Source organism: Carcharhinus amblyrhynchos, chromosome 3 (genome assembly GCF_965287045.1).
Source record: "Carcharhinus amblyrhynchos chromosome 3, sCarAmb.v2.hapA, whole genome shotgun sequence".
NCBI lineage: Eukaryota > Metazoa > Chordata > Chondrichthyes > Carcharhiniformes > Carcharhinidae > Carcharhinus > Carcharhinus amblyrhynchos.
In genome coordinates this window covers 139,619,305-139,905,367 of record NC_137326.1, presented here as the reverse complement: position 1 = coordinate 139,905,367, position 286,063 = coordinate 139,619,305, and the positions used below count along the sequence as shown (strand labels likewise).

Genomic DNA, 286,063 nt, shown 5'->3' with positions numbered 1-286,063 from the left:
CCCTGTGCCTGTGTGTTTTACTGTGTGTTTCCGTGTGTGTGTTTGGGTTCCATGTTTGTTTATTCATGTAATAATAATGTGCCAAGTTATACATGTTCCATGTCCCAGTGCGCTGATATTTATAGAGTAACAGACTTCCTTTGGAAGCATGTATTGAACCAGCCTTTCCTGCTGCACCGTCACTGGGTGGTCTCTGTATGTCTCTGCACTGGGTTTGTTACACTGAACCAGCTCACTGTGTTTTACTGTCATCCACTCCCACTAAATCACACCTAATCTCTCCCTCACACCCACCCACCCACTCTTGCACCCACCCACCCACTCTCGCACCCACCCACCCACCCACCCACTCTCGCACCCACCCACCCACCCACTCTCGCACCCACTCACTCACCCACCCACCCACACTCACCACCCACCCACCCACCCACTCACTCTCGCACCCACCCACTCTCGCACCCACCCACTCTCGCACCCACCCACCCGCTCTCGCCCCCACCCACCCTCACACCCACCCTCCCTCGCACTCGCACCCACCCACCCACCCACCCACTTTCACACCCACTCTTTCGCACCTACCCTCTCCCTCATTCACCCTCTCCCTCATTCACCCTCTCCCTCATTCACCCTCTCCCTCATTCACCCTCTCCCTCATTCACCCTCTCCCTCCCTCCCTCATTCACCCTCTCCCTCCCTCCCTCACTCGCCCTCTCCCTCCTCCCTCACTCGCCCCTCTCCCTCCCTCCCTCACTCGCCCTCCTCCCTCCCTCCCTCACTCGCCCCTCTCCCTCCCTCACTCGCCCTCTCCCTCCCTCCCTCACTCGCCCTCTCTCCCTCCCTCCCTCACTCGCCCTCTCCCTCCCTCCCTCACTCGCCCCCTCCCTCCCTCACTCGCCCTCGTGCAGAGACATTTGCTGATTATTTGTGAGTGAGATGCGGGAACTGTAAAAACTGCAGCAGGAAATGCTGGAAGCTCCCAGGCCTGTTCCCTGTTCCCTGTCTGGGAGACGGACAGAGTTAATGTTCAGGTTTGTGACGTTTCATTGAAGCAGGATCCGTCCCGACTGATTAAACCAGCAAGAAAAATATTCTGAAGTTCCTTCAAAAAACATCTGATTTTGAGGAATGAGTTTGTGTTTCTGGTGGTTTTGAGCCGAGTGTTTGGTGGGGGGGGGGTGGGGGGGGGGGGTAGAGATTGGGGATGGATGGAGGGTTGGTGGTTGGGAGTGGAAGACACTGTGTTCCTCTGGAGTGACCTACTTATTGTGTTCTGATGGTTTGGTTGTTATGACGACTCGGTTATTTGTTCTACCTGGACATTATTGGTGGATTGTTTTTAATCTGAAGCTGTTTCTGAGGGGATTTTGGGGCCAGCGTTGTGAAAGTATTGGGGGGGGAAGTGGGGCCAGGATCTGATTTCCAGCAAGATATTGCTTCGAGAGTGGAAAGTTTGAAGAATTGCAGCTAATTTTGAAAGTGCAGACAGAGTTATGTTGGAGAACAGGTTTGATCGAAGAGATACACTGAGCTCTGACCAACAAACGGAAGCTGCTTCTATTCCTGTTCTGCTTTGTCACTTCTGCCAGTTTCTCACTTCAATCTTATTTTTAAATTTATTTTAATTATTGCCTTTCCCCCTCTGTTAATTTTGCCAGTCCAGTAAACACAACAACAGCCACTTGCATTTACATAGCACCTTTGACTCAACACATCCTCTCACGATGCTTTTGCACCGAGTTTGACAGTGGCTGGGACCCAAGGTGTGGCCAAAGAGGTCACTTTTAGTGTGGGTCTGGAAGGAGGAGAGGAGGTTCAGGGAGGGAATTCCAGAACCTGGGCTCTGGCAGCTGGAGGCACAACCGCCACTTAATGGAGCAAAGTTAGTGCGAGTGCACAAGGATCACAAGATCATATCAAATAGGAGCAGGAGCAGACCATTCGGCCCATTGATCCTATCCTCCATTCAGTCGGATCGTGGCTGATCTCAAGGGGCCATAATTGGAGGCATGGTGAGATCTCACTGCCCGAGGTGGTAATGAGGCAGAGACCCTGAACTCTTTGAAACAGTACCCAGATCCACACCTTAAATGCTGTAAACTACAGGGCTCTGAGCCAGGTGCAGGGAGGTGGGATTAGAAAGGGAAGCAGGGTTCACCAAACATAGAGCATAGAACACTACAGCACAACCAGGCCATTCGGCCCACAAGTTGCGCCAATCATATCACTACCTACCAGGCCCTATCTATAACCTTCAATCCCATTAGATCCCATATACTCATCCAGAAGTCTCTTAAAAGACCCCAGCGAGTTCGCCTCTACCACCACCAACGGCAGCCGATTCCACTCACTCACCACCCTCTGAGTGAAAAACTTACCCCTGACATCTCCTCTGTACCTGCTCCCCAGCACCTTAAACCTGTGTCCTCTTGTAGCGACCATTTCAACCCGGGGAAATAGCCTCTGAGAATCCACCCTATCTATTCCTCTCAACATTTTATAAACTTCTATCAGGTCACCTCTCAACCTTCGTCTCTCCAGGGAGAAGAGCCCCGGCTCCCTCAACCTATCTTCATAAGACATGCCTCCCAATCCAGGCAACATCCTTGTAAATCTCCTCTGCACCCTCTCAATAGCTTCCACATCCTTCCTGTAGTGAGGCGACCAGAATTGCGCACAGTACTCCAAGTGGGGTCTGACAGGGGTCTTATAAAGTTGCAGCATTACCTCCCAACTCCTAAACTCAATCCCTCGATTAATGAAGGCTAGAAGGTTCCTTGGACTGGCATGGACAAGATGGGCCAAATAGCCTCTTTTTGTGCCGTAACTTTTCTGTGGTGCCCAGGTTGTGAGGTTGAATGAGATTCCAAGGATGTGGAGGGCACGAGGCAATGGAAGGATTTGAAACTAAGAATGTGTTAAAATGGAAGTATTGCCTGGCTGGGTCACCATGTCAATCAGTACACACGGGGCAATGGAACAGAGTTACCTCTCTCAACTAACACAGAAACATTTACTATCAAATCAGTGTCTTTATAGAAGATTTCTGGGTTTTTTTCACTAAAATCTTCAAGATAATCAAAACTTCCGACCCAGGAAGCAGCGATATAACTCTGTCCATGTGTAAAACCAGGTCCAGGAATATGAACACTTGCATTTTGTCAAGACTTGTTAAGGGACCAGCACGGTGGCACAGTGGTTAGCGCTGCTGCCTCACAGTGTCAGGGACCCGGGTTCAATTCCATCCTTGGGTTGCTGTCTGTGCAGAGTCTGCACATTCTCCCTGTGTCTGTGTGGGTTTCCTCCGGGTGCTTTGGTTTCCTCCCACAGTCCAAAGGTGTGCGGGTTAGGTGAACTGGCCGTGATAAATTGCCCCATATAGTGGCAGGGGGATTAGCAGGGGAAATATGTGCAGTTACAGGAATAGGGTCTGGGTGGGATTGTGATCAGTGCAGACTCTATGGGCCGAATGGCCTCCTTCTGCACTGTAGATTCTGTGATTCTGTCCTTGTGACTTGTGAGTGAATATGGAAGTTTAATTGAGTTAAAAAGGCAGCTTTGCATCTGATGGGAGGATCCAAGGAATAAACAACCAATCTCGTCCTGAAACAAAGTCCTTGTTTAGGATTCAGGTTTTGCAGCAACATTTAAACTGTTCCTTCCTTGATTTTGAGTTGGGAGATAGCCGCCCTTTGGAATGTGTCTGCATTGACACTGCAGCCTCTGAACTTGGCCTGCCTGAGTCAATGATTCAAATCCAGTGAATCTTAATTTTTAGCACAAAGAATAGCTTTCCAGTGGTAAATACAATGGATATGAGTGTAAATACAGTATGTACGAGTATACATATGATATACATGTGTAGACATACAGAATATACACATGTAAATATAGTGGAACTGAGCCACGACAGATCAGCCATGATCTTATTGAATGGCGGGGCAGGCTCGAGGGGCTAGATGGCCTACTCCTGCTCCTATTTCTTATGTTCTTAGACATATGTAAATACAATATATAAGTGTAAATGTGATTATATATGTGAAAATACAGAATGTATTTGTAAACACACGGTATGTGTGTAAATACAGCATGTACATGTGTGAGTATGGTATACGTGTAATTGTGGTTATATATACATATAAATTGGGTGTATACATCTGTAATTAAATTACATATATGTCTTTTATGTGTATATATAGTAGATATGTGTTGATACGTAAACCCAGTCCCAACCCCTGAGGCACACCGCTGGTCACAGGCCTCCAGTTTGAAAAACAACTCTCTACAACCACCCTCTGGCTTCTATCAAGAAGTGGATGTGCCGGTGTTGGACTGGGGTAAACACAGTAAAAAGTCTGACAACACCAGGTTTAAATCCAACCGATTTATTTGATAGTTAACTCACAAGCTTTCGGGTTTGTCCCTTGACGAAGGGACTAACCCAAAAGCTAGTGAGTTTGCTATCAAATAAATCAGTTGGATTTAAACCTGGTGTTGTCAGACTTTTTATTCTGTCAAGAAGCCAATTTTGTATCCATTTAGATACCTCACCCTGGATTCTGTGAGATTTAACCTTATGCAACAACCTACCATGTGGTACCTTAGAACATAGAACATTACAGCGCAGAACAGGCCCTTCGGCCCACGATGTTGCGCCGACCAGTTACAAAAACAATGACCCACTAGCCTATACCAATCCCTTTTCGTCCATAAACCTATCCAGAGATCTCTTAAACGCCCCCAAACTAGACGCATCTACAACTGCAGCAGGCAGGGCATTCCAATCCCTCACCACCCGCTGGGTAAAGAACCTACCCCTGACATCCGTCCTGTAGCTACCCCCCCTTAATTTAAAGTCATGCCCCCTCGTGCTAGCTTTCTCCATCCGAGGAAAAAGGCTATCACTATCCACCCTATCTAAACCCCTAATCATCTTATATGTTTCAATAAGATCCCCTCTTAGCCGCCTTCTTCCCAACGAAAACAACCCTAGATCCCTCAGTCTCTCCTCATAGGACCTCCCCACCATACCAGGCAACATCCTAGTAAACCTCCTCTGCACCCTCTCCAACGCCTCCACATCCTTCTTGTAATGCGGGGACCAGAACTGCACACAGTACTCCAAGTGCGGCCGCACTAGAGTAGTGTACAGTTGCAACATTACACTGCGACTCCTAAATTCAATCCCCCTACCAATAAACGCCAAGACACCGTACGCCTTCTTGACAACCTTATCTACTTGATTCCCAACTTTCAACTTTTAGGGCCTTGTCAAAGGCCTTTGCTAAAGTCCATGTAGATAACATCAACTGCACTGCCCTCATCTACCTTCTTGGTTACCCCTTCAAAAAAACTCAATTAAATTTGTGAGATATGATTTTCCACTCACAAATCCATGCTGACTGTCCCTAATCAGTCCTTGCATCTCTAAATGCCTGTAGATCCTGTCTCTCAAAATACCTTCCAACAATTTGCCCACCACAGGTGTGAGGCTCACTGGCCTGTAGTTCCCAGGCTTTTCTCTGCAGCCCTTTTTAAACAAAGGGACAACATTTCCCCTCTCCAATCTTCAGGCACTTCACCTGTGATTATCGATGATTCAAATATCCCTGCTAGGGAACCCGCAATTTCCTCCCTCGCCTCCCAGAATGTCCTGGGATACACTTCATCAGGTCTTGGAAATTTATCAACCTTGATGCACTTTAAGGCCTCCAGCACCACCTTCTCTAATATGTACATCCATAGAATCCCTACAGTGCAGAAGGAGGCCATTCAGTGCATCAAGCTTGCAGCGACATCAGTTCCAGCCTGGCCCGATACCTGTAACTCCACACATTCACAACGTTAATCCTCTGACACTAAGGGGCAATTTAGCTCAGCCAATCCACCTAACCCACACATCTTTGGACTGTGGGAGAAAACCGGAGCGCCCGGACGAAATCCACGCAGACATGGGGAGAATGTGCAAACTCCACAAAGACAGCTGCTCAAGGCTGGAATTGAACCCGGGTCCCTGGTGCTGTGAGGCTGCAATGTTAACCACTGTGCCACCGTGCACTGCTCAAGATATCACAGTTTATTTCCTCAAGTTTCCTTACATCTATCCCTTTCTCAACAGTAACTATATTTTTTATTCCTGTGTGGGATATGGGCATTGCTGGCTGGCCAGAATTTATTATCCATCCCTCGTTGCCCTTGAGAAGGTGGTGGGGAGCTGCCTTCCTGAATCGCTGCATCCATGTTCTGTGGGTTGATCCACAATGCCGTTAGGGAGGGAATTCCAGGGTTTTGACTCAACGAATGTGAAGGAGCGGCCGATATATTTCCAAGGCAGGACGGTGAGTGACTCGGAGGGGAACCTCCAGGTGGGGGTGTTCCCAGGTATCTGCTGCTCTTGTCCTTCTAGATGGAAGTGGTGGTGGGTTTGGAAGGTGCTGTCTAAGGATTTTTGGTGAATTGCTACAGTGCATCTTGTAGATGGTACACACTGCTGCTACTGAGTGTTGGTGGTGGAGGGAGTGGATGTTTGTGGATGTGGTGCCAATCAAGCGGGGTTGTTTTGTCCTGGATGGTGTCGAGCTTCTTGAGTGTTGTTGGAGCTGCCCCCATCCAGGCGAGTGGGGAATATTCCATCACACTCCTGACTTGTGCCTTGTAGATGGTGGACAGCCTCCAGGGAGAAATATTCATTTAGGATCTCACCCATCTCTTGTGGATCCACACATAGATGACCTTGTTGATTCTTAAGAGGCCCTACTCTCTCTTCCTTGTTACTCTTTTGCCCTTTATGTATTTGTAGAATCTCTTTGGATTCCCCTTTGCCTTAACTGCCAAAACAATCCTGTGTCCCCTTTTTGTCCTCCTGATTTGTCTCCTAACTCTGTCTGACACCCTCCACAACCTTCAAAGGTCTATTTGATCCCAGCTGTCATGTCATAGAACATAGAAAAACTACAGCACAAACAGGCCCTTCAGCCCACAAGTTGCGCCAATCATATCCCTACCTACCAGGCTTACCTATAACCCTCAAACCTATTAAATCCCATGTAGTCATCCAGAAATCTCTTGAAAGACCCTATCGAATCCGACGGCAGCCGATTCCACTCACTCACCCCCACCCTCTGAGCGAAAAACTTACCCCTGACATCTCCTCTGTACTTGCTCCCCAGCACCTTAAATCTGTGTCCTCTCATAGTGACCATTTCAGCCCTGGGAAATAGCCTCCGAGAATCCACACTATCTGTTCCTCTCAACATTTTATAAACCTCTATCAGGTCGCCTCTCAACCTTCGTCTCTCCAGGGAGAAGAGTCCCAGCTCCCTCAACCTATCTTCATAAGACATGCCTCCCAATCCAGGCAACATCCTTGTAAATCTCCTCTGCACCCTCTCAATAGCTTCCACATCCTTCCTGTAGTGAGGCGACCAGAACTGCGCACAGTACTCCAAGTGGGGTCTGACAAGGGTCTTATAAAGTTGCAGCATTATCTCCCGACTCCTTCATATGCCTCCTTCTTCTTGACCAGGGCCTCACATTTGAGATTCCACAAAGAGAAATGTTTTTTATTACAATATTGGAATTAAATTCCTTGCCTGTGTCTACAACCCATTGCCAATCAGGGTGCTTACATATTTTGCCTTTAGTCTCTTACCTTCTCGCACCCAATTTTTCCCGTATCTCTCAGATGCTATTTTTGAGAAATTTATTTATACTAACAAGCAAACACTGATCAACACGTGTAAAACCCCAGGGAATAACTCCATGTTGGTGATGGTCACTCTCACATCACAGACAAGGTGAGATTTGAACATGTCCCACGTAAACAAACTCCTTTGTATATTCCTCCGCCTCTCAAAATCCAAATTTCCTGTTCCATTTCTTGAAACCACAAACCTCCTTTCTCCTGAAAACGGATGGCTGGACCTTTCTGAAACGACTCTTTGGGGAGAGTTTTGTGTTTGCGTATCGGGGATGGAATCACTGGGAGTTGTGGCTCCTTGTGGCCAGGCGGAGGTGCCCCTTTCACCAACCCTGACCCTGGCAATGGGCTAGTTTGTTGGAACTTAACCGTGTTCCAATGCAGACCAATCAAACACACTCTTTTCTAGATGTTATTAAATGGAATTGCTGAATTTGATGATTTGATCTTCTGGTTGAGGTGGGAGACATTGTGAAATATTTATTTTCTGACCATGTGCTGACTCTGGTGCGCCGGCCAGCCTCAATATTGAATTCTGAAACACCATCTTTCTGAGCCTCCCTGTCTCAGGGTGGACGGTCACCGCAGGAGGTCATATAACCATTTTGCCAAAACTTGTTAACCCATTCTGCTTTCTAACTTAACGCAAAATACTGTGAATGCCGAAAATCTGAAATGAAAACAGAAACTGCTGGGAAAGCCCAGGGGGTTGGCAGCAACCCACAAACTCACACCTGAACTCCACCACTTTACTGAGCCTTGATATGGAGATGCCAGCGTTGGACAGGGGTGGGCACAGTAAGCAGTCTCACAACGTCACGTCAAAGTCCAACAGGTTTATTTGGAATCACGAGCTTCCGGAGCGCTGCTCCTTCACCAGATAAGTCTCACCTGATCAAGGAGCAGTGTTCTGAAAGCTCCTGATTCCAAATAAACCTGTTGGACTTTAATCTGGGTTTGTAAGACTTCTAACTTTTTTTGAACTGCGTCCTTGTCCTTTCTCAAAGACATCCTGATAGACGATGTGGGAAATATTGGACTTGTCTGTTGACTGGGAGATTGCTGTTAGAATTGGGGGAGGGGAAATCTAAACCGAGGTTCCTGCAGGCCTGAACCATTGTAATTTTGGATAGTCAGTTATCACTGGTCTTAGTTTCATTTGCCCTTGGGTTAGGGCCAGTAACGGCTGCTGGAAGCAAGGCTGTTGGTAAATTTTACCTTTTGTTCTACATTTCTCTCCATGTGGAACAGACGACTAAACACAGGAGTTCACATCTCAGCCTCTCAGTCTATCGTCATGTGATCTTATATCACTTATTTACATATCAGTTATTTACATATCAGTCCATTCCATCTCCCCCTCAGTCTGTAACTCCACTGAATACATTATTTACATAATCTCACATCGCCCTCAAACTCTCTGGCCTTCATTCCTGCTGCAGAGAGAGATAACCATCGAGGTGGTTTTGCCAATTTCCCCGAGCTTGTTCTCAGCTCTCACTGAGGATGTATAAAGTTCACATCCTCCATGTTCTCTCTTCAAATTGGACATCTCAGATGATAATGTTCAAGTTGTCTTCCTAATCTCCTGGGTAACTCGCCTATTCCACTGAAGGTTTTTTTCTTGTACATACAAGTGTATCGCTGTTTCTTCTCACAGTTCCACTTTCAGTCTCCAAAGAATAAAATCATGGATGGGGTGTCCCAAAACCCAACCTTCTGGATTTTGATCACAAATCCATACTGACCAACCCAGCTTGGTGTTCTGTCATCTACACTACAACATTCAAGGCCTGTCTTCTCAACATTGCCCCTCACCTGTGGTGTAGGTATCCTCAGGATAACTCACCGCCTGTCACAGCCTCTGGTCATCTGGGACTGTGGCAACTTTACCTTTATCTATGGCATTGATTCTAGTTTCTGGCTTCAGTTGCACAATACTCATCCTCCTTCTCTCACTCTTTCTATACCTGGTGTTTTGAGACATGGTGTAAGCAAGTGCAGAGAAACAGGGAGCTATGTCCACAGTTGTCTTCCAGTTTCAGATGATTCAGCCTTTGACAAGGTACCGCATGGTAGATTGTTGCATAAGGTTAAATCTCACAGGATCCAGGGTGAGGTATCTAAATGGATACAAAATTGGCTTCTTGACAGAAGCCAGAGGGTGGTTGTAGAGAGTTGTTTTTCAAACTGGAGGCCTGTGACCAGCGGTGTGCCTCAGGGATCGGGGCTGGGCCCACTGTTATTTGATATTTATATTAATGATTTGGATGAGCATATAGGGGGCATGGTTAGTAAGTTTGCAGATGACACTAAGATTGGTGGCATAGTGGACAGTGAAGAAAGTTATCTCCAATTGCAAGGGGATCTTGATCAATTGGGCCAGTGGGCTGACGAATGACAGATGGATTTTAATTTAGACAAATGCAAGATGATGCATTTTGGTCGATTGAACCAGGGCAGGACTTACTCAGTTAATGGTAGGGCGTTGGGGAGAGCTATTGAATAAAGAGATCTCGGGGTACATGTTCATAGCTCCTTGAAAGTGGAGTCACAGGTGGACAGAGTGGTGAAGAAGGCATTCGGCATGCTTGGTTTCATTGGTCAGAACATTGAATACAGGAGTTGGAATGTCTTGTTGAAGTTGTACAAGACATTGGTAAGGCCACACTTGGAATACTGTGTACAGTTCTGGTCACCCTATTATAGAAATTATATTATTAAACTAGAAAGAGCGCAGAAAAGATTTACTAGGATGCTACCGGGACTTGATGGATTGAGTTATAAGGAGAGGCTGAATAGACTGGGACTTTTTTCTCTGGAGCGTAGAAGGCTGAGGGGTGACCTTATAGAGGTCTATAAAATAATGAGGGGCACAGATCAGCTGGATAGTGAATATCTTTTCCCAAAGGTAGGGGAGTCTAAAACTAGAGGGCGCAGGTTTGGTGAGAGGGGAGAGATACAAAAGTGTCCAGAGGGGCAATTTTTTCACACAGAGGGTGGTAAGTGTCTGGAACAAGCTGCCAGAGGCAGTAGTAGAGGTGGGTACAATTTTGCCTTTTAAAAAGCATTTAGACAGTTACATGGGTACGATGGGTATGGGCCAAATGCAGGTAATTGGGATTAGCTGAGGGGTTTAAAAAAAAGGGCGGCATAGACAAGTTGGGCTGAAGGGCCTGTTTCCATGCTCTAAACCTCTATGACTCTATGAGTCTGAGACTGTTTGATGTGGTAGCTCCACATTGTTTGGTGAATATTGTTATTTTTCTTCAACAAAGCCTCCATCATCTTTACTCCTCACTCAGCCTCTCTATTAGCTTCCAGGTCTGGAATATTATGTGTGGCAAAAATGTCTTTTCTTAATGCAATGAGAACTGCCAAGGTGGGACCATGCAGACACTTAACCTCAATCCATCTGGAGCAAGTCAGCAACTCTGAGGAAAGTCTTCCCTTTGAGCTTAAATTGATCCGTTCTGAGACATTCCCACATTCTGGATGGAAATGAGGATCCCATCACTGGCTGTCTGCTCGTGGTGATAAACTGTACAGCCAATGAAGTCTAAAATCATTCCTTCTCGTGTTTCTGAGCTCCCTGGTCACCAGACAGAATGTTCTGCTCTGGCACAGTGAGCAGGTATCCCTGGTGTGTTCTCTGAAGGAAATCAAGTCTGAGGACTCCAGGTTTGATCAATTTCTCATCACAAATTTGAAAATCATCCAAGTCTCTGAGATATCTTCAGTGTTGCTTCAGAGTGAGATTATTTGGAACATATAGTGAGCAAGCAAAGATGCAGAATTCCCAAATTTCAGCACATTTCTCATCTCTTTTTTGCACTTCTCAAATTTCATTGAATTTCCGTGCTGGGAGATATGTTGAGGTCAATAATGTTTAGGACTCCACCTTGTTCACAAAATTTCAGGCACTGTGCCCCCTGTAGGTTCATGTTTTCCTTGGACATGTTCGGTTGTTGGTAATTTTGGAAATTCAATCCTGAATTCTTCCAGTTTCTTTTGGCTTTCCAGTTTGTCTCCTTTCTAGCTGAGTTGGAAATGAGTGCGTTCTTGCTTTTGGATCACACACAGAGTTTCTGTGATTTCTCTTCCTTTATGCCAAAGTTTAGGGATCATCTGCCCCTTGACCTTCAGTTGAATGCTTCCTGGTTTGTGGGGGTGTGTGCTGGGTGACTGGGAGGTAATCTTGTTTTAACCAAGGTTGTATGTTTGAAAGAACTGAAACCTCTGCTCTGGCCTAATCTAAAATTTGTTTTCTGTCTGTTGACCATAATGTCTGCACCCAATAGTTTCTGTAATTTCTCCCAAGAGCTGCCTTTTATTATCTTTCACACCTCCAATTTCTTTAATGCCACAAGTTTTAATTGGTTCCTGTGTTAAATTTCTGAGCTAGGAACCTTTGGCTGCAGGACATAGTTTAAAATATCCCCATCTTGTACAGGAATGGCACTGTGCACTTTGGCAGAACCCCCTTGGTGCCGATACAGCCTTTTCCCAATGCAGCGAGACCGCGGAGGCCACCGCACCCTCTCTGCTCTTTCCCCATTTCTGAATCAGCTGCTGCTACTTCTGTGTCCTACAGGATCTCCCTGTCACCCCCAATAAATACATGATTTTGCTTTGAGTTCTGCCTGTTTTGTTAACTGCGCAACCTCTGGTAGTGTTAAATCCTCCTCGAATGTAGGAAATCTGATAAAGTTTGCTTCAAGATTCCAACAACAATATGATCTCAAATTAATTCATCCTTCAAGGCTCCATATTTACAAGTCTCAACTAGTTATTATAGACCATTAACTCCCTTAAAGTTTTGGGGTATCTCTAATGACCTTCACTTTTTTTTATAAATGTGTTCCTTTGGGGGCTGAGATACGTATCAAACACCTTTACAGAAAATTTGTGTCTCACTGTTTTTTCAGTACTGCTCTGCCTGACCATTATATCGTCTGCACTACTGCCTCTGGTGTGGAGAAGAGTATTGACCTGTTCCTAGGTTTCTCTGCCAGTCTCAAAGCAGTTCTGTCCCTGGTAAATTCATGCTGCCAGTTTTGTTACTTCTTGCTCTGGGCCGTTCAGGTGTTCAAAGCAGTCCAGTAAACACGAGATTTTCTCTATGGCTTTTCTTTGTTTCAGTTCTCTTGGCTTTTTTTGCACGTTGCCTTTTCCTCAGAATTGTTTTGCTGCTTTTTCACTCACTCAACCTTCTCTTCTGACTTAGTCTTGGTATTCTTTTACCTGCTGTGTTTTAGTTGTCTTTACTATCAATACTGTTTATTCTCATTTGGTTTTAGCTAAGTTATCCTTGGTTAGACTGATGATGCAGAGTTGAATATTTAACATTTTACACTGAGCTTAATGTAACGGGTTAGAGGTGGGGCGGGGGAGGCACTCATTGGAGAATAGTGTGCACGTTTTAAGAGGAGTTTAGGGACACAGGTGTTGTTTTGTAGAGTTCAGAGCCTAGACTTTGTGAATAAATCTACGTTAAATAAAGATTGAATTCTGGTTTCCTTCTCCACCAACTGACTGTCAGATATTTCCACCAGTTAATTAATAAGTTGATCCCTAAAAAAACTAGGATCTACTTTTATTCGAGGTGGATGAATCATTATGTTGTTTTAGATCAAAAGGCAGAAGATTGACTTTTGCATGATCGTAGAAAGTAATAGTTTCCACACTTTTCCCACACTTACAACTAGGCTGATACCGGAGTTGAGGGGGTTGAGCTATGAGGAGAGGCTGAATAAACTAGGCTTGTACTCGTTAGAGTTTAGAAGAATGAGGGGAGATCTCATTGAGACGTATAAGATGATGAATGGGATGGATAGGATAGAGGTGGAGAGACTCTTCCCGCTCAAAAAAGACAGTAGGACTAGGGGGCACAGCCTCAAGATAAAGGGGAGGCGGTTTAGAACGGAGTTGAGGAGGAACTTCTTCACTCAAAGGGTGGTGAATCTCTGGAATTCTCTGCCCGTTGAAGTGGTGGAGGCTGCCTCGCTAAATATTTTTAAGAAGCGGGTTGATGGGTTCTTGATAAGAGAGGGATTAAGGGTTATGGGGAGAGGGCGGGAAAGTGGAACTGAGCCACAACAGATCAGCCATGATCTTATTGAATGGCGGGGCAGGCTCGAAGGGCTAGATGGCCTACTCCTGCTCCTATTTCTTATGTTCTTATCCCTTCCTCTCCGTCAAGGCCATTCCATCCTTCCAGTCCCATGCCAGCTCCATCCCATTCCTTCTTTGGATTCAATCTCTCCAGCCAATCTAACTGAGTTACTGAACTCATTGAGCAAAGCCACAACCTCTACTACCTACAGACAGTGACACATATCTCTCCACCCGCTCCATCTGCTTGCTCATGTGGAAGGCTTGAATTCAGGTTCAGACCCAGGTCCCCAGATCATTACACTGGGTCCCTGGATTACTCGCCCAGTGACAATACTCCTATGCCACCACCTCCCCCAGACTAGTCATCCAGAGAGCCAAGCTAATGGTCTCAAAACATGGGTTTGAGTCATTGTGCGGGAGCTGGTGGAATTTAAAGTCAGTTAATAAATTTGGAATTAAAAATTAGTTTCAGTAAAGATGACCATGAAACTATGGTCGATTGTCAGAAAAACCCATTTGGTTCAATAATATCCTTTAGGGAAGGAAATCTGCCACCTTCAGCCAGTCTGGCCTATGTGTGATTCCAGAGCCACAGCGATGCCCTCTTCACTGCCCTCTGAAATGGCTGAACAAGCCAGTCAGTTGTATTAAAGCGCGACGTTATAAGGAATGATGAGTCTGGGAAAGGGTGTGTAGATAGTTTGAGTCATCTTGCGATCAAAAGGGAGGAGGTATTGGGGTTCTTGAGAAACATTAAGGTAGACAAGTCCCCAGGGCCTGCTGGGATATACCCCAGAATACTGAGAGAGGCAAGGGAGGAAATTGCTGGAGACTTGAGAGAAATCTTTGTATCCTCACTCGCTACAGGGGAGGTTCCAGATGATTGGAGAAGAGCCAATGTTGTTCCTTTGTTTAAGAAGGATAGCAAGAATAATCCAGGTAATTACAGGCCGGTGAGCCTTAGATCAGTGGTAGGGAAATTATTGGAGAGGATTCTTCGAGACAGGATTTATTGCCACTTGGAAATTAGTGATGTGTTAGTGAGAGACAACATGGTTTTGTAAAGGGGCGGTCGTGTCTCACGAACTTGATCGAGTTTTTCGAGGAAGTGACGAAGATGATTGATGAGGGTGGGGCAGTGGATGTTGTTTACATGGACTTCAGTAAGGCCTTTGACAAGGTCCCTCATGGCAGACTGGTGCAGAAGGTGAAGTCTCACAGGATCAGAGAAGAGATGTCAAGATGGATACAAAACTGGCTCGGTCAAAGAAGTCATGATGTGGATGTGCCGGCGTTGGACTGGGGTAAACACAGTAAAAAGTCTGACAACACCAGGTTTTAGTCCAACCGATTTATTTGATAGTAAACTCACTAGCTTTCGAGGGGTTTCCCTCTTCTTCAGGTGAATGGAGAGTTCTGGCCTCAGACAGAGCATATAAAGCACAGACAGTTTACAGATTACTGATTAGAATGCAAATCTTTACACCTAACCTGCTGTTCAAGTCCTAAAGTGGCCGATAATGTGAGTGGAAGGAGCACTGATCACAGGTTAAAGAGATGTGTATTGTCTCCAGACAGTACAGTAAGTGAGGTTTTGCAAACCCAGGCAAGTCACGGGGGTTACAGATAGTGTGACATGAACCCAAGATCCCTGTTGAGACCGTCCTCATGTGTGCGGAACTTGGTTATCAGTCTCTGCTCAGCGACTCTGCGCTGTCGTGTGTCGTGAAGGCCGCCTTGGAGAACGCTTACCCGAAGGTCAGAGGCACTTGGGGGAAACACTCAGAGTGCCAGTGGTGCGGAGTGTACTCTGGGTGGGGACTTCAATGTCCATCTCCAGGAGTAGCTCAGTAGCAGCACCATAGACCGAGTTGGCCGGGTCCTGAAGGACATCAGTGCCAGACTGGGACTGCGGCAGGTAGTGAGGGAACCAACAAGAGGGAAAGATTTACTCATCCTCACCAACCTGCTGGCTACAGGTGTATCTGTCTATGACAGTATTGGTACGAGTCCTGATGGAGATAAAGTCCTGTCTTCACATTGAGAATACCCTCGATTGTATTGTCTGACCCTATCACTGTGCTAAATGGGACAGAGTTCAAACAATTCCAGCAACTGAAAATTTGGCATCCATGTAGCACTGTGGGCCACTGGAGGTTCCCCTCCAAGTCACTCCCCATCCTGACTTGGGAACATATCGGCCGTTCCTTCACTGTCACTGGATCAAAATCCAGGATCTCCCTCCCTCCCTAACAGCACTGTGGGTGCACCTACGCCACGGTGACTGCAGCAGCTCGAGAAGGCAGCTCACCATCGCCTCTTCAGGGGGCAGTTAGGGATGGGGAATAAATCCAGGCCGAGCAGTAATGCCCCCCACACCCTGTGAATGAATAAAAATAACTCGGGCAGCAGCCAACAAATAAACATACTCAGAGCTGTATCCTTTAAACTGACCAATCAAAGCCTGGACAGATAAAAGCTGAGAGTGATTATTAAAGATGAAACTCGGCACAGTGCAAACTGTCACCGACTTCCAGAAGTGAATGTTGGGGTGAAGCTGTGAGAGGTGCAGACAGTGCACAGCTGCTCTTCTCTGTCTCCAGGCGTTTTAAGGAGGGGAAGGTATTTGCGTTTTTGACTGAAGGGAAATTATCTTCAAATGCTGGGTGTCTGAAAAGGCCGGTGGCCAGTGATTCATCGACACACTGTGTTGATGCCACTCAGATAGCAATAACTCTCTGTAAACAAAACAAAGACCCAGTGGTCTGAAAATATTTTCTTACGGCTCCTAAAATCATTTACTTTACTTTGCTGCAACACTGTCAGATACAGTAAACTGGTTAAAATGAAGAAATAATTCAATCCTTTTCTCGAAAATGTAAAAATCCGCAGACCAGCCTGATTAAAACTGAAACTACAGCAAAGCCCCTTTTACTTTTGTGGTTTGTGAAAAATGAATTTCATTCAGATCAAAACTAGTCAATTTGGAGATGTGAAGATTGTGTGGTTTCAGCAAAAAATACCCAGCTCGAGTCATCTCGAGTTGTTGCACACAGCAGGGGTGGATAATCCTTCAATTACTCTAATGTGTGGCATACTGCAGAGTCCCTTCACAGCAGTGAGATCATCTCTCCGACAATTCCACACTTGTGTTCAGTTATCTGTGACCACCTTACTCTGTTCTTTAATTTTCATTCTGCCTGAAACACTGGCTGGAACTTTACTGTCCACAGGAATCCGAGCGAGCGAGGGAGCAGATCCTGGGAAGGTCCATTGGCCTGTGGTAGGATTTTACAGTTTTGGGACAAGCAAGGCTGTAAGATCCCACCTGATGATCCTGTTCCTCTCCATTAGATGCTGCCTGACCCTCTGGCAATTTACAACATTCGCTGTATTTTCTCTTGTGTAACTCCACTTATTGTTATGAAACAAGTCTCTAAATTTAGATTTCTATAGCTTACACAGTGCATTTAGATTTTGTATCAGTCAGTTCACTTTTCATCACAATCTGCACAGCCTGAGTTTTTAAATGAGTTAGATATTTCTTTAAAGAGGCCAACACATTACAATCATAGAACATTCCAGCGCAGTACAGGCCCTTCGGCCCTCGATGTTGCACTGACCAGTGGAACCAATCTAATGACCCTCTAACCTAAACTATTCCAATGTTATCCATATGCCTATCCACTGACCATTTGAACGCCCTTATAGTTGGCGAGTCCACAACTGCCGCAGGCAGGGCATTCCACGCCCTTACTACCCTCTGAATAAAGAGTAAATCAATTTCAATTTGTTTACCATCCTTTTGTATTACTCGGCTGTCTAATTTGGTCAGAAAGGTTTTGTTCGTGGCCCTTAACTATTTCTTATTTATGAGCTGCTGCTCGATAATATCATCCAGAACCTCACCACCAGCTTCCACATTTTCCCTCCTGTTTGAACCACTCCACTGACTCTGCTTTGTCACACTGCGCCCAATATTGTGCATTAATTCAATGAATGAAATAAACCCAGAATAAAAATCTAGGCTCAGTCATGATGGTGACCACAAACCTATTATTTTGCTTTATAAACCCACCTGATTCACTAATGTCCTTCAGGGAAGGAGATCTGCTGTCCTTACCCGGTCTGGCCTACATGTGACTCCAGACCCACTGCGATGTGGTTAACTCTGAAATAACCTAGAAAGCCACTTAGTTGTATCAAACCACTGAAATATCAAATCAGAACGAAACTGGACACACCACCTGGACAGAACCTATCTGAGAGACAGGGTTTACAGGCATTTAGAGATACAAGGACTGATTAGGGACAGTCAGCATGGCTTTGGTAAATCGTGTCTCATAAATTTGATTGAGTTTTTGAAGGGGTAACCAAGAAGGTAGATGAGGGCAGTGCAGTTGGTACTGTCTACATGGACTTTAGCAAGGCCTTTGACAAGGTACCACATGGTAGGTTGTTGCATAAAGTTAAATTTCATGTGAAGTAGCCAATTGGATACAAAATTGGCTTGATGACAGAAGCCAGAGGGTGGTTGTAGAGAGTTGTTTTTCAAACTGGAGGCCTGTGACCAGCGGTGTGCCTCAGGGATCAGTGCTGGGCCCACTGTTATTTGTCATAAGAACATAAGAACATAAGAAATAGGAGCAGGAGTAGGCCAACTAGCCCTTCGAGCCTGCCCCGCCGTTCAATAAGATCATGGCTGATCTTTACTGGAGTTCTATGAGGATGTGTCTAGGGCAGTGGATAGAGGAGAGCCGGTGGATGTGGTCTTTCTGGATTTTCAGAAGGCGTTTGACAAGGTACCTCACAAGAGGTTATTGCAGAAGGTCAGGGGACATGGAGTTGGGGGTAGGGTGTTAGCGTGGATAGAGGATTGGTTGTCAAATAGGAGGCAGAGAGTGGGGGTCAATGGGTGCTATTCGGATTGGCGGTTGGTGACTAGTGGGGTGCCCCAGGGGTCGGTGCTGGGGCCTCAGCTATTTACCATTTATATAGATGATCTGGAGGAGGGAACCGAGTGCAGGGTGTCGAAATTTGCTGATGACACCAAGATTGGGGGAAAGGCAAATTGTGCGGAGGGTGTGGAGAGTCTGCAGAAGGATCTAGATAGGCTGGGCGAATGGGCCAGGAAATGGCAAATGGAATTTAATGTTGGCAAGTGTGAGGTGGTCCACTTTGGTAGGAATAATGGTAGGAAGGACTATTACTTACGTGGCGAAAAACTGCAGCAGGCGAAGGTGCAGAGGGACCTCGGGTTCCTTGTGCATGAGTCGCAAAAACCCAGCTTGCAGGTGCAGCAGGTGGTCAGGAAGGCGAATGGGATGCTGGCCTTCATAGCGAGGGGGATTGAATATAAAAGTAGGGAGGTCTTGCTGCAGCTGTATAGGGCATTGGTGAGGCCGCAGCTGGAGTACTGTGTGCAGTTTTGGGCGCCGCACCTGCGCAAGGATATTTTGGCCCTGGAGGGAGTGCAGAGGAGGTTTACTAGGCTGATACCGGAGTTGGGGGGATTGAGCTATGAGGAGAGGCTGAATAAACTAGGCTTGTACTCGTTAGAGTTTAGAAGAATGAGGGGAGATCTCATTGAGACGTATAAGATGATGAATGGGATGGATAGGATAGAGGTGGAGAGACTCTTCCCGCTCAAAAAAGACAGTAGGACTAGGGGGCACAGCCTCAAGATAAAGGGGAGGCGGTTTAGAACGGAGTTGAGGAGGAACTTCTTCACTCAAAGGGTGGTGAATCTCTGGAATTCTCTGCCCGTTGAAGTGGTGGAGGCTGCCTCGCTAAATATTTTTAAGAAGCGGGTTGATGGGTTCTTGATAAGAGAGGGGATTAAGGGTTATGGGGAGAGGGCGGGAAAGTGGAACTGAGCCACAACAGATCAGCCATGATCTTATTGAATGGCGGGGCAGGCTCGAAGGGCTAGATGGCCTACTCCTGCTCCTATTTCTTATGTTCTTATGTTCTTATCTGTCGTGGCTCAGTTCCAAATTCCCGCCCTCTCCCCATAACCCTTAATCCCCTCTCTTATCAAAAACCCATCAACCCGCGTCTTAAAAATATTTAGCGAGGCAGCCTCCACCACTTCAACGGGCAGAGAATTCCAGAGATTCACCACCCTTTGAGTGAAGAAGTTCCTCCTCAACTCCGTTCTAAACTGCCCCCCCTTTATCTTGAGGCTGTGCCCCCTAGTCCTACTGTCCTTTCTGAGCGGGAAGAGTCTCTCCACCTCTATCCTATCCATCCCATTCATCATCTTATACGTCTCAATGAGATCTCCCCTTATTCTTCTAAACTCTAACGAGTACAAGCCTAGTTTATTCAGCCTCTCATTGGATGAGAATATAGGAGGCATGGTTAGTAAGTTTGCAGATGACACCAAGATTGGTGGCATAGTGGACAGTGAAGAAAGTTATCTCCAATTGCAATGGGATCTTGATCAATTGGGCCAGTGGGCTGACAAATGGCAGATGGAGTTTAATTTAGATAAATGCGAGGTGATGCATTTTGGTCGATTGAACCAGGGCAGGACTTACTCAGTTAATGGTAGGGCACTGGGGAGAGTTACAGAACAAAGAGATCTAGGGGTACAGGTTCATAGCTCCTTGAAAGTGGAGTCACAGGTGGACAGAGTGGTGAAGGCGGCATTTGGCATGCTTGGTTTCATCGGTCAGAACATTGAATACAGGAGTTGTGATGTCTCGTTGAAGTTGTACAAGACATTGGTAAGGCCACACTTGGAATACTGTGTACGGTTCTGGTCACTATTATAGAAAGGATATTATTAAACTAGAAAGAGTGCAGAAAAGATTGCCTAGGATGCTACTGGGATTTGATGGATTGAGTTATAAGGAGAGGCTGGATAGACTGGGACTTTTCTCTGGAGCATAGGAGGGTGAGGGGTGACCTTATAGAGGTCTATAAAAAAATGAGGGGCATAGACAAGGTAGATAGTCAATATCTTTTCCCAAAGGTAGGGGAGACTAAAATGTAGAGGGCATAGATTTAAGGTGAGAGGGGAGAGATACAAAAGTGTCCAGAGGGGCAGTTTCTTCATCCCAGAGGGATATGGGCCAAGCATGGGAAATTGAGAGTAGCTTAGTGGTTGAAAAAAGGGATGGCATAGACAAGTTGGGCCAAAGGGCCTGTTTCCAGGCTGTAAACCTCCACGACTCTATGAGCCAGCATTGACTGAGGTATCAGATATGAGAAAGGCTCAGGCAAATCATATTTGACAAACTGTTTGAGGTTTTTGAGGATCTGGCCACTGGAATAGAGAAGAGGGAACCAGTGCCTGTGGTGTAATTAGATTTTCAGAATGCTTTTGATAAGGTCTTACACAGGGCAGCACAGTGATTAGCGCTGCTGCCTCACAATGCCAGGGACCTGGGTTCAATTCTGGCCCTGGCTCACTGTCAGTATGGAGTTTGCACATTCTCCCCATCTCCACGTGGGTTTCCACTGAGTGCTCCAATTTTCTCCCACATGCCAAACATGTGCAGGTGGATTGGTCAAGCTAAATTGCCCCTTATCACCACAAAGATGTGTAGGTGTGTATGTGGAGTTATGGGGAGATGATGAGAAGGTCAGGTGATCATTCAGAGTTGGTGCAGAGTTAATGGACTGAATGGTTTAGTTCTGCATTGTAGAGATTCGCTGGTTCAGGAGGTTAGTGAGAACAGTTAAATCACATGGGATTGGTGGTAACATATTGAAATGGAGAGTGGGAATAAATGGGTCTTTCTCAGGTTGGCAGGATAGTTACCCGTGAGAATCAGCGCTTGGGCTCAGCTATTCACGATTTCTATCAATGATTTGCAAGTGGGGACTAATTGGAATAAAGTTTGTCGATGACACAAAACTAAATGGGAATATGAGTCATCAGGAAGATGCAGAGAGCTTTCAAGGAGATTTGGAGTAGTTTTGTAAGTGGGCAAAAGCATGGGGATGTGTGTGGGAAACCAGGGGAAACAATCTCAGAGTAAGGGATGGGCCATTTGGGACGGAGACGTGGAGGAGCGTCTTCACTCAGAGGGTTGCTGACTCTGCATTTCTCCATCCCGGTGGCCTGTGGAGGCTCAGCCACTGGGTATGTTAGAGACAGACATTGGGTGGATTTCTAGATACTAATGATATCAATGGATAAGGGGGTAGGACAGGAAAATGATGTTGAGGTGGGAGATGATTGTGTTGAAGCACGGAGCAGGCTCGAAGGGCTGAATGGCCTCTTTCTGCTTCTACTGCCAATGTTCCGGTTTTCCGCACCCTGCTGATCTAACCCACCAAAATCTGCCTCTCCTAACGGGGCCCAGATGGACAAGTGTGTTAGCGTCAGGATTCACAAAGATAGAGTGTGTTTGCAGCCTGGACAGATAGTGCCAGTGTGTACTGTGGTGGTGGCACCGGAACCTGCCGGAAGGATGGACTGGGGGGGCTGGCGATGGGGGAGTTATTGAAATTACAGTGGCAGGGTGGGGGGGGGGGGGGGGGGGGGCGAGAATTTATTAAATATACAGCGTGGGGGGGGTTAGAGTTTATTAAATGTACAGCGTGGGGGGGGTTAGAGTTTATTAAATGTACAGCGTGGGGGGGGTTAGAGTTTATTAAATGTACAGCGTGGGGGGGGGTTAGAGTTTATTAAATGTACAGCGTGGGGGGGGGTTAGAGTTTATTAAATGTACAGCGTGGGGGGGGTTAGAGTTTATTAAATGTACAGCGTGGGGGGGGGTTAGAGTTTATTAAATGTACAGCGTGGGGGGGGGGGTTAGAGTTTATTAAATATACAGCGTGGGGGGGGTTAGAGTTTATTAAATGTACAGCGTGGGGGGGGGTTAGAGTTTATTAAATGTACAGCGTGGGGGGGGGTTAGAGTTTATTAAATGTACAGCGTGGGGGGGGGTTAGAGTTTATTAAATGTACAGCGTGGGGGGGGTTAGAGTTTATTAAATGTACAGCGTGGGGGGGGTTAGAGTTTATTAAATGTACAGCGTGGGGGGGGTTAGAGTTTATTAAATGTACAGCGTGGGGGGGGTTAGAGTTTATTAAATGTACAGCGTGGGGGGGGTTAGAGTTTATTAAATGTACAGCGTGGGGGGGGTTAGAGTTTATTAAATGTACAGCGTGGGGGGGGTTAGAGTTTATTAAATGTACAGTGCGAGAGATGATAGTTTATTAATTACACAGAATGGGATCTGTTTTATTGCTAGTTTGTAATGTTGAGCTGTGTAACTAAGTTAAATTGAGGGCCATGTGTCTCGAATTACTGCCAGGGACAGTATGAGACTATTTGATTGTATTTCAGTCTGTGAGTTGTTGTTAGTTATCAGCTTTCTATTTATAACCGTCAGGAACTCAGTGAACCCTTGTTCCATTTACACTTGGACCTGGTATTTAAAGAAGGAAACTTTATCTGAAATACTGATTAGAAGGTAGGTTATCGGTGACTGCTGGGCTTTCTGTGGGTGCTGAGTAGCTGCCGATTCCCCCTGGGCTCTGTCCCTGCTAAACCACACTTCCTTCCATGGAATATTCACTGTCCTCAGATATGTTCCTCTTGCACATCTCCTGACAGCATTGTGTAAAGGAATACTGCATCCTCACTGCCTTCTCACATCTCCCAAACTTCTCACCAAACTCCCCTTCCACTGCCTGAATGTGCCGAGCGCACATGCTCTGTATCACAGTGAGTACACAGCAGGATCCCACACAGCAGCAAGGGAGTGGGTGACAGCTTATCCTGCAGTTCGTGCTTTTGGCTGTCGGAACAGATTCGGGGTCATGGTGGAATTTCGACCCCCGATGTTAACAGTAGGTTCAAACCCCACTGAGCACAATGGTCAGTGCTGAGGGAGTGCCGCACTGTCAGAGGGTCAGTGCTGAGGGAGTGCCGCGCTGTCAGAGGGTCAGTGCTGAGGGAGTGCCGCACTGTCAGAGGGTCAGTGCTGAGGGAGCGCCGCACTGTCAGAGGGTCAGTGCTGAGGGAGCGCCGCACTGTCAGAGGGTCAGTGCTGAGGGAGTGCCGCACTGTCAGAGGGTCAGTGCTGAGGGAGTGCCGCACTGTCAGAGGGTCAGTGCTGAGGGAGTGCCGCACTGTCAGAGGGTCAGTGCTGAGGGAGTGCCGCACTGTCAGAGGGTCAGTGCTGAGGGAGTGCTGCACTGTCAGAGGGTCAGTGCTGAGGGAGTGCCGCACTGTCAGAGGGTCAGTGCTGAGGGAGTGCCGCACTGTCAGAGGGTCAGTGCTGAGGGAGTGCTGCACTGTCAGAGGGTCAGTGCTGAGGGAGTGCCGCACTGTCAGAGGGTCAGTGCTGAGGGAGTGCCGCACTGTCAGAGGGTCAGTACTGAGGGAGTGCCGCACTGTCAGAGGGTCAGTGCTGAGGGAGTGCCGCACTGTCAGAGGGTCAGTGTGTAAGTGTGCATTGTCACCCTGGGGAATGGACCAGGTCCAGTGAAACAGTCTCACTATTGGTATCCCTGCTTTCTCCTCTCTCCCTTGCTCCACTCCTTCAGTTCCTTCTCTCTCCTCCTCCGTTCTGCTGCATCTCCTGCTCTACCTCTTTTCTACTTTCTATCCTCGCTCCTTTCCACTCCGTATCCCCCACAACCGTACAAACTGGAGCAGGAGTTGGCCATTTGGCCCCTCGAGCTCAGCAATGTAATAATGTTTGATTTGTCAGTGTTTTGAGTTCCACATTGCCAACTCAGCCCGCTAACCTTTGATTCCCTAATTGTGGGAATGTGGGAGGGAACTCAGAATGGCTTCAACAATGAATTAATATAATTAATGTACAAGGTAACAGTCTGACAGAATAGAAACACAGTCCACTCTCTCCTCACTGACTCCAACTCAGGTTCCTCTCCTTGTTACCAAATTAGCAAGAATCCATCCACCTGGAACAAGAGGTCTCAGGTATAGGTTGAGAGGCGGTAAATTTAAAACTGAGATGAAAACAAACTACATCTTGCAGAGGGTGGGGTGACACGGTGGTCAGCACTGCTGTCTCACAGTGTGGGGTACCTGGGATCGATTCCAGCCTCGGGTCACTGATTGTGTGGAGTTTGCACATTCTCCATGTGTCTGCGTGGGTTTCCTCCGGGTGCTCCGGTTTCCTCCCACAGTCGGAAAGACCTGCTGGTTAGGGTTCATTGACCCAAACAGGTGCCAGAGTGTGGCGAGTAGGGGACTTTCACAGTAACTTCATTGCCGTGTTAATGTAAGCCTTAGTTGTGACCAATAAATAAACTTTATTTGTGGAACTCGTTGCCCCATTGCGCGGTGGCGACTAAATTATTGAATGGTTTCAAGAAGGAGATAGATATATTTTTAATATAAAGGGGTTATGGGGATATGGGGAACAGGTGGGGGGTGGATTGGAGACCAGGGAAAGATCAGCCATGATTTGATTGAGTGCAGAGCAGGTTCGAAGGGCTGAACCTACTTCTATATTCCTATCTGCACCTGCCTTAAAATTATTTTAATTAATTCATAGGACATGGGTGTCGCTGGCTGGCCAGCATTTACTGCCAATCCCCTGAATTACCCCTGAATGGAGCATCTCGCTCTGCTATTTCATTGGGCAGTAAAGAGTAAACCACATTGCAGTGGCTCTGGAGTCACAGGTAGGCCGGAGTGGGTAAGGACGGCAGATTTCCTTCCCTAAAGGACATTAGTGAACCAGTTGGGTTTTTACCACAATCGACAATTGTTTCATGGTCATTATTAGACTTTCAAATCCAGATTCTTTTCTGAATTCAAATTCTACCACTTGCCCTCGTGGGATTTGAACCCTGGTCCCCAGAGCACTATCTTGGACCTCTGGCCATGCCAACGCTATAGTTAAGGATGCACACCAATGCCTCTATTTCCCTAGGAGGTGAACAAAATTTGGTATATCCGCTGTGACTCTCACCAACTTTTACAGATGCACCATAGCGAGCGTTCTTTGTTGTATCACAGCTTGGTCTGGGCTCCTGCTCCGACCAACACTGCAAAAATCTACAAAAGATCATGAATGTAGCCCAATCCATCAGTGAAACCAGCCTCCCATCCATTGACTCCATCTAGACTTCCCGCTGCCTCAGAAAGCAGCCAGCATAATTAAGGACCCCACGCGCCCTGGACATTCTCTCTCCCACTTTCTTTCATTAGGAAAAAGATACAAAAGTCTGAGGTCCCGTACCCACCGACTCAAGAACAGCTTCTTCTCTGCTGCTGTCAGACTTTTGAATGGACCTACCTCGCATTAAGCTGATCTTTCTCTACACCCTCACTGTGACTGTAACACTACATTCTGCACCTTCTCTATGAACGGTATGCTTTGTCTATTTAGCGCACAAGAAACAATAGTTTTCACTGTATGCTAATACATGTGACAATAATAAATCAAATCAAAAGAGGATTATTAATCCAGTGATAATATCACTCTGCCACCAACTCCCCTCCCCAAATATTCAATGGCCCACCTCCACTATTTTCTGAGGCAGAGGGTTCCAAAGTCTCACAAACCCTTAGAGAGAATATTCTCCTTATCTCTGTCTTAAAAAGGGCAACCCCTAATTTTAAAACAATGCTTCCTAGTTCTGGACTCACCCACAAGATGAAACATCCTTTCCATGTCTGCCTTGCCAAGACTGTTCAGAATCTTATATGATTCAATCAGGTCTCCTCTCGCTGTTTGAAACTCCAATCCAATGATGTGCAGGTTGGGTGGATTGGCCATGGTGATTGTGTGTAGTTATAGGGATGGGGTGGGAGTGTGGACCTGGATACGATGGTCAGTTCAGACTCAGTGGGCCAAAGGACCTCCTTCTGCACAGCAGGGATTCTAAGAACAAAGAAAATTACAGCACAGAAACAGGCCCTTTGGCCCTCCAACCTTGCACCCACCATGCTGCCCGACTAAACTAAAACCCCCTACGCTTCCGGGGATCATATCCCTCTTTTCCCATCCTATTCATGGATTTGTCCAGTCACCCGTTCCGCTCCTCTGGTTCTTTTCTGTAATTCTTTGGAAAGCAGCTGCCCATTGTGCTCATTCCAGCTCTCAGTCCAGTAAACCTCCTCTCAACTGTCTCAGATATCCTTCCTTAAATAAAGAGATGGAAACTGCACACAGTATTCGAGATGCAATCTCACCAATGCCCCGTATGATTGAAACATGATGTGGAGATGCCGGTGTTGAACTGGGGTAAACACAGTAAGAAGTCTCACGCACCAGGTTAAAGTCCAACAGGTTTATTTTGTAGCAAATACCACTAGCTTTTGGAACGGTCTGTTCCTTCATCAGGTGGGTGGGAGTTCTGATTACAAACAGGGCATATAAAAACACAAACTAAATTTACAAAATAATGATTAGAATGTGAGTCTTTACAGTGAATCAAGTCTTAAAGGTACAGACAATGTGAGTGGAGATAGCATTAAGCACAGGTTAAAGAGATGTGTATTGTCTCCAGACAGGACAGTTAGTGAGATTTTGCAAGTCCAGGCAAGTCATGGGGTTACAGATAGTGTGACATGAACCCAAGATCCCTGTCGAGACCGTCCTCATGTGTGTGGAACTTGGCTATCAGTCTCTGCTCAGCGACTCTGCGCTGTCGTGTGTTGTGAAGGCCGCCTTGGAGAACGCTTACCCGAAGATCAGAGGCTGAATGCCCGTGACCACTGAAGTGTTCCCCAACAGGGAGAGAACAGTCTTGCCTGGTGACTGTCGAGCGATGTTCATTCATCTGTTGTTGTAGCGTCTGCATGGTCTCCCCAATGTACCATGCTTCGGGACATCCTTTCCTGCAGCGTATCAGGTAGACAATGTTGGCAGGAAAGGATGTCCCGAAGCATGGTACATAAGAACATAAGAACATAAGAAATAGGAGCAGGAGTAGGCCATCTAGCCCTTCGAGCCTGCCCTGCCATTCAATAAGATCATGGCTGATCTGTTGTGGCTCAGTTCCACCTTCCCGCCCTCTCCCCATAACCCTTAATCCCCTCTCTTATCAAAAACCCATCAACCCGCTTCTTAAAAATATTTAGCGAGGCAGCCTCCACCACTTCAACGGGCAGAGAATTCCAGAGATTCACCACCCTTTGAGTGAAGAAGTTCCTCCTCAACTCCGTTCTAAACCGCCTCCCCTTTATCTTGAGGCTGTGCCCCCTAGTCCTACTGTCCTTTCTGAGCGGGAAGAGTCTCTCCACCTCTATCCTATCCATCCCACATTGGGGAGACGTGCAGACGCTACAACAACAGATGAATGAACACCTCAACAGGGATCTTGGGTTCATGTCGCACTATCTGTAACCCCATGACTTGCCTGGACTTGCAAAATCTCACTAACTGTCCTGTCTGGAGACAATACACATCTCTTTAACCTGTGCTTAATGCTCTCTCCACTCACATTGTCTGTACCTTTAAGGCTTGACTCGCATTCTAATCATTATTCACATAAATTGAGTTTGTGTTTTTATATACCCCGTTTGTGATCAGAACTCCCACTCACCAGACGAAGGAACAAAGCTCTGAAAGCTAGTGGTTTTTGCTACCAAATAAACCTGTTGGACTTTAACCTGGTGTTGTGAGACTTCTTACCAACTGAAACATGACATTTGTCTTTTTATTTGCAATTCCTCTGCTAATAACTGATAGCACCCATTAGGCTTGTTGAACAGTGCTGTATCTCCAGGCTAACCTTTTGTGATTCATGCTCTCAATCGTTCTGCACTTTGGAATTCTGCAATAGTTCTTCGTTGAAATAATATTCTGGTTCTTTATTCTTCCTGTTAAACTGAACAACTTCATCTTTTCCCCACATTAATCTCCAGCTGCCAGGATTTTGTACACTCAATCAACCTATCTACATCCATCTGCAGACTCCTCTTTGCAACATACTTTCCGACTTATCTTTGTGTCATTGGTTAATTTAGGAACCAGATTTTCACTCCGCTAACCAAAGTTATTGATATAAACTTTCTCAGTGCAGACCCCTGCGGGATTTCACTCATCACACCCTGCCAGTCCGGCAAAGTCCCATTTAAGCATTCTCCCTGTTTTCTGTTTGCGAACCAAACTTCTATCCACATCCCCTTCCATCATCAGCCTTTATTTTCCACAATAACCTTTGACACGGCACCTTATCAAATGCCTGCTGGAAACCTGAGTCCAGTACATCAACCAGTTCACCATTATCCACAGCAGATGTGATTCCTTCAAAGAACTTCCAACAAATTCTTCCCACTCAGAAAGGACAGCAGGACTAGAGGGCACAGCCTCAAGATAAAGGGGGGGGCGGTTTAGATCGGAGTTGAGGAGGAACTTCTTCACTCAAAGGGTGGTGAATCTCTGGAATTCTCTGCCCGTTGAAGTGGTGGAGGCTGCCTCGCTAAATATATTTAAGTCACGGGTAGATAGGTTTTTGACGGTCAAGGGGATTAAGGGTTATGGGGAGAAAGCGGGAATGTGGAACTGAGCCACTTCAGATCAGCCATGATCTTATTGAATGGTGGGGCAGGCTCGAAGGGCTAGATGGCCTACTCCTGCTCCTATTTCTTATGCTCTTAAATTGGTTACCTGTGACTTCCCATTCACAAAAACCACGCTGACTCTTTCCAATTACCTTGAGTTTTCTCAGTGCTCAGCCATAACTTCCATCATGATCAGCACTGTTCCCAAGACAGACATCAAGCTAACTAGTCTACATGGACTGCAGTGATTCAAGAAGGCAGCTCACCACCACCTTCTCAAGGGCAACCAGGGATGGATAATTAACCTTCAACAGTTGATTGGGGGAGCCTGTTGGAAGGCAAAGGGGCGTCTGATAAGTGGGAGGCTTTCAAAAGTGTGTTAACCAGGGTTCAGGGTAAACACGTTCCTCTTAGAGTGAAGGACAAGGTTGGCAGAAGTCGGGAACCCTGGATGACTCGGGATATTGAGGCCCTGGTCAAGAAGAAGAAAGAAGCACATGACATGCTTAGGCAGTTGGGATCAAGTGAATCCCTTGAAGAGTATAGGAGGTGTAGGAGTAGAGTTAAGAGAGAAATCAGGAGGGCAAAAAGGGGGCACGGGATTGTTTTGGCAGATAAGGCAAAGGAGAATCCAAAGAGCTTCTACAAATACATAAAGGGCAAAAGAGTAACAAAGGAGAGAGTAGGGCCTCTTAAGGATCAACAAGGTCATCTGTGTGCGGATCCACAAGAGATGGGTGAGATCCTAAATGAATATTTCTCATCAGTATTTACTGTTGAGAAAAGCATGGATGTTAGGCAACTTGGGGAAAAAGATAGTGATGTCTTGAGGAGTGTACATATTACAGAGGAGGAGGTGCTGGAAGTCTTAAAGTGCATCCAGGTAGATAAATCCCCGGGGATCTGATGAAGTATATCCCAGGCCACTGTGGGAGACTAGGGAGGAAATTGCGGGTCCCCTAGCCGAGATATTTGAATCATCGATAGTCACGGGTGAAGTGCCTGAAGATTGGAGGGTGGCCAGAAGGATGTGGAGGCTTTGGAGAGGGTACAGAAAAGATTTACCAGGGTGTTGCCTGGTATAGGTGGCACGGTAGCACAGTGACTCGCACTGCTGCTTCACAGCTCCAGGGATCTGGGTTTGATTCCTGGCTCGGGTCACTGTCTGAGTGGGGTTTGCACATTCTCCTCGTGTCTGTGTGGGTTTCCTCCGGTTGCTCCGGTTTCCTCCCACATTGCAAGGATATGAGGGTTAGGTTGATTGGCCGTGCTAAAATTGCCCCTTAGCGTCCTAAGATGTGTGGATTAGTGGGTAAAATATGTAGGGATATGGGGATAGGGCTTGGGTGGGATTGTGGTTGATGGACCGAATGAACATAAGAATGGCCTCTTTCTGTACTGTAGGGTTTCTATGAGACTAAACTTTCTATGAGATTAGCTACAAGGAGAGGTTGGAGAAACTCGGTTTGTTCTCACTGGAATGATGGATTTTGAGGGGTAACCTGATAGAAGTCTACAAGATTAGGAGAGGCATGGACAGAGTGGATAGTCAGAAGCTTTTTCCCAGGGCGGAAGAGTCAATTACTCAGGGGCACAGGTTTAAGGTGCGAGGGGTAAGGTTTAAAGGAGATGTACGAGGCAGATTTTTTACACAGAGGGGGGTGGGTGCCTGGAACTCACTGCCGGGGGAGGGAGTGGAAGCGGATACAGTAGTGACTTTTAAGGGGAGTCTTGATAAATCCATGAATAGGATGGGAATAGAGGGATATGGTCCCCAGAAGGGGAGGGGGTTTTAGTTCAGTCAGGCAGCGTGGCCGGTGCAGGCTTGGAGGGCCGAAGGGCCTGTTCCTGTGCTGGAATTTTTGTTATTCTTTGATTAGGGACAGTCAGCGTGGATTTGTGAGTGGAAAATCATGTCTCACAAATTTAATTGAGTTTTTTGAAGGGGTAACCAAGAAGGTAGATGAGGGCAGTGTAGTTGGTGTTGTCTACATGGACTTTAGTAAGGCCTTTGACAAGGTACCGCATGGTAGGTTGTTGCATAAAGTTAAATCTCACAAAATCCAGGGTGAGGGATCTAAATGGATATGAAATTGGCTTCTGGCCAGAAACCAGAGGGTGGTTGTAGAGAGTTGATTTTCAAACTGGAGGCCTGTGACCAGCGGTGTTCCTCAGGGATCAGTGCTGGACCCACTGTTATTCGTCATTTATATTAATGATTTGGATGAGAATATAGGAGGCAGAGTTCGTAAGTTGACACCAAGATTGGTGGCATAGTGGACAGTGAAGAAAGTTATCTCCAATTGCAACGGGATCTTGATCAATTGGGCCAGTGGGCTGACAAATGGCAGATGGAGTTTAATTTAGACAAATGTGAGGTGATGCATTTTGGTAGATTGAACCAGGGCAGGACTTACTCAGTTAATGGTAGGGCACTGGGGAGAGTTACAGAACAAAGAGATCTATGAGTACATGTTCATAGCTCCTTGAAAGTGGAGTCACAGGTGGACAGAGTGGTGAAGAAGGCATTCAGCATGCTTGGTTTCATTGGTCAGAACATTGAATACAGGAGTTGGGACGTCTTCTTGAAGTTGTACAAGACATTGGTAAGGCCACACTTGGAATACTGTGTACAGTTCTGGTCACCCTATTATAGAAAGGATATTATTAAACTAGAAAGAGTGCAGAAAAGATGCTATAGGGACTTGATGGATTGAGTTATAAGGAGAGGCTGGATAGACTAGGACTCTTTTCTCTGGAGCGTAGGAGACTGAGGGGTGATCTTATGGAGGTCTATAAAATAATGAGGGGCACAGATCAGCTAGATAGTCAATATCTTTTCCCAAAGGTAGGAGAGTCTAAAACTAGAGGGCAGAGGTTTAAGGTGAGGGGGAGAGATACAAAAGTGTCCAGAGGGGCAATTTTTTCACACAGAGGGTGGTGAGTGTCTGAAACAAGCTGCCAGAGGCAGTAGTAGAGGCAGGTACAATTTTGTCTTTTAAAAAGCGTTTAGACAGTTACATGGGTAAGATGGGTATAGAGGGATATGGGCCAAATGCAGTTAATTGGGATTAGCTTAAGGGTTTTAAAAAAAGTGTGGCATGGATAAATTGGGTTGAAGGGCCTGTTTCCATGCTGTTAACCTCTATGACTCTATGTCTGTAATAAATGCTGCCAGCCAGTGATGCCCATGTCTATGAATAAATAATAAATAGGTGGCACAGTGGTTAGCATTGCTCCCTCACAGCGCCAAACACCCGGGGAGAGAGTAACCTCTGTGATCTGAAAAATCTTACACAATATCTTCCCTTCTGATAAATCCCAGAGTAGCCCAGGAAATAGTCAAGATGGAGAAGGAGTTTGGAAACATTGGGTTGGGGATGAGATTAGATTGGGTAAAGGCAGTGGACGAGCTTTGGCTGGATAAAGCTTGGGGTGAAATGATTGGAAAAGTGAATCTGGCAAAGTTCAGGTGACGTGGACCCTCACACACACACACACACACACACACTGACACACCCTCACACACACACACTCACACTGACAGACCCTCACACACACACACACACACTGACACACCCTCACACACACACACACACACACACACACACTGACACACCCTCACACACACACACTCACACTGACAGACCCTCACACACACACACACACACACTGACACACCCTCACACACACACACTCACACTGACAGACCCTCACACACACACACACACACTGACACACCCTCACACACACACACACACACTGACACACCCTCACACACACACACACACACACTGACAGACCCTCACACACACACTCACACTGACAGACCCTCACACACACACACTCACACTGACAGACCCTCACACACACACACACACTCACACTGACAGTCCCTCACACACACACACACACACAGACAGACCCTCACACACACACACTCACACTGACACACCCTCACACACACACACACTCACACTGACACACCCTCACACACACACACACTCACACTGACAGACCCTCACACACACACACCCTCACACTGATACACCCTCACACACACTCACACTGACAGACCCTCACACACACACACACTCACACTGACAGTCCGTCACACACACCCTCACACTGACACACCCTCACACACACACACTCACACTGACAGACCCTCACACACACACACTCACACTGACACACCCTCACACACACACACTCACACTGACAGACCCTCACACACACACACTCACACTGACACACCCTCACACACACACACTCACACTGACAGACCCTCACACACACACACACTCACACTGACACACCCTCACACACACACACTCACTCTGACACACCCTCACACACACACACTCACACTGACAGACCCTCACACACACACACTCACACTGACACACCCTCACACACACACACTCACACTGACACACCCTCACACACACTCACACTGACACACCCTCACACACACACACTCACACTGACAGACCCTCACACACACACTCACACTGACAGACCCTCACACACACACACTCACACTGACACACCCTCACACACACTCACACTGACACACCCTCACACACACACACACACACACTCACACTGACAGACCCTCACACACACACACCCTCACACTGACACACCCTCACACACACTCACACTGACAGACCCTCACACACACTCACACTGACAGACCCTCACACACACACTCACACAGACAGACCCTCACACACACACACTCACACAGACAGACCCTCACACACACACACTCACACAGACAGACCCTCACACACACACTCACACTGACACACCCTCACACACACTCACACAGACAGACCCTCACACACACACACTCACACAGACAGACCCTCACACACACACTCACACTGACACACCCTCACACACACTCACACTGACAGACCCTCACACACACACTCACGCTGACACACACGCACACTGACAGACCCTCACACACACACTCACACTGACAGACCCTCACACACACACTCACACTGACAGACCCTCACACACACACACTCACACTGACACACCCTCACACACACACACTCACACTGACAGACCCTCACACACACACACTCACACTGACACACCCTCACACACACTCACACTGACAGACCCTCACACACACACACTCACACTGATACACACTCACACACACACTCACACGAATGTGCCAGTATTTGTAAAGCAACTTCCAGTAACACAGAACATCCCAAAGAACATTAGAGCCAATGAAATTCCTATTTGACTGCAGCGTGTGTTGGTAATATCAGGAATAGCAGTCAGTTAGTTCACAGCTCCCTCTCAGTAACAGCAATGTGAAAATGATCAGATTATTGCTGATATTGCTGAAGGGAATGTTATCTGGACAATAACTACACCCCCACGTTCCTTACCAACACTGCAATACAATCTTTTATATTCACCTGTTGAGGCCTCAGTTTAACATCTCAGATAAATGGTCTCCTCCAATAGTGCAGCACTCCCTCAGCACTGACCCTCTGACAGTGCGGCACTCCCTCAGCACTGACCCTCTGACAGTGTGGCACTCCCTCAGCACTGACCCTCTGACAGTGCGGCACTCCCTCAGCACTGACCCTCTGACAGTGCGGCACTCCCTCAGCACTGACCCTCTGACAGTGTGGCACTCCCTCAGCACTGACCCTCTGACAGTGCGGCACTCCCTCAGCACTGACCCTCTGACAGTGTGGCACTCCCTCAGCACTGACCCTCTGACAGTGCGGCACTCCCTCAGCACTGACCCTCTGACAGTGCGGCACTCCCTCAGCACTGACCCTCTGACAGTGCAGCACTCCCTCAGCACTGACCCTCTGACAGTGCAGCACTCCCTCAGCACTGACCCTCTGACAGTGCAGCACTCCCTCAGTACTGACCCTCTGACAGTGTGGCACTCCCTCAGTACTGACCCTCTGACAGTGTGGCACTCCCTCAGCACTGACCCTCTGACAGTGCAGCACTCCCTCAGTACTGACCCTCTGACAGTGTGGCACTCCCTCAGTACTGACCCTCTGACAGTGTGGCACTCCCTCAGCACTGACCCTCTGACAGTGCAGCACTCCCTCAGTACTGACCCTCTGACAGTGCGGCACTCCCTCAGCACTGACCCTCTGACAGTGCGGCACTCCCTCAGTACTGACCCTCTGACAGTGTGGCACTCCCTCAGCACTGACCCTCTGACAGTGCGGCACTCCCTCAGCACTGACCCTCTGACAGTGTGGCACTCCCTCAGCACTGACCCTCTGACAGTGCGGCACTCCCTCAGCACTGACCCTCTGACAGTGCGGCACTCCCTCAGCACTGACCCTCTGACAGTGTGGCACTCCCTCAGTACTGACCCTCTGACAGTGCGGCACTCCCTCAGTACTGACCCTCTGACAGTGCGGCGCTCCCTCAGCACTGACCCTCTGACAGTGCGGCGCTCCCTCAGCACTGACCCTCTGACAGTGCGGCACTCCCCCAGCACTGCCCCTCTGACAGTGCGGCGCTCCCTCAGTACTGACCCTCTGACAGTGCGGCACTCCCTCAGCACTGACCCTCTGACAGTGCGGCACTCCCTCAGTACTGACCCTCTGACAGTGCGGCACTCCCTCAGTACTGACCCTCTGACAGTGCGGCACTCCCTCAGTACTGACCCTCTGACAGTGCGGCACTCCCTCAGTACTGACCCTCTGACAGTGCGGCACTCCCTCAGTACTGACCCTCTGACAGTGCGGCGCTCCCTCTGAATTTAGCTTGTGTTCTAACAGTTATGTGTGGGAATTAAAACAGAAGGGTCTCTGCTGTAGTGATACACAGCAACACCGCATTGCACTGCGTTAGGGTTAACCTGCTGAACGCAGTGACTGTAACAACTTTCAAAAGGAAATTGTTTAAATGCTGGAAAACGGGACATTTTCAGGATAATGGGGAAAGGGGAGGGGATTGTGACTAATGGGCAGCTAGTGGCCAGTATAGGCTCAATGGGCCAAATGGTCTCCTATTGTGTGGTTTTGATTGAGATGGTGTGCTGGAATAGGTGAGGAATGATGTATGGTGGTACGGTGGGGGTTAGCACTGCTGCCGTTCAGCGCCCGGAATCCGGGTTTGATCCCAGCCTCAGTTAACTGGCTGTGTGGAGTTTGCATTTCTTTCCCTGTCTGTGTGCGTTTCCTCCCACACTCCAAAGGCAGCAGATTACATCCATGAACCATGTTAAATGTCAGGGGTTACGAGAATCGGATGGAGAAGCAGACCTTGGTAAGATACTGTCAGCGAGTCAGTGCAAACTCAGTGGGCTGAGTGACCTTCTTCCACACTGTGGAGACTCTGTAAGAAATTGATGGACCCAGTGCCCAACTCGAGGCTTTGGTTTGTCGATGAGGAGAGGACCCTCGCGCAGCCCAGGGCAGGCAGTCCTGGGTGAAGTGGAAATCCAGCTACATTGTGGATCTTGGAATGTGGGCAGATTTTCTCCACTGATTGTCTGCTTTGAAGTTTGGTTATCAGGAAGTGAATAGTTAGTGTCACGCCCAGATCCTTCAGCAGAGAGCCTGTACCCACTGCAGAGATTCCAGAGCTTGATGTAGGTTTGAAAAGAAACCTCGAGATTCTGTGAGATCGAAGGACGTCTGCTCCCTAAACCTTTCCAGGAAAATTGATCCAAGGTGAGTAACTGCAGCTGATACAGAGATTGTTATGAATCCATCTGAATGGTGGGACAGGATTGAGGAGCTGAATGGCCTCATGTTGCTCCTATCGCATTCCTGGATCCAACCTCAGCAAGCTGGCTGCTTCGTGTTCACCCTGGCTGCTTTGCTGATGTTTAATATGTGCTGTTCTCTCACTGAGACAAGGGGATGGTCTTGGTGGCCTGGTGTGGAGCAGTGTCAGTAATCACAACTGTTCAGTGAGATGCTCGCTGGGAAATTGATCCTGTGATTTAAATGCTGTGAATTTTCAAATAATCCTGGAACTGGCAGATTTCAAATAGTTTGGTATTTTCATCTGTTAGAACAGTCCTAATGAATCTCATGGACCCCCCACCTGAGACCCCCACCTGAGACCCCCACCTGAGACCCCCACCTGAGACCTCCTGCCCAAGTTCAGTGTGACCCTCGCTGACCCCTGTCCAGTGTGACCCTCGCTGACCCCTGTCCAGTGTGACCCTCGCTGTCCCCTGTCCAGTGTGACCCTCGCTGACCCCTGTCCAGTGTGACCCTCGCTGACCCCTGTCCAGTGTGACCCTCGCTGACCCCTGTCCAGTGTGACCCTCGCTGACCCCTGTCCAGTGTGACCCTCGCTGACCCCTGTCCAGTCTGACTCACTGCGTTATGGTTCCCCTTCAGCGCCAGTTTCCACATTTCAGGGATCGTTCCTGCCTGGTCCAGTTTGAAGCAACAAACATCTCATCCTCTCTCCTTCCATTTCCACATTCCCATTGAACCATTCCCTGCCTGATCTTCTGATCCACTCCTCAGCCACTACCAACAACTCACCCCATTCCCCCGGGATCTTTCCATGCAAACAAAGGCGATGTAACACCTGCCCCTTTCCTTCCTCTCCCCTCACTGCCCCAACTGGGTCACTGATTTCTTTCTACTCTCAATCTAATCCATTTCATTGGCTGTTCACAGTATGTTTCCTCTACATTGAGGAGACAAGATGCAGACTGGGTGATCACTTCGGAAACATCATCACTCAGTCTACAAGCCTGACCCCGAGCTTCCTGTCCCCTGTCATCCTAATTCTCCACCTTGCTCTCACACTGACACCTCAATCATACAGTCATACAGATTTACAGCACGGAAACAGGCCCTTCGGCCCAACTTGTCCACTCCACCCTTTATTTTAAACTCCTAAGCTAATCCCAATTGCCCGCATTTGGCCCATATTGTGATTTTTATCAATGACTTGGAAGAGGGGGCTGAAGGGTGGTTTCGTAAATTTGCTGATGACACCAAGACTGGTGGAGTAGTGGATGAGGTGGAGGGCTCTTGCAGGCTGCAAAGAGACATTGATAGGGTGCAGAGCTGGGCCGAAAAGTGGCAGATGGATTTTAACCCTGATAAGTGCGAGGTGATTCGTTTTGGTAGGACAAACTTGAATGCAGATTACAGGGTCAACGGCAGGGTTCTGAGGAATGTGGAGGAACAGAGAGATCTTGGGGTTCATATCCACAGATTTCTGAAGGTTGCCACTCAAGTGGATAGAGCCGTGAAGAAGGCTTATAGTGTGTTAGTGTTTATTAACAGAGGGTTTGAGTTTAAGAGCAGTGGGGTTATGCTGAAACTGTACCAGACCTTGGTGAGACCACATTTGGAATATTGTGTTCAGTTCTGGTCACCTCACCGTAAGAAGGCTGTGGAAGCATTGGAGAGAGTGCAGAGGAGATTTACCAGGATGCTGCCTGGTTTGGAGGGTAGGTCTTATGAGGAAAGGTTGAGGGAGCTGGGGCTTTTCTCTTTGGAGCGGAGGAGGATGAGAGGCGACTTAATAGAGGTTTATAAGATGATGAGGGGGATTGATAGAGTGGACGTTCAGAGACTGTTTCCTCGGGTGGGCGTATCTGTTACTCAGGGGCATAACTATAAAGTTCATGTTGGGAGATATAGGAGGGATGTCCGAGGTAGATTCTTCACTCAGAGAGTGGTTGGGGTGTGGAATGCACTGCCTGCTGTGATAGTGGAGTCGGACACTTTAGAAACTTTCAAGTGGTTATTGGATAGGCACATGGAGCACACCAGAATGATAGGGAGTGGGATAGCTTGATCTTGGGTTCAGACAAAGCTAGGCACAACATTGAGGGCCGAAGGGCCTGTACTGTGCTGTAATGTTCTATGTTCTATCCCTCTATAAGAGCATAAGAACATAAGAAATAGGAGCAGGAGTAGGCCACCTAACCCTTTGAGCCTGCCCCGCCATTCAATAAGATCATGGCTGATCTGAAGTGGATCAGTTCCACTTTCCTGCTTTCTCCCCATAACCTTTAATTCCCCTGTCTATCAGAAACCTATCTATCCGTGACTTAAATATACTCAGCGAGGCAGCCTCCACCACTTCAACGAGCAGAGAATTCCAGGGATTCACCACCCTTTGAGTGAAGAAGTTCCTTCTCAACTCCGTTCTAAACTGCAGCCCCCCCCCCCCCCTATCTTGAGGCTGTGCCCTCTAGTCCTGCTGTCCTTTCTGAGCGGGAAGAATCTCTCTACCTCTACCCTATCCATCCCTTTCATTATCTTGTAAGTCTCTATAAGATCCCCCCTCATCTTCTAAACTCTAATGAGTACAGACCCAGTCTATTCAGCCTCTCTTCATAGTCCAACCCCCTCATCTCCGGTATCAGCCTAGTGAACCTCCTCTGCACTCCCTCCAAGGCCAATATATCCTTGCGCAAGTGCGGCGACCAAAACTGCACACAGTACTCCAGCTGTGGCCTCACCAGTACCCTGTACAGTTGCAGCAAGACCTCCCTGCTTTTATATTCTATCCCCCTCACTATAAAGGCCAACATTCCATTCAGCTTCTTGATCACCTGCTGCACCTGCAGACTGGGTTTTTGTGATTCGTGCACAAGGACCCCCAGGTCCCTCTGCACCGTAGCATGCTGCAGCTTTTCGCCCTTTAAATAGTAATCCCATACCCATCGTATGGGATGTAATCTATATGTAATGATTTCTTTGTAATCTATATGTAATCTATACCCATCTTACCCATGTAACTGTCTGAACGCTTTTTAAAAGACAAAATTGTCCCTGCCTCTACTACTGCCTCTGGCAGCTTGTTCCAGACACTCACCACCCTCTGTGTGAAAAAATTGCCCCTCTGGACACTTTTGTATCTCTCCCCTCTCACCTTAAACCTATGCCCTCTAGTTCTCAGTCTGCTGCACTGTTCCAGTGAAGCTCAGTTTAAACTTGGGGAACAACAGCTCATCAAATAGTTAGGCACCTTATAGCCATCAGCAGTGAGTTCAGTAATCTTGAACAGTTAACTCTGTTTCCCCATTCTCTTTGTTTGTTTGTTTGTCTCTTGTTTTTTTTAGGCAACATCACAGCAGCTTCTGCACATCTTATGTCTCTTTTCTTTCCCCATCACCATTCCCTTTGGCTCAGTTCAGCTAACTCTTCTGTCATTCAATTTCCTCTGTCTTTAACCCTTTGTCCTTATCCCACCCACTCCCTGCTCTAATCCCATTGCATCGCAATTTCCAATTCTAATGCGAGGACCTTGACCTGAAATGTTAACTCTGTATCTGTCTCTGCACTGAAATCTGTGGAACATTTCCAGCACTTTCTGTTTCAGTTAGAGAGTTCTCTATTCTGGTTTGTAACTCTCTGGTTGACAGTACACAGTTACAAAGGAGCATTGACAGAATGGATGGGTAAAACTGTGCCAGATGGTGTTCAGTGTGGAGGAGGCTTGGGGTCACCCACTTTGATTCTGAGAAAGTCAACTCAAATAGGTCTCTGAGTGTTCAGAGACTGAGGTAGACAGGCCTCTGGCTAGTAATGAGGTGGAGTTGCTGGCGATGGACTGGGGTAAACACAGTAAGAAGTCTCACAACACCAGGTTAAAGTCCAACAGGTTTATTTGGTAGCAAAAGCCACTAGCTTTCGGAGCGCTGCTCCTTCACTGTACCACAAGCCCACAGACAATCTCACGATGCTCCACTTCTCCACTTCCGCCCTAAACATGTTAAAGAAGCCATCCCCTACGGACAATCTCTCCATATACACAGGATCTGCTCAGATGAGGAGGATTGTGACAGACACCTCCAGACGCTGAAAGATGCCCTCATAAGAACAGGATATAGCGCTCAACTCATTGATCAGCAGTTCCAATGCGCCACAGCGAAAAACCGTACCAACCTCCTCAGAAGACAAACACGGGACACAGTGGACAGAGTACCTTTCGTCGTCCAGTACTTCCCCAGAGCAGAGAAGCTACGACAACTTCTCCGGAGTCTTCAACATATCATTGATGAAGACGAACAACTCGCCAGGGCTATCCCCACACCCCGACTTCTTGCTTTCAGACAACCACACAACCTCTAACAGACCGTTATTCACAGCAAAATACCCAGCCTTCAGGAGAACAGTGACCACAACACCACACAACCCTGCCACAGCAACCTCTGCAAGACATGCCGGATCATCATAGAACATAGAATATTACAGCGCAGAACAGGCCCTTCGGCCCACGATGTTGTGCCGACCAATTAAAAAGCAATGACTCTCTAACCTAAACCAAACCCTTTCCATCCATAAACCTATCCACGGATCTCTTAAACGCCCCCAAACTAGGCGCATTTACAACTGTAGCAGGCAGGGCATTCCAATCCCTCACCACCCTCTGGGTAAAGAACCTACCTCTGACATCCGTCCTATAACTACCACCCCTTAATTTAAAGCTATCCATGTCATCGACATGGATGACATCATCACACGTGAGAATACCATCCACCAGGTACACGGTATGTACTCTTGTAACTCGACCAACGTTGTCTACCTGATACGCTGCAGGAAAGAGGGACCTGGATGTGCAGGTTCACAGATCCTTAAAGGTGGCAGCACAGGTGGAGAGGGTGGTGAAGAAGGTATATGGCATACTTGCCTTTATTGGATGGGGCATAGAGTATAAAAGTTGGCATGTAATGTTGCAGCTATATAGAATGTTGGTTAGGCCCCATTTGGAATACTGCGCCCAGTTCTGGTCGCCAAACTACCAGAAGGACATGGAGGCATGGAGATTGATGAGAGTTTTCTGATAACTGGGGTTTCTGTAGAGCCAGTGTCTGTTCGCCAGTGTTTAAACTCAGATTCATTGACACAGAAATGATGTTGAAGTTCCCTCTCGGTCACACTGCCACCTGGTATATTCCGGTCAGAATCTGGAAGTAATGGGATTTCAATCTGTTTAATGTGTAGATTGGAGTGTAACCAGCCAGGCTGACACTAACACGGGTTAGGCATTGTCACGAGTGGGTTTGTGGTCACAGTCTCCTGTCCGTGTGCTGTCTTGGTGATGCCATATGTGAGGGTGAGCTGCAATGTAGCGTGCTGACTCAGGCTTTACCCAGCAGCTGCTCAAAGGCACTGTTACTAATGTGAGAATGGTTGGAGAATGAGTAAATCCTGTGTGAACACTGAGCGGGGTTGGAGTGCCTGCCTGATTTACTTGTGTGGAGTGAAGGCGCTGCAATTGCAGCTGGATTTGCAAAGAGTTTCCCCTGGATCACAGACACTTCGCACAAATCTGAAATGGGAAAGAATGAAATGTGTCCCATTCTTCATGGCTACTGAGCTGGGTTCCTTTCCCCAGTGATGGGAGGATCCGATAGAGTGACAGGGATTTCCTTTCCAATTGACGTCATCAGGGAGAATTGCTTCTTCATGTAGAATTTATTGCTGAACCCTAGTGGCTGTTTTGTGATGATGATTGGATTGTATTGACATCTTTAATGGTTTCTTAGGACCAGACACTGTCCATTCCCCAATGGACATTAATGAGATATTTCCAACAATCCAGCTGCTGTTATCATTATTTTTTGTGTTGCATTTTCTACATTTATGGAATAGAGTTTTGTTATTCCACTGGGATTAAAACTCACACCACTGGACCTTTTGGGAAGTTTAATAGCTACCTCAGTATCTCAGTATTTGCCTTCCTATTAATTCCTGTGCATATAACACACAAACATTGAAAATAGGAGCAGGAGGGGCCATTCGGCTCCTCAAGCCTGTTCTGTCATTCGTTACGATCATGGTCGATCATCCAACTCAATAGCCTGATCCCTGCTTCTCCACATGTCCTTTGTCCCCTTCACCCCGAGTGTGATATCTAACTGCTTCACGCAATGTTTTGGTAATGGATTCCACAGGTTAACCACTCTCTGGTGAAGAAATTTCTCCTCACCTTTGTCTCTGGGGCAGCAGGCAGCACGGTGGCAATTCCTGGTTTGGGTTACTGTGTGGAGTTTGCACATTCTCCCCATGTCTGCGTGGGTTTCTTCTGAGTGCTTCAGTTTCCCCTCTCAGTCCGAAAGACATGCTGGTTAGGGTGCATTGACCTGAACAGGTTCCGGAGTGTGGCAACTAGGGGAATTTCACAGTAACTTTATTGCAGTGTTAATGTAAGCCTTACTTGTGACAGATAAGTAACTTTAAATGGTCTACCCTGTGTCCTCAGACTGTGACCCTAGCCTTTGGACACCCCCACCAAGGGGAACATCCTTTCTGCATCTACCCTGTCTAGTCCTGTTAGAATTTTATAGGTTTTTATGAGATTTTTTCCCTTATTCTTCTAAACTCCAGTGAATATAATCCTAATCAACTCGATCTTTCCTCATACATCAGTCCCACCATCCCCGGGATCAGCCTGGTAAACCTTCACTGCACTCCCACGATGGCAAGAACATCCTTCCTCAGAAAAGGAGACCCAAAACTGCCCACAATACTCTGGGTGTGTCCTCACCAAGGCCCCTGTATAATTGTAACAACACATCCCTGCTCCTGTACTCCAAACCTCTCTCAGTGAAGGCCAACATACCATTTGCCTTCTTTACTATATACTTCTTTATAGATAGAGTAAACAGTGGTAAGCTTTTTCCTATGTTAGAAACGCACATTACGAGGGGCCACAGGTTTAGGGTGAGGGGGGGGAGAGGTATAACACGGATATTAGAGGGAGGTTTTTCACACAGAGGGTAGTGGGGGTATGGAATGCTGTGCCAAGCAAGGTGGTGGAGGCAGGCACACTAGAGTTGTTTAAGAGTTACTTAGACAGGCACATGAGTGGAATAGAGATGGAGGGATACAGGAGATTGTTTTAAATAAGGTTCAGGAGCCTTGGGACGTCCCTGGTAATGTATAAGGATGTGGAATGATAATAATGTTTTTCTCTTTTAATTCACAGGTTTTAAGTTGGTCCGCCTTGTCGTCCAACGAGGAGCATACACGCGATGGGTCGTACTTGGGCTGCTCTTGGTTGTTTCGAGAATAGCCTAGTGCTTCATGTCGTTAGTGTGTGCTTAAACTGGACCAGATACTGGGCAAGACGACAGCTCAGTGACTATCACTGATTGCTGTGCAGACACATGGATTTGGGCCGGTGTCTGTGGGAGTTTGCGCATTCTCCCCGTGCTTGCGTGGGTTTTTCTCCGGGTGCTCCAGTTTCCTCCCACACCCCAAAGATGTGCTATTAGGCTGATTGGTGTAATAAATTGTCCCTAAATTAGTTTTCCCTCAATGTGGAATGCCATAAACAATAAATAAGGGTCATGGGTGGGGGGGGGGACTCGTAATGTTAAAATGGCAGCGCGGGCTCGTTGGGCCGAAGGGCCTGTTTCCCAGGCTGTTTTTTTTTGTTCTTTGTACCGCCTGCTGCACCTGCACGCTTACCTTCAGTGACTGGTGCACAAGGACACCCAGATCCCTCTGCACACTCCCCTCTCCCAATTTACAGCCATTCAGCTAGTAATCTGCCCTCTTGTTTTTGCTTCCAAAGTGAATAACCTCACATTTATCCAAATACCTCCTCTACTCCTCCTCCACAATCACCCTCAGCACCGGTGCCCCACAAGGCTGTGTTCTCAGCCCCCTACTATACTCCTTAGACACCTCTGACTATGCGGCCAAATTCCCCTCCAGCTTGATTTTCAAGATTGCTGACGACATCACTGTACTGGGTCAGATCTCTAACAATGACAAGACAGAGTACAGGAATGAGAAGGAGAATCTGGTAAACTGGTGAATCTACTGAAGCATCTCTGCATCCTCCTCACAGCTCACCTTCCTACACACTTCGTGTCATCTGCAGATTTAGAGATATTATATTTAGTTCCCTTGTCTCAGTCATTTATATACACAGTGAATAGCTGGGGTTCTATCACTGACTCCTGTGGTGGCCACTAGTCACTGCCTGCCATTTGGAAAAAGACCCATTTATTCCTACTCTTTATTTCTTGTCTACCACCCAGTTTTCTATCCATCTCAGTACACCACCCTCAATCCCGTACACTTTCATTTTAATGCTAATCTCTTATGTGGGACTTTGTCAAAAGCTTTCTGAAATTCCAAATAAACCACATTCACAGGCTCCCCCTCATCAACTCTAATCGTTACATCCTCAAAGTATTACAGCTGTCTATGCCTCTGTTCCTCTCTTTTCCCTCCCTCTCCCATCTTCCCTCCTTTTCCCATCTCATCCTCTTCCATCCCAAACTCTTCCCTCTTCTTTGCCTCCCCTTCCCCTCACATCTCCCTCACTCAGAGCTCAGCCCTCCTCCCTGTTGGCCTCACCCACTACCTCAGAATGTGTGTCTCCCTCTCTGCCTCTCTCTCCTCCTCAGCCCGCTCTGCGTCTTACACACAAATATCAAATGGTTACAGTAAAGATGGGTACCATTCGCCCCTTTCCCGTGCTCTCTAAGGCCGGTTCTCCTTGTCCCTTAGGCCTTCTTCCCTAGAAATCTTTTGTTCGGATAATGATCCGGTTCACTACACTTTGATTCCAGATCATGACCACCCAACAATCTACTCTAGCCACTCTACTTGGGCTGGATTTTCCAGCTGCAAGGCCAGAAATCCTTGCCCGAGGTTAACGGACTGTTACAATGTGATCATGAGCAGATAATTTGTTTTTTGTGATGTTGATTGAGGGATGGGTATTGCCCCGATCACGAGGGAAGCTCTCCCAGCCACCTTCAAAAGAATGTCATGGGATCTTTTGCACCCAAACAGACAGACAGGGCTTCAGTTTAATATTTAGCTGGCAGACAGCTCTTCTGACAGGGCAGCACTCCCTCACTGCTGCATTGAAGTGTCAGACTGGATTAATGTCTTTACGCCTGGGATGGGATTGGAATCTGGGACTTTGTGACTCAGAAGTAAGAGAATATCATTGGCTGAGCTCCAGCTGACACTCTGAGAAACAAGAGGTGCTGCGAGAGATGATGGTGGTGGATTAGGGAGCCTGGGCTGAACGGTCTAACTCTAGTATCTAACAGAGATATTGTTTGTATGGTTGGTGCTTGGTGAGATTTTCATTCAGACTCTGCACTCATTCACCTCTGCTTTATTTTAGGTTCTAAGACATGTCCACCCCAACCTGGTTCCCTCCACGGCAGGGCGACGATGCTGGACATGTCCCAGCCAGGGTGGAGACCATGGCATCAATCGCCACCCCCAGCATCTCCGTGTCCACTCAACAAGCACCAAAGAAATTTGCACCCATGGTGGCTCCAAAACCCAAGTTCAACCCCTACAAACAGAACGGACAAGCCCTTGGACAGATGGGCACTGAAGGTCAGTTCCAGCTACAATCCTGGTGATTTGGTTTGATTTAATCTTGTCACAGGTGTTAGCGTACAGTGAAAAGTATTGTTTCTTGCGCTCTGTACAGACAAAGCATACTGTTCATAGAGAAAGAAAGGAGAGAGAGTGCAGAATGTAATGTTACAGTCAGAGTTAGGGTGTAGAGAAAGATCAACATAGTGCAAGGTAAGTCCATTCAAAAGTCTGACAGCAGCAGGGAAGAAGCTGTTCTTGAGTCGGTCGGTACGGGACCTCAGGCTTTTGTATCTTTTTCCCGAAGGAAGAAGGTGGAAGAGAGAATGTCCGGGTTGCGGGGGGTCCTTGATTATTTTGGCTGCTTTGCCGAGGCAGCGGGAAGTGTAGACAGAGTCAATGGATGAGAGGTTGGTTTGTGTGATGGATTGGGCTACATTTATGACCTTTTGTAGTTCTTTGCGGTCTTGGGCAGAGCAGGAGCCCAGACCGAGCTGTGATACAACCAGAAAGGATGCTTTCTATGGGGCATCTGTAAAAGTTGGTGAGAGTCGTAGCGGACATGCCAAATTTCCTTAGTCTTCAGAGAAAGTAGAGGCGTTGGTGGGACTTCCGTAACTATAATGTCGGCATGGGGGGGAACGAGGACAGGTTGTTGGTGATCTGGACACATAAAAACTTGAAGCTCTCGACCATTTCTACTCCAGCTACTGGTGTTGACACAGGACAGCTGTTCAATTTTTATTCATTCTTGAGACAGGGGCACCACTGGCTGGATCAGTATTTATTGCCCATTTCTATTTGCCTTTGAGAAGGTGGTGGTGAGCTGCCTTTTATAAACCACTGAGTTGCTCAGGTGTAGGTACACCTACAGTGCTGTTAGGGAGGGAGTTCCAGGATTTTGACCCAATGACAGTGAAGGAACGGTGATATATTTCAAAGCCAGGATGGTGAGTGACTCAGAGGGGAATCTCCAAGCTGGGGGTGTTCCTCGGTATCTGCTGCTCTTGTCCTTCTAGATGGAAGTGGCTGTAAGTTTGGAAGGTGCTGCCTAAGGAGTCTGTACCTTGTTGGTGGCACACACAGCTGCCATTGGGCATTGGGGGTAGAGAATTTAGGAAGAACATAAGAACATAAGAACATAAGAAATAGGAGCAGGAGTAGGCCATCTAGCCCTTCGAGCCTGCCCCGCCATTCAATAAGATCATGGCTGATCTGTCGTGGCTCAGTTCCACTTTCCCGCCCTCTCCCCATAACCCTTAATCCCCTCTCTTATCAAGAACCCATCAACCTGCTTCTTAAAAATATTTAGCGAGGCAGCCTCCACCACTTCAACGGGCAGAGAATTCCAGAGATTCACCACCCTTTGAGTGAAGAAGTTCCTCCTCAACTCCGTTCTAAACCGCCTCCCCTTTATCTTGAGGCTGTGCCCCCTAGTCCTACTGTCTTTTTTGAGCGGGAAGAGTCTCTCCACCTCTATCCTATCCATCCCATTCATCATCTTATACGTCTCAATGAGATCTCCCCTCATTCTTCTAAACTCTAACGAGTACAAGCCTAGTTTATTCAGCCTCTCCTCATAGCTCAATCCCCTCAACTCCGGTATCAGCCTAGTAAACCTCCTTTGCACTCCCTCCAGGGCCAAAATATCCTTGCGTAAGTACGGCGCCCAAAACTGCACACAGTACTCCAGCTGCGGCCTCACCAATGCCCTATACAGCTGCAGCAAGACCTCCCTACTTTTATATTCAATCCCCCTCGCTATGAAGGCCAGCATCCCATTCGCCTTCCTGACCACCTGCTGCACCTGCAAGCTGGGTTTTTGCGACTCATGCACAAGGACCCCGAGGTCCCTCTGCACCGTCGCCTGCTGCAGTTTTTCGCCACGTAAGTAATAGTCCTTCCTACCATTCTTCCTACCAAAGTGGACCACCTCACACTTGCCAACATTAAATTCCATTTGCCATTTCCTGGCCCATTCGCCCAGCCTATCTAGATCCTTCTGCAGACTCTCCACACCCTCCGCACAATTTGCCTTTCCCCCAATCTTGGTGTCATCAGCAAATTTCGACACCCTGCACTCGGTTCCCTCCTCCAGATCATCTATATAAATGGTAAATAGCTGAGGCCCCAGCACCGACCCCTGGGGCACCCCACTAGTCACCAACCGCCAATCCGAATAGCACCCATTGACCCCCACTCTCTGCCTCCTATTTGACAACCAATCCTCTATCCACGCTAACACCCTACCCCCAACTCCATGTCCCCTGACCTTCTGCAATAACCTCTTGTGAGGTACCTTGTCAAACGCCTTCTGAAAATCCAGAAAGACCACATCCACCGGCTCTCCTCTATCCACTGCCCTAGACACATCCTCATAGAACTCCAGTAAATTTGTCAGACACGACTTCCCTTTAATGAAACCGTGTTGCGTCTGCCCTATCAAGCAATTCCCTTCAAGATGCCTCGCAATTTCCTCCTTAATGACGGATTCCAACATTTTACCTACCACAGACGTTAAACTAACCGGCCTATAATTCCCTGCCTTTTGCCTGGCACCCTTCTTAAACAACGGCGTAACATTAGCCGTTTTCCAATCTTCCGGCACTTCCCCGGAATCCGCTGCAGTAATGCAGTATAATTATTGGATTGAGTTCTATCTCTCAAAGTGGGATCTGACAGCTGAATGTTTGGTCTCTCACTGAACTGGTGCAGTGTGAACTTTATCTGGATGTGATGCTCCCTTTGCTGGAATAACCCATCAGCTCTCACTGCTCCAGGCCCTGCAATCCGTAGCTGCATAAACACATCACCGGGAGGCCTGTGAATGGATATTTGAAAGAGTGCGGCCTGGTTTCCCCTTTCATTGCCCACAATATTCAAGGATGCAGCCTGGTCCAATTCGCTCATCGATTTTCACACACTCCTCCCCGTCTCCGTGAAACGTGATGAAATGCTGGAAAATCTCAGCGGGTCTGACAGCGTCTGTGGAGAGAGAATAGAGCCAGTGTTCCGAGTCTGGATGATCCTGACTCTGAGGTCTGATGAAGGATCATCCAGACTTGAAACGTTGGTTCTATTCTCTCTCCACAGACACTGTCAGACCCGCTGAGATTTTCCAGCATTCTCTGTTCTTGTTTTTCGATTCCAGCATGGGCAGTATTTAATGCTTATCTGTGTGAAACGAAACTTGTTTCTGTCTCTCACCACCTGTGTGTCAATCTATCATTTCCTTTCTCTTTCTGTCACTGTCTCTCTGTGTGTCAGTGACATTAGTTTTGTTTGTGGATATTCTATTGTTGGAGAAGCTGTTTTACTCATGGGAAGGAATCTGCTGGAGGCAAAGATCAATTTCAAAGTAACCTCAGGGGAGAATATTCAACGTATCTGAGGAAGGAGCAGAGCTCCAAAAGCTCGTGACTCCAAATAAACCTGTTGGACTTTAACCTGGTTTTGTGATTCTGCTTACTGTGCCCACCCCAGTCCAACACCGGCATCTCCACATCATGGATATATATGTTATGAAGAGCAAGTTCCTTGTGATGGGACCTGAACTTGTGTTTCTGGACCTTTGGTCCGGAAACTAGATCACTAATCCAATAAGATCACACTGTGTACTTGACTATCTCCTCAACATATTACAGCAGTGACAATTCTCAAACGGTCGGTATTTTTACTGTCGTGTCATTATTTGGTTTCTGGTGGTTATCACTGAACACAGCGCTGTCTAATTATAACCCGGCTGTGGGGCTCAGTTGGATTGTGCCCCTGTTCCTGTGCGATACAGGAGCTGATTGCTGTCTGACAGCCAGCCTCGTCAGTGCGTCAGCCACTTATACATAAACCCTGCCATGAATGTTTAAATAAACTCATAGAGAACTCGCAAGGTTTGCAAATAACCAGAGTGAAGGTTTCTTTTGTAAGTTGCCACCCAAGCAATGGGATCATTATTGAAGGTTTCAAAGTTCTAATGAATGAAACTTACATTTCTTTGGATGACCTGGGGACGGGAATGAGGAAATACAAAGCTGACGTGCGCACAGCAAGATCTGATAAGCAGCAATATGAAGGAGAATGATAGGCTGTTTTGAAACATGTTGGATGAGAGACTAACATTGGCCCCGGAATCGGGGAGAACTGCTGTTGTCGATGAGCTGAGAAACCAGACAGTGCCAGGGTTTAACTTTGCATCTGAAAAGCATCTAATAAACCAGATATACTGTCCACCTGAATGGAAGCACATTTTTGAAATGCAGCCAAGATATCTTCAGTTTGTCAGAGTGTTAAGGCTGAGGTGTCAGCAAGGAGTGAAGGAGGCCCCGAGATGGTTTTCTCTGGTAGCCCAGAGTTCCATCCTGCAAGAACATTTACTGGGATTGGGAGTTACAGATAGTTCTATGGCCTGGTGGGTATGGATATGATCAGTGCAACTTGTGGGCCGAAGGGCCTGTTTGTGCTGTAGTGTTCTACGTTCTAACATTGTGCAATCATCAAGCTCACTCAGTCAGTACAAGGATGATTGTGTGTGTTTGTGCTGGCTCCCAGGCAGGATGCCTGGTGCATAACTATCCACTAATTACTATAATCAGGGTCACTGGATAAAGAAGTGATTCACGGTAACCGTAGCAACTGCATGAGGATGATATGAAATGGTTTTACTGACTGGTGAATGGAGGGGATTGGAAAGGGGGTGCACTGGCCACGGGGGCTGGGATTTATTGTCCCAACGGCCAAGGAGCTAAACAGCAGACAGGAACTCATTTCGAATTGATCCCTCCAAATAGAACCTAGAACAGTCCAGCACAGTCCAGGCCCTTCAGCCCTCGATGTTGTGCCAAACTACGTCCAAATCCAAAATCAAGCTATCCCACTCCCTATCATTCTGGTATTGAAGGATTCCTTTGGTTTATGAGGAATTTAGTTCTTGGGCCATTGGGACAGTGCCACACACAGGCCCTTTATTCATTCGGTTCCATACAACCAAAAGCAGTCAATCTCATTGACTTAGGGAAGGGGTACAGCTTCCAGATTGCTGACGAGGTGTTGAGAGGATTTCTGGCCTCAGGTTGATAAGGTTGTTAAGAAGGTGTACGGTGTGTTAGCTTTTATTGGTAGAGGGATTGAATTTTGGAGCCGTGAGGTCATGTTACAACTGTACAAAACTCTGGTGCGACCGCACTTGGAGTATTGCGTACAGTTCTGGTTGCCGCATTGTAAGAAAGATGTGGAGGCATTGGAAAGGGTGCAGAGGAGGTTTACCAGGATGTTGCCTGGTATGGTGGGAAGGTCTTCTGAGGAAAGGCTGAGGGACTTGAGGCTGTTTTCATTGGAGAGAAGAAGGTTATGAGGTGACTTAATAGAGGCATACAAGATGATCAGAGGGTTAGATAGGGTGGACAGTGAGAGCCTTTTTCCTCGGATGGTGATGGCTAACACGAGGGGACATAGCTTTAAATTAAGGGGTGATAATTCTCTGGCGGATGTCAGAGGTAGGTTCTATGTCAGTACTGAGGGAGTGCCGCACTGTCAGAGGGCCAGCTGTGTGTAACTTTGCTGTGCGTAATTTTGCTGTGTGTAGTTTTAGAACATAGAACATTCCAGCGCAGTAGAGGCCGTTCGGCCCTCGATGTTGTGCCGACCAGTGGAACCAATCTAATGACCCTCTAACCTAAACTATTCTAATGTTATCCATACGCCTATCCACTGACCATTTGAACGCCCTTAAAGTTGGCGAGTCCACAACTGCTGCAGGCAGGGCATTCCACGCCCTTACTACCCTCTGAGTAAAGAACCTACCTCTGACATCCATCCTATAATTACCACCCCTTAATTTAAAGCTATGTCCCCTCGTGTTAGCCATCACTATCCGAGGAAAAAGGCTCTCACTGTCCACCCTATCCAATCCTTTGATCATCTTGTATGCCTCAATCAGGTCACCTCGTAACCTTCTTCTCTCCAATGAAAACAACCTCAAGTCCCTCAGCCTTTCCTCATAAGACCTTCCCACCATACCAGGCAACATCCTGGTAAACCTCCTCTGCACCCTTTCCAATGCCTCCACATCTTTCTTATAATGCAGCGACCAGAACTGTACGCAATACTCCAAGTGCGGCCGCACCAGAGTTTTGTACAGTTGTAACATGACCTCACGGCTCCAAAATTCAATCCCTCTACCAATAAAAGCTAACACACCGTACGCTTTCTTAACAACCTTATCAGCCTGGGTGCCAACTTTCAGGGAGCTATGCACATGTACCCGGCGATCTCTCTGCTCGTCAACACTACTAAGGGTCCTTCCATTAGCCCTATATTCTGTACCCCTGTTACTCTTACCAAAGTGAATCACCTCACACTTTTCCGTATTAAACTCCATTTGCCACCTCTCGGCCCAGCTCTGCAGCTTATCTATGTCCCTCCGCAAACTGTAACATCCATCCTCACTGTCTACAACTCCTCCAACTTTAGTGTCATCTGCAAATTTACTAATCCATCCTTCTACACCCTCATCTTGGTCATTTATAAAAATGACAAACAGCAGTGGCCCCAAAACAGATCCCTGCGGCACACCCCTTGTAACTGAACTCCAGGTTGAATATTTCTCATCAACCACCATCCTCTGTCTTCTATCAGCTAGCCAATTCCTGATCCAAACTGCTAAATCACCCTCAATCCCATGCATCTGCATTTTCTGCAATAGCCTACCATGGGGAACCTTATCAAACGCTTTGCTAAAATCCATATACACCACGTCAACTGCCTTACCCTTATCCACCTCTTTGGTCACCTTTTCAAAGAACTCAATAAGGTTTGTGAGGCATGATCTACCCTTCACAAAACCGTGTTGACTATCCCTAATCAATTTATTTCTCTCTAGATGATTATAAATCCTATCCCTTATAATTCTTTCCAAAACTTTGCCGACAACAGAAGGAAGGCTCACCGGTCTATAATTCCCAGGATGGTCTCTACTCCCCTTCTTGAACAAGGGACAACATTTGCCATCCTCCAGTCTTCCAGCACTATACCTGTAGCCAATGACGACATGAAGATCAAAGCCAAAGGCTCTGCAATCTCCTCCCTAGCCTCCCAGAGAATCCTAGGGTAAATCCCATCCGGCCCAGGGGACTTATCTATTTTCATACTCTCAAGAATTGCTAACACCTCCTCCTTATATACCTCAATCCCGTCTAGTCTACTACCTGGTATCGCAGTATTCTCCTTGACTACACTGACTTTTTCCTGTGCGTAATTTTGCTGTGCGTAGTTTTGCTGTGCGTAGTTTTGCTGTGCGTAGTTTTGCTGTGCGTAGTTTTGCTGTGCGTAGTTTTGCTGTGCGTAGTTTTGCTGTGCGTAGTTTTGCTGTGTGTAGTTTTGCAGTGTGTAACTTTGCAGTGTGTAGTTTTACTGTGTGTAACTTTGCTGTGTGTAACTTTGCTGTGTGTAACTTTGCTGTGTGTAACTTTGCTGTGTGTAACTTTGCTGTGTGTAACTTTTTGCTGTGTGTAATTTTGCAGTGTGTAGTTTTGCTGTGTGTAACTTGGCTGTGTATTGTTTTGCTGTGTGTAACTTTGCTGTGTGTAACTTTGCTGTGTGTAACTTGGCTGTGTGTAGTTTTGCTGTGTGTAGTTTTGCTGTGTATTGTTTTGCTGTGTGTAACTTTGCTGTGTGTAGTTTTGCTGTGTGTAACTTGGCTGTGTGTAGTTTTACTGTATGTAGATTTATTGCCATCTTTCCACCTTCAGAACCATGATAAACTCTTTATCAATTTGTAAAGCATTTTGTGAAGTCTCGCTGTTCTAGGGAGGCACTTTATTAATACAGCTTTTCTCCTTTGCTTCATTAAGTTTAGTTACAGCTCACTCAGTTATATAGTCTGACTAAGTTTACGTTCACTGTTGTAAGAATCTCTCTGGTCACCTTAGGACTCAGCTGTGTTCCCCTACAGGATCGTGAGGCCACTGAGCAAGCAACGTGTTAGGAAGGTTCTGCAAGGCCTGGTGTTTGAGTTGATGAGTGGGTTTGGATGTGTGATGTGATAATCAGCCGTTCTGCCACACCGTCCTCAGTGAAATGGCCTGTGCTGATCCTCTGGTTCTGTTGGGACTGAGCTGGCCTGAACCTTGTGCTGAGTGGTTTTGCCAGCTCAGCTTGGCCTGTTCTCTGACGATGGTGCGGTTTCTGGTGTTTAATATGCTGCATTTGAGCAATGCTTCCTGGATGTTTTCCATAAAACTAAAAATAACCAGAGGGCCCTGGTAATGACGCAATTCAGGAAATAAAACCATATACAAGCACTCTTCCTGAAAACCTTACAGAGGATCGGTTGCGAGAGGTTTCCGGCCACTTGCTATATTTGAATAGGTTTTTGAATGATAAAGTGTGTAGCTCAGTCCGGGAGACACAACTTCCCGAAATTACAAACCTTAGAAACCGTTCTGAATATGAAAGGCCCGGGGCCCCAAAGCTAAAGGCTGTCCCCTGGACTGGGAGCTGAACCTGCTCCCTCGGTCCATTCCTATTGTATTTGAGCTGCTCTTGTTTCCAACAGGAACAATCCTCGAGAAAATGTCTCAATTTGAACCAATAAAAGATCTCGATTCTGTTCAAGGCCACTGGCCAGATCAGTGGCTTTGATTGGGCAGGGTAGATCCAATAAGAGACATGGGCTGCTGAAGCTTTTCATCCTGCACCCAACAGGACCAACGCAAGAATGGTTCATTTCAAAAGGTCGCAGCCATTTCTACCACAGAGAAAATGATTGATTCAGCAAGCCAGCTTTGATTGGCTGCGGGAGCTTGGCAAGGCTTTCTTTCTGACAACACCTCAGCCATTCAGTGGCAAGTCCATGAGTGCCATTTTGAAATCCCCGATTGGGCCGCTTCTGGTGGCTCGACTTCCAGGTAAGTTTGGAAGAGTCACACTGTAGGGTTCATGTGAAGGGACCAGAAAGCAGTTTAACGCAGTCTGAAGCCTAACTGATGTTTTGCACAGAGCAGGACTCCCTCACTTCAGAATGATGAGATGTCCCAATGCAGAAAGCCCAGACCCTCATTTCCCCTTTGCATCTTCTGCCCACTCTGTCCCTGCTATCCCTCTCTCTCTCTCTCTGCTCTCACTCTGACTCTGAATCTCACTGCTCAGGATAAATTCCTGACAATAACCCGCTCCATGACATCATAGAACATAGAACATTACAGCGCAGAACAGGCCCTTCGGCCCACGATGTTGCGCCGACCAATTAAGAAAAAAGCAATGACCCTCTAACCTAAACCAATCCCTTTCCATCCATAAACCTATCCACGGATCTCTTAAACGCCCCCAAACTAGGCGCATCTACAACTGCAGCAGGCAGGGCATTCCAATCCCTCACCACCCTCTGAGTAAAGAACCTACCTCTGACATCCGTCCTATAACTACCACCCCTTAATTTAAAGCTATGGCCCCTCGTGCTAGCTTTCTCCATCCGAGGAAAAAGGCTATCACTATCCACCCTATCTAAACCTCTAATCATCTTATATGTTTCAATAAGGTCCCCTCTTAGCCGCCTTCTTTCTAACGAAAACAACCTCAAATCCCTCAGTCTCTCCTCATAGGACCTCCCCTCCATACCAGGCAACATCCTGGTAAACCTCCTCTGCACCCTCTCCAAAGCCTCCACATCCTTCCTATAATGTGGGGACCAGAACTGCACACAATACTCCAAGTGCGGACGCACCAGAGTTGTGTACAGTTGCAACATGACGTTGCGGCTCCTAAATTCAATCCCCCTACCAATAAACGCCAAGACACCGTATGCCTTCCTAACAACCTTATCGACTTGATTTCCAACTTTCAGGGATCTATGCACATATACACCTAGATCCCTCTGTTCATCCACACTATTCAGAGTCCTACCGTTAGCCCTATACTCTACACATCTGTTATTCCTGCCAAAGTGAATTACCTCACACTTTTCCGTATTAAACTCCATTTGCCACCTCTCGGCCCAGCTCTGCAACTTGTCCAAGTCTCTCTGTAAACTATGATACCCCTCTTCACTATCTACCACTCCTCCGACTTTGGTGTCATCAGCAAATTTACTAATCCACCCAACTATACCCTCATCCAGATCATTTATAAAAATTACAAACAGCAGTGGCCCCAAAACAGATCCCTGAGGCACACCACTTGTAACCGAACTCCATGACGAATACTTTCCATCAACCACCACCCTCTGTCTCCTATCTGCTAGCCAATTCCTGATCCAATTACTAAATCACCCTCAATCCCATACATCTGCATTTTCTGCAGAAGCCTACCATGGTGAACCTTATCGTGTTCAAATATACTGAAATTCTAGCGTGAGCGGCCACAGATAGATAATTAAATATACAAATCGCTGAGCAGAGAGCTCAGGTCTTCATACAGAGAGTTGGGAGTCTGTGGGATTCAGTTGCAATGTTAGCAACTGAGGCACAAACTGTGACAATATTGACGATCAGATGGGGAGGGTGGGGTGTTTAAAGGAATGTAATTGTGGTTGGAACTATTGATTCGCTTGAAGGCTAAAGGCCAGCATTAGACTTGAAGGGCCGAAGGGTACCTTTTTGAGATGTATCTTCACAGCTCCATGTAAAAGCACGATGTACCGGTTACCTGAGTTGGTGCTGCCTGGGTTGGACGGAGATCTCTTTCTGAGCTGTGTGATTGTATGAGAGGGGTGTCGTGTGTGAGACGCTCCGAGATCTCTCTGCTCCTTTGCTCGTTTCTCATTATCCCACCATCGCTCAGTACTAACGGAAGGGTGTGACCCACCAGGTCAGACCATCATACTGTCCAGCGCAAATTGGATTAAATAAGATGTTTCTTGGTTCTACAGAATAAATAACTTATCCAAGAAATTAGTGAGGAATGAGCTGTTTATATAAGATTTGACTTGATTCAAATTGTGTGTTGATTTTGATTGATCTGATAAAGATTCTCCCTTTGAAATACTGGGAGTTTTGTTTGCTCTTTAAGCTGCAGCCATTACAGCAACATTGACAAGTGGCAGCTGGGGAACTAATCCCTTCAAATGCCTCTTAACAAGTAAATCTTTTCTAAACAGAACTCTGGAACAAGCTGACCCGGAGCGTGAGATGAATCAACTTTGTCTCACTGGGAAACTGGGAAACGCACCATAAGAAACAGGAGCAGAAAGAAGCCACTCGGCCCATCAGCTCCGCCCTATCATTCAATGAGATCATGGCTGATTGGATGTGATAATCATCAGCTCCTTACACCATGTTTACCCCAGACCCCATCGCCACCAAACGGCCGACTTACATTTTAGACCTGACTACAATTTGTTGAAGCAATTCTAGCAGAACCTCACTCTCTCACTCTCTCACTCACTCACCCTTCACTCACTCTCTCACTCACTCACCCTTCACTCACTCACTCTCTCACTCACTCACTCACCCTTCACTCACTCACTCTCTCACTCACTCACTCACTCACTCACCCTTCACTCACTCACTCTCTCACTCACTCACTCACTCACCCTTCACTCACTCACTCTCTCACTCACCCTCTCACTCACTCTCTCACTCACTCTCTCACTCACTCTCTCACTCACTCTCTCACTCACTCTCTCACCCTCTCACTCACCCTCTCACTCACCCACTCACCCACTCACTGTCTGACTCACTCACTCACTCTCTGACTCACTCACTCACTCACTCACCCTCTCACTCACTCACCCCCTCACTCACTCACTCTCTGACTCACTCACTCACTCTCTCTCACTCACCCTCTCACTCACTCACCCTCTCACTCACTCTCACTCACCCCCTCACTCACTCACTCTCTGACTCACTCACTCACTCACCCTCTCTCACTCACCCTCTCACTCACCCTCTCACTCACTCTCACTCACTCTCACTCACCCTCTCACTCACTCACCCTCTCACTCACCCTCTCACTCACCCTCTCACTCACCCTCTCACTCACCCTCTCACTCACTCACTCTCTGACTCACTCACTCACTCACTCACTCACTCACTCACTCACTCACTCACTCACTCACTCACTCACTCTCTGACTCACTCACTCACTCACCCTCTCACTCACTCACCCACTCACTCACTCACCCCCTCACTCACTCACTCTCTGACTCACTCACTCACTCTCTCTCACTCACCCTCTCACTCACTCACCCTCTCACTCACTCTCACTCACCCCCTCACTCACTCACTCTCTGACTCACTCACTCACTCACCCTCTCTCACTCACCCTCTCACTCACTCTCACTCACCCTCTCACTCACTCTCACTCACCCTCTCACTCACTCTCACTCACCCTCTCACTCACCCTCTCACTCACTCACCCTCTCACTCACTCTCACTCACCCTCTCACTCACTCACCCTCTCACTCACTCACCCTCTCACTCACACTCTCTCACTCACTCACCCTCTCACTCACTCACCCTCTCACTCACTCACCCTCTCACTCACTCACCCTCTCACTCACTCACCCTCTCACTCACTCACCCTCTCACTCACTCACCCTCTCACTCACTCACTCTCTCACCCTCTCACTCACTCACTCTCTCACCCTCTCACTCACGCCCTCTCACTCACTCACCCTCTCACTCACTCACCCTCTCACTCACTCTCTCACCCTCTCACTCACTCACTCTCTCACCCTCTCACTCACTCACCCTCTCACTCGCTCACCCTCTCACTCACTCTCACTCACTCACCCTCTCACTCACTCACTCACTCAATCTCTGACTCACCCTCTCACTCACTCACTCTCACCCAGACTCACTCACTCTTTGACTCACTCACTCACACACTCACTCTCTGACTCACCCTCTGACTCACTCACTCACTCCCTTCCTCCTTTCCTCTCTCTCCCTCTCTTCCTTTCTCTCTCTCTCATTCTCTCTCTCGCTCTCCCTCTTACTCACACACAGATACTCTCATTCACTCATGCTCACTCATTCATTCACGTTCACTCACACTCTCTCACTCAGCTCCTCACTCATACTCTCTCTCTCACTCACACACGTTATCTCACTCACTCACCCTCTCACTCAGCCCTGCACTCACGCTCCTCACATGCACACTCACTCATGCTCACTCTCACCCACTCAGACACTCTCATTCATTCACAGTCACTCACTCAATCACTCATGCACACTCACTCATGCTCACTCTCACCCACTCAGACACTCTCATTCATTCACAGTCACACAGTCACTCACTCAATCACTCACACACTCTCACTCATGCTCTCTCACTCTCACTCACACTCTCACTCACACATGCATGCTTAGGGACAGGATGCACTTCCATCTGGAAGAGAATAGGCTTATTAATGATAGGCAGCCTGGTTTTGTGAAGCGGAAGTCGTGTCTCACAAACTTGATTGAGTTCCTCGAGGAAATGACAAGAAAAATTGACCAGGACAGGGCAGTAGATGTTGTATAAATGAACTTTAGTAAAGCCTTTGATAAGGTTTCTCATGGCAGGCTGATACAGAAGGTGAAGTCATGTGGGATCCGAGGTGAGCTAGTAAGATGGATACAAAGCTGGCTTGGGCACAGAAAGCAGAGAGTAGCGGTGAAAGAGTACTTTTCTAACTGGAGGTCTGTGACAAGCGATGTTCTACAAGGATCAGTGCTGAGATCTCTGTGGTTTGTAGTATATATAAATGATTTGGAGGAAAATATAGGTGGACTGATTAGGAAATTTGCAGATGATACAAAAATTGGAGGAGTAACAGATAGTGAAGAGGATTGTCAGAAGATACAGCAGGATATAAATCGGCTGAAGACCTGGGCCAAAGGATGGCAGATGGAATTTATCCCGACAAATGTGAGGTGATGCGATTGGGAAGGTCTACTACAGAAGATGGAAAGTACACAATAAATGGTAGAGCCTTTAGAAATATCAGCATACAGAGGGATCTGGGCGTACAGATCCATAGTTCCCTGAAGGCAACTCAGGTGGACAAGGTGGTCAAGAGGGTAGATGGCACTCTGGCCTTCATTGGTCTAGGCGTTGAGTGTAGGAATTGGAAAATCATGTTGCAGCTGTACAAGACTTTGGTTCAACTGCATTTGGAGTCTTTTTCCCAGGGTCAAAGGATCAATTACTCAGGGGAATAGGTTGAGAGTGAGACGGGGAAAGTTTAAAAGTGACGTAAGGGGCATGTTTTTCACACAGAGGGTGGTGAATACCTGGAACACACTGCCAGAGGAGGTGGTGGAAGCAGATTGTATAATAATGTTCAAGAGGCATCTGGATAGATACATGAATAGACAGGGAATAGAGGGATATGGACCACATAGAGGCTAGAAAATATTAGATTAGAGAGACGCACAGACTTGTTGGACCGAAGGGCCTGTTTCCATTGTTCTTTGCTTTTTCTGTCTGAACATCATAGAACATAGAACACTACAGCACAAACAGGCCCTTCTGCCCACTAGTTGCGCCGATCACTTCTATACCTACTAAGCCATAGACCTATCTATAACCCCCAATCCCATTAGATCCCATATACTCATCCAGAAGTCTTTTAAAAGACCCCAGCGAGTTCGCCTCCACCACCACCGATGGCAGCCGATTCCATTCACTCACCACCCTCTGAGTGAAAAACTTACCCCTAACATCTCCTCTGTACTTGCTTCCCAGCACCTTAAACCTGTGTCCTCTCTTGGCGATCATTTCAGCCCTGGGAAATAGTCTCCAAAATTCCACCCTATCTATTCCTCTCAACATTTTATAAACCTCTATCAGGTCGCCTCTCAACCTTCGTCTCTCCAGGGAGAAGAGTCCCAGCTCCCTCAACCTAACTTCATAAGGCATGCCTCCCAATCCAGGCAACATCCTTGTAAATCTCCTCTGCACCCTCTCAATAGCTTCCACATCCTTCCTGTAGTGAGGCGACCAGAACTGCGCACAGTACTCCAAGTGGGGTCTGACAAGGGTCTTATAAAGTTGCAGCATTACCTCCCGACTCCCAAACTCAATCCCTCGATTAATGAAGGCCAGTACACCATACGCCTTCTTAACCACATCCTCCACCTGCGAGGCCGATTTAAGAGTCCTGTGGACCCGGACCCCAAGATCCTTCTGCTCCTCAACGCAGCTAAGACTCCTACCCTTGATATTATATTCCTTCATCCCGTGGGTCCTGCCAAAATGGACCACTACACATTTATCTGCGTTGAAGTCCATCTGCCACTTCTCCGCCCAGTTTTGCATCCTATCTATGTCCCGGTGAAACTTCTGACATCCCTAACAGTGACAAGTTTCCGTCAATTGCACTGTGACTCCATTTAAAAATACCCCATTGACCTAGGAATAGCTGAAGACCGTGTGAGGAAAATCCAAGTCATAAGAACATAAGAAATAGGAGCAGGAGTCGGCCATCTAGCCCCTCGAGCCTGCCCCGCCATTCAATAAGATCATGGCTGATCTGAAGTGGATCAGTTCCACTTTCCCGCTTTCTCCCCATAACCCTTAATTCCCCTGTCTATCAGAAACCTATCTACCCGTGACTTTATTAACATCTATTACAAGTAAATAAATCAAATGATTCCTTCAGTAAGGATTGCAATGTGTTTTTGTCTTTTTAGACACTCTAACAGTGCAGGTGTGACACGGAGAGTGGTGTTGGGGTTAACGTTTGAATGGTGGGTGGAATGGAAGGTTCTGGAGATTGATAGGAGCGTTAAACATAATACTGCATGCAAAGCAGGACGGAATCCACTTATTGCTTATTCCCCTGGGGTAGATTTCGGGGAGGGTTTTGTATTACTGTTGAGTTTGCTTTGCAAATTGCCATTGTTGTTCTGGGTTGGGACAGTGTGCACCCTTTTGTTTTTACTCCATATTGCCCAACTAGAATTGCCAGGGAAACCCCCAGAGCACGGTGGCACAGTGGTTAGCACTGCTGCTTCACAGCGCCAGGGACCCGGGCTCAATTCCTGCCTTGGGTCACCGTCTGTGTGGAGTCTGCACATTCTCCCCATGTCTGCGTGGGTTTCCTCCGGGTGCTCCAATTTCCTCTCACAGTCCAAAGACTGGTTAGGGTGCATTGACCCAAACAGTCACTGGACTGTGGCGACTAGGAGAATTTCACAGTAACTTCATTGTAAGTCTTAAGTGTGACTAATAAATAAACTTCAAAACTTTCAGTATTCTATTGCCCCTGTGCTGACTGACCTACCCGGGTCTGAACCCAGCAATATCTTCATTGTGAAGTTCTCATTTGTTCCCTCCCCATCTCCGTAAACTCCAGCAGCTCTGCAACCCCCTGAGATCTCTCAGCTTCTGTGCCTCTTACTCGATTTTAACCATTGCACCATTAGCAGCCGGACCTCCAGTTGTCCGTGTCCCCAGCTCTAGAATTTCCTACAAACACCTTTCTGCCTCCCTGCTTCCTTTAGACATCCTCCTTGCTCAGGTTTCTGGCCAAATGTCGAATAATCCTGAATGTATTTCGGTGGCAGAGCTTTGTTTAATGTTCATGTGATATTCCTGGTAACATTTCACCAAATGAAAGGTGCTACATAAATGCAGGCATTGCTTGCTGTCATTAATTTTGCTGTGATCTTTTTCAGAGTGTGTCCATGTGTGTGTGTACATCTGTATGTGCATGTTAGTATGTGAAGGCATATACATCTGCATGTGTGTGCACGCGTGTGTGTGTGCATGCATGTGCGAGTGTGTGCGCGTGTGTGTGTATGTATGTGTGTGTGTGAGTTGTGTGTGAGTGTGTGCATGTGTGTGTCTGTGAGTGTGTGTGTGCGAGTGAGTGTGAGTTGTGTATATGTGTGTGTATGAGTGTGTGTACGTGTGTGTGTGTGTGTCTGTGTGTGTGTGTGAGTTGTGTGTCTGTGTGTGTGTGTGTGAGTTGTGTGTCTGTGTGTGTGTGTGTGAGTTGTGTGTCTGTGTGTGTGTGTGTGAGTTGTGTGTCTGTGTGTGTGTTGTGTGAGTGAGTGTGTGTGTGTGTGCGTGTGTGAGTATTTGCTGTGCTTGGCTGGCTGGGTGGGTGGGTGGCTGGCCTGTGGGAGGAGGTGGAGGGGTGTGAGCAGGAAGGGTTGCTGTTAGAACCTGTGCAGATCCCAGAACGGGGAGTATTTAATGATCTTGCTCGGGTGAAGCTCGTAAAATCCCACACGAGGCCAGCGGAGAATTCCGTCCTAGGAGCCGCGCCCACCCCGATTCCGGGGTGGATGTGTGGGTAATATTCCGGCTGAGAGCCCAGTGTCCCGTTTCTGCGCTGTGGCCATTCGTACTGTGTGATTTGAACAAACTATAAACTCTTGAAGCTGTGCACTGCTCCCTAGTGCCAGGTATTGACACAGCTATTCAGCCCAGAGATAACAGCCGCAATAAGCAGCCGGCATTCCCCATGCTTAGAATGTGTATCCTCACTCTCCCTGTGCCACCCGTCCCTCCTTGTCCCAGGATTGGAGGGAATGGCGCACCGGGACCTTGGATATTTTCTCTCTTTCAAAAGAAAGGCAAGAGGGATCTGTAAAAATGTCCCTGATTATCAAAGATTGGGGTGGATTAAATGAGAATCACTCTGATGTGAGACAAGGGGTGACGTATAGAATTTAAAGACAATGAAATAAATGAGATAATGCAGGAGCAGATATTTTATCTGAGGGCGGTAAGTAAGGAACAGATTACAGACACAAACAGTGCACCGTGAAACTTTAGTGGGTTTCGAGAAGGAATGAGACAGGATCTTGGTGACCTTATCGAAGCGAATAAAATCATGAGGGACAGAGATAGGATGAACACACATTTATCCCAGGGAAAGGGGAATTGAAAACTAGAGAGCACAGGTTTAAGGTGAGAGCGGAAAGGTTTAAAAGAGACCTGAGGGGAACTTGTTGACACAGAGGATGGTACGAAAGTGGAACGAGCTGCCGGAGAGAGTGATTGAGGCAGGTTCAGTAGCAACATTGAAGAAACATTTGGGTAAGTACATGGAGAGGAACGGATTGGAGGGATATGGGCCAAACACAGGCAATAGGGACTGGGTGGGGGGGGCACCAGGAACAGCACGGATTGGTTGGGCCGAAGGGCCTGTTTCTGTGCCAGATGGCTCGATGACTGTGTCTTGTTAACAAATGGGATTCACAGCTCTGAGCAGTTCAGTAAATAACTAATGTGGATAGGAGGGCTCGACGGGCTGAATGGACTGCTGTGGATTGATGTGCTGGATGGAAACACTGTGGAGAGGAGGCTGAAAGGGAGGCACAGTGATTAGCGCTGCTGTCTCACAGCACCAGGGACTCAGGTTTGATTCCAGCCTCAGGTAATTGACTGGAGTTTGCACATTCTCCCCATGTCTGTGTGGGTTTCCTCCGGGTGCTCCGGTTGCCTCCCCCACCCCAAAGATGTACGGGTTAGGTGGATTGGCCGTGGTAGTTGTGGGATTACAGGGATAAGGTCTGGGTGGGATGCTCTTTCAGTGAGTCAGTACAGACTCGATGGGCCCAATGGCCTATTCCTGCTCTGTAGGGGTTCTGTGAATCTGTGGATCCGGAATGAAGCTGTTATCGTGGGACAAATAAAGGCCAGGACGGGAAAATCATACCTTGGAATGGAATGTGCATCGTTCAGGAGGAGACCCAACGTCTGCACAGGAGGGGGGAGTGCACAGGAGGGGGGAGTGCACAGGAGGGGGGAGTGCACAGGAGGGGGGAGTGCACAGGAGGGGGGAGTGCACAGGAGGGGGGAGTGCACAGGAGGGGGGAGTGCACAGGAGGGGGGAGTGCACAGGAGGGGGGAGTGTACAGGAGGGGGAGTATACAGGAGGGGGAGTATCCAGGAGGGGCAGTATACAGGAGGGGGAGTATACAGCACCTGGAACTGACCTGAAAGGGAACCAGTGAATCCCAACCCTCATCCCACAGTTTTGGGAACATGGATTTTCAGCCCATTATTTGGAATGTTTGACTCATTCACCAAGTTTCCATTGCTGCTCTGTTTAGTAGATAGTGTGTATATATACACACACACACACACACACACACACACATGCTCACACACACGCACAGACACGCGCACACATGCACACGTACAAGCACATGCTCACACACACGCTGACACACACACATACGTACACACACAAATACACACACACGTGCACACATACACACACACACACACTCACACACACTTATACACACACACACACACACACACGCACGCACACATATACACACACACACACACTTATACACACACACACAAATACACACACACACTCACACACACTTATACACACATGCACACATACACACACACACATACGTATATACACACACACATACGTACACACACACACACACACACACACACACACACACACATGGGGCAGAGAACAGGGCAGTGGGATTAGTTTGGGAATTGATACAGCAGGCAGCTAGGGTGGAACATGAGCCTGTTTCTGCCCCTGTGCTGTGTACCTCTCTGCTTCTGTGGGTAAACTGTTGAGGTGAGACAATTAAACAAATCCTGCTTTTTCACAAACGTTCCTTTCCAGTGTATCTCTGTGTTTTATATTTGATCTCCATGAAAGCTCAAATGATTGGAGTAAAGTTCAGTGCCCAGTTTCAGAGGCAGTTCCCATGTTTTGCTGACTCTCTAACCTTGCCATCTGGTTATCTGTTTAAACTTCAAGTATCCTGTTGGACAGTGAACAAGCTTTAGACTTGTGCTGCTATTTTGATGTGTGGTTTCTTGCTAAGCAAGTGTTGGCAGGAGCCGTGACTGCATGAGGTATAATATTAGAAAAAGATAGCATTTAATTTTGAACACAGCGGTTTATCTTCAAGGACAGGCAAACCACTGAGGGAATCATGGAATAAATGGCCCCAAGTGTTCTTGGAGTCTGTGGCAGATATCCAGTGCACAGCGCTGGGAGTCAGCAAATAGAATCAGCAAATCCACGAGCGTCGGAAAGATTGGATCCTTCCTGTTGTGTGGATGGGGAGGCAAGAGGCTGTCACTGGGCTAGATTCCACTGATAAATTCCAAATGGCCCAGATCCCAGTGAGATAATTTCACCAACACCAGCACTGAAAGACAACAGTTCACACAGTTTAAACATCGGAAAGTATTGCTCAGCTGTGTATAAAATACACAATACCTGCCCCTACCACCACCTGAGCTGTTAGGATATGTGACGGGGTAGGGTTTAAGTAGCCTGATGAAGGAGGGGAGAGAGTTCAGGAAGTTTATTTTTGATTTATTATTGTCACATGTATTAACATACAGTGAAAACTATTGTTTCTTGTGCGCTAAATAGACAAAGCATAGGGAAGGAAAGGAGAGAATGCAAAATGTAGTGTTACAGTCATAGCTAGGGTGTAGAAAAAGATCAACATAGTGCAATGTAAGTCCACACCACCACCTGGAGGTTCCCCTCCAAGACATTCACCATCCTGACTTGGGAATATATCACCGTTTCACTGTCACTGGGTCAAAATCTGGGAACTCCCTCCCGAACAGCAACAGACCCGTCCCCACCAGTACTGTACCCCAGTGTTATACAGCGACACACCCGTCCCCACCAGTACTGTACCCCAGTGTTATACAGTAACAGACCCGTCCCCAACAGTACTGTACCCCAGTGTTATACAGCGACACACCCGTCCCCACCAGTACTGTACCCCAGTGTTATACAGCGACACACCCGTCCCCACCAGTACTGTACCCCAGTGTTATACAGCGACACACCCGTCCCCACCAGTACTGTACCCCAGTGTTATACAGTAACAGACCCGTCCCCACCAGTAACGTACCCCAGTGTTATACAGTAACAGACCCGTCCCCACCAGTACTGTACCCCAGTGTTATGCAGCGACAGACCTGTCCCCACCAGTACTGTACCCCAGTGTTATACAGTAACAGACCCATCCCCACCAGTACTGTACCCCAGTGTTATACAGTGACAGACCTGTCCCCACCAGTACTGTACCCCAGTGTTATACAGGGACAGACCCGTCCCCACCAGTACTGTACCCCAGTGTTATACAGTGACAGACCCGTCCCCACCAGTACTGTACCCCAGTGTTATACAGTGACAGACCTGTCCCCACCAGTACTGTACCCCAGTGTTATACAGGGACAGACCCGTCCCCACCGGTACTGTACCCCAGTGTTATACAGTAACAGACCTGTCCCCACCAGTACTGTACCCCAGTGTTATACAGTGACAGACCTGTCCCCACCAGTACTGTACCCCAGTGTTATACAGTGACAGACCCGTCCCCACCAGTACTGTACCCCAGTGTTATACAGTGACAGACCTGTCCCCACCAGTACTGTACCCCAGTGTTACACAGTGACAGACCCGTCCCCACCAGTACTGTACCCCGGTGTTATACAGTGACAGACCCGTCCCCACCAGTACTGTACCCCAGTGTTATACAGTGACAGACCTGTCCCCACCAGTACTGTACCCCAGTGTTACACAGTGACAGACCCGTCCCCACCAGTACTGTACCCCAGTGTTACACAGTGACAGACCCGTCCCCACCAGTACTGTACCCCATTGTTATACAGTGACAGACCTGTCCCCACCAGTACTGTACCCCAGTGTTATACAGGGACAGACCCATCCCCATCAGTACTGTACCCCAGTGTTATACAGTGACAGACCCGTCCCCACCAGTACTGTACCCCAGTGTTATACAGTGACAGACCTGTCCCCACCAGTACTGTATCCCAGTGTTATACAGGGACAGACCCATCCCCATCAGTACTGTACCCCAGTGTTATACAGTGACAGACCCGTCCCCACCAGTACTGTACCCCAGTGTTATACAGCGACAGACCCGTCCCCACCAGTGATGTACCCCAGTGTTATACAGGGACAGACCCATCCCCATCAGTACTGTACCCCAGTGTTATACAGTGACAGACCCGTCCCCACCAGTACTGTACCCCAGTGTTATACAGCGACAGACCCGTCCCCACCAGTACTGTACCCCGGTGTTATACAGTGACAGACCCGTCCCCACCAGTACTGTACCCCAGTGTTATAGTGACAGACCTGTCCCCACCAGTACTGTACCCCAGTGTTATACAGGGACAGACCCATCCCCATCAGTACTGTACTCCAGTGTTATACAGTGACAGACCTGTCCCCACCAGTACTGTACCCCAGTGTTGTACAGTGACAGACCTGTCCCCACCAGTACTGTACCCCAGTGTTATACAGGGACAGACCCATCCCCATCAGTACTGTACTCCAGTGTTATACAGTGACAGACCTGTCCCCACCAGTACTGTACCCCAGTGTTATACAGTGACAGACCCATCCCCACCAGTACTGTACCCCAGTGTTGTACAGCGACAGACCCGTCCCCACCAATACTGTACCCCAGTGTTATACAGCGACAGACCCGTCCCCACCAGTACTGTACCCCAGTGTTATACAGCGACAGACCCGTCGCCACCAGTACTGTACCCCAGTGTTATACAGCGACAGACCCGTCCCCACCAGTACTGTACCCCAGTGTTATACAGCGACAGACCCGTCCCCACCAATACTGTACCCCAGTGTTATACAGGGACAGACCCGTCCCCACCATTACTGTACCCCAGTGTTATACATAGAACATAGAACATTACAGCGCAGAACAGGCCCTTCGGCCCACGTTGTTGCGCCGATCAGTTAAAAAACAATGACCCTCTAACCTAAACCAATCCCTTTCCATCCATAAACCTATCCACGGATCTCTTAAACGCCCCCAAACGAGGCGCATTTACAACTGCAGCAGGCAGGGCATTCCAATCCCTCACCACCCTCTGGGTAAAGAACCTACCCCTGACATCCGTCCTATAACTACCCCCCCTTAATTTAAAGCCATGCCCCCTCGTGCTAGCTTTCTCCATCCGAGGAAAAAGGCTATCACTATCCACCCTATCTAAACCTCTAATCATCTTATATGTTTCAATAAGATCCCCTCTTAGCCGCCTTCTTTCCAGCGAAAACAACCCCAAATCTCTCAGTCTCTCCTCATAGGACCTCCCCTCCATACCAGGCAACATCCTGGTAAACCTCCTCTGCACCCTCTCCAAAGCCTCCACATCCTTCCTATAATGTGGGGACTAGAACTGCACACAATACTCCAAGTGCGGCCGCACCAGAGTTGTGTACAGTTGCAACATGACGCTGCGACTCCTAAATTCAATCCCCCTGCCAATAAACGCCAAGACACCGTATGCCTTCTTAACAACCTTATCTACTTGATTCCCAACTTTCAGGGATCTATGTACACATACACCTAGATCCCTCTGTTCATCCACACTATTCAGAGTCCTCCCGTTAGCCCTATACTCGACACATCTGTTATTCCTACCAAAGTGAATTACCTCACACTTCTCCGCATTAAACTCCATTCGCCACCTCTCGGCCCAGCTCTGCAACCTGTCTAAGTCTCCCTGTAAACTATGACACCCTTCCTCACAAACTACCACACCTCCGACTTTGGTGTCATCAGCAAATTTACTAACCCACCCAACTATACCCTCATCCAGATTATTAATAAAAATTACAAACAGCAGTGGCCCCAAAACAGATCCCTGAGGCACACCACTCGTAACCGAACTCCATGATGAATATTTACCATCAACCACCACCCTCTGTCTCCTATCTGCTAGCCAATTCCTGATCCAATTTCCTAGATTACCCTCAATCCCATACATCTGCATTTTCTGCAGAAGCCTACCATAGTGAACCTTATCAAACGCCTTACTAAAATCCATATATACCACATCAACTGCCTTACCCCCATCCACCTCTTTGGTCACTTTCTCAAAAAACTCAATAAGGTTAGTAAGGCACGACCTACCCTCCACAAAACCATGCTGACTATCTCCAATCAATTCATTACTCTCCAAGTAACCATAAATCCTATCCCTAATAATTTTTTCTAAAACCTTGCCCACAACAGAAGTGAGACTCACCGGTCTGTAATTCCCGGGGAAGTCTCTGTTCCCCTTCTTAAACAATGGGACAACATTCGCTATCCTCCAATCTTCCGGTACTATACCAGAGGCCAACGACGACCTGAAGATCAGAGCCAGAGGCTCTGCAATCACTTCTCTTGCCTCCCAGAGAATCCTAGGGTAAATCCCGTCCGGACCAGGGGATTTATCTATTTTCAAACCCTCAAGAATATCCAGCACATCCCCCTCATCAACTGCAATACTGTCTAGTTTACACCCCTGTAACCCAGTGTTCGCCTCAGCTATATTCATGTCCCCCTGTGTGAACACCGAAGAGAAATATTGGTTCAATGCCTCTACAGTGACAGACCCATCCCCACCAGGACTGTACCCCAGTGTTATACAGTGACAGACCCGTCCCCACCAGTACTGTACCCCAGTGTTATACAGCGACAGACCCGACCCACCAGGACTGTACCCCAGTGTTATACAGTGACAGACCCATCCCCACCAGTACTGTACCCCAGTGTTATTCAGCGACAGACCCGTCCCCACCAGTACTGTACCCCAGTGTTATACAGTGACAGACCCGTCCCCACCAGTACTGTACCCCAGTGTTATACAGTGACAGACCCGTCCCCACCAGTACTGTACCCCAGTGTTATACAGAGACAGACCCGTCCCCACCAGTACTGTACCCCAGTGTTATACAGAGACAGACCCGTCCCCACCAGTACTGTACCCCAGTGTTATACAGAGACAGACCCGTCCCCACCAGTACTGTACCCCAGTGTTATACAGAGACAGACCCGTCCCCACCAGTACTGTACCCCAGTGTTATACAGTGACAGACCCGTCCCCACCAGTACTGTACCCCAGTGTTATACAGTGACAGACCCGTCCCCACCAGTACTGTACCCCAGTGTTATACAGTGACAGACCTGTCCACACCAGTACTGTACCCCAGTGTTATACAGTGACAGACCCGTCCCCACCAGTACTGTACCCCAGTGTTATACAGTGACAGACCCATCTCCACCAGTACTGTACCCCAGTGTTATACAGCGACAGACCCGTCCCCACCACTACAGTACCCCAGTGTTATACAGTGACAGACCCGTCCCCACCAGTACTGTACCCAGTGTTATTCAGCGACAGACCCGTCCCCACCAGTACTGCACCCCAGTGTTATACAGAGACAGACCCGTCCCCACCAGTACTGTACCCAGTGTTATACAGCGACAGACCTGTCCCCACCTGTACTGCACCCCAGTGTTATACAGAGACAGACCCGTCCCCACCAGTACTGTACCCCAGTGTTATACAGAGACAGACCCGTCCCCACCAGTACTGTACCCCAGTGTTATACAGTGACAGACCCGTCCCCACCAGTACTGCACCCCAGTGTTATACAGAGACAGACCCGTCCCCATCAGTACTGTACCCCAGTGTTATACAGTGACAGACCCGTCCCCACCGGTACTGTATCCCAGTGTTATACAGTGACAGACCCGTCCCCACCAGTACTGTACCCCAGTGTTATACAGTGACAGACCCGTCCCCACCAGTACTGTACCCCAGTGTTATACAGCGACAGACCCGTCCCCACCAGTACTGTACCCCAGTGTTATATAGCGACAGACCTGTCCCCACCAGTACTGTACCCCAGTGTTATACAGTGACAGACCCGTCCCCACCAGTACTGTACCCCAGTGTTATACAGTGACAGACCCATCCCCACCAGTACTGTACCCCAGTGTTATACAGCGACAGACCCGTCCCCACCAGTACTGTACCCCAGTGTTATATAGCGACAGACCTGTCCCCACCAGTACTGTACCCCAGTGTTATACAGCGACAGACCCGTCCCCACCAGTACTGTACCCCAGTGTTATACAGCGACAGACCCGTCCCCACCAGTACTGTACCCCAGTGTTATACAGTGACAGACCCGTCCCCACCAGTACTGTACCCCAGTGTTATACAGCGACAGACCCGTCCCCACCAGTACTGTACCCCGGTGTTATACAGCGACAGACCCGTCCCCCTGTACCCCAGTGTTATACAGTGACAGACCCATCCCCACCAGTACTGTACCCCAGTGTTATACAGTGACAGACCTGTCCCCACCAGTACTGTACCCCAGTGTTATACAGTGACAGACCCGTCCCCACCAGTACTGTACCCCAGTGTTATACAGTGACAGACCCGTCCCCACCAGTACTGTACCCCAGTGTTATATAGCGACAGACCTGTCCCCACCAGTACTGCACCCCAGTGTTATACAGTGACAGACCCGTCCCCACCAGTACTGCACCCCAGTGTTATACAGTGACAGACCCGTCCCCACCAGTACTGTACCCCAGTGTTGCAGGTTCTAATACTCTCTCTAGGCATGTAGCATGTTTAAAAGGGCAGATTGTGTCATCGTGCTGTGGGTGTTTTTTCCAGTTCAAATGAACACTTTGTGAAACACTCTCACACCCACCCTTTTTCTTTGAATCCTACGTTTTATAAATAATCTCTAAATGATTTCATATGAAGTGTTTTTTTTGTCTCGGGGTGTGGGTATTTCTAACCCGGGTAATATCTATTGTTCTTCCCATCTTATCCCAAGTTTCTGGTGGATCCTCCTCTTGAACCTCTCAACATCGTTCGGTTAGAATTGTGGGGTCACTTTGAGAGCAGTTTGAGCCAGTCGCGTTAGTTTGGGTTTGGAGCCTCATGTATTCCTCGATTGGGTTAGCAGGTCTGTTTCCCTGAAGGACATTGGCGAATCAGATGGGTTTTTAACCTCAATCCAACCGCCAAATATTTTCTCATTCTGACGTTGCAGAGCGCCAGGGAGGGGAAGGGTTTCGCAGACAGTGTCTCAGCGGGCAGCCAGAATTGGTCAGGCAAATATGGAGATCCGGAATGTGACGGTGGATCTCTTGTCATGGTCCACATAGGAGACAACATCATTGGTAGAACGGGAAAGACGTTCACCCGAGGATATTCGAGGAGTTTGGGTCCAATTTAAAACGCAGGAGTTCAAAGGTCATCACTTCTGAATTGTTACCCGAGCAACCCCAGGTTTGAGATTCAGGTTGGAGAATTAAACACGAGACTAAAAGAGGGGGGTGGGTCGAAGGGATTTTGATTTGTGGATATTGGCTCCATGTCTTAGGAAAGAGGGAGGTTTCCACTGAGCCACCAGTGAGCTGGAGAATTGGATCACGCAGGGAACTGTTGAGTCGCCTTGGGCCTTGCTCTGGGCCTGTTGGATGTTGTGAATTTGACAGAAATGTTCCTTGTAGAATAGAACCCCTAGTATGCAGAAAGAGGCCATTTGACCCATTGAGTCAGTGCCAGCTCCCCAAAAGAGCAGCTGCTGTGAGCCAGCAGTGCCAACCACTGTGCCACCCTGCTACAAGCACAGACAAACATCAGTGCCTGTCTCCACATGAGGAGGGATCCCTTCCGTCTGAGCGTAGAGAATCTGTGGAATTCTTTACCCCTGAGAGCTGTCAAGGCTGGCTGGTTAAAAATGCTCAAGACTGAGATAGACAGAGTTTTAATCAGTCAGGGAATCGTGGGTTTTGGGGATAAGGTGGGAAAGTGGAGTTGAGAGTTTTTATTATCAGATCAGTCACAATCTCATTGCTGGACTGGATGGGCAGAATGGCCTTCTTCTGCTCCTTATGGGCCATTTGGCTGCAGTAAGTTTCCAAGGTTAGTGAGGGTGTCTTTGTATCGTTTATACTGACCACCTTGACGTAGCTTATCTTGGGACTGTTCCATCATACGGATGTGTTTGGGGATTCATGGGCTGGCTGTTGAAGTGGGGTTATCTGGAGGGTGGGTTCTCTGTCGCTGAAACCAACAAGATGAAGCACCTCTGAAATAGAAAATGGAAATTCCAGAAACCCTCAGAAGGTCAGGTAACATCGTCCATTCAGTTGTGTCGGTATCACAGACTAGTACTGCTGTCCCCCTACATATCCATGGGGAAAGCAGGCACAACCAACTGAGACAGTCATTCTGATAAGGAAAACCTTGAAATGGAAATAATCTAAGATGGGTGTTGAAGATTTGTAGTGATGTGCCTATTTCCTTTGGCAGCTTGTCCCATTCTGGGACTGTGTTTGGAAAGAAAGATTGTTGATTCACTGTGTTGGAAAGAGCTGGTCTTTGTAGATTGTGTGGATGGTCACCTCATTTCCTATCAGTGCTGTGGACACCAGCAGTCACTTCCCAGCGGTCCATTCCGTACCTTCCAGATGGTCAGTCTCTCCCTCCTCCTCTGTCCTGTGATTCCCATTCCAAATCTTTGGCCGAATATCTGACCCTGGAGTATTTCTCAGGTTGATCCATGGAGAACCATACAGTGTTTCTTTGAATCACTTGAATCATATTTATATCTTTGGCCGTATAAGGAACCCACACAACTTGCATAGTCCAGGATTAGACGAACAAATATTTGGTGAGCTATAACTCTGATATTTTTGTTGCAGTATCAAAAAATTCCTCCTCAGGAATCCAAGGTTTATTTTGGATAGTAGTTGTTCAATGTGGAATCCCCATTGAAGATTGTTTTAAAGATTTACCTCCATATTTGGTTGTGTCTCTACCTGCCGGACTATTTGAAGCTTTCTGAGCTGGGTCTTTTTTGTTGATGATATTGAATTATTTGACACTGAATTTCCATCTCCCATTGGCCCTGCCTCGTTTGTAATCCCAAGAAGATCACCTTGTAGTGAGTGACACCTTGTGTTTGTCGTGATGCGTAAATCACATCGTCATCAGCAAATAATCACACATTATTTTTTAACTTATTGGGAAGGCCACATCAATATCGAGAAGAGGAAATACTGCACACTGAGCAACACCAGGTTAAAGTCCAATGGGTTTATTTGGAATCACGAGCTTTCGGAGCACTGCCCCTTCATCAGCTGAGTCACTCCTTCAACACTCACCTGAGGAAGGAGCAGCGCTCCAAAAGCTCGTGATTCCAAATAAACCTCTTGGGCTTTACCTGGTGTTGCGAGACTTCCTACTGTGCCCACCCCAGTCTAAAACCGGCATCTCCACATCACAGTAAATACTCCAACATAGTTAACAAGGGCACTCGAGATCTCGAGAGGAAAATGATTCACCGTCTCACACACACACACACACACACACACACACACACACACACACACACCATTCCTGGTTAGACCCAATTTGAAAATGTCCCCCTGATTCTAGAGTAATGTTTGAACAAGAGTTTTTCACAAGGAACTTTGTCAAAGATCCTTGAGAAATTTAGAATTGCCACGTGAGTCGTTTCATTTCTTCTGAGACGAAGCTAGGTCAGCGATAATGTGTTAAAGTTCTGTTTCAGTGGATCTTTTCAGCTGAAAGGCAATGCTGACTCAGTCAGGAAGTTGTGAGCATCCAGCTGCTTCATAACACCAGGGTGAGCAATATTTTCAAGCAATTTGCAAATGAGGTTGATGAGAGTGACCAGTGTGTAGTTTTCAGGCTGAACTTTACCCCCTTGTTTTGAACAAGTCAGTGTTTTGAGCTTGGTTTGTCTCCATTGCTCTGGGAAGTCGATGGGCATTGGAAAGAGATTGGTCAATATTGAAGCCAGTTTGCTGCTAATTTCAATATCCCAGGAGGGATTTCACCCGGAACGGAGATTTATCTGATTTATTTCCTGCAATAATTTTGAAACATCCCCTTTAGTTATGATGAGGTTTAGTGTGCCTTGTAACTGCTCATGGTCCAAGCTGGTTTTTGTGGGAAATACATTTGAAAATGGTCGCTTTGTGTTTCTGCCTCAGCCCCAGGATCAGATATAATCCCAGTGTCCCTTTCCATCTCACAGAGACAATCCCAGTGTCCATTTCCATCTCACAGATACAATCCCAGTCTCCCTTTCCATCTCACAATCAGATATAATCCCAGTTTCCCTTTCCATCTCACAGATATAATCCCAGTTATAACACAGATATAACTGGGTTTCGTTAAGGGGAAGTCGTGTCTGACAAATTTATTGGAGTTCTATGAGGATGTGTCTAGGGCGGTGGATAGAGGAGAGCCAGTGGATGTGGTCTTTCTGGATTTTCAGAAGGCGTTTGACAAGGTACCTCACAACAGGTTATTGCAGAGGGTAAGGGGGCATGGAGTTGGGGGTAGGGTGTTAGCGTGGATAGAGGACTGGTTGTCAAATAGGAGGCAGAGAGTGGGGGTCAATGGGTGCTATTTGGATTGGCGGTTGGTGACTAGTGGAGTGCCCCAGGGGTCGGTGCTGGGGCCTCAGCTATTTACCATTTATATAGATGATCTGGAGGAGGGAACCGAGTGTATGGTGTCGAAATTTGCTGATGACACCAAGATTGGTGGAACGGCAAATTGCGCGGAGGGTGTGGAGAGTCTGCAGAAGGATCTAGAAAGGCTGGGCGAATGGGCCAGGAAATGGCAAATGGAATTTAATGTTGGCAAGTGTGAAGTGGTCCACTTTGGTAGGAATAATGGTAGGAAGGATTATTACTTACGTGGCGAAAAACTGCAGCATGCGACGGTGCAGAGGGACCTCGGGGTCCTTGTACATGAGTCGCAAAAACCCAGCCTGCAGGTGCAGCAGGTGGTCAGGAAGGCGAATGGGATGCTGGCCTTCATAGCGAGGGGGATTGAATATAAAAGTAGGGAGGTCTTGCTGCGGCTGTACAGGGCATTGGTGAGGCCGCAGCTGGAGTACTGTGTGCAGTTTTGGTCGCCGCACTTACGCAAGGATATTTTGGCCTTGGAGGGAGTGCAGAGGAGGTTTACTAGGCTGATACCGGAGTTGAGGGGGTTGAGCTATGAGGAGAGGCTGAATAAACTAGGCTTGTACTCGTTAGAGTTTAGAAGAATGAGGGGAGATCTCATTGAGACGTATAAGATGATGAATGGGATGGATAGGATAGAGGTGGAGAGACTCTTCCTGCTCAGAAAGGACAGTAGGACTAGAGGGCACAGCCTCAAGATAAAGGGGGGGCGGTTTAGAACGGAGTTGAGGAGGAACTTCTTCACTCAAAGGGTGGTGAATCTCTGGAATTCTCTGCCCGTTGAAGTGGTGGAGGCTGCCTCGCTAAATATTTTTAAGACGCGGGTTGATGGGTTTTTGATAAGCAAGGGGATTAAGGGTTATGGGGAGAGGGCGGGAATGTGGAACTGAGCCATGACAGATCAGCCATGATCTTATTGAATGGCGGGGCAGGCTCAAAGGGCTAGATGGCCTACTCCTGCTCCTATTTCTTATGTTCTTATAATCCCAGTGCCCCTTTCCATCTCACAATCAGATACTCCTCCTGAATGGATGACCAGAAGCTCTCCGGCTTCTCCCGAGAAAGAGAATTGTGGATTCAGTTTGATCAGCTTTCATTAGGAGCGGAAAAGGTTTGAGATGCAATCGAACAAGGAGAAAGGAGGGTCTGTGACAGGGTGACAGGCAGGAGAATTCAGTGACAGGAGAGTTGGTCGAACTAGGTCAGAGAGACCGGTGGTGGGAAAGAAACGAAAAACAAAAGATGTGTTGACAGCAGGTGTGCTGGTTTCAGAAGGTAAAAATAAGCGATAAACTGAAACAGGTGTGAAACTTGTCGATGTTGCTATTGAAAGGGACTTGGGTTTAGTCATCGTGGGACCACAGAAAGTTTGTGTGACTGCAAAGTAAGCAATTAGAAATCAAACAAGACATTGGTCTTTACTGCAGGGGGTTAGAGTTCGAGAATATGGAAGCTTTGCTACAATCGTACGGGGCATTGGGGACCACAGCTGGAATACTGGTGGGATTCTTCCAGCTGTTCTCCCCTGCGGTATCCCGTGATCCCCCACCACAGGTTCCCCGGCGGCAAGACATGCATTCAGGAAACCCCGTTCACGGCAGCTGGGCCAGGAGAATCCGCCACTGGCCAATGGCAGCCCACATGGTGGGTGCAATGAAAGATCCGGCCAGCTCCTGTGTGGGCTCAGTGTTTAAGGCAGGATGAACTTCCCTTGGAAACAGGTCAGCAAAGGTTCACTAGACTTGTCCATGGAATGGGAAGGTTGTCCTCTGATGAGAAGATGAGTAAATTGGCTTCACATTCTTTGGGGTTCAGGAGAACAGGAGGGGATCTCACTGAAACATAGAAGATTCTGGAGGGGTTTGGCAGGTTGGACCCTGAGAGATTGTTCCCGCTGGCTGGAGAATCTAAAACAAGGGGGCACAGTCTCAGGATAAGGGGCTGATAATTTAGGACTGAAATGAGGAGGAATTGCTTCACTTGGAGGGTGGTGAATCTTTGGAATTCCCTGTCCCAGAGGGTGATGGATGCTCCGTCGTTGAATGGGTTTCAGGCTGACATGGACACTGTCTCCGGGACTTGAGGAATATGGGGTGTGGGCAGGAAAATGGAGCTGAAGGAGAAGATTAGCCATGATTCTACTGAATGGGGTAGTATCGGCTCAATAGTAACATGCAGGTACAGCAGGCAGTGAAGAAGGAAATGGTGTGTTGGCCTTCATAGCGAGAGGATTTGAGGATAGGGATGGGGATGTTTTGCTGCAATTGTACTGGGCATTGGTGAGGCCACACCTGGAGTATTGTGTACAGTTTTGGTCTCCTTATCTGAGGAAGGATGTTCCTTGCTATAGAGGGAGCACAGTGAAGGTTTACCAGGCTGATTCCTGGGATGGCAGGTCTGTCATATGAGGAGAGACTGAGTGGGTTAGGATTATATTCACTGGAGTTTAGGAGAGTGAGAGGGGATCTGATAGAAACTTATAAAATTCACACAGGGTTAGACAGGGTCGATTCAGAAAGAATGTTCCCAATGGTGGGGGGGAGTCCAGAACTAGGGGTCAGAGTTTGAGGATAAGGGGGAAACCTTTTAGAACTGAGGGTGAGGAGAAATTTCTTCACCCAGAGGGTGGGGAATGTGTGGAATTCACTCCCACAGGAAGTAGTTGAGGCCAAAACGTTGTCTGATTTCAAAAAGAAATGAGATATCGCTCTTGGGGCTAAAGGGATCGAGGGATATGGGGGGGGGGGGGGGGAGGAGCAATTAAGATATTGAATTTGAGGATCAGCCATGAATGGCAAAGCAGGCTTGAAGGGCCGAATGGCCGACTCTTGCTTCGAGTTTCTGTGATGGATAATCTACTGATAAGTCTCATGTTCATGGTGGGAGATATAGGAGGGATGTCCGAGGTAGATTCTTTACTCAGAGAGTGGTTGGGGTGTGGAATGCACTGCCTGCTGTGATAGTGGAGTCGGACACTTTAGAAACTTTCAAGCGGTTATTGGATAGGCACATGGAGCACACCAGAATTATAGGGAGTGGGATAGACTGATCTTGGGTTCAGACAAAGCTCGGCACAACATTGAGGGCCGAAGGGCCTGTACTGTGCTGTACTGTTCTATGTTCAATGTTCCTGCATTCTGGTAGTGCCCAGCTGAGCTTGAGACCGGAATGTTTATGCCCCACCGCCATTACCAGTGAGAATGGAGAATTTGGCACTCCGCCACATCTCTGTTTTCTGCAGCGGGACTGGAAAATCCCACTGGCCTGAGCAGCTGGAAAGCTGTGGCTGTGAATTCATGTTCCAGCCTGTCTCTGTGCGGTAGGGAGGCTGTGTTAAATACATTCCTGCTGTGTTAACTAGCTGAGTGAGCTGGGGGTAACTGGGTCCACGATTATAGTCACTTTATTTTCCAAAGGGCATGTGAGTTTGTATTTAACAGAATTTCCTATTTAAAGCCAGCCTGTCCATTACTTATTTGTGGCAGGAAAATCATTCAAAATACTGCAGTGTTTGAACATGCCATGTGAAGTATAAAGTCTGATTACATTGTGCTGACTTATACAAGTTCTTATCTCCCTTTATCTGAAGTTTCTTAATAAAAGCTCTCTTTATTATCGTGTTAATGTAAATGTACACATATTGCAACACCATCGCCCGCTCCTGCTTCCACCATTCACTGTTTAACCCTCACACGGCAGCACGACCGACTGTTTCACTGCAAACGCCAAACAATTTGGAACAAGATTTAATTTCTCTGCTGCCTGCTGTGATCAGATTGCGACCGGGTGCTCAGAGAGGGTGCTGGCGGAAGTGGGCATTGAACCGTGATCGGGCACAGGGTGGACCTCAGAACGGAGCAGTGGAGAAGGGGAGAGAAAATGGGAGCGTGAGAATGAAATGACGAGAGAGAGAGAGGTGAAAGAGAGAGGATGCGAGAGAGGAGAAAGAGCACTGACCCTCTGACAGTGCGGCACTCCCTCAGCACTGACCCTCTGACAGTGCGGCACTCCCTCAGCACTGACTCTCTGACAGTGCGGCACTCCCTCAGCACTGACCCTCTGACAGTGCGGCACTCCCTCAGCACTGACCCTCTGACAGTGCGGCACTCCCTCAGCACTGACCCTCTGACAGTGCGGCACTCCCTCAGCACTGACCCTCTGACAGTGCGGCACTCCCTCAGCACTGACCCTCTGACAGTGCGGCACTCCCTCAGCACTGACCCTCTGACAGTGCGGCACTCCCTCAGCACTGACCCTCTGACAGTGCGGCACTCCCTCAGCACTGACCCTCTGACAGTGCGGCACTCCCTCAGCACTGACCCTCTGACAGTGCAGAGCAGATTATAATATCAAGTCTGGGAGTTCTTCTTGACCTCACATTGTGACTCCAGTGAGAGTTCTACCTCCTGAGTCGAGTGTACACTGTCCATGCACAGTGAGAGAGAAGAATGTATAATATATTCTCATTAAAACAGATACAACAGGAATGTTTGCAGTTAAAGCATTGTAGCATAAACAATACTTTTTGGAATTCTACCAGGAATGATTATTGGAATCCCGAGTACCAGTCTCAAACAGAGAACAGATTGGAGACAGATGGAAACATTCCTTCAGGGATCTGTGTACTTCATTAAACCAAATAAGGAGGATTCAGGGATGTAAAGAAGTGTAAAATTTATTGATGTTTTGAGTTGCATTGACAGCATTTTCTGAGATTGTGGTTTTCCTACCACATGAATACAGGGGAACTCATCCCCTAAGTTCAGGCAGTTCAACAAAACAGGGGGATTGATCGCTCGATGTAGATCTGGTCTGGTTAGAGTGTCCTGCACAATGTATTGCTGTCCTAATGCTGTAATATCGCAACAGACTGTCGGCACGGTCTACAACAGAATTAAACATACCATCGGCAATCATCCAGCTGGGACTTTGTTTCATTCATTCATCCTCAGAAGTGAAATTTCTGTCTGGACATTGAGCTCATCAAGGTTAGGAGTTAGAAACTCTCCATTTTACCGGAAGCTGCACTTGGGGTTCGATAGAGATTAAAACTCCATCTGAATATACATCGGAATATAGGCCATTCGGCCCATCGAACCTGCTCTGCCATTCAGTAAAATTTTGGCTCATCCAATTTTACCCTTGACCCCACATTCCTCCTGACTGCCAGTAGCCTTTCACCCAACCCCTTATTAATCGAGAATCTATCGAGCTTTGCTTCAAGAATATTCATTGAAACTATTTCCACTGGTTTTGAGGAAGAAAGTTCCAAAGACTCGCGATTCTCTGAGAGAACCAAATTCTCCTTGTCTTTTTTCCAATGGGAGACCTCTTATTTTTAAGCAGTGGCCCAATTCTCCATTCTCCCACATCCCCTCCACATCCATCCCCGTCACTACCCCTCAGCATCTTCTGTATTTCAACCAAGTCGCTTCTCACTCTTCTTAACTCCAGTGGAAGCAAGCCCAGCCTGTACACCCCTTCCTCATAAAACAATCTCTCCATTCCAGGCATTAGTCCAGTAAACCTTCTCTGCATGGCTTCTAATGTATTTGCATCTTTCCTTAAATATGCAAGGAATTGTCAAAAGTATTGGAACAGTTAAGGAGCATTGAGTACAAGAGTTGAGCAATAATGCAGATATACAAAACCTTGGTTATTATGTGCAGTTCTGGTCACCGCACTGCCAGAAGGATGTGGAAGTTTGGAGAGAGTGCAAAGAAGATTCACCAGGATGTTGCCTGGTCTCGATGGTGTTGGCTATGAGGAGAGATTGAATAAACTAGAATTGTTTCCACTGAAAGACAGAGGCTGAGGGGAAATCTGATAGAGATCGACAAAATTATGGGAGGCATGGACAGGGTGGATAGTCAGAGGCTTTTTCCCAGGGTGGAAGGGTCAATTACACGGGGGGCACAGGTTCAAGGGGAGAGGGGGACAGTTTAAGGGAGATGAGTGGGGGATGTTTTTCACACAGAGAGTGGTGGGTGCCTGGAACGGGCTGCCAGAGGAGGGGGTGGAAGCAGGAACATCAGCAACATTTAAGAGGCATCTGGATGGGTACATGAATAGGGAGGGAGTAGAGGGATAGGGACCGAGTAAGGGCAGAAGATTTTTTTAGTTTAGGGCATTCTGATCGGCATGGGTTTGGAGGTGCGAAGGGGCATGTACTGTGTTCTTTGTTGTAATACTGTACACAGTACTCCAGATGTGATCTCACCAGTGTTTTGTATGACTGAAACGTAACCTCCATACTTAAGAACATAAGAAATAGGAGCAGGAGTAGGCCATCTGACCCTTCGAGCCTGCCCCGCCATTCAATAAGATCATGGCTGATCTGTCGTGGCTCAGTTCCACTTTCCCGCTTTCTCCCCATAACCCTTAATCCCCTCTCTTATCAAAAACCCATCAACCCGCTTCTTGAAAATATTTAGCGAGGCAGCCTCCACCACTTCAACGGGCAGAGAATTCCAGAGATTCACCACCCTTTGAGTGAACAAGTTCCTCCTCAACTCCGTTCTAAACCACCCCCCCTTTATCTTGAGGCTGTGCCCTCTAGTCCTACTGTCCTTTCTGAGCGGGAAGAGTCTCTCCACCTCTACCCTATCCATCCCATTCATCATCTTATACGTCTCAATGAGATCTCCCCTCATTCTTCTAAACTCCAATGAGTACAAGCCTAGTTTATTCAGCATCTTCTCATAGCTCAACCCCCTCAACTCCGGTATCGAAAAACTGCAGCAGGTGACGGTGCAGAGGGACCTCGGGGTCCTTGTGCATGAGTCGCATAAACCCAGCCTGCAGGTGCAGCAGGTGGTCAGGAAGGCGAATGGGATGCTGGCCTTCATAGCGAGGGGGATTGAATATAAAAGTAGGGAGGTCTTGCTGCAACTGTATAGGGCATTGGTGAGGCCGCAGCTGGAGTACTGTGTGCAGTTTTGGGCGCCGTACTTACGCAAGGATATTTTGGCCTTGGAGGGAGTGCAGAGGAGGTTTACTAGGCTGATACTTTTATAATCAATTCCCTTACAATAAACAATAACATTCTATCTGCAGCATAGCACAGTAGCACTGCTGTCTCACAGCGCCAAGATTCCAGGTTCGGTTCCAGCCTTCAGTAACTGTTGTGTGGTATTTGCATATTCTCTCTCTGCCTGTCTGGGTTTCTTCCGGGTCTTCCAGTTTTCTCCCACAGTCCAAATATGTGTAGGTGAGTTGGATGAACCGTGGTGAATGTGTGGACAGGGCCTGGGTAAGATGCTCTTTTGTATAGTCAATGCTGACCCAATGGGCATCAGGGACTATTTCTGTAGTGTGGAGTTTCTGTGAATCGAATCGCGAGCGGTGCCTGTAAACCAGCCTTTAGTCATTCATGTATTGGGACACCCAGATTCTGTTTATCAGAGCTCTGCAGTCCCTCACCATTTAGCTAATAAAGAGAAGGCGATGGCCTAGTGATATTATTGCTAGACTCTTTCTCCAGAAACTCCACGAATGTCCTGGGGACCTGAGTTTGATTCCAGCTATAGCAGGTGGTGGAATTTGAATTCATAAAAAAAAAATCTGGAACTAAGAATCTGCTGATGACTATGAAACCATTGTTGGAAAAACCCATCTGATTCACTAATGTCCTTTAGGGAAGGAAATCTGCCGTCCTTACCCGGTCTGGCCTACATGTGATTCCAGAGCTACAGAAATGTGGTTGACTCTCAACTGCCCTCAGGCAACTAGAGATGGTCAATAAATTCTGGCCAGTCAGCGATGCCCATGTCCCACAAATGAATTTTAAAAAAGCTTCTTTTGTATTTTTCTTGTTAAAATGTGCAATTTCACACTTGTCCCCATTTGCCAGATCTTTGCCCATTCACAACCTGGCTATGTCATTTGCCAGTTCACTTTAACTAGTTCTGCTTTCACTCCCTTCTAATTGCCCTTATTTAAGTTTAAAATACTAGTCTTGGACCCACTCTTCTCTCTCTCAAACTGAATGTAAAATTCAATCACATTGTGATCATTGCTACCTAGGATTTCCTTCACTATGATATCATTAAATTAACCTATCTCATGGCACAATACTGGCCTCAGAAACTATCCCTCAAACATTATGAACTCCCGTTTCCCATCTGATTTGTCCACACTATATGGAGATTAAAATCACCCTTTCTGACAAACTTCCATGAGTTTTCCTTAATGCTGTTCCCTGCCATGTAGTTACTATTAGGGAGCGTGTGCACCACTTAGACAAGTATCATTCTCATCTCTGCCCAACTGCCCCATGTCCTGATTTCATGAACTTTGGTCATCTCTCTGCACTGTGCTAGTGCCATCATGAGTTAACAGAACCATCCTTCCACCTTTTCTTCACTTCCTGTCCTTCTGTGTGGAGTCTGCACGTTCTCTCCGTGTGCTCTTCCAGGTCTCCAGTTTCCTCCCGTGCTCCAAAGATGTACGGGTTAGGTTGATTGGCCATGATAAACTGTCCTTGGTGTCAGAGGGATTAGCCGGGTAAAGATGTGGCGTTCTGGGGATAGGGCCTGGGTGGGACTGTTGTCAGTGATGGCTCAATGGGTCAAATGTCCTCCTTCTGCACTGTAGGGATTCAATGATTCTATCCAAGATAATGTTATTAGGACCTGGGTTCTAATCCCACCATGTCCTAAATCCTAAATCCTGGCCTTTTCAATATTCAGGGTATAATCTATGTCATCCTATAGCTAAGCCTCTGTAATGGCGATCAGATGACACTTATTTATTTTTGAGCTCTCAGTCCATTTGTCTCATTTTGAAAGCTATTCTGCTATTCAGATACAGAGCTTGTAATTTTATCCTTTTGTTACTTTTGGAACTTCTTGCTCCACCTGCTGATTTGCTGTTAGGTTTGTGCAGGTACCCTTCCCTGTCACCGTCCATTTGTTCACATCATTGGCTGGGCCAGCATTTATTGAACAAAGAGTCAACCAAACATAGATGTGGATTTGGAGTCAGGTGTAGGCCAGACTGGGTAAGGACGGCAGATTTCCTTCCACAAAGTGAACTTGATAGATTTTACGAGAATTGGCAATGGTTTCATGGTCATAATTAGAAATTTCTAAGTCCAGATATTTTTTTCACAATCTGACATGGTGGGATTAGATCCCAGGTCCTAAGAACATTATCTTGGATAGAATCATTGAATCCCTACAGTGCAGGAGGACATTTGACCCATTGAGCCATCACCGACAACAGTCCCACCCAGGCCCTATCCCCAGAACACCACATCTTTACCCGGCTAATCCCTCTGACACCAAGGGCAGTTTATCACGGCCAATCAACCTAACCCGTACATCTTTGGAGCGTGGGAGGAAACTGGAGACCTGGAAGAGCACACGGAGAGAACGTGCAGAGTCCACACAGACACTCATCTGAAGCTGGAATTGAACCCAGATCCCTGTCGCTGTGAGATAACAGCGCGAACCACTGTGCCACCGGGGCACTCCTTGTTGCCTGGATTACTAGTCCAGCAACAATACCTCCTCACTGTGGGGGGCAGCAAGTAGGAAAGTGAAGTAAAAGCCGCATCAGATCAGCCATGATATCATCAAATGATGGACCGAATGGTCTCCTCCTGCTTCTATTTCTTATGGCAGTGACTCGGTGAACGGGATGAGATTTGAGAGATGGTTCTGTGTATCATCGTTACCATTATCTACAGTGTGCCCTGGAGATGGTGGCTGTTGTAGTGTCAGGTTGTATCTTTCGAGTAAAGGCGATGTCTCTTGTTTGTTCTTGTTTTTGCTCGGGGTGCTGTGTGAATTATTACTCCTTGTTTGCTGATGAACCCTTTAACCCAGTGATCTTATGTAATCTCTGGCACGAGACTCTAACTACTGCCAGATGTTTTATGGAAATTCTTCAGCACAGTTTCAGCACTTTACATCATCTGGAAGTCACTGTGAACTACTGTAGTTGCCTTGCTGGCTAGAAAAATATCCTGCAGAGATTTACAAAGGTATCTGCCAAGTGTGGTGCTTTCGAAAAAGTGATCTTTCCATCGTCCTGCTGTTTTCTTCGAACATTCTCTCTGCCCTTTTCTACTTTCCAAACGACCCTGCCTTGTAAAAGGTGCCGGTGTCCCGATGAGTTCAGATGTTCTGAGCTGAGTTTATTATTTTATTGTTGTTAATTTCTTTATTTGGTTTCGATGTGTAATTTCGATTTAGAGCTTTTGGAGCATCGGCTGTTTGGATCGCGCCCTACACATGGCGCTTGCCCCAGTCTGGTAATATTCACCATTCTTCCAGAACTGGCCCTGCCTCTAACTCGTTCCGAAGCGAAGCCCATTCCTTTACCCTCTGACTGTTACACAGCATCACTGACTATTTAAGAAAGAAAGATTTGCATTTCTAAAGTGCTTTCCGTGATATCAGGATATCCAAAAGCATTTTCCACCAATTACGCGCTCTCCAGCTTGGTCATTGTTGCTATGTAAGAAACATGGTGAGTAATTTGTGCACAGCAAGATCCCACAAACAGCAACGTAACGATGATCTGTTTTTGGAAATTAAACCAGAAGAGGGTGGAAACACTCGGCAGTGACATTAAGTAACCAATAGTAACCTGCTGTGAGGGTCAGCTGACCAGGCCTAAATAGGAAGCAGGTGGGGATTGTGGGGTGCTTGTGAGGCCCAGGTTGTGGCTTGGGGCGTGACCCACATTTTGTCTCAGGGTGTGGCCCAGGGTGAGACTCAGGGCATGGCCCAGGGTGAGACTCAGGCTGAGACTCAGGGCGTGGCCCAGGGTGTCTCTCAGGGTGTGTCTCCCAGGGTGAGACTCAGGGCGTGGCCCAGGGGGTGTCTCAGGGCACAGAGAGATAAAGAAGCAGATGACACAGCACCTTTGGAAGAAAAAGTGTTAATGCTTCAATTTGATGTTGTTTCATCAGTGTAAATAAATCTTCACGAGCAAACCACTACTGATAAATAATAGATATGAAGGAATATTCTTTACATTTGTTTAATTGGACAGATCCTGAATCTTGCAGGAAAGAGAAACATGGTAGGTTGTTGCATAAAGTTAAATCTGACAGGATCCAGGGTGAGGTATCTAAATGGAGATAAAATTGGCTTCTTGACAGAAGCCAGAGGGTGGTTGTAGAGAGTTGTTTTTCAAACTGGAGGCCTGTGACCAGCGGTGTGCCTCAGGGATCATAGAGTCATAGACGTTTACAACATGAAAACAGGCCCTTCAGCCCAACTTGTCCATGCTGCCCTTTTTTTTTAAACCCCTAAGCTAATCCCAGTTGCCTGCATGTGGCCCATATCCCTCTATACCCATCGTACCCATGTAACTATCTAAATGGATCAGTGCTGGGTCCACTGTTATTTGTCATTTATATTAATGATTTGGATGAGAATATAGGAGGCATGGTTAGTAGGTTTGCAAATAACACCAACATTGGTGGCATAGTGGACAGTGAAGAAAGTTATCTCCGATTGCAATGGGATCTTAATCAATTGGGCCAGTGGGCTGATGAACAGCAGATGGAGTTTAATTTAGACAAAAGTGATTTTGGTAGATTGAACCAGGGCAGGACTTACTCAGTTAATGGTAGGGCACTGGGGAGAGTTACAGAACAAAGAGATCGAGGGGTACATGTTCAAAACTCCTTGAAAGTGGAGTCACAGGTGGACAGAGTGGTGAAGAAGGCATTCAGCATGCTTGGTTTCATTGGTCAGAACATTGAATACAGGAGTTGGGACGTCTTGTTGAAGTTGTACAAGACATTGGTAAGGCCACCCTTGGAATACTGTGTACAATTCTGGTCACCCTATTATAGAAAGGATCTTACTAAACTAGAAAGAGTGCAGAAAAGATTTACTAGGATGCTTCCGGGACTTGATGGATTGAGTGTCCTCAAGTATCCTCAAGTCCTTGAGTATCCTCAAGGATCTTGGGGTCCGGGTCCACAGGACTCTTAAATCGGCCTCGCAGGTGGAGGATGTGGTCAAGAAGGCGTATGGTGTACTGGCCTTCGTTAATCAAGGGATTGAGTTTAGGAATCGGGAGGTAATGCTGCAACTTTATAAGACCCTTGTCAGGCCTCATTTGGAGTACTGTGCGCAGTTCTGGTCGCCTCACTATAGGAAGGACGTAGAAGCTATTGAAAGGGTACATAGAACATAGAACATAGAACATTACAGCGCAGAACAGGGCCTTCGGCCCACGATGTTGCGCCGACCAGTTACAAAAACAATGACCCACTAGCCTATACCAATCCCTTTTCGTCCATAAACCTATCCAGAGATCTCATAAACGCCCCCAAACTAGACGCATTTACAACTGCAGCAGGCAGGGCATTCCAATCCCTCACCACCCGCTGGGTAAAGAACCTCTGGGTACAGAGGAGATTTACAAGGATGTTGCCTGGACTGGGAGGCATGCCTTATGAACAAAGAACAAAAAACAACCCAGCACGGGAAACAGGCCCTTCGGCCCAACAAGCCCGCGCCGCCGCATCACCCTGCACCTATTCTACCCTGCGTGTCTATGAACCCCTGACTTAGCCAGATTCAGGGGAGAATAGTGTCAATTTGGTAAAACCAATCAGCCTAAGAGCACATCTTTGGGGTGTGGGAGGAAACCAGAGTGCGAGGTTGAGGGAGCTGGGACTCTTTTCCCTGGAGAGACGAAGGTTGAGAGGCGACCTGGTAGAAGTTTATAAAATGTTGAGAGGAATAGATAGGGTGGATTCTCAGAGGCTATTTCCCCGGGTTGAAATGGTCGCTACGAGAGGACACAGATTGAAGGTGCGGGGAGGCAAGTACAGAAGTGATGTTAGGGGTAAGTTTTTCACTCAGAGGGTGGTGAGTGAGTGGAATCGGCTGCCATCAGTGGTGGTGGAGGCGAACTCGCTGGGGTCTTTTAAAAGACTTCTGGATGAGTATATGGGGTTTAATGGGATTGGGGGTTATAGATAGGTCTATAGATTGGTAGGTGTTGATGTGATCAGCGCAACTCATGGGCCGAAGGGCCTGTTTGTGCTGTAGTGTTTTATGTTCTATAAGGGGGGCCAGTTTAGAACGGAGTTGAGGAGGAACTTCTTCACTCAAAGGGTGGTGAATCTCTGGAATTCTCTGCCCGTTGAAGTGGTGGAGGCTATCTCGCTGAATATGTTTAAGTCACGGGTAGATAGGTTTCTGATAGACAAAGGAATTAAGGGTTTTGGGGGGAAAGCGAGAAAGTGGAACTGATCCACTTCAGATCAGCCATGATCTTATTGAATGGCGGGGCAGGCTCGAAGGGCTAGATGGCCTACTCCTGCTCCTATTTCTTATGTTCTTATGAGTTCTAAGGAGACGCTGGATAGACTGGGACTTTTTTCTCTGGAATGTAGGAGGCTGAGGGGTGATCCTATAGAGGTGTATAAAATAATGAGGGGCACAGATCAGCTAGATAGTCAATATCTTTTCCCAAAGGTAGTGGAGTCTAAAATTAGAGGGCACAGGTTTAAGATGAGAGGGGAGATATACAAAAGTGTCCAGAGGGGCAATTTTTTCACACAGAGGGTGGTGAGTGTCTGGAACAAGCTGCCAGAAGTAGTAGTAGAGGCGGGTACAATTTTGTCTTTTAAAAAGCATTTAGACAGTGACATGGGTGCGATGGGTAGAGAGGGATATGGGCCAAATGTGGGCAATTGGGATTAGCTTAGGGGTTTTAAAAAAGAAAGGGCAGCATGGACAGGTTGGGCCGAATGGCCTGTTTCCATTCTATAAACCTCTGTGACTCTGTTGTTGAACCTTTTCATCTTCACTTAATGGGACAAACACAAAAATGCCAAATTTCAAATGATTGCAGCAATTCATACAACAAGAGTAAAGAGAACAGATTAGCTGGCATGTTGACTCTGACCCAAGTGTTTCACAGAGAAAACAATGGGCAACATGGGTTCCCTAATTCCCTGGGAGTTGAAAAAAGGAACAATAGTTAAACATACTCCTTTTGTTTGCTGTGAACATGTTCCCTGTGTTTGAATATCTAGAATATAGAACCCTACAGTGCAGAAAGAGGCCCTTTGGCCCATCGAGTCTGCACCGAACACAATCCCACCCAGGCCCCACCCCCCTATCCCTGCATGTTTACCCACTAATCCCTCTAACCTACACATCTCAGGACACTAACGGCAATTTTAGCACAGCCAATCAACCTAACCTGCACATCTTTGGACTGTGGGAGGAAACCGGAGCACCTGGAGGAAACCCACGCAGACACGAGAAGAATGTGCAAACTCCACACAGACAGTGACCCGAGCTGGGAATCAAACCCAGGACCCTGGAGCTGTGAAGCAGCGGTGCTAACCACTGTGCTACCGTGCTGCACTGTTCTTTCTATCAACTGTAAATGAGTCATATCAAGATCTCAACTGATTATCTTAAACTGATTGTTAGTGTAGATATTAGCACACTCAGGATTATACAGTAAGTGCTGACCAATCAAGTGTTTTGTTAGCTGGTTAACTGCACTCTGTACTCTGCCTGCAACAGAGAACCAAAGGAACTTGTTGCTTGATTTAATCAGCCACTGACTGGGATGTCCGACCCATATACCTGACATCACACCAGCGCTAAAATTCATGCTTAACATTATTAGATTAAGGAGCAGGAGGAGACCATTCGGCCCATCATTTGATAATATCACAGCTGCCCTTCCCCCCCGCCCGCCCCCGATGGCAGCATATTGTTGGTGGAACGTACCACTCACATCAACACAACATCACACCACTGCTGTGTTCAGTTCAAAAACATCTTCTACTGACCAGACAATAGTGTCCCTGTGACCACACCTGCCACATCTGTACGTGAGCATGTACAGACTGTGTTAATGTATCACAGCACAGACTCCACTGAATCCCTACAGTACAGAAGAAGGCCATTCGGCCAATCGAATCTGTACTGACCAAAGTCTCACCCAGGCCCTATTCTCTGCGGGACGCTGCTCTCTCTGCAGAACAGGGCTCTCCCTGCAGGATGGGGTTCTCTCTGCGGGTCACAGTCTCTCTGCAGGACACTGCCCTCTGTGAGGGACGGGGCTCTCTCTGCGGGACGGGGCTGTCTCTGAGGCATGGGGCTCTGTCTGCGGGATGCTGTTCTCTCCGCGGGACGGGGCTCTCTCTGTGGGACGGGGCTCTCTTTGAAGGACGCTGTTCTCTCTGCGGGGCACTGATCTCTCAACACCTCCTTCAGATAAATATATGGGCGGAAGAAAGCAGAGCATTCAACGCAGCTCAGGATCATAAGGCACTGCACTGTCAGAGGGTCAGTGCTGAGGGAGTGCCGCACTGTCAGAGGGTCGTGCTGAGGGAGTGCCGCACTGTCAGAGGGTCAGTGCTGAGGGAGCGCCGCACTGTCAGAGGGTCAGTGCTGAGGGAGTGCCGCACTGTCAGAGGGTCAGTGCTGAGGGAGTGCCGCACTGTCAGAGGGTCGTGCTGAGGGAGTGCCGCACTGTCAGAGGGTCAGTGCTGAGGGAGTGCCGCACTGTCAGAGGGTCAGTGCTGAGGGAGTGCCGCACTGTCAGAGGGTCAGTGCTGAGGGAGTGCCGCACTGTCAGAGGGTCAGTGCTGAGGGAGTGCCGCACTGTCAGAGGGTCAGTGCTGAGGGAGTGCCGCACTGTCAGAGGGTCAGTACTGAGGGAGTGCTGCACTGTCAGAGGGTCAGTGCTGAGGGAGTGCCGCACTGTCAGAGGGTCAGTACTGAGGGAGTGCTGCACTGTCAGAGGGTCAGTGCTGAGGGAGTGCCGCACTGTCAGAGGGTCAGTGCTGAGGGAGCGCCGCACTGTCAGAGGGTCAGTGCTGAGGGAGTGCCGCACTGTCAGAGGGTCAGTGCTGAGGGAGTGCCGCACTGTCAGAGGGTCAGTACTGAGGGAGTGCCGCACTGTCAGAGGGTCAGTACTGAGGGAGTGCTGCACTGTCAGAGGGTCAGTACTGAGGGAGTGCCGCACTGTCAGAGGGTCAGTACTGAGGGAGTGCTGCACTGTCAGAGGGTCAGTGCTGAGGGAGTGCCGCACTGTCAGAGGGTCAGTGCTGAGGGAGCGCCGCACTGTCAGAGGGTCAGTGCTGAGGGAGTGCACACTGTCAGAGGTGTTACCTTTCAGGTGGGATGTTAAACCCAGGTTGAATGAAGGGTGGGTGTGAAAGATTCCAGGAATACAAGGGGAATTTACCTGGTTTTTCTGGGACCAATATTTGTTATCATATAGACAGATGATCTGATCATTAATACTTTATGGGATCTTGCTTTGTACATTTTAGCACGCTAGCTTCCTGTATTAGAATTGTGTTTACAATTGGAATTTATGTAATGAGCTGTGAAGTATTTTGGGTGAATTGGTGTTTGAGAAATGGAAGATTTTTTATTTTATCACCAGCTCGGGCTCCAGGTGGGTTTCTGTCCCGGGTGCTGCTCCGCTGTTGGAGTTGGTCAGTCTGGGGTTAGAATCCTGATGTTGAGTCTTTAGCCACCAATTCCGTCACCACAGCAAACCTGTGTCCTGCATTTCCCTGGAACTCTTAGCCAGCAGTGTTGACCAATGCACTTCAGAAAGTGTTCCTGCCTGACCTTCAGGTAGGGCTGAGCGATACTCAGAACCATCTACACATCCACAATGTGTGTGTTAGTCACAGAGCTTCCCCTGTCAATCTGCTCTGGTGATTGGGGTGATGGAAAAGGCTGTTTATCAGACAGGATCTGACCACTCTCGGCAGTGCCAGCACTGACGATAAGCAGAGCTGTGCTTGTGGGCCAATATTCATTGATGGATACTGGCAGTAAGGTTGTGGCTTCAGTGAGGCGTAGCAGGATTATAAGTGGCAGTGCAAATGGAAGGATTGGGCAAGTGATCACTGTGAAAGCTCGATCTCTGATATTGTTTGGCATTTAACGGTTCGCCAGCCGTAATGGTTGGAGGATTCAGTGTTTGACATTGTCCAATACCTCAGACAGGCCAGACGTGGAATAGTACATCCCGTTCTGGACTGTGTACTTTGAAAAGATGTTGATGGGTTAGTAGAGAAATAACAGTTGATGATCTCGGCCACAGACATGCACATTGTTCAGATAGTTTAGGAGGAACGAGTTGTTCCTGCAGGCAGAGCGAAAATGGTTTCAAGGCATCAAATATAACAAAAGAGCACAGTCCAGCGGGAGCTGGAGCTTTTAATTGGACAGAGAATGAATCTGAATATACTCAGTCCTCATGTATTGAAGCAAGGAGACATTGTGAAACTTTGTTTGAATGATTAAAGTCTGTATGTTCTCCAGTGGAAATATAGCGTATAAAAGTCGATTGCTTTCCAGAAACATTATTAGTTAGAGTTAAAATACTGATCAAACAGACTAACCCTGAACATGAACAGAAAATTGTATTAACTAGCCCCACATAGCTCTGCTATGGCACGGTGGCACAGTGGTTAGCACTGCTACTTCACAGCACCAGGGACCCGGGTTTGATTCCCAGCCTGGGTCACTGTCTGATCTGATTTATTATTATCACATCTATTAACATGCATTGAAAAGTATTGTTTCTTGCTCACTATACAGCCAAAGCATACCGTTCACAGAGAAGGAAAGGAGAGAGTGCAGAATGTAGTGTTACAGTCATAGCTAGGGTGTAGAGAAAGATCAACTTAGTGCGAGGTAGGTCCATTCAAAAGCCTGACGGCAGCAGGGAAGAGGGTGTTCTTGAGTCGGTTGAGACCTCAGACTTTTATATCTTTTTCCTGATGGCAGAAGGTGGAAGAGAGAATGTCCGGGCTGCGTGGGGTCCTTAATTCTGCTGGCTGCTTTCTGCTAGACTACTAGCTCTCAGTCCAGTAAACCCTCTCTAAACTGCTTCCTTCATTAAGGAGCGCAGTATTCCAGACACAGCCTCACCAAAGTGCGATGTAACTGAAGCAAACCTCCCCACTTTGATCTTTAATTTCCCTTTGAATAAATCCTGCAATCTTCCAGCGTTTAATGTGCTGCTTTTTAAATTTCCCCGACAAGCCTTAATGACATCGAGGGGTGTGGGAAGAAGGTTACATTGAGATTGGGGCCATGATCGCCCCATGGAGGAGCCGGCTCGAAGGGCCAAATGGCCTACGCCTGTTCCCAGTTTCTGTGTTTCCCCAATAGACAGTTTCCCATTTCCCCACATTATCCTCCACCTCCCAGATCTTTGCCCACTCATTTTAGCCTCTATTATCTTTCTCGAGCCTCCGTGTGGGCGATTTTCCAAAAAAAAGCAAAGTGCCCAAAAGGTGGGAAAACGGGAGATTTTCCCACCAGTTTTTTGGACACATTTGGGTGAATTTGGGGCAGTCTGTGCTTCCCGGAGTCCACCCAGGGGATTCGCGCTGGGGAGAGGGGGGGGAGTGGGTGAGGGTTGTAGGTGGGGGGGTCCTCACCCCACCTGAGAGACCGGCATCGACTCATGGTCCACACAGAAACCAATGATCAGAGGAAAAGGATTGAGGACACAGTCTGTGTGTGAGGAACTAATGAGAAAGTTAGAAAGCAAGAAGCTAACGGGAGTCTGGAGCCTGGAGTATTTTCACTGGCCTGGATTAGCGAGTATAGGAACAGGAGCATTTAACAGGTCTCCGTGTTTGGAGAAATAGTTCAGGAAGGAGGGTTTCCGATTCCTGGATCATCCCAATCAGTTTGGGAGCTGGAGGGACCTCTCAGGGTGGCTGGGCTTCTCTGCAACAGAGCTGAGGCCAATGTCCTCGTAGGAATGTTAAGCACTGTTATAGGGGGAGGGTCTGAATAATTTGGCAGGGAAATGGAAACTAGAATGAAACATCAGAGAGGAGGAACTGTGCACAAAGGATTGAAAGAGACAGCTAGGATCGGAGTGGAGAATAGTTCAGATGGAGGAGGGAAGCTAAATGTATCCTCATTGGCCACAGCTGAAGTTTCAGAGGAGCGGAGGAGGATAGCCAATGCTGTTCCTTTGTTTAAGAAGGACAACAGGAATAACCCAGGAAATTACAGGCCAGTGAGCCTCACATCAGTGGTAGGGAAATTATTGGAAAAGATTCTTAGGGACAGGATTCACTCACATTTGGAAAGAAATGGACTTATTAGTGATCGACAGCATGGTTTTGTGAAGGGGAGGCCGTGTCTCACCAACTTGATCGGGTTTTTCAAGGAAGTGATGAAGATGGTTGATAAGGATCGGGCAGTGGATGTTGTCTACATGGACTTCAGTAAGGCCTTTGACAAGATCCCTCATGGCAGACTGGTGCAGAAGGTGAAGTCTCACAGGATCAGAGAAGAGATGTCAAGATGGACACAGCACTGGCTTGGCCACAGAAGACAGATGATAGCTGTGGAAGGGTGCTTATCTGAATGGACAGCTGTGACTAGTGATGTTCCACGGGGATCAGCTCTGGGACCTTTGTTGTTCATTGTGTATATATAAATGATTTGGAGTAAAATGTAGCTGATCTGATTAGTAAGTTCGCAGACAACACCAAAATTGGTGGAATTACAGATAGTGATGAGGATTGTCAGACGATACAGCAAGATATAGACCGGTTGGAAACTTGGGTGGAGAGCTGGCAGATGGAGTTTAATCTGGACAAGTGTGAGGTAATGCATTTTGGAAGGTCCAATGCATGTAAGAATTATACAGTAAAGAGTAGAACCCTTTGGATTATTGAGAGGCAGAGGGATCTGGGCGTACATGTCCACCAATCACTGAAGGTGGCAACACAGGTGGAAAAGGTAGTCAAGCAAGCATACGGCATGCTTGTCTTCATCGATCGGGGCACTGAGTATAAAAATTGGCAAGTCACGCTGCAGCTGTACAGAACCTTAGTTAGTCTGCACTTGGAATATAGTGTTCAATTCTGGTCACCACACTACCATAAGGATGTGGAGGATTTGGAGAGGGTACAGAAAAGATTTACCAGGATGTTATTTGGTCTGAAGGGTGTTAGCCATGAGGAGAGGCTGGAGAAACTTGATTTGTTCTCACTGGAGCGACAGAGGTTGAGGGGCGACCTGATAGAAATCTACAAGATTATGAGAGGCATGGACAGAGTGAATAGCCTTTCCCAGGGTAGAAAAGTCAAGTATTAGGGGACATAATTTTAAGGTGCGTGGGGAAAAGTTTAGAGGAGGTGTGCGAGGCAAGTTTTTTTGCACAAAGGATGATGAATGCCTGGAACACGCTGCCCGGGGAGCAGGTACGATAGCAGCATTTTAGGGGCATCTAGATAAAGACATGAATAGGATGGGAGTGGAAGGATAAAGACTCTGTAAGTGCGTCCGGTTTTAGTTTAGTCAGGGCATCATGATCGGCACAGACTTAGAGGGCCGAAGGGCCTGTTCCTGGACTGTTCTTTGTTTGATATTACACGGTGAATGGACAGGTGAGCTGCTGTCACAGTTCACCAGGAGGACATTGACACACTGGCAATAACACAGAGCTGACTCAGTAAAGAGGAGGTTTTGGAAGCTCCTGGCTACAAGGCAGGAAAGAAGAGAAGTGGCAGGAGAAACTATCATATTCCTGGGGAGGGATGACCATTCAAAATCCTGAAGTCTTTTGATGGAATTTATACACAGAGACTGTTCCCAGTGCAGAAATATCCAGAGGACACAGTGAATGAGGTGACTGACAAGAGGACCAGAGATGACGTCTTTATGCAGCTAGTTGCTGTGGTGTGGAATGCGGTGCCAGGAAAGCAGTAATAACTTTCAAAAGGAATGGGATGGATACTCGTACAGGAAAAGCCTCACCGGGCCGTGGGGAAGAGCAGAGACGATTAACTAGATAGCTCTATTGGAAAACTACACAAACATCATAGGCCAAATGGTCTCCTTCTGTAATATCCCATTCTACAATTCACAGAAGCTTGGGACATGATGTTCTACAAGGATCATTGCTGGAGCTACTGCTTTTTCCCAAGGACAGGATTTGGGAATACAATTTCAAAATGTGCAGACTACACCAAATTACAGGAATGTGATGAATACATTTACAGAATGGGTGAGTGATTGGAAACTAAATTTGAGTAGAGACACTGGCTCACATATAGGCGAGGAGAGGGATTTCTCCCTCACACCCTCTACACGGGGATCAGAAAGGGCGAGAACCCAACTCGGATAAATTTCCGTATGATTAACTGGTCCCCTTGCCAGAAACCCCTCCCCCCTCCAGCCACCCTCACTGAATGTCAGCAAAGTTCTTGGCAGGTCTTTAAATATATAAACCTGTTGAGGTGATCCCTTCGGGGGGGTGGGGAGCCCCCGGGGGAGAGGGACATGATCAGACAATACCCTGGCAATGCCCCCAGTACTGTCCCCTCACCAACCTGGCAATGCCAACCTGTGCCAGCGAGAGGCATTGGGGACTGAGTTGCGTGGTTTTGGTACTTGCTGTGTGAATGATTGAGGGCAACATGGAAATTTGGATTCTCTGCAGTTTGACCTGTTTAAGGTTCCTCTGTAATATTCATATTTAACGGGAGGTTCTTTTCGCAGCAGCTGAGGTGGACATTGAGTTCCGGTTGATATTTAATTACCCGCCTCTATATTTAAACACAGGGAAAATCTCGTTCAAATATCCAGCCCTGACAAATCAGAGCCCAGTTGCAGAGACGCTCAACAACAGTGAGATTAGAATGCCTTTCCATCGCAACATCGACACAAACTCACCACAAAGCAGAGAGTCCGAGCGAAATGCAGAATCCGATGCCTAACCAGTGAAAGGGGTGTCAAACAAACATGAATAATCAGCAAGAGTAGGCCACTCGGTCCCTCAAACCTGCTCCCCCATCTGATAAGATCAGCCCCACATTCCTGTTCACGCCCAGTTTCCTTTGATTCCCTGGAGAATCTTTCGAAAACAGCCTGAAAACATCCACCCAGTTTCCACTGTCCCCTGGGGGAGAGAATTCCACAGATTAATAACACTCAGAGAGAAAAAAATCCTCAAATTTCTCCCTTAATTGGGAGACCCTTTATTTTTAAACCGTTCCCCCAAATCCTCCCCTTTGGGGAAAAGCCGCCACCGTCCATTCTGTCAAATCCCCTCAAGATCTTATGGGTGATATTTTGTGCGCCTCTGTCAAGTGGGCTGTGGTCTGGAGGTGGGGCAGGGGGCACAAACATTAGAGCGCGTGCCCACCCTACCATAGAGCGAGTGTCTACCCACCACCATCGAGTGAGTGTCCACCCCATCACCGTAGAATGAGTGTCCACCTCATTACCATAGGTGAGTGTCCACCCCCAAGCTCACCCTCTGAAGACAGGTTGGGGCAGGTGCTAAAATCACCAGTGAATCCATCATGTTCAAACAAGAAATCAAAGATCAGTTAGGCAGTTGGATGGGAGTGGACAGTCCAACATTTACGAAAGGACGGGAAGGAAGGAGGCTTCTTGATATGGAGCTGCTCTTTGCCAAACACAGGGTAACCCCCACCCCCCGGCCCAAGATTGAATCCTCTTTAGAACATAGAACATAACAGCACAGAACAGGCCCTTCGGCCCACGATGTTGCGCCAACCAATTAAAAAAGCAATGACCCTCTAACCTAAACCAATCCCTTTCCATCCATAAACCTATCCACGGGTCTCTTAAACGCCCCCAAACTAGGCGCATCTACAACTGCAGCAGGCAGTGCATTCCAATCCCTCACCACCCTCTGGGTAAAGAACCTACCCCTAACATCCGTCCTATATCTACCACCCCTTAATTTAAAGCTATGCCCCCTCGTGCTAGCTTTCTCCATCCGAGGAAAAAGGCTATCACTGTCCACCCTATCTAAACCTCTAATCATCTTATATGTTTCAATAAGGTCCCCTCTTAGCCGCCTTCTTTCTAACGAAAACAACCCCAAATCCCTCAGTCTCTCCTCATAGGACCTTCCCTCCATACCAGGCAACATCCTTCCTATAATGTGGGGACCAGAACTGCACACAATACTCCAAGTGTGGACACACCAGAGTTTTGTACAGTTGCAACATGACACTGCGGCTCCTAAATTCAATCCCCCTACCAGTAAACGCCAATACACCGTATGCCTTCCTAACTACCTTATCTACTTGATTCCCAACTTTCAGGGATCTATGTACACATACACCTAGATCCCTCTGTTCATCAACACTATTCAGAGTCCTACCGTTAGCCCTATACTCTACACATCTGTTATTCCTGCCAAAGTGAATTACCTCACACTTTTCTGCATTAAACTCCATCTGCCACCTCTCGGCCCAGCTCTGCAACTTGTCCAAGTCTCTCTGTAAACTATGACACCCCTCTTCACTATCTACCACTCCTCCGACTTTGGTGTCATCAGCAAATTTACTGATCCACCCAACTATACCCTCATCCAGATCATTTATAAAAATTACAAACAGCAGTGGCCCCAAAACAGATCCCTGAGGCACACCACTTGGAACCGAACTCCATGACGAATACTTTCCATCAACCACCACCCTCTGTCTCCTATCTGCTAGCCAATTCCTGATCCAATTACTAAATCACCCTCAATCCCATACATCTGCATTTTCTGCAGAAGCCTACCATGGTGAACCTTATCAAATGCCTTACTAAAGTCCATATATATCACGTCAACTGCCTTACCCCCATCCATCTCTTTGGTCACTTTCTCAAAAAACTCAATAAGGTTAGTAAGGCACGACCTACCCTTCCTACCCACTCATAGCCTTAATCCCATACCCTTTGGCGTCCCCTCTCTGATCTATGTAAACCCTCCCTGCCCAAGATCCCGGACTCACCTGCTCCAGGGATCCATGGACCTTCCCTCTTCTTCTCCTGCTATCCCCCAGTGGCCAGTGATGCGCTGTTTGCGTTGCCAGAACTGATGATGGTGCCGGATTGGCCAACAGTTCCAGATGGCAGGACCACCTCCCAGTGAGGGGCAGAAAACCCCACGACCCCTGGTTATATATTTATTTATTTATTAGTCACAAGTTGGCTTCCGTTAACACTGCAATGAAGCTGCTGTGAAAGTGCCCCAGTCGCCACACTCTGGCGCCTGCTCGGGTCAATACACCCTAATCAACACCTCTTTCAGACTGCGGGAGGAAAGCAGGGGAAACCCACGCAGACATGGGGAGAACGTGCAGACTCAACACAGACAGTGATCCGAGCCGGGAATCGAACCTGGGTCCCTGGCACTGTGAGGCAGCAGTGCTAACCCACTGTGCCACCCTCCCCTGCAGCACTCTATGGCTGTGGGGTGAGATGGCATGGAAGATGTGGACTGCTCACAAATGTTGGTCCCCAGGGCGAAGGCCGTTCTTTCCTCCCCCCTGCCCCCCAATATGATTTCAGTCTGATAGGTTTCATTCTTCTAAAACTTGTTCAAACTTTCCTAATCCAAGAACCATATCACCCCAGGAAAGAGTTGATTGAACCTTCCCTGAACTGCTCCGAATGCTGTTATATTCTTTTGTAAATAAGGAGACCAAAACTGTACACAGTCCTCCAGCTGTGTCACCACTAATAAAGGAGAAAATATTGTAAGGATTGCCAGAGCTATAAAATCAAGACAGATTCATAAGCCTGGTTTGTATTCCGGGAGTCGAGAGGGTTATGAGGCTGTGTTGGAATTGAGTTTTGGTAATGATTCAGTCGGATAGGGACAGAAAAACTAATGTGACCACCAAACCTGGACACTCCAGCCACTATTCCTTTCACCAAGTCATTAGTGTATACGGGTATCTGCTCAATATGTGCCAGGACATTCCCTGCCCGAATTGGTCATCTTCAGACACACCGCAGTCAGCCTCAAAATGACTAATGGTGTCGAGGTCCTCATCGATGATGATGGACAAACAGCAGTGTATACGGGGGAAAGCTGAAATCTCTGTATGGATTCCGGGGCCACCACTTCACAGGCACCAATCCCGGAATATTCCCCTTTACGTCTCTGAGTGCTGAATCTGGGCACAATTCAGATTCTGTTTGGAAATCTGCTTCCAGGCGCCCCCGTACGCACTTAGACTGAGAAAAGCATCGTGGGTCTGAACCACAGTGTGAGTGGGGCTTATCACGCCTGAGATGATCGGAGCTCTGAACTCTTCATGTGCAGTTAGAAAAAAATGTGACAACCGTGCCGCTGTCACATCGCTCCCGGGCCACCAAAAGCGGATAAAGTGACTCGGGAGTGATTGTCCCCACAGATATCACCCCCACCCTGACAACATAACCGTCCCCTTATCCACCCCCCCCCCCAGCTACCCAAACTGATCACGACCCTCTGCCTCCTCCCCCCCCCCGGCACCAATCGCCTACAGAACGGCAGCGGTCTCCCCTGCCCCTGGGGATGCTGGTAAAGTCGGGCGGGCAGTTCATTAATTCAACATAAATACATGCAAATATATTTAAATTGCCATTGTGCCCATTTGGGCGCGAATCGGATCACCGCCATTCCTGGGTCTCGGTGAAGTGGGCCTTTGTGCGGACGTGGGCGCGGATCGCGTTAACGGCCTCACACCCAACTTTACCGCATTTTTGTGCTGGAAAACAGCCACGACGCAATGGTAAGAATCAGCCTTGTGTCTCCCACTTCCCAAATAACCAGCCACTCAGCACTTCTGAAAGAATTTCACAATTTCAGGGATTGAGGTTTTCTGTTTGTGAGGTTAGTGGGAAGACAGTGAATGTCTTGTGTCTGGAATATATTAATAATGTCCAAAACACAGACTGATAAATTTCTACAGAAAGAAATCAAGGGGATAGTGCGGGAAAAGACATTGATGGAGAAAATTAATCCTGGTCTAATTGAATGACAGAACAGGTTTGAGGAGCAGAATGGTCTGTTCCTTACCATAGAACCATAAAATCCCTACAATGCAGAAAGAGGCCTTTGCCTAAGGGTCATCTGGACTTGAAACGTCAGCTCGTTTCTCTCCTAACAGATACTGCCAGACCAGCTGAGATTTTCCAGCATTTTCTCTTTTGGTTTAAGGAGAAATTTAGCATGGCCAATTCACCGAACCTGGACATCCTTGAACACTAAGGGGCAATTTACCATGGCCAATGCACTTAACCTACGCATCTTTGGACTGTGGGAGGAAACTGGAGCTCCTGGAGGAAACTCATGTAGACATACAAGAACGTGTAAACTCCACACAGTCGCCCAAGGCTGGAATCGAACCCGGGTCCCTGGCAGTGTGAGGCAGCAGTGCTAACCACTGTGCCACCGTGCCGCCATGCACTCCTGCTTCCATTTCCTCAGTTCCTGTGTCCTGTGTTTATTCTCGGAGCAGGCTGCTGACTGGGATGGTGAGGGAGGGGGTGGGGGTCAGATGAATTCTGGTATGGAAAGTTAATAACACGGGGCTGGCAGGAGCTGCCTGACTGTTATGTGGTTTCACTCAATCCCCTGACACTAATTCCAAAGGAACGGGGTGTTCTCCTGATGTCCTGGCCAGCATTCATTTCTCAACCAACAAAAATACATTTAACTGGCCATTCATATCATTGCTATTTTCAGGATATGGATGTGCAGAATGTTCTATTTTGCCTACAAAATAACCATCACTGAACTTCAGAGTCATTTCTAAGATACGGAATAACTAGAGAGGATTCTGAGAGAACTGGTGAGGTGTTATAAAATCCACGGCTCTGAGCTGGGACCACTGCTTTTTCTGATATATTAAGGCCTTGGATTTTGGAATACAGAATAAAATTTCAACACTGGTTAACGTGGAGTTGTGGCAAACATTAACCAACTGTAACAGGGTGGCAATAGGCTGGTGGAACTGGCGGGCAAGTGGAAGATGGAACCAAAAGAGAAAATGCTGGAAATTTCAGCAGGTCTGGCAGCATCTGGAAGGAGAGAAAAGAGCTGGAAGACCGACTGAGATTTTCCAGCATTTTCTCTTTTTATTTCAGATTCCAGCATCTGCAGAAATTTGCTTTCATCAGGTGGAAGATGGAATCGAATACAGAGTAGAATGAGGTGATACATTTAGGCGGAACGGATGGAGAGTGGAAAATAAAGCGAATGGCACTGTTGTGAAAGAGATCGGGATCTGGGAGAGCTGGGGGTTCACACTCTTTCATTGCTGCAAGTGTCTGGACAGATTGAGAGAGTGGTAAGCAAGGCTTTAGGGATCCTGGGCTTTCCCGATAGGGGCATTGAGTATAAAAACAGGGAAGTTATCCTGAATGTTTAGAAAGCTCTGGTTAGGCCCCAGTGAGAGCATTATTCTGGTCACCACTCTCAAGGAAGGGTGTGAGGGAGTTGGAGAGAATTGATCAGAAAGGTTCCAGGGGTGAGACATTTTAATTACAGGGTTAGGTTGGGTTTTTTGGGTGATTGAGGGGAGATTTGTGAATAAAATCACAACAAGTTTAGATAAAGTAGACAAGGAAAGTGCTCCTACTGGCTGATGGTACAAAGACTGGAGATGTCAGGAGGGATGTGAGGAAGAACGTGTGAGTGGGAATGACCTGGATACCATTCCCGTGAGGGTGATGGAAACCAGGATGAGTGATATTGACTGATTGACGGCTTCATAGAGAGCTAGCATTGACTTAATGAACTGAATGACCTCCTTCTCTGTCATGATCACTGCATTTGGCTCTAAATACAAACCTATCTGCCTCTCAATGTGCAGGTGACTGCTCTTAAGTAAACTGCACTTCCTATTTTTAGGAAGGAATCTTAATAGAAACCATACGCCGGGAGGTATTTTAATTCTGGAGGCTGGGAGCATTTTATTTGTGCTCTGTTTGACTCTCAGCCCACACAGGGTAAGAAAAGGAGTCCTGTCTGTATAACAGGTAGTTTCTGTGATGTTTTGGCAATCACACAGCACCAGTCTTTGCACAAAGAGTTTTAGGTTTCTGTGGTTACTTCTTCCTCATCCTCTCACTGACACTGAGCTGAGGTTCTTCTGGCTTGGGGCATAGACACAGGACACTGGTGGGTTGTGGGTTGTTAGGTGTGTGAGAGAGCAGTGAATAAAGCATACAAAATCCTGGGCTTCACTACTGCACGTACAGGATACAAGAACAATCAACTTGGATAAAACACTGGTTCAGACTCAGATGGAGAATTGTTTCCGTTCTGGGCATCACATTGTAGGAAGCAGGTGAAGGTATTAGAGAGAGTGCAGCACTCCCTCAGTACTGACCCTCTGACAGTGCGGCACTCCCTCAGCACTGACCCTCTGACAGTGCAGCACTCCCTCAGCACTGACCCTCTGACAGTGCGGCACTCCCTCAACACTGACCCTCTGACAGTGCGGCACTCCCTCAGCACTGACCCTCTGACAGTGCGGCACTCCCTCAGCACTGACCCTCTGACAGTGCGGCACTCCCTCAGCACTGACCCTCTGACAGTGCAGCACCCCCTCAGCACTGACCCTCTGACAGTGCGGCGCTCCCTCAGCACTGACCCTCTGAGAGTGCGGCACTCCCTCAGCACTGACCCTCTGACAGTGCGGCACTCCCTCAGCACTGACCCTCTGACAGTGCGGCACTCCCTCAGCACTGACCCTCTGACAGTGCGGCACTCCCTCAGCACTGACCCTCTGACAGTGCGGCACTCCCTCAGCACTGACCCTCTGGTGTTACAATGTAAATCTCGATCTATATTATGTGTTAAACTCTGGAATGTGAGTGCACCTCAGTAAACAAGTACAGCAAGGATAGAGAAGTTGGGATGAGTGGGAGGTCAGTGAGCACTGGAAGAAAAGGAGGGAAGTGTATTCTAATTCTGAAATGTGGCACTTTGCTGATTAGTTTAGGCAGTTAGTTTTATGGATTTATGTGATTGTGTGATTGATGGGGTTGGAATATTGTTTCTGCGTTGTATTCAGTATTCACACTATTGTATTTACCAATCGAATTTCCGATTATTGACCTGCGAATTTCCTTGATTTGCCTGTAGGTGAATTTCCTCCACCCCCTCCACCTGTGGAAGGATTGAGTCAGCTTTCACCATTCTCCGGAGGATTCCCACCTCCTCCAACATTCCCTCCCGATCATTATGAAACAGGTGCAAATTTAGATGTACAGGTAAGTAGATCTTCACCTACATTCTCTGACAGCAACAAGAACTGGGATTTCTCTGGTGCATTCACCCACACAGTTCACTGGAGCATCAACACCTAAGCTAGTCCCAATTGTCCACATCTGGCCCATATCCCTCTATATCCATCTTACCCGTGTAACTATCTAAATGCTTTTTAAAAGACAAAATTGTACCCACCTCTACTACTACCTCTGGCAGCTTGTTCCAGACACTCACTACTCTCTGTGAGGAAAAATTGCCTCTCTGGACACTTTTGTATCTCTCTCCTCTCACCTTAAACCTGTGTCCTCTAGTTTTAGACTCCCCTACCTTTGGGCAAAGGTATTGACTATCTAGCTGATCTGTGCCCCTCATTATTTTATAGACCTCTATAAGATCACCCCTCAGTCTCTTATGCTCCAGAGAAAAAAGTCCCAGTCTATCCAGCCTCTCCTTATAACTCAATCCATCAAATCCCAGTAGCATCCTAATATTTTTCTGCACTCTTCGTAGTTTAATAATATCAGTTCTATATTTTTACAGTATTCCAAGTGTGGCCTTACCAATGTCTTGTACAACTTCAACAAAACCTTCCAACTCCTGTTTTCAATGTTCTGACTGATGAAACCAAACATGCCAAATGCCTTCTTCACCACTCTGTCCACCTGTGACTCCAATTTCAAGGAGTTATGAACCTGTACCCCTAGACCTCTTTGTTCTGTAACTCTCCCCAGTGCCCTACCATTAACTGAGTAAGTCCTGCCCTGGTTCAATCTACCAAAATGCATCACCTTGCATTTACCTAAATTAAACTCCATCTGCCATTTGTCAGCCACTGGCACAATTGATCAAGATCCTGTTGCAATTGGAGATAATTTTCTTCACTGTCCACTATCTTAATGTCATCCGCACACTTACTAACCATGCCTCCTATATTCTCATCCAAATCATTAATATAAATGACAGATAACAGTGGGTCCAGCACTGATCCCTGAGGCACACCACTGGTCACAGGCCTCCAGTTTGAAAAACAACTCTCTACAACCACCCTCTGGCTTCTGTCAAGAAGCTAATTTTGTATCCATTTAGATACCTCACCCTGGATCCTGTGAGATTAAACCTTATGCAACAACCTACCATGTGGTACCTTGTCAAAGGCCTTGCTAAAGTCCATGTAGACAACATCAACTGCACTGCCCTCATCTACCTTCTTGGTTACCCCTTCAAAAAACTCAATCAAATTTGTGAGACATGATTTTCCACTCACAAAGCCATGCTGACTGTCCCTAATCAGTCCTTGTCTCTCTAAATGCCTGTAGATCCTGTCTCTCAAAATACCTTGCAACAATTTGCCCACCACAGATGTGAGGCTCACTGGCCTGTAGTTCCCAGGCTTTTCCCTGCAGCCCTTTTTAAACAAAGGCACAACATTTGCCACTCTCCGATCTTCAGGCACCTCACCCGTCACTATCGATGATTCAAATATCTCGGCTAGGGGGATCCGCAATTTCCTCCCTAGCCTCCCACAGTATCCTGGGATACACTTCATCAGGTCCCGGGCGTTTATCTACCTTGACGCGCTTTAAGACGTCCAGCACCTCCTTCTCTGTAATATGTTCACTCCTCAAGACATCACTATTTATTTCCCCAAGTTCCCTAACATCCATGCTTGTCCACCACAGGGTTGCAGCCAATGGAGATGTTGATATTTGAGTGGTTTGTAATGATGTTTATCACAAAGCAGTGCGCAATATTACTGGTTGTCAATCAATTCTGAGTCCAGTGATTGGGTACATCCATCTCTCTACACCTCCAAATGTTCCTGTCAGATCTTGTTGCCAAGGCCCAGAGGTTAGAGTGGCCATCGGCAGATAGATCACCTGAGGACAGTGCATGGAGACACAGATTGTATTTTTCACTCTAATTCCCCAGCAGTGTTTACCGCTCACTGCTCTCAGAACCAATTGTGCCAGGAATCAACATGAGAACAGCTGGGATTTACAGAGAGTGGATGTTGGTGATTACATGTGCTTCAAGGTATCTGATTAAGGTCACCTTGCTCATTCAAATCCCATATTAGATAGAAAACATTCAACAATCCAACAAGGATAGATGTACATACACCAGGAATCTGCAGTTTAAAAGTTATGATGAGAGGAAGGTTGGTTGTGATGCTGGGTGGGCTGTGGGAGCAGAGCCATGAATCTAATCATGAATCAATCCCCCACTCCCTATTTCATAACATGCAGTTGTACACGAACCTTCACCCTTCCAACTCCCTCAACGTAGCTTTCTATTCCTTTCTCCCTCAAGTGTTTATCCACCGGCACTGTCCACCTCAGCCATTCACTCAGGTAATGAGCCCCACATTCTCACCACTCTCCAAGTTCCCAATTGGATTTATCCATGGCTGTTTTGTCCGCTACGGCCCTCATACCTGGTCTCAAGTCACAAGTAGAAATATTTCTCAATATCTACCCTATTGAATACTTTCAGAACTTTTTCATTTCTTCTTAAACGAGATATGTGATGGGGAGCTGCCATCTTGAATCGCTGCAGTCCCTGAGGTGTAGGCACAGCCACAGTGCTGTTAGGGAGGGAGTTTTAGGATTTTGACCCAGTGACAGTGAAGGAACGGTGATTTGTTTCCAAGTCAGGATGGTGAGTGGCTTGGAGGGGAATTTGTAGATGATGACGTTCCCATGTAGAAGGCAGCACGGTGGCAGAGTGGTTATCACTGCTGCCTCACAGCACCAGCATGTTCATTTCCCAGCGTGGGTCACTGTCTGTGTGGAGTCTGCACATTCTCACCATGTCTGTGTGGGTTTCCTCCGGGTGCTCCAGTTTCCTCCCACAGTCCGAAGATGTTCAGGTTAGGGTGCATTGGCCATGCTAAATTCTCCCTCAGTGTACTCCGAGCTGGCTCTAGACTGTGGCGACTGGGGGATTTTCACAGCAACTTCATTGCAGTGTTAATGTAAGCCTACTTGTGACTAATAAACTTTTATCTGCTGGCCTTGTCTTGATCAGGTCACCACTCAGCCTTCCCTCTTCTGGGGAAAGATGCCCCCAGCCCGTTCACCCATTTGGTTTTGGTTTTAATTGAGTTCATTGTGGGGGGGGAGGGTTTTCTTTTTAAGATATATCTGCTGATCCTCCACCAATCATTTTGCAACCCCAATTTCATCCCTCTCGTCTCGCGACTGTTCCTGATTGGTGATGATTTAAGAATGACAATCAAGAAACCCTGGTGAAAAGTTTCCCGGAATTGTCACTTTGATATCACCCCGGCTTTCTCTTTCATTGAATGAAAGAGAAGTGGATATTCTGAGAAGGGGCTACACATTCAGTGGGTTCTCAGTCAGACCTGTCCCCTCTGACCTTGATGGGATGAAAATATTCTCCATCATCTGAATATAAACTGGAGTTACATGAGTGACACTCGGCCTGTTATGGGGCGGGTCACAGCAGAAATCCGACCAAGTTTAACTTTCACAAAGGGAGGCCAGATGTACGTGTCAGGTGTGTAACGTAGGGGCATGCCCTCAGATATAAGAGTAGGACTCTTAAATCGGCCTCGAAAGTGGAGGATGTGGTCAAGAAGGCGTACGGTGTACTGGCCTTCATTAATCGAGGGATTGAGTTTAGGAGTCGGGAGGTGATGCTGCAACTTTATAAGACCCTTGTCAGACCCCACTTGGAGTACTGTGCGCAGTTCTGGTCGCCTCACTACAGGAAGGATGTGGAAGCTATTGAGAGGGTGCAGAGGAGATTTACAAGGATGTTGCCTGGATTGGGAGGCATGTCTTATGAAGATAGGTTGAGGGAGCTAGGTCTCTTCTCCCTGGAGAGATGAAGGTTGAGAGGTGACCCGATAGAGGTTTATAAGATGTTGAGAGGAATAGATAGGGTGGATTCTCGGAGGCTATTTCCCAGGGCTGAAATGGTCGCTACGAGAGGACACAGCTTTAAGGTGCTGGGAAGCAAGTACAGAGGAGATGTTAGGGGAAAGTTTTTCTCTCAGAGGGTGGTGAGTGAGTGGAATCGGCTGCTGTCGGTGGTGGTAGAGGTGAACTCGCTGGGGTCTTTTAAAGACTTCTTGATGAGTATATGGGATTTAATGGGATTGGGAGTTACGGATAGTCCTATGGCCTGGTAGGTATGGATATAATCTGTGCAACTTGTGGGCCAAAGGGCCTGTTTGTGCTGTAGTGTTCTGTGTTCTATGTCTGCCATCTTTCAGATATATCATTAAACCAAAACACCTGCCCATATCTTTCAGCTGTAACATTCGAGCAACATTGTCTGTGATCTTCAACTGGTATATGGCAATGGGGTTCTGTCTCCTTGATCTTAGAGTGCCCATGTCGCCAAGGATCTTCTTTACAAATAGACTCATAAAATCATAGAGGTTTACAGCATGGAAACAGGGCCTTGCATCCCAACCTGTCCATGCTGCTCAGTTTTTACACTAAACTAATCCCAATTGCCCACATTTGGCCCATATCCCTCTATACCCATCGTACCCATGTAACTGTCTAAATGCTTTTTAAAAGACAAAATTGTACCCGCCTCTACTACTGCCTCTGGCAGCTTGTTCCAGACACTCACCACCCTCTGTGTGAAAAAATTGCCCCTCTGGACACTTTTGTATCTCTCCCCTCTCACCTTAAACCTCTGCCCTCTAGTTTTAGACTCCCCTACCTTTGGGAAAAGATATTCACTATCCAGCTGATCTGTGCCCCTCATTATTTTATAGACCTCTATAAGATCACCCCTCAGCCTCCTACGCTCCAGAGAAAAAAAGTCCCAGTCTATCCAGCCTCTCCTTATAACTCAATCCATCAAGTCCCGGTAACATCCTAGTAAATCTTTTCTGCACTCTTTCTAGTTTAATAATATCCTTTCTATAATAGGGTGACCAGAATTGTACACAGTATTCCAAGTGTGGCCTTACCAATGTCTTGTACAACTTCAACAAGACGTCCCAACTCCTGTATTCAATGTTCTGACCAATGAAACCAAGCAGTGGTTTCTGCCCTTGTCTACCTTCTTGGTTATCCTGTCATGATTTTCCCCTCCCAAAGCCACACTGACTGTCCCTAATCAGTCCTTGCCTTTCTCGATGCCTGTGGAGGCATCTTATCAAACGATAATATTGAAAGATTTCCTCGATATTGGTGTCAGCTGGAGTTCCAAGTCTCGAGCTGCTTTTACCAGTGTAAAGGTCAAGAAGGCAAACTTTTCTGAAGATTATTTTTTGGGGGAGTGGTGAAGGGGGTAGCGGGTGGGGGGTAGTGGGTATGGGAAGGGGAGGGGCTGATTGAAACTGATTGCTAAGTGCTAAAGCTTTTAGTCAGTTCACTTCATTTCCTCAAAAGTGGAAGAGTAAAAAGTGGTTCAGATTGGCGACAGACCAGCGGCACAGCTCGCCCTCACACTAGAACATACCTCACTTCAGACAAACAGCCTTTCAAGTTGAGAAGGGCACCGTAGTAAGTTGAAATTCTTGGGCTTGCCAAAGTTGCAGAGTCTTGAATGTGAACCGGAGTTGTTTGGTTTGGCATTCTACAGGTAATATGGCCTGAAACAATTCGGAAAGTTGTATTTTGACTTCTGTGTTTACACACCTGGTCTTTCTTTGTGAGTTTGTCTGCAGGTTCACGCTGATCCAGTTCAGAGTGTGTAACGCAGTTCCAACACAGGCCGTCATTCCCTGAGCAGTGCTTGGATAGCGCTGTCCAATTACTTACACTTTACCTTTCTTCCTCAAACCTCAACAACAACAACTTACATTTATATAGTGCCTTTCACACAATGAACAAAAGAACAAAGAACAATACAGCACAGGAAACAGGTCCTTCGGCCCTCCAAGCCTGTGCCGCTCAATGGTCCAATGAAACCATTTGTTTGTATCTCTCCATTCCCAGTCTGTTCAAGTGGCTATCCAGGTAAGTCTTAATCGATCCCAGCGTGTCCGCCTCCACCACCCTCTGTGCATTCCAGGCCCCCACCACCCTCTGTGTAAAATACGTCCTTCTGACATCTGAGTTAAACGTCACCCCTCTCACCTTGAGCCTGAGACCCCTCCTGATCATCTCCTCCCACCTGGGAAAAAGTTTCCCACTGTTCACCCTATCTATGCCCTTCATAATTATACACACCTCTATTAGGTCTCCCCTCATCCTCCGTCTTTCCAGGGAGAACAACCCCAGTTTACCCAATCTCTCCTCATAGCTAATGCCCTCCATAACAGGCAACATCCTGGTAAACCTTCTCTGCACTCTCTCCAAAGCCTCCACATCCTTCTGGTAGTGTGGTGACCAGAACTGGAACCATCCCAAGATGCTGGAGTGTTATAAACCGAACTGCATATGGATAAGTTGAGTCAGGTGATGAGAAGCTTGGTCAAAGAGGTTGGTTTTAAGGATTGTCTTAAAGGAGGAAAGTGAGACGGAGAGGTGGAGGGAGCCCATTCCAGAGCTGAGGCCAAGGCAGCTAAAGGCACGGGCTCCACAGGAGCAGAAAGCAGATCAGGGCTGTACGGGATGCCAGAATTAGACAGCTGGGATCTCAGAAAGCTGTCAGACTGGAGGAGATTACAGAGACCGGGAATGGTGAGGGTGTGGAGGGATATCAGAATCTTAAAATGAAAACATTGCTCGAATGAGACAAGTGTTTATCTAATTCCCTCTTAAAAATTATAACTGAATCTGCTTCCTGCACCCTTTCAGGCAGTGCCTTCCACATCCCATTCCCATTCCCAATGCCTACCACATCCCATTCCCATTCCCAATGCCTTCCACATCCCATTCCCATTCCCAATGCCTTCCACATCCCATTCCCAATGCTTTCCACATCCCATTCCCAATGCTTTCCACATCCCATTCCCAATGCTTTCCACATCCCACTCCCATTCCCAATGCTTTCCACATCCCACTCCCATTCCCAATGCTTTCCACATGCCTCTGTAAAAACAACATTCTCCATATCTCCCTCTTGTTGTTTTTGCCAAATACCTTCAATGTGTTTCCTCCGGTTACAGACACCACTGCCAGTGGAAACAGTTCATCCCTCCTGTAATCTATCAGATTCTCTCGTGAAATGATTGTGAAAGCTTCAAATCTCCTCTTAGCTTTGAGAAGAACACGCACTGTTAGTATTGTGGTTATATTACACGCACAGTGATCCAGACATCTGGAGTAATGGTTTGGAGAGATAAGTTCAAACCCCAGCACGGCAACTGGGCAGTCTGAATTCAGTTAATTGAATAAATCTTGAAGGCAAAACTAGCCATGATTCACTTGTCTCTGAGACAGAAGGTTGTGTGAGTGCTTCAGGCTGTGACCCTGCAGTGCCGTACTGAGGAAGTGACTGCCAGAGATACTATCATCTGAAGGAGATGTCAAACTGAGACGATGGGCAGCCTTGCTCAACCCGAGACCAAAAAATACCCCCCCCACCCCGAGGTCAGCAGACATTCCAGTTATCCGCCCCTCGCCCGCTCTGAGTCCTGGGCGGGAGCGGGGTGGTAGAATTCCGACATATGTCTATTCCCCTCGGCCAATGGGAAAGATCCCGTGGCAGTGTTTTGGAGAAGAGTGTGGATGTAATCTCTGGTTTGTGGATCAATGTTTATCCCCCAGGAAACATCACAAATCATTTTCACATTGCTGATTGAGGGAACTGGCTGTCACAGATTGGCTGAGAAATTTCCTACATTATATCATTAAGGACAAATTAAAAAGTATTTCTTATCTGTAAAGCACTTTGAGAATTTAGTTGTCATGAAAGGTATAAACGGAAAGCTTTCTTCTTCTTTCATCAGTAATGCCGATCATGGGAACTGTAGATTGTCATTAAAACCCTATCAAGTAAACCCTATCCTCTGCCCAATCTGCCTTGTAGGTGACACCAGAGCGAAGGCAATGTCTTTGACTCAATGATTCATAAACCATTCTCTTGTATTCGAGAGGCATCTTGCCATCATCTTCTCAAAGGAAGCTGGAGATGGACACAATGCTGGCCTTGTCCACGACACACACATCCCCAGAAAAGCAATCCCGACTTCTCCAGACTCCCCACATAACCAAAATCCTCATTCGTGAAACCATTCCGGTAAATTCCCACCACCCAGAATTAGACATCCAATTCCAGTTGAGGCTTGGCCAGTGGTTTATAAAGATTTAGCTTATTGTTCTTCCCCAATTCCTCCATTACTAAAGGCAAGGATCCCACCCTGGTAAACAGTCTCGGTTTCTGAAAAGCACAGAATGCTGAATTTGATGCTCTCTGACTTAAGGAACATCATCCTAAGTCAGAACCTCGTGCCATGGTGTGTTATAATTCTGTAAAACCTCTCAGATCTTATCCTGGGATACATGGATATGAGATCAGAAATCAGACCCCATCCCTCTTCCCTTTAAATTCCTCAAATGTTTTGAACCTTGAGGGGAGGGCAGGGGAACTTTTAAAAATAATTATTTTGAGAAATCTTTGGGACGTGAAGGTAGATTTACAGTAAACAGCCAATCCTCTTTAACTGTGCATTTTGCATTTTCGTAGAGAAGGTTTGATTTTTGATCTGGTTTATTATTGTCACATGTATTAGTATACAGTGAAAAGTATTGGTTCTTGTGTGCTATATAGACAAAGTATACCATTCATAGAGAAGGAAACGAGAGAGTGCAGAATGTAGTGTTACAGTCGTAGCTAGGACGTAGAGAAGGACCAACTTAGTACAAGGTAGATCCATTCAAAAGTCTGACAGCAGCAAGGAAGTGACCTCAGACTTTTGTATCTTCTACCCGAAGGAAGAAATTGGAAGAGAGAATGTCTGGGGTGTGTGGGGTCCTTAATTATACTGCCGTTTTGCCGAGGCAGCGGGAAGTATAGACAGAGTCAATGGTTGGAAGGCTGGTTTGCATGATGGATTGGGCTACATTCACAACCTTTTGTACTTTCTTTGTGGTCTTGGGCAAAATAGGAGCCATAACAAGCTGTGATATGGCTTTCTATGGTGCATCTATAAAAGTTGGTGAGAATCGTAGCTGACATGTCTTCTAAGAAAGTAGAGGCGTTGGTGGGGCTTTCTTACCTACACTGTCGGCATGGAGGGACTAGGACAGGTTGTTGGTGATCTGGACACCTGAAAACCTGAAGCTCTCGATCATTTCTACTTCATCCCCATTGATGTAGACAGGGGCACGTTCTGCTTTACGCTTTCTGAACTCGATGACAATTTCCTTGTTTTGTTGACATTGAGGGAGAGATTACTGTCACTGCACCAGTTCACCAGGTTCTCTATCTCATTCCTGTACTCTGTCTCGTCATTGTTAGAGATCTGACCCAGGAGGTAGTGTCATCAGCAAACTTGAAAATTGAGTTGGAGGATGTGTGTCATGGCAACAACGTGTGGAGCAGTGAGGCTGTCACTGAGTTAGTAGAATTTCTCATTCTGTCCAATGCTTATAAAATACATTCATGTAACTCAAAGTATAGTAACTGAACAATGCTGTTAAATTTGGCACTGTGCAGTTTGTTTTAGGTGTAGGATTGATATTAGTAATAGGTTATGATTTAAGGGTTTCAGATATACTGCACCACAGTGGGATAGCACCTAGTGTTATATGAGAGTTCCAGTTGGATATTGTGGCAGTGAAGGAGACCTTTCTGTCTGTATTAGCTTTTTGAAAGAGTTATTCATTAATGTCCACCCCATCCCCCTCAACACCTGATCTCCGTAACCTTACATTATTTTTTAATTTGTGGATTCAAACTCTAATCCCCAGGTTAGTCATTTGAAATATTTTACTCTGCTGTGTTGGGAAATTATGTAAAACACACAGGCCTAAGAGGCTTGGATTAATCAGAGAAATATAAAAAACTGGAGCAGCAGCAGGTCATTTTAACCATCGAGTCTACTCTGCTATTCAATATTATCCTGGCTGATTTCTTCATAATGCCACATTCCCATTCTCCTCAGAGCCTGTGACACCTTTAGAGTCTAACAATCTATCGACTTCTTAAATATATTCGATGCCTTGGACTCCACACCTTTCTCTGGCAGACAGTTCCATAGGTTCACCCCCCTCTGAGTGAAGAACTTTCCCCTCATCTCTGTCTTAACGAGCCTTCGCTGTGTCCTGAGACTGTCACCCCTCGTTTTTGACACTCCAGCCAGGCTGCTTCCAGTTTGTTCGGCCCTGTCGGAATTTTATACATTTCAATCGGATTCCCTCTCATTCTTACAAAGAACAACCCAGCACGGGAAACAGGCCCTTTGGCCCAACGAGCCCGCACCGCCGCATCCTCCTACACCTACCCTGCCCTGCGTGTCTGCGAGTGGAACCCCTAATGTAGCCAGATTCAGGGGAGAATAGTGTCAATCTGGTAAAACCAATCAGCCTAAGAGCACATCTTTGGGGTGTGGGAGGAAACCGGAGCGCCCGGAGGAAACCCACGCAGACACGGGGAGAATGCGCAAACTCCCACAGACACAGGCCCAAATCCATGTATCTGCACAGCTAGCAGTGATAGTCACTGAGCTGTTGCGGCGCCTGTCTACCGGTCCAGGATTAAGCACACACAACGACACGAAGTACTAGGCCACTCCCGGAACCTCCAAGAGCAGCCCACGCACGACCCACCGTGTGCATGCCCCTCGTTTGACAACAAGGTGGACCGACACCTGTGGAATAAAAAGACAAAACATTAACATGTAATACTACATTTCCGGTGTCTCCCGAGGCTCTGACCCTATTTAATACCCCGTACTATAATCCTCCATCCTTGTTTTGCTCATGTGTCTATCTAAGTAAACCTTAAACAAGTCCAACGTGTCTGCCTCCACCACCCTAGTCGGTAGCACGTTCCATACCCCCACGACCCTCTGCATGAAAAACCTTCCTCTCGTATCCAAATTATACTTCTCTGCCCTCACCCTCAGATCGTGACCTCTCGTAATTGTCCCCAATCTAGGGAACAGCCTACCACTATTGACTCTATCTATTCCCTTCAGTATTTTATACACCTCTATCATGTCCCCCCTTAATCTCCATCTTTTCAAGGAGAAGAGTCCCAGTTTCTCCAACCTTTCCTCATAACTCAGTCCTTCCATGCCAGGCAACGTCCTGGTAAACCTCCTCTGCACCCTCTCCAGAGCCTCCACATCCTTCGGATTGGCGGATGGTGACTAGTGGGGTGCCCCAGGGGTCGGTGCTGGGGCCTCAGCTTTTTACCATTTATATAGATGATCTGGAGGAGGGAACCGAGTGTAGGGTGTCGAAATTTGCTGATGACACCAAGATTGAGGGAACGGCAAATTGCGCGGAGGGTGTGGAGAGTCTGCAGAAGGATCTAGATAGGCTGGGCAAATGGGCCAGGAAATGGCAAATGGAATTTAATGTTGGCAAGTGTGAGGTGGTCCACTTTGGTAGGAAGAATGGTAGGAAGGACTATTACTTACGGGGCGAAAAACTGCAGCAGGCGACGGTGCAGAGGGACCTCGGGGTCCTTGTGCATGAGTCGCAAAAACCCAGCCTGCAGGTGCAGCAGGTGGTCAGGAAGGCGAATGGGATGTTGGCCTTTATAGCGAGGGGGATAGAATATAAAAGTAGGGAGGTCTTGCTGCAGCTGTATAGGGCATTGGTGAGGCCGCAGCTGGAGTACTGTGTGCAGTTTTGGTCGCCGCACCTGCGCAAAGATATTTTGGCCTTGGAGGGAGTGCAGAGGAGGTTTACTAGGCTGATACCAGAGTTGAGGGGGTTGAGCTATGAGGAGAGGCTGAATAACCTGGGCTTGTACTCATTAGAGTTTAGAAGAATGAGGGGAGATCTCATTGAGACGTATAAGATGATGAATGGGGTGGATAGGATAGAGGTGGAAAGACTCTTTCCGCTCAAAAAAGACAGTAGGACTAGGGGGCACAGCCTCAAGATAAAAGGGGGGTGGTTTAGAACGGAGTTGAGGAGGAACTTCTTCACTCAAAGGGTGGTGAATCTCTGGAATTCTCTGCCCGTTCAAGTGGTGGAGGCTGCCTCGCTAAATATTTTTAAGACGCGGGTTGATGGGTTTTTGATAAGAGAGGGGATTAAGGGTTATGGGGAGAGGGCGGGAAAGTGGAACTGAGCAGCGACAGATCAGCCATGATCTTATTGAATGGTGGGGCAGGCTCGAAGGGCTAGATGGCCTACTCCTGCTCCTATTTCTTATGTTCTTATGTTCTAGAACTGGACGCAGTACTCCAAATGCGGTCTAACCAACGTTCTGTACAACTGAAGCATTAGACGGCAGCTTTTATACTCTATACCCCTTCCTATAAAGGCTAGCATTCCATAAGCTTTCCTCACAACCTTCTCTACTTGTGTCGATACCTTCAGAGACTTGTGAACCTGCACTCCCAGGTCCCTCTGTATTTCTATACTCCTAATCGGTCTACCTTTTATCACATAGCTCCTCTCTACATTATTCCTTCCAAAATGCATCACCTCGCATTTGTCAGGATTAAATTCCATCTGCCACCTATCTGCCCAATGTACCAACCTATCTATATCCTGTTGTATCACCTGACAATCCAGTTCAGTACCTGCCAACCCTGCCATCTTGGTGTCATCAGCAAACTTGCTGATCACACCACGTACGCTCTCTTCCAAGTCGTTTATATATACTACAAAGAGGAGAGGTCCCAGTACTGAGCCCTGCGGCACACCACTGGTCACTGGCCTCCAGCCCGAAAAGGTCCCCTCCACAACTACCCTCTGTCTCCTACTGCCCAGCCAGTTCTCAATCCACCTAGCTGCCTGTCCTTGTATCCCATTCTTCTGAAACTCCAGTGAATACAGGCCCTGTCGACCCAATCTCTCCTCGTAGGACAATCCAGCCATCCCGGGAACCAGTCTGGGGAACATTCGCTGCACTCCCTCCATAGCAGCTATATCCCTTCTTAGATAAGGAGATTAAATCTGTAGCTAGGGGCGAGGGAGGATCTTATTCTTTAGTCCCTGATGCACTAAGGATACACAAAGACCACAACATTCAGAAGTGAGATTACTGCCCAGATGTTTCAGTTTAAGGTGCAGTGAGGAGCATGATTTCCTGAGCCTCTGCTGTGAGTAATTAACCCATCTCCTTCCCCCCCAACCTCAATCCAGGAGCTGAGTGGGCCTGAAATTGGCAGACAGCATTTTTATAAAAATGTAGTTTAGGGGCAAATTAGTTTGTTACCGAGTTAACTGATAGGATCTACAGGGATTTAGAGATACAAGGACTGATTAGGGACAGTCAGCATGGCTTTATGAGTGGAAAATCATGTCTCACAAATTTAATTGAGTTTTTTGAAGGGGTAACCAAGAAGGTAGATGAGGGCAGTGCAGTTGATGTTGTCTACATGGACTTTAGCAAGGCCTTTGACAAGGTACCGCATGGTAGGTTGTTGCATAAGGTTAAATCTCACAGGATCCAGGTTGAGGTATCTAAATGGATACAAAATTAGCTTCTTGACAGAAGCCAGAGGGTGGTTGTAGAGAGTTGTTTTTCAAACTGGAGGCCTGTGACCAGCGGTGTGCCTCAGGGATCAGTGCTGGGCCCACTGTTATTTGTCGTTTATATTAATAATTTGGATGAGAATATAGGAGGCAGGGTTAGTAAGTTTGCAGACAACACCAAAATTGGTGGCACAGTGGACAGTGAAGAAAGTTATCTCCAATTGCAATGGGATTTTGATCAGTTGGGCCAGTGGGCTGACGAATGGCAAATGGAGTTTAATTTAGACAACTGCGAGGTGATGTATTTTAGTAGATCAAACCAGGGTAGGACTTACTCAGTTAATGGTAGGGCACTGGGGAGAGTTACAGAACAAAGAGATCTCGGGGAACATGTTCATAACTCCTTGAAAGTGGAGTCACAGGTGGACAGAGTGGTGAAGAAGGCATTCAGCATGCTTGGTCTCATCGCTCAGAACATTGAATACAGGAGTTGGGACGTCTTATTGAAGTTGTACAAGACATTGGTAAGGCCACACTTGGAATACTGTGTGCAATTCTGGTCACCCTATTATAGAAAGGATATTATTAAACTAGAAAGAGCGCAGAAAAGATTTACTAAGATGGGACTTGATGGTCTGAGTTATAAGGAGAGGCTGGATAGACTGGGACTTTTTTCTCTGGAGCGTAGGAGGCTGAGGGGTGACCTTTTAGAGGTCTATAAAATAATGAGGGGCACAGATCAGCTAGATAGTCAATATCTTTTCCCAAAGTTAGGGGAGTCTAAAACTAGAGGGCAGAGGTTTAACGTGAGAGGGGAGAGATACAAAAGTGTCCAGAGGGGCAATATTTTCACACAGAGGGTGGTGAGTGTCTGGAACGAGCTGCCAGAGGCAGTAGTAGAGGTGGGTACAATTTTGTCTTTTAAAAAACATTTAGACAGTTACATGGGTATGATGGGTATAGAGGGATATGGGCTAAATGGGGGCAATTGGGACTAGCTTAGGGATTTAAAAAAAAGGGCGGCATGGACAAGTTGGGCCGAATGGCCTGTTTCCATGCTGTAAACCTCTGTGACTCTGAACTGTCTGCTGTGCTGTATAATACTGTTGGTGTGGACAGCTGGGCAGTCAGATTTTAATCCCAGCTGGTTAAATGATGGGAAGGGAAAGACCCTGTGTGAATGGGAAGAACATCTTCAAAACATTACCCTCCCTTTTCCCTTCTTGCCCCCACCCTGCAGCCCCACTCTCTCCTCACTTCACTTCCTCGACTGTCTGATCCCTCCCTGCCCAGGACGCAGCCCCATCCGGACGCCATTCCTGTTCTTTGTAGGTTTCCCAGCAGCATCCACTCCGAGTTTCTACCATCAGTCCAATCGATTGGCAGCTCTCCTGGGTGGGACTTCCTTCCATTCCGGGGTGGAGGTCTGACCCCGACACGCTTGAGGGCCCTGGGAGTGTGTTGTTGCTGAGGAATGGGCTTGTTGGGCTTGGGTCAGTAAGTCACTCTCCTCCTGGGGAGGGAGGGTGGGGGAAGCTTTATTCGTTCATGGGATATGGGTGTCGCTAGCTGGGCCACTGTGTACCCCCTCCCGCCCCCCTTGCCCCCTCTCCGGCATCAGAAGACTCTTAATTCCAGATTCAGATTTCACCATCTGCCCTGGTTGGATTTGAGCCCGTGTCCCCAGAGCATTACCCTGGGTCCCTGAATTATTTGCCCAGTGATAATACCATTACCACCTCCCCTCGAGAGGGCAGAGAGTAATAAAGCCCCAGTAAGATTCAGCCTCAAAGATCATCCAGTTTCTTCACTCGTGACCCCCTCTCAGCTGCCAAAGTAGACAAAGCCTAACTGCAAGGCCGGGTGAGTGAGGACTGGGGTTACAGTGTCGGAGATGAGACCTCACTCCATTCAGCAAAGACCAAAGACTCTCAGGAATTAACTGCAACCTTTAAAATGTCGATTGAATACACTTTGTTTCACGTTTAAAGTTGTGATTACCCAACTGCAGTGTGTGGAAGGAGACTGGCCAAAGAACAATCTGTCTTTCATAAGGGTGTCGATCTCGTAAGAGTACGATTAATCAGAAACAAAGACCTTCGGAGGACAGGACTGTCAGCTCACAAACAGTCTCTAAATCTTGCCTAACTGCCAGTGTGCTAGCCAGCTTACAGTGTGTTTACAGTCTGACAAAAATCCCTTGGATTTCTCTGTATGTGTTCCAGAGGGTTGACTAATTCACAGAGACACTGAGGGGATGCAACAGATTGGAGAGGACAACTCCACTGGAAATCAGGAACCAAAACTGTCAGTGGATGGTTCGAGTCTGACAGCTTGACTTATGGCTGGGACAATTTGGGCTGAAGGGCCTGTTTCCATGCTGTAAACCTCTCTCGGCAGAGCGCTCAGTTTAAATGGGTTCCATCGAAGATGTATTGCACCCAAATTTCATTTTAATCATCAGCATCGTGGTTGATGTGGGAACACTTCAATAATGCCAAATTCAACAGAGTTCTTCCCCCTTTGATCTGAATAAACACTTCAAGAATGTTTAGGTTTCAAAAAAAGGAAGAAAAAGCAACAGGATTGGGAGCAATTTAAAATTCAGCAAAGGAGGACCGAGGGAATGGTTAAGAAAGGAAAGATGGAGTATGAAAGATAGTAACGGGGAATATAAAAACTAACTGCAAAAATTTCAATAGATATGTAAAGAGAAAAGGTTGAGAAATGAATGTAGGCTCCGTACAGTCACACACGGGGGAATTCATAGCAGGGAATAAAGAAATGGCTGCGGAATCAAACACGTACTTTTCAGTCTTCAGAAAGGAAGACATGAATAATGTACCAGACATGCTGAGTTTTAGTGAGGAGCTGAAGGGAATCAGCGTTAGTAGAGAAATGGTTTTGGGGAAATTGGTGGGATTGAAGGCGGATAAATCTCCAGGTCCTGATAATCTTCATCCCAGATTACTTGAGGAAGTTGCCCTGGAAATAGTAGATCCATTGGTGGTTATTTTCCAAAATTATTTGGATCCTGGACTGGTTCATATAGATTGGAGGGCAGCTAATGTAAGCCCACTATTCAAAAAGGGAGGTCGAGAGAAAACAGGGAACTATAGACCCGTGAGTCTAACGTCGGTACTGGGGAAGTTGCTGGAGTCCATTAACAAGGATTTCGTAACTCGGCATTTGGAAGGCAGTGGGATAATCAGACAAAGTCAGCACGGATTTACAAAAGGGAAATCATGCTTGATGAATCTATTGGATTTCTTTGAGGATGTAACTAGTAGAGTTAACAAAGGAGAACCAGTGGATGTGGTTTATTTAGACTTTCAGGAGGCTATCAACAAGGTCTCATATAACAGACCACTGTGTAAAGTTAAAGAACATGGGATTTTGGGTAATGTCTTGAGATGGATAGAAAGCTGGTTAGCAGATAGGAAACAAAGAGTTGGCATAAATGGGTCTTTTTCTGATTGGCAGTCAGTGACCAGTGGGGTTCCGCAGAGATCTGTGCTGGCACCCCAACTGTTTACATTATATTAATGATTTGGAAGAGGGAACTGAATGTATTGTCTCCAAATTTGCAGATGATACAAAGTTGGGTGGGAGGGTGAGCTGTGAGGAGGATGCAGAGATGCTTCAGTGTGATTTGGACAGGCTGAGTGTGTGGGTATCTGCATGGCAGATGCAGTATAATGTGGATAAATGTGAGGTTATCCACTTTGGGAGCAATAATAGGAAGACAGATTATTATTTGAATGGGTCGAAGTTGAGAGAGGTGGATGCACAATGAGACCTTGGAGTCCTCGTGCATCAGTCGCTGAAAGTGTGCAGGTACAGCAGGCAGTAAAGAAGGCAAATGGTATGTTGGCCTTCATAGCGAGAGGATTTGAGTGTAGGGACAGAAATGTTTTGCTGCAATTGTACAGGATATTTGTGAGGCCACACCTGGAGTATTGTGTACAGTTTTAGTGATCTTATCTGAGGAAGGATGTCCTTGCTATAGAGGGAGCACAGTGAAGGTTTACCAGGCTGATTCCTGAGATGGCAGGTCTGTCATATGAGGAGAGACTAAATTGGTTAGGATTCTATTCACTGGAGTTGAGAAGAGTGAGGGAGGATCTCATAGAAACTTATAAAATTCTAATAGAGGTCGTAATGGTGGGTACAATTTTGTCTTTTAAAAAAGCGTTTAGACAATTAAGTGGATAAAATGGGTATAGTGGGATATAGGCCAAACACGGGGAATTGGGATTAGTTTAGGGGTTTTAAAAAAAGGGCAGCATGGACAAGTTGGGCTGAAGGGCCTCTTTCCATGCTGTAAACCTCGATGACTCTATGACTTTAGTGTTAGACAGGGTAGATTCAGAAAGAATGTTCCCCATGGTGGGGGAGTCCAGAACTAGGGGTCAGAGTTTGAATATAAGGGGGAAACCTTTTAGAACTGAGGGTGAGGAGAAATTTCTTCACCCAGAGGGTGGGGAATGTGTGGAATTCACTCCCACAGAAAGTAGTTGAGGCCAAAACGCTGTGTGATTTTAAGAAGAAACTAGATCTAGCTCACGGGGAGCGGTCAGGATATTGAATTCGATAATCAGCCATAGTCAAAATGAATGGCGGAGCCGGTTCGAAGAACATATTCCTGTTTTTATTTTGAATGTTCCTATCTGACCTCTTGCTCTCTTGTCAGTCGCTTTAACGCAATGTCCTCTAACCCCGTGCTGTACCTGTCCTGGGAGTGTTTGATGGGGGGACAGTGTAGAGGGAGAACATAAGAACATAACATAAGAACATAAGAAATAGGAGCAGGAGTAGGCCATCTAGCCCTTCGAGCCTGCCCCGCCATTCAATAAGATCATGGCTGATCTGTCGTGGCTCAGTTCCACTTTCCCGCCCTCTCCCCATAACCCTTAATCCCCTCTCTTATCAGAAACCCATCAACCCGCGTCTTAAAAATATTTAGCGAGGCAGCCTCCACCACTTCAACGGGCAGAGAATTCCAGAGATTCACCACCCTTTGAGTGAAGAAGTTCTTCCTCAACTCCGTTCTAAACCGCCCCCCCTTTATCTTGAGGCTGTGCCCCCTAGTCCTACTATCCTTTCTGAGCGGGAAGAGTCTCTCCACCTCTATCCTACCCATCCCATTCATCATCTTATACGTCTCAATGAGATCGCCCCTCATTCTTCTAAACTCTAACGAGTACAAGCCTAGTTTATTCAGCCTCTCCTCATAGCTCAACCCCCTCAACTCCGGTATCAGCCTAGTAAACCTCCTCTGCACTCCCTCCAAGGCCAAAATATCCTTGCGTAAGTGCGGCGACCAAAACTGCACACAGTACTCCAGCTGCAGCCTCACCAATGCCCTATACAGCTGCAGCAAGACCTCCCTACTTTGATTTTCAATCCCCCTCGCTATGAAGGCCAGCATCCCATTAGCCTTCCTGACCACCTGCTTTACTCTGCTTTACTCTGTATCTAACCCCGTGCTGTACCTGTCCTGGGAGTGTTTGATGGGGGGACAGTGTAGAGGGAGCTTTACTCTGTATCTAACCCCATGCTGTACTTGTCCTGGGAGTGTTTGATGGGGGACAGTGTAGAAGGAGCTTTACTCTGTATCTAACCCTGTGCTGTACCTGTCCTGGGAGTGTTTGATGGGGACAGTGTAGAGGGAGCTTTACTCTGTATCTAACCCCGTGCTGTACCTGTCCTGGGAGTGTTTGATGGCGGACAGTGTAGAGGGAGCTTTACTCTGTATCTAACCCCGTGCTGTACCTGTCCTGGGAGTGTTTGGTGACGACTGTTTATATTCAGTGCATGTGGAATTCTACCTTGGTGAGAGAATTTCTTGATATTTTATCCAAATGTGTGTTCGCCCCTTCAGATAATCTGGGAGATAATGAACAGAAAGTATTTAAAGTCTGATTCCGTCAGTAACCATGACTCAGTAGTCAGCTTGGCGTCTTACTGTAGAACAGAAGTTCCTGTCTGCCCTCACAGTGTTGGATTACAGCATTAATGAAACGTCTGTAATGTTGCTCAGTATGCGGTGTTTTGTTGTGTTTTGAAAGGGACTTGAGTGGAATCTGGGAGCCTGTCTACATGACCCAGGTGTATACATTCAGCTGCCTGTCCACCATCTGCCTGTTCTCTCTAAAAGAATCTCAGGCACAGTCGACCACTTGTGCAGATAATTTACTTCAAGCTCCCATTCCACCAGCAGCTTTTCCAGAGCACAGATTGTCTTGGCTGCTGAGTTTCTGTTGGCCCTGCTTTTTTCCATCATTTTTAGTGAAATACCAGTGGCTCTGACCGTAACAGTGAGGCTGCGAGTCTGCGCCCTCTCACTCCTGGAACTGGAGCGGGGTGTAGTCACACTGGGGCAGGGATTGGTTACACTGGGGCAGGGATTGGTTACACTGGGGCAGGGTGTAGTAACTCTGGGGCAGGGTATAGTAACTCTGGGGCAGGGTATAGTAACTCTGGGGCAGGGTATAGTAACTCTGGGGCAGGGTATAGTAACTCTGGGGCAGGGTATAGTAACTCAGGGGCAGGGTATAGTAACTCAGGGGCAGGGTATAGTAACATTGGAGCAGGGTATAGTAACACTGGGGCAGGGTGTAGTAACACTGGGGCAGGGTACAGTAACACTGGGGCATGGTGTAGTAACATTGGAGCAGGGTGTAGTAACACGGGCAGGGTGTAGTAACACTGGGGCAGGGTACAGTAACACTGGGGCATGGTGTAGTAACATTGGAGCAGGGTGTAGTAACACGGGCAGGGTGTAGTAACACTGGGGCGGGGTGTAGTAACACTGGGGTAGGGGATAGTAACACTGGGGCAGGGTGTAGCAACACTGGGGCACAGTGTAGTAACATTGGAGCAGGGTGTAGTAACACTGGGGGAGGGTGTAGTAACACTGGGGCAGGGTCTAGTAACACTGGGGCAGGATGTAGTAACACTGGGGTGGAGTGTAGTAATACTGGGGTGGAGTGTAGTAACACTGGGGCGGGGTGTAGTAACACTGGAGCGGGGTGTAATAACACTGGGGCAGGATGTAGTAACACTGGGGTGGAGTGTAGTAATACTGGGGTGGAGTGTAGTAACACTGGGGCGGGGTGTAGTAACACTGGGGCGGGGTGTAGTAACACTGGAGCAGGGTGTAGTAACACTGGGGCGGGGTGTAGTAACACTGGGGCAGGATGTAGTAACACTGGGGTGGAGTGTAGTAATACTGGGGTGGAGTGTAGTAACACTGGGGCGGGGTGTAGTAACACTGGAGCGGGGTGTAATAACACTGGGGCAGGATGTAGTAACACTGGAGCGGGGTGTAGTAACACTGGGGCGGGGTGTAGTAACACTGGGGCAGGGTGTAGTAACACTGGAGCGGGGTGTAATAACACTGGGGTGGGGTGTAGTAACACTGGAGCAGGGTGTAGTAACACTGTCAGCCTGCTGCACCATCACTCAGGGATTACTGTCCTCTTGAGAACAAATGGAATTTTCACTCTGATTTTTAATCGATTTTCTGTGGTCGAGCTGCCAGCGATGGTTAGATGATTGGCTCTGAATGTTGACGGATGGGATGGTGTTATGTGGAATCCCTGGCAGAACCCCTCAGTTCAACCCCTCACCAGCAGCGGGGGGAATCTGAATTCAATCAAAAACATCCGGAATTAAGAATTTACTGATGACCATGAAATCATTGTCAATTATTGGAAAAATCCATCTGGTTCAGTAATGTCCTTTAAGAAAGGAAATTTGCCGTCCTTATTCCGGTCTGGCCCGATACTGGGGACTGTGTGATATTGGGGTCGGTGTGATATTGGGGACGGTGTGATATTGGGGACGGTGTGATATTGGGGTCGGTGTGATATTGGGGTCGGTGTGATATTGGGGACGGTGTGATATTGGGGACGGTGTGATATTGGGGACGGTGTGATATTGGGGTCGGTGTGATATTGGGGTCGGTGTGATATTGGGGTCGGTGTGATATTGGGGACGGTGTGATATTGGGGACGGTGTGATATTGGGGTCGGTGTAATATTGGGGTCGGTGTAATATTGGGGTCGGTGTGACATTGGGCACGGTGTGACACTGGGGACTGTGTGATATTGGGGACGGTGTGACATTGGGCACGGTGTGATACTGGGGACTGTGTGATATTGGGGACGGTGTGATATTGGGGTCGGTGTGATATTGGGGTCGGTGTGATATTGGGGTCGGTGTGATATTGGGCACGGTGTGATATTGGGGACGGTGTGATATTGGGGACGGTGTGATATTGGGGACGGTGTGATATTGGGGACGGTGTGATATTGGGGACGGTGTAATATTGGGGTCGGTGTGATATTGGGGACGGTGTGATATTGGGGACGGTGTGATATTGGGGACGGTGTGATATTGGGGACGGTGTAATATTGGGGTCGGTGTGATATTGGGGACGGTGTGATATTGGGGACGGTGTGATATTGGGGACGGTGTGATATTGGGGTCGGTGTAATATTGGGGTCGGTGTAATATTGGGGTCGGTGTGATATTGGGGACGGTGTGATATTGGGGTCGGTGTAATATTGGGGTCGGTGTGATATTGGGGTCGGTGTAATATTGGGCACGGTGTGACACTGGGGACTGTGTGACACTGGGGACTGTGTGATATTGGGGTCGGTGTGACATTGGGCACGGTGTGATACTGAGGACTGTGTGATACTGGGGACTGTGTGATACTGGGGACTGTGTGATATTGGGGTCGGTGTGATAATGGGGTCGGTGTGATATTGGGGTCGGTGTGATATTGGGGTCGGTGTGAAATTGGGATCGGTGTGATATTGGGGACAGTGTGATATTAGGGTCAGTGTGATATTGGGGACAGTGTGACATTAGGGTCAGTGTGATATTGGAGACTGTGATATTGGGGACAGTGTGATATTAGGGTCAGTGTGATATTGGGGACAGTGTGACATTAGGGTCAGTGTGATATTGGAGACTGTGATATTGGGGACAGTGTGATATTTGCCAGGTCCTGAGCGAGTGGGCGAGGACCTGGCAGATGGAGTACAATGTTAGCAAGTGTGAGGTTATCCACTTTGGCAGGAATAATAGTAGGAGGGACTACTATTTAAAGGGTGAAAAGCTGCAGCATGCTACGGTGCAGAGGGACCTGGGGGTCCTTGTGCATGAGTCACAAAAACCCAGTCTGCAGGTGCAGCAGGTGATCAAGAAGGCGAATGGGATGCTGGCCTTTATAGCGAGGGGGATAGAATATAAAAGTAGGGAGGTCTTGCTGCAGCTGTACAGGGCACTGGTGAGGCCGCAGCTGGAGTACTGTGTGCAGTTTTGGTCGCCGCACTTGCGCAAGGATATTTTGGCCTTGGAGGGAGTGCAGAGGAGGTTCACTAGGCTGATACCGGAGATGAGGGGGTTGGCCTATGAAGAGAGACTAAATAGACTCGGTCTGTACTCGTTGGAGTTTAGAAGGATGAGGGGGGATCTTATAGAGACATATAAGATAATGAAGGGGATGGATAGGGTAGAGGTAGAGAGATTCTTCCCACTTAGAAAGGACAGCAGGACTAGAGGGCACAGCCTTAAGATAAGGGGGGGACAGTTTAGATTGGAGTTGAGGAGGAACTTCTTCACTCAAAGGGTGGTGAATCTCTGGAATTCTCTGCCCGTTGAAGTGGTGGAGGTTTCCTCGCTAAATATATTTAAGTCACGGGTAGATAGGTTTCTGATAGACAAGGGAATTAAGGGTTATGGGGAGAAAGCGGGAAAGTGGAACTGATCCACTTCAGATCAGCCATGATCTTATTGAATGGAGGGGCAGGTTTGAAGGGCTAGATGGCCTACTCCTGCTCCTATTACTTATGTTCTTATGTTGGGGTCAGTGTGATATTGGAGACAGTGTGATATTGGGGACGTTGTGATATTGGGGACGTTGTGATATTGGGGTCGGTGTGATATTGGGGTCAGTGTGAAATTGGGATCAGTGTGATATTGGGGACAGTGTGATATTAGGGTCAATGTGATATTGGGGACAGTGTGATATTGGGGACAGTGTGATATTGGAGACAGTGTGATATTGGGGACGTTGTGATATTGGGGACGGTGTGATACTGGGAAGGTTTGATATGGGGGACGTTGTGATATTGGGGACGTTGTGATATTGGGGACGGTGTGATATTGGGGACGGTGTGATATTTGGGACAGTGTGTATTGGGGACGGTGTGATATTGGGGTCAGCGTGATATTGGAGACATCGTGATATTGGGGACATCGTGATATTGGGAACGGTGTGATATTGGGTACAGTGTTGTTTTGGGGACAGTATGATATTGGGGACGGTGTGATATTGGGGACGGTGTGATATTGGGGTCAGTGTGGTATTGGGGTCGGTGTGATATTGGGGAAGGTGTGATATTGGGGAAGGTGTGATATTGGGGACGGTGTGATATTGGGGACGGTGTGATATTGGGGACGGTGTGATATTGGGGTCGGTGTGATATTGGGGTCAGTGTGGTATGGGGGTGACTGGGCAGTGAGATATTTGTTCAGTGACTATTTAATGGGCTGAATTGTCTGTGATTTATTTAATTTTGATACCCTCCCATTTGCCATGTTTTGTCGACCAGCTGATTTTGGGTAGGAATACGGTGAACTTGCACCTCTCATAGTTGACTTGCCCTCCCCTCACTCACACCATGGCCAGCAGTGGCTCTGTGATACTCTTCCTGTTTCAGGTCTATAGCCTTTCGTCAGAATTGTCGTTCTTTTACTTAATCCAGGATTCTCAGTTCTGCTGTTTCACCCCTTTCGTAAACTTGCACAGGAAGAATTCTCATTTGGAGTTGTTTTGCTGGACTGTCCATCGCTGGTTCTGTAACTGCAAAGGCAGAGAATTACATTGGTTTGTTTTGAACGTGCCTGTTGCTCAATCATTTTACCCTGTCTGGGTTTTGATTCCATCCTCGCTGTTATTCTGTCGCTTTCATTCATTAGAAGCTTCCTATCTGGTCCAAATATATCGAAAAAAATCCCTCAGAGGCACAGACTGTACCCTTGGCCTCCCAACTGCGGTGTCTGGGCGAGAATTCAACTCAGCCACAGGCAATGAAAGTCTGACCTGTTTAAAGGCCAGTTAATAAAGTTACAGGTAAATAAATCCTTGTGTTGCTGATGGAGATGTGAGTTAAGTGAGGCCATTTCAGAGTCACAAAACCAGCCCCATCAGCTCTCTGAAACTCTGTGATCTGGAATTAGGAACAGCCAGAATGGTGAACTGACTTGGACGCTCAGAGTTACGGTGGGCATTGTCAAAACTCAGATAGCCAGAAAGTCAAAGGGCAGAATATTGCAGCCTCACCTTCAGTCACTTTTATTTACCACAAGACCATAAGACATAGGAGCAGAATAAGGCCACTCGGCCCATCGAGTCTGCTCCGCCATTCAATCATGGCTGATATTTTTCTCATCCCCATTCTCCTGCCTTTTTCCCATAACCCCCGATCCCCTTATTAATCAAGAACTTATCTATCTCTGTCTTAAAGACACTCAATGACCCGGCCTCCACAGCCTTCTGTGGCAAAGAGTTCCACAGATTCACCACTCTCTGGGTGAAGAAATTCCTCCTCATCTCTGTTTTAAAGGATCGTCCCTTTAGCCTGAGGTTGTTCCCTCTGGTTCTAGTTTTTCCTACTAATGGAAATATCCTCTCCACGTCCACTCTATCCAGGGCCTTGCAGTATCCTGTAAGTTTCAATAAGATCCCCCCCCCCCTCACCCGTCTAAACTCCAACAAGTACAGATTGTCATAAGACAAGCTCTTCATTCCAAGGATCATTCTTATGAAACCTGTCTGGACCCTTTCCAAGGTCAACACATCCTTCCTTAGATTCATGGCCCAAAACTGCTCACAATACTCCAAATGAGGTCTGACCAGAGCCTGATACAGCCTCAGAAGTCCATCCCTGCTCTTGTATTCTGGCCCTCTCGATATGAATGCTAACGTTGCATTTGCCTTCCGAACTGCCGACTGAACCTACACGTTAACCTTAAGAGAATCTTGAACAAGGAAACCCAAGTCCCTTTGTGTTTCTGATTTCCTAAGCATTTTACCATTTAAAAAACAGTTTATGCCTCCATTCCTCCTTCCAAAGTGCATAACCTCACACTTTTCCACATTGTATTCCATCTGCCATTTCTTTGCCCACTCGCCTAACCTGTCCAAGTCCTTCTGCTGCCCCTCTGCTTCCCCGTTATTACTTGTCCCTCTAATATCTTTGTATCATCTGCAAACTTAGCAACAGTGCCTTCAGTTCCTTCTTCCAAATCATCAATGTATATTGTGAAAAGTTGTAGTCCCAGCACTGATCCCTGAGACACATCACTAGTTACTGGCTGCCATCCTGAAAAAGACCCCCGTTATCCCCTCTCTCTGCCTTCCACCAGTCACAGTAAAAAGTCTGACAACACCAGGTTTTAGTCCAACCTATTTATTTGATAATATACTCGCAAGCTTTCGAGGGGTTACCCTCTTCGTCAGGTGAATGGAGAGTTCTGGCCTCAGACAGAGCATATAAAGCACAGACAGTTTAGAGATTACTGATTAAAATGCGAATCCTTACACCTAACCTGCTGTTCAAGACCTGAAGTGGCTGATAATGTGAGTGGTAGGAGCACTGATCACAGTTTAAAGAGATGTATATTGTCTCCAGACAGTACAGTAAGTGAGGTTTTGCAAACCCAGGCAAGTCACGGGGGTTACAGATAGTGCGACATGAACCCAAGATCCCTGTTGAGACCGTCCTCATGTGTGCGGAACTTGGCTATCAGTCTCTGCTCAGCGACTCTGCGCTGTCGTGTGTTGTGAAGGCCGCCTTGGAGAATGCTTACCCGAAGGTCAGAGGCTGAATGCCCGTGACCACTGAAGTGTTCGCCAACAGGAAGGGAACAGTCTTGCCTGGTGACTGTCGAGCGATGTTCATTCATCCGTTGTCGTAGCGTCTGCATGGTCTCCCCAATGTACCATGCTTCGGGACATCCTTTCTTGCAACGTATCAGGTAGACAATGTTGGCCGAGTTGCAAGAGTATTTACCATGTACCTGGTGGATGGTATTCTCACGTGTGATGATGGTATCCATGTCGATGATCCGGCATGTCTTGCAGAGGTTGCTGTGACAGGGTTGTGTGGTATTGTGGTCACTGTTCTCCTGAAGGCTGGGTAGTTTGCTGCGAACAATGGTCTGTTTGAGGTTGTGTGGTTGTCTGAAAGCAAGAAGTGGGGGTGTGGGGATGGCCCTGGCGAGATGTTCGTCTTCATCAATGATATGTTGAAGACTCCGGAGAAGATGTCGTAGCTTCTCCGCTCCGGGGAAGTACTGGACGACGAAGGGTACTCTGTCCACTGTGTCCCGTGTTTGTCTTCTGAGGAGATCGGTGCGGTTTTTCGCTGTGGCGCATCGAAACTGTCGATCTATGAGTCGAGCACCATATCCTGTTCTTACGAGGGCATCTTTCAGGGTCTGGAGGTGTCTGTCACGATCCTCCTCATCTGAGCAAATCCTGTGTATACGGAGGGCTTGTCCATAGGGAATGGCTTCTTTAACATGTTTAGGGTGGAAACTGGAGAAGTGGAGCATTGTGAGATTGTCTGTGGGCTTGCGGTACAGTGAGGTGCTGAGGTGACCGTCCTTAATGGAGATGCGTGTGTCCAAGAATGCAACTGATTCTGGGGAATAGTCCATGGTGAGTCTGATGGTGGGGTGGAATTTGTTGATATCATCATATAGTTGTTTCAGTGATTGTTCACCATGAGGCCAGAGGAAGAAAATGTCATCGATGTATCTAGTGTACAGCATCGGTTGAAGATTCTGTGCAGTGAAGAAGTCTTGTTCGAACCTGTGCATGAAGATGTTGGCATATTGAGGCGCAAATTTGGTCCCCATGGCTGTTCCATGTGTCTGGATGAAAAACTGGTCGTTGAAGGTGAAGACATTGTGGTCCAGGATAAAGCGGATGAGTTGTAAAATTGCATCTGGAAACTGGCAGTTGTCAGCATTGAGTACTGATGCAGTCGCAGCAATGCCATCGTCGTGGGGGATGTTGGTGTAGAGCGCTGAGACATCCATTGTGACGAGGAGTGTCCCTGGTTCAACTGCTCCATGTGTGCTGAGTTTCAGTAGGAAGTCCGTAGTGTCGCGACAAAAGCTGGGGGTTCTTTGTACAATGGGTTTCAGGATGCCCTCGACGTAGCCGGAGAGGTTCTCACACAGAGTCCCATTGCCCGATACGATGGGACGGCCAGGTGTGTTTGCCTTGTGAATCTTTGGGAGGCAGTAGAGATCTCCAATGCGGGGAGTACGTGGAATGAGAGCACGGAGGGTGCTCTGAAGGTCCGGATCAAAGGTCTTGATCAGATTGTTGAGTTGACGAGCGTGTTCTTTGGTCGGATCTGTGGGTAATTGTGGGTAATTCCACCAGTCAGCCAATCCTCTATCCATGCCAGGATCTTATCATTAACACTATGGGCACTTAACTTATTTAACAGTCTCCTATGAAGTACCTTGTCAAAGGCCTTTTGGAAATCTAAATAAATCACATCCGTTCGTTCTCCTTTATCTAATTTGCTTGTTACCTCCTCAAAGAATTCTAATAGACTTGTCAGAAATGACCTCCCCTTGGCAAAGCCGCACTGACTTAGTCCTACTTTATCATGCAATTCCAAGTACTCTGCATTCTCATCTTTAATAATGAACTCTAAAATCTTGCCAATGACCGAAATCAGGCTAACCGGCCTATAATTTCCCATCTGCTGCCTGCCTCCCTTCTTAAACAGCAGTGTTACATTGGCTACTTTCCAGTCCTCTAGGACCTTCCCTGCCTCCAATGATTCCTGAAAGATCATCATCAATGCCTTCACAATTTCCTCAACTATCTCTTTTAGAACCCGTGGATGTAGTTCATCTGGTCCAGGTGGTTTATCCACCTTCAGAATTTTCAGTTTCCCCAGAACCTTCTCCTTAGTGATGGCCAAAACACTCATCTGTCCCCCCTGACTCTCTTGGAGTTCTGGCATGACACTGGTGTCTTCCACCATGAAGACTGATGCCAAGTAACTATTCGGTCCCTCTGTCATTTCTTTGTTTCCTATTATTATGTCTTAAGCCTCAATCTCCAGTGGTCTAATATCTACTTTTACCTCTCTCTTACCTTTTATACAGTGAAAAAAAAACTCTTCCTATCCTCCTTTCTTTTACTGGCTAGGTTACACTCATATTTCACCTTCTGTCCCCCTCATTGCTTTTATAGTCTGCTCACTATTAAAGGCTTCCCAATCCTCTGGCTTCCCACTAATTCTTTGCCACTTTGTATGCTTTTTCTTTCTCTGTATATAGATATACAAAGACATTTATCTTTATTGTGTATCTTCAACAATTAATATACAATTAATACATGCTGAACAGATTCACTTCTCTCTCCTTAATAAAACAAAAATATGAGATTAAGACAAAGTTTCAAAAATAAATAAGGATGCCATACATACACAAAGTGTTACGTTGCAAAACATTCTGACCTTAAATCTCTGTCTCTGATTATTGACTCCTTCACCAAGGGGAAAAGGTTTTCCTATCCACCCTATCTTGTACACCTCAATCAGGTTCCCCCCCTCAGCCTTCTCTGCTCCAAGGAAAACAACCTGACACTATCCAGCCTCTCTTTGTAACTGAAACGCTCCATCCCAGCCAGCATCCTGGTGAATCTCCTTTGCACCTCCACCAGTGCAATCCCCTCCTTCCACTAATGTGGTGGGCGATCAGGACTGCACACAGTACTCTAGCTGTGGCCTAACCAGTGTTTTATACAGTTCCATCATAGCCTCCTTGCTCTTATATTCAATGCCTCAGCTAAAAACAGCGAGCATCCCATATGCATTTCGAATTCAGAGATCTATGGACATGCTGCCTCACAGCTCCAGGGACCCGGGTTCGATTCCTGCCTTGGGTCACTGTCTGTGTGGAGTTTACACATTCTCCCCGTGTCTGTGTGGGTTTCCTCCGGGTGCTCTTGTTTCCTCCCATAGTCCAAAGGTGTGCAGGTTAGGTGGATTGGCCAATAGTGTGTAGGTTCAGGGGATTAGCGGGGTAAATATGTGGAGTTCAGGGGATTAGCGGGGTAAATATGTGGAGTTCAGGGGATTAGCGGGGTAAATATGTGGGGTTACGGGATAGAGCCTGAGCGTAATGATCTGGCAGACAGTCTGTGCAGACTTGATGGGACAAACAGCCGCAGTCTGCACTGTTATGATTCTATGATGAGATTCCATTGCTCTGTCCATCTCTATATCCTTCTGTGATCTAAGACCTTGTTTCTCACTATTTACCACACCATCGGTTTTTATGCCTGAAAGTTCTCCTTTCAGTTATCAATAATTCTTTGCAGGATCTGCGTTTAGCTGAACCAATCCAATTTCAGCAAAACAGATCTCACCAAAAGACCCCCACACCATGAAAGCAGCTTTCAGGCTGAGGTACATTTGCCTAATTTCCATCGTTGTCTCTCCAGCTGTTTCAGAAACACTTTTCAGTGGAAATTGTGGCTATGCAGAAACTCAGCTCTATGTGGCCAAGAGGCTAAAAGATTGTTAAAGATCATTTCACTCTGAGCTGACTCGAACGTCTGTGTCACATAGTCACACCTCAAACTGCCGAGTAACTGACCTCACACTCGCCCCTTCAATCCTATCTGCGAGGAATTTTCCAGCACAGATCCGCCTGACATTTGTCTGACACCTTAGAATGTTCCAGAAAGTCGCTGGGACATCAAGGGGGGCACTTCACACTTTGAACCCCTGTCCCTGGTGCTGTGAGGCAGTATCTGTCCATAGATCTCTGAAGACAGCTGGACAAGGTGATTCGAAAGGCATGTGGGATACTTGTCATTATTAACCGTGCTAGTTAGATGCACTGACCTGAACAGGTGCCGGTGTGTGGTGACTAGGAGAATTTTACAATAACTTAATTGCAGTGTTAATGTAAGCCTTACTTGTGTCTAATAAATAAACTTTAACCATTAAAACCAGTGACCTCTGCCTCCGAGAAGGCCAAGCAGCTGATACCTGGGGACACCACCTCCAAGTCACTCACCATCCTGACTTGGAAATTCCTTCACTGGGTCAAAATGCTGGAACTCCCTCCCTAACAGCACTGTGGGTGTACCTACACCTCAGGGGCTTCAGCGAATCAAGAAGGCAGCTCACCACCATTACAGATGGGGAATAAATGCTGGCCAGTCAGTGACACACATCCTATAAACATTGTGTTAAAAGATGTAATTCTTCCATGGGTCACACGGTATGAACTCCAAGAATATCCAGCAGGAATTGAACCGAGATGGTTTGAGTTTATTTCACACCATATTTCACAATGGCTGCTAAGATTTGGTGGAGGAGATAACACTGGGAGGATTGTAAATTGCCAGCCAGTCCTGTTGAGTTGAGCAGTGCCAGGCTGGAGTGATGGTCACTGTTGGCACTGCAATGTCCCAGTGAGGAACAGCGAGAGATAAAGTCCGGCATTTGACCGGAGCCTGTTGGCAGTCCCCAGTCAGCCTGGGGAGGGACGTGTGGAGGCCTGATTTGAAAAGCTAGGATTAGGCAGGGCGATATGGTAAAGGGAGAAGGTGCCCTTGTGGGACTAAACATCTCACAAAGCGGGTTCGCCATTCCCTAACTGCCTGATACCAGACAGGCCAGCTAAAGCTGGCAGGTTCCAGTGTGTGATGGAGCTGCCCTTGCTGTGGGTAAAATGCCAGCAGGATAGAATGTGACCATTAAATAGCGACACAAAGTGCTCCACCCAATGACTGCCCCCACCCTCCCCCCAGCACACTCCCATAACATTTCACATAAGCTGTGGGCAGCACGGTGGCACAGTGGTTAGTGCTGCTATCTCACAGCGCCAGGGACCCGGGTTCAATTCCAGCCTCAGGTCACTGTCTGTGTGGAGTCTGCACATTCTCCCTGTGTCTGCGTGGGTTTCCTCCAAGTGCTTTGGTTTCCTCCCACGGTCCAAAAGACGTGCTGGTTGGGTGCATTAGCCATGGTAAATTCTCCCTCACTGCACCCAAACAGGCGCTGGAGTGTGGCGACTAGGGGATTTTCACAGTAACTTCATTACAGTGTTAATGTCAACCTTACTTGTGACAATAATAAATAAATTTTGACTTTAAGGTACAGATGTGGAAGTAGCAGCAAGTCCACCTGCAGGATTTTGGGAATTCCACCTGCTGGATTTTGGGAATTCCACCTGCTGGATTTTGGGAATTCCACCATATTCAAACGCTCCACTAGAGCAATAGGAAATCCAGTTTGTCAATACCAATCCCCACCTTTCAGGCAGCGACATTCGTTACCATGCCAACAGTGAGGAATAGGACACTTGAGTCCTTATTTACAGTGACACATATCGTCCAACTCCAACCATCAAACCCCCTTTCAGACTCTGATAGAGGAACACAGAGGGGTCTTCAATAACCCACTGCCTGAACCCACCTGAGAAAATAGCACCCCGAAAACTTGTCATTACAAATAAACCTGTTGGCCAATAATCTAGTGTCATGTGACCTCTTACCGTGAATACAATCAAACATTCAGATGATGTACAATTATCCAGCATGTGTTGGAAAATTCCAAAGAAGGTGGCAACACTTCAAGATACATCCCAAAAATGATTACAGTGTTCATTGCCCCAGTCTAATCCCACTCTCCCCCTCACTCCCCGCACCCTTTAATATCCCACCCAGTCTAATCCCACTCTCCCCCTCACTCCCTTCACCCTTTAATATCCCACCCAGTCTAATCCCACTCTCCCCCTCACTCCCTGCACCCTTTAATATCCCACCCAGTCTAATCCCACTCTCCCCCTCACTCCCCGCACCCTTTAATATCCCACCCAGTCTAATCCCACTCTCCCCCTCACTCCCCGCACCCTTTAATATCCCACCCAGTCTAATCCCACTCTCCCCCTCACTCCCCGCACCCTTTAATATCCCACCCAGTCTAATCCCACTCTCCCCCATCACTCCCCACACCCTTTAATATCCCACCCAGTCTAATCCCACTCTCCCCCTCACTCCCCGCACCCTTTAATATCCCACCCAGTCTAATCCCACTCTCCCCCCTCACTCCCCACACCCTTTAATATCCCACCCAGTCTAATCCCACTCTCCCCCTCACTCCCCGCACCCTTTAATATCCCACCCAGTCTAATCCCACTCTCCCCCTCACTCCCCGCACCCTTTAATATCCCACCCAGTCTAATCCCACTCTCCCCCTCACTCCCCTCACCCTTTAATATCCCACCCAGTCTAATCCCACTCTCCCCCTCACTCCCCGCACCCTTTAATATCCCACCCAGTCTAATCCCCCCTCCCCTCCCCTCCCCCCCATTGTTTGAAACTTCCCTCTAACCCTTTTGGCAATCACTCTGATTGGAGATGTGTGGGGTGACAGTGTGTGTCCCTTTATGGAGCCTCGGAGAGGATGTTCTCTGAGAGACTGCAGCGTTTTTACTCGTGCCGGCTGGGGTTTGGGTTTATTTTAAGTCTTTTCTTCACCTCCTCGTTGTCTGTGGTTGGTGATTGTGCCAGTTCGCTGCCACTGGGAGTCGCACCCCTCCCTCCCACATCCCCCCCACCCCTCAGACAGGCTGCCTTCACTTCCCTTATTCACTCTCATCTTTAAACTGCTCTTTTAACAATTACATAAAATGAGAGCAAGGAGGAAAGATCATTCTCAACTTGGTAACGTTCCCTGATACAGGTGGGGAATGAAATGCCTGTAACGAGATAAATGATGGGATTATGTCTGAGTGCCCAGGATTATGCTGTGTACAGGTTTCGGGGTAATTATCAGGATTAGCTCAGAGGATCACTTTTCAAAGGCTTTGCTGCATTGTGTGCACAGAACGCAGGCAGATATTTGTCTGAACCATCTGGCCTGCCTCAGAGAGCTGCAGGCTCACCACTGAATCAGGAGGACGGAGGTTACACCCACATTTCAGAGACATTTTAAACATCCCGTTACGGGATGTGGGTAACGCTGGGTAGGCCAACAATTACTGTCCATCCTGAACTACACTTTGGTGAGGTGGTGAGGAGCTGCTTTCTTTATTGCTGCAGTCCCTGGTGAGCAGTTACACCCCTGCTGCTGTTAGCGGGGGAGTAATGAATTTAGCCCAGTGACAGTGATGCACCAGCAATATATTTCCAAACCCCCGGAGCACAATCTCCAGCCTGACAATCCCAATGTAATACTGAGGGAGTGCCGCACTGTCAGAGGGTCAGTGCTGAGGGAGTGCCGCACTGTCAGAGGGTCAGTGCTGAGGGAGTGCCGCACTGTCAGAGGGTCAGTGCTGAGGGAGTGCCGCACTGTCAGAGGGTCAGTGTTGAGGGAGTGCCGCACTGTCAGAGGGTCAGTGCTGAGGGAGTGCCGCACTGTCAGACGGTCAGTGCTGAGGGAGTGCCGCACTGTCAGAGGGTCAGTGCTGAGGGAGTGCCGCACTGTCAGAGGGTCAGTGCTGAGGGAGTGCCGCACTGTCAGAGGGTCAGTGCTGAGGGAGTGCCGCACTGTCAGAGGGTCAGTGCTGAGGGAGTGCCGCACTGTCAGAGGGTCAGTGCTGAGGGAGTGCCGCACTGTCAGAGGGTCAGTGCTGAGGGAATGCCGCACTGTCAGAGGGTCAGTGCTGAGGGAGTGCCGCACTGTCAGAGGGTCAGTGCTGAGGGAGTGCCGCACTGTCAGAGGGTCAGTGCTGAGGGAGTGCCGCACTGTCAGAGGGTCAGTGTTGAGGGAGTGCCGCACTGTCAGAGGGTCAGTGCTGAGGGAGTGCCGCACTGTCAGAGGGTCAGTGTTGAGGGAGTGCCGCACTGTCAGAGGGTCAGTGCTGAGGGAGTGCCGCACTGTCAGAGGGTCAGTGCTGAGGGAGTGCTGCACTGTCAGAGGGTCAGTGCTGAGGGAGTGCCACACTGTCAGAGGGTCAGTGCTGAGGGAGTGCCGCACTGTCAGAGGGTTAGTGCTGAGGGAGTGCCGCACTGTCAGAGGGTCAGTGCTGAGGGAGTGCCACACTGTCAGAGGGTCAGTGCTGAGGGAGTGCCGCACTGTCAGAGGGTTAGTGCTGAGGGAGTGCCGCACTGTCAGAGGGTCAGTGCTGAGGGAGTGCCACACTGTCAGAGGGTCAGTGCTGAGGGAGTGCCGCACTGTCAGAGGGTCAGTGCTGAGGGAGTGCCGCACTGTCAGAGGGTCAGTGCTGAGGGAGTGCCACACTGTCAGGGGGTCAGTACTGAGGGAGTGCCGCACTGTCAGAGGGTCACTGCTGAGGGAGTGCCGCACTGTCAGAGGGTCAGTGCTGAGGGAGTGCCGCACTGTCAGAGGGTTAGTGCTGAGGGAGTGCCGCACTGTCAGAGGGTCAGTGCTGAGGGAGTGCCGCACTGTCAGAGGGTTAGTGCTGAGGGAGTGCTGCACTGTCAGGGGGTCAGTACTGAGAGAATGCCGCACTGTCAGAGGGTCACTGCTGAGTGTGACGATACTGTGCCTTTATGAAGTGTACTTGAGCCATGTTTTAAGCAGGATCTGGTGTGACAGTGTTTAATGCACTCAGAGCCATTCTGTGTTCTGTAATCCTGTATTATTGCTGCAGCAGTGTAATTGTTTGAATTTATAGAAATTGGTTTTAATCTGAACTAATGCTGTTCTGCTGTTTTCCCCGGGATTTTGCAGCGTGGGGTTTGATTGGGATGATTGGCAGGTTTGATCATGTGATGGGGAAGTTGGACTCAAACAGAAGATTCAAGCTTAGAACTGCTTTTCAAGTTGAGAAGGAGAAGCCAGTGTGTGTCAGTTACCCCATCTGCATATGGAGACTGGAATCTGCCAAGAAGTTAGAATCTGCCAAGAAGTTAGCTTCTTTCTTGGAGATTCTGCTATATGAGAGCAGATCTTTCTCTGGGAGTGTTGTTTTGGAAATAGTTGCCTGGATCTATGTTCAGAAATGTTTAAAAAGCTGAAAATCCAGCAGCATGTGAGCGTGCTTGTTTTAGTGCGAACTGATTCTGAAGAAGGATGATTGTTTGTGGGGCATTGCTTTAAATTGGAACAACAGAGATAGCTAGCTGTTGAGGGATACACTTTGTCGTGTCTATATATTTTAATTCGTAAAAGTTTTGCTAATCATTTTTGTTATAATTTAGTTGTGTTTTTAATAAAGTTTCTTTTGATAAAAGCTCCCTAGTGGGTTACTGGAACCATATTTGGAATGAAACACTTTCTACTCACCCTAATTTCAAAATCAATGCAAAAGTTGAAGTCTCGGCTAACTTTATAAAACACCTTGCAGTTTCCGATCTGATCCTAGACAAACTGGGGATCCATCTGGGATGAAGATCGATCATTCCTTGCTTGGTTTGGATTATTGGGCTCAGACAGTGAGGGCAGAGAATTACTGATTCCTTTTCAGGTGTTGCTGTTTGATTGGCTGAAATAGGGGGTGCCTTGTGGAATAATGGCTCTTTCAGTGGCTAAGAGTTTCCTGGGGATGGAAGAAGTCACTTGGGGTGATTTCCAAATGGCGGCTTAAGCAAAGCTTTTGGAATTGGCAAAGAAGGTGCAGTTAGAGCTCAGTGTTGGAAATTGCCACAAACACAGTGGGAATCATTGGAATCGGCTAGAATTCAATTCCAAATGTAGCAGCTGGAATTCGAGGCAAAAGAGAGGGAGGCAATTACAGCAGGAAAAGTAAGAGATAGAGAGAGAACAAAGAGCAAGAGAACTGAAATTGCTGGAATTATAAGCAAGGGGAAAAGTAGGGAAAAAATAGCCCTGGCAGAAGGAAAAGGGAGAGAGACGAAAGGGAAAAGGAGAGAGAAATTTAACTTTGGAAATTGGAACTGTAACCTGAATGTCTGCGTAAACTGGCTGCAGTAAAGGTAATTCTGGGAGTAGTGATGAGGATACTGAGGAAAATGAACCCTGGTATCCAGATCTGTTTAAATATGTCCAAGTATTGCCATGGTTTGATCTGCAGGACGTTGAAACCTTTTTCATTTCGAGGTGGGGGCAGGAGGTTTGGGGGGTTGTGAGGAAAAGTTTACCCAGAGGGTGGTGAGGGTCTGGAATGTGCTGCCTGGGGGGGTGGTGGAGGTGGGATGCCTCACATCCTTTAAGAAGTATCTGGATGAGTACCTGGCACATCGGAACATTCCGGGCTATGGACCAAGTGCTGGCAGATGGGATCAGGTGGAAGTTCCGGTGTTTCTAATGTGTCAGTGCAGACATGATGGGCTGAAGGGCCTCTTCTGCACTGTGTGATTCTGTGAAATCTGTTTAAAGTTTATTTTTTTATCACAAGTAAGGCTTACATTAACACTGCAATGAAGTAACTGTGAAATTCCTCTAGTCGCCACACTTTGGCGCCTGTTTGGGTCAATGCCCCTAACCAGCGCATCCTTCAGACTGAGAGAAAACCGGAGCAGCCGGAGGAAACCCACGCAGATACGGGGAGAATGTGCAAACTCCACACAAACAGTGACCCAAGCCAGGAACTGAACCTGGGTCCCTGGCGCTGTGAGGCAGCAGTGTTAACCACCGTGCCACCGTGTCGCCCCAGGATCAGATCCAGGATCAGATTGAATAGTGGGACAGGTTGGAAGAGCTGAATATACTCTTGTTCCTCTGGTCAGCACAGCAGCAGGGTGACGCTGGGGTTTACGGCTTAGTCACAACTGTAAGGTGTTGGGATTAAGGAAAGTTGTTGGTGACAAGCTGACAGTTGATCTCCTAATTCTCAGACAGGTAAGAAGAGCCTGGATGAAAGACGGTCCAGTCTGGATGCAGAGATTGATTCACTGACCAGCATCTTAGCGGATCTGGAGAGCAGCTCACCCTATCAACCCCGCCCTCGCCAGGTAAGAAATGTGTCTTTGGAGCTGGTTAGTGCACTGGGGAAGGTCGGAGTCAGTTCAGATTCCTCCATGTGATCAGGTACACGGTGCACTGACATTGTTCATGGACTGGGACTTCCCAAGTGGCTCTCCCTGCCATCGGAACTGAGTGTCCGGGGCCATTTCACACCCACAGGAGCAGGAAGCAGGACTCCCTGTTCAGGGCAGAGGCCCAGCTCAGAGTTGCCCACAGCGTTCCAGTCCCCACACTGACAGTGCAGGGCAGCATGGCAGAGTCAGGCACAGGGACTAGGGAAGCCCAGGGTGTTCCAGGGAGAGGTATTGGGAATGGGATGAGGTGGGGGGTGGGAGCCCTGTCGGGGGGAAGGGGGTCCTGGAGGGGTGAGCAGGACAGATTGATTGGGATCTCGGGAGGCAGGCTGGGGGAGGCTCAGAAGTAACAATCATTCCCTTTTCCCAAAAACAACATTTCTGGAAATGGATTCCAGTCTCAGTCAAACACAGTTGGATACTGGCTTCATTCACATTTACACAAATCCCCACTTGAAGTCACTGATTTAAGCCGAGGGGTAAATTCCAGCAATCCCCAATATTTCATTCTTACTCAGAGGGATGTACAACACAAAATGTGACGCATTGTACCCCTGTCTGACCCTCGTGTTCCCAACAAAACTCCAAGTTTGACACGAGACACTAATGGATTCCCAGATGTTTGACTTTCGGCAGGGATCCAAATTATTACCTGGGTTTGCAGCAGTTTCCCAGGTACAGCACGGGGTTAGATACAGAGTAAAACTCCCTCTACACTGTCCCCCATCAAACACTCCCAGGACAGGTACAGCATGGGGTTAGATACAGAGTAAAACTCCCTCTACACTGTCCCCATCAAACACTCCCAGGACAGGTACAGCACGGGGTTAGATACAGAGTAAAACTCCCTCTACACTGTCCCCATCAAACACTCCCAGGACAGGTACAGCACGGGGTTAGATACAGAGTAAAACTCCCTCTACACTGTCCCCATCAAACACTCCCAGGACAGGTACAGCACGGGGTTAGATACAGAGTAAAACTCCCTCTACACTGTCCCCATCAAACACTCCCAGGACAGGTACAGCACGGGGTTAGATACAGAGTAAAACTCCCTCTACACTGTCCCCATCAAACACTCCCAGGACAGGTACAGCACGGGGTTAGATACAGAGTAAAGCTCCTAAACAGTGAGGTGCTAATTTCTGTGTGGTCTGAAATTGATACAGTGCCTAATTGTTGGCTGAGTGAAGGAGTGAATGTGGCAATAGCTGGAAATTACTTGATTAAACTGATCAAATGTTTGAAGAGGGATTCTGAACAAATCTCAGTGTGTGTTCAGTGTTTTAATGATGTCACTTTACGATATTGCTGGATTATTCTGTTCATGGTTCAGCTAATTAAACATCTTATTCGGACATTTACCTCCAGCTGCTTTCTCAAGCGTTTAGTAATCTGAGTGGCCTCTTCACTCAGTGAGTGGTAATTGCTGAAATCTTTTGTGTCTTCACTCTGATGTGTACGGTCTCCAGGTAACCGAGTGTGTTGACAATAACAATTCTACCCCATTTGCGCAGGAAGTGTGCTGGCTATTTATCACAGCCGTGCTTTCTGCATTGAATCAGTGCCTCAGTTTTACTGAGCTCATTACAAAGCCCATCACAACCCTTCAAATTACTGATAAGCAGTTACCACTGAGGTCATTAAATCATTTATTGAGCAGAAAACTTTTAATAATTTTGCCAAATAAAGGAGAGAAAAGGTATACATTGCTTTCACACCGACATGTCAACCTCTCATTCTCACATCTCCCCTGTCCCCTGACATCTCTTGCTTATCACCATTCTTGATCTGAGTGTCCACAGATTGTGTGGCTGGGATGGTGTGAGGGAAATGGCTGCCACGAGAGGACACAGGTTTAAGGTGCTGGGGAGTAGGGACAGAGGAGATGTCAGGGGTAAGTTTTTCACTCAGAGGGTGGTGGGTGAGTGGAATCGGCTGCCGTCGGTGGTGGTGGAGGCGAATTCGATAGGGTCTTTTAAGAGATTTTTGGATAAGTACATGGGACTTAGTAAGATAGAGGGTTATAGAAGAGCCTAGTAGATAGGGATATGTTCGGCACAACTTGTGGGCTGAAGGGCCTGTTTGTGCTGTAGTTTTTCTGTGTTCTATGTTCTAATCTGCTTCCACCACCTCCTCTGGCAGTGCATTCCAGGCATTCACCACCCTCTGTGTGAAAAAATTGCCCCTTACGTCTCTTCTGAACTATCCCCCCCTCATTTTCAACCTGTGCCCCTGAGTAACTGACCCTTCGACCCTGGGGAATAGACTCTGACTATCCACTCTATCCAAGCCTGTCATAATCTTGTAAATCTCTATCAGGTTCCCCCCTCATCGTCCGACGCTCCAGTGAAAATAGTCCAAGTTTGTTCAACCTTTCTTCATAGTCCATATCCTCCAAACCAGGCAACATCCCGGTAAATCTCTTCTTCACCCTTTCCAATGCATCAACATCCTTCCAGTAGTGCGGTGACTGAATTGTACACAATACTCCAAATGAGGCTTCACCAAAGTCAAACTCCTGCAGTGATATCCTGGGGCTGAGATGATTGACCTCCAACCACCAGAACCATCTACCTTTGTGCCAGGTATGACTCCAAGCAGCGGAGAGTTTCCCCCGATTCCCACTGACTCCAGTTTTGGTTGATGTTACACTCGGCCCAATGCTGCCTCGATGTTAAGAGCAATGCCCTTCACTCTTTGAGTTCAGTTCTTTTATTTATGTTTGAGGTAAAGTTGTAGTGAAGTCAGGAGGTTCGTGCAACTGCTGGAATCCAAGCTGGTTGTCTCTCAGCTGGTTATTGCTGAGTAAGCGCTGTTTGATAAAGATATTGTTGACATTTTCCAGCACTTTACTGATGTTTGCGAGTCGATTAATGGGGCATAATTGACAGGGTTGAATTTGTCCTGGCTCCTGTGGATGGTGCGTACCTGGGGCACGTTCACATTGTTGGGTAGGTGCCAGCGTTGAACAGCCTGGATCGGGGCTCGGCTGGTTCTACCTGAGGGATAGAGGTCTCAGGATCAGTCTATCTGTGTTGCAGTGTGACCTTCTTTCTGGGATGTGTCTGTTGCTCATTCATTCCCGTTCCTTTGAACTGAGTGTTGGACATTTCAGAGGACATTTAAGAGTCAACCACATTGCTGTGATTACATATAGGTCAGACCAGGTAAGAATAGCCCCAAATGAGTTTTTACAACAATTGACAATAGTTTTATGGTCACCATTACTGAGGCTAACTTTCATTTCAGACTTTTGTTTCATTAATTGAATTTAGATTTGACCAGCTGTCTTGGTGAGATTTGAACCTTGCCCACAGTTGATTTGCCCGGACATCTGGAATATTCGTTTAATGAAATTACCACGATGCCACTCAGTCCCCTGGTAGTTCCCAGTTGCTCTATTTATGTGTCCACTTCAGTCTCTTTACTCATTGAACATGAACCCTGGGATCAGGTCACCAAAGCCTGGCTGTATCATTTGTTCCAATTTAATCATTCTATCTCACTGCAATCTCAGATGTGTTGTTGGTGAAAAGCTTGCTCCCTAATCTACTTTAACAGCAGTTGCAGGTGCTGTCTCAATGTTCTGGCTTCTCTGTTACTCACTCAAATTAAATTTGAAAATGATCAATTTGCAGAATGGTTAGAGCACAGAAAGGGGTCTCTTTGTGCCTCAGTAGCTGAAAACCGAGACCCCAGCCTAATCCCACTTTGCAGCACTCCACAGTCCTGCAGGTTACAACATATAAGGTGCAAACCTAGAAGGCTGTTTATGTAGATGGAGGGTGCCTACCCTCAACCTACCCTTTCTCACAGCAAGTTCCAGACCCTCACAATTCTCTGAGTTAAAAGGTTATTCCTCATCTCTGCTCTAATCTCTCCATGCTCTCGAGTCACTGACCTCTCTGCTCCCACCCATTCTTTCCAGACCCCTCACAATTCTGTACATCTCAGTCAAACCTCCCCTCAGTCTCCCCTGTCCCAGGGAGAACAACTCCAGCCTCTCCAATTTTCCGTAATCGCTGCAATTTTCCAGTTCTGGCAAAATCCTCACCAATCTCCTCCATACCCTCCAATTCCGTTGTCTGCAGTGAGGTGTCTGGAACTGCACACACAGTCCTCCAGCTGTGGTCTAAGTAACAAAAGTTCCAGTGTTACCTCTCTGCTGGTATATTCCATACACTCGTTAATCATGAAAGGATTTCATTTGCTGTTTTAGTCGCCTTATCGCCTTGTCCTGCACCTGCGGGGATCTGTGGACATCACTTCAACATCAACTACACAGAGACACAGAAACAGGGAAAAGAGAAGCGGGATGAGGCCATTCGGCCCGTTGAACCTTCTCCGACATTCATTACGATCATGGCTGACCATCCAACTCTATAGCCTGACCTTGCCTGTCTCCCATATCTTTTGATCCCCTTCACTTCAAGAGCCATATCTAACCCCTTCTTTGGCCTCATTTACTTTCTGTGATAGACTCTCAGTATCCTTGTGGGGAAAGTATTCATCAGCTGTTGATCTAAGAGTATGGAAGTTAGTTGGTTTCTGTAGAGGTTGGATTGTATAGAGGGTGGGTTAGACAGGGTGGGATTATTGAGAGGAGGATTACTGAAAGTGGGTTTCGAAGGTGGGATTACCGAGGGTGGGATTATTGAGGGTGGGTTTTGTTGTGACAATATTTACCCACACTATCATTCGGACAGAGAGACGCAGACGCAACAATCGTTAACTGGGCAGACCTCCACCCTCTGAATCAGAATTGAGATCAGTTCAGAGCCTAGTGCAAAATATCCAGCTGATTGTCAGTGCTGAGAGAGTGCCGCACTGTCAGAGGGTCAGTACTGAGGGAGTGCCGCACTGTCAGAGGGTCAGTACTGAGGGAGTGCCGCACTGTCAGAGGGTCAGTGCTGAGGGAGTGCCGCACTGTCAGAGGGTCAGTGCTGAGGGAGTGCCGCACTGTCAGAGGGTCAGTGCTGAGGGAGCGCCGTACTGTCAGAGGGTCAGTGCTGAGGGAGTGCCGCACTGTCAGAGGGTCAGTGCTGAGGGAGTGCCGCCCTGTCAGAGGGTCAGTACTGAGGGAGCGCCGCACTGTCAGAGGGTCAGTGCTGAGGGAGGGCCGCACTGTCAGAGGGTCTGTGCTGAGGGAGTGCTGCACTGTCAGAGGGTCAGTGCTGAGGGAGTGCCACACTGTCAGAGGGTCAGTGCTGAGGGAGCGCCGCACTGTCAGAGGGTCAGTGCTGAGGGAGCGCCGCACTGTCAGAGGGTCAGTGCTGAGGGAGTGCCGCACTGTCAAAGGGTCAGTGCTGAGGGAGTGCCGCACTGTCAGAGGGTCAGTGCTGAGGGAGGGCCGCACTGTCAGAGGGTCTGTGCTGAGGGAGTGCTGCACTGTCAGAGGGTCAGTGCTGAGGGAGTGCCACACTGTCAGAGGGTCAGTACTGAAGGAGTGCCGCACTGTCAGAGGGTCAGTACTGAGGGAGTGCCGCACTGTCAGAGGGTCTGTGCTGAGGGAGTGCCGCAGTGTCAGAGGGTCAGTACTGAGGGAGTGCCGCACTGTCAGAGGGTCAGTGCTGAGGGAGTGCTGCACTGTCAGAGGGTCAGTGCTGAGGGAGTGCTGCACTGTCAGAGGGTCAGTACTGAGGGAGTGCCGCACTGTCAGAGGGTCAGTGCTGAGGGAGCACCGCACTGTCAGAGGGTCAGTGCTGAGGGAGTGCCGCACTGTCAGAGGGTCAGTGCTGAGGGAGCGCCGCACTGCCAGAGGGTCAGTGCTGAGGGAGTGCCGCACTGTCAGAGGGTCAGTGCTGAGGGAGTGCCGCACTGTCAGAGGGTCAGTGCTGAGGGAGCGCCGCACTGTCAGAGGGTCAGTACTGAGGGAGTGCCGCACTGCCAGAGGGTCAGTGCTGAGGGAGTGCCGCACTCGGACATTGGCTATTATCAGTTGTGGTATAGAGTATAAGAGCAAGGAGGGTGAGGGATAGGATGAGAATTAAGGTTAAAAACAGTTGTACAGAACATTAATTAAGCCACAGCTGGGGTACTGTGTGCAGTTCTGGTCACCTCACTATAGGAAGGATGTGATTGTACTGGAGGGGATGCAGAGGAGGGTCACCAGGATGCTGCCTGGGGTGGAACATTTGAGCTGTAAGGACAGGCTGGATGGGCTTGGATTGTTTTCCCTAGAGCAGAGAAGGCTGAGGGGGGAATTGATCGAGGTGTATAAGATTATGAGGGGTAGGGACAGGGGGAATAGGGAGCAGCTGTTCCCCTTGGTTGAGGGGTCAATCACACAAGGGGGTGTAGTTTTGGGGTAACGCTTTCACTCAGAGGGTGAGGATGGGAATCTGGAATGTGCTGCCTGGGAAGGAGTGGAGGCTGGAAACCTCACAACCTTTAAGAAGTACCTGGATGAGCGCTTGAAATATCAAAACATTCAAGGATATGGAACAAGTGCTAGAAAATGGGATGAGCACAATGTGAATGTTTGTTCTTGTCGGTGCAGACTTGATGGGCCGAAGGGCCTGTTCACTATCACTCTAATCCTAACTCAAACTCATTATACATCTTGAGCTGCAAACAAACACAATGGCCAGAATTCTACGTTCCCCTCATTTGGATCCGGCCCCTCCTGACCCTGGTGTGGATTTACGTTGTGACGGACAGGACCTGGGACAGGAAGCCTGTCCACACCTCAATTCCAGCCCTGATTGGGCAGTAAGGACCTTTTCCCATCCAGCCTCAAACAGTAGCCTGGTTGATGGCTGCCCAGTGACTGAGGACGGGAAATTAAAGAGGTTCTCACCTCAATCTCGGATAGGGGTGCCTCAGTTGGAAGTCCATTTCAGACTGGGGCACCCTCATCCATCAGGGACCAGGGAGCTCTGGCCCTCCCTCACCTTCCTTCTGCAATGGAAGCAGAGAGTTTGAAAGTTCTCAAGACAGAGGTAGAAAAATTCTTGATAAACAAGGGGTGAAAGGTTACTGGGGATAGGTGGGAGGTTACAATCAGATCAGTCATGGTCTTATTGAATGGCAGAGTAGGTTTGAGGGGCTGAATGGCCTCCTCCTGTTCCTGATGCAGTGGATAGTAAGGTTTACAGAATTGTTGTTTTAGCTCAGTCGGTTGGATAGCTGTTTTGTAAATGCAGAGCAGCGCTCACAGTGTGGGTTCAATTCCCGTACAACTGAGGCTATTCATGAAGGCCCCTCACCTGAGATGTGGAGATCCTCAGGTTAAATCATCACCAGTCACAGCCTGTGGTCATCTGGGACTGTGACAATTGTACCTCTTACATAAACACGGTGATAATATATTAGCATGGTTTGAGAATTGGCTAACAGAGAACAGAGAGTTGGGCCATTTTCAGGTTGGTGAACTGTAACTGATGGACTGAGATCAGTGCTGGGACCTCAAATATTTAGAACCTATGACTTTTGTATTGTCTGTTTTTGTGATCTGGGTGTCACTGGCTGGCCAGCATTTATTGCCCATCCCTAATGAACCTTGAGAAGATGGTGGTGAGCTGCCTCCTACCTTAATGACCCAGACGAAGGGACAGCCTGTATTGTAACCAATATAACGATAGAACATAGATCATTACAGCGCAGTACAGGCCCTTCAGCCCTCGATGTTGCGCCGACCAGTGGAACCAATCTAATGACCCTCTAACCTAAACTATTCCAATGTTATCCATATGCCTATCCACTGACCATCTGAACGCCCTTAAAGTTGGCAAGTCCACAACTGCTGCAGGCAGGGCATTCCACACCCTTACTACCCTCTGAGTAAAGAACCTACCTCTGACATCCGTCCTATAATTACCACCCCTTAATTTAAAGCTATGTCCCCTTGTGTTAGCCATCACCATCTGACGTAAAAGGCTCTCACTGTCCACTCTATCCAATCCTTTGATCATCTTGTATGCCTCAATCAGGTTACTTTGTAACCTTCTCTCTAATGAAAACAACCTCAAGTCCCTCAGCCTTTCCTCATAAGACCTTCCCACCATACCAGGCAACATCCTGGTAAACCTCAATGTAAGATTGTCCATTTTGGTGGGAAGATTAGAAAAGCAAAATATTATTTAATGGAGAAAGATTTCTGCATTACAGTGGGATTTGTGTATCACTGTGTTTACAGCAAGCAATTAGGAAGACAACTGAATATTGGCCGTTCTTGCAAAGGTTAGTGTAAAAGTCAGGAAGTCTCTCCCGCACTCTCTGCAGTTTAATAACGTCGGTACACGTGCTCTTGTCTTCTATTCTACAAGCCCTTGTTTACAGTCTGTTTTTGTATTCGTGGTCACACCCTCTCTCACTGCTCCTCATAGAATCCTGCTCTGGATTCAATTCAATCCACAATTACTGTGCGAGCGGTGTCTTCACACACTTGTTGATAGATTTATGAGGTGCGGTGACTAATTCTCAGAGCTGCTAGGTTTATAGAGTAATAACCAGTGCCCGTCTGTTTTCTTTCTTGGAAATCTGGGCAAGCTATTAATATGAATTCTTTAGTGCAGGAGACATCTCATCTGTTGCTGACAAGTCCAGTTACTGGGAGTGTTGGTGTGACCCCGGCCACACTGAGGGTATTAGGGAGTCATGAGAAGGAGTTCACAGTTCAGAATGACATGAAGTTGTTGGATTAACTCCAGCTCATTGGGAAGTAACAGGACAAAACATCTCCTCCTAACACTTCTCCTAAAGATATTCCTCTCACAATACTTTGGTTTTAAGTAATAACTTTTCAAAATTAAAATCATTTATGGGATGTGGGTGTCACTGGCCAAACCAACGTTTATTGCCCATCCCTACTTACCCTTCAGAAGATGGTGGTGAGCTGCCTTCCTGAACCATTGAAGTCCCTGAGGTGTAGACACACCCACAGTGCTGTTAGGGAGGGAGTTCCAGGATTTTGACCCAGTGACAGTGAAGGAACGGTGATGTATTTCCAGGTCAGGATGGTGAGTGACTCGGAGGGGGGCTTCCAGCTGGTGGTGACCCCAGGTATCTGCTGCCCTTGTCCTTTGTGGGTTTGGGAGATGAATATCAATTCCTTGTGTCTTTATTCAGAGTGAATTTTGGAATGTTCCGGACTAACGTTCCTTTCCTGTTTAACAAAACTGCAGTCACATTTTGTGATAATTTTTTTCAATTCATTCATGGGCATCATTGGCTGGGCCAGTATTTATTGCCCATCTCTAGTTGGCCGAGGGCAGTTTGAGATTGCTGTGGATCTGGAATCACATGTAGACCAGACTGGGTAAGAACGGCAGATTTCCTTCCTTAAAGGATATTAGTGAACAAGGTGGGTTTTTCTGACAATTGACAATGGGTCATCAGTAAATTCTTAATTCCAATTATTTTCATTGAATTCAAATTCCCCTATCTGCCGGGACAGGATTTGAACCCAGGTCCCGGAGCATTAGCTGAGTATCTGGATTACTGGTTTAGCAACAATATCACTAGGCCATTGCCTCCCCTAAGTTAATAGAATGTATTTTGTGAAACTTCATCCGGAAATGCAAATGTCCAGAATGTAGTGACTGTCCCCTGTTCCCCACCGTTAACCTCAAGAAATTCCATCCACCTTTCTCTATTCTGCCCAATATTCCTTTTAAACTTTAGCTCAGACCTTTCTTCTGAAAACTGTTTCTTCCTCTTCAGTTTTTTCTTACATTTTCATGTCTCAGAGCGTCTGCCTGTCTGTCTGACTGTCTGTCTGACTGTCTGTCTGACTGTCTGTCTGTCTGTCTGACTGTCTGTCTGTTAGTCAGTTTGTCTGTCTGTCAGTCTGTCTATCTGTCTGTCAGTCAGTTTGTCAGTCTGTCTGACTGCCTGTCTGTCTGTCTGTCAGTCAGTCGGTCTGTCTGATTGTCTGTCTGCCTGCCTGTCTGTCTATCTGACTGTCTGTCTGTTAGTCAGTTTGTCTGTCTGTCAGTCTGTCTATCTGTCCTTGGGATCAAATTCTGAGACTCCGTCAGTGTTCCTCAGAGACCCTTACCCAAACCCAGCAGCAACACCAAGGGAAGGTCCACAGAGGTCATGGACTCTGACTTCTCACCTTTGCCTTTGACCTCTTCCTCTGTGATAATTGAGAGAGAGAAAAGCCTTTTCTGTTGGTGTGGGGGTCAAGGTGGCCATTAGAACACCACCTTAACATCTGGATAATTGAGCAGAGAAATTAGGAAACATTTCTTTCTTCAAAGTGTGACAGGAATGTGGAAATCTCTCCCACAAGAAGCATTCAGTACTGCAGGTCAATGAGTTTAAATCTGAAATTGATAGATTATTGCTAGACAAAGGTTTAAAAGGATATGAAGCCAGGGCATTGAACATAGAACATTACAGCGCAGTCAGGCCCTTCAGCCCTCGATGTTGCACCGACCAATGGAACAAATCTAAAGCCCATCTAACCTACACTATTCCAATATCATCCATATGTTTATCCAATGACCATTTAAATGCCCTTAATGTTGGCAAGTCCACTACTGTGGCAGGCAGGGCATTCCATACCCTTACTACCCTCTGAGTAAAGAACCTACTTCTGACATCTGTCCTATATCTATCATCCCTCAATTTAAAGCTATGTCCCCTCGTGTTAGCCATCACCATCCGAGGAAAAAGGCTCTCACTGTCCACCCTAACTAACCCTCTGATCATCTTGTATACCTCTATCAAGTCACCTCGTAACCTTCTTCTCTCTAATGAAAACAGCCTCAAGTCCCTCAGCCTTTCCTCATAAGACCTTCCCACCATACCAGGCAACATCCTGGTAAATCTCCTCTGCACCCTTTCCAATGCCTCCACATCCTTCTTACAATGCGGCGACCAGAACTGTACGCAATACTCCAAGTGCGGCCGCACCAGAGTTTTGTACAGTTGTAACATGACCTCACGGCTCTGAAATTCAATCCCTCTACCAATAAAAGATAACACACCGTATGCCTTCTTAACAACCTTATCAGCCTGGGTGTCAACTTTCAGGGATCTATGCACATGAACACCGAGACCTCACTGCTCATCCACACTACTAAGTATCTTACCATTAGCCCAGTACTCTGTATTCCTGTTACTCCTTCCAAAGTGAATCAACTCACACTTTTCCGTATTAAACTCCATCTGTCACCTCTCAGCCCGGCTCTGCAGCTTATCTATGTCCCTCTGCAAACTGTAACATCCATCCTCACTGTCTACAACTCCTCCAACTTTAGTGTCATCTGCAAATTTACTAACCCATCCTTCTACACCCTCATCTAGGTCATTTATAAAAATGACAAACAGCAGTGGCCCCAAAACAGATCCCAGTGGCACACCCCTTGTAACTGAACTCCAGGTTGAATATTTCCCATCAACCACCACCCTCTGTCTTCTATCAGCGAGCCAATTCCTGATCCAAACTGCTAAATCACCCTCAATCCCATGCATCTGCATTTTCTGCAGTAGCCTACCATGGGGAACCTTATCAAACGCTTTGCTAAAATCCATATACACCACGTCAACTGCCTTACCCTTATCCACCTCTTTGGTCACCTTTTCAAAAAACTCAATAAGGTTTGTGAGGCAAGACCTACCCTTCACAAAACTATGTTGACTATCCCATATCAAATTATTCCTTTCTAGATGATTATAAATCCTATCCCTTATAATTCTTTCCAAAACTTTGCCCACAACAGAAATAAGGCTCACTGGTCTATAATTCCCAGGATGGTCTCTACTCCCCTTCTTGAACAAGGGGACAACATTTGCTATCCTCCAGTCTTCCAGCACTATACCTGTAGCCAATGACGACATGAAGATCAAAGCCAAAGGGTCTGCAATCTCCTCCCTAGCCTCCCAGAGAATCCTAGGGTAAATCCCATCCGGCCCAGGGGACTTATCTATTTTCATACTTTCCAGAATTGCTAACACCTCTTCCTTATGAACCTCAATCCCGTCTAGTCTAAAAGCCTGTACCTCAGTATTCTCCTCGACTACATTGTCTTTTTCCTGTGTGAATACTGTTGAAAAATATTCATTCAGTGCCTCTCCTATCTCTTCAGCTCCACGCACAACTTCCCACTACTGTCCCTGACTGGCCCTATGTCCTCTTCTAGCTCTCCTTAACTCTCCCTTTAGGACCTTCCTGGCTAATTTGTAACTCTCAAACGCCCTAACTGAGCCTTCACGTCTCATCTTTACGTTAGTCTCCTTCTTCCTCTTCATCAGAGATTCAACTTCTTTAGTGAACCACAGTTCCCTCGCTCTACCACTCCCTCCCTCCCTCCCTCCCTGACAGGTACGTATTTATCAAGGACACGCAGTGCTGGCAGATGCGATGAGTTCAGGTGTTTCTCGTGTGTCAGTGTGGACTTAATGGGCCAAAGGGCCTCTTCTGCACTGTGTGATTCTGTGAAATCTATTTAAAGTAAAGTTTATTTTTCTGTCACAAGTAAGGCTTACATTAACACTGTAATGAAGTTACTGTGAAATTCCTCTAGTCACCACACTCTGGCGCCTGTTCAGGTTAATGCACCCTTACCAGCATGTCTTTCAGATTGCGGAAGGAAACCAGGGATCACTGTACTGACTGTTTCATACCCCTTCTAACAGTCACCCAAGTATCTTCATTCTAGTAGTAACTCCCTCCCTGTAGCTTTTATCGAGAACTGTCCCTGCCTCCCGAATGATCCTGAGTTCACCCAGTTCCAGCTCCAGATCCCTAACACGGTCCTCAGGGAGCTGGAAGTGGATGCAGTTCCTGCAGGTGTACCCAGCTGGGACTACCTCACCTCAAATACCCCACAGGAGGAACATTGCACTGCCATCCCTGCGAACTTCCCTTACCAAGAAATGGAAAAAGAAGCTTACCAGATTTCCCTCGAGTGGTGTGAGGTTAGAGGAGGTGGGTGGGTGGGAGGCCCAATAGGTGTAGGGTCTCAGGCCCACTGAACCCCAACTTTTATACCAGTCGGGAGAAGAAAGTCCCCGAAGCCTCTGCTGAGTTTTTAAAGGGAGAGTTTACCTTCCTGACAGCCCCTGGTTTCCGCTCTCGCCGCTCCTGCTGCAGAAATAAAATGAAACCACCTTCACTGTCCACTATACCGGCAATCTTGGTGTCATCTGCAAACTTACTAACCATGTTCCTATACTCTCATAGAACCATAGAAACCCTGCAATGCAGAAAGAGGCCATTTGGCCCATCGAGTCTGCTCCGACCACAATCCCACCCAGGCCCTATCCCCCATATCCCTACATATTTACCCACTAATTCCTCTAACCTATGCATCTCAGGACACTAAGGGACAATTTTAGCACAGCCAGTCAACCTAACCCACACATTTTTGGACTGTGGGAGGAAACCGGAGCACCCGGAGGAAACCCATACAGACACGAGGAGAATGTGCAAACTCCACACAGACAGTGACCCAAGCCGGGAATCGAACCCAGGACCCTGGAGCTGTGAAGCAGCAGTGCTAACCCACTGTGCTACCGTGCCACCCTCATCCAAATCATTAATATAAATGACAAATGACAGTGGACCCAGCACTGATCCCTGCTGGTCACAGGCCTCCAGTTTGAAAAACAACTCTCTACAATCATCCTCTGGTTCCTGTCATCAAACCAATTTTGTATCCGTTTAGCTATCTCAACCTGGATCCTGTGAGATTTAACCTTATGCAACAACCTACCATGCGGTACCTTGTCAAAGCCTTGCTAAAGGGCCTATAGGCCCAGATGAGAGGCATCCAAGGATACTGAAGGAAGTGAGAGTGGAAATCTCAGAGGAATTGGCCATAATCTTCTCGTTTTCTCCAGACTCAGGGAGGTGCCAGAGGGCTGGAGAATTGCAAATGTTACACCCTTGTTCAAAAAGGGTATAAGGATAGCTTCAGCAGTTACAGAGCAGTCAGTTTAACATCAGTGGAGGGCAAACTTCTCGAAACGTTTTTTGTGATAGAATTAGTCACATGGAAAAATATACGTTGGTGAGGAAGAACCAGCTTGGATTTCTAAAGGGGAAAGTGTGTTTAACTAACTAGCTGGGAGTTTTTGAGTAGGAAAGAGGGAGGGTTGATGAGAGTAATTCTGTTGATGAGATAGGCAGATTTTTAATCAGATGGGTAATCGAGGGTTATTGGGAATAAGACGGGAAAGTGGAGGTGGGAATTATCGAATAGATCGATCGAGATCTCATTGAATGTTGGAGCAGACTGGCTGAGCCAGACAGCTTACTTCTGCTCCTGTGTTTTATGAATGAGTCTCCAGACCTCGCACTCGCTCAGTAAGGGGGTTAGTCTCTTCCTGATTTAGGTTGGGGCAGGAAATCACCTGACCAATGGAGTATTTGTTTGGAGACTTCCTTGGAATCCCTGGAAAAATGAAAAGAAAGTTTCAGTCAGCGAGTGGGGGAGGTGAAACAGTCAGGGAATGGGGATGGCTCAGGCCTGGGATAACTGGTGGGATTGGTTTGGAGAGAATGCGGATGATTATCCTGATGTGTGTTGTGAATTTTCATTGACACCGATTTGCCCGACCCTCTGGATCACCGTGGGCTGAGCCAGTATTTTTCCAGCAGCGGCGATTAAACAGGGAGTAACGTTTCTACTGCTTTCCTGCAGATGTTAAATAACCTGTGAAATGTTCAGAGTTCATTTGACACGTTCTCCACAGTAAGCTTTGTGAGGTGAATCCCACTAGCACTTAAAAAGTTACAGCAAATCTGCCATTCCAGCCAGATAACCTTCCTGAGTGTTTCCAGAACCTTCTCTTGCCCCCTTCTGATCTCACTGTGGTTACAGTTCCTCCTGTTGCTCTCTCCCCCTCGATGCTTATCCTGTTTCCCCTTAAACATATCTGTTATATTCACTCTGAGTGAGAGGCAGTCCCACATTCTCCTCACGGTCTGGGTAATGAGGTTTCTCCTGAGGTTCTGATGCATTAACGAGCTCCTTACTGACCTGGTCTCCGGACGTTTATGGCCTTTCATGCTGGTTATCTTTGCAAGTGGACCCATCTTCTCCACATCTTAAAGATATTAATGGATCATCTCACACAACCTTCAGTTGACCTCCCTGTTCAATCTCTCCTCCTTGTTCATGAAGCTTTTTCTTCTTTTTCAGAGTCATGGAGTTTCCTCGACTATCGGTTCGTCAACTCCAATAACAACGGCCTCTCACAGCCCAGTGATTGGCCATCAGAGGATGGTTATCCCCTCTCAGCCTCTTCTCACAGCCACCAAGAAAGCAGCAGCAAAGCCCCACGGAGCGCAGGGCACAGCTTCGGCCCCAAAGAGCCAGAGCCAGCCCGTTCCAGCCTCCTACACCACGGCCTCCACCCCAGCTCGCTCTGCCTTCAATGTGCAAGTTAAAACGGCACAACCCAATCCCAATTTCATGCCGCAAGGAGTTCCGCCGCCAGGGCCAGACCCTGCCCCCTCTCAGTATCAGCAGTATAACTACCAGCCACCCCGATTCCCTGATCCGGCTCCACCAACTCAGCACTTTTCTCAGCAGCCTCGCTCTGCAGACCATGGTTATGGGGTGATGCCCACAAGATACCCTGAACCGGGCTACACCTACACTCCTGCACCGAGTCGCTACCAAGACCAACGGCCCATGGCTCCAGCACCAGCCTTTGGAGTGGGATATGCCGGTGACCCGAGTTACGGAGCTCAGAATACCTGGAGGCCAGAGGCAGCTTATACCCAGGCCACGCCCGGACCGAAGCCTGATGCCTACCAGCAAGGCATTCCGCCAAAGAAAACCTACATCACTGAGCAGGCAGCAGGACCCAGTGCACCACCGCACCAAGCCAAGGTACAAAACCAGCTCGTGTTAACAACATTCCAGATCATTCCCCTGCCCTTTGTTCGTTCTATTCCTGAGGTTGGTGGTGAGTGGAGGAGGGGGGTTGGGGTGGTGAGTGGAGCTGGTGGGGGAGGTGCAGGGATAGGGAGGGGTGTAGGGGTGGAGGGTGCAGGGATAGGGAGGGGTGGAGGGTGCAGGGATAGGGAGGGGTGGAGGGTGCAGGGATAGGGAGGGGTGTAGGGGTGGACGGTGCTGGGATAGGGAGGGACGGAGGGTGCCGGGATAGGGAGGGGCGGAAGGTGCCGGGATAGGGAGGGGTGTAGGGGTGGAGGGTGCCAGGATAGGGAGGGGTGTAGGGGTGGAGGGTGCCAGGATAGGGAGGGGTGCAGGGGTGGAGGGTGCAGGGATAGGGAGGGGTGGAGGGTGCAGGGATAGGGAGAGGTGTAGGGGTGGACAGTGCCGAGATAGGGAGGGGTGTAGGGGTGGAGAGTGCAGGGATAGGGGGGTGTAGGGGTGGAGGACGCCGGGATATGGAGGGGTGGAGTGTGCCGGGATAGGGAGGGGTGGAGGGTGCAGGGATAGGGAGGGGTGTAGGGGTGGGGGTGGAGGGTGCCGGGATAGGGAGGGTGTAGGGTGGAGGGTGCCGGGATAGGGAGGGGTGGAGGGTGCCGGGATAGGGAGGGGTGGAGGGTGCCGGGATAGGGAGGGGTGTCTTTGTGGAAGACGATACATGGAAGCCTGTCCTGAGTTGTGATTGGTGCACTCTGTAATGCCATTGGTTAAGAGTTGAGTTCAATGTGTTGCCTGGTTAAGGGGACGCGATTGGAGGGAGGGAGATATTTCACTCGGTCTGTAATTATCAGGCTGTGGAGTGAGTTGGGCAGTGAATCCATCGCACACTCTGTCACTGGGGAGGTGCTTATCTTCCGGAATGTTAATCCAGTCTCCGTACGGAGACCCTTGTGTGTTGAGGCCGTGAATCTTTTGGACATGTCACTACCTCGGAGCGTGGTTGAGGTGAGGGAGATCACATTCCGTGCTACTACTCCTGAGCTGCCAGGACTCTCCCAGCACCACTCACCCTGCTCCCTTCGCCCTCCGCTCCACCCTCTGCTCCACCCTCCCCTCTTCCTCCGCCTCCTCCATCCCTGTCTCTTATTCTCCTTTGCTTTTGGTAATCTCCGCACTGTGTGAACGAGATCTCAGTGTTAGCGTAACCACCCTGATCAGTCACCACCTGACACTGCCAGAGAGAAGTGACTGTCCCTTTGAGATCTGTCCAATTTTTGATTAAGTCCCAATATAAATGACTTCAGAAGCACAGGAAGCCAGGCGGAAATATTAATTCTGATTAGTGCCGTGATTATGGGCTTGTTGTGTTGATTTGACAATTCCCTCAGGAAGCAGTTTGCGCAGATTAAGGATGTGTGTGTGTGTGTTGGGGAAGGAAGGTGTGACTCATTTCACTCGCTGTTCTGCCAGCTCTCCCTGTTCCGCTGCTAAGTGCTGCTCTGTTGAGTATCTGACAGCTATTTTCTAGAATTTGTCCCTCAGTTAAAGATAAATGAGTGTCGACGGAGGTGAAACCTTTTCGTTTGGAGCTAGTTGTTTACTGGGAGCTGTTGTGATGGGTTTCATTAGCCTGGATTGATCAGTGGTGAGTTAATTGCTCGCATTAAAAAGGAGGCAAGTTTACATTGAACCGAAAGACAAAAAAACGGTGGAATTCTCAACACGAGAGACACTCTCACCCCTCAGAGCACAGAACGGTTAAATAACAACACGTCACGCACCGTGACAGCCAGAATTCAATCCACAATCTACAAATGTCGTGGAGATAAGAAAAAGATTTTAAAAAGTTCAGCAACCAGAAACAGGAAAAGCAGGCAGCAGGGCACTCATCTGTCCCCACCTCTCATCACCCCTGGATTAGAGTCACAGAGTTTTACAGCATGGAAACAGGCCCTTCTGCCCAATATGTCCGTGCCACCTATTTTCTAAGCACTAAGCTAGTCCATGTTTCCCCACATTCCTCCATCTTACCCGTATAACTGTCCATTCTTAACACAGACTGCCAGCGAGACTGAGTGGGGAGTGGCCTCACCTCACATCGGGGCAAACCGGTCTTTTATTCCCACTCCAGAGAATAGAGCACAGGAATTAGACCCTCTAACCAATCCACATGCAGCGTTTGAGGGAGTGCCGCACTGTCAGAGGGTCAGTGCTGAGGGAGTGCCGCACTGTCAGAGGGTCAGTGCTGAGGGAGTGCCGCACTGTCAGAGGGTCAGTGCTGAGGGAGTGCCGCACTGTCAGAGGGTCAGTGCTGAGGGAGTGCCGCACTGTCAGAGGGTCAGTGCTGAGGGAGTGCCGCACTGTCAGAGGGTCAGTGCTGAGGGAGTGCCGCACTGTCAGAGGGTCAGTGCTGAGGGAGTGCCGCACTGTCAGAGGGTCAGTGCTGAGGGAGCGCCGCACTGTCAGAGGGTCAGTGCTGAGGGAGTGCCGCACTGTCAGAGGGTCAGTGCTGAGGGAGTGCCGCACTGTCAGAGGGTCAGTGCTGAGGGAGTGCCGCACTGTCAGAGGGTCAGTGCTGAGGGAGTGCCGCACTGTCAGAGGGTCAGTGCTGAGGGAGTGCCGCACTGTCAGAGGGTCAGTGCTGAGGGAGCGCCGCACTGTCAGAGGGTCAGTGCTGAGGGAGTGCCGCACTGTCAGAGGGTCAGTGCTGAGGGAGTGCCGCACTGTCAGAGCGTTCTAAAAGAGGTAGCTGAGGAAATTGTGAAGGCATTGTTGGTGATCTTTCAGGAATCACTGGAGGCAGGGAGGGTCCCAGAGGATTCAAAAGTAACCAATGTAACACCGCTATTTAAGAAGGGAGGGAAGCACCTGATGGCTTAGAAGGATGAGGGGAAACTTACAGTATCCAGTTTCTTATTGAAACTTACAGGATACTGCGAGGCCTGGATAGAGTGGACATGAAGAGGGTGTTTCCACTGGTAGAAAAAATTAGAGTAAGAAGTCTTACAACACCAGGTTAAAGTCCAACAGGTTTATTTGATAGTAAATGCCACTAGCTTTCGGAACACTGCTCCTCCATCAGGTGAGTGGGGAGTTCTGATCACAAACAGGGCATATAAAGGCACACACATATTCCCTGTATTATATGCCCTGTTTGTGATCAGAACTCCCCACTCACCTGATGAAGGAGCAGTGTTCCGAAAGCTAGTGGCGTTTACATAGAACATAGAACATTACAGCGCAGAACAGGCCCTTCGGCCCACGATGTTGCGCCGACCAGTTAAAAAACAATGACCCTCTAACCTAAACCCATCCCTTTCCATCCATAAACCTATCCACGGATCTCTTAAACACCCCCAAACTAGGCGCATTTACAACTGCAGCAGGCAGGGCATTCCAATCCCTCACCACCCTCTGGGTAAAGAACCTACCCCTGACATCCGTCCTATAACTACCCCCCCTTAATTTAAAGCTATGCCCCCTTGTGCTAGCTTTCTCCATCCGAGGAAAAAGGCTATCACTGTCCACCCTATCCAAACCTCTAATCATCTTATATGTTTCAATAAGGTCCCCTCTTAGCCGCCTTCTTTCTAACAAAAACAACCTCAAATCCCTCAGTCTCTCCTCATAGGACCTCCCCTCCATACCAGGCAACATCCTGGTAAACCTCCTCTGCACCCTCTCCAAAGCCTCCACATCCTTCCTGTAATGTGGGGACCAGAACTGCACACAATACTCCAAGTGCGGCCGCACCAGAGTTGTGTACAGTTGCAACATGACGCTGTGACTCCTAAATTCAATCCCCCTACCAATAAACGCCAAGACACCGTACGCCTTCTTAACAACCTTATCTACTTGATTCCCAACTTTCAGGGATCTATGTACACATACACCTAGATCCCTCTGTTCATCCACACTATTCAGAGTCCTCCCGTTAGCCCTATACTCGACACATCTGTTGCTCCTACCAAATAAACCTGTTGGACTTTAACCTGGTGTTGTCAGACTTCTTACTGTGTTTACCCCAGTCCAACGCTGGCATCTCCATATCAGAAAAAACTAGAGCCAGAGGGCACAACCTCAGGCTAAAGGGACAATCCTTTAAAACAGGGATGAGGAGGGATTTCTTCAGCCAGAGAGTGGGGAATCTGTGGAACTCTTTGCTGCAGAAGGCTGTGGAGGCCAGGTCATTGAGTGTCTTTAAGACAGGGATAGATAGGTTCTTGATCAGTAAGGGGATTAGGGGTTATGGGGAAAAGGCAGGAGAATGGGGATGAGAAAAATATCAGCCGTGATATTCTCACTCGCTCCCAGCTGGTTTTATTCCCCGGCAGTTTCTCCAGTCGTTTCACAAACTGGTTTCTTCGATTTGAGTGCCGCGCATTGACCTCCTGATTGGCTCTGTTTTCTATGGACAGTCTATTCTCTCATTTTATGAAATCAGTCTTACCTACATCACAGTTCCACATTTACTCCTTTCAAACATTACATTGAATTCGATGATTTTACAATTGCTATTCGATAAGTTTGCGAGTGTTGATCAGCTGTGAACAAAATCTGATTCAGTATCAGATATATCCCGATTATAACTCTCCCCATTATCAGCCGGATTACAGGAAACTATCCCAGGCACATTCCAAAACTTTACTACCTGGCTGACATGGTCCAGTGGTTAACACTGGCACAGTGGTTAGCACTGCTGCCTCGCAGCACCAGTGACCAGGGTTTGATTCCTAACATGGGTCACTGTCTGTGCAGAATTTGCACATTCTCCCCGTGTCTGCGTGGGTTTCTTCTGGGTGCTCCGGTTTCCTCCCTCAGTCTGAAAGACATGCTGGTGATCAGCCATGGTAAATGTGTGGCATTGCAGGAATTGGGTGGGGGATAGGGCCTGGGTAAGGTACTCTGTCAGAGAGCCAGTGCAGACTCAATGGGCCAAATGGCCTCTTCTGCACTGGAGGGATTCTGTGATTCTATTCTGCTTATGCCAATCTTCATTGAAGTCAAAAATTTAATTCCACCTCATTAAACAAAGGATTTTTATGGGAAGACTGTTTGAGATTCTCTGTAGTTAAGAGTGAGCTGATCGAATAGCTCATTCCAGTCAAACAAAGGACAATTCTCAATGCAGAATTACTTGTTGATTTCAAAGCATTTGTCTAAATGTTGCTGAGAATACAGAGTATGGTCAGAGTGAGTGCAAAAGCTCTCAGGCAGTGTGTAATTGATGGGAGAGGACACTCTCTGTGACACTTGCTGTAGATTTTCACTCCTGACATCTGTTGGGAGATATTCATTGGTTGCCAGACATCTCTGCACAATTTGATCCGCAGCTTTCAGGAATGACGTTGATGACTCCCACCAGCGTCACCTCCTAATGAGCAAAATTACAGATAAGTGTGCTTTCTCAGCACAGGACATGATGTCCTCAGTCTGACTTCCATCTCTGCCACCTCTCCATCACCTGCTGTCTCCCTATCACTGTGATTTCAGCATTTACCCTTTCCATTCATTCCTCAGCTAACCACTTCTCAACGATAAATCTGTACCCGTTTACTCCTCACACTCCTGTTCTCTACCCTCCTGCCCCCAGGATTTCATCTGCGCTGAGTTCTGCAGCCACTGTATTGGGACACAGACCGGGTACATGGTCAGAGAGAACAATCCAAAATATTTACATCCACTTAAAACCAGGCTTTAGATTTAATGTCATAACTAAGAATTCACATCTCTGACAGTGCGGCACTCCCTCAGCACTGACCCTCTGACAGTGTGGCACTCCCTCAGCACTGACCCTCTGACAGTGCGGCACTCCCTCAGCACTGACCCTCTGACAGTGCGGCACTCCCTCAGCACTGACCCTCTGACAGTGCGGCACTCCCTCAGCACTGACCCTCTGACAGTGCGGCACTCCCTCAGCACTGACCCTCTGACAGTGCGGCACTCCCTCAGTACTGACCCTCTGACAATGCGGCACTCCCTCGGCACTGACCCTCTGTCAGTGCGGCACTCCCTCAGCACTGACCCTCTGACAGTGCGGCACTCCCTCAGTACTGACCCTCTGACAATGCGGCACTCCCTCAGCACTGACCCTCTGACAGTGCGGCACTCCCTCAGCATTGACCCTCTGACAGTGCAGCGCTCCCTCAGCACTGACCCTCTGTCAGTGCGGCACTCCCTCAGCACTGACCCTCTGTCAGTGCGGCACTCCCTCAGCACTGACCCTCTGACAGTGCGGCACTCCCTCAGCACTGACCCTCTGACAGTGCGGCACTCCCTCAGCACTGACCCTCTGACAGTGCGGCACTCCCTCAGTTCTGCTATCCTCTGCGTTACAGATACCAAATAATTCTTACTGACCACATACCTACATCTTGAAAGAAAATATTTTTAATTGCGGTTTGCCGAATGTGAAATTGTGGGTAAAGATGCACCTACTCAGCTCCATGGATCCTTACGTCCAGGAACATATCCAGTGAGCTGCAGGGAAGCTGAGACCCAGAGAAGGCCAGAGAGCTGCCTGGAAGCAGCGTCAATACAGGGTGGGGGGGAGGTTCTCACATTCTTTCTCCATTTGGCTGTGGCAATTTCACAACAAGAAATGTGTCTGAAGTGGCAAGTTGGAGCCAGTGGTTTTGCTGTGCTGGTTTTGGAGTGTTTTTGATTTTTACAGGTATTTAGTGGTTCCAGCGGATCACCACTTCTGTCGATTTAATTCTTTTAAGATGGCTGATTAGTCCACAGCAGCAGATCTCAGACCCACGTGTCTGCCGTACTTTACATTGTAAAAAGTCTGACAACACCAGGTTTTAGTCCAAATCGGTTGGACTAAAACCTGGTGTTGTCAGACTTTTTACTGTGTTTACCCCAGTCCAACGCCGGCACATCCACATCATTAGTACTTTACATTTACAGAGTGAGTTTCCCCCTTACGCTGTAAAAAGCAGGCAGACTCGGATATTCTACATTCAGGATTCCATAACGGAATCTTCTTCTTCAAGGGCTGGCTGGTATTGGGTAGCCTCCTGATCCCGTTTGGATTTCAGAGCCGTTATCCCCACTTGTGACCACTGCCAGTCCCAGAAAGTGAAATTACTCAGAATTCGCAGTCATTGTCGGCGGGATCATCACACGGAAATCCCCAGGATTTGCTCCTGAGCTGATGCTGAACCCAAACTTCAGATAACTGTTCCAGCTCCTCACACATCACAGAGTCACAGTGCAATACCACGGTGCAGGAGAGACCCTTCTGAGCAGAGACTGATAGCCGAGTTCCGCACACATGAGGACGGCCCCAACCGGGACCTTGGGTTCATGTCGCACTATCTGTAACCCCCATGATTTGCCTCGGCTCGCAAAATCTCACTAACTGTCCTGCCTGGAGACAATACACATCTCTTTAACCTGTGCTTAACCCTCTCTCCACTCACATTGTCTGTACCTTGAAAACTTGATCACCTTAAAGACTCGCATTCCAATCATTATTCTGTAAATTGAGTTTGTGTCTTTATATGCCCTATTTGTGAATAGAATTCCCATTCACCCGATGAATCTATTTTGAAGAGGAGTTGGGAAGTTCTCCTGTTTTCTGGCCAATGTTTGTTCCTCAAGCACATTATCGTCTCATCATTACCGCAACACTGTTTGTGGGATCTTGCTGTGCATAAATTGTCTGCCACGTTTCCTATATTACACCAGTGACTCTGTTTCAAATAGTACTGAATTAGATTTAAAGTGTTCCGTGATGTCCTGAAGACTTGAAAGGTGCTATATAAACGCAGGTCTTTTTTCTCCATCTTTCAAGGTCTAGTTAACATTGTGGGAATGATTTGTACAGTGAGAAGTCTCACAACACCAGGTTAAAGTCCAACAGGTTTCATTGGTAGCACAAGCCACTAGCTTTCGGAGCGCTAGCTTCAGGAAAGCTGGTGTCGTTTGCTACCAAATAAACCTGTTGTTTTGGGAATCTGGCATCTCAATCCCATAGACGTGACTCTCAGCAGCTTCCAGCCCTCACAAATACATCAGGCCATTGGTTACCAATCACTGGCATTGTTTAGCCTGTAATAATCCTGAGGTTCTACTATTTACTGTATAATTCTTACACACATTGGACCTTCCAAAATGCATTACCTCACACTTGTCCAGATTAAACTCCATCTGCCAGCTCTCCACCCAAGTTTCCAACCGGTCTATATCTTGCTGTATCGTCCGACAATCCTCATCACTATCTGTAATTCCACCAATTTTGGTGTTGTCTGCGAACTTACGAATCAGATCAGCTACATTTTACTCCAGATCATTTATATATACACAATGAACAACAAAGGTCCCAGAACTGATCCCCGTGGAACATCACTAGTCACAGCTGTCCATTCAGATAAGCACCCTTCCACAGCTATCATCTGTCTTCTGTGGCCAAGCCAGTGCTGTGTCCATCTTGACATCTCTTCTCTGATCCTGTGAAACTTCACCTTCTGCACCAGTCTGCCATGAGGGATCTTGTCAAAGGCCTTACTGAAGTCCATGTAGACAACATCCACTGCCCAATCCTTATCAACCATCTTCGTCACTTTCTCAAAAAAATTGATCAAGTTAGTGAGACACGGCCTCCCCTTCACAAAACCATGCTGTCGATCACTAATAAGTCCATTTCTTTCCAAATGTGAGTGAATCCTGTCCCTAAGAATCTTTTCCAATAATTTCCCTACCACTGATGTGAGGCTCACTGGCCTGTAATTTCCTGGGTTATTCCTGTTGTCCTTCTTAAACAAAGGAACAGCATTGGCTATCCTCCTCCGCTCCTCTGAAACTTCAGCTGTGGCCAATGAGGATACATTTAGCTTCCCTCCTCCATCTGAACTATTCTCCACTCCGATCCTAGCTGTCTCTTTCAATCCTTTGTGCACAGTTCCTCCTCTCTGATGTTTCATTCTAGCTTCCATTTCCCTGCCAAATTATTCAGACCCTCCCCCTATAACAGGGCTTAACATTCCTACGAGGACATTGGCCTCAGCTCTGTTGCAGAGAAACCCAGCCACCCTGAGAGGTCCCTCCAGCTCCCAAACTGATTGGGATGATCCAGGAATCGGAAACCCTCCTTCCTGAACTATTTCTCCAAACACGGAGACCTGTTAAATGCTCCTGTTCCTATACTCGCTAATCCAGGCCAGTGAAAATACTCCAGGCTCCAGACTCCCGTTAGCTTCTTGCTTTCTAACTTTCTCATTAGTTCCTCACACACAGACTGTGTGTCCTCAATCCTTTTCCTCTGATCATTGGTTTCTGTGTGGACCATGAGTCGATGCCGGTCTCTCGGGTGGGGTGAGGACCCCCCCCCCCCCCCCCCCCCCCACACAACCCTCACCCACTCCCCCCCTCTCCCCAGTGTGAATCCCCTGGGTGGACTCCGGGAAGCACAGACTGCCCCAAATTCACCCAAATGTGTCCAAAAAACTGGTGGGAAAATCTCCCGTTTTCCCACCTTTTGGGCACTTTGCTTTTTTTTGGAAAATCGCCCACACGGAGGCTCGAGAAAGATAATAGAGGCTAAAATGAGTGGGCAAAGATCTGGGAGGTGGAGAATAATGTGGGGAAATGGGAAACTGTCTATTGGGGAAACACAGAAACTGGGAACAGGCGTAGGCCATTTGGCCCTTCGAGCCGGCTCCTCCATGGGGCAATCATGGCCCCAATCTCAATGTAACCTTCTTCCCACACCCCTCGATGTCATTAAGGCTTGTCGGGGAAATTTAAAAAGCAGCACATTAAACGCTGGAAGATTGCAGGATTTATTCAAAGGGAAATTAAAGATCAAAGTGGGGAGGTTTGCTTCAGTTACATCGCACTTTGGTGAGGCTGTGTCTGGAATACTGCGCTCCTTAACGATTAGGGTAAGATTAGGGCCAGTCAGGGACAGTAGTGGGAAGTTGTGCGTGGAGCCTGAAGAGATAGGAGAGGCACTAAATGAATATTTTTCGTCAGTATTCACGCCGGAAAAAGTCAATGTAGTTGAGGAGAATACTGAGATACAGGCTTTTAGATTAGACGGGATTGAGGTACATAAGGAGGAGGTGTTGGCAATTCTAGAAAGTGTGAAAATAGATAAGTCCCCTGGGCCAGATGGGATTTATTCTAGGATTCTCCGGGAAGCTAGGGAGGAGATTGCAGAGCCTTTGGCTTTGATCTTCATGTCGTCATTGTCTACAGGGATAGTGCCAGAAGACTGGAGGATAGCAAATGTTGTCCCCTTGTTTAAGAAGCGGAGTAGAGACCATCCTGGGAATTATAGACCGGTGAGCCTTATTTCTGTTGTGGGCAAAGTTTTGGAAAGAATTATAAGGGATAGGATTTATAATCATCTAGAAAGGAATAATTTGATATGTGATTGTCAACACGGTTTTGTGAAGGGTAGGTCGTGCCTCACAAACCTTATCGAGTTTTTTGAAAAGGTGACCAAAGAGGTGGATAAGGGTAAGGCAGTTGACGTGGTGTATATGGATTTTAGCAAAGGTTTCCCATGGCAGGCTACTGCAGAAAATGCAGATGCATGGGATTGAGGGTGATTTAGCAGTTTGGATCAGGAATTGGCTCGCTGATAGAAGACAGAGGGTGGTGGTTGATGAGAAATATTCAACCTGGAGTTCAGTTACAAGGGGTGTGCCGCAGGGATCTGTTTTGGGGCCACTGCTGTTTGTCATTTTTATAAATGACCTAGATGAGGGTGTAGAAGGATGGGTTAGTAAATTTGCTGACGACACTAAAGTCGGAGGAGTTGTAGACAGTGAGGATGGATGTTACAGTTTGCAGAGGGACATAGATAAGCTGCCGAGCTGGGCCGAGAGGTGGAAAATGGAGTTTAATGCGGAAAAGTGTGAGGTGATTCACTTTGGAAAGAGTAACAGGATTACAGAGTATTGGGCTAATGGAAAGACTCTTGACAGTGTTGACGATCAGAGAGATCTCGGTGTACATGTGCATAGATCCCTGAAAGTTGGCACCCAGGTTGATAAGGTTGTTAAGAAGGTGTACGGTGTGTTAGCTTTTATTGGTAGAGGGTACAGAAAAGATTTACCAGGATGTTGCCTGGTATGGAGGGCATTAGATATGAGGAGAGGTTGGAGAAACTTGATTTGTTCTCACTGGAATGATGGAGGTTGAGGGGAGACCTGATAGAAGTCGACAAGATTATGAGAGGCATGGACAGAGTGGATAGTCAGAAGCTTTTTCCCAGGGTGGAAGAGTCAATTACTAGGGGACACAGGTTTAAGGTGCGAGGGGCAAGGTTTAAGGGAGATGTACAAGGCAGACTTTTTACACAGAGAGTAGTGGGTGCCTGGAACTCATTGGGGGGGGGAGGTAGTAGAAGCAGATACGACAGTGAGTTTTAAGGGGAGTCTTGATAAATAGATGAATAGGATGGGAATAGAGGGATATGGTCCCCAGAAGGGTAGAGGGTTTTAGTTCAGACGGGGGCAGCATGGTCAGTGCAGGCTCAGAGGGGCGAAGGGCCTGTTCCTGTGCTGCAAATGCAGCTTCTGGGGCACCAGGGTCCATCCTTCCCCACTTTGCCATTCTGTTTGCCACTGGCTGTCTCCTTGCCTGCTTAATATCCAGATACAGGGCAAGGTGTTTCTCGCAGGTACCGTCCCCCACAGAGGATACCAAATCAATGGCAGTATTAAGACTAGTGACATATTTTACTCAAAAATGTAGGTTTTAAGGAGCGTGTGAAAATGGGGATGGAGGGGTAAAGAGGTGGAGAGAATTCCGGAGCCGAGGTGACTGAAGGAATGGCCACCAAAGGTGGAGTGATTAGAACCAGCGATTCCGAAGAGGTCACAGCTGGAGAAACAGAGACTGTGGAAAGGTGGTGGGAAAGAGGGCATTTAAACTGGAGATAAAAATGTTAGATTTAAGGCTTTATTGGATCAGGAACCGAAGCAGCTGAATGATTGCAGAGGCTGATGGGTGAACAGGAATCAGTAAGCGTCCTGATAAAAGCTGCAGAAATTTTTGTGGGATCCTGCTGTGCACAAATTTGTTGCTGTGATCCATACATTATGAGAGTGACTCTGCTTCACTTCCTTGACTGTTTCAAGACATCCTGCCATCGCGAACGTTCCTGCAGAAACACAAGTCTTTCTCTTCAAACTGAACAGGAACGAGATCTGAGGGGGGTCCAGTGCATCAATCTCAGCTGCCTCCAGCACAGGGTAAATGGCAGCAAAACATCCAGCCAAAGATTCTAGAGACCATTCGCAGAGGGTCCCAGTGCAGACTTGAAGAGTTTGAGCCGTTGGTGTGAGAAGGTTTGGCTTCACCCTGCCAGGAGCACCCCCTTTAGATCTGGGCTTCATATCACTGTGGAGTTTCTTGTGAAGCTGTAAGAGGGCCATGCTGCCTGATAAAGAGTAAAAAGTCTGACAACACCAGGTTTTAGTCCAACCTATTTCCACATCATGCCTGATAAAGAGTGCAGGTCATGGGAAAGCTGCAGGAAATTCAGCAAAACAGGTTATACTGCATTGTCAGTGCAGAGTGATGGATGATTTAACCAGTGGACAGGATCAACTGGGGGGCTGGTGTGTGCAAGTGTGTGCATTTACTTAGATATAGAGACAAGAATTAATGTGCTCATACAAGGAACACAACAGGTTTTCATGCAGATATAGTGAGTAAGCAGATACAAACAGCGGGTACAAAGGAGTTTGAAAGAAAATGGCATGTCAGAGTCACAGTCAGAGAGCTGAGAAAAGGCCCTTCGGTCCATTAAGTGCATGCATGATTACAATCACGAATGGAACATTAATTTTCCAACACTTGTCCCTTATCCATTCGAGTGTTTTGATATTTCAGGTGCTCATCCAAATTCTTTTTACAGGTTTTAAGTTTCCAGCCTCCACTCTCTTCCCAGGTAACACATTCCAGATTCCCAAAACTCTCTGAGTAAAAAGGTTTTTGCTTAAATTCCCTCTGAATCTCCTTCCCCTCACCCTAAAACTCTGCCCCCTTATGATTGACCCCTCAACCAAGGGGAACAGCTGCTCCCTATTCCCCCTGTCCCTACCCCTCATAATCTTATACACCTCGATCATGTCCCCCCTCAGCCTTCTCTGCTCTAGGGAAAACAATCCAAGCCCATCCAGCCTGTCCTTACAGCTCAAATGTTCCACCCCAGGCAGCATCCTGGTGACCCTCCTCTGCATCCCCTCCAGTACAATCACATCCTTCCTATAGTGAGGTGACCAGAACTGCACACCGTACCCCAGCTGTGGCCTCCTCAACACCCTCTACAATTCCAACATTATCTCCTTGCTCTTGTATTCTACACCGTGACTGATAAAAGTCCCATTTGTCTGATTAACAATCCTATTCATCTGCTCTGCTATCTTCAGGGATCGGTGAACAATTCCCCCAAGATCAGTCTGTTCCTTTGAGCTTCCCAGTGTCCTGTCGTTCATTAAATACTCCCTCGTCTTGTTGCCTCTTCCAAAGTTCCAACACCTTGCACTTATCAGGGTTAAATACCAGGTGCCATTTCTCTGCCCATCTGACCAATCCGTAACAAACAAAGAATAAAGTACAGCAGAGGAACAGGCCCTTCGGTCCTCCAAGCCTGTGCTGACCAAGCTGCCCAAACTAGACTGAAAAAAAACCTTCTGCCCTTTTACTTGGTCCGTATCCCTCTATTCCCTCCATATTTATCTACCCATCCAGATGCCGCTTAAATGTTACTAATGTTCCTGCTTCCACCACCTCCTCTGGCAGCCACATTCTCCCCATGTCTGTGTGGGTTTCCTCTGGGTGCTCCAGTTTCCTCTCTCAGTCCAAAGATGTGTGGGTTAGGATGATTTTCCATGCTAAATTGCCTATTAGTTTCCCGGGATTGCAGGTTAGAGAGATTAGCAGGGTACCTGTGTGGGAATAGGGTCTGGGTGGGATTGTTGTCAGTGCAGACTCGATGGGCTGAATGGCCTTCTCCAGCACTGTAGGGATTCTATGAAGGAGCAGCGCTCCGAAAGCTCGTGATTCCAAATAAACCCGTTGGACTTTAACTTGGTGTTGTGAGACTTCTTAGTGTGCCCACCCCAGTCCAACACCGGCATCTCCACATCATGGAAAAGGTTAGCAGAGGGATCTGGGGTACAGATACACAAATCATTGACACAGGCTAATTGAAAACACAGACCCAGTTCTAGAAAGGTAAAATTGAAAAACAGGGAAATTATGTTCTGTTTGGTTTGATCATTTTCAGAGTTCTAGATTCTATTTTTGAAAAAGAATGTCAAAGATTCAGGGGAAGACACAAAACAGGTTGACCAGAGAATGAGATCAGAACCGAGAGCTTATACCCGTCAGAAAAGAATGAACAAGCTGAAACACTTTTCTTTATAAAGGGAAACACTGAAAGGTGATCAAATGGATTCAGATTATGAAAGGAATAGATGAGATAGATGGAAAGACAGAGGTTGGGATTTTCCAACCTCATCATAGTGGACGGTTGCAGGATATTCATCAGCCCAGCCAAAAGTCCATCGACTTTCTGCCAGTAATTCCACTTACAGGGGAGACCAGAACTTGGGGTCATAAATAAATCCAGCAGGGATTTCAGGAGAAACTTTGGACCCAATTCAATGTTCCCTTCATTGGACATGTTTTGGGTGGAGTGCAGTGGGGTAGCATGTAAAATGTGTTGGACGCCCAGCCCACTGACGCCTGGCCCATTGTACAGAGCGGGGATGTGGGTGTAAATCACCCAATAGGCCACTCACCCTTAGGCCTATTAAAGCCTTTAACTGTCCAATTAATTGGCAATTAGGTGCTTCATTCTGCCTCCACTATTTAGGCAAGCCAGAATGCAAGGACCCAGTCCTTCTTTACCCAGAGAGTGATGTGAATACGGAAGTTGTGACCAGAGAATCATAGAATTCCTACAGTGCAGAAGGAACCCATTCGGCCCATCAAGCCTGCACTGACCACAATCCCACGCAGGCCCTATCCCCGTAACTGTTACCCTGTGAGTCCCCCAACATTTAAGAGGCAATTTACCATGGCCAATCAATGTAACCGACCCATCTTTGGATTGTGGGAGGAAACTGGAACACACAGAGGAAACCCACGCAGACACGGGGAGAACGTGCAAACTCTACACAGACAGTGACCTAAGCTGGGAATCTAACCTGAGTCCCTGGTGCTGTGAGGCAGCAGTGCTAACCACTGTGCCACCGTGCTGCCTCACTGGGATTAGTTGAGGTAAAGAGTACAGAGACATTTAAGGGGAACCAGATGAACACACAAGAAAAAAAGAATAAAATGCTATGGTGAAAGGATGAGATGGAGATGGGAGAGGGCTCTAATGGAGCTTAGCATGGATCAATGGGGCTGAATGACCTGTTTCTGTGCTGTATAAAGGCTCAAACACTTTGTAGTTGAGGAGAATGCGGTAATTTTTATTTTTGCAATTGAATTGAAGATGAATTCGTAATTGTGATATTTTGTCTTTCTTTCAGAATGTCTCCCACTCTCCGGTTCCCGCTCCGGTTCCTGCTCCACCTCCCGCTCCGGTTCCCATTCCAGCTCCTGTATTGAGTGCCCCTGGTGCAAGACCAGAGGATGAGCTTGAACGTTTGACAAAAAGGATGTTGTACGACATGGAGAACCCACCATCTGATGATTATTTTGGTAAAGGAACTGAATAGAGGCTTTACCTGAATCAAATCCAAATGGAAATTGGATCGGTTGGGATCCAATAATAGGAGGCAGAGAGTTGGTATCAATGGGTGCTATTCTGATTGGCAGTTGGTGACTAGTGGAGTGCCCCAGGGATCGGTGCTGGGGCCTCAACTGTTTACCATTTATACAGATGATCTGAAGGAGGGGGCTGAGTGTGGGGTGACGAAATTTGCTGATGACGCAAAGATAAGTGGAAAAGCAAATTGCGTGGAGGGTGTGGAAAGTCTGCAGAGAGATCTAGATAGGCTGAGTGAGTGGGCGAGGACCTGGCAGACGGGGTACAATGTTAGCAAGTGTGAGGTTATCCACTTTGGCAGAAATAATAGTAGGAGGGATTATTATTTAAAAGGCGAAAAACTGCAGCATGCTACGGTGCAGAGGGACCTGGGGGTCCTTGTGCACGAGTCGCAAAATCCCAGTCTGCAGGTGCAGCAGGTGATCAGGAAGGTGAATGGGATGCTGGCCTTCATAGCGAGGGGGATAGAATATAAAAGCAGGGAGGTCTTGCTGCAACTGTACAGGGCACTGGTGAGGCCGCAGCTGGAGTACTGTGTGCAGTTTTGGTCGCTGCACTTGCGCAAGGATATTTTGGCCTTGGAGGGAGTGCAGAGGAGGTTCACTAGACTGATACCAGAGATGAGGGGGTTGGACTAAATAGACTGGGTCTGTACTCGTTGGAGTTTAGAAGGCTGAGGGGGGATCTTATAGAGACGTATAAGATAATGAAGGGGATGAATAGGGTAGAGGTAGAGAGATTCTTCCCACTCAGAAAGGACAGCAGGACTAGAGGACACGGCCTCAAGTTAAGGAGGGGGGCAGTTTAGAACGGAGTTGAGGAGGAACTTCTTCACTCAAAGGGTGGTGAATCTCTGGAATTCTCTGCCCGTTGAAGTGGTGGAGGCTACCTCGCTGAATGTATTTAAGTCACGGGTAGATAGGTTTCTGATAGACAAGGGAATTAAGGGTTATGGGGAGAAAGCGGGAAAGTGGAACTGATCCACTTCAGATCAGCCATGATCTTATTGAATGGCGGGACAGGCTCGAAGGGCTAGATGGCCTACTCCTGCTCCTATTTCTTATGTTCTTATGGATTATTTTCCTTAATAGAATCACAGAATCATACAGTGTAGAAAAGGCCCTTCGGCCCATTGAGTCTGAATAAGACACAAGAAGCACCTGAACTCCCACCAAATCCCATCTGCCAGCACGTGGCCCTGAATGTTATGATGTGCCAATTGCTCATCCAGATACTTTATATGAGGCATCCCACCTCCACCACCCTCCCAGGCTGCACATTCCTAGACCTTCAGCACACTCTGGGTAAAAATTTTTTTCCCCACATCCCCACTAAACCTCCTGCCCCCACTTTGAACCTATGTCACCTTGTAACTGATCCTTCAATGAAGAGGAACAGTTGCTCCTTATCAACTCTATCTATGTCTCTCATAATTTTGTACACCTTGATCAGGTAACTCCTCAGTCTTCTCTGTTCGAACAAAAACAACCCAAGCCCTACTCAACCTCTCTTCATAACTTAAATGTTCCATTCCAGGCAGCATCCTGGTGAATCTCCTCAGCACCCCCTCCAGTGCAATCACATTCTTCCGATAATGTGGCAACCAGGACTGCACACAATACTCCAGCTGTGGCCCTTGAACAACGATGGCTTAGGGTGATTTGTTTGAGTTGTATGAGGGACAGGATAGGGACAATTATAGAATGGACAAGATAAACTTGTTTCCCTTGGAGAATTCTAAAACCTGTGGATTTAGATTCAAGGTAAAGTTTAAAGTTTATTTATTTATTAGTATCACAAGTAGGCTTACATTAACACTGCAGTGAAGTTACTGTGAAACTCCTGTAGTCACCACAGTCATGTGCCTGTTCGGGTACACTGAGGGAGAATTTAGAATGGTCAATGCACCTAACCAGCGCCTTTCGGACTGTGGGAGGAAAGTGGAGCACATGGAGCAAATTCACACAGACATGGGGAGAACGTGCAGACTCAGCACAGATAGTGACCCAAGCCGGGAATGGAACCTGGGTCCCTGGCATTTAGCAGTGCTAAACATTGTGAGTTCTTGGGGTGAAGGGGCCTAAATGGTATGGAGAAAGTGGAACCAGGCTATTGAGTTGGATGATAAGCAATGACTAGAATGAATGGAGGCTGAATGGCTTCTTCCTGCTCCTAGTTTCCATGTTCTAAGTTTTGGTCTCCTTTTTTAAGGAAAGATATTATTGCAGGCAGTTCAGAGAAGGTTCACTGGGATGATCCCCCGTTTGGAGGAATTGTCTTATCGAGTCATAGAGGTTTACAGCACAGAAACAGGTCCCTTGGCCCAACTTGTCCATGCTGCGCTTTTTTTTAAAACCCCTAAGCTAATCCCAATTGCCCACATTTGGCCCATATTCCTCCATACCCATCATACCCATGTAACTATCTAAATGCTTTTTAAAAGATAAAATTGTACCCGCCTCTACGACTAGTTCTGGCAGCTTGTTCCAGACACTCACCACTCTCTGTGTGAAAAAACTGCCTCTCTGGACACTTTTGTATCTACCCCCCTCTCACTTAAATCTATGCCCTCTAGTTTTAGATTCCCCTACCTTTGGCAAAAGATATTGACTATCTACCTTGTCTATGCCCCTCATTATTTTATAGACCTCTATAAGGTCATCCCTCAGCCTCCTACGCTCCAGAGATAAAAGTTCCAATCTATTCAGCCTCTCCTTATAACTCAATCCATCCTAGCATCCTAGTAAATCTTTTCGGCGCTCTTTCTAATATTAATATTAATAATATCCTTTCTATAATAGGGTGACCAGAATTGCACACAGTGGCCAATGTGGCCTTACCAATGTCTTGTCCAACTTTAACAAGATTTCCCAACTTCTATATTCAATATGAAGAAAGATTAAAAAGCTTGGGATTCTTCTCATTGGAATTGAGAAGAACGAGAGGTGATCTCATTGAAACATAGAGGCTTGACAGGGTAAATGCTGAGACAAATGTCTAGGACCAGAGGGCAGAATCTCAGAACAAAGTGGCAACAATTTAAGACTGAGATGGGAAGAAATTTCTTCTCTCTGGGATTTGTGAGTTTTGGAACTCCATGTCATAAGTTTTGATTAGTAAGTGGGTGGGGGGTTACAGGGTAAGAGCAGGAAAGTGGACGTGAGGAATATCGGTTCAGCCATGATCCTATAGAAGGGGGGGCTGAGCGAGCTCGTGGGGCTGAACGGCCTACTCCTGTTCCTGTTTCTTATGGTCTTTTTCACAAGTTACTGTGCACGCAATTAGCTCATAGACAAACTGCCTGACTAAAATTGAAGAAATGAAAATGGGAGATTTTATATAACGGGCAATTGATCTGCAGTGCTACCTAGCAGTCAGTTAATTGAAAATCTACCACAGAGTTTCAGTGTTGTGTGATGGTAGCAGTGAGAGTGACAGCTCGCCTCACAACACCTCCCCATGTTTATATTGTACAATTTGTTCCATTCAGACACAATGTACATTCTGCTCTGGCAGTATTGACTCGGAGCTGATGAGCCTCCACAGATTACAGCGTTCCGCTTGTACGCTGGGCATGTTGCTATCAGATGCTAAACAGTTGTTATGCTCACATCATTCCAAATGCTACAATTATAGTGTCGTGAGTATTTTTCAAGATTAGCAGGACTCTTCCAAGATTTGGCAGGATTCCTGTGTTTCCAGGGAGAAATTGAACTGTTTGTGTGTTGACATTACTGGAGTACAGCACCATTACCAAGCTGCTGAGATTGCCTGGCTTTGTTCCACTTTTAATTCTTAGAATTATACAACATGCAGGAGGCCATTTGGCCCTCAAGTCAGTTCTTGCTCTTTGCTCTATTTTGTTAACCCCATACTCTTTCCCGCCTTCATTTTTGTTTTTACGTTTTTTCCAATCTAAGAAGGCATACGGTGTGTTGGCGTTCATTGGTAGGGGGATTGAATTTAGGAGTCGCAGCGTTATGTTGCAACTGTACACAACTCTGGTGCGGCCGCACTTGGAGTACTGTGTGCAGTTCTGGTCCCCACATTACAGGAAGGATGTGGAGGCTTTGGAGAGGGTGCAGAGGAGGTTTACCAGGATGTTGCCTGGTATGGAGGGGAGGTCCTATGAGGAGAGACTGAGGGATTTGGGGTTGTTTTCGCTGGAAAGAAGGCGGCTAAGAGGGGATCTTATTGAAACATATAAGATGATTAGAGGTTTAGATAGGGTGGATAGTGATAGCCTTTTTCCTCGGATGGAGAAATCTAGCACGAGGGGGCATGGCTTTAAATTAAGGGGGGGTAGTTATAGGACGGATGTCAGGGGTAAGTTCTTTACCCAGAGGGTGGTGAGGGATTGGAATGCCCTGCCTGCTGCAGTTGTAAATGCGCCTAGTTTGGGGGCGTTTAAGAGATCCGTGGATAGGTTTATGGACGAAAAGGGATTGGTTTAGGTTAGTGGGTCATTGTTTTGTAACTGGTCGGCGCAACATCGTGGGCCGAAGGGCCTGTTCTGCGCTGTAATGTTCTATGTTCTAATTCCCTTCTGAAAGTTGTTTTTCAGTCTTCCTCGTCACCCTTTCAGGCTCTATGTGCCTGGTCAGGAGCTGAAAATCATTGTTTCCCCTGTCAGACAGGAGGCAGCTGGAATCAGAAAGTGAGAGAGTTACTCTCAGTCAAGTAGACCTGTGCTCAGAGCCACCTGGAGAAACCTGTCCATTCTGGGCTCCTCACCTCAGTAAGGAGAGATTGTCCAGGGAGGGCACATGGAGCAAATTCATCAGAATGATCCTGGGGATGAAAGGGTTAAAGTTTGAGGACAAGTTGCACAGAGCTGGTGTATTCTTTGAGTTTCAAAGATTGGTGAGTGATCTGATTGAATACAGATCCCTTTTCCAGCGTTCCAGCATCTGGAAGGACGTGAAAACTGGCTACATTCAAAGCTGATGCTCTGGGTAGAAATTTGATTAAAGTACTTTGATCCTTTATTTTCCGTACATTATTTTATGGATTATAAGTACATGCTTGGCTTTGAACCCATAAACTCCCAAAATCTGGCAGACATCCCGTCCTGAGCTTCCCAGATCCGAGATCAGGTATCTAAAATGATAAAGGATTCATTTGGGTGATCAGAGAGAAGTTGTTTCCTCAGGTCTGGGGTGGTGGGGAGTGGGGAAGGTGGGAACTGGGGGAGTCCATAACAGAGGGAATCATTTTAAAGTTACAAGGTGTTGTTTAGGGTTAAATTCTGGAGCAGTTTTTAATGCGGAGGGTAGGGGAACTCCAGAATTTTGCCCCAAGAGACTGTGGAAGTAGATGGGGATTAATTAGAACTTTATAAACTGTGAATCCATGTGGATAGATATAAACAAACATAAATCACACATTCAAATGTGGTCTACGGGTCACCTGATAATTGAAAAGATGTGGAGAAAGAAACAAGTTTGGGAATTAGTGAAACAGCATTGAAGAATAATCACAGGAAGTTTAACTACCCGCAATTAATTAGTTAGAAGAGCAAAGTAAAAGGGATAAGGAACGGGATGGTGTATGGAACAGGAATCCTTTCCAATCCAGTATTTAAAAAAAACCACAGGAGAAATAACAAGCAGATCTTGTAACAGGGAATGAACCAGAGCAGAGAAAAGGACTAAACTTTAGGCAATAGTAACCATAACATAATGTGGCTAAAGATAATATTTGGGAAGGACAAAGTTTGATTAGAGTAATAGATTACAAAATATCCAATTTTAGGATTTGAGAATAAAACTGAGACAATAAGATGGACAAGAATATTGGTAATCAACAGTGCAGAATGGCAATGCGAAGCAGGTAAAATAGTTCAACAGAGTCCAAGAAATGAACTTCTCCTAAAAACTGAGATAAATTAAATATGAATTCATCACAGATAAAGGCATTAGGCAGAGATTAAGTGTAAGGAAAGATACAAATAAATACACAGATGACGTAATATTTTAATATTCTGAACCTCTGTGACTGTGACAGGAGAAAGTGTGACCAGAGAGAATACAAAGAGATTAAGAGAGAAATCAAAAACAAAACCCAACAAAGAGGCTAAGAAACTAAATTCTCAGGAACCTAAAATAAAGTGGAAAATATTCCACAAGCAGGCAATTAACAAAATAAAGTTGGAATGAGAATTGTGCCCCACAAAGGGATAGAATCACAGAGCGTGATAAGGAAATTGAAGAAATATTTAGCTTCAGAATTTACCAGGGAGCCGGCTGACATGGCATCAGAAAGTGAGATTAGACATTATAAAACCTCATTTGTATTAAAAAGAGCAGAATATTCAAAGTCAAAAGGATAAAGTCCTGATCGGAATGCATCAGTGTGAAGGAACTGGATATGGAGTAGCTGGCACACACTGCTACCACTGTGTACCAGTGTGAACAGAGAACATAAGAACATAAGAACATAAGAAATAGGAGCAGGAGTAGGCCATCTAGCCCCTCGAACCTGCCCCGCCATTCAATAAGATCATGGCTGATCTGCCGTGGCTCAGTTCCACATTCCCGCCCTCTCCCCATAACCCTTAATCCCCTCTCTTATCAAAAACCCATCAACCCGCGTCTTAAAAATATTTAGCGAGGCAGCCTCCATCACTTCAACGGGCAGAGAATTCCAGAGATTCACCACCCTTTGAGTGAAGAAGTTCCTCCTCAACTCCGTTCTAAACCGCCCCCCCCTTTATCTTGAGGCTGTGCCCTCTAGTCCTACTGTCCTTTCTGAGCGGAAAGAGCCTCTCCACCTCTATCCTAGCCATCCCATTCATCATCTTATATGTCTCAATGAGATCTCCCCTCATTCTTCTAAACTCTAACGAGTACAAGCCTAGTTTATTCAGCTTCTCCTCATAGCTCAACCCCCTCAACTCCGGTATCAGCCTAGTAAACCTCCTCTGCACTCCCTCCAAGGCCAAAATATCCTTGCATAAGTGCAGCGACCAAAACTGCACACAGTACTCCAGCTGTGGCCTCACCAATGCCCTATACAGCTGCAGCAAGACCTCCCTACTTTTATATTCAATCCCCCTCGCTATGAAGGCCAGCATCCCATTCGCCTTCCTGACCACCTGCTGCACCTGTAGGCTGGGTTTTTGCGACTCATGCACAAGGACCCCGAGGTCCCTCTGCACCGTCGCATGCTGCAGTTTTTCGCCATGTAAGTAATAGTCCTTCCTACCATTATTCCTACCAAAGTGGACCACCTCACACTTGCCAACATTAAATTCCATTTGCCAGTTCTTGGCCCATTCGCCCAGCCTATCTAGATCCTTCTGCAGACTCTCCACACAATTTGCCGTTTCACCAATCTTGGTGTCATCAGCAAATTTCGACACCGTACACTCGGTTCCCTCCTCCAGATCATCTATATAAATGGTAGATAGCTGAGGCACCGACCCCTGGGGCACCCCACTAGTCACCAACTGTCAATCCGAATAGCACCCATTGACCCCCACTCTCTGCCTCCTATTTGACAGGCAATCCTCTATCCACACTAGCACCCTACCCCCAACTCCATGCCCCCTGACCTTCTGTAATAACCTCTTGTGAGGTACCTTGTCAAACACCTTCTGAAAATCTAGAAACACCACATCCACCGGCTCTCCTCTATCCACCGCCCTAGACACATCCTCATAGAACTCCAGTAAATTTGTCAGACACGACTTCCCCTTAACGAAACCGTGCTGCGTCTGCTCTATCAAACAATTCTCCTCAAGATGCCTCGCTATTTTCTCCTTCATCACGGATACAGAGCAGCTGGTACACACTGCTCAAAATCCACTTTGTTGACACTGGCACACAGTGGTAGCAGAGTGACAGGAACATCAGTCAAGCTAACAGCACCGTCCTGGATGGAGTCAAGCTTCTTGAGTGTTACTGCATCAGATTCCTGGTCAGAGCGCTGTAGAGAGCAGAGATGTTTTGAACAGTCTAGAGAGAAAGTAATGTTTGCAATGGATTCAGTCTTTTACCTGCTGTTGTAACCATGGTGATGATGAGGTAGATTCAGGTAAACATTGTCCTGACCGCCAAAATGTTGCTGACGCCAACACAGTTGAATGAAGTGAAATGTGAAATATTGGGGAGGAATGTGAGGGATCCCGCTGTAAACGTACGCTGGTCATTCAGGGCAGGAGGGAAATAGAAGAACAGTCAGGTCAACGGTGATTGTATTGAGTGGCAGAGCAACCCTGAGGGGTCAAAAGCCTCAATCCTGCTCCTAACCCGTGTTCGTACACAATGCAAAGAGATCAGAAAAACAAAAGAAATCACTAGGCAAAGAACGCAAAGTTAAAAGTTTTAAAGTTTATTTATTAGCGTCTCAAGTAGGCTGACATTAACACTGCAATGAAGTTACTGTGAAAGTGCCCTAGTCGTCACATTCTGCCAGCTGTCTGGGTACACTGAGGGAGAATTTAGCACAGCCAATGCACTGAACCAGCATGTCTTTCAGAAGGAAACTGGAGCACCCGAAGGAACCCCACACAGACACAGGGAGAATGTGCAAACTTCACACAGACAGTGACCCAAACCGGGAATCGAATCTAGCTCCCTGGCACTGTGAGGCAGCAGGGCTAAACACTGTGCCACCGTGCCAATAAAAAAAAAGCAAAGAGTTAATGTTGGAATTGTCCAACACCTCAGATAGGTCACGTTGTATTGTGAGAACAGGCTGCTTTCTGGAGCTGAGATTACATAAAGAACATTCTGGAACTTTCACTCTGAAAGAGGAGAGATGGCAAGCTAGTTGGAAATGGATTATTGTTAGACTTGGCCAAAGCCATATTTTTAGAGATTTGTAAAGGAGAAAAAGTAATTTGAAGGATGGAGAGATTTCAGCAAGAAGTTCCAGAGACAGGAATCAGACAACAGATGGATCTACTTACACAGTGGGATGAGGAAGAGGAGGAAACGGGGAAAGGGGAACAGGACTATAGGTGGTTGCAGAGATTGGCTGGAGCAGCCATTAGAGACTTTCAAAGATGGCGTGTCTGATTTTGAACCTTTTTTAAAATTCTTTTTCACAGGATGTGGGTATCGCTGGCTGGCCAGCATTTATTGTCCATCCCTAGTTGTCCCTGAGAAGGGGGTGAGCTGCCTTCTTGAATCGCTGCAGTCCCTGAGATGTAGGTACATCCACAGTGCTGTTAGGGAGGGAATTCCAGGATTTTGACCCAATGACAGTGAAGTCAGGCAGAATATTTCCAAATCAGGATGGTGAATGATTTGGAGGAGAATTCAGGTGATGATGTTACAGGAAGGGCATCATAGTACTGGAAAAGATGCTGTGTGGATTTTCCCTCAATCTGGATGGCCATAAAATATTAGACAAGGGTCATGGGTGGAGGGGGGGACCGGTGGTGTTGAGATGGCAGCGCGGGCTCGTTGGGCCGAAGGGCCTGTTTCCCGGGCTGTTTTTGTTCTTTGCCTGGGGTGTATCCAGAGTTGGGTGATACTTGATAATTTTAATGATTTTTCACTGGACTTTAGAGGGTTAATGATTGAACGGAGAAATGTATCCAATATTGAAGTGCTCTTTGTGGTAGTAAGGGAACTAATTTAAGATAACCACAAATAAAATTAAAGAGGTTAAAAATATTTCTTACAGAGAGGGAAGTTAAAAAGTAAAACTGTCTGCCAGAAGCTGTTATTAAAGCCAAGTCCACACGTTCTTGCAAAGGGAATTATGTAATTGAGCACAGCAAGATTCCACAGACAACAATGAGATAATGACCAGACAATTGTTTTTGCGATGTAAGCTGAGAGAAATATTGACCAAGACTCTGGGGAGAACTGGCCGGAACTTTGTCAAACTGCGTAGAGTGCTGAAGGGCCTCAGTTTAAAGCCACATCTAAAAGACAGTTTAATAATTTAATTCAATCTCTGACATTTACCCTGAACAGGAAGGTTTAGTCCCTTGTACATGACTGTCAGTCATTGCTGCATTACAGATACGATGCCCTAATTGTCCATTTGTTTCCTCCACATCGAGTTTTCCTCCAGCTGAGAGCTGGGATTTATTCTGGAACCTCTTGTTTCAGGTTGCTGTTCTCGTTGTGGCGAGAGTGTTGTTGGGGAAGGAGCAGGATGCACAGCGATGGACCAAGTCTTCCACGTTGACTGCTTTACCTGTGTGACGTGTGGTCACAAGCTCAGAGGACAGCCCTTCTATGCTGTGGAGAAGAAATCTTTCTGTGAGCCCTGCTACATTGTGAGTATCAGATTAAATTCTTGTAACATACAAAGGCATAGAGTCATACAGTGCAGGAGAAACCCTTCGGCCCATCAGGCAAAGGCCAACGGTTTCATGCTAGCTTTAAAAAGAAATAAAGGTTCACGGCTTAGTAATCTTGACAACAACAACACTTGCTTTGTGGTTGAATATTAAGGTTCCTGACACAGAAATCTGCCAATCAGGGATCCAAAGTTTATTTATTAGTGTCATATGTAGGCTTACATTAACACTGCAATGAAGTTACTGTTCGGCTACACTAAGGGAGAATTTAGATTGGCAGTGCACCCAACCAAGACGTCTTTTGGGCTGTGGGAGAAAACCGGAGCACCCGGAGGAAACCCACGCAGACACGGGGAGAACATGCAGTCTCCGTACAGACAGTGACCGAAGCCAGGAATCGAACCTGGGTCCCTGGCGCTGCTCATCACTGTGCCACCTTGCTGGCTGGATCCGGAAAGGTATAGGAAGATACGTCAGATACTGAAATCTGAAACAAAGACAGAAAATGCTGGAAAATTTCAGCAAGTTTGACAGCATTTGTGGAGCGAGAACAGAGGCAGTGTTTCAAGTCGAGATGACCCTTCATCAGGAGCCCTGACTTGAAACATTGGCTCTATTTCTCTCTGTACAAAGCTGTCAGACTCACTGAGTTTTTCCAGCATTTTCTATGTTTGTGCCTGGAAAGGTATGGTTTGTTGTCCTTCCCAGTCTAACCTTGTTTCACCCTCTGCACCCAGTGCCCACCCCTCCATCACTCACTCATTCCCAGTTTAGAAGGAACCTTGAATTTGTGTTCCTAAACTGTTCTCTATTCATTAAATGTGTAAAGGTACATGACATCACAGAATGTGTGACACAGATTACAACATCCTTACAACATGTGTGCCCTCCAATGCTTCACTGACGCTGCAATTACTGGTTATACAAACGTACAGTCTTAGATGTTTGACAAGGGCTCCAGCCCCTCGGTGTATTACAATAGGAGCTTTAGACAGTGGGTTTTCCCATTCAACCTTAGAGACAGCTTTTCAGAGCTGTTTTAGTGCCTCCCTCAGTGCGCAGTCCTGGAACATAGAAGCATAGAAAAACTACAGCACAATACAGGCCCTTCGGCCCACAAAGTTGTGCTGAACATGTCCCTACCTTAGGATTAGGCTTACCTATAACCCTGTATCTTATTAAGTTCCGTGTACTTATCTAAAACTCTCTTAAAAGACCCTATTGAATCCGCCTCCACCACCATTGCTGACAGCCCATTCCACACACCCACCCTCTGAGTGAAAAACTTACCCCTGACATGGACTTGGAATGTGCCGGACTGAACACTCGATGTTAATGTCTATTTACACGGCAAAACCAGCAAATTCCCGGCACTCTGCACTGCTTCCTTCCCCTTTATACATAAATCTTAACACTGCTGGTAGTTTTAAAAATGATAATATTCAGGGTTTGTACTTTCCTGGCAAGGTCAGTGTTTATTTCCCATCTGCAGTTGCTTGAAGAAGGTGGTGATGATGAGATTATTTTCTTGGGCTATTGCTCCATCTTCTCGGGCAGTATTTACACAGTGATCAGATTGGGGTGAGAGTTATAGACACACAAGGTGGGGTAAAGAACAATGGTTTCTCATCGACATGCTGCCTCTCGGTGATATTAACTTTGGGTTCCACTGGGACACTGATGACTCTCAGCTCTGTCTCACTGCTGCCTCTCACAAACTCCCCACTCTCTCTGAATTATCAGATCACTTATCCGACATCATTGACTGGATGAACCAAAGTTTCCTTGACTTAATTATTAGGAAGACCATATCACCAGCCAGTGTCTCCCTGTTTAAGCTCATCAGCTGCTGAAACCCTCAACTGTTTCTTTGTTATCTGTAGACTTGACAATTCCTCGCCTGAATTCCCATCTTATATCCAACTAATCCTGAGGTTATCCAGAGCCCTGCACCCAGTATCCTTATTCAAACCAGGTCCTGTAAACCCATCACCCCTCTGCTCAGTGACCTACGTTGGATCCTGGTTACAAAATGCATCAATTCCCCCATCCTGACTTGGAAATATATCGGCATTCCTTTATTGTCGCTGGGTCAAACTCCCTCATTAACAGCACCTTATTGACCTGCTCACCTTCTCAAATGTAATTAAGGATGGACGAGAAATGCTGGCCTAGCCAGCAACGCGTACGCTGTACACAAATAAATAAAAAATCTAAGTCTCTATCTGCTTGACACTAATTTCTGACCTCTTCCTCATTCTTGATTTTAATCTCTCCAATATTGGTGACCGTGTCTTCAGCGGGCAAAGCTCTAAGCTTTGGAACTCTCCCAACATTCCTTTCTGCTTTTCTACCTACCTGTCCTCCTTTAAGAGCGTTATAAAATATCTCCTGCCACCTGCCCAAAATGCCATGGGTGGCACGGTGGCATAGTGGTTAGCACTGCTGCCTCACAGCATCAGGGACACGAGTTCAATTCCCGGCTGAGTCATAAAGTCATAGAGGTTTACAGCATGGACACAGGCCCTTCGGCCCAACTTGTCCATGCCGCCCTTTGTTTTTAAACCCCTAAGTTAGTCCCAATTCCCCACATTTGGCCCACATCCCTCAATACCCATTGTACCCATGCAACTATCTAAATGCTTTTTAAAAGACAAAATTGTACCCGCCTCTACTACTGCCTCTGGCAGCTTGTTCCAGATGCTTACCATCTTCTGGGTGAAAAAATTTCCCCTCTGGGCCCTTTTGTATCTCTCTCCTCTCACATTAATCCTATGCCCTCTAGTTTTAGACTGTCCTACCATTGGGAAAAGATATTGACTATTTACCTTAATTATACCCCCTCATTATTTTATAGATCTCTATAGGGTCACCCCTCAGCCTCCTACGCTCCAGAGAAAAAAGTTCCACTCTATCCAGCCCCTCCATCAAGTCCCAGTAGCATCCTAGTAAATCTTTTCTGCACTCTTTTTAGTTTAATAATATCCTTTCTATAATAGTGACCCGAACTGTACACAGTATTCCAAGTGTGGCCTTACCAATGTCTTGTACAACTTCAACAAGACATCCCAACTCCTGTATTCAATGTTCTGACTGATGAAACCAAGCATGCCGAATGCCTTCTTCACCACTCTGTCCACCTGTGACTCCACTTTCAAGGAGCTATGAACATGTACCCCTAGATCTCTTTGTTCTGTAACTCTCCCCAATGCCCTACCATTAACTGAGTAAGTCCTGTCCCAGTTCAATCTACCAAAATGCATCACCTCGCATTTGTCTAAATTAAACTCCATCTGCCATTCGTCAGCCCACTGGCCCAATTGATCAAGATTCCATTGCAATCAGAGATAACTTTCTTCACTGTCCACTATGCCACCAATCTTGGTGTCATCTGCAAACTTACTAACCATGCCTCCTATGTTCTCATCCAAATCATTATATATAAATGACAAATAACAGTGGGCCCAGCACTGATCCCTAAGGCACACCGCTGGTCACAGGCCTCCAGTTTGAAAAACAATCCTCTACAACCACCCTCTGCCTTCTGTCAAGGGCAGGTTAAAGTCCAACAGGTTTATTTGGTAGCAAAAGCCATTAGCTTTTGGAGCGCTGCTCCTTCATCAGGTGAGTGGGATTTCAGTTCACAAACAGGGCATACAAAAACACAAACTCAATTTACAAAATAATGGTTGGAATGCAAGTTTTTACAGGTAATCAAGTCTTAAAGGTATAGACAGTGTGAGTGGAGAGAGGATTACGCACAGGTTAATGAGATGTGTATTGTCTCCAGCCAGGAGCCTGTGTTTACCCCAGTCCAACGCCGGCATCTCCACATTCTGTCAAGAAGGCAAATTTTGTATCCATTTAGATACCTCACCCTGGATCCCGTGAGATTTAACCTTATGCAACAGCCTATCATACTTGTCAAAAGCCTTGCTAAAGTCCATGTAGACAACATCAACTGCACTGTCCTCATCTACCTTCTTGGTTACCCCTTCAAAAACTCAAATCAAATTTATGAGACACGATTTTCCACTCACAAAGCCATGCTGACTGTCCCTAATCAGTCCTTGTGTCTCTAAATGCCTGTAAACCCTGTCTCTCAAAATACCTTCCAACAATTTACCCACCACAGATGTGAGGCTCACTGCCCTGCAGTTCCCAGGCTTTTCTCTGCAGCCCTTTTTAAACAAAGGGACAACATTCGCCACTCTCCACCTCGCCATGATTATCGATGATTCAAATATCTTGGCTAGGGGACCTGCAGTTTCCTCCCCAGCCTCCCACACTGTCCTGGGATACACTTCATCAGGTCCCGGGGATTTATCTACCTTGATGGGCTTTAAGATTTCCAGCACTTCCTTCTCTGTAATATGTACACTCCTCAAGACATCGCTATTTATTTCCCCAAATTCCCTAACATCCATTGGGTCAGTGTCAGAGTGGAGTTTGCACGTTCTCCCCGTGTCTGCGTGGGTTTCTTCCAGGTGCTCCAGTTTCCTCTCAGAATCTGAAAGACTTGCTGGTTAGGGTGCATTGGCCTGAACAGGCGACTAGGGGAATTTCACAGTAATTTTATTGCAGTGTTAATGTAAGCCTTACTTGTGACTAATAAATAAACTTTTTTAACTTGTCTCCTGACGTGGCTTGATGTCAAACCTTCTTTTTAATATGTTCCTGGGAATGTTTTACTGCACGAGAAGTGTTTAAAGAATGTGAGTAATTACTGTTTACACCTCAGCTACTCAACTCTTTAAGCAGCTTGTGTCCCACGTGCAGCGTAGGCTGCAGGTCACCCATTGGATTATCTCAGAACCCACCAACTGGAGATGAAGCAAGTTACCCTCACTCCCAGGGACTGCCTCAGGAAAATAACTTGTTTGCTTTCCAAAAGGTCGTTAGTTATCTCTGGCATTTACCTTTTTTTAACATGAATTCAAATCCTCAAAGCACCAGAATGTGATTTGTCATCATGTTCTGTGTGTTATTCATCCAGCAACATAACTATCCAATAGTTTGCACATATAAAGAACAAAGAAAATTACTGCATAGGAACAGGTCCTTTGGCCCTCCAAGCCTGCACAGACCACGCTGCCCAACTGAACTAAAACCCCCTACCCTTCTGGGGACCATATCCCTCTATTCACATCCTGTTCATCTATTTGTCAAGACACCCCTTAAAAGTCACTACCGTATCCGCTTCCACTGCCGCCCCCGGCAATGAGTTCCTGTATAAAAAATCTGCCTCGTACATCTCCTTTAAACCTTGCCCCTCACACCTTAAACCTGTGTCCCCTAGTAATTGACTCTTCCACCCTGGGAAAAAGCTTCTGACTATCCACTCTGTCCATACCTCTCATAATCTTGTAGATTTCGATCAGGTCGCCCCTCAACCCCCGTTGTTCCAGTGAGAACAAACCAAGTTTCCCCAACCTCTCCTATAGCTAATGCCCTCCATACCAGGCAACATCCTGGTAAATCTTTTCTGTACCCTCTTCAAAGCCTCCACATCCTTCTGGTAGTGTGGTGACCAGAATTGAACACTATATTCCAAGTGCAGCCTAACTAAGGTTATATATCGAATCTTTAAAATAGTAAAACAACCGAAGCTGTGTCACAATAACACAAATCAGACAACATATGATCCCAAGCCACATAAGGAGATATTAGGGAACTATAACCAAACATTTAGTCAAGATTTTAGATAGTGTCTTAAGGAAGGAGAGAGGCTGAGAGGTTGAAAGAGGGAATTCCAGAGCTTGGAGGCCAAGTAGCTAAAAGCACCACTGGTGTGGGGAATGGAATTATGTCGGAAAACAGAGCTGGATGAATACAGAGATCTTGATAGGTTGAAGAGGCTGGAGGATATATATATATGGAGAGAGAGTGAGGAAGATGAAAGCAGCAGTGGAAATTTTAAGTTCTATAGAACAATGATGTCAATCAGTGTAATTATTTGGAATTCCTTTTGTGCTGTATCCCACTGACCATCCCCCCCACACAGAGCCTGATCCCCATTTCCTTCAATGTCAATGGGTCTATGGGTATCACATTAGGTATCTGGAGTCACACATATCCCAATAGATTTGCCACCAAAAATTAGGAAAGCAATGCAATCCTTTCAGTGCTCAATCTGACAGCAAAATGGTTCTTTTATGTAAAATGTAAATATTAATAGAGATTGTCCATCAGTGCGTGCACCATTTCCTGTGTTCAGACTTCAGTGGAATGGTGAGAGATTGATTTGTGAAGTGAAAGGTAGCTATTTACAGCAAACTGCCTCAACAGTAAAATGACAATGAAACATGTTAATGGTGTAGAATCGCCCAGATTCTAACATCACCGCACTGGGGGCATTAGCAGCCCTCGGTCTCCATCCAGTCAACTGTTCCTGAAGCTTCACCATCAAGGATAATTGTGAAAGGCGCAGGTGTGCAAAATGAATAACATCATTAGGCCGTTTAGCCCCTTCAGGCCCTGTTCACCATTCAAAAAGATCATGGCTGATCTGCTTGTCTTTGAGTTCTACAATTCCATCTGTCCCGATGACCTCTCAATTCCCTTGTCTAACCAGAGTCTGTCTACCTCTGCCTCAAAAATATTTAGGGACCTACCTCCGCCGTCTTCTGAGGCAGAGAGTTCCAACTCTCTGGAAGAAGCTCCTACTGATCTCTGTCCTAAAAGAACAATCCCTAATTTTTAATTAGGTGCGGCAGAGTTCTATTCTCACAAGAGAATACACCATAGAGTCATAGAGGTTTGCAGCATGGAAACAGGCCCTTCGGCCCAACTTGTCAATGCCACCAAGTTTTTACCACAAGCTATTCCCAATTGCCCACGTTTGGCCCATATCCCTCTATACCTATCTTACCTGTGAAATCATCTAAGTGTTTTTTAAAAGACAAAATTGTACCCGCCTCTACTACTACCTCTGGCAGCTTGTTCCAGACACTCACCACCCTCTGTGTGAAAAAATTGACTTTTAACGTCCTTTCAACATCCACTGTATCAAAACCATTCAGGATCTTATATACTTCAGTCAGGTCACCCCTCACTCCTCTAAACTCCAGTGGAAACAAGCTCAGTCTGTTCAACCTTTCCTCATAAGGCAACCCACTCATCCTAGAAATCAGTCTAGGAAACCTCCTCTGAATTACCTGGGTAATCTTGGCAGGCCTGATCACGTGGACATTAACTCTGCTTCTCTCTCTTTTGATGCTGAGTTTACCCGGCATTTTCTATCCATGTTCGATTCCCCTAGTAATAAAGGATAGCATTCCATTATTCTTTGTAACTACATGCTGTACCTGTATGCTAACTTTTTGTAACTCATGCACCAGAACTCCTGGATCACTCTGCATTCAGAATTATGCAGTTTGTGATATTCTGTTTTTTTACTCTTCCTGCCAAAATGAAAACCTTCACATTTCCCCACATTAACTCCATCTGCGAGATTTCTCTCACTAACTCAACTGATCTATATCCAACTGCAAACTCCTTGGCTGGAATTTTACCATCCTGCCCACCATGGGAATCGGAGCAGGGGAGGGCAGACTATGGGAAGGTCCATTGACCTTGGGAGGGATTTTATAGTTTCGGAACGAGTGAAGTTGTAAGATTCTGCCCAATGTGTCTGTTAGCATGGCAAGCCTTTTTTAAAGAGAGCATTTGTCATATTAGGGTGATATCTGCACAAAATTATAGAATTATATAGCTTAGAAAGACACAATTAAACCCATCATGCCTTTGTCAGCATTTGGTGAGAATAGTCATAAAGTAATCCCATTAGCCCACTCTCTCCCCATAACCCTGTATAAACCCCAGCTACATACAGCATTCATTACAAACTGATGAATTGATGGCACAAATGGAAATAAATGAGTTTTGTATGGTAGCTATTACAGAGGCAGGTTGCAAAGTGTCCATGGCTGGAACTTGAATTTTCAAGGATGTTTGGCATTTTGGAAGAACAGGAAGAAAGGAAAAGGAGGTGGGGTAGCTCCATTGACAAAAGTTGAGATCAGTACAGGACTGAGAAATGACCTTGGTTCAAAGCATCAAAATATCGAATCAGTTTGGATGAAGATAAGAAATAGCAAAGGAAAGAAGTCATTGCTGGGATAAGAACAACAGCTACACTATAGGACAGAGTATACAGAAAGGAATAATGGGGAGTGCAATAATTGTGGGAGATTTTAACCTTCTTATAGTTTGGACAAATTAAATGGCCAAAGGTGGCCTGGAAGATAAAATCATAGATTATATTTGAGACAGTTTCTTAGAACAATGCATTCTGGAAGCAAGGTTGGAAGAAGCTACTTTACACCTGGTGATGTGTAATGGTCCAGGATTAATTAATAACCTCATAGTAAAAGATCTTTGAAGTAAGAGTGATCATAACATGATAGAATGTCACATTCTGTTTGAGGGTGAGAAATTGAGGTCTGAAGCTAGTGTCTTAAATTTACAAGAGTATGAAGACATGTGTTGGATAAAGCAAATAGGAAAAAATTGGTTAAAAGGTGAGAGTAGAGAAGCAGTGGTGGATATTTAAGAAGATATTTCAGAACTCTCAACAAAGATATCTTCAGTGAGACCACGCTATGAGAAGGATTTTTTGCTAACCAAGGAAGTTAAATATAATATCAAATTGAAATAAACATAAAATAAATGCTGCAAAGATTAGTGGTAATTAGAAGATTGGAAAAAATAGAAATCAGTAATGGATAATGATAAAAGTAAAGAAGGAAAAATGAGAATAGGCGAGAAGGCTAGCAAGAAATATAAAAATGAATGGTAAAAGCTTCTACAAGTTCATGGAAAGGAAGAAAGCAGCTTAACATTGGGTTCCTTAGAAGGTGAGTTGATAATGGGGAACAAGGAAATGACAGAAACTTTGAACAAGTATTGATGCCTAACTTGGATCTGAAGAATGAGTCTAGGATCACTCTCTATAATCACATAAGAAATATGAGCAGGAGTGGGTCATTGCGGCGTAGAGCCTCTCTGCCTTTCTATAAGATTATAGCTGATGTTCTGCATCAACTCCTGCCTTCTTCCTTGTCTGAAATGGCCAATCCCCTTTTCCTGAAACTAGACCTACTTATTTGAAACTCTCCAGCAAGGGGAGAGCAGACCCTCAGCATCTGCTCTTCAAACAGGAGTAAAATACTGAGGATGCTGGAAATCTGAAATTAAAAAAATGCTGGAAATACTCAACAAGAATATGACCAATTATTCACGCATTTGTTCTCAGATTTTAGGTGTCACTAGAAAGGAATCTGGGAGAAGGAGTAGGCTATTCAGCCCCTCGAGTCTGTTCCATCATTCAATCAGATGATGGATAATCTGTATTTTGTTACCTCCTTCTTGCCCTGGACTCACAACCATCAAATCGACAAAAAATCTACTGACTTCTGTTTCTGAATTTCCAATTCACCCCCAACTGGAGCGAGAGAGTTCCAAACATTCACCGTTCTCTGCAAATAAGTGCTTCTTGGTATTAATCCTAATTTTAATCTCCTTGTTCTGGCCACACACCGCGCCCCCTACCCCCTCCCCCTCTCCACCACCCTTCCCCCTCTCCCCAACCCCCCCCTTCACAACCAAGGAAACAGTTTCTTTCTACCTACCTTACTAAATCCCTTAATCATTTATCATTTCAATTATGTCACCCTTAATCTAATACACTTAAGGGAATACACATCTAGTGTATGCAACCTGTCATTTCGCCCTTCTAGCCCAAATCCACAAAAATCTTGTGTAACACCACCATATCCATGGTCCCGCTGTCTAGTACTCACTCACTTTACAGCAAACAGTTTTTATTTACAGGGGTATAGTAATGCTTAGCCTATTGGACGAGTCATCCAGACAACATGAATCCATTCAGAGGCATCACATTGTGAGGATGTAAGGAGAGTAACCATCAAGGCAACAAGTTGTACTTGGAATGATGGATGAGATTGACCCGACTAACTGGAACTATGTATAACGCTCAAACCAATGGAGAAATGAGGATAGTTCTTGATCAAAGCCATCAAAATTGAGTTGGAGAAAGGTGGCATCAAAGGTCACTCCCTTTGTAATGGGAAGGTTTGCCAAATTGTTGCTCAAATATGACCAACTCTGACACACAATTCTTCCGTCTTACTACTTTTTTTCTCCTCTTTACACATTGGTCTTTTGCCTATTCCTCTCTTCCCTTCCATTCCCTGCTCTCTTCCCCCTTCCCCCTCTCTATCACCTTATCCAGTCACATATCTGTCTTCTTCCAACTCTTCTTCTGAAGTCCCCCCCTTCTTCCTGCACCTTTTCTCCCTCTCACTCCGCCCCTCAACACTTTTTAATCTTCTCTGCATCTCCTCATCTTCCTTCCTTTTCTCTCTTCTCCTTTCTCCCCTTCTTTACATCTCCTTTCCTCTTCTCCACTCTTCATTTACTCTCTTCTCTACTTTCTTCCCTACCTTCTCCTCTCCTCCTTTCTTCCTTTCCCTCCTTCCTCTCTTCCCCCTTTTCCCACTCCTATGAAGATTGGAACTAGCGTTAACTTTGATAGCACAATGTCTAACACCATGTCTCACAAATGCTTCCCTCCAAAACATCCATTTCCACCTCTCTGTCCTGCCCTGGCAGCTTTCTCTAAAACTATCCCCCCCCCCCCCACCCCATCCTCCCATTTAGATGAAGAAGTGTTATGGGGGAATGGAGCAGGGAATGGAAAGAAAGAAGAGGGGAACAGACAAAAGGCCGATGTGTAAAGAGGAGAAAAAAAGGAGTAAGACAGAAGAATTGTCAGAGTTGGTCATATTTGAGTAACAATTTGGCAAACCTTCCCATTATAAAGGGAGCTGATCTTTGATGCCACCTTTCTCCATCTCAATTTTGATGGCTTTGATCAAGAACTATCGTCATTTCTCCACTGGTTTGAGCATTATACATAGTTCCAGTTAGTCAAGTCATCTCCATATTTTAATCTTTGCCCACTAGTATTTGAACTCTTTAACATGAGCAACACATTGCCCCAATCAACTTTATTAGCTTCCTTCTGGGTCTTCAAAACCTCAGTGAGATCACTTTGAAGTCTGTCCTTTTTCAATAAAAACACTCATAGCTTCCAATATAAACCCGGACCAACAACAGGATTGCAAAATCTCCAAGGTCCCCTCACATTTCACAGCCCTGTAAAGCCAAGCATAACAGTTTTATCCAAGACACTCCTCCCTTATGTAATGTTCCCCCAAATACTTTTGTTATAATGCTGAGTCCATAAAGTGTAGTAAAACGTGTGCCAAGCTTAGCTTTGGAACCTAAATTTCATTTGTAGAAGCCTTTTATGGCTTGAAATGCAGACAAATTGAGTTGGAAACTTGTTGAAAGGCTATGCATTAATCTAGCTGCTTTGAGATCAGTCATTCTCAGATTGTGAGTATCATTGGCTTGCCAGCATGAGTTGCCTATCCCTAGTTTCCTTGGAAAGGGGATGGTGAACTGCCTTCTTCAAACACTGACAGCTGGTGAGTGACCATTTTGGAGGGCAGTTAAGAGACAGCCACCTTGTGTGGAACTGGAGTCACATGTAGGTCCCCCATGATTGAGGAAGAAAGTTCCTTCCCTAAAGCAGATTAGTGAACCTGGCAGGTTTCTGCCAAAATATGACAGCTTCGTTTTCACCTTGCTGACACTAATTGTCACTAACTTCAACTGACAGCAGGTTAAATGGCAGCTTAGAGTTGAGACCTTTAACAGTAATGTTCTCCTCATTGCTGTGTGACTGACCATTTGAAAAGGACATTGCAAATTCCAACATTCTGACATCTCTGAAATATCCAGATTGCTGCAGAATGTTTTGTAAGTGTTTGTCGAAAGATTTTCTTGACACGGGGGTGGTTGACTTTTGATTCCAAACTTTTTGGAAGTTTTTTTTCTCTCTGTTTAGATCAGGGATTACTTGTGTGTAAACTTGTGTATACACTTGTGAATATTCTTGTGTATACACTTGTGTAAATACCTGTGTATACACTTGTGTGTATACTTGTGTGTATACTCGTGTATATACTTGTGTAGACACTTGTAAATACACTTGTGTGTATACTTCTGTATACACTTGTGGATACAATTGTGTGTATACTTGTGGATACACTTCTGTGTACACTTCTGTATATACTTGTGTATGCACTGAATCAGCCAACAATTACCAGGAATGAGTGACTGGAGATTTTAGCAAAATTCCAGAGAGTTGGACTCTGATCCTGGCATCACTGCTGGAGTAATAATTAGTGGAGTTATTTTGGTTTGAAACCAGATGCTGTGTTAATAGAATGTACCCATTTGGAAATCTGGATTTTGCGTGCAGCTTTGATCCATGTTGTTGGTGATTATAATTTGAACTTTCCTGCAAATACCTAAAGCAGACTCCGGTAGCTTTTACACTCAGTGCTGATTCGATACAATATTCCTGGGTTCTTGCTGTGACTTTACATCCTCTATCACTGAAGGTGTGAAGAGTGTTGGTTAATATATACAGGATAGATCCAGGGGAAGAGATGTCCTGTACCCACAGTGGGGAAGGTGTCTCCCCCTCTTTCTCTCTCTCTCGCAGCAGCTGATACTGCTCGACCTGCTCTCACATCCTCCTCCCATTCCTCCAGCAAACCAAGAGGACCCTCAGCAAGATGTCCATGGTCAACAGCTCCCTTTCTCTGGGTGATTCTATCAGGCAGAGGAATCCTTGCAGACTTCCCAGGATAAATGTTGATCAAGTATTGGTGAAGATTTTATCAAGTCTTATCAAAGGAAAGATATACTGATATTGGAGGCAGCCTGGAGAAGGTTCACTAGGTTAATCCCAGATAGGGAGGGATTTTCTTCTGAGTTGGTTAGACCTGTGTTTTATTCACTTTTGGGATATCAGCAAGTGTTTATTGTCTGAAAAATCCTAAACAGTTTCACAAGAGCGATTCTCAAAAATTGATAGTAGGCTAAGGAAGATGATATTAGATCAGGTGACCAAACAGTAGTCCCAGTGGTGTTTAACCTTAGTCCGAGCTGAATTGTCAGTATGTAAGTATCCAGTCAGTATCGCACCAATCAGCACTGGAACCAAATGCAAACCTGGAAAAGTGAGTGAATTCTCACCTTTCCCAACTTCTGCCAATCCCAGATACAGTTACAGCCAATGAAGTCATTGTGAAGTGTGGTTCTGATTAGATTGAGGATTTGAGTGCAGCAAACTCCCACAAACAGCACTTGAGAGGTGGCCTATAATCAATGGCTGGGCTGTAATCGGAGGAGGGAATGTAATTGGGGAGTGGGCTGTGATGAGGGGTGTGTAATTTACTTGGTGGGGTGGGCTGTAATCAGCAGAGTGGGATGTAATCGAGGGGCTGGTCTGTAATTGGTGAGGTGGGAGTGAATTGTAATTATAGTGGGAGTAATGTTTTGTATTTTGGTTTAGTGCCATCAGTTTTTCTCCATCAACGACAGAAAAAGCCAAAAATCACTGACTTGACCTTATTGTTACTTTTTAACTATGGCCAAAAAACCTCCCCCACCCTCACTAGAAACAATCTGTGGGGTTTATTTCAGCTGTAAGTGGTGTATTTGGGGTTTGAAGATGGGAGGGAGAGAATGGGGTAGTTTTTATTTTTGCTGTTGATACTGAGATATGCACTCTGTCTTTATTGGAAACATGTGGACTCGTTACCTCAGAAGAGATTCCTTGGAGTGGCTCCAGATCCTTGTTTACATAGCACCAATTCCACAAACATCCAGACTCTGATGCCCCACAGAGTGAGAGGGAGTTGCTGAAATTTGTAGTGTGCTTAAAGCTAAAGGTTACCACAACATTAGCCTACTGAATGTAAAGATATTCAGCCTCACGGAAAGGTCACCATGATAGTGGAGAGGATGAGATGTGAATCAAGGTCTGCAGTTTGGATAGTAAAGTGCCACAGTCTGATCAATCAGATTGAGTGCTCCAGGGGGGATGAAGCTGACCACTTTCAGGGGAACCCAAACCATTCTGAGCAAATCAAGCACCAACATGATTTTGGCAACAAACCAAGTTTCTGCAATAAAAAGTCAAAGCAACTGCCAACAGAAATAATCAACTTTCACCCAACTGAAGTAGAGAGAACTGTTCACTGCAAATCTCACACTATGCTTCAGATTTCCAATTAACAGTTCCTCTGCTGACCATAGCAACAGGAAGAGGCCATTCAATCCCACAAGTCAATTAGCTCACGGCTAATCAGAATCTTAAGCCCATTTATTGACCTTTGCTCCATATTCCTGGAGCCCAGCGAATATCAATTGATATCTGTGTTAAAAGTGCCAGTTCACCCCTGTCATCTACAGCCATTTTTGTTTTAGTTGGGTGGCGGGGGGGGACTAGTTCTGGAGGTCTGTGACAAGCAGTGATCAGTGCTGGGGCCTCTTGTTGTTTCTAATATATATAAATGATTTGGAGGAAAATGTAGGTGGTCTAATTAGTAAATTTACAAATGATACAGAAATTGATGGATTTGCGGATAGTGAGGAGGATTATCAGAGGATACAGCAGGATATAAATCAGCTGGAGACCTGGGCCGAAAGATGCAGATGGAATTTAACCTGGACAAATGTGAGGTGATGCGATTTGGAAAATCTATGCAGACGGAAAGCATATAGTAAATGGTAGAGCCCTTAGAAATATTAGCATACAGAGGGATCTAGGCATTTAGATCCACAGTTCCCTGAAGGCAACTCAGGTGGACAAGGTGGTCAAGAAGGCACTCTTGGCTTTCTGGCCTTCATCGTTCGGCACGTTGAGTATAGGAATTGGAAAATCATGTTGCAGCTGAGTATGACTTTGCTCTGACTGCATTTGGAGTATTGTGTACAATTCTGCTCACCACACTACCGGAAGGATGTTGATGTATTGGAAAGGATGCAGAAGAGATTTCCCAGGATGTTGCCTGGTTTGGAGGATATGGACTATGAAGAAGGGTTGAACAAACTTGGATTGTTTTCATTGGAGTGTTGGAAGGTGGAGGGGCCTGATAGAGGTTTACAAGATTATGATAGGCTTGGATAGGCAGAGTCTTTTTCCCAGGGTTGAGGGGTCAATTACTTGGGTCCATGGGTTGAAATTGAGAAGGGGAAAGTTTAAAAGAGATGTAAGGGGCGACTTTTTCACACAGAGGGTGGTGAATGCCTGGAATGCACTGCTGGGGGAGGCGGTGGAAGCAGATTCTATAACAACGTTCAAAAGGGATCTGGATAAATACATGAATAAGCAGGGAACAGAGGGATATGGACCACATAGAGGCAGGAAAATATTAGATTAGAGAGGCATCTGTGTCGGGACAGACTTGGTGGGCCGAAGGGCCTGTTGCTGTGCTGTACTGTTTTTTGTTCTTTATTCGAGTTTCAGGTTTCCACACTCCTTTATGTGCAGAAGTACAAACATATGAATAAGGACAGGGGGGTGGGGAAGGCGATTCAGCCCTATCGAACCTGCTGCAGCATTTAATAAGATCAGAACTGAGCTGTTTGTGCTCCGGTTCCCACATTTCCATCTACCTCCGATACTCTTTGTTTCTGTTACCTAACTAGAATCTTTTTACCTCTGCCCTTAACAATATCCAGTGACCCGTTTCTCTGCCTTCTGAGGCAGAGAGTTCCAAAGTCGCACAAACCCTCTGGGAGAAAAAAAATTTCTCATCTCTGTTCTGAAAGGGTGATTCCTAATTTGAAAACCGTGGCCCCCTGAGTCTGGATTCTCCCACAAGAGGAAACATCCTTTCCACCTCCACCTTGTCAATGCCATTCCGGATTTGATAAACTTCAATCAGGACACCCCTCACTCTCCTAAACTCCAGTGGAAACAGTCCCAGTCTATCCAACCTTTCCTCATTAGATAACCCCTCATTTCAGGTATCAATCTGGTAAACCTGCTCTGAACTGCCTCTAACTCATTTGAAAAGGAAACCAAAACTGAACACAGTGGCCAGAATTTTACCATCTCGCACGCCCAATTTTGATTTGATTTGTTATTGTCACATTTATTAGCATACAGCACAAAATATTGTTTTTTGCGCTACGCAGACAAACCATACCGTTCATAGAGAAGGAAACGAGAGAGTGCAGAATGTAGTGTGACAGTCATATCTAGGGTGTAGAGAAAAGTCAACCTAATGCAAAATAAGTCCATTCAAAAGTCTGCAGCAGGGAAGAAGCTGTTCTTGAGTTGGTTGGTACGTGACCTGAGACTTTTGTATCTTTCTCCCGACAGAAGAAGGTGGAAGAGAGAATGTCCGGGGTGTGGGGGGTCCATAATTATGCCGGCTGCTTTTCCAAAGCAGTGGGAAGTATAGACAGAGTCAATGAATGGGAGGCTGGATCTTTTGTAGTTCCTTGCGATTTTGGGCAGAGCAGGAACTAATCCAAGTGTGATACGATCAGAAAGAATGCTTTCTGTTGTGCATCTGTGAAAGTTGGGGAGAGTCATAGCTGATACCCAAATTTCCTCAGTCTTCTAAAAAAGTAGAGGTGTTGGTGGGGCTTTCTTAACTATAGTGTCAGCATAGGGGGAACCAGGACAGGTCAGTGATCTGGACACCTAAAAACTTGATGTTCTCAACCATTTCTACTTTATCCCCATTGATGTAGAGAGGGGCATGTTCTCCTTCACACTTCCTGAAGTCGATGAAAATCTCCTTCATTTTGTTGACATTGAGGGAGAGATTATTGTCACCGCACCAGTTTACCAGATTCTCTATCTCACTCCTGTGCTCTGTCTCGTCATTGTTTGAGATCTGACCCACTACGATGGTGTCGTCAGCAAACTTGAGAATCGAGTTGGAGGGGAATTTGGCCACACAGTCACAGGTGTATAAGGAGTATAGAAGGGGGCTGAGAACACAGCCTTGTGGGGCACTGGTGTTGAGGATGATCCTGGAGGAGGTGTTGTTGCCGATCCTTACTGATTGTGGTCTGTGAGTTAGGAAGTTCAGGGTCCAGTCACAGAGGGAGGAGCCAAGGCCCAGGCCAGAGTTTGGACATGAGTTTTGTGGGAATAATGGTGTTGAAGGCTGAGCCGGAGTCAATAAATAGGAATCTAACATAGGTGCCCTTGTTATCTCGGTGTTCCAGAGTTGAGTGCAGGGCCAGGGAGATGGCGTCTGCTGTGGACCTGTTGCGATGATAGGCGAACTGTAGTGGATCCAGATAGTCCGGGAGTCTGGAACTGATTCGTGCCGTGACTAACCTTTCAAAGCACTTCATAATGATGGATGTCAGAGCCATCGGCCAATAGTCACTAAGGCCACGCTGCCTGGTTTTTCTTAGGTACCGGGATGATGGTTGTCTTCTTGAAGCAGACAGGGACCTCAGATTGTTGTAAAGAGAGGCTGAGGATGTCTGTGAATACCCCCACCAGCTGATCCATGCAGGATCTGAGTGTCCGGGTATCCCATCTGGGCCAGTCGCTTTCCGTGAGATGACCTTTGGGAAGGCTGCTCTGACATCTGCAATAGTGACCTCAGATATAGGTTCGTCCGGGGCTTCCAGAGTGGAGAGTGTGTTTGCACTGACCTCTTGCTCAAAACAGGCATAGAATGCATTGAGCTCATCAGGGAGGGGTGCATTGGAGCTGGTGATTTTATATGCTTTCATCTTGTAGCCTGTTATGTCTTACAGACCTTGCCGTAGTCGGTGGGGGTTGGTGTGGCTAACCTGGGACTTTAGCTTGGTCCGGTATTGTCTTTTGGCATCTTTGATGGATCTCCATAGATCATATCCAGCTTTCTTGTAGTGGTCAGGGTCTGCTGACTTGAACGCCTCAGACCTGGACTTCAGCAAGCAGTGGCTATCCCTGTTCATCCATGGTTTCTGGTTGGGAAACACATGGATTTGCTTTTTTGGCACACAGTCTTCTACACACTTACTAATGAAGTCGGTTACTGTAGTGGTGTACTCGTTCAGGCTGGTTGCAGAGTTTTTAAATACTGACCAGTCCACTGACTCTAAGCAGCCCCGTAGGAGATCATCCGATTCCTCAGAACAACATTGCACCACTTTCTTTGATGGATTCTCCAGCTTCAGTTTTTGCTCACAGGAGCACAGCCTTGTGGTCTGATTTACCAAGTGTGGGCGGGGAATAGAGCACATTTGATATTTGTGTAGAGTAATCTCTGATGTTTGAGCCTCTGGTGGAGCAGGAGACATGTTGGTGGTTACTTGGTAGTACACTCTAGAGTTTGGCCTGATTGAAGTCCCTGGCCACGATGAACAAGGCCTCAGGACGTTTCGCCTCATAACGTTCATAAGATCCTGAAGCTCATAAGCTCCTGCCTGATGCCAACCCCCCTCTGGAATCGGGGCGGATGTGCTGGTAAAATTCCAGTCAGTATTTGAGAGGTGCTCTCACCAATGTCTTATACAACTGGAGCTTAACATCTTCAGCAGGATAGAAGGTACAAGAAGCCAAATTTGCAGACTCTGAAATAGGTGGGAAAGCAAGTTACAAAGAGAAAATAAATTTACAGATGGATTATGTGAGTGGGCCAAAATTTGGAAGATGGAATTTAAAGTGGAAATGTGTGAGATTATCGACTTTGGTTGAAGAAATAAAAAGACAACAATCCAAATGGACAGAAACTTCAAAATGTTTTGGCGCAGAGGGATCTGAGTGTCCTCATGCAGGTAAACAGGTAATAAGGAAAACAAATAGAATGTTGGCATTCATTGAGTATAGAATAGAGTGTAAAAGTAGGGAGGTTCTGTTGCAGCTGTATAGAGCATTAGTGAGATCATATCTGGAGAACTGCACACAGTTTTGGCCCCTTACTTAAGGAAGGATGGAAATACATTAGAAGCACTTCAGGAAAGGTTCAGTAAATTGATACCAGGGACGAAGAACTTGTCTTATGAAGAGAGATTGAGCAGTTTAGGATACTCGCTGGAGTTTAGAAGAGTGAGAGGGGATCTAATTGATGTGTACAAGTTGCTAAAGGGGATTGACAGGATAGACACAGAGCAGATGTCTCCCCTTGTTGGACGTTCTAGAATAAGCGGCCTTGGTTTTAGACGAAGGGATGGCAGATTCAAAACAGAAATGAGGAGGAATTACTTCATTCAAAGGTTGTGAATCTGAATTCTCTATCTCAGAGTGCAGTGGACACTGGAACATTGAATAAATTTAAGGAGATGAGTAGATTTTTAATTAGTATTGGGATGAAAGGTTATGGGGAGCAGGCAGGAAGTTGGAGATGAGACCGAGGCAAGATCAGCCATTATCGAATTGAATGGCAGGACAGGCTCGAGGGGCTGAATTGCCCACTCCTGCTCCTAATTCTTAAGTTCTTATGTTATATAATGCTCAATTTTTCTTGTAATAAAGAATGGCATCCCTTTAGTCTTAATTGCTGTACCTGCATACTAACTAACTTTGACTCATGCACTAGAACACCTAGATTCCTCTGCTCTTTGGAATTCAGCAGTCATTCACCATAGAATCCCTGCAGTGTAGAAAGAGGCCATTTGGCCCATCAAGCTTGCACTGACAGTAATTCCCCCCAGGCTTTTCCTACGTATTTATCTCCCTGACACTGAGGGACAATTTAGCAATGGCCAGTCAACCTAACCTGCACATTATTGGATGATATTTGGAAATATTCTGCTTTTTTATTCTTTACATTTCCCTATATTAGACTCCACCTGCCAGATTTTGCCCACTCATTCAACCTATCTATCCATCTGCCAATTCCTTATGTCCACTTTACAACATACTTTCCTACTTATCTTTGTGGTTTCTGCAAATTTAGACCATAAAACAGAAGACACACATGCAAAAGGAGGTCATTCAACCCAATGAGTCTCCTCTGCCATTCAGTGAGCTCATAATTGATCTGATGGGATAATCCACAACTTCACTTTCCTTCCTTACGCCTTATCCTTATAACCTTTGATTCCCTGACTGACTAAAGATTTAGCTACCGTGCCTTCACTCCGTCATTCAAGTCATTGATATAAATAGTAAAATGTTGAGGTCCCAGTACAGACCCCTGCTGGACTCCACTTGTTACATCCTGCCAATCAGTCAAAGACCCATTTATGCATACTCTCTATCTTCTGCCAACTAGAAAATCTTCCATCCATGCTGATATGTCACTCACTCCACCATGACTTCTTACTTTGGGAAATAATTGTTGAAAAGTGCTTCCTGACATCAGAAAGAGCTCTTCTGCTGATTCATTTTGGATTGATCCTGCCCAGCGTGGGACTTGAAATTTCCGCCCAGAGTCAAAGTACTGGTACGTTAAAGTTTCCATCCCAACAATGATGAATCCGACTGCAAATGGGATTGGAAAATCTCAGCCATTAACTTGGTTTCTCTCTCACAGATGCTGCTGGACCTGCTGAGAATTTCCAACCCTTTCTGTTTTTACCTCACTCAGAGTCAACTGTTAGTCTCCCGTATTCAATGATATACAACTCACCATTTATACAACCTGGTCTCATAATTTAACCCTTTAAGCCCTGATATCATTCAAGTAAATCTGTACACCCCCTCGGTGTTAATATATTCTTCCTGAGATGCAGTGTCCGGACAGAACACAGTTACTCCTGATGGGCTGAACAAGACTCTGGACAACTGAAACATCACTTCTTCATATAAAGTGTTGTGAATCTGTGGAATTCCCTGCCCAGTGAAGCAGTTGAGGCTCCCTCATTGAATGTTTTTAAGGCAAGGATAGATAAATTTTTATCTTATGAGGAAAGGCTGAGGGACTTGAGGTTATTTTCATTAGAGAGAAGGTTAAGAGGTGACCTAATTGAGGCATACAAGATGATCAGAGGATTAGATAGGGTGGATAGTGAGAGCCTTTTTCCTCGGATGGTGATGGCTAACACGAGGGGACATAGTTTTAAATTGAGGGGCGATAATTATAGGACAGATATCAGAGGTAGGTTCTTTACTCAGAAGGTAGTAAGGGTGTGGAATGTCCTGCCTGCAGGAGTTGTGGACTCGCCAACTTTAAGGGCATTCAAATGGTCAGTGGATAGGCATATGGATAACATTGGAATAGTTTAGGTTAGAGGGTCATTAGATTGGTTCCACTGGTCGGCGCAACATCGAGGGCCGAAGGGCCTGTACTGCGCTGGAATGTTCTATGTTCTATTTTTAAACAATAAAGGAATTAAGGGTTGTGGTGAGTGGGTGAGTAAGTGGAACTGAGTCCATGAAAAGATCAGCTATGATCTTACTGAATGGCAGAGCAGCCTCGAGGGGCCAGATGGCCAACTCCTGCTCCTAGTTCTCATGTTCTTATGTCTCACATGCCGGCAATAAAATCTAAAGGTGTGAAGCAGATACAGTTGGCTGGAGACAGTGTGTGGCTCTGATCTACATGGACTTTACGAAAGTTGCTGCATGTGAGGATGGCTGGAGAAAATTCTTGCTACTCAGCCTTGTGGAGCTGAACACATTCCTGTCCACAGAATCCCCAGTCACTCTTTCTGGGTGGGGAGTGAGACCACAGGGGGATTGGCTGATCTTCTCTCCCTCCCTAATCTAGTGTAACTGAGGATAATTAAACAGCTCCAGCTACCACTGACTCAGTAAAGAACAGGCGTGGAATCTGGCATCTTCTGGCAGGTGTACCTGAACCATTGCAGTAATTACAGAGTTCGGAATGTGCTGGAGTAAACACTTTTTACAAACTTGCCTTTTAGTGGTTAGACTGAAACCAAAAATGATAATGGAATACCTTAGCTTATATTTGTACAAACAGGATTTGATTGATGAAGCATGACGAGACTCTGAAGGCCAGGTACTATCTAAGAGATAACAGTAAATATTTATGTTTAGCCCCCAGCTCCTACCACGTAAACCTATCCAAGTGTTCGAGAATGCACAAGGGGACAGTGGCAGCAGGCAGTTTGCTACCTGGAGTATTGTGTTCAGTTTTGGTTGCCTTGCAGTAGGAAAGATGTTATTAAACTGGAGAGAGTGCAGAATAGATTTACAAGGATGTTTCCAGGACTCAAGGGATGGAGTTATCGGGAGAGATTGGACAAGTTAGAGCTTTTTTCTTCAGAGCGTAGGAGACTGAGGAGTGACCTTATAGAGGTGTATAAGATCATGAGAGGCATGGACAGGGTGAATACAATCAGTCTTTTTCCCAGGGTTGGGGAATCAAGAACTAGAGGGCATAGGTATAAGAGGGGAAAGAATTAATAGTAACCTGAGGAGCAACTTTTTTACACAGGGGGTGGTACGTATGTGGAATGAGCTGTCAGAAGATGTGACTGAGGCAGGGGCATTGACAACATTTAAACATTGGACAGATACACGGATAGGAAAGGTTTAGAGGGATATGGGCCAAATGCAGGCAGTTGGGTTAGCTTGGACATTTTGGGCCGAAGGGCCTGTCTTTGTGCCGTGTAAATCTGCTCAAAGATAGCGAGGTACTGATTCCTGTCTCATTATTTCAGCTTTTCTTTTCTTGTTTCCCAGCTTTTAGATGAATGAGTTTTGTGAGTTAGGTTTTTAGTTGATGGTATAGCAGGTGAGTTGGAATTCAGCACCTAAGTCAGGTGGGCCTTGTGACCTTCTGTGCTGTAATCAGTCAGAGATTCTGTGTTTGGTGGACGGGTGGCAGGGGGGGGTGGGTGTAGTATACTGTGTGGGAGGATGGATTAAAACCAACAGAGATTTGGAGTGTGGAGGGGTCTTAGCATCAGGGGTAAAAAGTGCTCGGGAGTTCTTTTTAAATTTTTACTTCATTCTTAAAGTTCCAAAGCCAATGCTGAGAGCAGACCAGGTAGAACCGTATCCACCCTCCGGCTTGGTCCAAAATCCAAATTCCAGTTGAATCCAATTCCACGCTCCTCACAAGAGAGGCGAACACGATCCAGGCTGACAGGATAAGGTGTTGCACTTCATTGCGGGTTCATCTTAGTTAAAAGGCCAAAAGCAGCAGCATGATGGCACAGTGGTTAGCACCGCTGCCTCACAGAGCCAGATACCCAAACAGATGCCGGAATGTGGCTACTAGGGGATTTTCACAGTAACTACATTTCAGTGTTAATGAAAGCCTACTTATGACTAATAAATAAACTTTAAAAAAAACCGCAGGGGTATGGGGGGGGTGTTAGCAGCAGGGGTATGGGGGCGGTGTTAGCAGCAGGGGTATGGGGGCGGTGTTAGCAGCAGGGGTATGGGGGCGGTGTTAGCAGCAGGGGTATGGGGGGGATGTTAGCAGCAGGGGTATGGGGGGGATGTTAGCAGCAGGGGTATGGGGGGGATGTTAGCAGCAGGGGTATGGGGGGGGTGTTAGCAGCAGGGGTATGGGGGGAGTGTTAGCAGCAGGGGTATGGGGGGGGCGTTAGCAGCAGGGGTATGAGGGGGTGTTAGCAGCAGGGGTATGGGGGGTGTTAGCAGCAGGGGTATGGGGGGGGTGTTAGCAGCAGGGGTATGGGGGGGTGTTAGCAGCAGGGGTATGGGGGGTGTTAGCAGCAGGGGTATGAGGGGGTTGTTAGCAGCAGGGGTATGGGGGGTGTTAGCAGCAGGGGTATGAGGGGGTTGTTAGCAGCAGGGGTATGGGGGGGTGTTAGCAGCAGGGGTATGGGGGGGCTGTTAGCAGCAGGGGTATGGGAGGGGTGTTAGCAGCAGGGGTATGGGGGGAGTGTTAGCAGCAGGGGTATGGGGGGGGTGTTAGCAGCAGGGGTATGGGGGGGGTGTTAGCAGCAGGGGTATGGAGGGGTGTTAGCAGCAGGGGTATGGGGGGATGTTAGCAGTAGGGGTATGGGAGGGGTGTTAGCAGTAGGGGTATGGGAGGGGTGTTAGCAGCAGGGGTATGGGGGGGTGTTAGCAGCAGGGGTATGGGGGGGGTGTTAGCAGCAGGGGTATGGGGGGGGTGTTAGCAGCAGGGGTATGGGGGGGTTGTTAGCAGCAGGGGTATGGGGGGGGTGTTAGCAGCAGGGGTATGGGGGGGGTGTTAGCAGCAGGGGTATGGGGGGGTTGTTAGCAGCAGGGGTATGGGGGGGGTGTTAGCAGCAGGGGTATGGGGGGGGTGTTAGCAGCAGGGGTATGGGGGGGGTGTTAGCAGCAGGGGTATGGGGGGGTTGTTAGCAGCAGGGGTATGGGGGGGGTGTTAGCAGCAGGGGTATGGGGTGTTTGGGGGTGTCTGGGATTAGGGGGTGCGGGCGGGTTGTTTAGCTGCTGGGGGGGGGTGGGGTCAGACAATGCGTGATTGGGAGATTTATTTTTGATTTGCAGTTTGAAGGATTTATAGTCAGTATATTTTGCTCGGAATCGATGCAATTCTCTTGCAGACAGAGGTGGTTACAAACCACCCTGTCCCTCCTGTTTCCCTTGCTGTCAATCCTGCCCCTCCCTGGCTCTGTCAGTGGAAAGTACTAACAGCTTCATGTGTTGTTGCTGCACTCACTGACCTGGACTCGTCATTGACTGAGGCTGTGTCTCTGGGAGGGGTTTATTGCACCCACAGGGATGCTGCATAGTTTCCAGTAATGATGTCTTATTCTTATAATTGTGACATTTCACACCACTTCTGTTCAATTGCACATCTGAAGTGATTCAGTCTCAATGTCACCCAACTTTCTTTTAGGAATAAAATAGAAAATTAGTCTTCAGTTTGAATATTTTGAGGTCTCAGGAGGAGAAGGGAGGTTCCATTCTCTCATCTCTCCCCTGCACCAAGATTACAAATAGCTTTATTCACACTGGGGATTGGGATAAAGACACTGCCTCTGGGCACTCTGAGACAGGAGCTGTGATATATCGAGGATAGCTCGCTTTCTACACAAATATATTAACCCATTGGTGGCAGAACAACTTAAAAGCATCACCATCCTTTTGAGGCACTCTCTCTCTCTCTCTCTCTCTCTCTCTATCTCTCTCTTTCTCTCTCTCTCTTTAAACCAAGACCATTGGATAATGATCAGGAACAGAAGCCATGGTTGATTTCTCCTCTCTCTCTAACCCAGGGATCATTGGACAGTGATCAGGAGCAGGAACCCTGGCTGATCTCTCCTATCTCTCTCTCCCTATCCTCTCTAAACTCTATCTCTCATCCCTGTGGGTGCAAGCATTCTGAAACTCATTGTACAAAGAACCCCCAGCTTTTGTTGCGACACTATGGACTTCCTACAGAAACTCAGCACACATGGAGCAGTTGAACCAGGAACACTCCTCATCACGATGAATGTATCGGCACCCTACACCAGCATCCCCCACGATGACAACTGCCAATCTCCAAATGCAATTTTACAACTCATCCGCTTCATCCTGGACCACAATGTCTTCACCTTCAACAACCAGTTCTTCATCTAGACACATGAAACAGCCAAGGGGACCAAATTCACACCTCAATATGTCAACATCTTCATGCACGGGTTCAAACAAAACTTCTTCACTGCACAGGACCTTGCACTGACGTTACACACCGATACATCAATGACATTTTCTTCCTTTGGACTCATGGTGAACAATCACTGAAACAACTATATGATGACATCTACAAGTTCCACCCCACCATCAGACTCACCATGGACTACTCTCCGGAATCAGTTATATTCCTGGACACACACATCTCCATTAAGGACGGTCACCTCAGCACCTCACTGTACCGCAAGCCCACAGATAACCTCACGATGCTCCACTTCTCCAGCTTCCACCCTAAACACGTTAAAGAAGCCATCCCCTACGGACAAGCCATCCATATACACAGGATCTGCTCAGATGAGGAGGATTGCAGCGGAAACCTCCAGATGCTGAAAGATGCCCTCATAAGAACAGGATATGGCGCTCGACTCATCGATCGATAGTTTCAACGCGCCACAGTGAAAAATCGCACCGACCTCCTCAGAAGACAAACATGGGACAAAGTGGACAGAGTACCCTTCGTCGTCCAGTACTTCCCCAGAGCAGAGAAGCTACGACATCTTCTGAGGAGCCTTCAACATGTCATTGATGAAGACGGACATCTCGCCAAGGCCATCCCCACACCCCCACTTCCTGCCTTCAAACAACTGCACAAACTCAAACAGACCATTGTTCACAGCAAACTACCCAGCCTTCAGGAGAACAGTGACCACGACACCACACAACCCTGCCACAGCAACCTCTGCAAGACATGTCAGATCATCGACACGGATGCCACCATCTTACATGACAACACCATCCACCAGGTACACGGTACATACTCTTGCAACTCAGCCAACGTTGTCTAACTGATACGCTGCAGGAAAGGATGCCCCGAGGCATGGTACACTGGGGAGACCATGCAGATGCTACAACAACAGATGAATGAACACAACTCGATAATCACCAGGCAGGAATCTTGTCTCCCTGTTGGGGAACACTTCAGTGGTCACGGGCATTCGGCCTCTGACCTTCGGGTAAGCGTTCTCCAAGGCGGCCTTCACAACACACGACAGTGCAGAGTAACTGAGCAGAGACTGATAGCCAAGTTCTGCACACATGAGGACGGTCTCAACCGGGATCTTGGGTTCATGTCACACTATCTGTAATCCCCACAACTTGTCTGGGCTTGCAAAATTTCACTAACTGTCCTGTCTGGAGACAATACACATCTCTTTAACTTGTGCTTAACCCTCTCTCCACTCACATTGTCTGTACCTTTGAGACTTGATTAGCTGTAAAGATTCGCATTCCAATCATTATTTTGTAAATTGAGTTTGTGTCTTTATATGCCCTGTTTGTGATCAGAACTCCCACCCGCCTGATGAAGGAACAATGCTTTGAAAGCTAGTGGCTTTTGCTGCCAAATAAACCTGTTGGACTTGAACCGAGTGTTGTGAGACTTCTTACTCTCTCTCTAACCAAGGGATCACTGGACAGTGATCAGGAGCAGGAACCCTGGTTGATTTCCCCTCTCTCTCTCTAACCCAGGGATCACTGGACAGTGATCAGGAGCAGGAACCCTGGCTGATTTCCCCTCTCTCTCTCTCTACAATCTAGGGATTATTGTACAGTTTGATTTGATTTATTATTGTCACGTATATTAACATACAGTGAAAAGTATTGTTTCTTGCGCACTGTTCAGACAAAGCATACCATACATAGAGAAAGAAAGGACAGAGTGCAGAATGTAATGTTGCAGTCATAGCTAGGGTGCAGTGAAAGATCAACTTAATATGAGGTAGGTCCATTCAAAAGTCTGATGGCGGCAGTGGGAGAGAAAGGTGGGAGAGAATGTCCAGGGTGTCTGGGGTCCCTAATTATGCTGGCTGCTTTGCTGAGGCAGCAGGAAGTTTAGACAGTGTCAGTGGATAGGAGGTTGGTTTGTGTGATGGATTGGGCTACATTCACAACCTTTTGTAGTTCCTTGCGGTTTTGGGCAGAGCAGGAGCCCAGACCAAGCTGTGATACAACCAGAAAGAGTGCTTTCTATGGTGCATCTGTAAAAATTGGTGAGAGTCATAGCTGGCATGCCAGATTTCCTTAGTATTCTGAGAAAGTAGAGGTATTGGTGGGGCTTTCTTAACTATAGTGTCAGCATGGGGGGACCAGGACAGGTTGTTGGTGATCTGGGCACTTTGAAACTTGAAGTTTTCAACCATTTCTACTTTGTCCCCATTGATGTCGACAGGGACATGTTCTCCTCTACACTTCCTGAAGTCGATGACAATCTCCTTTGTTTTGTTGACATTGAGGGAGAGATTATTGTTGCTGCACCAGTTCACCAGATTCTCTATCTCATTCCTGTACTCTGTCTCGTCATTGTTTGAGATCTGACCCACTGCAGTGGTATCGTCAGCAAACTTGAAAATCATGTTGGTGGGGAATTTGGCCAGTCATAGGCTTATAAGGAGTATAGTGAGGGGGCTGAGAACACAGCCTTGTGGGGTGCCGGTGTTGAGGATGATCTTGGAGGAGGTGTTGTTGCCGATCCTTACTGATTGTGGTCTGTGGGTTCGGAAGTTCAGGATCAATCACAGAGGGAGGAGCCGAGGCCCAGGCCACGGAGTTTGGAGATGAGTTTTGTCGGAATAATGGTGTTGAAAGCTGAGATGTAGTCAACAAATCAAAGTCTGTCATAGGTGTCCTTGTTATCTCGGTGTTCCAGGGTTGAGTGCAGGGCCAGGGAGATCTCCTTTCTCTCTCCTGGGGTCACTAAGCCGTGATGAATAACAGGAACCAGCCAGGGTTCCTGCTCTTGATCACTGTCCAGATGTTGCAGATATCTTCAACTTCCCTTGACACCAATCTGAGGTCCCGATCTGCTTCAAGAAAACAACCATCTTCCCAGTACCTAAGAACAACCAGGCAGTGTGTCTTAATGACTATCGGCCGGTGGCTCAGAGCGATTGGTGTAAATCTGGTGTACACACGGGACAAATCCGATACCTACATGGTGTAAGTCCAGTTTTGTCTCACACACAAGAAAGGATTCACTTGCCACAGAGGGAGTGCAATGAAGGGTCACTAGGCTGATACTGGTGTTGACAGGACTGTCCGATGAGGAGAGGTTTGTTCAACTGTGCCTGAACTCATTAGAGTTTAGAAGGATGAGGGGAGATCTGATTGGACGTACACAATTTGGCCGACTACATGCAGGGACAATGATTTCCCCGGGTGGGGAATCTGGAACTGGGGGCACAGTCTCAGGATATGGGGCAGATCAGTTAGGACAGAGATCAGTAGAAACTTCCTCACTCAAAGGATAGTGAACCTGTGGAATTCTATACCGCAGGAAGTTGTGGAAACCAGGTTACTGAATGTATTCAAGAAAGAGATAGTTTTTTTAAGATTTTCATGGCATCAGTGGGGTATGGGGAGAAAACGGGAGTATGGTGTTGAGATTGAGAATCAGCCATGATCACATTGACTGGCAGAGCAGGCTCAAAGAGCCAAATGGTCTACTCCTGTTCTTATGAAGAATGTAATGTCAAATATTTACAAATAGAATTGAACTTTGAAAAACCCTCCTGCTACCTTTGTGCTCTTGGGCCCCATGTTAGTGGCAGTGGAGTTGGGAAGGAAAGTTGTGGCCATCATGCAGAGGGAAGATCCCGGTTTGAGCAGGAGACTCTTTGATACGCTGTCCATAGATACGGCATTGAGTACTGAAAACATTCCCCCAACACAACAGCAAATGTTCTTCATGCACATCACCGGCACTCAACATTTTAATTGTAATTGGGTGGGGAAAAGGCAAAAAGCAAGAAGGTGGAAGTGTTGAAGAGTTCAGGTTATGAGATCAGGAATGAATCACTGTTTACAAAATCCAGACCTTTTGTGTGTAGAAATGTTTCTTCATTTCACTCCTGCAAGTTGTCTCTCTAATGTTTAGAACTTGTCCCATTCCTAGACTTACTAATCAGCAGAAAGTTTCTCTTTATCCACTCTGATCTGTTTAATACATTGAAAACTTCAGTAAAATCCCAGGGAATCCAATCCTAGTTTGAGTAAACTGACCTTGTAATTTAACCCGAGGAGTTTGATTATCATTCAAATTAACCTACACTGTTCTCCCTCCGAGACTAGTACATTCTTCCTGGGGTGTAGCCAGACTGTGACGCTAATCGAGGGTGTGCTGCAACCTGGGCGTTGTAGACCTTCTACCCACTTGTATTCTCATCCTCTGGATGTACAGGGAGCATTCCATTAGCTCTGTACCTGTTCATGGCCTTTTAATGATCTGTGTACCTCAAGGGCAATTAGGGGTGGGCAAGAAATTCTCGTCTAGCCAGCAACACCTGCCTCTCAGAAACAAATAAACCTTAAAATGTCTGGAACCACCCAAGTCTCTCTTGATTGCCATTGTTTCTAGCTTCTCACCATTTACAGCAGTTCTTCCTAAACATTTTCTCACTGTGACCCCATTTTAATATTTGGAAATTGGTGCAGTCCCAGAATGAGGGCAGGGCTAAGGGAGGGAGGGGGTGGACTCTGAGCAGGGGTGAGGGTAGTGGAGGGCAGTAGTTGTTGATGGGGGTGGGGAGGAACTTGTTGAGCAGGGTCCAATAGTTTTGTCCACAATTGTCAGGATGCAACAGGCTCTGTTGACACAATTAATCAGCAGAAAGTTTCTCTTTATCCACTCTGATCTGTTTAATACATTGAAAATTTCAGTAAAATCCCAGGGAATCTAATCCTAGTTTATGTAAACTGACCTTGTAATTTAATCCTAGGAGCTTGGTTATCATTCGAGTTAACCTACACTGCTCTCCCTCCAAGACTAATACATTCTTCCTGATCAATTGGGCCAGTGGGCTGACAAGTGGCAGATGGAGTTTAATTTAAATAAATGCAAGGTGATGCATTTTGGTAGATTGAACCAGGGCAGAATTAACTCAGTTAATGGAAGGGCGTTGGGGAGAGTTCCAGAACAAAGAGATCTGGGGGAACACCTTCATAACTCCTTGAAAGTGGAGTCACAGGTAGACATGGTGATGAAGAAGGCATTCAGCATGCTTGGTTTCATTGGTCAGAACAATGGAATACAGGAATTGTACAAGACATTGGTGAGGCCACCACTTGGAAAACTGTGTACTCGGCCTTTTGGCTAAAATCAAGTGTAGTATTGACATGCTGCGCTTGGTTGAAGTCATTAGGTTACATTTCGGCTTCATTTGAGGCAATTTTTTAAACATAGAACATTCCAGCGCAGTAGAGGCCGTTCGGCCCTCGATGTTGTGCCGACCAGTGGAACCAATCTAATGACCCTCTAACCTAAACTATTCCAATGTTATCCATGTGCCTATCCACTGACCATTTGAACACCCTTAAAGTCAGCGAGTCCACAACTGCTGCAGGCAGGGCATTCCACGCCCTTACTACCCTCTGAATAAAGAACCTACCTCTGACATCTGTCCTGTAACTACCACCCCTTAATTTAAAGCTATGTCCCCTCGTGTTAGCCATCACTATCCGAGGAAAAAGGCTCTCACTGTCCACCCTATCCAATCCTCTGATCATCTTGTATGCCTCAATCAGGTCACCTCTTAACCTTCTTCTCTCCAATGAAAATAACCTCAAGTCCCTCAGCCTTTCCTCATAAGACCTTCCCACCATACCAGGCAACATCCTGGTAAACCTCCTCTGCACCCTATCCAATGCCTCCACATCTTTCTTACAATGCGGCGACCAGAACTGTACCCAATACTCCAAGTGCGGCCGCACCAGAGTTTTGTACAGTTGTAACGTGACCTCACGGCTCTGAAATTCAATCCCTCTACAAATAAAAACTAACACACCGTACACCTTCTTAACAACCTTATCAACCTGGGTGCCAACTTTCAGGGAGCTATGCACACGTACCCCGAGATCTCTCTGCTCGTCAACACTACTAAGAGTCCTTCCATTAGCCCTATATTCTGTACTGTTACTCTTACCAAAGTGAATCACCTCACATTTTTCCGTATTAAACTCCATTTGCCACCTCTCAGCCCAGCTCTGCAGCTTATCTATGTCCCTCTGCAAACTGTAACATCCATCCTCACTGTCTACAACTCCTCCGACTTTGGTGTTGTCAGCAAATTTACTAATCCATCCTTTTACACCCTTATCTAGGTCATTTATAAAAATGACAAACAGCAGTGGCCCCAAAACAGATCCCTGCGGCACACCCCTTGTAACTGAACTCCAGGTTGAATATTTCCCATCAACCACCACCCTCTGTCTTCTATCAGCTATGATGTGGGTATGCTGGCGTTGGACTGGCGTAAACACAGTAAAAAGTCTGACAACACCAGGTTTTAGTCCAACCTATTTATTTGATAATATACTCACAAGCTTTCGAGGGGACTGCCTCTTCGTCAGGTGAATGGAGAGTTGAGAACTCTCCATTCACCTGACGAAGAGGCAGTCCCCTCGAAAGCTTGTGAGTATATTATCAAATAAATAGGTTGGACTAAAACCTGGTGTTGTCAGACTTTTTACTGTATTCTATCAGCTAGCCAATTCCTGATCCAAACTGCTAAATCACCCTCAATCCCATGCATCTGCATTTTCTGCAGTAGCCTACCATGGGGAACCTTATCAAACGCTTTGCTAAAATCCATATACACCACGTCAACTGCCTTACCCTTATCCACCTCTTTGGTCACCTTTTCAAAAAACTCGATAAGGTTTGTGAGGCACGACCTACCCTTCACAAAACCGTGTTGACTATCCCTAATCAATTTATTTCTCTCTAGATGATTATAAATCTTATCCCTTATAATTCTTTCCAAAACTTTGCCCACAACAGAAATAAGGCTCACTGGTCTATAATTCCCAGGATGGTCTCTACTCCCCTTCTTGAACAAGGGGACAACATTTGCTATCCTCCAGTCTTCCGGCATTATACCTGTAGCCAATGACGACATGAAGATCAAAGCCAAAGGCTCTGCAATCTGCTTCCTAGCCTCCCAGAGAATCCTAGGGTAAATCCCATCCGGCCCAGGGGACTTATCTATTTTCATACTCTCAAGAATTGCTAACACCTCCTCCTTATGTACCTCAATCCCATTAAAGCGACATCTTGGCCTTTTGGCTAAGATGCAAATGAGATCAAGCCTTGGAGGAGGAGCTATGCCTGCTCCAATCAGCTTGGATCATGTAGATCAAGCCCGAGACAGGAGGTGAGAGCCCTGTCTTGTCAGCTTGGATCGGGAATGTCTCAACTTGTTGGGACTCTGAATTGGATTTGATTTGATTTGATTGGATCGGAATAAAGTTTTTAAAAAACTGTATACAGTTCTGGTCACCCTAGTATAGAAAGGATATTATTAAACTCGAAAGAGTGTAGAAAAGATTTACTAGGATGCTACCGGGACTTGATGGATTGAGTTATAAGGAGAGGCTGGAGAGACTGGGACCTTTTTGTCTGGAGCGTAGGAGGCTGAGGGGTGATCTTGTAGAGATCTGTAAAATAATGAGGGGCATAGCCAAGATAGATAATCAATATCTTTTCCCAAAGGTAGGGGTGTCTAAAACTAGAGGGCGTAGGTTTAAGGTGGGAGGGGAGAGATACAAAAGTGTCCAGAGGGGCAGTTTTTTCACACAGAGGGTGGTGAGTGTCTGGAACAAGCTGCCAGAGGCAGTAGTAGAGGTGGGTACAATTTTGTCTTTTAAAAAGTGTTCAGACAGTTACATGGATATAGAGGGACATGGGCCAAATGTGGGCAATTGGGATTAGATTAGGGGTTTTTAAAAAAGGGCAGCATGGATAAGTTGGGCCAAAGGGCCTGTTTCCATGCTGTAAATCTCTATGGCTGTATGACTCTGATACAGCCCTCAGAGCGAGAAATTACCCATATGGGTGCAGTGAAGACTGGGTCTATTCCAGGACAGTCCTGCTAAACTCTCTGCTCGAACCCAGCCATTATTGCCTCAGAGTGCAGTTTGGAAACCCCTGATTTAGAAAGTGCCCTGTTCCGTCTTTGTGGATACAAAGCGGATGAGCTGACCGTTGCTGACATTGAAATCTATTTGCCACAATTTTGTCCTTTCTCTTGGTCTCCTTGGTCTCTGTAATTGTCTGCTTCCGTCTCTGCTGCTTACATTACCATCTACCTTTGTGTCATCAGCAACCTGTTACGTGGCTTTCTATTCTGTCATCAATGTTGAGGATAAATATGAAGAGTATTTAAGGCTCCCACAGATTCTTGCAGGACACTGCTAGTGAAATCCAGTCATTTCGTGTACCTGCCCATATCTCCTGCCACTCCAAATATTTCCTGACCAGGCCAATCATTTGTTTTCAGTTCATAAGCTTTGGCTTTAGGTAACCATCTTATATGAGGGATTTTATCAAATATGTTCTGGAAATCCATATTAAAAAATCCAGACAGTCCTCAATCCACAACTTTAATCACTTCAATTTGCACTTGGCTCCAATAATAATCCAGAGGTTATAACCCTCGAGGTGCTGTTGTTGTGTTTAGCTCCCTGGTACATTCCCTAAACATCTTATCTGCTCTTCCCTATGTCATAGTCCAAACATGGATCACAATGATGGGATCTTCCGCTTTCCTCTCCAATATCTTTCCAACCGGTTTGACGTGTCTCATACCCAAGTTGGCCACACACCATGTGGGACCTTTAATCCTGCCTCCAAAGAATGCTGCCTGTGCCTGAATTATTAAATGTTGTGGTCTCTACCCACTCCCTGCATTCCCACTGCCCCACCCCTCTCTATTTGGACAGCCTCCACTTCAAGGTGTCATTGTCCATATTCAGGTGGTCTTTTTCCTTATCTTCACAAGTAACAAGTCAATTGGACCCCATTAAATCAAAACTATTTCCTTGGTTCCTCATTCTCTAGCTCCCCTCATTCTATCAGCCACATCAATGGACCTGAATCTGTACCCCTCTTTTAGGGATGACCAAAATCTGGAGCTAGCTGACCAGATACAGCTCCCGCTCCCGACACATCAGTGTCTCCAACTCTGTGACTCTGTGAGACAGAGACCTTTACTGTCAGAGTTCACTCGACACTGTCTCACTGTTCACAAACTCCGTCATATACAACCCACTCTGCCAGATCTTTGTTGAGATTATTTATATCCATTTATTAGTCTGGTGTGAGTTTTTTTCTATACACAGAATAAACTCTAAAACACTCGACAAAAGTTTTAACCATGAAATTGCCACACGCAGCACCCACAATGCTAAGTCCCCAGTGCACAAAGGAAGGATTCCAGCACTGGGAACCCAGACCCAAGGGCTCAGGCTCATTCACACGGCAGCACGGAATGTCACAGTGTGTCCAAGGAGCCGGTGAGGATGAAGAAATGCAGGGTGTATAAGTGCAGCCCATACAGGAAACTCCACCCAGCAGAGTGGAATGGCACAGAGGGGATTTCCAAGACACCTCATGGGGCTAGACAGGAAGATTTAGAAGCCTAGCACCAATCAGAAATTCTGTCTGCTATTAGAGTACAGGCTTATTGCACTCTGACTTTATTAGAACTGAATGTAACATGGCTGCTTCCAGTTAGTGCTCCATGGCAGTGATCACTCAAGACCCTATCTGGCTTAAACACAGAACACTGCGGATGTTGGAATCTCAAGTCTGAATGAGTCATAGCTCTGTCGAACGAGCATCCAGACTCGAAACGTTGGCTCTATTCTCTCTCCACAGAAGCTCTCAGGCCTGCTGCGATTTTCCAGCATTTTCTGTTTTGGGACTTTTACTACTCGCTTTTATTTTAATCCCAACACTGTCCAAACAGGGTCTGCCACACACCTGAGCCACCTCAACACCCTGGGCACAGTTGGCACAAAGCATCATTTTAAGTGCCTCTGTATTTTTGCCCATGAACTGGGCTGGAACCAGGGAGATACACTGGGCTAACTCAGCCCACTCCTCAGACAACCAGAGCCCTCTCTCCTCTTCCAGATACACAAACCTTGAAGATCCCACTACAGTTTTTAAAGTCCAAATGCAAAACTAAATTTTAATTTGAGATGTGTTCACACTGCACAAACTTACCACCAAGTTCCCAATTCTTGCACAAAGGAAAATTACTGCAGATGCTGGAAGTCTAAACTTTTTAAAGTGCTGGAAGTGCTCAGCAGGTCTGGCAGTTTCTGTGAAGAGAAAAACAGACTTATCCTCCCATCGCTCTGATGGTCATGGACCTGAAACATTAACTGGGGTGGGATTCTCCGACCACAAGTGCCCCCAAGACTGGAAATTCTTTCCCGAGCTCAACAGCTCTTTGAATGATCTGCCACAGTTCCTGTCACTATGATGGGGCAGTACAGTGAAGTTAGGACTGCTGCCTCACAGTGGCACGGACCCGGGTTCAATTTCTGGCCTGGGTCACTGTTTGGGTTGAGTTTGCACATTCTCCCCGGGTCTGCGTGGGTTTCCTCCGGGTGTTCCAGTTTCCTCCCACAGTCCAAAGATGTACGGGTTAGGTGGATCGGCCATGCTAAATTACCTCTTAGTTTCAGGGGGACTAGTTAGCGTAGGTTCATGGGGTTATGGGGATAGGACCTATGTGGGATTGTGATCAGTGCAGACTCGATGGGCCGAATGGCCGCCTTCTGCACTGTAGGGATTCTGTGATTCCCACAGCGGCAGAATGGGAGAATTTCAGCCTTGGTTTTTCTCTACACAAATGCTGCCAGACCTGCTGAGTATTCCCTGCACTTTTTAAAATTTTTATCCCAACATTCACACTCTGTTTACAAAGCACTGCACTTACAAACACTGTAAGACCCGAGTAACTCTCTGCTAACCCATACAGAGAGTGGAAACACAGATTGACTCAATGAGATCAGCTGTAACAGCACCACCAGCTGAACAGTCATAGTTCAGAATGAAAAGTCCTTGTGCAATAATGTGACACAGTGCTGATGTTCCTGATCTCTAACCTGAGGCCCCTGACATTGACATTAAGCTGAACGTGTGGCTTGGGGACAATGGTCCTTGCAGCCGATGGGCGAAGAATGTTGAGTTTCATTTCTCTTCTGAAAAAGGTGCTGAAAATGTGTGTGAAAGACTGAAATGGATTGGAGTTTACAATCTCTCTGTTATATGTTAATATTATTTTGCAATCACTCCCTAAATTGCAATTGCGTAATGAAAACCCCTGCTGGAAGTTGCACAATCTGCAGAGAATTTGCTGTCGATGGTACGAACAAATTTTAAATCAACCCAGATGGGCTGTACAGGATTGAATTTGGGTTTAAACACGGCACTGACCATATTTAGGCATTTGATGCAGCTCTTGTCTAATTGGCTACTTTTACATCTGATTGTCTAACGGATTCAGAGTAAAAAGTCCTTGTGCAATAATGTGACACAATGCTGACCATTAACCTCTGAGTTCCAACTCAAACCGGCTCCCTCGCCAACAAACACTGTTTGATTGGCAGCTAGAAACTTTTCATCTGTTAAATTCTCCTTGGAAATGTTTGTATGTAAGGTCACATGATTTTGGCAATAACACTACGAGAGAAAATAAATTGGGAGGGAGAAAAAGAGAGAGACTGGGATAGAGAGAGAGAGAGACTGGGATAGAGAGAGAGAGAGAGACTGGGATAGAGAGAGAGAGAGATTGGGATAGAGAGAGACTGGGATAGAGAGGGAGAGAGATTGGGATAGAGAGAGACTGGGATAGAGACAGAGAGAGAGACTGGGATAGAGAGAGAGAGAGACTGGGAGAGAGAGAGAGAGACTGGGATAGAGATAGAGAGACTGGGATAGAGAGAGAGAGACGGGATAGAGAGAGAGAGAGACTGGGATAGAGAGAGAGACTGGGATAGAGACAGAGAGAGACGGGATAGAGAGAGAGAGAGAGACTGGGATAGAGAGAGAGAGAGAGACTGGGATAGAGAGAGAGAGACTGGGATAGAGAGAGAGAGAGACTGGGAGAGAGAGAGAGAGACTGGGATAGAGATAGAGAGACTGGGATAGAGAGAGAGAGACGGGATAGAGAGAGAGAGAGACTGGGATAGAGAGAGAGACTGGGATAGAGAGAGAGAGACTGGGATAGAGAGAGAGAGAGACTGGGATAGAGACAGAGAGAGAGACTGGGATAGAGAGAGAGAGACTGGGATAGAGAGAGAGAGAGACTGGGAGAGAGAGAGAGAGACTGGGATAGAGATAGAGAGACTGGGATAGAGAGAGAGAGACGGGATAGAGAGAGAGAGAGACTGGGATAGAGAGAGAGACTGGGATAGAGAGAGAGAGACTGGGATAGAGAGAGAGAGAGACTGGGATAGAGACAGAGAGAGAGACTGGGATAGAGAGAGAGAGACTGGGATAGAGAGAGAGAGAGACTGGGAGAGAGAGAGAGAGACTGGGATAGAGATAGAGAGACTGGGATAGAGAGAGAGAGACGGGATAGAGAGAGAGAGAGAGACTGGGATAGAGAGAGAGAGACTGGGATAGAGAGAGAGAGAAAGACTGGGAGAGAGAGAGAGGGAGAAAGACTGGGAGAGAGAGAGAGGGAGAAAGACTGGGAGAGGGAGAGAGAGAGGGAGAAAGACTGGGAGAGGGAGAGAGAGAAAGGGAGAAAGACTGGGAGAGGGAGAGAGAGAGGGAGAAAGACTGGGAGAGGGAGAGAGAGAGGGAGAAAGACTGGGAGAGGGAGAGAGAGAGGGAGAAAGACTGGGAGAGGGAGAGAGAGAGGGAGAAAGACTGGGAGAGGGAGAGAGAGAGGGAGAAAGACTGGGAGAGGGAGAGAGAGAGGGAGAAAGACTGGGAGAGGGAGAGAGAGAGGGAGAAAGACTGGGAGAGGGAGAGAGAGAGGGAGAAAGACTGGGAGAGGGAGAGAGAGAGGGAGAAAGACTGGGAGAGGGAGAGAGAGAGGGAGAAAGACTGGGAGAGGGAGAGAGAGAGGGAGAAAGACTGGGAGAGGGAGAGAGAGAGGGAGAAAGACTGGGAGAGGGAGAAAGACTGGGAGAGGGAGAGAGAGAGGGAGAAAGACTGGGAGAGGGAGAGAGAGAGGGAGAAAGACTGGGAGAGGGAGAGAGAGAGGGAGAAAGACTGGGAGAGGGAGAGAGAGAGGGAGAAAGACTGGGAGAGGGAGAGAGAGAGGGAGAAAGACTGGGAGAGGGAGAGAGAGAGGGAGAAAGACTGGGAGAGGGAGAGAGAGAGGGAGAAAGACTGGGAGAGGGAGAGAGAGAGGGAGAAAGACTGGGAGAGGGAGAGAGAGAGGGAGAAAGACTGGGAGAGGGAGAGAGAGAGGGAGAAAGACTGGGAGAGGGAGAGAGAGAGGGAGAAAGACTGGGAGAGGGAGAGAGAGAGGGAGAAAGACTGGGAGAGGGAGAGAGAGAGGGAGAAAGACTGGGAGAGGGAGAGAGGGAGAGGAAGACTGGGAGAGAGAGAGAGGGAGAGGAAGACTGGGAGAGAGAGAGAGGGAGAGGAAGACTGGGAGAGAGAGAGAGGGAGAGGAAGACTGGGAGAGAGAGAGGGAGAGGAAGACTGGGGGAGAGAGAGAGGGAGAGGAAGACTGAGGGAGAGGAAGACTGGGGGAGAGAGAGAGGGAGAGGAAGACTGGGGGAGAGAGAGAGGGAGAGGAAGACTGGGGGAGAGAGAGAGGGAGAGGAAGACTGGGAGAGAGAGAGGGAGAGTGGGATAGAAAGAGAGAGAGAGACTGGGATAGAGAGAGAGCAGAACATAACGTTTATTTATCAGTGTCACAAGTAGGCTTACATTAACACTGCAATGAAGTTACTGTGAAAATCCCCTAGTCGTCACACTCTGGTGCCTGTTCAGGTACACTGAGGGTGAATTCAGCGTGGCCAGTACACCCTAACCAGCACATCTTTCAGACGGTGGGAGGAAACCGGAGCACCCAGGGGAAACCCATGCAGACACAGGGAGAATGTGCAGACTCCACACAGACAATGACCCAGGCCAGGAATCGAACCTGGGTCCCTCATGCTGTGAGGCAGCAGTGCTAACCACTGTGCCACTGTGTCCCACTAGCTAATGGGGCTATTTGGGGTTAGTGAATAAAATGTTGCTTCCTCCAAATCCTTCTCACTATCAGGTGGCTGCATTTCATTAGCATGTGTATGGCTCATGGTGCCCATGAATTCTCTCCATAGTTTTCCTGGTGTGGTGGGTCCGTACTATAATGAGAGATGAAGGAGATTAGGCCTGGGTTCTATAAAGTTTGGAAGAATGAGAGATGATCGCACTGAATCTTAGCAAATTCTGACAGGGCTTGACAGAGTAGATGCAGAAAGGATGTTCCAGGTCTAAAAACAGGACACAGTCTCAAAATAAGAGGCACGCCATTCAGGACTGAAATGAGAAGGAATCTTTTACTTAGAGGGTTATGATTCTTTGGAATTATTTCCTCCAGAGGGCTGTGGAATCTTAGTCATTGAGTGGGTTAAAGACACAGTTCAGTGGCTCCAGGGATGGGGGGTAGTGCAAGAAGGTAGCATTGAGGTAAAAGATCAATCATTATCTGGTTGAATGGCAGATCAATCTCTCCGAATCAAAGAGGGCCGATTACTGCTCCAGTTTGTGTGTTCAGTTCTGGACACTGCGCCTCAGAGAGTACAGATTCACAGGAATCAGGCTTACCATTTCAATTTGAAGAATAGGGTGTTAAGTGGTGATCTAACCATGATAGATTTGGATAAAACAATTTCCACAGGTGGGGAGTACAATCCTGAACAAAACGAGTAGAAAGTTTTAGAGATCCTAAATGAATATTTCTCATCAATATTTATTGTTGAGAGAAGCATGAATGTTAAGGAACTTGGGGAAATAAATAGTGATGTCTTGAGGGGTGTACATATTACAGAGAAGGAGGCGCTGCAAGTCTTAAAGTGCATCAAGATAGATAAATCCCCGGGGACCTGATGAAGTTTATCACAGGACATTCTGGGAGGCGAAGGAGGAAATTGCGGGTCCCCTAGCCGAGATATTTGAATCATCGATAGTCACGGGTGAGGTGCCTGAGGATTGGAGAGTGGCAAATGTTGTCCCTTTGTTTAAAAAGGGCTGCAGGGAAAAGCCTGGGAACTACAGGCCAGTGAGCCTCACACCTGTGGTGGGTAAATTGTTCGAAGCTATTTTGAGGGACAGGACCTAGAGATGCAAGGACTGATTAGAGACAGTTAGCATGGGTTTGAGTGGAAAATCATGTCTCACAAATTTGATTGAGTTTTTTGAAGGGGTAACCAAGAAGGTAGATGAAGGCAGTGCAGTTGATGTTGTCTACATGGACTTTAGTAAGGCCTTTGACAAGGTACCACATGGTAGATTGTTGCAAACAGTTAAATCTCACAGGATCCAGGGCGAGGTATCTAAGTGGATACAAAATTAGCTTCTTGACAGAAGCCAGAGGGTGGTTGTAGAGAGTTGTTTTTCAAACTGGAGGCCTGTGACCAGCGGTGTGCCTCACGGATCAGTGCTGGGCCCACTGTTATTTCTCATTCATATTTATGACTTAGATGAGAATAGAGTCATAGATTCATCGAGGTTTACAGCATTGAAACAGGCCCTTCCGCCCAACTTGTCCATGCCGCCCTTTTCTTTAAAACTCCTAATATAGGAGGCATGGTTAGTAAGTTTGCAGATGACACTAAGATTGGTGGCATATTGGACAGTGAAGAAAGTTATCTCCAATTGCAACGGGATCTTGATCAATTGGGCCAGTGGGCTGACGAATGGCAGATGGAGTTTAATTTAGACAAACGCGAGGTGATGCATTTTGGTAGATTGAACCAGGGCAGGACTTAATTAATGGTAGGGCATTGGGGAGAGTTACAGAACAAAGAGGTCGAGAGGTACATATGCATAGCTCCTTGAAAGTGGAGCCACAGGTGGACAGAGTGGTGAAGGAGGCATTCAGCATGCTTGGTTTCATCGCTCAGAACATTGAATACAGGAGTTGGGACGTCTTGTTGAAGTTGTACAAGACATTGGTAAGGCCACACTTGGAATACTGTGTGCAATTCTGGTCACCATATTATAGAAAGGATATTATTAAACTAGAAAGAGTGCAGAAAAGATTTACTAGGATGCTACCGGGACTTGATGGATTGAGTTATAAGGAGACGCTGGATAGACTTGGACGTTTTTCTCTGGAGCGTAGGAGGCTGAGGGGTGATCTTATAGAGATCTATAAAATAATGAGGGGCACAGATCAGCGAGATAGTCAATATCTTTTCCCAAAGGTAGGGGAGTCTAAAACTGGAAGGCATAGGTTTAAGGTGAGAGGGGAGAGATACAAAAGTGTCCAGGAGGCAATTTTTTCACCCAGAGGGTGGAGTGTCTGGAACAAGCTGCCAGAGGCAGTAGTAGAGGCAGGGACAATTTTGTCTTTTAAAAAGCATTTAGAAAGTTACATGGGTACGATGGGTATAGAGGGATATGGGCCAAATATAAGAACATAAAAACATAAGAAATAGGAGCAGGAGTAGGCCATCTAGCCCCTCGAGCCTGCCCCGCCATTCAGTAAGATCATGGCTGATCTGTCGCTGCTCAGTTCCACATTCCCGCCCTCTTCCCATAACCCTTAATCCCCTCTCTTATCAAAAACCCATCAACCCGCGTCTTAAAAATATTTAGCGAGGCAGCCTCCACCACTTCAATGGGCAGAGAATTCCCGAGATTCACCACCCTTTGAGTGAAGAAGTTCCTCCTCAACTCCGTTCTAAACTGCCCCCCCTTTATCTTGAGGCTGTGCCATCTAGTCCTACTGTCCTTTCTGAGCAGAAAGAGCTTCTCCACCTCTATCCTATCCATCCCATTCATCATCTTATATGTCTCAATGAGATCTCCCCTCATTCTTCTAAACTCTAACGAGTACAAGCCTAGTTTATTCAGCCTCTCCTCATAGCTCAACCCCCTCAACTCTGGTATCAGCCTAGTAAACCTCCTCTGCACTCCCTCCAAGGCCAAAATATCCTTGCGTAAGTGCGGCGACCAAAACTGCACACAGTACTCCCGCTGCGGCTTCACCAGTGCCCTGTACAGTTGCAGCAAGACCTCCCTACTTTTATATTCAATCCCCCTCGCTATGAAGGCCAGCATCCCATTCGCCTTCCTGACCACCTGCTGCACCTGCAGGCTGGGTTTTTGCGACTCATGCACAAGGACCCCGAGGTCCCTCTGCACCGTTGCATGCTGCAGCTTTTCGCCCCGTAAGTAATAGTCCTTCCTACCATTATTCCTACCAAAGCGGACAACTTCACATTTGCCAACATTAAATTCCATGTGCCAGTTCCTGGCCCATTCGCCCAGCCTATCTAGATCCTTCTGCAGACTCTCCACACCCTCCGCACAATTTGCCGTTCCCCCAATCTTGGTGTCATCAGCAAATTTCGACACCATACACTCGGTTCCCTCCTCCAGATCATCTATATAAATGGTAAATAGCTGAGGCCCCAGCACCGACCCCTGGGGCACTCCACTAGTCACCAACCGCCAATCCGAATAGCACCCATTGACCCCCACTCTCTGCCTCCTATTTGACAGCCAATCCCCTATCCACGCTAACACCCTACCCCCAACTCCATGTCCCCTGACCTTCTGTAATAACCTCTTGTGCGGCACCTTATCAAACGCCTTCTGAAAATCAAGGAACACCACATCCACCGGCTCTCCTCTATCCACCGCCCTAGACACATCCTCATAGAACTCCAATAAATTCGTCAGACACGACTTCCCCTTAACGAAACCGTGCTGCGTCTGCTCTATCAAGCAATTCTCCTCAAGATGCCTCGCTATTTTCTCCTTGATCACGGATTCTAACATTTTATGGGCAATTGGGATTAGCTTAGGGGTTTAAAAAAAGAAACGGTGGCATGGACAAGTTGGGCTAAAGGGCCTGTTTCCATGCTGTAAACCTCTATGATGCTATGACTCTATAAAGTTGATAAGGCACCAAGGCAGGTGGAGATGTACCTAATATTGAGAAAAGTGAGAGTGGAATTTACAGAGGCAGACATCACATATCCTTCACTTTCAGCCAGTCTGACTGCCATCCTCCACACCCTCAATAAAAACAAAATACCGCAGATGCTGGAAATCTGACTGAAGAAGAGGGAATGCTGGAAAAGCTCAGCAGATCTGGCAGCATTCGTGGAGAGAGAAACAAGAGTTAATGTTTCAGGTTGTATCTACTTTGGAACTCAGAGTGTTAACTCGATTTCTCTCTCCGCGCATGCTGCTGAGTTTTTCCAGAATTGTGGGATTCATGATCAAGTTTTTCTGTTCCCGGTGTTTGACGTCTGTGTCTCCCTATCCTTTCTCCAATACAGAACACTCTGGAAAAGTGCAGCGTTTGTTCAAAGCCAATCATGGAGCGAATCCTGCGTGCAACAGGCAAAGCCTACCACCCACAATGCTTCACCTGTGTGATGTGTCACCGCAGCCTCGATGGGATTCCCTTCACTGTCGATGCATCCAATCAGATTCACTGCATTGAGGATTTCCACAAGTATGTACCTTCCACAATACTTCACACTAACTTCATTCATATTCAAACTAACATCGGAAACTATCCTTCGCTCCAGATTTAGCCAATCAGCAAACAATTCAACCAATGACTCATTAATCATTAAATACATTGAACAGTGATCTGATTTGGACAGTTAATCCCCAAATTTATTCACAACAAAACTTGTAACAGTCTCACTGGGATACAGTTCCTGAAGGTGCTGACTCTCACTGGGATACAGTTCCTGAAGGTGCTGACTCTCACTGGGATACAGTTCCTGAAGGTGCTGACTCTCACTGGGATACAGTTCCTGAAGGTGCTGACTCTCACTGGGATACAGTTCCTGAAGGCGCTGACTCTCACTGGGATACAGTTCCTGAAGGTGCTGACCCTCACTGGGATACAGTTCCTGAAGGTGCTGACTCTCACTGGGATACAGTTCCTGAAGGTGCTGACTCTCACTGGGATACAGTTCCTGAAGGTGCTGACTCTCACTGGGATACAGTTCCTGAAGGTGCTGACTCTCACTGGGATACAGTTCCTGAAGGTGCTGACTCTCACTGGGATACAGTTCCTGAAGGCGCTGACTCTCACTGGGATACAGTTCCTGAAGGTGCTGACTCTCACTGGGATCCAGTTCCTGAAGGCGCTGACTCTCACTGGGATACAGTTCCTGAAGGTGCTGACTCTCACTGGGATACAGTTCCTGAAGGTTCTGACTCTCACTGGGATACAGTTCCTGAAGGTTCTGACTCTCACTGGGATACAGTTCCTGAAGGTTCTGACTCTCACTGGGATACAGTTCCTGAAGGTGCTGACTCTCACTGGGATACAGTTCCTGAAGGTTCTGACTCTCACTGGGATACAGTTCCTGAAGCTGCTGACTTTCACAGTGCTGAGGGATTGTGCGCACTCGGGATTCCCTGTGTCGCACTTTTGAATCATTCTGATGGCTACTTTCTGCTCCAACAGGAAATTTGCCCCGAGGTGCTGTGTCTGTAATGAAGCCATTATGCCTGCTCAGGGGCAAGAGGAAACAGTGCGCATCGTGGCTCTGGACCGTGATTTCCACGTGCAGTGTTATCGCTGTGAGGTACTCACACTGGCATTGACTTATTCAAATAAAGAGCAGCAGAATGATTCCTGTATGCAAGTTACCAGCGTTAGCCAGGGCTCACTGGGTAGCTCGGCTGCTCTCTCCCTTTGAGTTACAAAATTGTGGGGAAGCGATGGCTTTGTGATATTATTGCTAAGACTGTTAATGCAAAAACTGAACTAATAGTTTGGGGATCTGGGTTTGAATACTGCCAGAGCAGATAAGGGACTTGAATTCAATTAAAAAAATATGGAATTAAGAATCGACTGATCAGAGAGTCAGTGCTGAGAGAGTGCTGCACTGTCAGGGGGTCAGTGCTGAGGGAGTGCCGCACTGTCAGGGGGTCAGTACTGAGGGAGTGCCGCACTGTCAGAGGGTCAGTGCCGAGGGAGTGCCGCACTGTCAGAGGGTCAGTGCCGAGGGAGTGCCGCACTGTCAGAGGGTCAGTGCTGAGGGAGTGCTGCACTGTCAGAGGGTCAGCGCCGAGGGAGTGCCGCACTGTCAGAGGGTCAGTGCTGAGGGAGTGCCGCACTGTCAGAGGGTCAGCGCTGAGGGAGTGCCGCACTGTCAGAGGGTCAGTGCCGAGGGAGTGCTGCACTGTCAGAGGGTCAGCGCCGAGGGAGCGCCGCACTGTCAGAGGGTCAGCGCTGAGGGAGTGCCGCACTGTCAGAGGGTCAGTGCTGAGGGAGTGCCGCACTGTCAGAGGGTCAGTGCTGAGGGAGTGCCGCACTGTCAGAGGGTCAGTGCTGAGGGAGTGCCGCACTGTCAGAGGGTCAGTGCTGAGGGAGTGCCGCACTGTCCCAGGGCACTATTTTGGAAAGCAGGAAAATGCTGGCTAATGTTTATCCCTCAATCATATTGCTCAAACAGATTTGGTGTTGATTGTAATATTGTTGCTTGTGGAGCTTTCTGTTTTTTTTAAGTTGGAATCTGAGTTTCTACAGTCATAATAACATGAGTTTATTTGACGTCTATGAAATGAGAGATTGCTGGAAGCTGCTTTCCGAATGCTCTGAAGCAGATTGACAACAATGCAACTGAGCTCATGGTCTGGCAGATGACCAGATGTTTGTTGAGGGAGGTGCATTGTTCAGAGGGAGGAGACCGGGCTAGCTGGAGGGGTTTAGTGAGGGAATCCCGGAGATTTAGGCTCTGGGAACTGAAGGCAGGCCACCAGTGATGGAAGAATAATTATTGGGAATCCTCGAAAGGCCAGAATTTGAGAAATGCAGGTACTGTACGGGATTGTGACACTGCAACGGGAAGGAATCCAGATACTGTATCAGAAATGTAAAATCGAGGGGCTGTTGATCAGGAGCTAGTGTCAGTCAGTGAGCACAGAAGTGATTGACAAACAGGACTTGGTATGAGTTAAGACACATACAGCAGATTACTTGGAGAGCAGAATTTGGGAAAGCAGCCAGGAATACCATGGACTCATCAAGTCCAAAGTAACAAAGACAGAAGTGAGCTTTTCAGCAGCTGATGAACTGAAGCAGGGACAGTATTGGGCAATGATCTGGTGATGGAATAGGCCACACAAATATGGCATCAGAAGTTCATCCCAGGGCCAGAGGTTACAAATAGTCTGGTTCAACTTCAGACAGAGAGGTGGTCAGGGAAGGCGATGTGAGAGAAATGGTTTTAGTGAGAGTATCATTGACCCCAATCGGTATCTGCAGAAATATTGTGGCAACTGGTTTCTTATCAAAAGATCTTCAGGCAGGTTTGAAAGCAATTTAGAATGTTTTGAGTAAAAGGCAGTGTAAAAATGCAATGTTTATGTTTGGATGTGCTCTGACCGAGTTGGGAGGATTGCTCTGTTTACCTCTGCATCTAAAACCTAACTCTCTCACACACACACAACTCACGGGGACGCATCCTCTTGTTCCGATCGAGTTGGGAGGATTGCTCTGTCTGTCTCTGCTTCCCCACTGGTCACAACATTCATTAATGATTTCTCCAGCGAGCGACACGGCCAAATCAGAGCTTTATCCATAAATCCCAGAGGGACTCCTCAATGTCCGGGGTTCTACAGTAAACAACAGAATGATTCATTGATTATAAAACCAGGTCTGTCAAATAGAAAGTCAAAGCTCATCAACACAGCATGAGATAAAGTATAACAATTACTCTATCTAAAAGCTAACTCGCTCACGTACACACTCATTCTCACACTCTCTCTCACACCCGCTCACACTCTCTCTCATACACACACCTCTCACACACACACACTCTCTCTCATCCACGCACAATCACAATCTGTCTCACACATTCTTTCGCATTCTCTCACAAACACACTCATATACACACTCATGCACACACACTGTCACACTCTCTTATACACACTCATGCACACACTCTCATACACACACACACAGTCACACACACACTTGTGCTCACACTCACACACACTCATACATACAGTCTCCCTCTCTCTCACACTCACACACACACACACACACACTGCAATGTCTCTTATGCTACTTCTCAGGTGGAGTAGAGGAAAGTCTGTAGTTAGTTGATTTCAGAGTGTAAAGAGACTTTGGGGCACCCCCATTCACTTGATGCTGTGAGATTCAGTGTGAAGCTTCAGGTGCTGATATGTCCTTTACCCACACAACTGCTCTTTTCTTCACCAAAGCCAAAACCAGCTGACAATTTTCTAAACAAAGCTTTCTGGGTATGGGTGGTTTATTTTATTCATTCATTCACAGGACATGGGCATCGCTGGCTGGCCAGCATTTATTACCCATCCCTAATCGCCCTCCATTCAGAGTCAACCACATTGCTGTGGCTTTGGAGTCACATGTAGGCCAGACTGGGTAAGGACGGCAGATTTCCTTCCCTAAAGGACATCAGTGAGCCAGATGGGTTTTTCCGACAATTGACAATGGTTTCATGGTCATCAGTAGATTCTTAATTCCAGAATTTTATTCAATTCAAATTTCACCATCTGTTTGAGGTGGGATTTGAACCAAGGTCCCCCACAGCTCATCCCAGATCTTGCCCTGGGTCTCTGAATTACTTGTCCAGTGAATTTATTTAAGCCATGTGAGCCTTTTGGGAACATTCCACCAGGGTCAAGAATCTTTCCAGCTTCTTTAAAACTGTTTAATTACCATTTCCTGCGAAATGCTGCCTTTTCCAGGAATAGCACCAACCAGAGTCCCTGCATTAACCCGTTAATAAACCCCGACCTAAACAACTTTCTTCCAGAATGTTCTCTGTCTTTGAAGATGGGACATTTTATGTGATTAAAGTGTTTATGACAAATGACAGATTGCAAACAACACAAGCAGGAGGAGACTATTCAGCCCCTCAAACCTGTTGTAATTCACATTCAGAAGACAGCTTGTCTGTAACTCAACCTATTACCTCCCCTTACTTCACATTAACTTCACTCAATAACAACCAATGACCTCAGTCCTGAAATATCCAATATCTCCAGATATTGAGAGCAGAGAGTTTCAGGTTTCCATTCTGTGTTGTGTGAAGGAGTGCTTCCTCATATCATCCTTCAACAACATAGCTCTAATTTTAAAATTTAGCTCCCCTGTTCTAGTCTTCCCCACCCAATGAAATCATTCTGTATCTACTGTGGTAGATTGTTTGATGATGAAATGTGGGAATCTATGAAATTTGTTATTTGAATGGAAAGAAGCTTAGTCACTTTGTGCCTTTCCCAGATCAGGTGTTGGTGTTAACCTCTGTAGCTGTGCTATCCCCACAAGGGGTGAAGTGTGGCAGGACATTAATGTGTTCAAAGCCCCAGGTAATGACTGTGTCTTGAATGGATGCAACAACATCACCTGGATTGCTACAAGGACAACCATCCCTACCCCCATTCCAAACATCATTGGTTGGATTTTTCTTTTCTAATTCATTCGCAGGATGTGGGTATTGCTGGCTGGCCAGCATTTATTGTCCATCCCTAATTGCCCCTTGAGAAGGTGATGGTGAGCTGCCTTCTTAAACCGTTGCAGTCTGTGTGGTATATAGATACTCCCACAGCGCTGTTAGGGAGAGAGTTCCAGGATTTTGACCCAGTGACAGTGAAGGAAAGGTGATATGTTTCCAAGTCAGGATGGTGAGAGACTCGGAGGGGAACTTGCAGGTGGGGGTGTTCCCAGGTATCTGCTGCTCTTGTCCTTCTAGATGGAAGTGGTCTTGGGTTTGGAAGGTACTATCTAAGAAACCTTTGTGAAACCTTCCTGCAGTGCATCTTGCAGATAGTACGCATGGCTATGTGAGTGGTAGAGGGGTGAATGTTTGTGGATGTGGTGCCAATCAAGCAGGTTGCTTTGTCCTGGATGGTGTTGAGCTTCTTGACTGTCGTTGGAGCTGCACCCATCCAGGCAAGTGGAGAATATTCCATCACACTCCTGGCTTGTGCCTTGTAGATGGTGGACAGGCACTGGGGAATCTAACCTGCTCTGGTAGCAAGATGATGCCTTCTCATAACTGGTTGGCTGCAAACATTCCTTTATGTTTCTAGTACTGAACTCATTCCCTCTTTGTTACTAATATTCCTTGCTTCACTCTGCTCACCAACTCTTTTGGTTTTATTCCAGGACTGCAGCATCCTCCTGTCGGATGGAGACACTCAAGGATGTTACCCCCTGGATGGACACATCTACTGCAAGAGTTGCAATGCTACACGGATCCAGACAATGACTGCCAAGGCCACCACTGACCTCTGATGACTCCAGACTGCCCACTGAGCCATACAGCCCAGCAGGAACACCACACAAACCTGCGGCCACTTCCCCACTGAGCTTCCACCTGTGGGAAGCTCCCAACCAAAGATCAGGCAGTTACAATCTGCACCTCTCGCATTGCATTTCCTCTTTTCCACTTCCAGCCTTACTCTGCCAATCACATTGCTGCCTCAGTCTATACAGACACGTCCTGATGCACAGCCTCACACCACTGCCTGTAAATTACTGTTCTTCCGAGAAGCTTTAGTGGGTTTGGTTCCTGCCATGCTTAATCTATGAAGAGGATCTGTCTCCAGAAATTAATTCCTCACAACCTGCTCACAATTATCATCGCAGTTCTGAGATGATGCTTCTGAATAGGTTGGAAAACAATGGACAGGAATTTGGCATTGGAATTAACCAGGCATTGAAAATAGTCCAGCAAAGAATTTTGTGCCTGTCTTATTATTCATCCATCTCCCACTCTGCACAATATTTACTTCCCACTCTGTCTCTATTCCAGCTTTCTCTCTTTCACTATCTTCCTGTCTCTCTCTGTTTGCCTCTCACTTCATTTCTCTCTCTCTCAGTCTCTCTCTTTCCCACATTCCCTCAGATTATTCAGTAAAAAGGGTCTGTTTGCTGTTTGGGAATAATTCTGTAAAACAGGCGGGACCAATCTGGCGTTTTTTAAAACTCTGATCACACAACTTTCTTCCATTAATAATTACACAGCATTATAGAATTCCCTTGGAATTGATTGAATGGAATAACCTTTCAATCTAGTGTCCTGGGATGCTGGACAACTCCCAGCTGGAATGCTGGTGTGGTTAGGCAGTGAGTGCTGGTGGTGTCCCCCAGTTTTATGCCCCTTCCACAGTCTCCTACTTGAGAGGTGGAGGGGGGAATGAACGGTGAAAATTGAGGCCCCACACCAGGTGGAATTCTCTGATTTTTAACACTTGCATCCTGACAATCTGTCACTACTTCTTCCAAACGATGGGGAATTTCCTCCCAGTTCTCCTGATCTCCCTTTGATTACACTCTTTATACCAATACTACATTGGAAGCTCAGGACAGCAAACAAACTCTACCCCAGAATGTTCAGAGAGAATTTAACTAATGCCTTCCATTAAGAAATTTAAAGAAAATTTATAAATTGTCTGAATATTTAAAATATTTTCGAGCAAATAAATGTCAAGTGAGGGAAATTTGGAGGTAAATTTGAACCCAAGAGTTAGCGGCATCCCAGCTGTTGTGGCATTAAATCCAATAAATCAAATAAAGAAGGGAAATTGAGCCAGGGTTCATTCTCCTGGACCCAAGGCATCCGGTTGTGAATCTGGATCTGTCTGGAAACCTCACCGTCTCAGCCATGGGCCCTCGACAGAGGAGTAACCCCCCGCCCCAGCATTGTTAGAGGTTCTGGGGGAGGGGACACGTGCTCAGTAGAAGGAAGGATACTCATTATACTGTACCCCTAGAGGAAGAGGGTGTCCATCGTACTGTACCCCGCTCTGGAAGAGGAATATTGAAAGGGCAGAAGGCCGCAGTTGGGGTTGTACGTCAGTCTGATTTGATCAGAATGATGTTGTCTTCCACAGAACAGGCTCCAATCTGTGTAAAATATTCTCACTCTTAGTACAGCAGGGTTTGATTTTAGTTAATTGATTCGCTTCAATTGGTGAGTTTGGTGTGGAGCTGAACATCTAACCCAAAGAGTGGCACGGTTCAAGGCGATATCTCAGTGCACAGCTTGTATTGCTGATGTGGTTTGGAGCTGAACCTATGTTGGAGCAAAGAGTGAGTTTATTTCAAGACAAAATCATTTGCTGATTGGTGGCAGTAGTTTGTGTTGGTTGTGTTCTGATCAAAGGCCATTCGTTGAGCGGAGGAGAGGCAAAGGAGAAAATGTCCCTTCATTTAGCCAGCACCGAGAATGCTGGTTTCTGGTGAAAGTGAAGTCACAGTGCCTTCCATTCTGCAGAGCCAACAGGCAAAGACTTATTTTTGAATGCATTAGGTGAGAATTGGAAAGCTTAGGTGAAAGAAACTTTGTAATCCTGTGCCACACACAGACTTGTTTTCACATCTTGTCGAAAAGTCTCCCATGGTGAGAAGCCCAAAGCCAGTACATTGCAGCTGCCTCTGTGTTTGAAGAAAATCCTTGCAGGAACCTTTTTGATCCTGAAGGACTTTATATCAACAGATCCCATCCCGTTTACTTATGGAGCCTGTGTTCCTTCAGTTCTCCTGATGCGATATTAATAATTCTCTCCCCTCACTGAAACCCCTAGCACATGAGGCAGTCCAGCAGCCTTTGAGTAGTTAGAGTGAGAATATTAACATTTAAGCTATCCTCCCAGATTGTGAAGGAGCTGCTGATGGACACAAGAACAACTCAGCAGAAATGGTCCCAAATTTTCCGGCTTTAAATTTATACAGGAAGAAATAATGTTTACTCCTGGCACTTTATAAATGTGAAAAGTAAGTTTTATTTAGCTCCGGGAATCTTTATTGGAGAAAGAATAAACAGGCTGACTTTCTAAACATCCAAGCTCCAAACATCGGGCACAGACCAATAACTTCTGCGCCAATTTAGAAACCTATTTTGCCAGGAATTTCATGGAAAAGAAAACCAGATTTCCAATTTGGGGAGCATCATCACTGACAGTAACCTCTGTGATGAGATGGTTCTGAGTTGTAGAGACGATACCAACTTTACCTTTTCCTAAAGATTTGTGTATTGAGAATTAGAGCAAGATAACAGATCTCTAACCTTTGGACACAGTCACAGTTTAATACTGCTTGTGTATTGTTGGGATTGAGAGGCTGAGTAAGTTGCACCAATATTCTGAGTGTAGAAGAATGTGAAGTGATCTGATTGAAACGTTCTGAGAGAATGTGGCAGGATAGCTGGTGGGAGACTCTTCCCTCAAGCTGGAGAAACTCGTGGTCCCAGGACAGGGGGGTCGATCATTTTGCTCTGAGATGAAGTGAAGTTGCTTGACTGTCAAGGATTGAGAATATTTGGAATTCCCTGGTCCAGAAGACGGTGGGTGTTCAATCAGTGAGGTGGCCAGCGATAATGAGACTGCTCACGGGGAGATAGGTTTTTGATGGACAGGGGAATTAAGGGTTATGGGGAGAGGGCGGGAAAGTGGAACTGATCCACTTCAGATCAGCCATGATCTTATTGAATGGCGGGGCAGGCTCGAAGGGCTAGATGGCCTACTCCTGCTCCTATTTCTTATGTTCTCAAGAGGGCAGAATTAGAGATCGGGAGAGATGATGGAGGGTTGTAGGGCTGGAGGAGATTTATTAAGATAGGGGTGAGGCCATGGAGAGATTTGAAAAGAAGAATGTGATTGAGATGTGTTGTTCACAGAGGACATAGTTTTCAACCAAGTATAATTTCCCATGAGCACCCTATACAAACACAACCCTGTAAAGGGAGTGGCTATTGGTCCGGCCTTTGGGAGGTAGGGGTGAATTTTGTGACCCTCCTGTTGGTGCCCCGGAAGACTGGGTGGTCAGCCTACTGGCTTCCTGACCACCCAAACATGACCCCCATGTTACTGGGCTTGCTGAGGAGTCAGCTTGCCCACCTGCCATTAGGCTTCTGGGGATCCAATTAAAGGCCACTTACCCTCATTCTGCCTCTGCCCCTATAACAGAGGCAACTGGAGAAGAAAGGTAACTACCCTGACAGCTTCCGCTGCGTGGGGCAAAAGTGGGCAGAAAAATGGGGTATCTCCAATCCCCTGTGCCCAATGGTGGCATCTCCCACCCGCAAGTTGGTACATCGCCCTCACCCCTCGCTGGGGTTTCTGATCAAAATGCCTGGAGATAGAAAAATCAAATAGATGAAGAATAACTCCCAAAGTTGGATTTTATTTCTGTTGAATTGAAACTTTTTCAGAGAGAAGTCAAAAAGCTCTTTTCCTGCAAAGAGTGATCCAAGTTTGGAATTCTCTCCTGCGCACAGGGAGTGATGCTGTCGAGCTATTGAGGGATAGAGGGTAAAGGCGGGTGAATGGAGATTGGTCGCTCACCAGCCAACATCTCACTGACTGTGAAACAGGCTGAGGCCTGCTCAGGAATGGCCTGCTCCGATTGGAAAGTTCCTGGTAATGAGGCGAGAGAGAGCAGAGTTGGGAGGGGGAATTGAAGGAATGGGTATTGGGGTCAAGGGGAACAGGAAAGGCCCCTCTCAGTATCAGCCCATGACAGAAACCTCACTGATACACAGATGTACAACTGTCAACATTCTGTTTAATATGAAGATGCCTCTTAATAGCTTCTGCTTCCAGATTTAGAGCAGCTAATTTTTCACCCTGAGGTGGTTTATGTGGTTTCCCGTGACTGTGGCTTTTTCTGGTTCATCAACTTTGCCATCACTGACATCTGATTCATTTTAAAAAAGCTTTCTCTCTCTCTGGGGCAGATTCAGTGGGGCTAACAGTCTTGTTACAGTCTTTCAATCCTGCTTCCAGCAATCAAATTCATTTCCTCCTAACCCTACTCCCTCCCCCTCACTTCCTCCCCATTGCCCTCCTCCACCTCCAAACCCCTTCCTCCCATTCCTCCCCCTCCACCCTTTACCTTCCCTCTCATTATCTCCCTCCTCCTCCCTCTCCAGCCCCTCCCCTTCCTCCCCCTCCTCCCTTTCCCCTCCCTCTCCAGCCCCTCCCCTTCCTCTCCCTCGCCCCTTCCACTCCTCATCTCTCCCTTCCTCCTCTTCTCTCCTCCTCCCCTCTTCTCTCCCCCTTCTCTCCCTCCTGCCTCCCCTCCCCTCTTTGACTCAGTGTCCTGAAGCACCATGGGACATGCTAGAATGGGAATGTTTCTGGAACATATTGAATGGAGTAACGTGTCCCAGGGTAATTCAGTGTTGCTGCCATAAATGTGCTGCATTAGGCTAAATAACCCCAAGCTTGGTCCTAATTTTAAGGTGTGACTGATGGGTGAGAGTGAGCTAGCGAGGCAGAGTGGTTTAGGGAGGGAATTCCAGAGCTTGAGCAGCTGAAGGCACGGCCATCACTGGTGGAGCAATTAAAATCAGGGATACTCGATAGACCAGAGTGAGAGGAATGCAGAGAGGATCCTCTAAAGAAAAAGCAGTAAAATAGTGAAATTAGAACCCTGCTCCAAACTCTTTCTTCATTCTAGCCTGAAGAAGCTTTGAGTTCAGGAGCAGAAAGGCCATGGGCAGATTGGAAAACAGAGGTGAGAATTTGAAAAAGAGTAATGTGGGTCAGTGAGCACAGGGCGAGAAAGGTGAATGAGATTCGGTGTCTGGTTGGATGAGATTGAGGTGTTTTCGAATAGGAATGAGCTGCTATGAGACACAATCCTACATCGTAATGCACCCTTTCCACCAATCACCCCACAGTGTGCACAGGCTGTCGGTCTGACCTGGATAATCAGCAACAAAGCTGCTGGCCACCTTTCCAACTGAGAAATAATTTCCACAGCACACAGCACACACAACAAGCTCACTCCCCTCATTGGCACAGCGAAGAGCAAAGAACAGTACAGTGTGGGAACAGGCCCTTCAGCCCTCCAAACCTGCACCAATCATGATGCCTGCCTAAACTAAAACTGTACTCACTGACGGAATCCACATTCTTCCAATCCCATCCTATTCCTGTACTTGTCCAGTTGCCTCTTAAATGCCACTATCGTACCCGCTCCTACCACCCACCCCCCCCCCCCCCCCCTCCCCCGGGCAGCGCGTTCCAAACATTCACCACCCTCTGTGTAAAAAACCTGCCTCGCACATCCCCTCTAAACTTCTCATATGTACAATGAGGTAAAAAGAATCTCCTTAATTCCTTCAATAAATGATGGTATTTGCTCACTTGTTAACTCCCACCACTTTTAGACAAGATGTGAAACTGAAACCATCCTGCCCTCCGATGGGTATTAAAGATCGCGACCAATTATCCATGGAGTTATCCACAGAGACCTGATCAATATTTACCATCAACATCACTTACACCGATTATCTGCTCATTATCTCATTACAAACAGCCAAGTCCCAGCAGCAACTCATTGACATCAAGTTACTGATCGATTCACAATTAACACAAAGATATTCGGAGACTAGAATAGCTTCTATAGAACGCGAGAGATATCTGTCACTGTATAACACTGGGGTACAGTACTGGTGGGGACGGGTCTGTCACTGTATAACACTGGGGTACAGTACTGGTGGGGACGGGTCTGTCACTGTATAACACTGGGGTACAGTACTGATGGGGACGGGTCTGTCACTGTATAACACTGGGGTACAGTACTGGTGGGGGACAGGTCTGTCACTGTATAACACTGGGGTACAGTACTGGCGGGGATGGGTCTGTCACTGTATAACACTGGGGTACAGTACTGGCGGGGATGGGTCTGTCACTGTATAACACTGGGGTACAGTACTGGCGGGGACGGGTCTGTCACTGTATAACACTGGGGTACAGTACTGGTGGGGACGGGTCTGTCACTGTATAACACTGGGGTACAGTACTGGTGGGGACGGGTCTGTCACTGTATAACATTGGGGTACAGTACTGGTGGGGACGGGTCTGTCTCTGTATAACACTGGGGTACAGGACTGGTGGGGACGGGTCTGTCGCTGTATAACACTGGGGTACAGTACTGGTGGGGACGGGTCTGTCGCTGTATAACCCCGGGGTACAGTACTGGTGGGGACGGGTCTGTCACTGTGTAACACTGGGGTACAGTACTGGTGGGGACGGGTCTGTCACTGTGTAACACTGGGGTACAGTACTGGTGGGGACGGGTCTGTCACTGTGTAACACTGGGGTACAGTACTGGTGGGGACGGGTCTGTCACTGTATAACACTGGGGTACAGTACTGGTGGGGACGGGTCTGTCAGTGTATAACACTGGGGTACAGTACTGGTGGGGACGGGTCTGTCACTGTATAACCCCGGGGTACAGTACTGGTGGGGACGGGTCTGTCACTGTATAACACTGGGGTACAGTACTGGTGGGGACGGGTCTGTCACTGTGTAACACTGGGGTACAGTACTGGTGGGGACGGGTCTGTCACTGTATAACACTGGGGTACAGTACTGGTGGGGACGGGTCTGTCACTGTATAACACTGGGGTACAGTACTGGTGGGGACGGGTCTGTCACTGTATAACACTGGGGTACAGTACTGGTGGGGACGGGTCTGTCACTGTATAACACGGGGGTACTGTACTGGTGGGGACGGGTCTGTCGCTGTATAACACTGGGGTACAGTACTGGTGGGGACGGGTCTGTCGCTGTATAACACTGGGGTACAGTACTGGTGGGGATGGGTCTGTCGCTGTATAACACTGGGGTACAGTACTGGTGGGGACGGGTCTGTCGCTGTATAACACTGGGGTACAGTACTGGTGGGGACGGGTCTGTCACTGTATAACACTGGGGTACAGAACTGGTGGGGATGGGTCTGTCACTGTATAACACTGGGGTACAGTACTGGTGGGGACGGGTCTGTCACTGTATAACACTGGGGTACAGTACTGGTGGGGACAGGTCTGTCAGTGTATAACACTGGGGTACAGTACTGGTGGGGACGGGTCTGTCACTGTATAACACTGGGGTACAGTACTGGTGGAGACAGGTCTGTCAGTGTATAACACTGGGGTACAGTACTGGTGGGGACGGGTCTGTCACTGTATAACACTGGGGTACAGTACTGGTGGGGATGGGTCTGTCACTGTATAACCCCGGGGTACAGTACTGGTGGAGACGGGTCTGTCGCTGTATAACACTGGGGTACAATACTAGTGGGGACGGGTCTGTCGCTGTATAACACTGGGGTACAGTACTGGTGGGGACGGGTCTGTCGCTGTATAACACTGGGGTACAGTGCTGGTGGGTCTGTAATGGGGAAGGGACTGTACTCGCTGTGTTTCTGGGAGGATAGTGACCTGTTGGTGTTTGCATTTGGAGTGAATTCACTTTCCCCTTTCGTTCACTGTCCTGGCTGTTTCTTTATTTGTCATTTTCAGTGCTTTGTGTGATTGATTTTGGGATATTTGAATTCTATGCAATGAACTGAAAGCTGCTTGCTGCTACAATCATTTATATAATGTTATTTGTTTTCTATTTGAGTCTTTATATAATCTTCATGCTAACCTGAACCTGCTGCTGTCAGGATGGCATCATGTCGCCACCTGGTGGCATTTCAGGGGCTGTGCCCCAACACCTCTGGTACATTTTTGCAATTTGTGTTTTTAGAAACTCTTCAAACACAGGCTTTGATTCCCAACCAGTGCAGAAATGTCTGTGACTCAGTGTCTCTTTGGTAACTGAGAGAGAAACACCTTTAACCAAATATTAACTATTAAAACCCTTTATAAACAAACACTAGTACACACAAATGAATTTATTACCAGCTGTAATAGTCTGAAACTGACCAAGACAAGATTCTAAATAGTCTCTTTATGTATCAGTTCCAGATGAGTTACCACCTGTGGAATATATCAACACTTGTTTAATTATCCATCATTGCTTCCCTTACTGATGCTACATTAAATATTACAGGGCAAATTACAATATTATAGGGCAACTTACAATATTATAGGGCAAATTATATTATTACAGGGCACTGTACAATTACAGCATTGACTGTAGCTGCAAAGAATTTGTATGTTTTTCTTGTTATCGCTTTAAGTCTTTAGTACATTCAGTTTCCTCTGTCTAAACAGCAAAACAACATTTAATCTGCTATCAGTATAATAACAGGAGCAAGAAAACCCAAGCTCTGAACTGGTGCCAGCCTAGTAACCACCCTACAGTTAGACCAGATACTGCATATGTGCCTTAAAATGTAATCAGAAAGTGATTTTAAACTCATTTTCACAGCACACAGTTCTGAACACAGTTACACATGATTATTTTCCTTTGCCCTGGTAAGAGAGAACACCTAGCATCATAGCAGGTTTCACCCACTGTCTTTTCAGTCTGCTGCTTTTAATCAGAGAGGATCGAGATTTTACTGTTAGTCTCAATCAGGATTCACATCCCTGACCAAGGCCAAGTCCCACAACACCTGGATGTGTCAGGAAGAGACAAGATTATTACCAATGAGAATCATTGCCTGTGTAACCCATACTCCAGTGAGAGTCAGCACCTTCAGGAACTGGATCCCAGTGAGAGTCAGCGCCTTCAGGAACTGTATCCCAGTGAGAGTCAGCACCTTCAGGAACTGTATCCCAGTGAGAGTCAGCACCTTCAGGAACTGTATCCCAGTGAGAGTCAGCACCTTCAGGAACTGTATCCCAGTGAGAGTCAGCGCCTTCAGGAACTGTGTCCCAGTGAGAGTCAGCACCTTCAGGAACTGGATCCCAGTGAGAGTCAGCACCTTCAGGAACTGTATCCCAGTGAGAGTCAGCACCTTCAGGAACTGTATCCCAGTGAGAGTCAGCACCTTCAGGAACTGTATCCCAGTGAGAGTCAGCACCTTCAGGAACTGTATCCCAGTGAGAGTCAGCACCTTCAGGAACTGTATCCCAGTGAGAGTCCGCACCTTCAGGAACTGTATCCCAGTGAGAGTCAGCACCTTCAGGAACTGTATCCCAGTGAGAGTCAGCACCTTCAGGAACTGTATCCCAGTGAGAGTCAGCACCTTCAGGAATTGTATCCCAGTGAGAGTCAGCACCTTCAGGAACTGTATCCCAGTGAGAGTCAGCACCTTCAGGAATTGTATCCCAGTGAGAGTCAGCACCTTCAGGAACTGTATCCCAGTGAGAGTCAGCACCTTCAGGAACTGTATCCCACTGAGAGTCAGCACCTTCAGGAACTGTATCCCAGTGAGAGTCAGCACCTTCAGGAACTGTATCCCAGTGAGAGTCAGCACCTTCAGGAACTGTATCCCAGTGAGAGTCAGCACCTTCAGGAACTGTATCCCAGTGAGAGTCAGCACCTTCAGGAACTGTATCCCACTGAGAGTCAGCACCTTCAGGAACTGGATCCCAGTGAGAGTCAGCACCTTCAGGAACTGTACCACCGCTGTGATTAAGGAAAGAACGCTTTGTCTCAAATTATTAATGAGATTAATGGGGCATGTCACCAGCTCAGGTTTGAGTTTTTGTTGCTGGGCTCAAGCAGTGTACAGTCCAATATGTCTAGGAATTATAAACCTCAGTTCTTTATGAGGCTTAGGCCGTTTGTTCTATTGCATTTCTGTGAATCCTGGTTCAATCCTTGATCACAGGTCAGCAAGTAACACATTACAATCTTATCACAGGTGAGCAGAAAGCCACTGGATCCTCCCAGTAAAATGTGACTGTGAATGTTTAGATGAGGAAGGTTTTATCTTAACTGCTCTATTTGTATCAATGAGAATGTCTGCTGGGTTTGGTTTTTTGATATCTGAAGTTCCTGTGAACTAATAGATTCAGCATGTCATGCTTAGATTGTGTTGTTGACAATAATATTTGAGGTACATCGGAGGAGAGTAAATTGGAGCTGATCTCCATGCTGCACCTCCCAGATCCCGTTTACACCCGAATCCAATTGGAGTCTTTGCATTTCAAACCAACCCAACCGAACATAGCGTAAACCAATTTAACCCGGGCCAACTCAACACAAACCAATTTATCCCAGTCCAACACAACACAAACCAATTTAACCCGGTCCAACTCAACACAAACCAATTTAACTCAGTCCAACACAACACAAACCAATTTAACCCGGTCCAACTCAACACAAACCAATTTAACTCAGTCCAACTCAACACAAATCACTTTAACCCGGTCCAACACAACACAATTTAACCCGGTCCAACACAACACAAACAATTTAACCCAGTCCAACACAACACAAATCACTTTAACCCGGTCCAACACAACACAAACAATTTAACCCAGTCCAACACAACACAAACCAATTTAACCAGGTCCAACTCAATACCAACCAAGTTAACCGGTCCAACTCAACACAACCAATTTAAACCAGTTCAACTCAACACCAACCAATTTAACCAGTCCAACACAACACAAACCAATTTAACCAGGTCCAACTCAATACCAACCAAGTTAACCGGTCCAACTCAACACAACCAATTTAAACCAGTTCAACTCAACACCAACCAATTTAACCAGTCCAACACAACACAAACCAATTTAACCAGGTCCAACTCAATACCAACCAAGTTAACCGGTCCAACTCAACACAACCAATTTAAACCAGTCCAACACAACACAAACCAATTTAACCAGGTCCAACTCAATACCAACCAAGTTAACCGGTCCAACACAACACAAACCAATTTAACCCGGTCCATTGTGACCCAACTCAATTCAAACCCAAGCCAACTGAACTGAACTCAATCAAACCCAATCCAATCGAAGGCACTTTAGCATTTCAGCCAAGAACAGGGCTGAGGGCAAACCTGCTTAATAGAGAAGATAGAAGGAGTGATGAAATTAAGCTGATGGTACAGAATGTAATCTAGACATGTTGGACTGCATACCCTTATTTAGAATGAATATAAAACATTTTATATATAACACTTCAAAATCAATATCTCCTGTTTTGCTATTCACAAGTGATTATTTTAATAATTGAAATATTTCTTTATAAAACAATGTTTTCAGCTGCAATATATTTTATTTTGATTCTGGGGAGCAGAAAATCATTTGTGAACAGCCTCCCTCTTTTCTGTTCTGAGATTTCTATATTGTCTATTAACACCATTATCAATAAAAGCCTCACATACAATCAGAATATTTATAGAATATGGTTTATCCTGACACTGGCTTACAGTTAAATAAAATTGTGCTGAGTATTGGATTATTAGGTGTCCAGATCACCAACACCCTGTCCTGGTCCCCCCCATGCTGACACTATTGTTAAGAAAGCCCCAACAATGCCTCTCCTTTCTCAGGAAGACTAAGGAAATTTGGCATGTCAGCTACAGCTCTCATCAACTTCTACAGATACACCATAGGAAACATTTTTTCTGGTTTTAACGTAGCTTGGTATGTTTCCTGCTCTGTCCAAGACCGCAAGAAACTACAAAGAGTCGCAAATGAAGCCCAATCCATCACACAAACCATTGACTCTGTCTACACTTCCTGCTGCCTTGCCAAAGCAGCCGGCATAATTAAGGACCCCACACACCCCGGACATTCTCTCTTCCACCTTCTTCCGTCAGGAATAAAATACATAAGTCTGAGGTCACGTACCGACCGACTCAAGAACAGCTTCTTCCCTGCTGCTGTCAGACTTTTGAATGGACTCAAATTTCATTAATTTGATCTTTCTCTACACCCTCGCTATAACTGTAACACTGTATAACTGTAACATTCTGCACTCTCTCCTTTCTGTCTCTCTGAATGGTATGCTTTGTATAGTGTGGAAGAAACAATACTTCTCACTGTGCTAATACATATGACAACAATAAATCAAATCTAATTTGCTGTGTAACAGCTGGATTCACCTCTCTAGCTTGATGTTGGTGGAACTGCCTGAGACGCTGAACATTCCCAAAGCTGCTTTCATTGTTGTGAACAAGAGGCCCCTCTATCAGGATTAGCTTCAACGCCGCGAGGCGATCTCGATCCCACCCAAAAACCTGCAAACCCCTTTACCCCATCACTGAGCACTCACTTCCCAACCTGATCCAACAGTGAGCCACAGGAACCATCTTCCTGCTAACTGGATGCTTCCAGAATAACCAGAGTCATTGCGAGCTGTGTGAACAGGAAACAGTATCTATTAGATAGAAAATACTGGAAAAACTCAGGTGGTTCAAGAGCATCGATTGATGGAGAAACCGAGTTAGGATTTTAAATCCATTATCACTTCTTCAGAATGAAAGCTAGGATCACGCAAAACCCACCACGTGGGTGCAGCAAGGTAACACCGCACTGCGGGGACACGGTAACACCGCACTGCGGGGACACGGTAACACCGCACTGCGGGGACACGGTAACACCGCACTGCGGGGACACGGTAACGCCGCACTGCGGGGACACGGTAACACCGCACTGCCGGGACACGGTAACACCGCACTGCCGGGACACGGTAACACCGCACTGCGGGGACACGGTAACACCGCACTGCGGGGACACGGTAACGCCGCACTGCGGGGACACGGTAACGCCGCACTGCGGGGACACGGTAACGCCGCACTGCCGGGACACGGTAACACCGCACTGCGGGGACACGGTAACGCCGCACTGCGGGGACACGGTAACGCCGCACTGCCGGGACACGGTAACGCCGCACTGCGGGGACACGGTAACGCCGCACTGCGGGGACACGGTAACGCCGCACTGCGGGGACACGGTAACGCCGCACTGCGGGGACACGGTAACGCCGCACTGCCGGGACACGGTAACGCCGCACTGCCGGGACACGGTAACGCCGCACTGCCGGGACACGGTAACGCCGCACTGCCGGGACACGGTAACGCCGCACTGCCGGGACACGGTAACGCCGCACTGCGGGACACGGTAACGCCGCACTGCGGGGACACGGTAACGCCGCACTGCGGGGGCACGGTAACGCCGCACTGCGGGGGCACGGTAACGCCGCACTGCGGGGGCATGGTAACGCCGCACTGCCGGGACACGGTAACGCCGCACTGCCGGGACACGGTAACGCCGCACTGCGGGGACACGGTAACGCCGCACTGCGGGGACACGGTAACGCCGCACTGCGGGGACACGGTAACGCCGCACTGCCGGGACACGGTAACGCCGCACTGCGGGGACACGGTAACGCCGCACTGCGGGGACACGGTAACGCCGCACTGCGGGGACACGGTAACGCCGCACTGCGGGGACACGGTAACGCCGCACTGCGGGGACACGGTAACGCCGCACTGCGGGGACACGGTAACGCCGCACTGCGGGGACACGGTAACGCCGCACTGCGGGGACACGGTAACGCCGCACTGCGGGGACACGGTAACGCCGCACTGCGGGGACACGGTAACGCCGCACTGCCGGGACACGGTAACGCCGCACTGCGGGGACACGGTAACGCCGCACTGCGGGGACACGGTAACGCCGCACTGCGGGGACACGGTAACGCCGCACTGCCGGGACACGGTAGCGCCGCACTGCGGGGACACGGTAACGCCGCACTGCGGGGACACGGTAACGCCGCACTGCCGGGACACGGTAACGCCGCACTGCCGGGACACGGTAACGCCGCACTGCGGGGACACGGTAACGCCGCACTGCGGGGACACGGTAACGCCGCACTGCGGGGGCACGGTAACGCCGCACTGCGGGGGCACGGTAACGCCGCACTGCGGGACACGGTAACGCCGCACTGCCGGGACACGGTAACGCCGCACTGCGGGGACACGGTAACGCCGCACTGCCGGGACACGGTAACGCCGCACTGCGGGGACACGGTAACGCCGCACTGCCGGGACACGGTAACGCCGCACTGCGGGACACGGTAACGCCGCACTGCGGGGACACGGTAACGCCGCACTGCGGGGACACGGTAACGCCGCACTGCCGGGACACGGTAACGCCGCACTGCGGGACACGGTAACGCCGCACTGCGGGACACGGTAACGCCGCACTGCGGGGGCACGGTAACGCCGCACTGCGGGACACGGTAACGCCGCACTGCGGGGACACGGTAACGCCGCACTGCGGGGACACGGTAACGCCGCACTGCCGGGACACGGTAACGCCGCACTGCGGGGACACGGTAACGCCGCACTGCGGGGACACGGTAACGCCGCACTGCGGGGACACGGTAACGCCGCACTGCGGGACACGGTAACGCCGCACTGCGGGGACACGGTAACGCCGCACTGCGGGGACACGGTAACGCCGCACTGCCGGGACACGGTAACGCCGCACTGCCGGGACACGGTAACGCCGCACTGCGGGGACACGGTAACGCCGCACTGCGGGGACACGGTAACGCCGCACTGCGGGACACGGTAACGCCGCACTGCGGGACACGGTAACGCCGCACTGCCGGGACACGGTAACGCCGCACTGCGGGGACACGGTAACGCCGCACTGAGGGGACACGGTAACGCCGCACTGCCGGGACACGGTAACGCCGCACTGAGGGGACACGGTAACGCCGCACTGCGGGACACGGTAACGCCGCACTGCCGGGACACGGTAACGCCGCACTGCGGGGACACGGTAACGCCGCACTGCGGGGACACGGTAACGCCGCACTGCGGGGACACGGTAACGCCGCACTGCGGGGACACGGTAACGCCGCACTGCGGGACACGGTAACGCCGCACTGCCGGGACACGGTAACGCCGCACTGCGGGGACACGGTAACGCCGCACTACCAGGACACGGTAACGCCGCACTACCAGGACACGGTAACGCCGCACTACCAGGACACGGTGGACTCATCTGGCTTAATGCTCTTCAAGAAACACAATACCACTTCTTTTTTAATCTCAAAATGTCCTGGCATATTCGCATTTTGTACTAACCTCACTGTCCTCTGTGTTCATCTGCTTGGTGACCACCAATGAGATCTTTCATTCTCTGTCTCCAAGCACAAGTTCCCTTCTTTATTTTTGAGTGCTCCTACCCTCTCTCTGTTTATCCCCTTGTTTTTAGTTTGTGTATAAAATGCGTTGGGATTCTCTTTAACCAGTTCAGGATTATTTCCTTTCCAGCAGATGCCAATGGTTTCTTTCCTCCCGTGTTGGCCCCTGGATCAGAGTTACATGGTGAACAATATTGGCAGTTAAGCGTTAACCACAAACACAAACAATATTAGACTTTTTCAAAGAAATTTAAGATTTCCCTCTTCTTGCCAAAGTTCTAAATGCTGTTCAAAGTCGCACTCAGTAATATTTGATTCTTTTTGTGTAATTCAGTTTCAAGGATTGATCTGTGATTAATAGATGTCATTGAAACGATTAAAGAATTTGATAGGGTGAATCCTCTGATATTGGAACCAAGAAGAAGATTGTCCAATCAGAGGTGTCTTGTTTGGGGTGATATCAGGATACGGATCTTTGTACAAAGTTAGTTAAAGTCTAGAACAATCTCCCTCTGAGAGCTGTGGATGTTGGGGGTAAATTGGAGAATTTAACGCTGATATTGACTAGATTTGTTGATCAATTAGCAGCTATGGGGCAGTTGGGTGAATGGAGTAATACTGACCAGCTGCGTCAAATGGTGTGCCTCAATGGTGGGGCACGTTCGAGGGACTGAAGGGGCTCCAGGTGACACAGAGGCCCGGTTAGTTCCCCCATGGACAACCCCTGCCAGCAACTGTGTTGAACAGCCGTAAAATCTTTTATATTTTCCCTATGGACCTCACAAAGAACATTCCAATCTTGCCTGCCTGCCATCTCCAGGCTCCTGACATCCTTGGAACACCGTCTGCCCAGGTCCAGTCCCAAAGTTCCACCCTCCCCAGGAATCTACCCTCCCCCTGCCTCACACTCACACTCCTCCTTCCTCCACCATTGAAATATCTCAGGCTGTGGTCAGCACAGACTGTAGGACAGGATTGGAGCAACCTCAACCTCACTGTCCTCATTCCTTACCCAGCCTTTCTCTAAAGTCATTTGTCCTAAAGTCAATGATGTATTTGAAAATATTTCATAATAAGATTACAATTCTGAGCGAGCGTCATTTGTTGAATTTGCCAGTGGGAAGAGGTTGAAAAATAAACTCACAATGTGCAGATTTGCAAGCTGCTTTTTCCAAAAGTCTCTGAAGTAAACATAGAGAGCATCACAAGGTCAATTTCTCATTTACAAAGTTAGAAGCTGCAATGATCATATGTTCCCTGAACAGGAACTCTCATGGAAATGGCCACGAGTTCATTACTGGTGGATTGGAAGCAAAGACTGGTCTAATTTCCCTGATTGAAAGTTTGGAGAGTTTTTTATTGGCTATTTTCCAAACTACAAAATGCTTTGAGATTATCGTATTAAATTTCTCTTAATTAGCCACTGACCATTCCAATCATGCCAAACTCTGTCCACAGCTTTTTGAACTGCATCCAATTTATAACCACAGCAGATTATTCAGCCCATCTAATGTTTACATACCGCACAAGCCTCCTCCCTCTCTAATGAGGTCATTACACCCAGCCCCCCCCCCCCCCCCCCCCCCCCCCGAATCATTCTCTTCCCTTCCCCCTCCATCTTCAGGCAGCAAATTAAAATTTGCAGTGGGTTCCTGGACAAGTAGCAGTTCCAGACTTTCTGGAAATGTTTGTGAGAGATTTGCTCATGTCCCTGGAGCTGAACAGGACACAGGGTACGGAATTAAGGTGGGATATCACAAAGTCTCGCACAGGAGAGAGAAAACTGACCCACGATGTAACCCCTGGTAACCTCTGGAATTAACTGTGGTCTCCTTCGATGGCAGAGTGGGATTTCCAGAATTCTTTTACCAGGCATTTCCTGTCAAGGGAGGACAGCAACTCAGAAACCATCCCAAACACACACCGGCTCAACCTTCAGTGTTCAGTAATTGTTAACACTCACCCAGGTTAAATCCCAACACAGCAGACACTGAAGTTTGAATTCAATAAAAATTCAGAAGTAAAAGTCTAATGATCACCATGAAATTATTGTTATAAAAGTCCATCACTGATGCCCTTTTGGGAAGGAAACCTGCTGTCCTACACTGGATAAAAACAAATTACTGCGGATGCTGGAATCTGAAACCAAAAGAGAAAACGCTGGAAAATTTCAGCAGATCTGGCAGCATCTGTAAGGAGGGAAAAGAGCTGACATTTCGAGTTCTGATGACTCTTCGCCAAGGCAGGGCAGTGCACACTCTTACTACTCTCTGAGTAAAGAACCTACCTCTGACATCCGTCCTGTATCTATCACCCCTCAATTTAAAGCTATATCCCCTTGTGTTGGCCATCAGCATCCATGGAAAAAGGCTCTCACTGTCCACCCTATCTAATCCTCTGATCATCTTGTATGCCTCTATTAAGTTACCTCTTAACCTTCTTCTCTCCAACGAAAACAACCTCAAGTCCCTCAGCCTTTCCTCATAAGACCTTCCCACCATACCAGGCAACATCCTGGTAAACCTCCTCTGCACCCTTTCCAATGCCTCCACATCTTTCTTATAATGTGGTGACCAGAACTGTACGCAATACTCCAAGTGCGGCCGCACCAGAGTTTTGTACAGTTGTAACATGACCTCATGGCTCCGAAATTCAATCCCTCTACCAATAAAAGCTAACACACCGTACGCCTTCTTAACAATCCTATCAAACTGGGTGCCAACTTTCAGGGATCTATGCACATGGACACCGAGATCTCTCTGCTCATCCACACTACCAAGTATCTTACCATTAGCCCAGTACTCTGTAATTCTGTTACTCCTTCCAGACTGAATCACCTCACACTTTTCCGCACTAAACTCCATTTGCCACCTCTCAGCCCAACTCTGCAGTGTACCTATGTCCCTCTGTAACCTGCAACATCCTGGAAGTTCTCAACATCAACTCTAGACCCCATGAAGTCTTGTGACACCAGGTCAAACATGGACAAGGAAACCTCCTGCTGATTATCACATACTGCCCCCCTCAGCAGATAAATCAATACCCATCCATGTTGAACAACACTTGGAGAAAGCACCGAGGGTGGCAAGGGTGCAGACTGTTCCCTGGATGGGGGATTTCAATGTCTATCACCAAGAGTGGTTCGGTAGCAGCACCACAGACCACGAGTGGGTTATTGGTGAGCAGGTGCTGCTTGATAGCGCTGTCGACGACCCCTTCCATCACTTTACTGATGATTGAGAGTAGACTGATTGGGCAGTAATTGGCTGGGTTGGATTTGTCCTGCTGTTTGTGTACAGGACAGACCTGGGCAATTTTCCACACTGTCAGATAGATGCCAATGTTGTAAATTTACTGGAAGAGCTTGGCTAGGGGAGCAGCAAGTCTGGAGCACAAGTCTTCAGTACTATTGCCGGAATGTTATCAGGACCCATTGCCTTTGTAGGTCACTGAAAGTGGCAATGCAGGTGGGGAAGGTAGTCAAGAAGGCATACGGCATGTTTGCCTTCATTGGCCAGGGCATTGAGTTTAAAAATTGGCAAGTCATGCTGCATCTTTATAGAACCTTAGTTAGGCTGCATTTGGAATATAGTGTTCAGTTCTGATCGCTACACTACCAGAAGGCTTTAGAGAGAGTACAGAAAAGATTTACCGGGATGTTGCCTGGTATGGAGGGCAATAGCTATGAGGAGAGGTTGGAGAAACTTGGTTTGTTCTCACTGGAGCGACAGAGTTTGAGGGGCGACCTGACAGAAGTCTACAAGATTATGAGAGGCATGGACAGAGTGGATAGTCAGAAGCTTTTCCCCAGGGTGGAAGAGTCAATGACTAGGGGGGCACAGGTTTAAGGTGTGAGGGGCAAGGTTTAAAGGAGATGTACGAGGCAGATTTTTTACACAGAGAGTGGTGGGTGCCTGGAACTCGTTGCTGACTTCTAAGGGGGTGTCTTGATAAATACATGAATAGGATGGGAATAGAGGGATATGGTCCCCGGAAGGGTAGGGAGTCTTAGTTCAGTTGGGCAGCATGGTCAGTGCTGGCCTGGAGGGCTGAAGGGCCTGTTCCTGTGCTGGAATTTTCTTTGTTCTTTGTACCCAGTGCCTCCAACCATTTCTTGATATCACATGGAGTGAATCGAATTGGCTGAAGACTGGCACCTGAGATGCTGGGGACCTCCAGACGTTCCTCTGGTTAGAAATTGCTGCTTTGCACTGTAAAAATATGCTGGGACAATCCTTTAAAGATTTCCCCGGCAGATTGCCACACTTTACCTTTGAGTGTCCTGGCCGCTGTTTTGAAGCTTGATGTACAGAACAGGAGCAGAATTCTCCTTAAAAATTCTCAGTGAATGTGCCAATGGAGACAAGCACACTGCCACGCACAGATTAACTATCTGTTTCTGGAGCTGCTTTCCGAGTTTCCCACTGGGAGTGATGGAATGTGTTACAGGAAGCATCCTCTCATCCAAAACTTTTTAATGTAAACAGTTTGATTAATGGCCTTTGTCATCTAAAAATTTGGAATGGCTGTGGAACCTTCTCTCTAATTCCACACAATTCTAGTGGGTTCAACTCACGCCGCCCTGCTCAGGCTCAGAGCTGCTTTTACTGCTCCAATCAAACAGTTCTGAATCTAAACCCACCCCCCCCCCCACCCTCCTTCCCTCCCCCTCAGCACCCCTGCCCCCTCCCCTCAGCACCCATCCTCTCACCCCTCCCCCTCAGCACCCCCCTCCCCTCCCCCACCCCTCAGCACCCCACTCATCCTCAGCACCCCCTCCCCTCTAGCACCCTCCTCCCCCTCAACACTCCTCCCCTCCCCCTCAGCACCCCTCCCCCTCAGCACCCCTGCCCCCTCCCCTCAGCACCCATCCTCCCACCCCCTCCCCCTCATCACACCCCCTCCCCCCCACCCCTCAGCACCCCACTCATCCTCAGCACCCCCTCCCCTCCCCCACTCCTCAGCACCCCACTCATCCTCAGCACCCCCTCCCCTCTAGCACCCTCCTCCCCCTCAACACTCCTCCCCTCCCCCTCAGCACCCCTCCCCCCACTACCCCCTCTGCCCCTCAGCACCTATCTCCCTCCCCCTTCCCCCCCTCTCCCTCCCTCAGCACCCCTCTCTGTTACCATGTTAATTATTCCCAGTCTATGAAGCAGGCAGACCCTCTCTGTCTGGCGATAAATCACACACTCTGTCGGAACAGCTCCAAGGAGCACAAAACAGGTTGAGATTAGCAACACGATTAGCTGTGAACAGGATTACTGCTGGAAATTAACTGGATTAACCAAGAGCTTTAGTTGGGAATCGCACTGTTATTCCAGATGGGACCACCTTCCCCATCAGGAAGCTATCTGCTGAGGAGAGCTATCCCCGCTGATAGGTGTTTACCCGATCTCATTGTCGCAGCCACATCCATCCCTTTCCATCTGCAGATTTAAAAGGAGTTGCGGTTCGTAAGCAGAGACTGGCCTTGTGTACATATTGCAGAATCATAGAATCCCTCCAGTGCAGAAGGAAGCCATTCAGCCCATCGAGTCTGCACCCACTCTCCAACACAACAGCTTACCCAGGTCCACTCTCACACCATCCCCCTCCCCCCAAAACATTTATCCCACTAATTACCTGCACATCTTTGGACATCTTTGGTTATATATTTTATCCTCCGCTGTTTGAGCATCAGAGGCACCGTGTCACAGAGAGTATTGCTGATCGTCCTCAGTCTGCTGACCTTATGTTGCTAATGGAGATCAATTCCAGGACACCTGAGCCTCACCCAATTCCTATCCACCCTCCGCTCACCCAAATCTCACTCAATCCCCTCACATTCTTGATCCATTCATTGTAGCACGGTGGCACTTTGGTCAGCACTGCTGTCTCACAGTGCCGGGGACCCAGGTTCAATTCCAGCCTCGGGTCACTGTCTGTATAGGTCTGCGTGTTCTCCCCATGTCTGCGTGGGTTTTCTCCCGCAGTCCAAGGTTAGGTGGGTTAGCCATGGTAGGCGAACAGGGATATGGGGATAGAGTGAGGGTGGTGGGCCTGGGTTAGGTGCTCTTTTAGAGAGTGGGTGGAGACCCAATAGGCCAAAAGGCCGTGATCTGCACTGTAAGGATTCTATATTTTTATGATTCCCATGCATTGCTGAAATCCACCTGCCCAACCTCCCCCTCCATCTGATCACTTTCCACTCAATCTCCTTCAACTTGATCTCCCCCTGCCTGATCTGTCCCCAGTCTCCTCCCACCAATGGGAATGTTCCCAGTGGAAATGACATTCAATCGGTTCAGAGTGCAGAAGCTGGGAATAATCTGATGAATGGGAACCTTACTGGGAGCGCAGGGACTGAACGGGACAGTTAGAACATTCTGGTTCCTCTGTAAGGATCATAAACTGAAATTATAAAGGAAAATAGTGAAAAGAAAGATTAGAACAAAGATGAATAAATTCCTCTCTGTGAGAGAGAAATGTTTGGAATTATCTGGCAGGATGACAGCAGAAAGAAATCTTTAGAAAGCAACTTGAGGCAGAATTGGATATTAGGTACAAAACAAATGAACTTTACTCAACCCTCATCATCTGTACTTTCTAGAAAACCTGTTGAATGATGATAACTGTAAACTTCCAACCCAGAATCGCTGCTTAAATTCGGATCAATTCAAACTCATTTTCAGAAACTCTCCCCAGTCCTGCTTTATGTGACAGTTTGGTTTGTACACTTGCCTCAGAGTCAGAAGGTTCAAATCCCAGAGGCTGGTTCTCGAATCTGAGCTGACACTGCCCCCTGTGCCCTGGTCAATGCTTCCCCTGTGGTGACACTGAAAATAGACCCACTCCTGTCCTTGGGAATAGGCAGTGATACACATGTTGTGCCAATGTATTTATAACTGTCAGAGCCAAAGATGGTCATGGCAGTGAGGTAGTAAGAAGGAGATGAATGTGAGTCTTCATTACACCAAAACTTTAAACAAATTATATTTTATTTACCAATATTCATGCAGCGAAGCAGACACTAAGCAGATAGAATGATGTGCAAAACAACTAGAGAAGGCAAATTCATGTGGAACAGTTCAGTGTTTATAGAGACTGGGCAGATAGCCAATTCAGAGCAGAGTTGTTAAATATAGCTCTCAGCCTCTCCACACACACACACACACACTGCTCTCTGCTCCCGTCCTTTCCCCACACACACGCGCACATACACACACACACAAACACACACACACACACACACACACACACTGCTCTCAGCCTCTCCACACACACACAACACACACACACACACACACACTGCTCTCTGCTCCCGTCCTCTCCACACACACACACACACACACACACACACACACACACACGCGCGCACATACACACACACACGTTGCTCTCAGCCTCTACACACACACACACACACACACACACACACAGCTCTCTGCTCCCGTCCTGTGTGACAGTGAATTGAAGAAGGTTCTGGCCTGAGCCCAGAGAACATTGTGTTCTGGCAAAGACACTGGCTGTGATGTCAATTCAGGCTGGCAAACAGTTCCAGACAGGAGAGGCAGCCAGAGATTCAGCAACCAGACTGAAAAACACTCACTCACTCAACACTCACTCACAAATTCAATACTCACTCACACTCACTCAACACTCACTCACTCACATTCACACTCAACACTCACACTCACTCACACACACACATACACATTCACTCAACACTCACTCACACTCACACTCACAACACTCTCTCAACACTCACTCACACTCACATTCAACACAAACTCAACACTCACTCACACACACTCAACATACTCTCAACACTCGCTCAACACAAACTTAACACTCACACTCAACACTCACACTCAACACTCACTCACAAATTCAATACTCACTCACTCACAGGATCAAGGGTGAGGTATCTAAATGGATACAAAATTAGGGTGGCTATAGAGGGTTATTTTTCAAACTGGAGGCCTGTGACCAGCAGTGTGCCTCAGGGATCAGTGCTGGGCCCACTGTTATTTGTCATTTATATTAATGATTTGGATGAGAATATAGGAGGCACTGTTAGTTAGTAAGTTTACAGTTGACACCAAGATTGGTGGCACAGTGGGCAGTGAAGAAAGTTATCTCCAATTGCAATGGGATCTTGATCAATTGGGCCAGTGGGCTGACGAATGGCAGATGGAGTCTAATTTAGATAAATGTGAGGTGATGTATTTTGGTAGATTGAACCAGGGCAGGACTTACTCAGTTAATGGTAGGGCGTTGGAGAGAGTTACAGAACAGAGAGATCTAGGGGTACAGGTTTATAGCTCCTTGAAAGTGGAGTCACAGGTGGACAGAGTGGTGAAGAAGGCATTCGGCATGCTTGGTTTCATTGGTCAGAACATTAAATACAGGAGTTGGGACGTCTTGTTGAAGTTGTACAAGACATTGGTAAGGCCACACTTGGAATACTGTGTGCAATTCTGGTCACCCTATTATAGAAAAGGTATTATTAAACTAGAAAGAGTGCAGAAAAGATTTACTAGGATGCCACTGGGACTTGATGGATTTTGTTATAAGGAGAGGCTGGATAGACTGGGGCCTTTTCCTCTGGAGCGTAGGAGGCTGAGGGGTGATCTTATAGAGGTCTATAAAATAATGAGGGGCAGAGATCAGCTAGATAGTCAATATCTTTTCCCAAAGGTAGGGGAGTCTAAAACTAGAGGGCATAGGTTTAAGGTGAGAGGGGAGAGATACAAAAGTGTCCAGAGGGGCAATTTTTTCACACAGAGGGTGGTGAGTGGTTGTAACAAGCTGCCAGAGGCAGTAGTAGAGGCAGGGACAATTTTGTCTTTTAAAAAGCATTTAGATAGTTACATGGGTACGATGGGTATAGAGGGATATGGACCAAATGCAAGTAATTGGGATTAGCTTAGGGGTTTTAAAAAAAGGGATGGCATGGATAAATTTGGATGAAGGGCCTGTTTCCATGCTGTAAACCGCTATGACTCTATGACATTCAAACTCAGCACTCACTCTCTCTCTCAACACTCGCTCACTCAACACTCACTCATACTCACTCACATTCACCCACACTCACTCAACGCTCACACACACTCAACACTCACATTCAAACTCACTCACACTCACTTGCTCACACTCACTTGCTCACTCACACTCGCTCAACATTCACTCAGACTCACTCACTTACACTCACACACTCGCAGTCGCACACTCACACCCACTCAACACTGGCTCACTCAACACTCTCTTACTCAATACTCACTCACTCAAAACTCGCTCACACTCACTCACACTCAACACTCACTCACACTGAACACACACTCACACATTCAGACTGAACACACACTCACACATTCACATTCACACACACAAACTTAACACTCACACACTCATAAAGACACACTCACTCACATTTTCACACACTCAACACTCTCACACACTCCACATGCGCACTCTCACACAGTCAACACTCAGAAAAAGTGGATAAATCTCCAGGGCTGGATTAACTGTATCCCAGGCTGCTGAGTGAGTCAACACTCACTCACTCACACTCACTCACTTACACTCATTCACACTCACTAAACACTCACACTCACTCACTCACTCCCACTCACTCATTCACGCTCAACACTGGCAATTCTCAATTCCTTACTGGCCACAGGAAAGGTGCTGGAGGACTGGAGGACAGCTAATATGGGACTATTATTCAAGAAGGGAGGAAGGGGTAAACCAGGAAACTACAGTGGTGGGGAAGCTATTGGAAGCAATTCTGAGAAACAGAATTAATCTGCATTTGGAGCAGCAGAGATTAATCAAGAACAATCCGCATGGATTTGAAAAGGGGAGGTCAAACCCAGGGAATACATGATAAACAGCAGGACCCTGGGAAGCACCAAGGATCAGAGGGACCTTGGTGGCCATCTACACCGGTCCCTTAAGGTAGCAGGACAGTTGGATAACGTAATTAAGAAGGCTATACTTGCCATATTAGCCGAGGCATAGAGTTTAAGAGCAGCGAGGTTATACTAGAACTATATAAAATGCTGGTTAGACTCATCTGGAGTATTATGTGCAGTCCAAGAATCCACATTATAGGAGGGATGTAGCAGCACTGGACAGGGTGCAGAGGAGATTCACCAGGATATTGCCTGGGCTGGAGAGTTGTAGTTATGAAGAGAGATTGGACAGAGGAGACTGAGGGAAGGGCATAATTGAGATGTATAAAATTATGAGGGACACAGATAGAGTAGACAGGAAGATACCTTTCCCCTTGGTGGATGGATCAGTGATCAGGGACAGAGACTTAAGGTAAGGGGTGGAGATTTAGCATGAATATGAAGAAAGACTTTTTTACCCAAAGGCAGTCTGGAACTCACTGCCTGAAAGGGTGGTGGGGACAGAGACCCTCATAACATTTAAGAAGTATTTAGATGTGCTCTTGCGACCAGTGCTGGAAAGTGGGATAGTTAGGTGGTTTGTCTTTGAACAACACAGACACAATGGGCCAAAGGGCTTGTTTATGGGCTGTGGACCTCTGTGTATTTAGAATCATACAGTCACAATCACATTCACAGCCACTCAACACCCTGTTATGATCCCAACTGATGTTGGAACTGGATGGGGAGATCCAAGAATGGGAGGGGGGGGTAGCATAGTTGTATTGTCACTGGACTAGCAATCCAGAGACACAGGGTAATGCTCTGAGGACTCAGATTCGAATCCCACCACAGCAAATAGTGAAACTAAATTCAATAAAAATCTGAAATTGGAAGTGTAATGATGACCATGAAATCATTGTCGATTGTCAGTAAAATCCATTTAGCAAACCCTAATGTCCTTTAGGAAAGGAAATAAGAACATAAAAACATAAGAAATAGGAGCAGGAGTAGGCCATCTAGCCCTTTGAGCCTGCCCCGCCATTCAATAAGATCATGGCTGATCTGAAGTGGATCAGTTCTACTTTCCCACTTTCTCCCCATAACTCTTAATTCCCTTGTCTATCAGAAATCTATCTACCCTTGACTTAAATATATTCAGCAAAGTAGCCTTCACAACTTCAACGGACAGAGAATTCTAGCGACTCCCCACCCTTTGAGCGAAGAAGTTCCTCCTCAACTCTGTTCTAAACTGCACCCCCCCATCTTGAGGCTGCGCCCTCTAGTTCTGCTATCCTTTCCAAGCAGGAAGAATCTCTCTACCTCTACCCTATCCATCCCCTTCATTATCTTATAATTCTCTATAAGATCCCCCCTCTTCCTTCTAAACTCCAACGAGTACAGACCCAGTCTATTCAATCTCTCCTCATAGGCTAACCCCTTCATCTCCGGTATCAGCCTAGTGAACCTCCTCTGCACTCCCTCCAAGGCCAAAATATCCTTGCGCAAGTGCAGTGACCAAAACTGCACACAGTACTCCAGCTGCGGCCTCACCAGTGCCCTGTACAGTTGCAGCAAGACCTCCCTGCTTTTATATTCTATCCCCCTCGCTATAAAGGCCAACACTCCATTCGCCTTCTTGATCACCTGCTGCACCTGCAGACTGGGTTTTTGTGATTCGTGCACAAGGACCCCCAGGTCCCTCTGCACTGTAGCATGCTGCAGCTTTTCGCCCTTTAAATAATAATCCTTCCTACTGTTATTCCTGCCAAAGTGGATAACCTCACACTTGCTAACATTATACTCCATCTGCCAGGTCCTCGCCCACTCACTCAGCCTATCTAGATCCCTCTGCAGACTTTCCACACCCTCCACGCAATTTGCTTTTCCACTCATCTTCGTGTCATCAGCAAATTTCGTCACCCTACACTCAGCCCCCTCCTCCAGATCATCTATATAAATGGTAAATAGCTGAGGCCCCAGCACCGATCCCTGCGGCACTCCACTAGTCACCAACCGCCAATCAGAATAGCACCCATTGATACCAACTCTCTGCTTCCTATTAGAAACCAATCCTCTATCCACGCTAACACCTTACCCCCAACTCCGTGCACCCTAACCTTTTGCAGCAACCTTTTGTGAGGCATCTTATCAAACGCCTTTTGGAAATCTAAAAACACCACATCCACCGGTTCCCCTCTGTCTACCACACCAGTCACATCCTCATAGAAATCCAGTAAATTTGTTAAACACGACTTCCCCTTCACAAATCCGTGCTGTGTCTGCTCAATCAAACCATTCTTTTCTAGGTGCCTCGCTTACTTGGTCTAGCCTACATGGGACTCCAGGCCAATAGCAATATCGTTGACTGTTAAATGGCCGAGCGAGACACTTAGTTCAAGGGCAATTAGAGATTGACAGGAGAACATGCCCTTGTCTACATCAATGGGAACGATGTAGAAAGGGTTGAGAGCATCAAGTTTCTAGCTGTCTGGATCACAAACAATCTGTTCTGGTCCCCCCGTGCCGACACTATAGTTAAGAAAGCCCACTGATGCCTCCATTTTCTGAGAAGACAAAGGAAATTTGGCATCTCAGTTACGACTCTCACAACTTTTATAGATGCACTAAAGAAAGCATTCTTTCTGGTTGTATCACAATTTGGTATGGCTCCTGCTCTGCCCAGGACAGAGTGATGAAGAAGGCATTGGGCATGCTTGGTTTCATCGGTCAGAACATTGAATACAGGAGTTGGGACGTCTTGTTGAAGTTGCACAAGACATTGGGAAGGCCACACTTGGAATACTGTGTGCAGTTCTGGTCACCCTATTATAGAAAGGATATTATTAAACTGGAAAGAGTGCAGAAAAGATTTACTAGGATGTTACCAGGACTTGATGGATTGAGTTATAAGGAGAGGCTGGATAGACTGGGACCTTTTTCTTTGGAGTGTAGGAGGCTGAGGGGTGATCTTATAGAGGGCTATAAAATAATGAGGGGCACAGATCAGCTAGACAGTCAATATCTTTTCCCAAGGTATGGGAGTCTAAAACTAGAGGGCATAGGTTTAAGGTGAGAGAGGAGAGATATAGAAGTGTCCAGGGGGGCAATTTCTTCACACAGAGGGTGGTGAGCTGGAACAAGCTGCTGGAAATTGTAGTAGAGGCGGGTACAATTTTATATACAGAGTACTATAATTGACGTGTTCATTCTCAGCTCTCGGAACAACCTGACTGTAAAAGCACACACTCCTCTCTGATACCCCTGCACTCATTCCCTATTGGGTAACTGGGTTACATGAACCCTTCAATGTTCACCCCTTAAACGCCCCAGCTACTACATTGCTGCCCCTTCAAGACCCTTATTACACAGTAAGTTGGTAACATATATAACTTTCAAAACATTAGCAACAATGAAAGGGCAGCACGGTGGCACAGTGGTTAGCACTACTGCCTCACAATGCCAGGGATCCGGGTTTGATTACTGGCTTGGGTCACCATCTGTGCAGAGTTTGCATGTTCTCCTCGTGTTTGCATGGATTTCTCCAAGTGCTCTGGTTTCCTCCCACAATCCCAAAGATGTGCTGGTTAGGGTGCATTGGCCATGCTAAATTCTCCCTCAGTGTACTCAAACAGGCAGTAGAGAGTGGTAGCTAGGAGATTTTCACAGTAACTTCATTGCAGTGTTAATGTAAGCCTATTTGTGACACGAATAAATAAACTAAAAAAAATCACTCCACTTTGCTAGGAAAAAAGCCATACCATGGAATAATGGTTACAAAACAAGTGCAGAGAAGTTCCCTCTCTAGCCTTCCAAACCTAGTGCTTTGAGCAGAGCTGTGAGATTGTGAGGTTTTACTACAACCTCACAGAGTGAACCTGTAAAATCTGAGTTGAAATAACAATGGAAATTAATGGCTGGATCTCATATCTTTCTGGCCTTTCAGCCTTCTTCTCAGCTCTGCCTCTTTTTACTGAATAGTTCTCTGTTTTGGTATCTTTAACCTCAGATTTCTTGGAAACTTATCTTCATTTTTCCAATTTCTTTAACAAGCTGCTCTGTCGATTAGACTGTGGGCCTAAGCCCTACACATGCCTTCTTCACCTCCTCCTCTCTTATTTCATTGGCCATTAAATAATAACCTCTCTGTCTCTGTGTCTTGTTCTCTCTCTCTCTCTCTCTCTCCTTGTCTCTCTCTCTCTTTCTGTCTATCTCTCTCTCTTTTTCTCTCTGTCTCTTTCTTTGGCTCTCTCTCTCTGTCTGTTTTTCTCTCTCTCTCTGTCTCTCTCTCTTTCTGTCTCCAATCAATTATATATATTACAAACAGCAAAGGTCCCAGCACTGATCCCCGAGGAACATCATTTGTCACAACCCTCCATTCAGAAAGGGGACGGTGACCCCCTTGTTTTTTCACTCAAAGGGTGGTGAATCTCTGGAATTCTCTGCCCGTTGAAGTGGTGGAGGCTACCTCGCTACATATTTTTAAGACGCGGGTAGATAGGTTTTTGATAAGAGAGGGGATTAAGGGTTATGGGGAGAGGGCGGGAATGTGGAACTGAGCCACGACAGATCAGCCATGATCTTATTGAATGGCGGGGCAGGCTCGAAGGGCTAGATGGCCTACTCCTGCTCCTATTTCTTATGTTCTTGACTTGCCCCCACCCAGCCAGAGGAAACAACGGCCGCGATTCTCCCAAAAGTGCTGAAAGGGAGGGAAAACTGTTCTATATCCCAACTGCTTTATCAGTTCAGCTTCTCACCCGAATCTCCACACTCTGTGCAATGCAGATGTCCCAGTCGGGAATCGCGGGGTCTGTTCGTGCCAGTTTTTGACAGTTCTGGAACTCTGTGCATGCACTGTGGCCTCGACCTGTCAGCCTCCCCGTTTTCTGGCCAGTTCGAGCGCTGGTGAGCCTGAGACCCCCGCAGTGCTGCCCGTCCAGCCTCGCCCCCCCCCCCTCCCCCCCCCCACCCCCCTGCTCCCCCATGGTCTGATTGTGGTCCTCACAACAATTCCCAGACCAGCCCTGACACCCCCCCCCCCCCCCCCCCACCGCCCCCTCTGGAGTGCCCTGATGTCCAGCCCACCCCCACAGCAGTGCCCCCACTTTCCTCACCCCGGAAGATCTCCCCCCCCCCCACCTCTGCTAACCTCCCCCCACCTGCCCCTCAGGAGGCAGGCCTCCCCCCCTCTGCAGACCATCAGCCCCCTCCCCAGCCCTCCTCAATCGCTGGCTTCCCTCCAGCCCGGACCGATCCGCACCCTCCCCAATCACCCCTAGGCCCTGCCCACAACAGGCCCTGCCCCCTTGGCACTCCCTGATACCTGATGGGCAGTGCCAAGGTGCCCCTGAGCATGGGGACTTTGTCCCTTGGGCAGTGTCGGGGTGCAGCTGGCACTTTCAGTGTGCCCAGACCCAGGGAGCACCAATAACCCCCTGGCCAACACACTGGGGGACACTGATTGGCCCAGTCTTCACTCTGGCAGGATCTTCTGCTAGCTGCCCGAATGTGGGGAGCTAGTCTGAACCCTACTGGAATGAAGTATTCCTGGCAGGGTGGGAGATTTAATCGGGGATGGTAAGTTCCCGATAATGAAACGTAAAAGACATTTAAAACATATTAAAAACAGATTGAAATGGTTTACCTGCCTTCCCACCAGTTTCCAGCGTGGTCTGACTGGACACTGTTCTCTGGTCCTGGGAGATGCACATGCATTCCTGACAAATACACAAATCCCAGAACACCCTTTATTGTGGAGTTCCACTAGAGGCAGACAAAAATGTCGACGATCGACGAAAGACTTGAATAAGGCACTCACTGAGTGTTAAAATGGGCGGCGTGGGCTTGTAAGGCTGAAGGGCCTGTTTCCTGTGCTGTGTCGTACTTTGTTCTTTGTAACAAGGCCTGGAGATGCACATTTTAAGCATAGATAAGGGTCATGGGTGGAGGGGGGGGGGCACTGGTAATGTTAAAATGGCTGCGTGGGCTCGTTGGGCCGAAGGGCCTGTTTCCTGGGCTGTTTTTGTTCTTTGTTCTTTGATCTCCCAGCCCGACCCGCCTGAGAAGTTGGGGTTCAGGATGGGGGAATCGTGGCCAGTATCTCTGCTTCCAGTCTGTTTGGCCCTGTCAGAATTTTATACATTTCAATCAGATTCCCTCTCATTCTTCTGAAACTCCTGTGAATACAGGCCAGGTCAACCCCATCTCTCCTTGTACAGCAATCCAGCCATCCCAGGAATCAGCAATCAGAACATTTACTAAACTCCCTCCATGGTTGCTTAGTCGAGGAGACCAAAACTGCAACCAATACTCCTGTTACTCGAGTAGCACGAGTGGGCTGGGAAATGTCACCGGTGGAGAGGGGGGGTCTGTAACAAAATAGGCAACCAGTGTCCAGCCAGTCGCGACTCTCCCAGACTCCCCTTTTGAAGCAAGATCTGTCTCATATTGGAAATCAGTGCAAGGCTGATTGCAACATGGAAACCACCATTTCCATATCATTAATGAGCCCAGGACGGTATCATCCGGCTCGCTAATGTCATCCACCCCACGGGGAAAGGTCCCATCAGCAGGGATCATGTATGGTCCCCAGCAGTGGGGACCAGCCGTGATGTTTGGCTGGTGGGGACAAAGGCCACTGAACACCCCCCCACCCCCGGGAGGTCGGGTGACAGAGCTTCTGTGAGACTCACAGTTGACAAGCACCCGGGGGAGCTGACGAGAGATCCATTGAAGTTATTTTGATGGCATCTGCCACTTGGTTTCAGAGTCGGGTGTCTGACCACAGGTCACCTATTGGTTTACATGGACTGTGTATTTTCTATGAACATTAGAGTAGAAGCTAGATTTTATAACTTGCAGTATCTTACCAATCTGGGGTCAAGGAGTACTGCAACAGAGTCAATCTTTTATTGTTTGATAAAAATTTTATCCTTTTGTTAGAAGTAAAATTCCTGTGACTCTGTTCAGTAACTGCTCTCTGAATAAGGTTCCACCAAGCCAGATTCCTGACTTGTTCAGTGGGATCGTATCACAGACCTGTTGGAATTGACCATCCTAGACCCATTTTGTGTTTGACACTTCAGCAGTCTTTTTAAGATGTTGTGAGCTGGCAGGGGCTTCCGTGTATGGACCACCTGAGAGTTAAGAGGAAGACATGACCTTCACCCTCTGTGGGCTGGATTAGTCCCCAGCATCCAGAGATTAATAGGTGATGTCTCAGCACAAGGTATTGCTCTGTATTTCAGTATTCTATCCAGAGCTGCTAATATTTGGATTGCCATTAGAAACCTCCAAACTCTAAACACAAACTTAAATAATCCCACAGCTTTGCTCTTTAAATCTGGTGAGAGTTTGCACTTCCTCACATCTCACTGTGACTGCCTGGCTGGTCTAGTTCCGTTAATTAAAACTCAGCCCACAGAGAGGATTTCAGGAACTAGGCTGTGTACATTAACAAGTGTAAGTATTAGTCACAATTACTGTAACAACCAGAAAGAAGTGTCAACAACACAGCAAGGAAACATGTTGCAATGTTACAATCTGATTTACTGGAAAGTGGTAATTTGAGCCAGATTCAATTACAGAAAGAAAACAGTCCATCAGCAAAACTTTAGGACAGAAAGTTTCGCAAGGTTTTATAAGGTGAAGGAAATAATTGTGATACTGCTGCTGTTGATTTAGGGAAAATGGAAAGTATTTACTGGAGAATCTCACTCATTTTGATTGGCTTATTGTCACATGTATGAACATACAGTGAAATTTCTTGTGCACCATAGAGACAAAACACACTGTTCATAGAGAAGGAAAGGAGAGAGTGCAGAACGTGGTGTTACAGTCACTGCTAGGGTTTAGAGAAAGATCAACTTAATGTGATATAGGTCCATTCAAAATTCTGATGGCAGCAGAGAAGATGCTGTTCTTGAGTCGGTTGAGTGAGAGTATTCCAACATACTCCTGACCTGTGCCTTGTAGATGTTGGACAGGCTTTGGGAAGTCAAGCGGTGAGTTCCTGCCACAGGATTCCTAACATTTGAATTGACTGGTGGCCACACTATTTCTATGGCTGGTCCAGTTCCGTTTCTGTCCTCAGACTTTTGTATCTTTTTCCCAACGGAAGAAGGTGGAAGAGAGAATGTCCGGAGTGTGTGGAGTCCTTGATTATACTGGCTGCTTTACCAAGGCAGCAGGAAGTGTAGACAGAGTCAATGGATGGGAGGCTAGTTTGCGTGATGGATTGAGCTACATTCATGACCCTTTGTAGTTTCTTGTGGTCTTGGACAGAGCAGGAGGCATACCAAGCTGTGATACAACCAGAAAGAATGCTTTCTATGGTGCATCTGTAAAAATTGATGAGAGTCATAGTGGACATGCCAAATTTCTTTAGTCTCCTGAGAAAGTAGAGGTGTTGGTGGGCTTTTTTAATTGTAGTGTTGGCGTGCGGGGACCAGGGCAGTTGTTGATGATCTGGACACCTAAAAACAACTGGAATTAGAGAGTATCAGTTGCCTCCTACCAAAAGCTCAGAGGGGAGCATAGAACATAGAACATAGAACATTACAGCGTGGAACAGGCCCTTCGGCCCACAATGTTGCATTCCCGCCTCCGGCCACAAGTTTCTGCATTCAAGAACTAATCTAGCACTGTGAGTCCATAATTTTTTAAAAAATCATTAATGGGATGTGGACATTGCTGGCGAGGCCAAATTTACCATCTCTAATTGCCCTTCAGAAGGTAGTAATGAGCTGCTTTCCTGAACAGCTGCAGTCCCTGAGGTGTCGGTACACCCACAGTGCTGTCGGGAAAGACGTTCCAGCATTTTGATCTAGCGACAGTGAAGGAAAGGCCGATATATTTCCAAGATAGAATAGTGAGTGAGTTGGAGAACCTGCAGGTGTTGGTGTTCCCAAGTATCTGCTGCCCTAGTCCTTCTAGATAGTAGAGGTGGCAGGTTTGGAAAGTGCTGTCTAAAGAGCCTTGGTGAGTTGTTGCAGTGCATCTTGTAGATGGGACACACAGCTGTCAATGCCCATCTGTGGTGGAGGGAGTGAATATTTGTGGAAGGGGTAGCAATCAATTGGGCTGTTTTGTCCTGGATGGTGTTGAGCTTCTTGAATGTTGTTGGAGCTGCACCCATCCTGGCAAGTGAGAGTATTCCATCATACTCCTGATCTGTGCCTTGTAGATGCGGCCGCACTTGGAGTATTGTGTACAGTTCTGGTCCCCACATTATAGGAAGGATGTGGAGGCATTGGAGAGGGTGCAGAGGAGGTTTACCAGGATGTTGCCTGGTATGGAGGGAAGGTCCTATGAGGAGAGACTGAGGGATTTGGGGTTGTTTTCATTAGAAAGACGGCGGCTAAGAGGGGACCTTATTGAAACATATAAGATGATTAGAGGTTTAGATAGGGTGGACAGTGATAGCCTTTTTCCTCAGATGGAGAAAGCTAGCACGAGGGGGCATGGCTTTAAATTAAGGGGGGGTAGTTATAGGGCAGATGTCAGGGGTAGGTTCTTTACCCAGACGGGTGGTGGGGGAATGGAATGCCCTGCCTGCTGCAGTTGTAAATGCGCCTAGTTTGGGGGCGTTTAAGAGGTCCGTGGATAGGTTTATGGATTGGTTTCAAGGGATTGGTTTAGGTTAGAGGGTCATTGCTTTTCTCTTAATTGGTTGGCGCAACATCGTGGGCCAAAAGGCCTGTTCTGCGCTGTAATGTCCTATGTTCTATGACAGGCTTTGGGAAGTCAAGCAGTGAGTTTCCGTCACAGGATTCCTAACATTTGAACTGACTGGTAGCCACACTATTCCTATGGCTGGTCCAGTTCCGTTTCAGTCAGTGGTAACCCCTAAATGTTGGTGGCAGAGGTTCAATGAGGGCAATGCTATTGAATCTGAAGCCACAATCATTAAGATCCTCTGGTGTTGATTAAGGCCTACAATGCCAGTGCAATACTGAAGGAGTGCTGCACTGTCAGAGGGTCAGTGCTGAGGGAGTGCTGCACTGTCAGAGGGTCAGCACTGAGGGTGTGCCGCACTGTCAGAGGGTCAGTGCTGAGGGAGTGAGTGCCGCACTGTCAGAGGGTCAGTGCTGAGGGTGTGCTGCACTGTCAAAGGGTCAGTGCTGAGGGAGTGCCGCACTGTCAGAGGGTCAGTGCTGAGGGAGTGCCGCACTGTCAGAGGGTCAGTGCTGTGGGAGTACCGCACTGTCAGAGGGTCAGTGCTGAGGGAGTGCCGCACTGTCAGAGGGTCAGTGCTGAGGGAGTGCCGCACTGTCAGAGGGTCAGTGCTGAAGGAGTGCCGCACTGTCAGAGGGTCAGTGCTGAAGGAGTGCCGCACTGTCAGAGGGTCAGTGCTGAGGGAGTGCCACACTGTCAGAGGGTCAGCGCTGAGGGAGTGCCGCACTGTCAGAGGGTCAGCACTGAGGGAGTGCCGCACTGTCAGAGGATCAGCGCTGAGGGAGTGCCGCACTGTCAGAGGGTCAGTGCTGAGGGAGTGCCGCACTGTCAGAGGGTCAGTGCTGTGGGAGTACCGCACTGTCAGAGGGTCAGTGCTGAGGGAGTGCCGCACTGTCAGAGGGTCAGTGCTGAGGGAGTGCCGCACTGTCAGAGGGTCAGCGCTGAGGGAGTGCCGCACTGTCAGAGGGTCAGTGCTGAGGGAGTGCCGCACTGTCAGAGGGTCAGTGCTGTGGGAGTGCCGCACTGTCAGAGGGTCAGTGCTGAGGGAGTGCTGTAGTATTGGGGATTCTATCTGCAGGTATTAAATGTTGTTTGTCCTTTATAGTTGAGTTAAAGTGGGGAAGGAACACTACGGATCCTCTCTAGATTCTGTGTCACTAAAGGACAAAGAACAAATTACAGCACAGGAACAGGCCCTTCGGCCCTCCAAGCCTGCACCGACCATGCTGCCTGATTTAACTGAAACCTGCTGCCCTTCCAGAGACCACATCCCTCTTGCCCAGCCTATTTGTGTACTTGTCAAGACTTGTCACCACTGTATCCACTTCCACTACCTCCCCCAACAACAATTTCCAGGCACCCACTACTCTCTGTGTAAAATATCTGCCTCGTACATTTCCTTTAAACCTTGTCCCTCGCACCTTAAACCTGTGCCCCCTAATAATTGACTCTTCCACCCTGGGAAAAAGCTTCTGACTATCCACTCTGTCCATGCCTCTCATAATCTTGTAACCATCTATCAAGTCGCCCTCGACCTCCATCGTTCCAGTGAGAACAAACTAAGTTTCTCCAACCTCTCCTCATAGCTAATGCGCTCCATACCAGGCAACAACCTGGTAAATCTTCTCTGTACCCTCTTCAAATCCTCCACATCTTTCTGGTAGTATGGTGACCAGAATTGAACACTATATTCCAAGTGCGGCCTAATTTGCCCTCAAACATCTGCTCCCAATCTACATTCTTCAGTTTCTGCCTAATATTTTTGTAATTAGCTTTCCCCCAATTTAACACCTTAACTTGAGGACTACATTTATCTTTATCCATCAGCACCTTAAAGCTTACTGAATTGTGGTCACTGTTCCTGAACTGCTCCCCTATTGAAACATGAGCTGAACTTATTCCCCAATACCAGGTCCAGTATGGTCCCTTCCCTAGTTGGACTATCTACATTCTGTTTCAAGAAGCCCTCCTGGATGCTCCTTACAAACTCTGCCCCATCCACACCCCTAACACCAAGTGAGTCCCAGTCAATATTAGGGAAGTTAAAATCTCCCAGCACAACAACTCTGTTACTTTTACATCTTGCCAAAATCTGCTGACATATCTGTTCCTCTACTTCCATTTCCAATCTCTGATGATTTGGTCATTTTCACATAGAGGTTCCAGTCCTGAGACACAGACTTATCCTGGCTTCTGAGGATTATGTCTGGATGTTTGAGAACAAGGAATGTGCAGAAGTATTCCTGCTGACCAGAATCTCGTAGGTGCCATAGACAGAGTGTAGTCTCTGGATGTCTGGTCAGTTCGCACTATGACCGATTCACCACTTTAACTGAGGGTGTTGCTAAAGGTGACGCAATCTCCTTAAAGATTTCCAACACCAGCTCCCTATACATGAACTCAGTGAAATTTGTTCATAAAAGTAGTGCTCCATCATCCAGTCTCCGAGAGCAATCCATGTCCACACTTTGTAAATGAGACAGGTTCTTAGCAGAGAACCCTGCATGTTCCTCACACAATAAAACCCCAAAACTCTGCGCTGTTAATGATGCCCCATCCAAGAGTCTAACAACACTGTCTTCACAAAGAAACAGAGCCAGGAGAAACTGAAAAAGGGGAAGTGGAGGAGGATAATTCCAGTAATTCTCAAACTGTGATTCATCGGCTGGGGATAAAATTAAAAACAAGGTTTCTGAGACAAAGCAAAATATCAACTTCTTCAAACATTTTATACAGTTGCTGAAGGTGCTGACTCTCACTGGGATCCAGTTCCTGAAGGTGCTGACTCTCACTGGGATACAGTTCCTGAAGGTGCTGACTCTCACTGGGATACAGTTCCTGAAGGTGCTGACTCCCACTGGGATACAGTTCCTGAAGGTGCTGACTCTCACTGGGATACAGTTCCTGAAGGTGCTGACTCTCACTGGGATACAGTTCCTGAAGACGCTGACTCTCACTGGGATACAGTTCCTAAAGGCACTGACTCTCACTGGGATACAGTTCCTGAAGGTGCTGACTCTCACTGGGATCCAGTTCCTGAAGGTGCTGACTCTCACTGGGATACAGTTCCTGAAGGTGCTGACTCTCACTGGGATCCAGTTCCTGAAGGTGCTGACTCTCACTGGGATACAGTTCCTCACGGTGCTGACTCTCACTGGGATACAGTTCCTGAAGGTGCTGACTCTCACTGGGATACAGTTCCTGAAGGTGCTGACTCTCACTGGGATACAGTTCCTGAAGGTGCTGATTCTCACTGGGACACAGTTCCTGAAGGTGCTGACTCTCACTGGGACACAGTTCCTGAAGGTGCTGACTCTCACTGGGACACAGTTCCTGAAGGTGCTGACTCTCACTGGGATCCAGTTCGTGAAGGTGCTGACTCTCACTGGGATACAGTTCCTGAAGGTGCTGACTCTCACTGGGATACAGTTCCTGAAGGCGCTGACTCTCACTGGGATACAGTTCCTGAAGGCGCTGACTCTCACTGGGATACAGTTCCTGAAGGCGCTGACTCTCACTGGGATACAGTTCCTGAAGGTGCTGACTCTCACTGGGATACAGTTCCTGAAGGTGCTGACTCTCACTGGGATACAGTTCCTGAAGGTGCTGACTCTCACTGGGATACAGTTCCTGAAGGTGCTGACTCTCACTGGGATACAGTTCCTGAAGGTGCTGACTCTCACTGGGATACAGTTCCTGAAGGTGCTGACTCTCACTGGGATACAGTTCCTGAACGTGCTGACTCTCACTGGGATACAGTTCCTGAAGGTGCTGACTCTCACTGGGATACAGTTCCTGAAGGTGCTGACTCTCACTGGGATACAGTTCCTGAAGGTGCTGACTCTCACTGGGATACAGTTCCTGAAGGTGCTGACTCTCACTGGGATACAGTTCCTGAAGGTGCTGACTCTCACTGGGACACAGTTCCTGAAGGTGCTGACTCTCACTGGGATACAGTTCCTGAAGGTGCTGACTCTCACTGGGATCCAGTTCCTGAAGGTGCTGACTCTCACTGGGATACAGTTCCTGAAGGCGCTGAGTCTCACTGGGATACAGTTCCTGAAGGCGCTGACTCTCACTGGGATACAGTTCCTGAAGGCGCTGACTCTCACTGGGATACAGTTCCTGAAGGCGCTGACTCTCACTGGGATACAGTTCCTGAAGGTGCTGATTCTCACTGGGATACAGTTCCTGAAGGTGCTGACTCTCACTGGGATACAGTTCCTGAAGGTGCTGACTCTCACTGGGATACAGTTCCTGAAGGTGCTGACTCTCACTAGGATACAGTTCCTCACGGTGCTGACTCTCACTGGGATACAGTTCCTGAAGGTGCTGACTCTCACTGGGATACAGTTCCTGAAGGTGCTGACTCTCACTGGGATACAGTTTCTGAAGGTGCTGACTCTCACTGGGATACAGTTCCTGAAGGTGCTGACTCTCACTGGGATACAGTTCCTGAAGATGCTGACTCTCACTGGGATACAGTTCCTGAAGGCGCTGACTCTCACTGGGATACAGTTCCTGAAGGTGCTGACTCTCACTGGGATACAGTTCCTGAAGACGCTGACTCTCACTGGGATACAGTTGCTGAAGGTGCTGACTCTCACTGGGATACAGTTGCTGAAGGTGCTGACTCTCACTGGGATACAGGTCCTGAAGGTGCTGACTCTCACTGGGATACAGTTCCTGAAGACGCTGACTCTCACTGGGATACAGTTTCTGAAGGTGCTGACTCTCACTGGGATACAGTTCCTGAAGGTGCTGACTCTCACTGGGATACAGTTCCTGAAGGTGCTGACCCTCACTGGGACACAGTTCCTGAAGGTGCTGACTCTCACTGGGATACAGTTCCTGAAGGTGCTGACCCTCACTGGGATACAGTTCCTGAAGGTGCTGACTCTCACTGGGATACAGTTCCTGAAGGTGCTGACTCTCACTGGGATACAGTTCCTGAAGGTGCTGAGTCTCACTGGGATACAGTTCCTGAAGGCGCTGACTCTCACTGGGATACAGTTCCTGAAGGCGCTGACTCTCACTGGGATACAGTTCCTGAAGGTGCTGAGTCTCACTGGGATACAGTTCCTGAAGGTGCTGACTCTCACTGGGATACAGTTCCTGAAGGTGCTGACTCTCACTGGGATACAGTTCCTGAAGGTGCTGACTCTCACTGGGATACAGTTCCTGAAGGTGCTGACTCTCACTGGGATACAGTTCCTGAAGGTGCTGACTCTCACTGGGATACAGTTCCTGAAGGCGCTGACTCTCACTGGGATACAGTTCCTGAAGGTGCTGACTCTCACTGGGATACAGTTCCTGAAGGTGCTGATTCTCACTGGGATACAGTTCCTGAAGGTGCTGACTCTCACTGGGATACAGTTCCTAAAGGCACTGACTCTCACTGGGATACAGTCCCTGAAGACGCTGACTCTCACTGGGATACAGTTCCTGAAGGTGCTGACTCTCACTGGAATACAGTTCCTAAAGGCACTGACTCTCACTGGGATACAGTCCCTGAAGACGCTGACTCTCACTGGGATACAGTTCCTGAAGGTGCTGACTCTCACTGGGATACAGTTCCTCACGGTGCTGACTCTCACTGGGATACAGTTCCTGAAGGTGCTGACTCTCACTGGGATACAGTTCCTGATGGTGCTGACTCTCACTGGGATACAGTTCCTGAAGGTGCTGACTCTCACTGGGATACAGTTCCTGAAGGCGCTGACTCTCACTAGGATACAGTTCCTCACGGTGCTGACTCTCACTGGGATACAGTTCCTGAAGGTGCTGACTCTCACTGGGATACAGTTCCTGAAGGTGCTGACTCTCACTGGGATACAGTTCCTGAAGGTGCTGACTCTCACTGGGATACAGTTCCTGAAGGCGCTGACTCTCACTGGGATACAGTTCCTGAAGGTGCTGACTCTCACTGGGATACAGTTCCTGAAGACGCTGACTCTCACTGGGATACAGTTGCTGAAGGTGCTGACTCTCACTGGGATACAGGTCCTGAAGGTGCTGACTCTCACTGGGATACAGTTCCTGAAGACGCTGACTCTCACTGGGATACAGTTTCTGAAGGTGCTGACTCTCACTGGGATACAGTTCCTGAAGGTGCTGACTCTCACTGGGATACAGTTCCTGAAGGTGCTGACTCTCACTGGGATACAGTTCCTGAAGGTGCTGACTCTCACTGGGATACAGTTCCTGAAGGTGCTGACCCTCACTGGGACACAGTTCCTGAAGGTGCTGACTCTCACTGGGATACAGTTCCTGAAGGTGCTGAGTCTCACTGGGATACAGTTCCTGAAGGCGCTGACTCTCACTGGGATACAGTTCCTGAAGGCGCTGACTCTCACTGGGATACAGTTCCTGAAGGTGCTGAGTCTCACTGGGATACAGTTCCTGAAGGCGCTGACTCTCACTGGGATACAGTTCCTGAAGGCGCTGACTCTCACTGGGATACAGTTCCTGAAGGTGCTGACTCTCACTGGGATACAGTTCCTGAAGGTGCTGACTCTCACTGGGATACAGTTCCTGAAGGCGCTGACTCTCACTGGGATACAGTTCCTAAAGGCACTGACTCTCACTGGGATACAGTCCCTGAAGACGCTGACTCTCACTGGGATACAGGTCCTGAAGTTGCTGACTCTCACTGGGATACAGTTCCTCACGGTGCTGACTCTCACTGGGATACAGTTCCTGAATGTGCTGACTCTCACTGGGATACAGTTCCTGAAGGTGCTGACTCTCACTGGGATACAGTTCCTGAAGGTGCTGACTCTCACTGGGATACAGTTCCTGAAGGCGCTGATTCTCTCTGGGATACAGTTTCTGAAGGCGCTGACTCTCACTGGGGGACAGTTCGGGGTTGAAATGTTGAAAGAAAATGGGGAGGATGTTGTAATCAGGGCACTGAGTTGGATGATCAGCAATGATAATAATGAATGGTGTGGCAGTTTCAAGGGGCTGAATGTCCTCCTCATGCTGCTATCTTCTATGTTCTGTGAACAGAAAATTCTTTTGAAGGAGGGGGAAACCAGATTGTAGATTTATTCCACCTTGTTCTGATATCCAGGAAACAGAAAGTCCTTCCCTTGGTTTGGAGATTTCAGATTAATTTAGATTAGTAAAGGGCAATTATTGTAACCTTGAACAAAGTTATCTGTTCCAATCTAAAATACAAAGTTACATGTAACCAAAGCAAACCCAGGACCGAACAATCCTGCACTTGACAATATCTATCGACTATCAGATCATTTGTCCCGACTGGTTTGCGCTGCTGTTATTGGTGATTTGTTTTGTTTGCTTGGCTGGTGTGTGGTGTAGAATGATAACAATATTGTGAGTTTAATTCCTGTATTGACTGTGACAGCTCACAGACGGCCCCCTCGCTTCCTCCCACATTTGATGTGGACTGCTGCCCCTCCAGCCGTGTAACCAATCACTTCTGTCTCTCTCTGAATGTCCCAGGTGGACTTTAGCTAATTACCGAATCATAAACCTAGTTTGTGCAACTGGTCCTCAAAATTTAAAACTTAGTTCCAGGATAATTTGGGGCCTTAACGAGATGAGGTGCATTGGTCTGTGCCACCAGAGGTTGTTGGGCAGGGCAGATGTGTGAGGACGGGGGTCCAGGGAGGGCAGAGGTGAGGGAGCTGATGGGGAATGTGGTGATGTTCCCATCCTGGGGAAGAATGGTTGCCCTGCAATGGGTTAATGGCAAATTGGTCTTTAACAGATTCGGGGCCGAGACAGTAAGTACCACCTCACAGAGCTACCAATCAGAGGCTAGCAGCTCTCAATGTCACCGTGGCATCGCTGCGGGAGTGGTGAGCACCTGGGTGTGGAGAAGGTAGAGGAACCGGGGTGGGGGGGGGTGTGTGGGGCAGGGTTTGATATACCAGGAGCAGGGCACAGGGTGTGGGGGGGGGGGGGGGGGGGGGGGCAGGGAGCTGGGGGAGGCGGGGCAGAGAGTGGTGGGGGTGGGGGGGGATGCAGGGAGCCGAGAGGGCGCAATGTTTGATGTACGAGGGGTACGGCAATCTGGGGAAGTGACACCTGGCCTGGGTGGAGGACGCCTTTGGCAGGCTCTGGGATGACTCCACTGGCCACTGGGCATGAACCATGGCAGTTAAGCTGACTCAGTTCCAGGAAGAGCAGTCAATGCCACCCCTGCTGCTTGTATACTTGCTGTGGAGCTGGGTAAGACACCCACTGCATTTCACATGCCATCCTTTCCTTGAAACTGCTGGTGGGGGAATATTTAATCCAATCCCTGGTAAACCTGCATTGCTCAGAGTCCAAGACCATCCCACCTTTCCGAGCTGTGACACTAGGAACACAGTTAACCCAGTGACACTGTGACACTGTGACACTGGGAACACAGTTAACCCAGTGACACTGTGACACTGTGACACTGGGAACACAGTTAACCCAGTGACACTGTGACACTGTGACACTGGGAACACAGTTAACCCAGTGACACTGTGACACTGTGACACTGGGAACACAGTTAACCCAGATGGTGCAAGGCTCAGTACAACAGAATCATCAGATTCTCACTTTCTCACTCTTTGAGATAATGACTGACAGTCCATCAGGTTTTTAATTACTTTTTCCACCTGTGCATGAGTGTTTGGTGATCCTACACTTTGACATCTCAATCATGCTCCTACATATTCCCTGACTGCTCACTATTTTGGGATATTTCTCCTGAAGGGAATGAGTGGAATGGACTGGACATCCAACCCACTCTGTTTACAGCACACTTTGATTACAAAAAGCTGATTCCACAGATGGCGGAAGAGTGAAGTCCAAATCTAATATTGGAAGCAGTCCTTCATATTGTTTACGAGTTTCATTTTAATTCAAAGCAGGTGGAATCTTAGATCAGGTCAAATAAGGTTTGCGCCACCTCTTTCCAAAGGTTTGATGTAAATAAGCTTCTTGTTTTCTCTCTTGGAATCTGAGGGAGGAGTTGCCAATCCAGGGTGGACGGACTCCTGGAGGTTTCACTATTCCTGTCCAAGTCGCCGTGTGTACACAACAGTTCAAAGCACTCTGTCAACTCCTGCACAAACATCCTCTCTGCTGCGCCATTGATTGTGAACATCTCTGCCCCTGAGAGACCCCATTGCCAACTGGAAAACAAACAGACACTTTGCTACCAGATTGGATCATTTTTCATTGTCTATCAAACTGTTGCCACAAACTCTCTGCACCGCCATCCCCCTCCCCCGACCATCTTCAGCAACTAATAAACAAAAGTTTTCAGAAAAAATAACATTGAACAATTTTTAAAAATATCTCAGGTTGCTTTCTGCCGTATCCAACAGATTAATCCTAAGAAGAAAAGGAATAGGATCAGGAATAAACCACTTGGCCCATCGAGCCTGCTCTGCTATCCAACATGATCGTGGCTGATTTTGGACTCCATATTCATGCTCACTCCCCATATCCCGCAATTCCCCAACAGACCAATCATCTGTCCAGCTCTGCCTTAAATATATTGAATGATGGAGCATCCAAACCTCTCTGGAGTTGAGAATTCCAATGATTCACACCCAGACAGATTGTGAAGGAAATGGCTCACTGACTGAAAGAGCACTGGGTGACTACAATCTGGCTTCTTTACAGAGTGGAATAACCAGGGCAGTTAGAGTAATTCAGCACCGTCACAAACACTTCAATCATGGAAGATGATCCACCTTCAAAAACTAAGAACATTCTAGAACAATTTGTGTTTTTTAAAAGGCATGTTCCTTTTGGCACAGTGGTTAGCACTGCAGCATCACAGTGCCAAGGACACAGGCTTCATTCCTGGCTTGGATCACTGCCTGTGCAGCATGTGCATGTTCTCCCTGTGTCTGCGTGGGTTTCCTCCAGGTGCTCAGGTTTCCTCCCACAGTCTGAAAGATGTGCTGGTTAGGGTGCATTGGCCGCACTCAATTCTCCCTCTGTGTAGCCCAACAGGTGCCGGAGTGTGGCGACCAGGGGAATTTTCACAGTAACTTCATTACAGTGTAAATGTAAGCCTTACTTGAGACACTAATAAATAAACTTAATTTTAAACTTTAAATTTAAAAACAAGGATTCCGGTTGCTGTTGTTCCTGGAAAAGATAATGGCTGGAATTTTATTGCCCTGCCCACCACGGGAATCAGGCTGGGGGAAGGGCGGACAATGAGAATTTCTGTTTATCTTTGGCGGGATTTCACAGTTTCCACAAGGAAAGGTGATTAAGCAGTTTTAAAGGAGCTGGAAATCTCATGACCCTGCTGACATGTGTCCCACCATGTGTTGGTTACGGAGATTAGCGGCGTAAATATGTGGAGTAACGTATCCTGTCAGAGAGAGTGGGTGCAGACTCAATGGGCTGAATGGCTTCTTCTGCACTGTAGGGATTCTATCAATATAGGAGAAGGTTAAGAGGAAATTTGATGGAAGTGTTCACTGTCATGCGGGGTCTGGACAGAGTACATAGAGATAAACTGTTCATACTGGGGAAGGATTGAGAACAAAAGGGCACAGGTTTAAGGTGATTGGCAAAAGACGTAATGGAAACAAGAGGAAAAATCTATTCGCACTGGGTGTGGTTAGGATCTGGAATGTACTGTCTGAGAGTGTGGTGGAGACAGATTCACACAGCAAGTGGTTAGGGTCTGGAATGTACTGTCTGAGAGTGTGGTGGAGACAGGTTCATGCAGCGAGTGGTTAGTATCTAGAATGCACTGTCTGAGAGTGTGGTGGAGACAGATTCACACAGCGAGTGGTTAGGATCTGGAATGCACTGTCTGAGAGTGTGGTGGAGACAGATTCACGCAGCGAGTGGTTAGGATCTGGAATGCACTGTCTGAGAGTGTGATGGAGACAGATTCATGCAGCGAGTGGTTAGTATCTAGAATGCACTGTCTGAGAGTGTGGTGGAGACAGATTCACACAGCGAGTGGTTAGTATCTAGATTGCACTGTCTGAGAGTGTGGTGGAGACAGATTCACACAGGGAGTGGTTAGGATCTGGAATGCACTGTCTGAGAGTGTGGTGGAGACAGATTCACACAGGGAGTGGTTAGGATCTGGAATGCACTGTCTGAGAGTGTGGTGGAGACAGATTCACACAGGGAGTGGTTAGGATCTGGAATGCACTGTCTGAGAGTGTGGCTTCCAAAAGGAAATTGAATAATTATCAATTATTGAGAGAAAAACCTTTGCATTTGCCATGGGGAAAAGACAACAAAGTGGGACTATCTGAGTACCTCCAGCAAGCCAGCATGTACATAATAAGCTGAATGGCCTCTTTTGATGTGGTAATTAGTCAATTAATCCAATACTGGTATATATTTCCTGAGGAGTGCAGTGCTGTATTCTGCCTTTGATAGCAATGTCAAAACGGCAAGAAGTAACTGGCTGCTTTCCAACTCACCCTTTCTATCAGTTCACCACAACCCAACCCCATGGATTTTATATTGCCCATCCACTTCTCACCCATCCACTGTCCCTCATTCCTCATTGCCCTCTGGCACCTCATCCCCCCACTGCCACCCAGATCCTCACACCCCCCATTACCCTCTGCTCAACATCCCCCCCGTTGCCCCCTGCCCCTCACTCCCCATTGCCACCCAGCTCATCATCCCCCCACTGCCCCCTGCCCCTCACTCCCCATTGCCACCCAGCTCATCATCCTCCCACTGCCCCCTGCCCCTCACTCCCCATTGCCCCCACCTAATCCCCCTCCCACACTGCCTCCTCAACTCTTCATCTGCCAGTCCCTCCTCAGCCCCCTCACTGCCTCCTGGCTCCTCACCCCAACCTCCATTATCCCTCACCCCCTCACTGCCCTCCCTCCTCTCCCTCCCCCACTGCCCCGGCTCCTCAACCCCCCCTACCCCCACCTAATCCTCTCCCTCTACTCCCCCCCCGCTCTTCATTCCCCCACTGCCACTCTCTCCTCACTAGCCCACTGCCACTCACTCCTTACTCCCCGTCCACCCCCTGCTCTTCCCCCCTGCAGTGTCTCCTGCCCCTCACTCCCCCCAATGCACCTCACCCCCCACTGCCCCTTAACCCCACTGCTCCTCACCCCCCACTGCCCCTGCTCCTCATCTCCCCCACTGCCCCTTGCTCCTCACCCCCCCACTGACCCCTCCCCTCCCCCCCAACTTCCCCCGCTCCTCACCTCCCCCACTGCCCCTGCTCCTCACCTCCCCCACTGCCCCCTGCTCCTCACGCCCCCACTGACCCCTCTCCTTCCCCTCCCCACTGCCCCCTATTCCTCACCCAGTGAACCCACTGGTGACTGGTGGGGCATTGGGTGCAGGTCTTTGGCAATGAGGACACAATGAGGGTATCTGTGGCCTGGACTGGCTTTCAGTCATCTCAAAGTAATTCCAGCTTGTCGGTAGCTCCCATGCTGACGTTATGGCTCCGTATCCATTCTGCCTCGCGTGCCCCTTCTCTACTTTCTGGGACGTCGCTGGGCCCCAAATCTGAGAGTTGTCAATGAGACACTTCCCAATGATGTCTAAAATTTCCTTCTGGCCTGTTTGGTCTTTGTCTAACAAGTGGGTAAGTTGAAAGGATTCCCCAGTGATTTTGTGAATGTGGTCCAAATTTGGTGGATTGGCTGTGGTAAATTGCGCTTAGTGTCCCAAGATGTGTATGTTAGGAGAATTAGCGATGGAAAATGTGTAGCGTTATGGAGATAAGGTGGGGAGAGGGCCTGGGAAAGATACTCTGTCAGAGGGTTGGTGCAGATTCGATGGGCTGAATGGAGGGTACTGTGGGAATTCTATCAGGTGTATACTGAGGCCAGTTCACCGTTCTATACCTGTGCTGAGTTAATTTGGGATAAAGGGAGTAGAGTTGAAATCATTGCCCAGAGTTTGGAAGTGGTTCTTTTTGAGTCCGACTCGGGTTGCAGTGAAAGGTGAAATTGTAACCCAGGGCTGGCTTGCAATGTTCAGCCTCTGAAACAGGACTGCTGAGCATTGTGCGAGTGTTGGTGCCTCTCACTGAGCTCCGGACTGTTCATAAATACTTTGAGAGACTCTGCTGCATGTTTAGCTTTTTAAATGGATGCTGTGGAGAGCCGCAGGACAGGGAGAGAGCTGCCAAGGTTTACTCTGTTGGCAGTCAACACATGTTGATCATGAACAAGTCCAAACAGGTGGGACTCTGTGTCAGAATTCCAGGAAAATTCATGGCAGCATAGCCTCAGGAAAAGAGTTTGTTAAATTTAAAGAGATATTTCACACTGCTGGAAAACACTTTGCCGCCGGTTAACAACATGGTTTGATGACACCATTGTAAACCTCACAATCACAGAAATGCAGAAGGAGGCCATTTGGCCCATTGGGTCTACACTGGCTCTCTGAAAAAGCATTCTACCCAGTCCCACTGACCTGCCTCATCCCTGTAAGCTGCACTTCCTCAAGAACCGAACAGGGAAAAGCCTGGGAACTACAGGCCATTAAGCCTCACATCTGTGGTAGGTAAGTTGTGGGAAGGTATTTTGAGAGACAGGATCTACAAGCATTTAGAGACGCAAGGACTGATTAGTTAACATGACTTTGTGAGTGGAAAATTTGATTGAGTTTTTTGAAGGGGTAACAAAGAAGGTAGATGAGGGCAGTGCCGTTGATGTTGTCTACATGGGCTTTAGCAAGGCCTTTGACACGGTACCACGTGGTAGGTTGTTGCATAAGATTAAATCTCACGGGATCTAGGGGTAGCTAAATGGATACAAAATTGGCTTGAGACAGAAAACAGAGGGTGGTTGTAGAGGGTTGTTTTTCAAACTGGAGGCCTGTGACCAATGGAGTGCTGGGTCCACCATGATTTGCCATTTATATTAATGATTTGGATGAGAATATAGGAGGCATGCTTAGTAAGTTTGCAGATGACATCAAGATTGGTGGCATAGCGGACAGTGAAGAAGGTTATCTCGGATTGCAATTGGGGATCTTGATCAATTGGGCCAATGGGCTGACGAATGGCAGATGGAGTTTAATTTAGATAAATGCGAGGTGATGCATTTTGGTCGATTGAACCAGGGCAGGACTTACTCAGTTAATGGTAGGGTGTTGGGAAAAGTTACAGAACAAAGAGATCTAGGGGTACATGTTCATAGCTGCTTGAAAGTGGAGTCACGGGTGGGCAGAGTGGTGAAGAGGGCATTCAGCATGCTTGGTTTCATTGGTCAGAACATTGAAAACAGGAGTTGGGATGTCTTGCTGAAGTTGTACAAGACATTGATAAGGTCACACTTGAACTCTGTGTACAGTGTTTATGGACGAAAAGGGATTGGTTTAGATTAGTGGGTCATTGTTTTTTAACTGGTCGGCACAACATCGTGGGCCGAAGGGCCTGTTCTGCGCTGTAGTGTTCTATGTTCTATGTTCTACAGTTCTGGTCACCATATTATAGAAAGGATATTATTAAACTAGAAAGAGTGCAGAAAAGATTTACTCGGATGCCACTGGGACTCGATGGTTTGGGTTATAAGGAGAGGCTGGATAGACTGGGACTTTTTTCTCTGGAGTGTAGGAGGCCTGAGGGGTGATCTTATAGAGGTCTATAAAATAATGAGGGGCGTAGATCAGCTAGATAGTCAATATCTTTTCCCAAAGGTAGGGGAGTCTAAAACTGGAGGGCAGAGGTTTAAGGTGAGAGGGGAGAGATACAAAAGTGTCCAGAGGGGCAATTTTTTCACACAGAGGGTGGTGAGTGTCTGGAACAAGCTGCCAGAGGCAGTAGTAGAGGCGGGTACAATTTTGTCTTTTAAAAAGCATTTAGACAGTTACATGGGTACGATGGGTATAGAGGGATATGGGCCAAATGTGGGCAATTGGGATTAGCTTAGGGGTTTAAAAAAAGGGCAGCATGGACAGATTGGGCCGAAGGGCCTGTTTCCATGCTGTAAACCTCTATCACTGGAACACAACATCTCCACCAAACATTCAACCCGCTCGCACAGAAAACAGACATTTCAAAAAATCTAATAGGATCTCAACAAATAGACACAAATTCTTGTGAAATGCAGATTTCCCTGCCTCTGGCCTGCTCTCATAGCCAATATATTTATCAAGCTAGTCTAGTTCAATTTCTGGTTCCTGTCCTCCGCCTCCCCCTCAATCCCCACAAGATGTTAACTATGGGGGTTTCAGTGATGGTAATGTCCTTGAATGTCAAGGGCTGATGGTTAATCTCTCTCTTGTTGGAGACAGTCATTGCCTGGCACTTGTATGGCCTGAATGTCACTTGCTATTTATTTTCCTGGAGATTATCAACATATACTGTAACCATTTTCGACACATGAGCAGAACTCCAGCAAAGAAAGGTAACAAAGGTGTTTGCATTTTCTGGGCTCACTTCCTCTTGAGGTGAAATTTAATCTCAGCATAAATACAAAAGCAAAACAGTGCGGATGTTGACACCTGCAATAAGAACACAAAATGCTGTGAAGACCCAGCAGGTCTGGCAGCTTCTGTGGAGAGGGTAACCGAGTTTACATTTCGGGTTGCAACTGGTTGCTGAATGCAGGAGACTGGTTGGAGGTTTAATTTATTCAGAAGATAATCCTAACCATTTTCTCTGCTCAAAGACTGAGCTCTAATTCTGGATTCTGCCACTTGCTTGCATCAACAATCTTTAGGGAATGTGATCTGTGGATGTTTCTCCCAGTGAGGGCAGTGTTTGGACATTCAGACCTGTACAGCAGTGTTATACTGCCATCTCCTGGAGTGTGAGCTCACACAGCATGTCCCTCCAGCGCTCTCTCTGTAAATAACACTTGAACTCCAATGAAAGGCTCAAACTCACTTGTTTTCCAGGTGCCAGTGGTAAGCAGTTTGATTAACTGTTCGACAGTGAGATATTAGCACTGTACAGTGCTTCAGCCTGTAATGAGAATCTCGGAGCTAAATCTTCTGCCAATATGTCCAGTGTCCCAGTCCGCTGTTTAAATAGTCAAACACTTGGCAAGTTTGCAGTTCCCCGAGAGTGGTTTTAATGAGGGATTGTTGGAAATGAAAGGCAGAGTGTGGTTCTCTTACAGGCAGAATCCAAATCTGGGCTGTTCTTCATCGCCAGCAGCAATCTTACCAGCTCGTCAGTG

At 47.2% G+C, this 286,063-nt stretch overlaps 1 protein-coding gene and 2 long non-coding RNA genes across 4 annotated transcripts; 2 read left to right on the top strand and 1 right to left on the bottom strand.

The window, feature by feature from the left end:
- Window positions 1-46,380: 46,380 nt before the first annotated feature.
- lpp (LIM domain containing preferred translocation partner in lipoma) lies at window positions 46,381-238,257 on the top strand. The gene is made up of 9 exons (XM_080186123.1): window positions 46,381-46,597; window positions 105,730-105,857; window positions 143,173-143,289; window positions 158,478-159,173; window positions 174,689-174,860; window positions 184,998-185,167; window positions 228,903-229,081; window positions 230,054-230,174; window positions 234,752-238,257. The coding sequence occupies exons 1-9, from the start codon at window positions 46,387-46,389 to the stop codon at window positions 234,878-234,880; spliced, it is 1,923 nt and encodes a 640-aa protein (XP_080042249.1). The 5' UTR covers window positions 46,381-46,386; the 3' UTR covers window positions 234,881-238,257.
- On the bottom strand, window positions 184,997-232,205 carry LOC145341198 (uncharacterized). 2 transcript variants are annotated; one of them, XR_013886342.1, is made up of 3 exons: window positions 232,049-232,205; window positions 220,651-220,748; window positions 184,997-185,129 (listed from the first exon to the last, which is right to left on the bottom strand). It is a non-coding gene; the product is annotated as an uncharacterized LOC145341198 (long non-coding RNA). The 2 variants fall into 2 exon arrangements; XR_013886341.1 differs by lacking the exon at window positions 184,997-185,129 and adding an exon at window positions 202,646-203,674.
- Window positions 238,258-244,696: 6,439 nt separating the features above from the next.
- Window positions 244,697-246,624, top strand: LOC145341196 (uncharacterized). The gene is made up of 2 exons (XR_013886340.1): window positions 244,697-245,472; window positions 245,503-246,624. It is a non-coding gene; the product is annotated as an uncharacterized LOC145341196 (long non-coding RNA).
- The last annotated feature ends 39,439 nt before the right edge of the window (window positions 246,625-286,063 follow it).

What these genes read in the sequence shown, in the direction of transcription:
- lpp (XM_080186123.1), top strand. Translation starts at nt 46,387, where the DNA reads ATGTCCACCCCAACCTGGTTCCCTCCACGGCAGGGCGACGATGCTGGA. An exon ending in ACCATCTGATGATTATTTTG is followed by an intron (nt 174,861 to 184,997) that starts GTAAAGGAACTG and finishes CTCTTGTTTCAG; the next exon opens with GTTGCTGTTCTCGTTGTGGC. An exon ending in TGCAGTGTTATCGCTGTGAG is followed by an intron (nt 230,175 to 234,751) that starts GTACTCACACTG and finishes GTTTTATTCCAG; the next exon opens with GACTGCAGCATCCTCCTGTC.